This window comes from Notamacropus eugenii, chromosome 2, assembly GCF_028372415.1.
Source record: "Notamacropus eugenii isolate mMacEug1 chromosome 2, mMacEug1.pri_v2, whole genome shotgun sequence".
Taxonomy (NCBI): domain Eukaryota; kingdom Metazoa; phylum Chordata; class Mammalia; order Diprotodontia; family Macropodidae; genus Notamacropus; species Notamacropus eugenii.
Window position 1 is genome coordinate 511,557,985 of NC_092873.1, and position 277,890 is coordinate 511,835,874.

Consider the following 277,890-nt stretch of genomic DNA (forward strand, 5'->3'; position numbering starts at 1 on the left):
CTCCTAACTCTTCTGGTGAGATAGGCATTGAAAATGGCAGTAGCCTCCTACTGCAGTGATACAGTGCCTACTGTGTGCCAGGAAGTGTGGAGGTACAAAGACAACAACAAAACAGTCCCTGGGGAGAACAGTGTGTACGCAAGTAAACATATACAAAGTAGGTTAGGAATGGAAGGATTAGTAAAGGTCTTGTGGAAGAGGCAGCACCTTTTTTGGAAGGGAAGGACACATCCCACGGGGCCCAGGTGAACAGAGACCATTCCCGTTGTCTCTCAGGGATGCCTCTGTAGAGGCATGGAGGTGGAGGAGGGGGTGCTCTCTATGGGGAACAATAAAGAGGCCAGTTAGAATGGTGGAGAGTCCAGGAACAGAGTAACATGAACTCCACCTAGGAAGCCAGGGAACCAACGGTCTTCTCAAAGTTCACTGTTTTCTCCACTATACCATGTACTGTATACTAATGAGCCCTCCATTGGTCATCAGCTTAATAATAACAGTACTTTCTCTGCTTGCCTCTGGAGTATAAGAAAGTGACTGTAGAATACAGGGATATGTCAATCGGTGAATCCTCTAGGAATAGAATACCTTTACAGAGGCCTACCATAACCTGGCAGAAATAGCTCCATCCAGCATCTCTGTGCATCTCTGCGAAGGGCAAGGACTGACCCTGGCACATTATATGGTGATGACATTGATTCAAGCACCCCTTTGCCCACTATCAAACCAAGTAAGGATTTTGGTGCCACAGATTTATTCTTGACTGACACACTTGAATGTTTCAATCATTTTGATACCTCAAGCAATTTTTGCCTTTTTAAGCCTTGATTTTTGTTATGCTAATCTAGATGATATTTAGAGAAGGGAGCCCCTGAAATTACCCTCAGCCAACCCTTGCAGGTAAATATCCTATAATTCCATGTGAAGGCAAAGTCTTGGAGTTCTCTCCTTTTCCTCTGACCTCCTGAACACCTATTTTCACCCTGAGCTAGATAGACTAGTTCCAAGAGTGGTTGGGGATACCAACCCTGGTCCCTAGCTACATGCAAGGTCTGAAGACTTGCCCTTACTGCTTCGCTGGTGGGAGGCTGTTGTCTTCTGCCGCACCCTACTCAAACCAGTCCTGAGAAGCTCAGAATCCCAAAGCTTGAGGCTTGGGAGAGTCCACTGTCCAAGTGGGGCTTCAGTCTCTGCTGAAGATCTCTCTGAAGGTAAATCTGTTATCCCTGAGGTGGTCTGTTCCACAGGTTCCACGAGGAGGTGAGCCTGGCAGGAGAAACTGAGAGCAAGACTAAATTTGCCTCTTGGCAACCTGCTCCATTGTTATCCTGCTTCTGTCCCTCCCCCATCCCCAAACAGAACCAGTGTCTCAAAGTCCTTCAAATAAGTAAATACAGCCATCCTGCTTTCCAATTCTTTTATTCTACAGACCAAAACTCCAATGTTTCTTCCCCCTCTTTTCATCTGGCATGAACTTGAGACCTTCTGTCTGTCTGGTAGACTTACTGTACTCTTCCAATCTTATCCATGCTCTTCCTAAAACATGATGCCCCAAACTGAGCACAATTCTCCCGATGGAGTAAGTGGGACATGCAGCCGTCACCACCTTTTTGTAGGTACAACGTGTACTATTCCTCAGGGCAGCCTCAAGTCGCCCAAGCATTGCTGATGCCATAGCACACTCCTAGAAGCATATTTTGAGCCTCCACCTGCAGTCAACCAAAACTGCTTTCTTCCTAATCCTCTGCCCAAGGATTCATACTTTTTGCCACCATTTTCATTGATATTTTATATGATTGTACTACAAACCCCATTTTTTGATGTTATCAATCTGTAAGCATTTATTAAGTACCTGTTAGGTGTTTGGTTCTGCATTAAGGTCTGGGAAAACAAGCACAAAATGTTTTGGATCCATGGTCAGCCAAACATTAAGTGCCTACTTTGTTCTAGGCACTCTGCATTATTCCTACCTCTAGTAACAAAGTTTCTGACATTAAAAAGGTCACTTGATTATATCCTCTTTGTTCATCAAGATGAATATATTTACTCTATATTCCAAAATGTCTGTTGAGAAAGGATTTTGATCTAGAGAATCAGACTTCTTTAGAATCCTGCTATGAATAGGGGTGACCAAATGCCAGAGTGAGAAAAGACCTTAATGACCAAGATTCTGAAGCATGGCCAGCCTGTGGTCAGTCATTTTCTACTTGGAATCCTCCAAGAAGAGGAAACCTTCTTCTTCCAGGGACAACACATTCCCTCTTCAGCTAGCTAATTGTTAGGAGGTTTTCCTGTTAATAAATTGAAATGTGTGGATTCCTTCAAAAATGCTAATGCAAAGATTTTTTTCCCTATCAGATACTCAGTGTGAAATGTATCAATAACATACAACATCAGTATAGCAATAGATTTCATTTCCTTTATTTTGCTTCCCAGTGTCCTCTCTTTTCTGTTATTCTAGGAGTGGGTATTCTACAGCTCTACAGCTTTCAGAGCACTACTCAGGAGTTCCATTCATCTATTTTTAACTCCAGTGTTTTATGGCCCAGAACAATTTGAGAAACACTAACCTAGAGAGAGAATTAAATGAATTGACCTAGATCAAGAATCGACAGAACTACCTATTACTGTATTCCTATGAGCGAAGAATAGTTTATACATTTTTAAATGAAATTTAGTTGTACTTAAAAATGTGAAATCATTCTTAGCTGGCAGTTTGCAGCCCTGGGCCTAGAAAGGGGAATTTCCATTGGAATTAGGAGGGTTCTCAAGAATCATTTAGGCCAAACTTGAATTCTATAGGTACTGAAACCTGAAGCTAAGAGTGTTCATGGTCTCTTCCCAAGTGACAGTTCTAGGTACTCAGATTCCAACACAGCACTACCTCAGTACATCCCCATGCTCCTAAGCACCCTGAAGGCGTCCTTGAGTCTTCCCTCTCCTTCATCTCACCCTCCTTCCAGTTAGTTGTCAGGTTGTATCAATTCTACCTGCAAATCTATTTCCTTTTCACCATTCAGAACCGCATCCAGCATCTGAACTGTTCTTTCACTATTTCAGTAGCCTCTCAGTTGGTCTCCCTGTCTCCAGTCTTTTCTTCTCGATGAAGGTGCCAAAATAATCCTCCAGATTTTGTCAAAGACATGCCATGATATAACATGAGTCTAACCATGTCTTTCTTCTAGCCAAGAATGCCATTGGTCATTTGGTCCTTAGTGGGGCACTATAGGCAGCAGTATCCCACTCAGCAGAGGTGTCAGACGTAGTGCCCCACAGCACTCCAGAATGTGAGGAGAACCAGATTAAAATATGGGGGGGAACTAGTTAATAAAATAAATAAAATACAATGAAACATAGACAAAGTTACATTTTAAGCCTAAGTCAACATGTGGTTGCAGGGATCCTTATGTACAGATTAGGGGCCCCTGTTTCTGTTGAGTTTGAAACCTCTGCTCTAGAGTATGCTTTCTACCACAAACTAAGGGTTTGTACTTAGAACTTTCTTTTTGTGGGGGTTGTGGGACCAAAAGAGTACTCTAAAAACTCATTAACACTAAGAAGTGACCTAGAAAAGTTAACACAATTTTGCTCATTCAGCTTAAGAAAAATGGTTGGGCAGGCCATTTAAAGGCTTCTGTGGACAAGAATAGATATCCCTCAACATAGCATTTTGGACAACCTGATGAAGGAAATACTTGGTGCCAGTCAGCTGAATGGAGGGTCATGATCTGAACAATGTCCAAGACGAGTTTGAGATTGTTGGTGCTCTTGCAGCATTCTCTACCTAGAGATGAACAATATTCCCATTCCTGATGATAAGCAGGTAGTGTTCTTGATGCCCATCTGTCAGAAAGAGAGTGGATCAACTGCTTGGACTACTTACAGATGGTGAGTGCATGCTTATAATCAAGATGGAGATGTTGGGTTCTTTGTTTAAAACACTCATGCTTGGAGTCATGCCCACTGTTCCCTATTGGGTGCTAATTATCTTTCTGGCCAATAATTATAGAGCTTGCCCCACCCATTGCTCATCCTGCATCACTAGCAGATAGTATTGGATAAAACCCCAGATACAACAGGTATGCTTATGAGTCATAAGAATTGTCAGAGGGTTCCCATGCATGAACTTAAGGCAATCTTCTCAAAGATTTACTTGACCTGACAGTAGACATGAATGACAGAGGACATTAAAGTATTTGTTGTAGTAGAGATCACAGCTTCTTAGGACCTACTAGATTTCAACTGATGTAGCCCTGGGTCTGTGAAGTATGAGGATGCTACAAATGTAGTCTTGGTAACTGTTGCCGTACTAGCAGGTGTTCTTGAAGTTAGTAAACCCAGTGATGCTTCCTGAGCAAGTTAGACCAGGCCATGCAGTTCACCACCAACTTGCTCCACCTTGGCCTCAGCTTGACACGAAAAAGATGGCAGACTTCACCTTGATGAAGATAATCCATGTGCATTTTGAGTACCATGTTTTTAATGACACCCCCCTCTTGTAGGTGTGAGTTGTTATTGCTTTGGAGAGATCACAACCAACAGCCTACCCCTACCAGAGTTCAAGTATCTGCAAGATATGACAGACAATTCATTTTCTATTTTTGATGACAGGACAGGTAAAAGACAGCAGTGACCTCTTAATCTCTGATGTTCTTGAGACTTGTTTACCATCCCAGCATGAATAAAAAAGGGAATTAAAATGTATAGGTCTGGTGGGGAGGAGCCAAGATGGTGGAGTAGAAAGATACACATGTGCTAGCTCCTAACCCACAGTCCATAAAATACCTATAAAGAAGAACTCCCAACAAATTCTGGAGTAGCAGAAACCACAGAACAATGGAGTGGAGGAGATTTCTGTTCCAGAGAGACCTGAAAAACTGACACGAAAGGTCCATCACACACCGGACCCAGAGCAGAGCCCAGCCCTGCCTTGGCCGCGCAGGACCAAGAGGAGCAGATCCGAGCAGGCTTCAGGGGCAGAATCTCCAGTGGCAGCGCAGGTCCCTCCACCCTCAGGTGCCAAAGGTCAGTGAGAGGGTCTTTTTGGCCAAACCGAGAGGGGAGTGGGGTGTGCCCATGACTCAGGCCCCCTCGGGAGGTAGCAGCGGAGGCAACAGCGGACAGGGGGCTCCCAAAGCAGGCAGGAGCTTGGATCCATTGTTGAAGGTCTCTGCATAAACCCCCTAAGGGAACTGAACCCCTAGTGGCGGCCCTGCCCCCACCTGAGCACCTGAACTTAATCTCACACTGAATAGCAGCTCCACCCCACCAAAGCCCTAAGGCTGGGAAGCAACATTTGAATCTCAGACCCCAAACTCTGGCTGGGTGGATCTGGAGGCTAGGTGGGTGTGGAGAGGAAACTCAGAAGTCAAGTAAATGGCTGGGAAAATACCCAGAAAAGGGGAAAAAAATAAGACCATAGAAGGTTACTTTCTTGGTGAACAGATATCTCTTCCCATCCTTTCTGATGAGGAAGAACAAGGCTTACCATCAGGGAAAAACATAGAAGTCAAGCCTTCTGTATCCCAAACATCCAAAATAAATATTCAATGGGCTCAGGCCATGGAAGAGCTCAAAAAGGATTTTGAAAATCAAGTTAGAGAGGTGGAAGAAAAACTGGGAAGAGAAATGAGAGAGATGCAAGAAAAGCATGAAAAGCGGGTCAGCACCTTGCTAAAGGAGACCCAAAAAAATGCTGAAGAAAATAACACCTTGAAAAATAGGCTAACTCAATTGGCAAAAGAGGTTCAAAAAGCCAATGAGGAAAAGAATGCTTTAAAAAGCAGAATTAGCCACATGGAAAAGGAGGTTCAAAAGCTCACTGAAGAAAATAGTTCTTTCAAAATTAGAATGGAACAGATAGAGGCTAGTGACTTTATGAGAAACCAAGAAATCACAAAACAAAACCAAAAGAATAAAAAAATGGAAGATAATGTAAAATATTTCATTGGAAAAACAACTGACCTGGAAAATAGATCCAGGAGAGACGATTTAAAAATTATGGGACTACCTGAAAACCATGATCAAAAAAAGAGCCTAGACATCATCTTGCATGAAATTATCAAGGAAAACTGCCCTGATATTCTAGAACCAGAGGGCAAAATAAGTATTCAGGGAATCCACCGATCACCGCCTGTAAGAGATCCAAAAAGAGAAACTCCTAGGAACATTGTGGCCAAATTCCAGAGTTCCCTGGTCAAGGAGAAAATATTGCAAGCAGCTAGAAAGAAACAATTCCAAGTATTGTGGAAATACAATCAGGATAACACAAGATCTAGCAGCTTCTACATTACGGGATCGAAGGGCGTGGAATATGATATTCCAGAAGTCAAAGGAACTAGGACTAAAACCAAGAATCACCTACCCAGCAAAACTGAGTATAATACTTCAGGGGAAAAAATGGTCTTTCAATGAAATCGAGGACTTTCAAGCATTCTTGATGAAAAGACCAGAGCTGAAAAGAAAATTTGACCTTCAAACACAAGAATGAAGAGAAGCATGAAAAGGTAAACAGCAAAGAGAAGTCATAAGGGACTTACTAAAGTTGAACTGTTTACATTCCTACATGGAAAGACAATATTTGTAACTCTTGAAACTTTTCAGTGTCTGGGTAGTTGGTGGGATCATACATACATACACACACAGAGCACAGAGAATGGAATAGGATGGGATCATATCTTAAAAAAATGAAATTAAGGGGTGAGAGAAATATATTGAGAGGAGAAAGGGAGAAATGGAATGGGGCAAATTATCTCTCATAAAAGAGACAGGCAAAACACTTTTTAGTGGAGGGAAAAAGAGGGGAGGTGAGAGAAAAACATGAAGTTTACTCTCATCACATTCAACTAAAGGAATAAAATGCACACTCATTTTGGTATGAAAACCTATCTTACAATACAGGAAAGGGGAAAAAGGGGATAAGCAGGGTGGGGGGGATGATGGAAGGGAGGGCAATGGGAGGAGGGAGCAATTTGAAGTCAACACTCTTGGGGAGGGACAGGATCAAAAAGAGGGAATAGAAGCAATGGGGGGCAGGATAGGATGGAGGGAAATATAGTTAGTCTTACACAACACAACTATTATGGAAGTCATTTGCAAAACTACACAGATATGGCCTATGTTGAATTGCTTGCCTTCCCAAAGGGAATGAATGGGTGGGAAGGGAGGGATGAAGAGAAGTTGGAACTCATAGTTTTGGGAACAACTGTCACGCACTGTTCTTGCTACTAGGAAATAAGAAATACAGGTAATGGGGTATAGAAAGTTATCTGGCCCTACAGGACAAAAGAGAAGATGGGGACAAGGGAAGGGAGGGATGATAGAAGAGAGGGCAGATTGGTGATAGGGGAAATCAGAATGCTCGGTGTTTTGGGGTGGCGGGAGGGAACAAATGGGGAGAAAATTTGGAACCCAAAATTTTGTTAAAATGAATGTTAAAAGTTAAATAAAATTTTTAAAAAATTAAAAAAATAAAATGTATAGATCTGACGGCAGCTACCTTGAGGAAGACTGCTCTGATGGTGCAGAATAAATGTTGATACCTCTCTACAAGCACAGATGGCCATAGGCATCACCAAAGCCAGCAATGTTACAACTGGCAATCTCGGTATAGGTGGAGATAAAATCACAGATCTTGTCAGCCTCCACAGAAACTCCAGGTGATAAGTGGATTTTGTGGCCCAAGCACAGCAGCTGAAGTCTTTGGGCAGGGTTGAACTCCAGAAGGACAAATCCACGTCCCTGGGTCACTCCACCTGAGAACTTGCCTTTTTGACACTGAACCATTAGCCATTGCTCTTTGAGACTAAGCAGCTATTTCTGACTCTGTCTCAATGTTCTCACCTTGTCCACATCTCTGTCTTCTCCACAAAAATAGTGTCAAACATCATTCCCCTCATTTATCATTTTAGTAACCCTGAAAAGTAAAAGGAAATGAAGTGACTCTGGCATGGCTTGGCCTTGAGGAAGCCATGATGTCTCTTGGTCATTGTCATTCCATATCTACATGGTCACAAACTATCTCTTCAGTGGTCCCTTCTAGGATTTTCCTAGGAATTGAAGGGAAGCTCATTGGTCTAAAGTTGACAGGCCCAAATTCTCCTCCTCTTTTTTAGAAAGTCAAGTCATTTGCCTTTCTCCAGTCTTGTACCTCTTGTGTTTTCCTTGATCTTCCAGATATCACTGACAGTGGCTCAGCAGTCTCATTTATCAATTCTTTCAGGACCCAAAGGTGGGTCAGGTGACCTGAATTCAACAAGGAAACCAGGCACTCTTACTGTCACCTTCCTTATCTTGGGTATCAACTTCCCATTTCTGTTCCTTCATCTCCAATGCAAACATCCTTCAGAAGCAAAGTAAAGAGAGAGCAGACCCCAAGCCGAGGTCCTATGCCTTCGATTCTCCTTTTCCTCAAAATAAAGATTACAAAGCTCTGTTACCCTCAGCTTCCCTCACCAACCTTAGCTCATTGTGAGCTTTCTTATTCCTGACATTCTTTTCATGTGACAGCATACACTCTTATTGATGTTCTGTTACCTGGTTTTGCATCTGTCATTAAGGTAAATCAATGAGTTAACAGCGATGCTTTCAGTGGGAAGGGAGGGAGGGAGGGGGAGAGAGAGAGAGCACACTCCAACAGATTCTGAATAGTTGAAGTACCCTACTGCACTACTAAATCATGCCTCTGTACCAGGCATGTGGTCTGCTCCCCAAAATTTTTCATCTGTTTCCTCTTTTTGTCTGGATGGTCCCTGATAGACTCCAATAACAAAATCAGTTTCGTTTCTCCCTTCTTTGACTTTGACCTGCATAGGTAGTCTCATGCTTCCCAATCCTCTTATTTCCTTGATTTTCTCACATGAAATTACCTTCTCTTTTAAAAAAAATTTTTTTCCTTCTGTCTTTTGTTTCTATCACATAAGTCTCCTGTATCCCTTCCCTTCCCCTTTCCCAGAGAGCTTTTTAAAAAAGAGAGAGACAGAAAAGCATCAGCAAAACTGATCAAAACATTGAAAAAAATCTGACAATAAATGTAGGGCCCTACACCTCCCACCACTGCTACCGCTGCTCATACCTTTCTTTGGGGCCAAGTTTGTTCTTTGTCATTCTGCAGCATGTTTGGCGGTGGTGGTTCTTCCCACTGCATTGTTGTAATCACGGTATGTATTGTTTTCTTGGCTCTGCTTCTCAGTTCACATCAGTCTTCCCAAGATTCTCTGTGTTCATCACTTATCTTTTCTTACACCACAGTAGTAATTCGTTACATTCATGTACCACAGTTTGTTTGGCCATCCCCCAGATGACAGATATCAACTTTGTTTCTTGTTCTTTGTGATTACACCCTATTACTCTCTCAGTCCCCTTTAACTATCCTCTTTCTTTTGAATAAGATAAAGTCAATCCTCAGCATTCACAGGGGTAATGTTCCTAAAAAACAGTCAACAAACACAAAGGTTGGTACATTCAACCTATGGGAAATAAGGAGGTAGGTTCCTGTGACTCCCAATATATGCTATATACTATAATCCATATATAATATATATACTATAATCTATATAATACGCACTATATACTATAATCTTTCCATAGAGAATGATGAAAATACACTTTTCTGCATAGAATTCTTTATAGAAAACCATTAATTCTGATAATACACACTTTTCCTAACATAGTAACCATGAAATAACCCATAAAATGCAGTACGCAAAATAAAACTGGTAACGTGCAAAACATTTTTCTTGCTAATAATTCCCTAGAATTCTGACCATTTTGTGCTAACATCAAAAAAAAACCCAAACCTTGACTTCAGACAATATTCCCTTTTTATAACACGTAAAATCTACAGTACTATAAATACTGTATAGCAAATAAAGTTCATGAAACTAAAACATTTCTTAACCTGCATCTTACCTTCCACTGTGTCAGATGACAGTATGAGTGCATTGTACTGTGAACTCTACTACTGTGAGTCTTTCTACTTTGCCCTCTGAAAACCAAGGGAGGCATTGCTGAGACCTTAGCTGCTGCTGTCTGATGATGCAGAGAGCACTCGACCCACCTCCAACCTTCTGTCCTTCATGACTGGTGGGTGGTGGTGCAGATTGTGAAGGATGCGCTAGCTTCCCATGATTTGTCAGCTACATGTGCCAGATTCATTAACACTAAGTTTGCTGCCAAGAGTGGCTTTAGACATTCTGGCACGAAGTTTAACACTTTTTTTTTTCTCACTAAGCCATCTCACCAACTTTGCACACTTAGGCTTAGAGCCCAAAGGATTCGTACTACGCCTGGAGGACCAACTTGCAGTACAGAACTTGAATTTTAAAGGCAAACAATGACAGTAAGGCCCAAGGCGTAGGGAACTCTACAGCAGTCAGGTGAAGAGGCCTAGTGAAGTTCCCAGTAGGATGCCAGCTGCTCCACAAACTTGCTTTGCTTGGGCCTCTCTTTTTCTCTACATATGTTTGCAGCTGTCAACACAAAAGTGAAAATGAGGTTACTAATAAAGTCATAAGAATGCTCAAAGTCACAAACGTTGAGGATTGACTATATACTCATCCAGATGCATGCTCTATTTGTGACTTTCATCCTACAAAGTCTCAGTGATGCTTGTGGAATCAGATGTTGTGCACATTATCCCTGCTGTCCTGGATAGCTGAGAACTGACTGGATGGATGTCTGTCCAATGCAGATGTTGCTGACAACCCTGAACTCAGATTTAGGGTTTCATTTCACCAAAATGCAGATTTACAGAAACATCTGCAAACAGTTGCTCAATTTAACGCGTGTTATAGGACTCCTTGAGTACATTTGTGGGGGAGCAGCCTAGAAGGATTTATGGCCCAGAGCTACTATCCCTGATACTACAAGTGTAGCTTGGAGGGGCCGGTTCTACCTGATGAATTGGAAGGGAATGTCCACCTCAGTGAGGTCTCGGATCCCAGATGTAGTATCACGATCATTTAACTTGTCAAGGATTATACTCTGGTGACCAATATGGACTGTTCTGTGTAGAGGTTTTCATTAATACCAAGTAATTACATTTTCATTTTCCCCTAAATGTTTACTTTATTTAGGAATACCACTGCCCATAGCCTGTAGAATCTCCTCCCTTCCCTTCCACCTCCCCCCCCCCCCATAATACATGGCAGCGTTCTTCAGTGTCCGCTCTTCTGTCTCCTTCCCATATTCAGGATTACTGTGAATACACCATTTCTAGGATGCCCCATTGCTTGAGGGGCAGAAGTGAAATAGGATGTTTCCTACTTCCCTACCCTGAGGCAGAATCTTCCTGGGACTAAATCCCAGATTCCTTTGCCCAGTCAGACCTGCAGCCCCATGGCATGAGGAGGCTCAGTTGCAAAATCTCATCAGTTCTTACCTCCACAACAACTGTAGCACCTTGTCTCCACTCACACAAACTGCTGCCTAATTTGTTGTGTCATGTCACCTCACTACTCAATAACTCCAATGGCTCCCTGTTACCTCTAGATTACAGGGAGTGTGTGGGGCTCAGAGAGAATTAGCACCTCTGGTATATGGGTTGCTCATCCACCCTTGGTGTCTGCATGTCACGCATTTCTCACCTGTGGCTCCATGAAGCTGTAGCATGCTCAGTGGCCATACCCCAGTAAAACCATGTTGGCAGACAGGCTAAACCAGGTTGAGGGTGACCAGCAGATCAGACCTGTCAGTGAGTTAGGGGGTGTCTTCCCCAAGAATGTGAAGACTTCCCCCTGCAGAGACACCAAGGGCATGCATGCATCCACCACATCCCCAACTATGGCCAATTGCCTTGACTTTCATCTTGACGCTGAAGAGAGAGTGAGGCTGATGACATGTGAAGCTTGCATCACTTCAGTTCAGGACATCCCCCCACTACATCCCTGGTCCTCTGAAAACAGATAGACACTGCCAGCTTTGGAATCAAATCCAGTCCTCTTTGACATTTAAAACCCCTTCCTGACTTTCCAGTCTTCTTCCTGGCTCCCTTGCCCTTCCTTGTGACTGACTGTCCTTCACACCTGGGATATTCTGTCTACTCACCTGGCTCTCCTGGCTTCCTTTGCACTCAGCACAGGTCCTGCCTTCTGCATGAGACCCTGCCTGAGCTCCCTCTGCTCATGCCTTCCCTCTGAAGACAGCCCACCCACTCTACATGTGTCTTATGTGTCATCCCCTGCAGGGACAGCCATTCTTCAGCCTTTCTTTGCATTCCTAGCCATCATTTAGTGCAGTACTTGGCACATAGCAGTCAAGGAGAAATAAAGGTTTGTTGACCGACAAACAGCACCACAGATAAACCCTGTATTTGCTGGAGTAGAGAGAACCTGCAGTCTAGTCTATGGGCTGTTTCTGATAGTTCCTTCAGGATTAACTGCCTCCTTTGAGTTAATGGTTAGAAAAGAAAATAATACAGGACCCTTGGAGACAAACTGGTAATATTTCTGCAGACAAGGCTGATTAAATGGGTTTCTGGTATCTTTTCAAGGTCTAAAATTCAGCTTCTGTGCTCTGACTGCATGAGCCTGAGCATTAGCACCCACCACTGGTGCAGGCCACGCATGTCTCAGGGGGCAGCTGTGGAACTGGAAGGGTGCTGCCTGGCATGGAGGAAGAGAGTCTGGGCTTGGACCCCAGCTCTAATACCTAGTATTGCTGTGGCTCTGGGTCTCGCTTTTCTCATCTGTAAAATGAGGCTTCTGAGACCAGGTTAGTCCAACAACAAATGTGTGTAGTCCCTGTTCTGTGCCAGGTTCAGGGAATAGGGGGAGATTCAAGAGAGACGTTCTCCTGGTAGACTTCTGAGGACCTTTTCAGCTCTGACAGCGTTCTAGCCAGCTCAAGAACAGACTGCTTCATACCCCTTTCTTTTTTAAGCAGTTAAGGACACTAAAGGTCAAGAGGTTGAAAGAACTTGCCCACATTCAGCCAGGCGGTAAGTGGCGGAAGTAGGATTCGAACTCTGGTCCTCTGGCTCCAACTCCAGCACTGTCCACTCTTGGGATTGCAGCCCCTCCCAGCTGGGGCTCTTCGTGGTCTGAGGTGTCTCCCATCCAGATCTTGACAGCTTCATTTTCATTTGCCCCCAAGTGTCTGTAAGCTTGGTAAGCGGGATCACGAGCCAGAGGGCAAGCTCTTCCTTCTGCCAGGCTCACACCCGCATCTGCAGCTGCCAGTCTTGTCCTGTGTCTCAGCCAGAGAGGCTCTTTCATCCCAGCTCGGCTAATTGAGAGGTCATCGAGCTCCCTGAAGAAGCACAGTCCAGAGCATTTGGAGGACCTGGATATCCATGGGGAGGACGCACGTCGTGGCTGAGTGGAAGCGCCCAGAGCCTCGGGCATGCTTAGGCAGTGGGTTCAACCTGAAGGAAGATCAGGCAGAGAGGTAGGGGGAAGAACCTGGGGAGAAGAGACTGGCCAGGAGTGGCGGGCGTCAGTGTCGAAGGCCGGCATGGAGAGGGCAGGAGGGATGCCAATGTGCAGAGGCAGCTAGTGTAGATGCGGCCTCGAGGGGGTAGCCCCAGCGGGGTGCAGAGTTCTGGCAGGATGGCTCCGAGGTGAATCAAGGGAGGGGTTTAGGAGGCAGAGGAGGAGGAGGAGGGAGACACGGTTGTTTGAAGGTAGGTGGAACTTGAAGGTGAGAGAGTGAAGGCCCCAGGGCAGATCCGCCAGAGAGGAGGGGCATCCCGGGGGCACCAAGGGGCTTTGCCTTGGCCCGGAGAAAGGCTGGGGCCCAAGACATCTGAGAGGTGGGGGAGGGTGGGGGAGGACGTGTCTCCACATGGGTTCTCTGGGAGGAGAAGAATGATCACAGTGACGCAGTTTGGCTTGGGGTGGTCTTCATTTACGTTGCTGTCTTGGGGGTCTTTCTTTGTCCTGTAATTCATCCTGTTATTTCTTTCTGCAGAGCAGTATTCCATTCTTACACTACAATGTGCTGGATCATTCTTCATCATTACTCTGACAGGGAGAGATTTCATTTTCCTTTCTTGGTTAAAACTGGGGCATTCTAAAGGAGCAGTGAGGTGACACCATAGTGCATAAAGTGCTGGGCCTGCAGTCAGGAAGACTCATCCTGCCTCAGACACTCACTAGCTGTGTGACCCTGGGCAAGTCACTTAACCGTGTTGGCCTCAGTTTCCTCATCTGTAAAATGGAGCTGGAGAAGGAAAGGGCAAACCATTCCAGTTTCTTTCTCAAGAAAACCCCAAATGGGGTCATGGAGTTGGACAACCAACTAGACTGAACAATAAATATCTAATTTCTCCTCCACAGAAAAGCCTTTAAGGTACTTGAAGACAATCATTACTTCAGTCAGTAAGCATTTATTAAGTGCCTACTGCGTGTCGGTCAGTAAACCAGTCAGTAAGAAAGGTCACAGACCTTCCCTCAGGGACCTTACAGTCTCATGTGGGAGACCCCACACCAAGAAGTTGAGGAGGAAGGGGGGATAAGAAAAGTCCATGATAGCTCAGGCTACACATTCCCTAAAATGATCTTCCTATGATGTGGCCACAGGGCCCCATGGTAGGAGGGACATTGACAAAGGAGTGTCCAGAGGAGGCTGACCAGCACAGAGAAGGACTGGGACCCCATGCCTCAAAAGGTAAGGTGGATGCTGCCTGCAGCACCACTGTGTGTTCCAGGGTGCAGATGCCTGCTGGAAGGCCCAGCTCTCTCCACATCACCAGGATAGTCCTACCCACAAACTACCTCCAGTGGGCAGCCCCCAATCCAATTCCATCCAGCTAACACTGGCTCACTTCTGATAAGCTATCTGCAGCTTCCAGCTGTGACCCAGGAGACAACCCTGGCTTATTGGGAAGGGCCCCTTTTTGGGAAGGGCCAAGGCTGCTGCCATCAAGCTGAGAAGCAGTGACAAGCAACTGAAATAGAGGAAGTGAAAGGCCAGAAAGAGTAGCGGTAGCCTGACGCCAAAGCTACAAAATCATGGCATGTGAGAGCTGGTGTGGATAGTGGGGGTGCCTTAGAGCAGGGCATGTTAGGGTTAGAAGGGAGCTTAGGGCAGGGGATGGCAGGGCTGGGAGGGAGCTTAGGGCAGGGGATGGCAGGGCTGGGAGGGAGCTTAGAGCAGGGGATGGCAGGGTTGGGAGGGGCCTTCGAACTGGGGATGGTAGAGCTGGGGAGAGGGTGTTGAGGGAGCTGTGTTGGAAAACAATGCCAGAACAGGAAGCTCTATGGCACCACAGTTCCTAGATTGCTTTACCTAGAGTCAAAAAAACCCTAGTTCAAATTTGGCCTCAGGCGCCATCTTATCTAATCCAATTCCAATCACCTTAGAGACCATCTAGTATGGTTCCCACTTTCTAGAGGAGAAAACTGAGAACCCAAGAGGGGGAACTGACTTTTCCAGAGGCATTCAACTTGTTAGCAGCAAAGTTCAGATTCAAATTCCAAGACTTCCCTGACTCTGGTTCTTCTGTTTGTTTCCTGAAACTAGATCACTATCCTTCATGTGGAGGTAAGCAATTGGAGGCTGGACTACAGAATAATTAATAACAACCATAAGCTCCATGTCATGTAGTTTATTACTATAATGGATGGCTATTATGCTAATTACTATTATTATAAATGTAAGGTTGGCAAACACTTCACAAATTTTATCTCATTTGATCTGCACAACAATCCTGGGAGGTATGTGCTGTTATCCCCATTTTACAAATGAGGAAACTGAAATAGAGAGAGGTTAAAGCATTTGCCCAGGGTCACACAGCTAGCAAGTATCTGATTTGAACTCAGTCCTTCCCGACTCCAATGCATATTTTCTAACCACTGCACCACCCACTCAGCCACCATAGGAGATATGATTTCCTCCTTTCTCCCTTCTCATAGAATCCTGAAATTAGAATGACCTCAGAGAGTTGTTCATCTGGTCCAACCACCCTCCTTCTGCCACATCCTGGATGAGTGACCTTCCTCCAGCTTTTGGACTGGTTAACCTCCCTCCAGACCCCCACGTACACATAGCAACTCCCTAGCCTCACCTGGACAGCTCAGGCCCCACGGTGGTGCCCAGGTGTCTGCTGGTTGGGCTTCTGTGGCAGGGCTCTCTCCAAAGGGCACCAGTCCAGGCCAGTTCAGCCTGTGACTGCAGAGACAATGTCTCTTGAGTCCCATCTCTGACACTAAACCTGAGCAACCCTGGGCAAGTCCCTTCTCGGGTCTTAGTTTCCTTCTGTGTTAAAGTGAAAGGCTTGGGCTTTTGTGCTGTGATGAGCCTGAGGTCAGCCATGGCCCCAGTGAGAAGCACTCCCAGGACACACTTTGGTTTGGGACATTTTATTTTAAGCAGCCCCTGCTGCGGACAGAGTCCTGTGCTCAGAGTGGAGAGAGACATTCCTGGCCACCTGGAGCTCCCAGTCAGTAGGAGACACCCTTCCCTGCAGTGCACAGTATTGTGTGTGAGGTCTGAAGGGGAAGCTCAGGCCAGAAGGCTTCCTGGAGGAGGCAGTGTTTGGGTGGAAGTTGAACATGCAACAGATTCCAGGTTGAAGGGAACTCAGAGGCTGCCCATCACCCTCCTTTTACAGATCAGGAAACAAGCCCATGCAGGTGCAGTAATTTGCCCAGCATCACACAGCCATTGACAGACAGAGGAGATGGAAGGTATTCCAGGCATGGAATCCCATTCAACAACCTGACCGGCATCACAGAGACAAGAACAGTTCTCTGGTTGTAGAAGGCACCAAATGCCACACAGTTACTGAAGGTTTACTCAGTGGGTAACAGAGCGAATGAAGGTATTTTCTCTTGTTTAAAACTGAAGAACAGGACCCAGTTTCAGCATAAGGAGGCTAATTCTGCCAGTGGTATGTTGGATGTGTTAGAAATAGGAAGAAAGTGAAAGCAAAGAACTAATGAGGGCAGTGTTTGGCTTTGGAGTCAGAGGAGACCTGAATTATCTGTGTGACTTTGGGCAAGTCACTCAGCACTCCTAAATGAAATAAAGAGACTGGGACTGATGACCTCTGAGCTCCTTTCTAGATACTTGACCCTGAGACCCTATGTCACAAACGAGGCAAAGGGAAGGGTCCAACCTAAGTCCAGGGTCACAACATGGCAGCTGGGGGGGGGGGGGGGGCAGGGGGCGGGGCAGGGATAATGCTGGAAGCAGAGACAGAAATAGTGACCTCCAGAGGAGAATCAGGGCTGGGGAGGGGGAAGAAGCTCCTTCTGGGACATGTTGAGATTGAGGGGCTGGCAGCCTCTCAGGTCAGCGCTGGAGAGAGTCTGTGTTTAGGTGGAAATTAAAACTTGTCCAGATCTCATAGCCTTTGCCCCCACAGCCTCTCTGTCAATCTCTCCTCTCCATTCACATGGTTCCCTCCTGGTTCTGCCCCTCATTTGTGTCAAGGCTATTTTGTGAGGAAGCCACAATACTAATGCACCGCTAAAAGTCCTCCAATCAGCTGGGGTTAGGAAAGAGACTTGTGACATCAAGATAACAATGCCCCCTGTGGACCAGAACTCTTGGATATCTCCCAAAGGTGCAAGGATTGTGGAGGCAGGTGGCATCTCACCTGATCCCTTGTGGATGGAGGAAAGGAAGGAGTTGGACATGTGTGCCTCACTTCTACCGCTATGGTGAATGCTCTGTGTCTACATCGCCTTCTACCCTCGGAATTTAAGCTCCATGAGGGCAGGACTGGGCATACAGTAAGTACTTAATAAATGCTTGTCCATTGCCCAGGGATGGGAGCAGGGAACAAACGGTTTCTCAAAGAACCTTTTGGCCTGTTTTTCTCCCCAATAAGACTTTTAGAAAATGGAAGCAGCCTTGCCACCACAGCCTAAATGTTGCCCATGAGGCTGATGGCAGATAGACTGCTCCCCCACCCCCCCAAGGAATCAGAAAGAAGACACACCTTTATTGAAATGGCCATCGTATCACTTCTTAAATGGGCAAGTTTTTATTACTGAAATATATCTTCTCTCAACCATGAAGACTCACGAATGTACTGAGCAGGCCACGAAGAGCCATGACTTCCAAGGAAATTTAATGACTGTTGTCATTAAATAAGCTAGGTGTCTTAGAGCAAAGGCAAGGAGAAGACTTCTGCTTTCACAGATTCCTTTGGTTTTAAACACAGTGCCAGGGCCAGGCTGGGGCAGGATGGCGTGCTGGTCCTCGTAGGCCCCAGAGCGCCTGCCCTTCCCGTCTTTGTTTAGTCGGTGCCCTCCACTCTGCTCCTGGGCTGCAGAGGCTCCAGGGGGCGTTGGGGCCCCCCCAAGGTTTGGAAGGTGAGAGGGGGCCTTGAGGCCCCCCCCAAGGTTTCTAGCATCTACTCTGAGCCCCATGGGCCCTGAACCCCAGAGACTTGTCAAAGTCAAAGACCACAGATGGCCTCATGAGGAGGTGGACCCCTTGTAGACCCTGGGGGAACATCCATTGCCCAGCCACAGGCACCCCGTGCCCAGCTACAGAACACAGAGACTAGAAACCTCTCCAGCCTCATATGATGAGGGAGCAGCTTTTCTGATTAATTTGGATTCAAGGCAAAGGCAGGTGACTGAGCCTCTTAGTGATCCCCATGATGCAGTCACTGTATTTCTAAGGAAAATGTAAACTTTAAGCATCTGTTAAACATCACAGTGGAGAGTGGTGCCCGTTTGGGGGAGACTGCAGGCTCTGGGCCAGGAGGGGGAGGGGAGCCACCTGGCCCAACTAACTCAATTCCAACTATGCTTGACTACCCGCCATCTTCCTGAGGCCTTGGTCCAGGAGGGTAGGAGAGTGGGGCTGACTCTCCTGAAATGTTTGGTCTTTCTGCCTTCGGGTCATCACAGCATCAGCCCCAAGACCCACAGCTAGAGCATCCCAGACACTTCAGGGCTGCCCCCATTCTCGGGGACTGCTCTGGCCTGCAGCATGGCCGCTTGGATCCGGAAGTGTGTCCTGGACTCCATGGAATAATTCTTGTAGTTTTGTCTAGGACCAAGCAGAGAACGAGAGCCAGGTCAATGCTGAGATCCGCTGGGCACAGGATGGGGGTGGGGGGCGGGGCTAGCAGTTCCCTTCCCCTCTGGCTGCCCTTCTCCTGCTGGCAGAATCATCTGGGCCCTACACAGGGAAATGCAAGGCGTGGGGCAGTCCTCTGCCCAGTGCGAGTGATCAGCTGGCATTCACACAATAACTTAAGGTGGAAAAATGCTTCCCATCTGGGTTATCTCATAAACGTTGGTAGAAATGAGTAATTCAGGTAAAAGAAAATCTTCTCTTAGGTACCATCCCAGAGCCCCCCTCTCTGTTTCTGCCAAAGATACCCTCAGGAAATAGGTCGTGATAAAGGTGTGGGTCACGCTAGGGCTCCGTATGGTGGAAAAGATGAAAAGCCTTTGAAAAAAAGCACAGAATCAGAATTTGCAGCAGGAAGAGGCCTTCACTGAAGGCCAACCCCAGAAAGAGGGGTAATGACAGGTCATTGCCTGTCACCACCTGCCAGTGACCACAACAGAGAGGTAGCCGCCTTCCCCAAAGGGGACACTGAGGCTGGCACACCCAGGCATTGCCACCCACTTACAGATGAATCATGAGAACAGATGATGACACCAGGAGGAATTCAGAAGGGATTGCTGAGGAGGAGGAAGTCATGGGCATGGGTGGCATCCTCCTCTGCCCCCCCAGATGCCCAAAGGCATCTGGACAGAATATGGCATCTAAGGAGGAGCTTCGAGATTCTGGACCATAGAGAAGCAAGAGGGTCTTTGTCAGGGGTGAAGTGAGCCCAAAGTTGGTGAAAGCCTCATTTGCCTGGACTTGTGCCATGGAGAAGAAGGAGAACCCGGTTCCTGTTAGATACCAAAGGCGGTCAATAGATACAGCAGGAAAACCCAGTGCAACCACACCCAGCGACTCACTGAAGACAAACACAAGTGGCCAGGAATGAAAACTGTCCATTCCAGGGCGATGCGGGGTGACCCCAGGGTCTGCTCTAGCTCACCACACCTCACAATAGGGCCGAGACCCAGGCCTGGAACATGGCTCGTGGGCAGGGGAGCAGCAAAGGGGGCCATTTGGCTAACATTCAAGAAGGGCAGAGAGAGGGGCCATCATACTAACACAAATGCCCCAATTTTCAATGGAGGGAAGAGAAGAGTCTTCAGAGCAGACCAGGGAACTTAACTTCAATTCCTGACAAAATTCTAGAACAGAACATTAAAGGGACTTGAGAATGTCTAGAGGATGCAGCGATTCCCGGGAGCCAGACTTGGTGCCATTTCCTTCCTTGCTCCCAAACTGCTCATCTGGACTGAAGGCAAAGATCTGGGGAGTGGGGGCAGAGGAGGGACACGTGTGACTCTCTTGAGGATAAGACGTAGAGCTGAGGGTCTGAGAGGCACAAAGTTAGGTGGAATCACAACTGGGGAATGACCCAAAGTCATCACGGCTGGTTCAATGACAGCTGGAAGGAGGCTGTGGTGGAGTGCCCCAGGGATCTGTAGCAGTCTGCAAGTGACTCACAGCTGAGGATGGCTAACACACCCGATGGCATAATGACAAAGAGCCAGATAGAATAAAATGGAATTGAGGAGGAATGTGTGGGTTCAAAGTGGTTTTTTCCTAAGTATAAGGTGGGAGGAGTATGACTAGACAGCAATTCATCTGAAAAAGATCAAGGGGTTGGGGTCTTGGTAGACCACAAGCTCAGCATGAGTCTACAGTGTGATGTGGCTGTGAGGACAGCGGATGTCCCCAGGGAGCCCCAGCCCCAAGAATGAGGGGGTGGGAGTTCCTCTTGTCCTCAGTCCACCTGGAGGAAGGCCATTGATGAGCTTCTAGAAAAGGGGGATTGGGATGGGGAAGCACCTCAAAGCCGTGCCCGATGCAAACCAACCGAAAGAACTGGGACTGTTTGGCCAAGGTGTAGGCTCAAGTATCAGAGGAGCCGCTCCCTAGAAGGGGATAAAATATGTTCTTCGAAGGCTCAGCTCTCATTAATGGATGAAAGCAGGGAGATGGCCCTTGGAGGGGAGACCCCTGCCTGTCCCTCTGTGCTGAGCAGCTCTGCCATGGGGTGGGGCGGGGGGGGAGTCTCTTACCTGGCCATCTCCAAGCACTTAAGGGCTTCCTCCATCCTGCCCTGCTCCAGGCACAGCAGCGAGATCTCCAGCAGGGCGTTGGGGATCAGGTAATGGTCATACTTAATTTTCTTCTCACTGTGGCCAGAGGCAGGAGTGTGGTCAGGGCGCCCCCAGTCCCCTCTTCCCTTCTTCCATGCAGGAGGCCAGCCCAAGGCACCCACATCTCAGAATGGTCAGAGGGGCAGCCGGGCCCTGCCGCCCCAGGTCTGGCTTCCCAGATCATCCATGTGGGCCAACCCCTCCTGGTCCTCGGCTATACCCACTCAGTGCTCCTGTCAGAGTGGGTAACTGTCTTCATACTCCTGTGCTTTCCAGCCTCAGGTTCTCTATTCAGAGGGCTGCCCCCCATCCCCTTCTTTACTGCTGAATTCCTGCCCATCCTTTAATGTGCAGTACAAATGCTGCCACCACCTCCAGGAAGCCTGCCCTGACCCTGATGAGGAAGCACCAGGTCCCAGCCTTCTCCCTGGACCCAGGGGGGCAGGGCTCCAAAAACTGTCTCTTCCTGGCACTGCCCAGTGGGTTCTGCACATAGCAGAGCCTTCATAAACATCTGGTGACACAGGTGGGCCAGCCAGGGTCACTCCCAGCACACAGCCTGGATCATGACAGCCAGTGTCAGAGACTGGAATCAAATCTAGATCTGCTTATGGATGCCAGACTGCTGAATGAGGCTGCCTGGTCTGCCTTGGGGGTCCTCGATGCACCTCCAGCTGCTGGACGCCTTGGCCTCACAATCCAGCTTCTAACTGTGTCATCCCACCACAATGGTTCCTGGCTGCCAGATCCATCGGCCTTTTCTTCATCCTTCTCCTTGACCTCTGACACTGCTGAACACTCTCTCCTTACTTTTCAGGACAACCCCCTTCTCCTCCCTCTCTGACAGGTCCATCTCTTTCCCCTTTGCTGGATCCTCCCCTCTAACCACAGGAGTCCCCCAGGGCTCTGTCCTGGGCCCTCTGCCCTCCTCCCTCTATACTACCACCTGGCCATCTCACCAGCTCTGGTAGATTTAATATATGCTGAGGGTTCTCAAACCTACTTTTCCTGCCCGAGCCTCTCTGCTGAGAGAGCAATTTTATTTTTTTTGAGGCAATCAAGGTGAAGTGACTTGCCCAGAGTCACATAGCTAGGAAGTGTCTGAGGCTGGATTTGAACTCAGAAGAATGAGGCTTCCTGACTCCAGGCCCAGCTCAGCATGAGGAGTGCCAGTTTCAGAAAAGCAAACTGAGCCTCAGTGTACGACGGACTTATGATGGGTTTATGGGAACCTGGAGCAAGTCAGCCCACGCCCAGGGTCCCATCTGTAAAAGGGGTTAATGCCCACCATGGGGGTGGACTGAGGTGGACAGCGTCAGAGCCATGGTAACACTGCCCCTTGCACCAGCCCTACAGACCTGGTCTTGTCATGTCTGTCCTCACAATGCTCGTATACACACACACACAGAGGCACACCTGTGCTTCCTAGCTGGCTCAGGTCCTCCCCAATCTCCATCCTGGGGTCTCCATGCCTTAGTTCACTCCCCTCTCTCACCCACCGGCCACACGTGGCCAGGTCTGACTCTGTCCCTGCTCCAGAGGCTCCTGTGGCCCCTCTTGCCTTGGGGTTCTTAGGATCCTAGACTCAAAGCTGGGGGGACTTTGGGGGTCCTGAAGCCCAGCCCCCCAGTTCATAGAGGAGGCATTTCCCAGCTTGCCCACCCCCCCCAGATCTGGCACCCTCCTTCGGGTCCTCTGCCCCCACCCTTGACTGCCTGGCCTCTGGAGCCAGGGTCCGACAAGGCTGGGGAGCTTCCACATAGTGGTGGCCTCACCTGGCATGAATGAAACGGAATTTCTCCTCGGCCTCTGTGGCCTGGCCTAGGTACTTCAGACATAGGCCCTGGAGTAGCTTCACCACACACAGGTCGTCCACTGAGAACTCATTGGCTGGAATTAGAGAGGCTCTGTCAGAGTCCCCACCGTGGCCAGCACTTAGCACAGGGGCTGTGGACCAGACTTTGTGGCACCCAATTCAGTTAGAAACAGGGGCCACTGAACCACACACAAGGATCCCTGGGGGCTGGTTACTGACCTCGTTTTAAAATGTGTTATTACCTATGTGTTCATGTGTTTTCACTTTTTTTGTTAAATATTTCTCAATGATATTTGAATGTGGTTCAGGCAGCACCTGGGGGAGGAGGGGATGTTTGATGGCGGGACAAGACTAACATTTCTGAACCTCCTGTGGCTGCAGGGCTCTGGTTTCATGACACAGGGCAGAGGCAACTTAATATTTTTGTGTGGAGGCACTCAATGGAAATCTATCAATGGGCCCTTCAGCAATGGTTTGGGAGCCTGTGAGCGCTGGAAACCCCAGCGATCATGGGAGGCAGAGAAATGCGGGATCCAAACAGCAGGAATTCAGCTGATTTCAAACCTCCAGCTGGGAGGGGGGGCGGGCCACAAAACATTTCTGATCCACTGAGTCACATCCCTAGGGCCAGAGTAGGAAGGTGGATAGAGGCCTGGTAATCAATTGGATTAAGGTCCATAGACATTTGGGAAGCCTCACTCACGGTCTCAGGAAGGGCCTGACGTGCTTAGCTTCTCCAGGAACAAGGGCTTGCAGGCCTCCCACAAGTGAGAGGGACCTCAGGATCCCAGGTCACCGCCACTCTCGGCCCATCCCAGAGGCAGCCAGGTGGGCCGGACACTAATGAGTCATGTGACCCCAGGAAACCAAGGCCACGACAGGCTAGGGGGGTTGTCCTGCCTCAGGTCTCCCCCCACTCCAGGTCAAACTGATCTCCCTAAAGGGTGGGCCCCACCATGTCCCTCCTCCTCAGGAAACTCCAGTGGTTCCTCTGGACCAGAGAAGATTTTCCTTAGCCTTCTAAGCCCTTTCTAACCGGCCCCTTCTCTGCCAGTCCTTTCTCATTCCCTGTCTGCTGACTCCAGCTCACAAGGGACCTGCATCTCCAGACTCTGAGCATTTTTCCTGGCTGGGCCCCATCCCAGGAACACTCTCCTTCCTCACATCTGGCTTCCCTGGCTTGCTTCAAGTCCCAGCTAAAACTGCCTTTTCTGTCCCCCAATGCCTATGTCTACCTCCTGCTCAGTATGCCCCACTGAGCTTGTCTGTGCGTGGCGGCCTGTGTGCTGTCTCCCTCACTAGACTGGGAACTCTTGAGGACAGGGACTCTGGTCTGCCTCTGTGCCCACAGGCTTAGCGCATGCCTGGCACACAGCAGGCACTTCATCAGTGCTGCTGATTGGTAAGACTAATCCACCTACAGCTACAACTTCTGGCCACCAGATGGCCCTCGTGCGCTAGCCTGCAGACATAGCCCTCTGAGCCCAGGGCTGGGATCCTGGGAAGGTCCAGTGGGAGAGAGGGGGGAGGGGATAAAGGGGGGTACGAAGGAAGAGGGGGAAGGAGGAGAGGTAGAGGGGGGAGCGGGGTCCGGCCTGACTCGACCTCTCCCAGAAGGCCGTAGGGTAGGCCCAGGGATAAGGAGGGTGGGGAGTGGGATGAGGCACTTCGGTCAGGGCCCGGTCACCTGGCGATTTCTCCAGCGTCTCCTGGGCCTCGACAAGGACTCCCAGCATGCCCTCTGTCAGCTGCCTCTGCTTCCCGATCACTGCGTAGCCGTTCCAAATGTACATCATCTCCTAGGATGATGGACCAGTCAGGCCCTGTGCACAGCCCCCTTTCCTGTGCCTCAGCTTCCCAGGTGTGAGCTGGGTCCCATCCTGTCCCCTTTCTGGTCCTCAGTTTCCTCCTCTGTGAAATGGGGGCTGGGCTGGGCACTGGCTCCCACGGACCTGGCCACACAGTGTCCAGGCCAGGGTCTGCCTTTGTCCCTGGGCTCAGCGCAGAGTAAGTGCTTCATCAAATATTTATTGGCTGAGGAGGGAAAATGGGGTTTTCCACAAAGCCTGCCGCAGCTATCAAGGACTCCCAGAGGGGCCGTGGCTCCTAAGGACAAGGCTGGGGATTTCAGGGATCACAGAATGTCAGAGCTGGGAGGGGCCTGAAGAGGTAAGGGGAAAGGATTAAGCACCTACGACATGCCAAGCACTAGGCTAGGGGCTTTTACAAATATCCCCTCATCCCATCTTCATCACGACCCTGGGAGACAGGGGCAATCATAATCCCCATTTTACAGTCAAGAAAACCAAGGTGGACGGGGGTGGTGACTAGTCCAGAGTCACACAGCCTGGAAGGATCTGAGCTAGGATTTGAACTCAGGGCTTCTTGAGGCTAGGCCCACCACTTTACCTACTGTCTCCATTCCCAGGCAATGTCTGAGAACACAGATATCCGAGCTGAGCAGGGCCTCAGAGACCCTCTGGCTGAATGCCCCTCCTCCTTTTATACACAGCAGGAGGGCAGTGACTGACCAAAGGTCATTCCTTTCCCGGCTTCCTGCCGGATCAGGCCACTAAGATGCCACGTGGCAGCCAAGTGCTGCCCTGTGGCATGCAGGCCCCCAAGGCCTACCATGTGAGCTGCAGGCTCCTTCTCACTGGTGGCCCCCAGGCTGCCTCCTTCACTATTGGGACTCTCTCCTACCTCTCTCAACAATCCCCCTAGCCCAAGTGCACCCAATGCCCAAAAACTCCTCCTTAGCCCAGGCTAAGGCCAGCCACCAGGTTAGTAAGGGGCAGGATGGGGGCTGGCAGGGAAACAACAGAGCAGGGGATGCCTACCAGGGCCGGCACAGGCAGTGGAATGGGGTTCGGGTTGAGGTACCGCCGAGACTTCCGAATGGCAAACTTTTCGGTGGGCAGAGATTTGCCAGCAATCTTGAGCTTCAGGCCTGGCACAGCTCTGCCAAGGAAAGAAGACAGAGGTCAGGAAGCCTGACTGGGGGGGAGGGGTGGCTCCTGGTGCACCCCATGCTGAGCAGGAATGTGGGAAGGTGTGGGACTGGCAGGGCCAGGGAGATGCTGACTCAGGGGAGGTAAAGGGGAGAAAGGCCTGGTATCTCCCCTCCTGTGCTTGTATCCACCATGCCTAGCCCAGTGCCAAGCATACAGTAGGCGCTTAATAAATACTTGTTGACCAATTGTCTTAACAGGTAGTAAGCTCCTCATCATCACAGGTCTTAAAGCAGTGGCTCAATGACCCTTTGTCAGGGAGGCCAAAGAGGGGATTCCCATTTGGGTCCAAGGGACTGCAGGAGATGCCCTCTGGAACTGAGGCCCTTGGCTAGCCTCGGGGTCCCTCCAACACTGAGAAGGACCCTGCTTTCTGGTGCAGGCTCTGACAGGGTGGGGGTGGGGCAGAAGGGAGAGCAAGGTTCTCACCGAAATAACTCCACTTCATCATCTCCAAAAGGCTTATATTCATCCTCTCCAAACATGCTGAGGTAGGAGGCTTTCATGTAGATGTAGGTGGCCTGTGTAGGGGGAGAAAGACCCTCGCTGGCTCTCTGCTGCTAACAGGGGACCAACGAAGGCCTCTGTCTGGCATTCAAGACCTTGCACAGCCTGGCCCTGGCCTCTGCCTGGCTTTCGAGGCCCTGCACAGTCTTGCTATGGTCCCTCTTTGTGCCTGCAGCCCCCTATACCTCCCTTCCAAGTTTGGTTCAGCCATGTGGCATCCCGCCCCGAGTAGGGACATGCCTCCCCAGCCTTGGCTCCCACCATTCTCAGAGCCTGGATTGCCCTCTCTTCTGTGCTCTACTGGCTGGAATCTGAGGTCACTAGAGGTCGAGCTCTAATGCCACCCTCCTCCAGGGAGTCTTCCCTGATCCTTCCCAGCAAGCAGGGAAGCTTGCCTCCCACAATTCGTGTTCTCCTCACAGCTGTTTCACCCAGTCCTCATTTAAACAGAACCTTCCTCCTGCTGGACTATGAGCTTCCTGAGGGCAGGCACCCGCCTCTGCTGCCAAACTAACAAAGGTGGCCTTGGTAATCTGCCCCTATAGTGCCCGGGGCTCCTCACTTTTGCCAAGACCAACTACAAACTCCTCTCTCGGCCCTTGAAGCCCCCCCCAACATGACCCCCACCTGCTCTCCCAACGGCTTCTGAATCTAGTCTGACCTGCCAGTGTCTGACCCTCTTGAGGCACTGACTGTGTGAGGGTGGGCATCTTGGTAATCCTGGGCAGGGCCCCCCTCTTGCCTCCTCCACTCTTCTCTCTCAGCCTTGAACACAGCAGGCACTTAATAAAGGCTTCTGGAGTTGGGCTGACTGGTGTTTGTGCCTGCTGCATGTGCCAGTCCTTGGTTCTAGGGTCAGGACTGGCAAGTCTTGCAGGGGTCTGTCGTAGCTGACAGCCCTGGCCCCCAATCTATAGTCACAGGGGGAAGGGCTGTAAGAGACCCTGGGGGCCAAGCCCCTGCCTTCCCAGAAGCCCTGGATAGGGGAAGGGGAGGTACTAGGTACCAAAACCAAGAGGCAGGAGAGAGACAATGGAAAGGGCCTGACCCTCAGCCGGGAATTGAGTGGGATGCCTGTTCTGCCTGCCATACTCCTCTCTGGAGAGTGTGTGGCCTGGGTGAGCAGGCCCCTTCTAGTTCTGACTTTCTGGGATTTTTCTGGCCAGTGAGCCCATCCTGGGGGTATCTTCCTTGTTGCAAGTGGCAAAGGAGGCCATGACAGAGGAGACACCCAGAAATAGCCCCTAAAAAACCACCCCAAATCCCAGTGACTCCAGAAGTGGGAAATCCCACCACCAATGAGTCCTGGCAAGAGTTTCCTGTGGGAGACCTTCTGACTTGGCCAAGCTGGAGCCCTAGGTCAGAGGCAGCAAATTCCAGGGCCCGGGACCTTGGCCTGGCCTTCTGGTATCAACCCGAGTGTCCACTGAGCCACTGGGCCTAGTTCTGAGCAGTGACCCCTGGGTAGTGACAGACAGGAAGCTGCCTGACTTCACCCTGAGCCTCAGTTTGCTCATCTGTAAAAGGAGAGGTTGGCAGGTACTTTCTAGGGTTCCTCCTGACTCTAAATTTAGAACCCTATGACCAGAGGCTGGCTCAGTGCTGACATCTGGTGGCCAGTCTATGAACAACACAGAACCCCATCCTCTCATCGGGAGCCCCAGGCGTCCTGGGGGCACACTTGGTCCAATGGGGTGTGGACCAGCATCCCCAAGACAGCTTCCCCCTCTCCTCTGGTAGCCCTTCAGGGAAGGGAGGCCCGGGCTCACCCACTGCTCAGGAAAATTTGGCTGCTGCTTCTCCTGCCCAGTGGAGTTCAGAGACAGACGGACTAAGGCCCATTGGACCAGGGCATCTAATGGTGTGAGGACTGTTTACAGGGTCTGAAGAGACTGTGTTTATCATTTACCAATCTATGGTAAATAGATTAGTCCTGTTCCAAATCATGGGCTACAGCCCATCTTTACAGATGAGGAAACTGAGGCCTGGCTGGAGGGCAGGGCTCACACAAGCAATAGGCAGCAGAGCAGGACAAGGCCTTGACTCCAACCCCTACCCCATCCCCCTGCCCCAACCACTCCCTCTTACACTGTGCTAAGTCTCACCATCTCCATTTTACAGACAGGGAAACTAAATCGCACCAGATTTGTGACTTGCCCCCAAGCCTCACCCCCACTGCTAGCCAGGATCCACATGGGGCTACAGATTCGGGATCTGGACTCCAACACTTTCCCCACCATCTCCCTGACTTGGGGCACAGGAAGGTGGGGCCTTTGTGGCTCTCCCTGAATCCCCCAAGGGCCAAATGTCTCCTTTTCTAGAGTCCTAGTCCTGGGCTAAATGCCCTTGGGAGAGATACATTGGTCTTGAGCCTACATCACTTCCCTTTTCTGTGCCTCAATTTCCTTCACTTCGAATTAGGCAGAATGAAGTTTGCTCTTGGCCATTTCAAGAGGGACAGCAGCCAGCAAGGCACTGGGAGGCAGAGGGGCCTGCTGGCGCCACACTGTCACCAGGTGGGATAATGGGAAAGGCCCAGAGCCCCAAGTAGGCACCTGACTCCCCATCCACAACCTGACTAATCCTTCATCCAGACAGGAGTGTAAGAAGGCAGCCGTGTGACTATTGGGAGAGTCACCGGGAGGAGGGGACAGCCCAACATGGCTGTCCTGGGGGGCCCCAGGCTCCCTTCCTACTCTGGAACCCCAGGCTCTTTGGAGTTCCCAGTTCTTGGATCCCCAGCTTTAAAGATTCTAGAGTTCTGGACTTCTGAAGCTCTAGAATTCCGAGTCTCCAATCCCAAGGCCCTTTTCTAGAATTCTAAGCTTTCCAGGTTTGTATGAGCCTAAGGTCTGAAGACTCTAAAACCCTCTGTCCCAGATTTTAAAGTTTGTTGTTTAGTTAAGAAAAAAAAACAACCCAACTATATAGGTCACTGACCTTGTGGCCTACTGACATCCCCATGAACTATGTGAGAGGGGGCTTCTCCACTGGGGTCCCTTCAGTAACCCATCCCCCCTCTTCCTCTCTCCTCGAGGCTTCTACCTTAGACCAGGAATTCTCTTTGCTGAGCAGGTCAGCGTAGAAGTAGGCCATCTTCCACTGGCATTTGTAGGTAAAACACCACATCAGCTCCCAGTAGCACATGTGGTGGAACTGCTTCCAGTGCTGCTGGGCCTCACAGCACTCCTCGAAGCGTTGGATGGCCTAGGGAGGACAGACAGAAACGTGGGGGCCCGGCCTCCACCTGGGCCTTCAGTTCCTCCCTGCTCCTCTCTCCACCCCCTCCTCCCCAGGAAAAAAACACAGCCTGAGAGGTAAGGAAACTGGAACTAGACTTGATTCTGCCACTAAACTACTAACCAATTTCTCCTCTGGGCCTCATTTTTCTCATCTGTAGAATGGGTGAGTGGAAGGGGGAGGGGAGAAGATACCATGAAACTATCTGTAAGAGCCCTGGGCATGGGGGGGGGGGGGGGAGGAGGGGTTCCAGGTTCTAATCCACTGTACTATTGGGTTAAGTGACTCCCACAGCTAGTAAGAGTCTGAGGCCAAATTTGAATGCTGGGCCTCCTGACTTCAGGGCCAGTGCTCTATCCACTGCGCCACCTAGCTATGGCTCTTTATAATATAAATTTCACTATATAATACAATACAATACAATCTAACCCTAAAGAATATATTATAACATAATATAATAGAATGTAATGTAATATAATATAATATACAAACACAAAAATATTTATTTTTTAAAAACAGGTTTACATACTCCAGGTTAAGAAGCCCTGGTTTCGAGGATGAGCTCTACAGACATATCGAATGTCCTAAAGTTCTGATTCCAAGACTCTAAATGGGGGGGGGGGGAACCTTTGGAGAAGGGGCCTAGTCCATTTCAGGATTCCGGGTAGAGAAGGAAGAGAAAGCCAGGCACACACAGCCATACATCTGAGGCAGAGATCTGGGGAGAGCAGATTCCAAAGAGTCAGAGAAAGGAGAGGTGAACCCCATGGACACCCCAAAATTCTACAGGGGAAGTCAGGCCATGAGGGGCAGGAGATGGAGGATGTTCAAGAAAAATTCTGAAGACACAAAGGGAGATGATTCCAATGAGGAAGGAAAGGCCAAGTCCTCAAAAGAGACTAATGGGGATGTACCAGGAACTCCATAGTTTAGATTTTTAAGAGACAAATTCAGAAGACAGAAGTAAGGGTCAGTAATAGGACAAATGTGAGAGCACAGATATCCTGCATCAGTAGGGTCTGGAGCAGAAAACCTCAGGATGCGCTCAGGGTGACGAGGGGAACTGAGGACCACCAAAGGGGACTTAGAGAGTTACAGTGGGAAAAAGAGGAGGATGAAAGAAGGGATGGGACCAGTGCTTGGGGCAAGTGGGCTGATGAGAGTGGACACAACCCAATTCCTACTTTGAACTGAAAAAGACAGACCAAAAGGATTCATAGAGAGCTGAAAGGATGTGATCATAAGAAAGCACCTAGATGACCTCAATTGAGGTCAAGGCACAAGGCCTGGACCTTTGCGCTTCTCCCAAGGTGAAAGAACTGGGAGAAGAACAAAGGTCCCAGTTTTCAAAAAGGCAAGAGGATGGAGTCTATAGGTCAAGGAGCTTGGCTACAGTTCCTGGCCAAACTCCAGGATATAATAGTAAAGGGAGATCTGAGCATTTAGAAAGGAAGCAACGACCACAGAGTCAGGATGGCTTCAGGTCAGGTCGGACCGACTTCATTCTTGTGTTAACAGAGTAACTAGGGGATCAGGAGAAGGCTGTGCCCTTGTAGTGTCCTTAGACTGTAGAGAGGCATTCGATGAAGTTTCTCTTGCTGTCCCTCTGGTGGACAAGATGGAGATGTGTGGGTAGGAGGAGAGTACAAGGAGGTGAAGTGAGGAGAATCTGGGCTCAAGTCCTGGTTCTGCTGCTTTACTACCCATGTGACCTTGGGCAAGTAAATTAATTTCTCTGTCCCTCAGTTTCCTCACCTATAAAATGAAGGGGAGGGGGTGGACTTGATGAAGTCCTTCCCCCCTCTGAGGTCTCCTCTAGTTCTAAACCTACAATCCTATGATTGAGAATTGGTTGAATTGTCAGATGCCAAAAGTGGTCCTTGACAAGACCTCGTCAGCTTGGAAAGGGGTCTCTAGTGGAGGGCCCTCAGGATGTATCCTGTGGGAATGTTTATCAGGGACTTCGACAAAGACTTTGATGGTACACTCGTCACACTTTCAGATGAGACAAAGCCGAGAGTCATTGCTAATAGAAATAACAGATTAGACCACCACTTGTCAGCAAGGGTCAGCGGGGATTTCCCTTCAGGTTTGGGCTGCTCTACGTGCTGCTGAGGTCACTGGCCCCTTCTTGCTCTAAGACTCCGTGGTTCTAAGACTTTTACAGCTTTGATATACCAGTATTAGCCAAGTGTCCAAATAATGATGCCATGACAATGGAATGATAGGGTGGGGACCTCAGGCCATGGTCAGGACTCAGAGATGAGACAGGGCAGGCACAGTGGACAAACACCTCAGACTGGCCGAGCTTTGAGGCCCAGCTCTGACCCTCTCTCACAGGTAAATTACCTCTCACCTCAGGTATGCCTCAGTTTTCTCAGCTGCAAACAGGATAATATTCATGCTCTCTACCTCCCAGCCAGTCAGGAAGAAAGCAATTTATGAAACTTGAAGGCACTCCAGGTATGAAGGCCTGGGTACCTGTTAATTATCACCATCATTTCTATTAATTACTATTGTCAGTTCATTGTTACTTGCTCAGTGCTGGGGATTTTGAAGCAGCTACTGAAAGCGTCTCCCCTCCTCTCCATGGGCCTGAAAGGCCCACCTTCTCCATAGAGTTGGCCCTCACTACTCCAGCCATCGGTCATCTCTCCCCCTTCCAAACTACTATGTGTTGACCAGTCTAATCTAGACTTGGAATATCCCAAGGGCAGAGCCTGGACATTCTCCTCCTCCAGTCTCCCCTACCTTTGAAGACCTACCTTTGGTCTGGTGCCTGGCCAATGTTTGTTTGGCCTCCCCAACCCAGACCTTTGGGGACTGACCACTGTCCTTTCTGGCCCAGGACAGGGAGGGTGGTGTAGTGGTCAAGGCACTGGACTTGGAGTCAGTTACCACCTCAGACACATCATCATGTGATCCTGGGCATATCTCCTAACCTCTCAGCCTCACTTTCCTAATCTGTAACATAATAACTGTCATTTCTCTAGCACTTTAAGAATGGTAAAGTGCTTTCCATTTTTTATCCCATTTGATCCTAACATCCTGCTGTTATCCCCATTTTACAGATGAGGAAACCAAAGCACATGGTAGTTAAGTGACTTGTCCAGGTTCACTCATCTAATAAGTACCTGAGGTAGGACTTGAACACAGGTGTTCCTGACTCCAAATCTAGAGCTCTGTCCACTGTGCCCTCCCCCCCACCGCTGCCCCTTCCAAATCCAATCTATGTTCCCAGGACCCCAATGGCTTTGGCTACTCACTATGTCAATGTGGCCCTTGATGGCTTCGATCCGGCCAGCAAAGAAGAGGAAGATGGCTCCCTGCAAAACAGAAGCACCCACAGAACACCCTTGACTGGAGGCAGGATCCCAAAGATTCCCAAAAAACCCTGCTGCTTTCTTCAGTTATCTGGAGGCTGTCCCAGGGACTAAAGAATAGATCTGTTTTGCTTGATACCAGACCTAGGACTAGTGGAGTTCAAATATCCTGGAGTAATATAAGAAAGCTGGGTTTTGTGAGTAGTGAGCTCTCCATCACTAGAAGTATTCAAACCGAATCTTAGTGATCTTTCCTCCTGCACTGCATGGTAAGTGAGCTAAGGCCTCTCATCCCTCCTAACTTGGGATTCTATGAGTGCTAAGGGAAGCTTCTGGGCCCACAGCTCCTGGTCCTGGGGGAGACACAAGGGATAGGAGTGGCTTACTTTGGGGTAACGTTTCAGGTAAGGCTGGAGGAGCTTCTCAGCCTCTTCAATGTTGACGTTCCCGGTGCCTGTCATGGTCCCAAGGACAGAGACAGGTTCAAGGTCAGAGGTGAGAGCACTATTCTGCACCACCCCCACCCCAAAATGACTGGTGAGCCCAGGAACCCAGCATGGGGTGGGGCATCATGATTCCAAGGGTAGGGCTACTATGTTTCCCCTTATGCTATTAGTGACTCTCCCCAAGGAGACAGGGCTATGTTTCAAACGCTATAGCTCCTGAGCCCCCATCAGTGTGCTTCCCACCACAACTATCAGGTGAGATCAGTTAGTTTTTTTTTTACTGAGGTGGTATAGTGAGAACAGTTGCAAAGTCTTTGGTGCACTTTCCCATAAGTATGTAATTAATTGAATGAATTCTTTGTAAATGTTTGCCTACTCCTCCCCAGGAATTAGGATGTGGAGCTGAGGAGTGGTGGGGAGGGCGGTTCGGGGGAAGGATGAGGAAGCAGAGGGCACCTCTTCTTACCGAGGACAAAGCTGAGGAAGGTGTGGTAACAGAGTAACAACATGGTACACAGCACGGCCCGGAAACTGTGCACAGAGGCTCCCTCCTCCAGCTGCAACAGCCCGTAGTCCTGAGCAGGAGGGAGAGCACAGGTGGAGATCCAGGAACAGAGAAGGCAGACAGAGGAGGGAAAGAGAGGAGAGAGAGAGAGAGAGAGGTAAGGGGGAGAGGAATGGAGAGAAGAGGGGAATTAGAGAAAAGGAATAAAGCAGCACAATAAAGAGGAAAGAGAGAGAACATTCAGAAACAAGAGGCAACGGGCAACACCAAAGGGAGGCAGGTGAGAGACCGGGGGTGGGGGCGGCACCTCTGGACAGAAGGGCAGGAGGGGAGAGGCCCTCATGGGGTCCTAGCTCTAGGGCCAGAAGGAACCTTAGATACTTTCTAGCCTAATCCCCTCATTCTGCAGACAAGGAAACTGAGGGCAGAAAGGCTAAGTGATGGCCAAGGCCCTACAGGATACATAGAGAGCTGAGATTTGAATGAAACTGGCTTTTCCATGGTTCCACACATCCTGTCCTAAGATCTTTATAATGTCTTCTGTGCTACTCTTTGTGAGCAAATGAGGAGGAGAGGTGAGTGCCCAGAACAAGGAGATGAGGGTCCCACTGTCCTCTGCCTCTGGAGTGGTGGGCTTCGTTCTAGGCACCACAGTTGAGGGAGGCTATCGGTCAGCTGGAGAGTCTTCGGAGGAAGGAGAACATTCGGACAGGGGCCTTGTGACCACACCATAGGCAGAGGAATTGAAGGAATTGGAGGTGTTTAGCTGAGAGGAGACTTGGGGGGATATAAGAGCAGTCTCCTCGTATTTGGGAGGGCTGCCACAGGTTCTTCTCTGGTCCCTAGCACAACGATGAGGAAGAAAATCACTTCCTAACAACTGTCTAACATAGAACTGGCTGCCTTAGAAGGCAGTGAGGTTCCTGTCATTGGAAGTATTCAGGCAGAGGCTGGCTGACCAGATGATCAGGGCTGCCACAGAAGGTGAGATTCTCCAAGCTCTTGGTCTCCTAGCTTGTAAGGAGGGAGAGTAGGGACAAGAACTGTGTCAGAGCATAGGAAAAGGGGCTGTTCCTTTTTGGAACCAAGGCCAAAGTCTTTCAGAGCCTTTTCCTCTTGGAAAATTCCCCCAAACAAGAACTGGGAAAAACTGGGAGGCTGCATCATCCAAAGGCCTTGTCTGGCCCCCTTCTAGGTCATCTCCTCCAAACCCCTGCCTCCAGGGAGACCCCTAGAGTTCATCTGCTGGGTGGGTGGCTCTTCCAGGTGGGCCGAGCAGGAGCGGGGAGGAGATACCCTGCACTTGAAGGCGCTCAGAGCAGACTCTTTACCTTGTTCCCAGAGAAGCCTACAAATTCCAGCAGTCGCAGGATCCGGGCAGGAAGCATGGACAGTGTCTGCAGGGCAGGACACAGGTAAGCAGAGGCGGGAGTAAAGGTCTGGCCTTGATTCCAGGCTCCCCCACCCCCACCCCCGCTTCTCCATCCTCTGGCTGCAAACTCTCCCCCACCGGCCTCAGACATTACCCTCCTCCCCCAGACCATGTGTGTTAGGGAGGGAACTCTAAGCCGTTGGCTTAGAGCTGACAGCTGACAGCTGTTGACTGTCTCCAGAAGGTCCCCCTAGGAACAAATGTATCCCACCAGTGCTTCCTGGGAGTGGAGGAAAGCCCCTCCATTAGGCCAGGAGCCCAATTCATCCGGTGAGTGAGAAGGGCCCACCCCAGAGATGTGGAGCCAGGACAGGTAAGTGCCAGGGAGGGCAGAGCAGAGCTGAGGGCCAGAGGAAGGAGGAGGCAAGGGGCATGAGAGACTGGGCCAGAGCGAGCAGACCCAGATGATGATGGCCCAGAGACAGGCAGCCAATGCCAAGTCACTCAAGGTCAATAGGCTCTCTGCTTTACTAAGGGTTTTCAAAGCTATTTCACACTCAGCTGACCACCCCAATTGCCCTGGGAGTGGGCCGGGCACAGATGGTCAGCCTCCTGCCAATGCGGATGAGGATGAGGACCAGAGATGGGCAGTGGTCACTCTCCCTGGGGTCACATCATGAATTAGTAACAGACCAAAAGAGAGGTCAGACCTCCTAAGTCCCAAGAGTCTCATTAGCTGGGGACTGTTTTATTTCTTCTGTCTACAATGCCAAAGGACTGTCAACACCCTCTAAACCGGGGAGAGTGTAGGCAATACCCTCTCATGTGGCACCGGACAGAGCCTCTTCTGCACTACTCTAGTTACTGGCTGGGAGGCAGCCCATTTGACTCATCCCTCCTGCACCCACAATGAACTCACCATCTCTGCTCTCCCCCAAAGTGCACCCTGGGAGCTGTGGCTGCTCGGGCCCTTCCTAAATGTTTCCTGTCTGTGAGTCTTGCCAACCCAACTACAGGAAATGCTAGTTTCTGAGGGCATGGGCGAGGTGTCTTCCTTCTTCTGCACAAGCCTGGGCACATAAGGGGGACTCCATGAACTTTGGTGACTGATAACTCATGGGTGGGAAACTGAGAGTGAAAAAGGGACAGTCACCTTGAGTCACCTGAGAGAAGCCCAGCCCAGCCCTGGGGGGTGTGTGTGTGTGTGTGTGTGTGTGTGTGTGTGTGTGTGTGTGTGTGTGTGTGTGTGTGTGTGTGTGTGTGTGTGTGTGTGTGTGTGTGTGTGTGTGTGTGTGTGTGTGTGTGTGTGTGTGTGTGTGTGTGTGTGTGTGTGTGTGTGTGTGTGTGTGTGTGTGTAAGGGGAGGGGGCGAGGAAAAGGTAGACAGGCTTCCCTGGGTGGGGGGGAACAGTACTTACCAAATTGAAGGCACCTACACCAAGCTTCACCCCTCCCTCAAAATGGCTGTGGTTTTCTCCCTTTGAGTAGCTGGAGGACTGCACCAGGCTGTCCAGTTCCCTGGCCACAAAAGCTTCTGTTCAGTGACAGACCAACCACCCCTCGTCCCAGCCTGAGACTCGGAGATACGCATGGTTACCAAATTACAGGGTTTGGAGCTCGGTGCTGCCTTTAGAAAGAGGCTGCCCCAGAGACCTCGGGCCAAGAAACATAAAAATCCCAGTAACAACAAAGAATGACAGTGATACACAGCGCACATTTACATGCCTATTGTGCGTGCGGTGCTGTGCTAAGTGCCCACCCTGGGAGACAGGTGCCATCAGTGTCCCCATCTTATAACTGAGGCGACTGAGGCCTGCCGAGATGAAGGGACCAGACCAGGGTCACTCAGCACCCAGTGCTTTATGCATTGCCTGTGGAAGGAACCTTAGAATACAGAATATTGAAACGTTGTCCTTAGAACATCAGAGCTGGGAGGGGACTTAGAACATAAGGCACAGCTAAGAGCAGGTTCAGAGCACAGAACATATAACGTTGGGGGTGGAACAGATCATAGAACATAGACTATCAGTATAAGAAGGATATCAAAACTGCCTTCAGGTGTCTAGGGGGGTCATTGAGGGGAGAGGGGTTAGCCACAAGGGGCTGCCTTGGGAGGTAGTAAGTTCCCCATCCCTAGAGATGTATGAGCAGAGGCCAGCTGGTCATTTGTCAGGGGTGTTACAGAGAGGATTCCTGCTCAGGCTGGACAACAATGATGCAGACCTCTGGCTGTGTGACCATGTGTCTTGGATAAGCTAGAGAACCATTGGGTCCCCCAGCACCACGGCCATCGGGGCCAGCCCAGAGCAGGTATCCAAAATGACCTTTCCCCTCTGTGGGTCTCAGTTTCCTCCCTTACAAAATGAGGCAGTTGAAGGCTTTGAGGATTGCCTAAGAGCAGCAGGATGTGGCAGACAGGGGAGAGCCTGGGGGAGAGGGAGCCCTGGCTGCTGGCCCACTCACTTGTACGTCTGGTAACTGTTCCGCACGCGGATGCCTCCTTTAATGAAGCTCACCATGTTCTCATCCTGTGGGAGGGAGAAGCTATCAGCACAGTTCAGGAGCTCCAAGAGGAAGGGGCTGAGAGGGCATGGGTTTGTGTGGGGGTAGAAGTGAGGGTTCAGGGAGGGTGTTGAGGGAGAGGCAGCTGTCAGGGGCCCAGATATCAAAAAAGGCAGTCATGGCACCACACAGGATGGTGTGGGCCCTGGGCCCTTTTATCGCAGAAATGCTGGGCCCAGCTACTGAGTCTTGGGAACAGGGAAACAATACCCTTTGGTGAGAAGGGATGGACCTTAGAGGCCCCTCATCTCTCAGAGGAGCAAATCGAGGCCCAGGGAGGTCATGGAAGGTGCCCAGAGTCACATAGGTGGTAACTGGCAGGGCTGAGATTTGAACCTGAGACCTCTGACTCCAGTCCATGATGCCAGCTTTTACAAATGATGCTGGGGCTCATCCCCTTCCCTCCCCCACCCCGAGTCCGCCACTGGACGTGAAGTTTCAGCCACAGAAGATCCCAGCACCACTTGTGGTGTAGGGGCTGTTGGGTGCACAGGGGTGTGGATAGGAAGGGACCCTCCCCACCCCACCTCACCCCCTGGCGTAAGGGAGGTCAGCAGGCCCCCAGCCTACCTGCAGGAAGGTCAGAGCAGCTCTCTGCAGGAGGCACTCAGCATAGCAGACTTCTGCATGAATTTCTTCTGGGGGAGAGAAAACCCACAGGCCAGGGGTGGGTGGGTCTGTAAACCCCAACAAGTCTGCCTATCCCCCCGTCCCAAGCTGGCACTATGGGAGGCCCAGACCCTACACCACCAGCTCAGCCCCCAAGCAGGGCTGCCCCCTATCCCTGGCTCTGCCAAGGCCTGGGGATCCTTTGGGGAGAAGGCTGGGGCCTCTCTGAGGTCCACGTCACACAGACTCAGGTCCTGGGCACCGGGGACCTGCAGGGAAGCCAGGCACTTCCCCAAACAAGAGTAGCAGGAGTAATTATTGAGGATGACAGTGACGATGCTGATGAAGTACTTTATGGGAATATTGGCTCATTTGGACCTCCCAGCAAACAGAGACAGAGCAAAAGGACCCTGAGGCCCATTTTACAGAGGAGGAAACTGAGGCAGTTAGTGATGACTGGGCACAGGATCCCAGGGCTTAGAGCTAGTCTGACCCTTCACCTTATGCCTGGAGGGGTCATCCAGGGAGGCCTCTGCCCCTGAGAGGATGGCAGTCTTTGAGGGGCACAGAGTCAGCCTCATTTTAGCATCTCCTCTTGCTCCCTCCCTGGTGTCTCCTCTCCACCACAGCCCGTTGTCAGACGGGACCAGAACATGTCCAACCCAGGCCCCCGTCTTACAGAAGAGGGAAGTTAAGGGGCTGGGCCACGGCAGCGGAGCCAGCATCAGAGGTTGGACCTCTGGTTTTCTCTTAACAATAACAACAAATAAGGGTCACAGATTCACAGGGAGCTGAAGCGACCTCAGAGGCTGTACAGGAAGGAATCTCCATGTGGCCACATCCCTCTCATGGTTAGGAAGTCTGTCCTGAGGTCCAGCCTCTCCTACCCCCCACCCCCAGCTCCAGGGCTTGTCCCTACCATGTTCCTCCTCAGTCTCCAGGCTAACTGGGTTCTTTAATTGTCCCCAACAAGGCCTCAAACTGGAAGCCTTTCCCCACGTTGGTAACGTAGGCCTCATGGCAAGAGAAATCCCAGAGTGGGAGAGGCTGCCTCCCTGAGAGGAGAGTTCCCACTCCCTGGAGGTCTCCAAGCAGAGGTCAAACAACTCCCACTCGGAAACAATGCTCGTTCACATACGGGTTGGTCTAGAATCTTCCTGAGCCCCCTTCTGGCCTCCACACCTCAATAAAACAATCTGCAGACACTGGAGCTGCCAGGCAGGGTCTCCAGGGATGAAGTGACAGATCTCTGGCAATCCTGGTATCCTGGACCTCACCATTGAGCTCCCTTTCTCATGATCATCCCAAGGTACAGGGAGTCGGCACTGGGGGACCCAGGTTCCAGATCTACACCTCTTCCTCCTCATATGACCCTCCCTGGGCCTTGGCTTCCTCAACTGGAAAACCAGACTGACTGATCTCTGAGATCCCTTCACCTGCAAGGTTCTAGGGTTCTAGGGTCAATTGAGGGGCTCTCCTGCTGAGAGGTGGGGGGGGGAGCTATTTGCCCCTATACGCAAAGGTCCCAAACTGCTTTCTTTACACTGGGTGAGTGTGGTACCCCTGATGGCTCCTCCCTTTCTGCTACCCGATGCTTCTTGGGGTGGGCTTCTGGAAATCTGTTTCTTTCTCTCACCTCCCATCCAGCTCCTTCTAACGGCCAATGATAATCCACAGCAGACACCTGAGAGTTGGCCAACCTCTTCAGCTCCCTAGCTGCTGTGCAGACCCAGCTTATGCCCTGCTCTAGGCCAAAGGGGGCACTGCCACACTGAAGGAGGGGCATGCATGGGCTTCATGACAGTATTCACTCCTAGTTCCTCAGTTGTGTTCTGGATGGCTGAGGTGTCTGGGACTCTGGCTTCTGACTGCCAGCAGCAGGGGGCACCTCCTGCCTGTTAGACCCTTCCCTCTTGAAGTAGGCAGCCAGCATAGCCCCAGGACTCAGTGGGGACCACCTCACCTTCAGTGAACTGATCCAGGGTGGGACGGTGCACAAGGTTGCTGAAGGAGCCTGCGACAGATAATTTCTTTCGGTGTCTGTGAGAAGAGAGGAGGCGTGAGTAAGGGTGGTGAGAGAGGGTGCCTCTGTCCTGAGGCCCCTCCCAGCTCTAAGCCCTCCAAGACATGGCTTCAGCTTCAGTCAGTGCTGGCACAAACTGTCAGGTGGCTGCAGCTAGGTTGTTCTCCCCTCTGGGCCTCAGTTTCTCCATCTGTAAAATGAGAGGGTGGGCCCCCCTCTGGTATATATAAAAGGTATTGTGTGTCTCTTTCAAGAAATGGTTTTCATTGTCCAAAGATCAGTCTGACCTGTCAGTGAGTGGAGAGTAGATTGGAGTGGGGGGAGACTTGAGGCAGGACAACCCCCCCAGCTAGCCACAGTTTCCTGGGGTCACACAGCGCATTAGCATCCGGTCCACCTGGTTGCCTCTGGTATGGGCCAAGAATGGCAGTGACCTGGGAGTCTGTGGTCCTCTCAATTGTGAGGGGCTTGCCCTGTGCTCGAGTTCATGACCTTGGACAATGAAAGCCCCTCCTGGGATTGGGATGTGCTAGAGGCTAGTGTGAGCTCGTGACCCTGTGCATTCCCAGATGTTTGTACCCGCAGCTCAGCACAGGAAGAACATTGAGTGTCCCGAGGAAGGCCCCCGAGATGGGGAAGGCTGCTGAGCCCACGCCATCTTGTCATGGTGATGACACCTAGAACTTAGAGAGACTTTAACGTCTGCAGAGCTTATTGATCTTCAACAATCCTGAGAAGTAGGGCTATTCTGACCCCATTTCACAAAAACTGTAAACTGAGGCAGACAGCAGTGATGTGACTTGCCTAGGGTCAAACAGCTACTAAATGCCAGATGGAGCATTTGTACTGGGTCTTCCCAACCGAACATCTAGCACTCTATCTACTGCCCCCCTCAGCTGTAGAGAAGGGTCCCTTGAGCTTCTGTGAATGTGACCAAGCCCCCTGCCCCAGCAAGCCCAGCTCGAGGGAAGTAGGGAAGCCAGGCAAGGCCTTTTGGAGGTGACTCTTGAACTGAACCTGAAAGTAAGCCAGGAGACACAGGTGAAGAGGGAAGGAGTTCTAGGCATGGGGGGACAGCAAGGACAAAGGCCTGGAAGTAAGAGACAGACAGAGTGCTGGAGGATCATTGAGGAGGCCACAAGGCTGGATTGTGGAGTAGGGAAGGAGGGCAATATGTGAGAAGACGAGGTTCAAGCCTCACTTCCTGGCCGCGTGAGCCTGGGCGAGTCCCAGCCTCTCTGAACCTCAGCCTCCTCTTCTGTCAAATGCGAACAAAACAGAGCAATAGGACGACTTCCCAGGACCGTCAGGAGGCTCAGAGGACAGAATGAGGACGAGAGATCTTTGCAGACCTCCAGGGGCCAGAGGTCAGGCCCCTGATTTCATGGTAGGGCAGACTCCCACTTTCTTTGCAATTCAGAGCCTCAGAATTGCCTAAAGCACTGGGATGTTGAGTGACTTACCCAGGGTCACACGTCCTGCCTGGGTCAGGCATGACTTAGCTCTGAAACAAGTTCTTTATCCTAGGGAGCACAAGGCCTAGGGAGCACAAGATCAGGAGGACCTGGGTTCCAATCCCACCTCAGACACTTACAAGTGCATGGACCATGCACAAGTCACTCAGTTTGCCTCAGTTTCCTCATCTCCCTCATCTCCCAGGTGTGATGTGAGAGTCAAATGAGATAATATTTGTAAAGTGTGTAGCACACAGTAGGTTCTGACATACAGCAGGCCCTGACGCACAGCAGGCACTGACGCACAGTAGGCACTCTAAAAACGCTATTTAGTATGATTGTTATTACTCCCAGTGATATGTACGACATCACTCACTATTCCGGACTGTTGCAGGGGGTGCTGGGACCCCCAGCTTAGACAGCTGATTGTGAATGGTCAGCATTTACACCTCCGAAATTAACCCGTGCCTCAAGTCAAGGTCTGACTGACTGTTTCATTGATTTCCTAGGCTTAAGAAAGTGTTAGTAATGCAGGTTAAACTTTAAAGCGTGCCTTGCCTTTCTGGACGGCTGGCTGTTAAACATTTACCAGCACACCCCTGTCTATAAACAGGGGGCAGTATGATGAAGGAACCCTGCAGTCCTGGGATGGAGCTGCTATTTGAGTCATCTGACCAGAGCGCTGGCTTTTCCTTCCTGGAATGCCCAGTGCCCTTGCTGGTGCAGGCCACCCCCATCTGGCTCCAGGAGGTAACTCATGACATGAATGGCCCAGGACCTGCTTCCTGGTGATCAGGGAGTCTTTAATGAGTTTCATCAGCAAACAGCTCTGCCCCAGTGTGGAGGTAAGGAGACAGCTGCTACTCAGCTTGCCAGGCAACCACTGCCCCTCCCCAGGGGCTCATCTGGGGGTGGTTTCCTGGACTGGAGATCACAGCTGGAGGCCTTGGACAGGCAGCAGGATCAGCCCTGCCTTTTGCTGAAACCACTGAGGCCCCACAGGGCTAAGAGTAGGAAGGCCCTTAAGGGTCATCCTACCTCACCCCCTCATTTCACCAAGGAAACACGCAAAGAGGCCCAGAGAAGATGAGTAAACTGCCCAAGGAGCAGAGCAGGAATGGGAGCCCAAGCCAAGAGACTACTGAAGGGCTGTTGCCCAGCCTGCCTCCCCAGATCTAAGACCCAGGAGGGGCCTTGGGTATTATCCAGCCCAACATTTAGCACAGTCGGTGCTTCATAAACACTTCCTGACTGATCTTCTTCCTTCACGTTAGAATGCCCTTAACAGTCCTCAGACAGTCAACAAGCATTTATTAAGCACTTAGGGGTGCTGTCCAGCAGATGCTGGGCTACCTCCAGCAAGCCACCCATTCCACTTTAGGCCAGCTCCCAATGAGTTCTGAGCTGAAGTTCCCACATGTCTGCCCTCTGGGGCCAACGTGAACAAGCCAAATTCCTCTTCCCTGAACACAGTCCTGCCACCTGAGTCTTCCCTTGTTTCCGGGGTTACCCAGCCCCAGTTCCTTCACCACAGTCCCCCAGTCATAGTCTCCAGACACTGCCCCATCTTGGTGGCCCTCTTCCAGACAGGCAGAGGAAGGAAAAAACGCTAGATCAAATCTTGCTGTGCCACCTTGACTAAGCCACTTTCCTCTCCACCCTTCAGGCCTCAGTTTCCTCCTCCATAAAACAAGGGGATTGGCTGAGATTAGCTCTAAGGGTCCCTCTGGCTCTGGAGCTATGGTACAATTTGTTTGTGCCCTTCCTGAACAGATGCTCAGAACTGGGCACAATATTCTCTATGGACTGAGTGAGGTCCTCAGCCTTCACTGTATAAACTTTGCTTCTTAACGCAGCGCAAGACCACCTTTGTTTAGCTGCCAGCCCATGCCCGCAACCCCTGCATGCCTCAGTTCTTTTCCAGAGGCACTGGACACGTGTCCATCACTGAATTTACAAAACCTATTCCATTCATCTTCGACTTGCCCTGCCATTGTAGCCTGCCTACATCTGAGAGCCCAATCTGTCATCCAATGTGGTAAGTAACTCTCCCAGGTTTTTGCCACATGCCAGTTCGATAAGTCTACTATAGTAGAGTGGGAAGAGCACAGAACTGGGAATCCAGGGACCCAGTTTTGAATTGCTGCACTAGTGACCTTGGGCAAGGCTTTTCCCATTCTGGGGCTTGGTTTTTTCCCTTATGAGATAGAAGATGATGAAGGTAACTCTACATATGGCACCCACATCCATCATAGGCCATTCTCCCCTTCATCCAAGACTTCCTTCATCCTCCTATTCTCACTGGATGCAATATTCCAAAAACCGTCCATGCCAAGCTATTCCCCAGTCTGCTTGGCTCTCTCTTGCCTCTGTGCCTTTGCATAGGCCATACCCCATGCCTAGAATGCCCTCCTTCCTCAGCTCTTCCTTCAAGCCTCAGCTCAGGCCCTGCCTCCTCTAAGAAGTCTTCCCTGATTCACCCTGATCTTTCCTCAGTGCATGTCCGTCCATGAGCTTTGTTTGTCTCTCCCAGGAAACTGTAAGGTCCTTGAAGGCAGAGCCTGTGCTATTCTGCATCTCAGTTTCCCTAGGACCGAGGCCCTGCACTGCCCCAAACAGCACAGGGGCCTGCACGCAGCCAGCATTCACTAAAGTTTGGCTGAATTGAGTCAAATTGGCTTGAACGCAAAGATGCCTCTGTAGGCCAGACAGGGTCTTCCACAGGCATAAATTCTAGATGGTCCAGCCATTAGCAGAGAAAGGTGGAACCCTAAGAGGATAGGACAGAGCCATAACTAGGTCAGAGCAATCAGAGATCTGCCCTAGGGCACAAATAACATTTACCCTTGTTCTGGAGCATAGAAACAGCTGAGCTATAATGGCTGCCTGCTAAAATAACGAACTATAATTAGCTGGATGGTAAGGATAGTAGGCTTCCTCCCAGTGCCATGCCTGTAGTCCTGAAGCCCCCAGATACCTTGCCATGAGGGGCTCACACTCCACCTGAGTTTGTCTTAAAAAGCTGATCTGTTGGTACGTTTCATGCTACCAGTGCCAGGTGCCAACATTAGCAGTTATAGTTCTGACCAATGGCATCTCAGTAGCATAGCCATGGGATGCAGAGATTCCAGACCTCTTAGAGAGTAGGCTCTAGGCCTCAAAGAGTAAGGACAAGGCAGGGGAATAAAGCAGGGGGCTGAGTTTCTGGCTGCAAGCTGGGGCCTAGGCGTCTTGAATTCTTAATGGTGGGATTTCAGGAATGGTGACCATCAGGAGTGAGAATAAAGAGGGTTTTGATCAGATGGGTTTTTTACTGACACTGAAATCCCATCCCATTGGGCAGTTAAGTTGCTTCTGTAGAGAGTCAGTCTCAAGGGATGCCTGGTATGTTAGAGTGGGAGGGGATGCCTGCCATGATCGTTTACACTGTCCCGAAACAAGAAATCCCTCCTCCAGCACAAGCCCCACCTCCTGACGTCCCCCCTACTCCCCACCCCTTACTTCTGGCACAGGGTTTGGGCCTCCTTCATCATGTTGCAGGCGTTCAGGATGTCTTGGGGGTCAAAGGTCATCATGGCTTGCATTTCTAAGATGGTGGCATAGGTCAGGGAGTGGTACATGCTCTCCTTGGTTCTGTGGGGGAAGAGAGAAAGTGGAAACTGTGAGAAGAGAAAAGCCACATGGCCAGTAGGGGTTGGTCTGGGAAGGCCTGGCTCTGAACTAAGGCTTAAGGGAAGCTGGACAGAGGAAGCACTTCGGGGAGTAAGGTCAGGACCCCACATCAGCATGGCATGGGAAGGTTTGTAAAGTGCTTCACGTACATTATCTTGCTCTATCCCAAAGAGCTAACATTTATATGATGCTTACTGTATGTCAGGTTCAATAGCTCATCTGAGCCTCACCACAACCCTGCGAGGTAGGTGCTGTGGGGAAACTGAGGCAAACAGAGGTGAGTAATTTGCCCAGGATTACATAGCTGTGAAGTATCTGAGGCTGGACTGGAACTGAGTTTTCCTGACTCTAGGCCCCTACCCCCCCAGGCCCCCATATACTTTAAAGTCCTTAGCTGAGAGGGCAGGAGATGGGAAGAGAAAGGTGAATATTTGGAAGCACTTCTCATGGAGAACAGAATGACAGAATGAATGAGCATCTATTAAGCGCTTATTATGTGCCAAGTAGTAATGGAAGTGACTTGCTCAGGGTCACACAAGCAGCATGTTCTAGTAAACAGGAACCTAGTTGGGAGCCCAGAGACATTTACTGGCTATGTGACCTCCCAGAGCCTCCACTTTCTCCTCGGTCAAATGAGGGGTCTCTGCACGCTGCCCAGCTCTAACGCTTAGTGACCTCCTTGTGGCTCTGGCTTTGTATCTCAGTGGCAGAGCTGGAGCTTGGGTACAGATCTCATGCTCCTGAACCCCAGTAGGACTGAGCACTGGGGATCCTGGAGGAAGGGGGATCAGTCTTTGGGGGCAAGGAGAATGTAAGCGTCTCTCAGGGATTCCCAGACCCCTTGGCTCCCCTCGTTCTTCCTCCCAGTCATCTTGGCTCAGAAGAGACCTCAGAAACCATCTTGTTTACCCTATCATTTTACAAAGAAGGACACTGAGCCCCAGAAGGAGGAAATAATTTGTCTCAGGTCATACAGACAGGATTTAAACGCAGCCCTCTGAACTCCCGGAGTAAGGGCTCTTGCCCCTGGACTTTCTTGTCTTAATTTCCCACCTTCCCCAAAGTCCTACCGACTCCCAAGTCCATGCTTGCTCCCCCATCTAACACTACCATCCCACTGGCCCAGCCCCCACCCTACTTCAGGGCCTGGGATCTAGCCTTGATTCTGCCCCCCAAGTCTACTCGAATTCACAGCCCACCTCACCCCCACCAGGAGGTCAGCAACACAAGGATTCTCATCCTAATTTGACAGGGGAAGTGACTGGTCCATGGTCACACAGCCAGAGGGCTCTCCTGCCTGCCAGGCTGGGGCCCTTCCTACCCCACCCACTGTTCGAAGGTCTCAGGCTGGAGTGGGGGCAGGGAGGCAGCACTCCCAGGCAGACCTGTCCCATCCCTAAGGCTTGGCTTGCCCCTTGTGTACAGAGCAAACAGAAGCCAGTTTATTCAGCTCCAACCACTGGGCCTCACCCACCTGATCCTGAGGGGCCCAGCCCAGGGATCCCATCCCCTGCAAGGACCCCAGGCAGCCACCCCACAGTGCCCAAGAGCCTGGTCAGAGTCTCTGGAAATAGCCTCATAAACCTCAGCAAGGTCTAGACCTGGGATACCCATCCCAGACTCTTTGGACCTCAGCTACAGACAACTCCTCTCATCAAACCTTGGCAGCTTGAGGGATTTGGAGTCAGGAAGACCTGGGTTCGAATCCTGCCTCAGACACTTACTTGCTGCAAGTATGGCCACGGGCAAGTCACTTCTCTGTATCTTAGTCTCAGTTTCCTCAGCTATAAAATGAGGATAATAAAAGAACCTCCCTCCCCAAGCTGCTGTGAGGATCAGATGAGTTCCTATTTGCCAAGCACTCTGCCAGCCTTAAAGGCCTCCATAAATGCTGGGTGTGATGACGAAGATGATAGTGGGTGTACTTTTGGCATGAAGCTTTGCAAAGCCTTTTACCAACAGGATCTCACCTGGGCCTCACAACAGGGCTAGATTTAGCTGTTCCAGGCATTATTATCCACCTTTTTACACAGGAGGAAACAGAGCTCAGAGGCAGATTTGAGCCCTGACTTCAGGGGAGGAGATGGCCCCCAGCCAGGGGCCTCATCCTTTGGGCTCCTACCTCCTTCTCTGGATGATCCTGGGGGCACCACAAGGCTAATCTTGGAAGGGTGGCCTATACTGGGCCTGGGGCAGGGAACCTGCTAGAGCAGGCAGCTATGACTGGGGAGGGAGAGGGCCCCCAGGAGTCAGAAAACCACAGCTTGAACTCTGCCTTGGCCACAGACTCATTGTGTGTCTTCAGGAAAAATCATTTCCTCTCTGGGCCTCAGCTTCCCTATCTGGAAAATGGCACAATAATAAGAGGTGAAGATGCTGACCAAGGCTCAGACACGACAGTGGATGGGAATACAGCTGCGAACTAAACTGGAAAGTGAGCACAGATGTGAGCTCCCATCACTGCCTCAGGTCTGCACTCAGGGCTGATGAAGAGCCTGCTAAGGGCAGGGAGGGCCTTAGGAATCCAAGGAAGAAAAATGATCCAGCCCAACCCTTCCCTTCCCTCTCCCCATCTCCCCAGGCTCACAGTCTACTGGGGAATGAGACTAGCTCCTGATCCATAGGAGGCCAGAGCTTGTAGGAGATGATCATGGACCACAAGTCGAACCAGACATATTCTGAGCTTTGAGGAAAAGAAAGTGGGAAGGCCAGTGCTTGACGGGGCAAACGATAATAATAAACAGCCAGCATTTACACAGTGCTGAAATATTTGGGAAGCACTGGATCAATATCATCTGTTGGTGAGTGTTCTCCATGACCCATGGCAGGTGAGGCTGCCCCCAGAGGAGGACAGAGGGGATCTGGAGAGCAGCAGACCTGCTGGGCCCTGAGAACAGCGCTGAGGCCACTGTGTGCCCAAAGGCGGGCAGATCAGGGTGTGTGTACATGTGTGTGCATGTGTGCATGTATGCATGTGCAGGTGTGAGTATGTGTGTGCATGTGTACATGTGTGTGTGCAGGTGTGTGTGTGCATGTGCAGGTGTGAGTATGTGTGTGTGCATGTGTACGTGTGTGTGCATGTGCAGGTGTGTGTGTGTGTATATGTGTGCATGTGAGTTTGTGTGTGGGTATGGGGGATGTGAGTTTGTGTGCGGGTGGTGTGTGCGTGCAGGTGTGTGTGAGTGTGAGTGTGTGTATATGTGTGTGTGCATGTGCGTGTGTGCCTGTGTGAGTGTGTGGATGTGCATATATGTGTGCATGTGCAGGTGTGTGTGTGTGTATGTATGTGTGAGTGTGTGTGTGGGTGTGGGGGGTGTGAGTTTGTGGGTGTGGGTGCATGTGTGTGCATGTGTGTGCATGGGTGTGTATGTGTGTGTGCATGTGTACGTGTGTGTCTCCTCTGTCTGTCTCTGTGTGTGTCTCCTCTCTCCGTCTCTCTGTCTCTGTGTGTGTTTGTCTCTCTCCTCTGTCTCTCTCTGTCTGTCTCTGTGTGTGTGTCTCCTCTCTGTCTCTCTCTGTCTCTGTGTGTTTGTCTCTCTCTCCTCTGTCTCTGTCTCTGTGTGTGTGTGTGTGTGTGTGTGTGTCTCCTCTGTGTGTGTGTGTGTGTGTCTCTCTCTCCTCTGTCTCTCTCTGTCTCTGTCTCTAGGAAGCCTCATCTTTCCCTTTGCCCACTCTGTTCCCTCTGCGGGCTCCTCATGCTCAACAGAACCCCAAGCAGTGAGTGATGTTCCCCAAGGCTCCATCCTCCACTCTCAAAGAGTTCTCAAGATCATGAAATCTCAGAGTTGGAAGGAACCTCAAGGTTCCTACTCCAAGGAAGGGAGGTGGGGGGAGGCAAATACCGTGTCCCTGGGTGACCTTATCAGCTCCCATGGATTTAATGCTCCAGGGTCTATCTATCTGCCCTAGGCTCTTCCCTGACCCTTGAAGGCGCCACCAATACACTGAACTCCATGTCTTCAAAATGGAGTTAATGACTAGAAGTTGTAAAGAGGGTCATTTGTGAGGGATGGCAAGAGAAACCTCCTTCCTAACAAGAAGAGCTGTCCCAGTGTGGAACAGGCTCCTTCTCAGAGGCTGGATGACCCCCTCCCCACCCATGGGTGCTGTGGTGGCCATTCCATTTTCTGATCTGGGGGGCCAGATGGCCCATGTGCCCATCTCCCTCTGGGACCACCGACCCAGAGCCACAAGAGCCCAACCTCCTTATTTTACTATGAGGAAACAGAAGGTCACACAGGCAGTGGGCAGTAGAGCTGGGCCTCACACCCAGGTCATACAGCCTTCATTTGGGTCCCAATGGGATCTCCCAAGGATTCTGTGGTTCCTGCTTCTCCCAAATACTAGGTAGGAAGTGCTGCCTGTTCTACACTCCTACCTCCCCCCAACAACTCTCAAAAACCCCTATCCCAGTTCACTGGGCCCTGGCTCCAGTGTAGGTCTCACCAAGTCAGTTCCTTGCACTCCCTATTACCTCTATGTCTGGCATTTAACCCAACTCTCACCTACTTTTCCAGCATGATTTCAAGTCATTCACTTTGTGAACTCCACAAGACTATCCTTCAAACTTGACATTATCTCCTACTCCTCCCCTGTGCCTTTGGCCAGGCTGTGCCCTCTGCCTGGGATGCCCTCCTTCCCCCATCTCAGCCTCTTGAGAGGAGGAAGGGAAGACTGATGCTGAAGGAGACCAGCAAAGGCTTTAAGGAGGAGGCAGTAGCTGAACGTAGCCTTGAAGGAGGATAAAGCCTGGGAGTTGCCGTGAGCCCCTACCCCTCTTTTCCGTTGTCTATGTACCTGTGTATCTTTGCCTATTTCTTTGTCTCTGCCCAGGAGAATGGAAGTTCTTTGTGGGCAGGGATAAATGTCTTCTGGTCTTTGTCTCCCCAGGGCCTTATTCAAGGCCTGGTGCACAGTAGGTGCTTCCAAGATGTTTGCTACGCTTCTCCCTCCCCACCCCTTGGAATCCGGACAAGCCCAAGCCAGGAGGGGCCTCAGAAAGCTTTCCATGGGATCCCTTCCCTGGACCCCAGAGGGGGGGAGGGGCTCACAGCAGGACATGGAAGGCTAAGGAGCCACTGAGGAAGAGCAGAGCAAGTTCTCCTACTACCACTCCTGCTTGCAGTCTAAAAATGAGGAAGACGAAACATTTGCAAACAAAAACCAAACAAACTTGATTAGACTAATGTGCCTGTGAGTGTTTCTTCCCCCCTCCCCCCAGGAAACAGTCCTTGGTGGAAAAACCGGTCCTTCCCTGGGCAGGAAGCAGCTGCCAAAGCCATCTGTGGGGCACAGTTTATAAGGCTGCCAGGGTGCCAGCCAACCACCGGCACTTGCCCAAGACAGGCTGGGAAAGAGCTTGGCACTGGAAGGCTGGGCCTTTCTCTCTGAGCCCTGGCATGTACTCCCTGGGAATGTGCAAAAGGATCACGTCTGCCCATCCATGAAAGAGGGGCACTGTCCCTATCTCAGGGTAGTGACTTCCTCAGGGTAGTGAGAAAAGGGCTTTGGAAATGTTCAGGGTGGAAGAATGGGAATAGGCTGTCTGCTAAGGCAGCCCTGGCCCCACCCCCACCCCACCAGACTCTACTAGGCCAAGGCCCTTCTGTTTCCCCACCTGCCTCTCTTTCTTACCATCCCTGCTACTAGAAGGTCTGTCCCTTCCCCTCCCTATTCCTCAGGTCAGTCCCTGGGCAAGAGAACCCCAAAGACAAGAGGAGGCTCCTTCCACTGGAGTTTCCCATCCTTAGGCAGAGGCCCAGGAGCAACACATGGTTCCAGTGAGCCCTAAAGGTAGACCCAAATCCAGAACTATGAGGGACCAGAGAGATCATCTAGTCACGCTGCCTTATTTTACTGATAGGGAAGCTGAGGCCCAGGAAGGTGAAGGCATGTGGAATCATAAAGTCAGAAGGGACCGCAGCGGCCTTCCAGTCCTGCTACCTGATTTTACAGATGAGGACACTGAGGCCCATAGAGGTTAACTCTCTTTTCTAGGGTCCCACAGCTAGTAAGTAGCAAAGCTGTGATATGAATCCTGGTCCTCTGGTGCCAAATACAGTGTGTCATGCTACACACATGGCTGCATTTAACCTCACCTCAGCCTTCCATTAGGAGTTATACTCAGGGTCTGACTGTTTAGGTGAGACCCAAGAATCCTGGCCCTCAGAGGCCCCCTGGTCCAGAAGGAGGCAGCATGCAATGCCACCTGAACCACAATAAAGTGAAATCAGGAACCATTAAGCAAAACAAATAAGAAGACAATAAAAGATAGATAACCTCACACTCTAAAACTAAGTCAGTATGTGAGCCTATGGGAAAGCTTATGTGTGGATTAATGCCCCCCCACTGGAGTCTGACACTGCTGTAATCCAAAACCCTCCACTTACGGATGTGGGAACGGGGCCCCAGGAGGGGCCCCAGGCCCTTGCTCCCTTAGCCTAGCAAAGATCTTGGTCTGCCAGCTTCAAATCTGGATTCTCCCCACCCTCACAAGAATGGAGAAAACCTTAACACCATGTTGATGGGTCCCCTCCAATTCATGGCTGCTGGGTCCTCATTATGGCAAGACAGTCCTTTCACATCTCCCCCGCCAAAGTGGTTTTTCCCAACCTTCCTGTCTTTTCTCAAAATTCTCAAGGCACCTCCTCTTCCCTGAACCCTTTCAGACAAAGCCTATGCCCCTGACATTTCACTGACAAAATTCACTAAGAGCTCCCTCTTCCCCCTTCCTCCTCAACTCAGTTCTCTCAGAAGCCCCTGTCCCAACCTCCACCTTCCCCCATCTCCCAGACTGAGTGGGTCCTTCCCCTGGCCATGTGCACAAGGGATTCTGTTCCAAGCCATCTTCTCCAGCTGATTGCCCCCTCCACCAGCCCCACTGTCTCTTTTATTTCCAATCTCTCCCTGTCTACTAGCCATTTCCTCCTGCCTACAAAAAGACCCATGGCTCCCCGTCCTCAAAAAACCCCTTCAACAACCAGTCTTCTCCCTCCTCCCTTCTAGGGCCAACCTCCTCTGGAAGGCTGCAGAACAGGCGCCTCCCTTCCTCTTCTACTCTACAGTTTGGCTTCTGGCCTCATCATGTCACCCAAACTGCCCTCTCCAAAGTTACCTGGGCTCTTTTAGCTGCCAAGTCCAAAGGCCTTGCCTCAGTTCTCACCTTTCCTGACCCCTCTGTAGCCACTGTCCATCACCCTCTCCTCCAGGATTCTCTCTGTCTCTGTCTCTGTCTCTGCGTGTATCTCTCCATGTCTCTGTGTCTCTCCCTCTGTCAGTCTCTGTCTCTGTCCCTGTTTCTGTTTCTCTCTCTCTTTTTCTCTCTGTCTCTGACTCTCTCTCCTGATTCTCCTCCTATCTTTTTGGACAGATCCCCCTCCAGGTCAGGCCTGCTATACTGTGGGTGTCCCCCAAGGCTCTGTCCTAAGAATTACTTCATTTGGCACTTCCATCAGTTCCCAAGGATTCAATTATCACCCCTGTGCCGATGATTCTTAGGTCTACTTATCCAGCTTCTGCTTCCAGATTTGTGTCTCCAAATGGTTAGTGGATATTTTGACCTGGATACCCTATAAACATTTTAAGTTCAATATATTCAGCCTTACCAGGAGGCTGCTAGGTAGTGCATCAGATACAGTTCTAGGCCTGAATCACGAAGACCTGAGTTCAAATCCAGCCTCAGACACTTACTAACTGTGTGACCCTGGGCAAGTCACTTAACCTCTGTTTGCCTCCATCCATCTTGTTCAACTCTCTCATCTAACAGAAAAAGAAACAGGTCACCCAGGTTACTGTGGTGAGGAGCCTTCTGATTCGAGCCTGTTCAGTCCCAGTTGTGAGATGTTAGAGTTCAAGGCCTTTCTTAGGAAATTTAAAAGAAATGAGAGGACAGCAACATCCTGCTTCTGATGACGATGATGATAAAAATTATAATAAGTAAATAATAACAGTGATGATTAACATGAATGTAGCACTGAGAGAAAAGATTATTTCTGTCCTATACGAATAGCCAGTTATTGAGTTAAGACTAAGGTTTTTCCCCTTCCTTTCCTCATTTAGGAATCAGCCCTTGGAGGTTATCCAGGCAGCCTCTGGATTGCGGGGCTCATGACGAGATGAAATCTGGGGCAAAACTGACCCAACTGGAAAACTCAGGCCTGATCAAAAGGTAAAGAAGTTCTGATTTAGGGGAAGTGATGCATTCTGGCCCACTGTGTTTACTCAGACGGGTTTGGGTAAAAGTGGATTCCCTAGACGGTGATATGGGTAGAGTGAAATCTCTGACCAAGACTGAGTGATCTGAACTAAGGTCCCCCAGACCCTCATTAGAATAAGCCCACCTCTCATTATAATATTCATTCTTCATTACTTGTTAACTAATCAGAGTTGATGACCAACCTCAGGAACACCCACTATATGTTGACAAGGGCATGTAAGCATGGAGTGGGTTCCATGAGGGGTCTCTGGCATTTCCAAGTTCCACTGACCCTTTCATTAATTATCTGCCGGTATAATTCATAAAATAATTAATTACCCAGAAACAGTTTCTCAAACTATAGTCATACCATTTTAAGGTTTGCAAAGCACTCTTCATAAGTTAAAACATTTAATCCTCACAACTCTGGGAGGTAGGGGCTGCCATTATCCTCATCTTACAGATGAGGAAACTGAGGCAGACAAAGGTTAATGATTTGAACTCAGATCTTCCTGACTCCAGGCCCAGAGCTCTACCTACCAAGCCACCAAGCTCTGGTTTACAAGGACAATTTCAGCGCAGGCTCATGAAGCCAAACTAGGCCAGTCCAGGGAATCCATTTAAACCCATCCAGCCCGCTGCCTCGTTTTCTTTTGGCCCACCCTGATTTGTTTCAGGCCCCGGGCATCAGGAAGCTGCCATTCTGTTCAGGTTAAGCTAGGTGGTCTCCCAGCACATCTGACAGCCAATGCAGGCATCCTGGACCTCACCAGTGCCTCCATGGGCAGCCAGGCTTTTCATCTTGCCCCTCCCCCTGGAAAGAGCAGAATGTAGGGGCCCTGAGGAACACCACCTGAGGATACCAGGGATCAGGGGCAGGAACTACCCACACTCTGGTCTCCACCAGCATGGCAAGGTGGAGGTGGGCTGGGCACCTGGAAATGGGGAAAGTGTGGGGAGGCCCAGATACTTTCAGGGGGCCAGCCAAATGGGCAGGCAGGGAGGGGGCCCAAGGAGGTCCCTAGGAAACTGCAACTTAGGATTCTCTAAATGTCATATAAAGGGAACAGAGTGCTGAGCTGAGAGAAGGGAGAGATCATGTTGGGGGCACTGATCAGGAAAGACTTCCTGAAAGAGGCAGCACTGGAGAGGGGCCAAAGGATGAGGAGGGACAGGTCCTTCCCACTCTCACATTTTATGACTTTAAAGTTATAAAAATAGTCACTCCCTGAGAAGCGGCACAACTTTGGGGTTGCCACCTCCCTCTGACGGAAGACAATAATCAGACCAACACCCTTCATGAGTGGAGTCTGGGCACTGCTCATCCCTGTTTGTTACCTCTCTCACAAAAACGTAAGCACTTCAAGGCCAGAAATCATCTTGCTTTGGTGTCTGTGTCCCCAGAACTGAGCCCTGTGCCTAGCATGTAGTAAATGCTTAAGAAATTCTTTTTCCTTCCTTTCTTTCCTTCTCTTTCTTTCTCTCTTTCCTTCTTCCTCTCTCTTTCTTTATTCCTTCCTTTCTTTCTCTTTCTTTCTCCTTTTCTTTCCTTCTGGCTCCCTCTCTCTTCGTCTCCATCTCTGTGTCTCTCTCTCTGTCTCTGTCTGTCTCTATCTCTCCCTCTCTCTTCCTCTCTCTCTCTCCCTCTCCCTCCCTCTCCCTCTCCCCCACCCCCCACCTCTCCATAACCACTAGGCAGCTCTATCCCAGTGCTGATTTCCCCTGGGCCTGGAGCCCTCCACACTTCTAAAGTGCCTTCCCCTCCTTTCTTCTTTACCCTTACCTCTTCCCCTATTACAATGTAAGCCCCTTAAAGGAAAGAAATGCCTTTCTTCCAATTGGCATTTGTTTTCCCAGGGCTTAGCACACAGTAGGCCCTTCATAAATGCTGACTGACCCAGGTGTCCATGCCTTCCTTCAGGCTGTCACCTAGAATCCCCAGCTCCCTCTGCTCTTTACCTCCTCAAGTCTTACCTGTCCCCTAAGGTTTAACTCAAGCTACCCACTCCCAGAAGCCTCCTGGGAGCCCCCAGGTGGGCAGTGATCTTCCCCCAAGGCCTCGCCTAGCCTTGGCACTCCCTGATGTACTGAGCTCTCTGGCTCAGGGCAAGGACACCATCTACTTTCTTTCCCTAAATCACTGGCACCTGTACTATGATGGGGAAAGCCTGGCTTTGGGTCCCAAAGCCTGGATGAGTTGGGTGACTTGAGGTGACTCCCTTCTCCTCTCTAGTCCCTTCCAGCTCTCAATCCTGTGATCCTAAGAGGCTTGTGCATAGTCCATACTTGGTCCAGGAGGGGAAGCAGATGAATAAAGATGGCTTCTGCTGCCAAGGCAGGGTTTGAGGCGTAGCCTTCAAGGGGAGGCAGAGGGTCAGGGCCACTAAGCTGTGCTCTGAACTGGCACCCAGGGCAGGTGCAAAGGGAAGGTGCCCAGGGCAGGTGCCCAGGACAGTGCCCAGGGAAGGCAGGGTGCACCATCTGCCCTAAGGCTGCCCCTTGCTCCAGGGCATTAAAAGGCAGAGAGAAGAGGGTAGAGGGCAGGATCATCCTTGAGAACTGACAAGCTGCCAGTTGCAAACCCTCTGGTCTCCTCTTTAGGGTTTCATCCCCAAATGGCAGAGATCAGATCAGAGGATCAGAGAGTCTCAGAGCTAGAAGGAACTCCATGTCTCCTGGTCTAGCACTTACCTGATTAAGCATCCCTATCATAACACCCTGATCAGTGCTCCTCCAGCCTCTGCTTGGAGCAGCCTCCAAGGACAGGGAGCTCATCATGTCCACCCACTCCCCCAAAATAACTCTCCTTGTTAGAATCTGTCCTTGAATTCAGACTATATCAACCTTTGTCCCTTCACCCCAAGGCTCCAGGCTCTGCCCTCTGGGACAAAGCAAAACAAATTCCCCCATAACGATAGCCCTTTAGACACTTGACCACAACTACCATGTTCTCTCCCAGCTAAACCCCCAGTCCCTTCAACTGACCCTTGAATGGTACAGACTCTACAAAGTGCACTCAGGAGAGCCCTGACTTCGACTCAGAAGTGGTCTGAATCCCAGCTAAGACACCAGTTACATCACCTCCTGCATGACCTTCTTCACATCACTTGGACTGTTTTTGTATCTCTAAAATGGGTCTTCTTCACAGGGTCACATGAAGAAAGCCTTCTCGAAGCTGTCAAACACTCCAGAGACGGAGTTGCTGTCATTCCTCCCTTGAAGTCCATTTCCTCAGTCTCATCTCTCCCCCAGAACCTGTCTCCTGAACCTTCCTCCAGAACCTGACATCAGCCGGACTCTGCCAGCACCACGGGCTACTCAACTCAAAAATGTCCCTCATCCCAGGGCCAGCCTTACCAAGGCCAGAGAGGCAGTGTCCAGGAGACGAATATTCTAGCCAGAGACACTCACAAAGACTGTATGCTATGTCACAGAGGGGTCTTGATCTACAATGTTAGGGTTAGCATCGGTGGGTGCAATCCTTCAAGAAAAAAAGCCGACACTTTGTTATCTTTACAGAGGGAAAAAAAGCCTGCATTCCTTTAGTGTGCATGTGTGAATGCGTGTGCATGTGTATGTGAGTGCATGCATGTGCAAGCATGGACACTCCTCTCTCTTCCTCCATTTTCTCCATTTCGTCTCACTCTCAGGCTCTCTCTTATAAGAGTGGCTCTGGCAATGACTGGCTGTGTGACTTTGGATAAGTCTGCCTCTCTCATCCTTGGTTCCATGGACTTTGCATTCCAGTCAAAATGGCCCTCCTGGCTAGTTCCTCATCTTGACATTCCATCTCCCATTTCCACAACTTTGCCCAGGTTGTCCCCCTTGCCTGGGATCCCTCCCTCCTCGTTGCTCCTCCTTAGAAACCTTGTTTTCCTTCAGGGTTCTCTCCTTCACGAAGCCTCCCCTGATCCTCCAAGCCCCTAGCACTTTCCACATCTTCACTGTGTCTTGTACAATCCTTTCAGTCTACATGCCACAACCCCCAGTGCCACAGATGGGCAGGTCCAAAGGGGCTGCAGTTAGTATCAAAGAGACACCTACAGAGCTAAGATCACAGACCCAGAAGACCAGAAGCTCTTCATCATCATTGTCACTGCCAGCATCTACACTGTACTTATTCAGCAGGGTTATCTCGCTTGATTCTCACATTATTATCCCCCTTTTACAAATGAGGAAACTGAGGCTGAAAGCAGTGAAGACACACAGCTGGTGATGATGATTTGCAGCACAGCACTACGAGCACTCAGGTTCACTGGGGCTGCCTATTCCATGGGCTGAGAAATAGGCCCCCCCAAACCCTCCCAACACTGTCTCCATCCCTCCATCCCCCCCAAACCCCAACAAACTTGTCAGGGAGCGTGGCTCCTACTTGGGCTGCAGGTAGGTGAGTGCTTCGGAGAACTGGTTGGTGAGAAAGAGGTCGAGGGCGATCATGCATTCATCCAAGGCCACGTTCAGGTTGGATATGGAGGGTCTGTACCGAAGAGACACCAAAATTTACAGTGGAAGGGATCTCAGCAGCACTGATCCAGCCCATGTAGAGAGACAAGAATCCTCTCATCTCCCAGATCCCCAACATGTGGGCACCCACAGGAGACCTCCAGGGAAGCGAGGCTCCCTGCCTCCCCTGGTGGCTCATCCCTGGGGGCCCCTCAGACTCAGACAAGGCTGGCAGACCCACCTTAATCTTGTTCTCATCAAGTCAGGGCCTTCTCTTCCCCTGAGACATAGCCCAGGCCGGCACCCTGACATCTGGCACCCCGACACCTGGCACTTGCTTGCATTTATTCTCTATCTAGAGATGTAAAAGCTATCTCCCCCAATGAGGGTAAGTTCTCTGACTGTGGAGCCTGGCATCTAGCACAGGCCTTGGCCCATAAGGGCTATTTAATAAGTGCTTGCCTGATAGATCGACTGACCCATAGCGTTAGAATGTGTAGTTCACACAGGGCCCTGGTTCTGGAGTTAAATCTTGCCTCTGACTCTTCACACCTGTGGGCCTCAATTTCCTCCTCTGTAAAATGAGGGGGCTGGGCTGGTTGGACTCTGTGGTCCCCCAGCTCCAGGTGCCTGCTTGCACGGTAGCCCATGTGGGCAACAGGAGGAGATCCAGCTCACCTGCGAACCCTCAGGCCTGACTACGAACAGAAACCTTGCAGGTGGAGGAGTAGGAGGTGGAGGGCCAGCCATTAGTCAGGAAGACCGAGCCAAGTGCCAGCTCTGATCCCTCCTGGGCTGGGTGATCAAGGCCAGTGCCCCAGGCCCTTCCCCAGGGCCATCAGCTGCACCTGGGCCTCTCCCCTCCAGCTTCCAGTCACAGCCTTAGCCCAAGTGCTTTGCCTGGGGCACACCACAGCCTAGGTTTGGTCTCATCCACAGTCAGAGGAAGGACTCCAGCTCAGATCCTCCCCACTGCCCCGCCCCCAACTGCTCCCATTCCTTCATGGTTTTCAAAACACTTTCCTCACAACAAACCTTAGGGGAGGGACAGGACCCATTTTATAGAAGACAAGACTGAGACTTATCACAGGTGGGAAGTGCTTTCCCCCTAAGGCTGAGGAGGGGGGATGCTCAGAATGGTGGCACTAGGTGCCTGGCGCAGGGCCCTGCAGGTCCCAGCATTCCCAGCACAGCCAGTCTAGAAAAATCAGCCAAGAACGACCATGCTTCAGTCAGCCCATGGTCCATCTCTGGAAGCAGGGCTGGCACTGGTCCAGACTGTGACCTCGGCCAGAGACATAAACCCAGCCCGCTCCTCCCTGGATCCCCAACCTTCAGCAAATCCCTTCTGTCTCTTCTCAGTTTCTGGCCCTGACAACCTGGAGTTAAGAAAGGCTCTATTAAGAGGAGACTTAATGGGTACAAAGGTAAAGACCTAGGCTAGGGTTCAAAAACTGAGCAGCACAAGAAGAGGATGGGGAAGACACTGCCAGACAACCTCCATGTGAAGAAAATCTGGAGGGGTTAGCGGACCTCAAGCTGTAAGTCAAAAGTATACCAAAGGAACATGGCCTTGGCCTGCATCACAGAGGCCTGGGGCTCAGACCAAGGAAAGGGAAGCTCAGGCCCCATGAGGATGGATGCTTGAAAGAAATGAGGAGGAAGGTAAATGGGGGGTGACTTGGAGTGGGAGGGGGGGCTTTGTATTAAAAGGAGAATTGGGAGCTAGAGGGTCAAAGTGGGGAACTGCACAGGAGAAGGTTTAAGGGAAAGCTTCCCTGTGTGGGAAGGGCCTCTCCATGGGTGCGCTCCGGGCAGAGGTCAGGTGGAGGTCAGGCAGAGGTCAGACAGAGGTCAGGTGGAGGTCAGGCAGAGGTCAGGTGGAGGTCAGACAGAGGTCGGGCAGAGGTCAGGTGGAGGTCAGGCGGAGGTCAGACAGAGGTCGGGCAGAGGTCAGGCAGAGATCAGGCAGAGGTCAGGCAGAGGTCAGGCGGAGGTCAGACAGAGGTCGGGCAGAGGTCAGGCAGAGATCAGGTGGAGGTCAGGCAGAGGTCAGGTGGAGGTCAGGCAGAGGTCAGACGGAGGTCAGACAGAGGTCAGGCAGAGGTCAGGTGGAAGTCAGACAGAGGTCAGGTGGAGGTCAGGCGGAGGTCAGGCAGAGGTCAGATGGAGGTCAGACAGAGGTCAGGTGGAAGTCAGACAGAGGTCAGGTGGAGGTCAGGCGGAGGTCAGGCAGAGGTCTGGCGGAGGTCAGGCGGAGGTCAGGCAGAGGTCAGGCAGAGGTCGGGCAGAGGTCAGGCAGGAACAGGATGTCACAGCCAGGGGGTGGCTCAGGACCCACAACTCGGGCCCATCACCTGTTTCATTTCTAAGAGGAAAACGTTCAGATAACCCAGTTTCTCCATCACTGTCGCCCTCTGTAATCCCATGTCACTTATTTTATGTGCCTGACACCAGGATCCCAAGAAGGGGCTGAGGCACAGAGGGGAAACTGAGGCCCGGGGAGGGGAGGCCCAAGGGCACACGGAGCTCCCGAGGCCTCGGACCCATCCGGAGGCGCTGATAGCGGCCCAGCCCCGCGTGCCTCCCGCAGGCCCCGCACCGGCTCCCCTTTACCCCTGCCCCTCCCCCCTGCACCCCGCGGGGGGCCGTGGGCACTTCCGGCCTCTCGGGGCTCCCCCAGCGTGGGGGGAGGTGCTGGGGGGCCCAGCCCCCACCCTACAGAGGAGGACCCCGGGGCCCAGGGCGGGTGCGGGCGGCCTGAGCAGCCCTAGCCCGGGGGGCCCCCACGCCCAGCGGGTTACCTGGGGTTGGGCTCTGGGCTCGTCCGCCGAGGTCTGGTGAGGAGGGCCGCAAGTCTCTGCATCGGTCATGCCCTTCAGCCCCCCTGCTGCCCTGGGGCCGGCCCATGCCCGGTGAAAGGGGAAGAAGCGGCCCGACCTTGGGCGGCGCCCCCTGCACAGGCGCCCCCTACAGGCCGCGCCCGAGCCAGAGCGCCCCTGGGCCAGAGCGCCCCCTGCTGGCGGGCCGGGCAGGGGGGGCGAGGGGCTGAGGGGGGTGCTCCTCATCCTCCTCCCCTTGCTCCCCTCCCTCCTGCCCTCTCTGAGCCCCTTCCCAGTTCTGGGGCCCCCTTTCATCCTTCCATGCCCCCATCCCCTCCCGTCTGTCTGTCTGTGGTTGTTGGCATCTTGTCTCCCCGTCAGACCAGCAGGGAGCCCTGTGGGCCTTTCTTTGTATCCTCAGGCTTGGTGCTGCCTGGCATATAGTAGGCGTCTAATAAAAGTCAGTTGACTGACAGTCCGTGGCCTCCTTCGCTTCCCAGCATAGCCGGACCAAGCCAAAGCGCCTCCATCAGCTCCGCAGGGGGCCGTCTTCACCCCTCGGCAGAGCTGACCGCCACGGCTTGGGACGCTCCAAGGCGGTTTGTTTTGCGGTTTTCTTGTTAGTAATTCCAGGCGCTCTTTTCACAGAGGGCTGATCACTTTCATTTAAAAAAGAAACTATGTATTTGCTTCCTTTGCTCAACAATCCCCTATGCCAGTTTCATATTTCTTGTCCGTGACACTCAGAGCTCTCTTTTCTCTCAAGCTGTACCCAGTTCACTGGTCCGGTTTTTCCGCCCAGTTTTTGTTTTCCTCATGTCCTCTCTCCCCTTGTCTCTTCTCCCCCAAGCTCATTCAGGGACCACCCCAGTCATCTCCTCCCTCCCACCTTCCCTTCCTCTCTCTCATCATCAATGAGCATCCTCAGTAAAAACTGGATCATCCATCCACACCATCCTGATTTTCAGGGCAACGTGGCAGCCACAAATCTGAACATTCTAAACCCCAGGGGGGTCAGAGGCAGGGCCACATTCTTCTGCCCTGGCATTTATTCCTTTAGTGAGGGATTGGAAATTGCCTATTCCCACCTCTTCCAGAAACTGAGGTCCAGAGAAAGAAAGCAATTTGTCTTAGGTCACACTATCAGCAAGGGCAGGGACTAGAATTCATTTCCCTCAACCCCTTCCTCTATACCCTTTCCTGTGCTTTGGCATACAATAGGTGCTTAATGAATGCTTATTGACTTGACTCTGCCCTGCCCCTAAATTCCCCTTTTAAACATCTCCTTCAACAAGGTCCAGAGTTCATTCTGTGCTTGTAAAGGATATGGAGATTAGAGTTAATGTGGGATTTGGGGGAAAGTGTCCTAATCATCAGGGCTGAGGGGGAGAGCCAACCAGCAGCCAGGGTACCCACCCTCGGAAGCTCCTGGTGCACAAGTCAGCCTTTACCAGCCCTTGGTAAATACTGCCCAGGGTGAGTAAGAGTCAGGAGACAACTCTGCCAGCACACACGGATCAGCCCCAAAGACAAGTGCCTTCTCATCCCAGATGTTTGCCAATTCATTTCTCTGTCCCTCATGGAAATACAACTAGCCAGGTCCTATGCCCTCTTCCCACCCCCAGATAACTGAGGACTAGAATTGTGACTTGAAATCATTGCCTACAGAATTCACAAACACTTAGAACAAGTCAGGACAACAAGCATGTATTAAGTGCCTGCTGTGTACCAGGCACCTTCACTATGTGCTTGGGATACAAAGAAAGGAGGAAAAAAAAGGATGGAAAATGTCACAGCTGGGAGGAGCCTTAGAAAAGGGAACATCGGAGCTAAAAGGAATCTTAGAAGACATGAGCAGAACAAGAGAATTGTCAACAAGCAAGAGTAGGCTGTTCTTCCCAAAATGAGAACTGTCCCAGAACAGGACGGGCCAGCTCAGAAGGTGGAAGTCTACAAACCAGAGTCCGGACAATGTCATCGTCAAGGACAATGTAGATAACAGACCTCCTTATCTAGCCCTGGAGGTCTTAGGCTACTCTAAGAGACTGATTCTGTTGACCTACTGAACTTCAACTCCAGTTTATAGAGGAGCAAACTAAGGACCGGAGAGAGGAGTCAACTTTCAGCCAAGGCTGGATTATGGGGCACCTGACTCTCAGTCCAGCACCTTTCCACCACATTGCCTATGGATTATTTCTAATTTATCCAGTCTATACTATTTGTGTATAGTTGTTGAAATAATATTCATTAAAAAAACAGCATAGGGTCTGGCAAATAGTAGGCACTTAATGCTTGTCTCCCCCATCCTCACCTTGTTTCTGCGCTATCTCCCCCTTTAGACTGAGCTCCTCAAGGGCAGGGGCATTGTCCTTTACTTTTCCTTCCATCCCCCCCCCCACCTAGTACAGTGCCTGGCACATAGTAGACCCTCCAGAAATGCTTGTTTCTCCCCCTTCCCCTTTTATATAAAACTAATCCTATTAAGCAGTCCAACACCCTCATGTGACAGAAGGCACCACTGAGACCCTATGACTTCATCTCTCTGGGTGAATGCTGCCCCTGACACTGGTCTAGACATTTCACCTCAGTTTCTTCTTGTGTAACATGAGAGGAGTGGACTAGCTGACCCCTGAGGTCCCTGCCAGCCATAATAAGAGCCAACATTTCTAAAGCACTTTGCAGTCATCTCAGATGACCCCTACAACAACCTTGGGAGGAAGGCTGCTATTATGATTCCCCTTTTCCTGATGAAGAAACTGAGGCAGAGGTGAAGTGACTTGCCCAGGGTCACACAGTGAGTGTGTTGGTAAATACTGAACTACCAGGATGTGTATATCAGATACAGTTTGATACACAGTGGCATTAGTAAGATTTTCTCCATCACTTTCTAAAGTCTAGACAATCAGCAAAACAGTCAGTGAAATCCTGATTTGTATCATTTGTCAATTTCTAAGGTGTCAGTGGTCACACTGAAAAATTTAACCATCCGCTCCAGCACACCCGTGAACTCTGTTCTTCCTGACACTTACCCACTGTACCACCTAGAATTCTATCTGTGTGGCTTTGGGCTACTTACTTAACCTCTCTGGGCAGCTAAGTGTTCCAGTGGTTCCCAGCTCTGGGCTGGGAGTCAGGAAGAAAGCCTGACTTCACATCTGACCTCAGACATTGACCAGCTCTCTGACCCTGGGCAAACCTGCCTGCCTCAGTTTCCTCATCTATAAAATGGGGATAAAAATAGCACCTAGCTCTCAAGGTTGTTGTGAGGATGAAATGAGATAGTAATCTTAAAGCACTTAGAATAGCAGTTGACACACAGTAGGTGCTTAATAAATGCTTATTTCCTGTCTGCCTCAGTTTCCTCAGTTTCCGTGAGAGACTTCCAACTTCTAATCTATAATTCTATGGTTCAATCTGTGAATCTGTGATTCACTCAAACCCAGGGTCATTCTCTTGACCTGTCTGCACCTCAGTTTCCCCCCCTGTTAAATTGGCCTCTGAGGTTCCTTCCATCTCTTGCTAGCTTGGCAAACCCCCCTACACACATCCACACATCTCATACATCCCCAAGTCCCCCTTCCTGTCCTGAGCAAGGGTTTGGCTTTGGGAAAAATGAGCCACACAGTCCTGGGGCCTTGGAAAAATCTCAGAGTTCTCATTGAGTGGGGGGAGGTGGAGGACCCCCATTATTTCCACCTGTCCAGGCTTCCCCCAGGGTCCAACCTGTGCCTCCTCCTCTCCCCCCACCCCGCCCCCACTGATTAGTCACGCTCAGCCTCCCCTTCTCAGCTCCAGCTGGTACATCCCAGGCAGCAGCCACTGCCCAAGCTGGGCACTGGGGAGTACTTACCCGGTGGGCAGGGAGCTTTCATCCTTGGCCGTGCTCATTGGGGGGGGCCAGGCAAAGTCTAGTCCAGCTTCAGGGAATGGCATGGACTCCTGCCTCCCAGCAGCTGCCGAGAGGCCAAGAGGGCAGGGTTCCGGCCTCTGCTGATTGGCCACAGGGGAGGACTCCACGTTGCTGTGCCAGCTGGGCTCAGGTGCAGGGACGGGTTGAAACCTGAGCCCCATCTGTTTGCTTTGTTAAGTCATCCCTCCTGCCTCCTGGGGAAGGGCGATTGGACAGGGAGAGCGGCGCTGGGGGAGGGGGTCAAGCCACATAGAAACATTGATCCAAACCTGGAAGCAACCTCTGAGGTCAGCTGGCCCAGCTCCCTCACGTGACAGGAAGGGAAGGGACTGGCCCAAGTTTTCGTAGGAAGTAGGGGTCCAAACAGCTGGTGGGAGGGAGGATGCTTGGCCATGATTTGGCTAGGATAAATCCCTTCCCCTCTCTAGCCTCAATTTTTCATCTGTGAAATGGGTCAATGCCCGTCCCCACACCCACATCCCTAAGGGAGATGGTTTGAGTACCACTACCTCTTTTTGACAGATGAGGAAACTGAGGCTCAGGTTAAGCTACTTGCCTAGTAATGGTCTCAGCCAGCACTCCAACCAAGGCTCCTTCTGAGTCCAGTTATGTCTAGGGTGTAGGTCTCATACAGGGATAATGAGGCTAGACAAGTGGTGGTGGACTCACATTGCAGAAAACCTTGAACATCCACCTAAGGAGTTTGGATCATAGGCAGTAGGGAGCCAAGGTGGGTTAATGAGCTGAGGAGTGACTGTGGGAAAGTGGTGTTTCAGGAAGATGGATCCAGCAGTGCTGTGGGGCCCGGACCAAGATCGGTCTCCCTGACTCTTGGCTCTCTCCTCTCCAATACAGCCTTCACTTTAATTTCAAGACCTCAGTGAGTTTGTGATCTCATTGCCACGGCATAGGTTTCTACCCATTGGCCTCCTCAGGCAGTGGGATGGCTGTCCATTGCTTCCTGCCCATGAGGTATCGACTGTCCATTGCAAGGTGAGCTCTCTGCAAGGAGGGAATGCTTCATTCTTTGCATTTATACCCACAGGCCTCAGCACAAAGTAGGTGCTTAATAAAAGCTTGTTGATTGACTGATCGATTGACTCTAAGTCCTCAACAGAGGGTCCACTCAATCCCCTGGAGGCCCTTGGGCAGTCCCTGGATGGCTGGATGCCATCCCTCCCTTTCACCTGTCTTTTGGACTTCTTCAGTCATCCACATCCTCGATGATGTCACTTCTTGAACCAGGGTCCTCCTTGGTCATATGCTTCACCCTGCTTTGACCCACTGTGTATTCCTAGGTTTGCCCATGGGGTCACCCAAGTTCTCTACAAACCTGCTGAAATAATGCCTGTCACTGGTCAAGAACTTCCAGCAGCTCCTTAGCCCAGGAGGTCAATTTAGCTCTGATTTCTTAGTGTCCCGGCATTCAAGGCCCTGTACTAGCTGGCAACTGTTTCATCTCTCTGGGCTCAGCCAAGCTTTGCTCTTAACTATTTTCCAATCCCTTTTCCCATCCCAGGGAGGTCTTCCCTCCTGCCTGAGGCACACTCCCTGCTCATCTCTGCCTGCTGTGATCCTTCTCTTCTTTCGGTACCCAGCTTTGGTACCACCTCCTCCCCGGAGCCTTCCCTGATGCCTACCCCAGCTCCAGATTCTCTTTGGGTCTCTCTGTCTGCCTCTGTCCCTCCCCTAAAACTTTTCCCAGAACCCTTTGCTCAGGAGCCCGGTTCCTGGCACATGATAAGCCTTTATGAGATGTCCGTTGCCTTGTCCATCTCTTGCCTGTGCGCTCACTGCTCCCTACCTGCGAGACCTTTGCTACTTCAAAGTCCTGCCAAGGTCCCTACTCTTTTGTTGTTGAGTCATTTCAGTTGTGTCTGACTCTCCATGACACTGTCTGAGGTTTTCTTGGCAACGATACTGGAGTGGTTTGTCATATCCTCTCCCAGCTCCTTTTACAGATGAGGAAACTGAGGTAAACAGGGTGAAATGACTTGCCCAGGGTCACGCAGTTAGTGAGTTTTTGAGTCTGGGCTTGAACTCAGCTATTGCTGATGCCAGACCCACTGCACCACTTGGCTACCTTAGCTGCCTACCTATCCCTAATCCCCTGCACACACTCACACTCACATGCACACATAAACATGCACATACACACTCACACACACTCACACACATACACATACACACACACACACTCACACGCACACATAAACATGCACACATGCACTCACATACATACATATAGTCGCATACATACAACACACACACAAACTCATACATCCACACAGAATATATACATGCTCACACACATGCACACACTCACATACATACACATACTTACGTGCATGCACACTGTACCTCACATACACATAGCGACTTGGGTATCAGAAGAGGCTGAGACCTTGAGTGAGTCCGCATCCAGACTACAATCCGGGCTGTTTCCAGCTCTGAGCACACAGCCTGCCCAGATGCCTAATAAGCATTTATTGACCTGAAGGGTCAATAATTAAAACCAGCCGCAGCTCACCTGGTGGTGGCCCACTGTCTCCCAAGCTGGCTAGCATGTCCTGGCCAGCACAGAACAGTGCTCTCCCCCTCCCCCGCCATGTCCCCCTCAAACCCTCCACCAGAGCAAAACCAAATCAGCTCAGGTAGGGGCAGGACAGTAGACAGGACAGAATGTGATGATGAGTCAGAGGACCTAGGCTCAATGACAAACATTGATTAAGGCAGCCTTGCATAGTGGGAGTCATGAAGACCTTTACCCAAGTCCCTTCTTAAAGCAATCTAAGACCGTGTTAGCCTTCTTGGCTACCGGGACATGTTCTTGATCGTGCTGAGTTTGTGGTCCACTGAAACTCCTGGGCCTTTTTCGGACAAACTGCTACCTAGCCATATACCTCCTGTCTTGTACTTGCAAAGTTGATTCCTCGAACCCAGGCAGAAGATGCTCCATTCATGCCTATCAGAGTTTGCTTCTCTGGATCCAGACCACTCCTCAAAGCTGTCAGGATTCTTTTTGTGCCATCTGCAGACAGGAGGAGCCTGGCATCTCATGAGAGGCAGGGCCAGCCTCAGAGCCAAGAGAGCAGGGCTAGTCTTGACTCTGACACGCTAGCCTAGTGATCTGAGGCAAACTGATGGGTCTGTTCAGGGGGCTCTGGACAGCTCTCCGAGTCCAGAGAAGGCACTGCTTGTCTGCACTGGGAGAGAGACTTCTCTTGCTGAGAGTTCTCATCACTCCCTGCAGTTGGGCCTCAGTAGGCTGGGATGATGCTATGGCTCCTTCTGCAGCCATGCTCTGCTGGATGCTGCTCAGGTGACAGGGGCTGGGGCCTCTGAGTCACAAGTAGGAAGGGGGGATGCCCAGGGTAGGGAAGGGGTGCTTCCTGGGGACACCCCACCACCCCTCCCTAGGTCCAACCCTGGCTGGATTCCTACTGCCCTACCCTGCCTCCAGGCCACACCCCTGCAACAGATGGACCTGCAGGTGAGTCATGCTGCTCAGAATGTTTCCCAGCATCCTGGAGGCAACATGACCTTGGAAGGGTCATAGAAATCCAGCTGGGAGAGAGCAGGAGCATAGACAACGTCAGAGGGAGGAGGCTGGGGGACTTCTTAGAGCAAGGACCAGGGAGGGGCCTTAGAAACAGAGAGAGAAGAGCTAGGAAGAGAGGGAGAGAGGAAAGGAGGAGAGAGGGAGAGAGGAAAAGGAAGAAAGGGAGGGAGGGAATATGTATCTATTAAGCACCTACTATGTGCCCTCTGAAAGTACTTCTCATCAACACTGCATAAAGTATAGTGTAAGTTCATGGTTGTTTGTACCTCTCATTAGGCTGTGAGCTTCCTGTGGGCAGGAGCAGGAAGGGAATGAGATTTGTGACAAATGTTCAAGAGAATTAAAGGGATGTGGATGGAAGAAAATCCTATTGGCAAAGACTTGGCTGAAGGCATACAGATGCTGGGCCTGGGAATTTATTAGCATAGGGAACTGCTAGGTGAAAGAAGTCCCTCTACATATGCAAGTTGGCACCTTCTCTGAGATTTAGTCTTAGATGCCTATAGCAGTGAGAGGTCAAATAACTTACCCAGAGTCCCATGACCAGCACATCAGAATCAAGACTTGAACCCAGGTCCTCCAGGCTTTGAGGCTGGTGCTTTATCTACTATGTGACACTGAGACTGTACATTCATCATATTTGCAGGTGGTCCAAAACTGTGATCCAGAAGGATCTTGACAAGCTTGAATAACGGGCTAAACCCAAGGAAATGAGTTTTAATAGGGGTAAATGTAACATCTTAAATCTGGGTTCAAGGATTCAATGTCACAAGGACAAGGTGGAGAAGATATGGCTAGACAGCAATTCATCTGAAGAAGATCTGCATGTCTCAGTGGATGACAAGCCCAACAGGGTTAACAGTGTGACAGAGAAGCCAAGAGGGTTGACATTAAGAAGAGCCTAGGTTGTGACAGTCATGATATTCACACCATTGACTGACCCGAGGCTTTAGAGTTTCCAAAACTCTCCCCATCTCATCTTACAAAAGTTACCTGAGACCCAGAGATATTAAGTGATTTACCCAACATGACCCAGCTAGGCCTCAAAGCCCCACAGCCATGACTTCCTAAACTTTAAAAAGTGACGCAACTTGAGAACTGGGCCACAGTTGGGATTGAACTCAGGTATCTCCTAACCTCTCATGCAGGGCTGTTTGCACTGTACCTACACTGGGGGGCTAAGGGAAGGCTGGGCAGAGGGATCACAGCTATTGAATAAGAGACTCTTGTCTTTACTTCTATCATAAACAAATCTTATTGCCATCCCCACCCCATGGGCCAGGTGGGTAAGGCCAGATTTATGCAGACTGGGTTTGCCCATCAGCAGGCAAGATGCTCCCCATCATCCCTACCCAGGAGCTCCCTCTTCTGGCTTCTGATCTGGCTGCCCGGGAGCTTCATTCAATAATTCAATAGTAGGAAGAGCATTCCACAAAGGCCCTTTAATATTTGATCTGTGCCCCCTTCCCTGTGCCCTGAGGGGGGAGGATCCTGCCCTTTTCCTCTATCTGTGCCTCCACCCTCTTCCCATTTCCCATCCCCTCTCCATCCTTCCAGAGCCCTGGTCCCAGGGCCAGTGTTTCTGCCTGGTTGGCTCACCAGAGCATAGTCTGATGGGGGCTGGGGGTGGCCCTGACTTAAGCATTACATAGATACTGGGCTGAGGCCTTGGGATACTGTCCGTTTCAACAGGAAGAGAAGCTGACTTCTCACATCCAAGGTTGGCTCCCAGTTTCAACACTCTGTTTGCCTGGCCTTCGTTACAGCTCTGCTTTGACCCATTAGCCAGGCCCAGACTCCTTCTGTCCCTTTCCATGCAGTCCATGATCCCAGTTTTGGGCAAAGGGGACATGTTAGAGGACCCACATCTGTCTTATGCAGCTGGGGCTGGTTTCTCTTGAAGGGGCCTGCAGAAGGCCAGGGAGAGAGTCCTCAGGATTGGTTTTGGGTTGGGAGTACATTCAGGTTTGGAATCTTGGTTTGGCTCCCTCTCCTCTGAGGCATAAAAGGCCCAGACAGAATTCCCCCCTCTCCTGTCCTTTCGACTTTCCCTAGCCAATGTGGCTAATTTCCCCCAGGTGTACTTAGGAGCTGAGCAGAGAAGAATTTTGTTTTCTCTGTTCTAAGACATTTCTAACTCTGACAGTCTAGGCCAAGGGTCCTTCCAGCCCTGACATTACCTTTCTACCCCAAACCATCCACTCAGCTGCCAAAGGGATTTTTCTAAAGTACAGTTTCTCTGCCCCCACCCCCAGTATACTCCAGTGGCTCCCTATTACCCTCAGGATCAAATATGAACTACTCTGGCTTTAAGAGTCCAATCTTCTTAAACCTTACTCCCCTCTAGGCACCATCCCAGCTACACTGGTCCTTCTTGTTGTTTCTCAAACATAACACTTCATTTCCCATCTCCAGGACTTTGCATTGTCTAACACCCCCACCCATGCCTTCCCTCTGAGATTGCCTCTCATTTGCACTCTATTAACCTTGTATATACATAGACTTTTCCCATCAGAAAATGAACTCCCCAGCAGCAAGAGAGAGAAAGAGAAATTTCAAAATAACTATAGGCAACATAAAATATCTGGGGGTCTACCTGCCAAGACAAACCCAGAAACTGTACTCACACAATTACAAAACACTTTTCACACAAATAAAGCCAGATCTAAATAACTGGGGAAATTATTAAATAAATACAATAAATAAATAAATAATGAGTAGGTTAAACAAATAAAATGATTGGAAAAATTAGGCTGAGTTAATATAATAAAAATGACAATTCTACCTAAATTAATTTACTTATTCAGTGCTATACCAATCAAACTACCAAAAAAGTGTTTTATAGACTAGAAAAAGTAATAGCAAAATCCATGTGGGAGAACAAAAAGTCAAGAATATTAAGGGAATTAATGAAAAGAAACGCAAAAGAAGGTGGCCTAGCTATACCAGATCTAAAACTGTATTATAAAGCAGCAATCCATTGAAACTATCTGGTACTGGCTAAGAAACAGAGGGTTGGATCAGTGGAATAGGTTAGGTACACAAGATAAGGTAGTCAATGACTATAGTTATGTACCATTTGATAAATCCAAAGACTCCAGCTTTTGGGATAAGAATTCACTGCTTGAAAAATACTGCTGGGAAAACCAGAAAATATTATGGCATAAACTAGGCATAGACCAATGTCTTATACTGTATACCAAGATAAGGTCAAAATGGGTACAAGATTTAGACATGAAAGGTGAAACTATAAGCAAATTAAGAGAGCAAGGAATAGTTAACCTGTCAGATCTATGAAGAAGGGTAGAATTTATGACCAAACAAGAGATAGAGAACATTATAAAATGCAAAATGGATCATTTTGATTACATAAAATTGAAAAAGTTTTGCACAAACCAAACCAACGCAACCAAGATTATAAGGGAAGTAGAAAACTGGGAAACAATTTTTACATCCAGTGCCTCTGATATAGGCCTCATTTCTAAAATATAGAGAACTGAGTCAAATTTATAAGAATACAAGTCATTTCCCAATGATAAATAGTCAAAGGATATGAACAGGCAGCTTTCAGATGAAGAAATTAAAGCTATATATAATTACTATTGATTAGAGAAATGCAAACTAAAACAGTTCTGAGTTATCACCTGATAACTATCACATTGGCTAATACTACAAAAAAGAAAAATGATAAATGCTGGAGAAGATGTGAGAACATTAATGCTGGTGGAGTTATGAACTGATCCAACCATTCTGGAGAGCGATGTGCAACTGTGCCCAAAGGGCTATAGAACTGTGCATACGCTTTGATTCAGCAATACCACTACTTGGTCTGCATCCTAAAGAGATCATAAAAAAGAGAAAAGGACCCAGTTGTACAAAAATATTTATAGCAGCTCTTTTTGTGGTGGCCAAGAACTGGAAATTGAGGGGATGCCCATCCATTGGGGAATAACTGAACAAATTGTGGTATATGAATGTAATGGAATACTGTTGTTATATAAGAAACGATGAGCAGGTAGATTTCAGAAAAGCCTGGAAAGACAAGAACTGATGCTAAATGAAGTGAGGTGAACCAGGAGAACACTGTACACAGTAACATTGCAGTGACCAGCTCTCACAGACTTAGCTCTTCTCAGCAATGCAGCAATCTAAGACCCATGATGGAAAATGCTCCCCACAGCCAGAAATGGAGTCTGAATGCAGATGAAAGCACAATATATTCTCTTTCCTTTTGTTTTGTTTTTTTTTCTTTCTTGTGGTTTTTCCCTTTTGTTCTGAGTCTTCTTTCCCAACATGACTAATGTGGAAATATGTTTAATATGATTGTACATGTATGGCCTATATCAGATTGCAGGCTGTCTTGGGGAGGGGGAAGGGGAAGGGAGGGAAGGAGAAAAAAATTGGAACTCCAAATCTTGTAAAAGTGAATGTTGAAAACTATCTTTGCTTGTAATTGGAAAAAATAAAATACTATTAAGTGTGTGTGTGTGGGGGGGGGGGGGGGGGGAATCGAGCTCCCTGGGAGCAGGGATTCTGTTTTTATCTTTTGTTGACCCGGTGCTTGGCCCATAGCAATCATTCCCTTAAATGTGTTGACTGACTTATTGACTAGCACATAGTAAGCAGTGAATAAATGCTTTTTGAGGTCCCTTTTCTTCTCTGACATTCCATGATGAGTCTCTTGGAGAGCTTGAGGGGAGCCCAAAGTCAGACAGACCCAGTGTGGGAAGGTTTCAGGGGCAAGAGGAAACAATCAATTCATTACCTCTGCACTGGACTATTTAGGGGGCTCCTGCTTCCCGGCTTTTTTCTTCTCCTTCAGGATCTCATTACTTGTCACCTTTCCACATACATCTCGGTACACTTGGATATAAAGCATGTGCCTGTGAGGCCCAGGCAGCCTCTGATCCATCCTCCTCACAGCTGCCAAAGCACAGGTCAGACTGCATCACCCCTCTGCTCAAGAAGCCGCTATGACTCTCTATTACTTCTCAGATCAGTCTGCTATTAGAAGCCCTCCACAGTCAGGCTGGAGTCGACCTTTCCAGGTTTCTTCCCACACTCTGTGCCCCAGCTGGAGCTGCCAAGTGTCATTTCTAAGACATTGCTGTTATCATGGGGATTAGACATTCAGACCTGGGAGGGACCTTTGAGGTCATCTGGTCCTACTCCCCCATTTTACAGATGGGGAATTGAGGTTGAGGATGAGAAAGGGATTTTCCCAAGGTCATGAGGGGAGTCAAGGGCAAAATTGAAATTCAAACCCAAGTCTTTTGATTCCAAATAACCACACTGCTACTTTTTAGCAGCATGACCTTGACAAGTCGACTCCTTCTCTCTGTAAAATGGGGCTAATAATATTTTGACATATTGTACTGAATGTCCCGTAGATATCTTAACTCAACACATTCAAAACTCATCATCTTCTCCCCAAACTCTCACTGTTTACAAACTTCCCTCTCATTTCTCCCAGATATTCAGGCTTTCCACTTTACTGGGGGTCATCCTAGATCACTCACTCTTTCTCATCCTCTCTGTTCAATTGGGCGCCAAGGCCTGTCAACATTATCTTTGCTAACCTCTTTCCCAGGTGACTGCTTCTCTCCACTAGCACTGTTGTGACCCTTGACAGGACCTTGCACCTGGACCATTGCAATGGCCAGAGGATTGGCCTCCCTTCCTCATGCCTCTCCCTACTCCAGGACATAGTCCCCTTAGCTATCTAAGTGATGGTCCTAAAGCTCAGGTCTGACCGTATCACATGCACACACATGCACACTCACATACACTCTCACTCTCTCTCTCTCTCTCTCTCTCTCTCTCTCTCTGTCTCAATAAACTCCATCTCCAGGATAAAGTGGGGCAGCTAGGTAGTGCCATAGTGCACAGAGCACCATGCCTGGAGCCAGGAAGACCTGGCATCTCCCTGAGTTAAAATCAGGATTCAGACACTAGCCATGTGACCTTGGGCAAGTCACTTCACCCTGTTTGCCTCAGTTTCCTCATCTGTAAAATGAGATGGAGAAGGAGATGGCAAACCCCTCCAGTACCTCTGCCAGGAAAACCCCAAGTGGGGTCATAAAGAGTCAGACCCAACTGAAATGACTAGATAACAACAACAAAAGCTAAAATAAAGTATAAAATTCTTTATTTGGTTTTTAAAGCCCTTCATTACCAGCTCCCCCTATCTTACCTCATCACCTCTTACCACTCAAATTCTGCAGTCTAGAGACAACAGCTATCCCGTTGTTCCTCAAACAAGATCTTCCATCCCCTGCCTCCAGGCATTGTCAGTGGCTGTGCTTCCTGCCTGGAATGCCCTCTCTCCTCATGTCCACCTCTTGGCTTCCTTCAAATCCCAGCTACAATCCCAACTCCTACAGGAAGCCAGTCCTGGTCCCTCTTAATCCCAGAGTTTGCCATCTGTCGAGTCTTTATTTCCTCTGTCTCTTGTTTGTCCATTGTTGTCTGCATGTTGTCTCCCACTTAGATCTTGAGCTCCTTGAGGACAGGGACTGACTTATACCTCCCTTTGTACTTAGTAGATGCTTAGGACATAGTAGGTGCTTTATAAACGTTTATTGGCTGACTTTATTCTATCCCTCCTCCTGGAATTGTAATGAAGAAGGTGCTTTGTAACTCTTAAAGGGCTACAGAAACAGGGTCTGTAAATGGACTGGTGGCCCACTGCATAGAGTGCTGGGCCTGGAGTCAGGAGGATCTGAGTTCCAAGCTGGACTCAGACACTTCCTAGTTGTGTGACCCTGGACAAGTCACTTCACCCCATATGCCTCAGTTTCGTCATCTGTAAAATGAGCTGGAGAAGGAAATGTCAAACCACTCCAGTATCTTTGCCAAGAAAACTCCAAGTGGGGTCACCAAGAGATGGGCATCGCTGAAACAAATGGATGAGACCAAAGAGTCACTGAGTCCAGCTGTAAGAAGGAGCATTAGGCCCCTCAGCAGTGTGGTAACCTCTGCTCAGACACCTCTACAGATGGGGAGTTCATCACCTCACAAGAGACTGGCCCTGCCATGGCTGGCTAGGTATGATTTTCCCTGCTCCCACAGCCACCAGCCTCCCTCAGGCTCTCGTCAGCTCTCTCTTTTCCATGGACACCTTGATGCACTTGGTATCATTTGGTCTCCAATTCATCCTCCTCACAGCTGCTCCAGGTGCAGTTGGGTAACTCCCCTGCTCAAGAAGCTCCAGTGACTCCCTCTCACTTCTAGCATCGGCCTGCTGTTGAGAACCGTCCACACTCTGGCTGCAGCCGACCTTTCCAGGTTCTTCACACACTCCCTGCTCCGGGCATGCAGGATTCCTTGTTGTCCCCAAACTCATCACCGTATCTCCCACCTCAGGGCCTTTCCACACGCTTTCTCCCACTCCTGGAATGCCATCCCTCCCCATCGCCTTCTCTAGGAATCCTTAGTTTCCTCCAGACTACACCCCAGCACTTCCTCCTCTGTGAAGCCTTCCCTGATCCATCCACATGCAGGTGCTCTCTACTACCTATAAACACCTGGTGTCTTCCTTATCTGTTGGTATTCTCAAGGAGGAGGTAAGCTCCCTGAGGGTAGACACAGTGCTTCTGTCCTTATGCTCAAACACTGTCTTCTACAGGATTCCCCCCATGGGGGCCTTCCCTTCCAAAGTATTCTCCTTCTATTTAGTATTTAAATCCCTGTGCATCTACCTAGCACAGAGTAGATTTAAATACTAAATAGTAACTGTATCTCTTTTACCCAGGAACCCTGAGGGTCTTGTCTTCCCAGTATTAATATTATTATTTTTTATTAAATGGGCCATCCCTTGAGTAACTACTTAAAGAAGCCTATTCATTGAATGGGTGTATCTCACTCAAAGTGAGAAGGCTATAAGACCTTAGGCTGAAAGGGCCAGGATCTCCCCTTGCATCCTGGACCATCTCCAGCCGCCCTGATGAATATCAGGCCACTGGATCTAGACAGCTCTGGAGAAGAAAGTGAGGTTGGTGACCTTGCACAGCCCTCCCTCACTCAAATCAAAGTCAACTGCAAATCATGTCTTCGTCTTGATGACACAGTCCCCTTCGGGGACGAAGGACAAACACAACCACCACCACGACAATTCTCCTTCTACTCTGCTGTATCACGTGTGTGCCTAGGGATTTCCATGGTGCTTCTGGAGGACCAGAAAGATGGCTTCTCTTCCTCCTCCTCTTCTTCCTCCTTCTCCCTGGTGCTCATTACAGGCACTAAACACTTCATAAATGCTTCTTAACCAAATGACTGGCACAGAGTCATTAATCAATGTTTGTGGAAATAAATGGAATTAGAAAGGGCAGAGCCATCTAGTAGGTGCACACTGGGCTGAGAGGTAGCACCGCCTCCTACAGGAAGCCTTTCCTGATGCCCCCAGCTGCTAGCACCTTCCCACCCAAAAAAGACCTTTTTGTCTGGAGTGTACAGAGAGATTGATTGGGTGGGTATGTGTGGATAAACAGCTAGACAAACAGATAGACAGGCAGGCAGATGGGGGTGCAATAGATAGAGCAAACCAGCAAGACCTGAGTTCAAATCCTGCTCCAATATTTGTGAGCTGTAACCCAGGGCAGGCCACTTTCCTCTTTCAGCCTCAGTTTCCTTACCTGTAAAATCAGGATAGTAATAACACCCACCTCATAGAGTTTTTGTTGTGATGAAATGAGATAACAGATGTAAAATAACTGGGAAGGGAAGGGAAGGGGAGGGGAGGGGAGGGGAAAGGGAAAAGGAAGGGAAGCATTTTTAGAGCACCTACTATGTGCCAGGCACTATGCTCTAAGCTTTACAAATATTATGTTATTTGACACTTACAACAACCCTAAGAGGCAGTTGTTTTTATTAACCCCCTTTTATAGCTGAGGAAACTGAGGCAAACAGCATGATTTGCTCAGGCTCACACAATTAGTGTCTGAGGTAGGATCTGAATTCAAGTCTTTCTGACTCCAATGCTGAGCCACCGGGCACACCTGCACCTGGCTGTCCTGCCTGCCTCCAACACTTCCCATCTGTGGGATCCGGGCTAAATCTCTCATTATCTCTGAGCCTCTGAGAGGCTCCTCCTCCTTCTCTGTGAAGAGGGGATCTGGATTCAGAGTTGAAAGGAACATTGGGGGCCAGTAGTTTAACCCTTTCTTTTTACAGAGAAAGAAACTGAGCCCCAAGAAAGCGATGTGACCTGCTGGAGGAGAGTGTAAGCAGCAGAGCTGGGCTGATGATACCTGTAATACCTGCCTCACAGGGTTATGGTGAGATTCAGATGAGATAAGGACTACAAATTACTTGAGGTATTTGAAAGCAACACAGATACACACACATATATACATACACACACATATATACATACGTACACATACACACACACATATTTTATTGAATCAGAGTAGGGAGTTCCTAGTAAGCCAGATTTACCCCTACTCTGCAACGCAGAGAGATGCCTAGAATACTGAGAAGTTAAATGACTTAGCCAGGCTCACACCCCCAGGAGGGGTTAGCTGTAGGACCCAAACTCAGGTCTCAGTGACTCCAAAGTTGACTATCTCTCTTCTGTCCTTTGTTGTCTCTCAGTTGTGATTATTCCATCATGCCTCACAACTGAAGTCCCTTCCCTTTCCAAGCCTCAGTTTCCTCATCTGTAAAAGGAAGAGACTGGACTAAATGAACTTAAAAAAGATTCTATGAAATCCCACAGGGAGCCCATCTATCTCTCCATGCTCGAGCCTTCTTGTGTTGCTTAAGTCCTGGTTCCCTTTCATGACAGCCCCTCAGATATCCAAAGGCAGCTCTCACATGCCCCAGTCTTTTCTCCTCCGGGCTAGATATCCCCAGAGCCATCAGATGATTTTTGTACAGCATGATCTCTCATCTCCTCCTCTAACTAGGCTCCAGCTTCCCAACATCCTTCCTCAAAGGTGGTGTCTGGGAGGTGCTCCAGGCATGTGTCTGGGGCAGGAAGTGGCATACAGGACACCCTCTCTGTGAGTGCCTGGGAACCTGGGCTTGTGACTAGGTCCTTCTGCAAAGCCCAAGCACATGAAGAGAGGCAGTTGCATCAATCTGACTTCCTGGGTGGGGACTCACCCCTACCTCCCATTGCCCTCCTTTAGGAGGCTGGCTAAGGTCCAAAGAAGGGAGGATGGAAAACTCAGCTGGGGGTTCATGTATATGGGGGGGGAGTTGATCCCACAGATTTCCCAAAAGAACTCATGTTCCTCCCCCTAAACCTTCCCCTACCCACTTCCCTGCCTCTGTTACAGCCACCAACATCTTCCCAGGACAGGATCCTCCAACCAGCTGCCAAACTGTGTCCACTACATTTCCTTGTCTCTACACAGGGGGTCACCACCTAGTACAGGCCCTTATCATCTGTCCTCTGTGCTATTACAACAGCCTCCTTCCTCATTGACTCCTGGGCCTTGGGTTTCCCCCCTCCCTAGTCCATCCACACAGCTACCATAAGATTCATCCTGAAGCATAGACCTGACTGTGACCATCTCTATTCAAAAGCCTCCTGGGGAGCTCCCTTGCCTATAGGGTCAAAATTCTAAAATTCCTTATTGTGGCATTCCAGACTCTCCACACTTGGCCCAACTTTTGTCCCACCAGACAGAACACTTCTAGCTTTTCTCCTCACATTTCACACACACAGCGTTGCTTATTAGACTCAGTCATGGAATATTGTGCATCAGAGTTGTCTGTGCTGGGGCCTCACTTCCAGGGCTGAGCACAGACAGGATTGCACACAGTAGGCTTACTAAATGTGAGAATGAATGCATCTGTCTTTCCAGTGCTGGCCCCTTGACCCAGGCTGGGTTAAGCTTCTCCCATCTCCCCTAGCCCTGCCTTAGAGGGAGCTGTGCATGCCCAGTTCAGGATGCCAACCCTGACCCCAATGCTTCCTTCTCCAGGGCACTTTGTCCAAACCTCCTCTGTCCCCAGCAACCATCCCCATATTCTCCTTTTTGGCCAAGTCTCACCTCTCTCAGTGAATGCAAGCTTCTTTTCATCTAGGCATTCCCAGACCCCCTTCCTACCCTAGGCATTTAATAAATGCTGGTTGGATTGTGCACACCACCCCCTCCCCACCCTGGCTTCTCCCTAGTGGCCAGAATTTGGAGGGGGGAGAGGGAGAGAGATGGCAACACTGGCCAATCAGCAGCTTTCTGAAATTTCTTTTTAGATTTGGTCTCGGGAGGACCCGAGCTGGGTCTTCCGGACAGAGTCCGGCTTCTGTGCCTTCCCTCCGTTGACTTTACCCCAAAGTTCCTCGGCCCTTGGCTTGGGTCTAGGGAACGATCTGGGGGCCCTGAGGTCCAGCTGTGGCACTTGAGGTTTTTTACACGTTAGATGTTAAGGTCGAGGTTCCTTCCCTCCCAGCTCCAAGCTCAGAGAGGATGCTGGGCTCCTCACTCCCTTGGGGACCCTCCAGCTTTGCTCCCCGACCTCCTTCCCCATCTCCAGACGCCCCTACCTGTAGTCGCTTTTCCGGCGGGCCCCTTTCCAGGGCGTGAGGAGGTCCATGGGGCTGGGGTCGGGGCTGGGGCGGGCGGGCCGGGAGCTGGGCTCTGCCTGTCTCCAACTCAGCTCCCAGGCTCCCAGCTCCGCGCCCCGCAGCACCTGGACGGGATGGGGCGGGCCGGCCCGGGGCCCAGGTCCCTCCCCCTGGGCTGGCATCCCGGGACGCCTCTGCTCCGGGCTGGGGCTGGGGACAGGGCAGGGCAGGGTAGGGTAGGGCAGGCTGCGTCAGGGGCCAGGACTGCGCTGCGGGGACAGAGGCAGTCCCAGACAACGCGTTCTGCCCCCGGGACACCGCGGCCGCAGGTGTCCGAAGACGTGAGTTCCAATCCCGACCTTCTTGCTATGTGACCAAGGTAGGTCACGTCCTCTCTGAGCCTCCGCCTCCCTCCTACGGCTTGAAGAAATGTGTCCCTGTGCTGGTCGGCTGTCAGAGGGACTTTCTCAAATCTCGGATCTGACCATACCCACCCTCCTCCCACTTTGAACAAACTCCAGGGGCTCTCAATTACCTCCAGGGCCAAATAAAATCACCCCGCTTGGCTCTTAAAGCCCTTCATCCCCTGTCCCCCCCACCCCCCACCCCTTCTCAACATCTTTAAACCTTACTCTGCCCCTTCATATACTCTACCATCCAGATATACAGCTTCCCTCTCTGCTGATCACATAGTATCCTGACCTCGTGCCTCTGCACCGGCTGCGCCCATGCCTGGAATGCCATCTCCATCTCTTAGCCTCTCTGACTTCCTTTAAGATTCAGGTCCAAGCCTTTCCCTGTCTCCTGGGCCGCTGTTGCCTTCAAATCCTCAAAGTTAGTAGCTAAGTGACCCTGGGCAAGTCACTTAACCTGTCTGTTTCAATTTCCTCAGCTTTATAATGGGGAGGATAACAATAGAGTGTACCCCCCAGCCTTGTGGTGAAGGTCAAACCAGGTAATATGTAAGTCCTTAGCACAATGCCTGGTCAATAGTAGGGGCGTATATAAATTTTTTTCTATTCCCTTCGGTGTCCACTCAGATGTCATCTAGAGCCCTGTGCCAGTTCTGGGTGTCCTAGGTTAGAAAGGACAGTGTCCAGAGATGGGCAAGCATAAGGGAGAAGAGACCAAGAGGCCAAGTCACATGAAGAAACTAATGGGCCCTTAGCCAGGAGAAGTTTAGGGGGCAGGATGTGAGGGCAACTTCAACTTGCTCCCCTTCCAACTCCTACCCAGCCCTGGAGGCTCCAAGAGGAGCTGGCACTAGGGGAAGCTCTTCTCCCCAACATTTTTACTTCTAGCTGCACTCTTCCATTTCTTAGGCAATTCAGACTCTGGGCCTGGAGTCAAGCAGACCTGAATTTGAATGTTTGTCACCCTGGGCAAGTCATTTGAACTCTACCTGGCTCAGTTTCCTCACCTGTAAAATGAGAATGATATTAGCACCTCCCTCCCAGGGCTGTTTTGAGGATCAAAATAAAACATCTGTAAAGAATTTTGCAAACTTGAAACACTCTAGAAATACTAACTATTGTTACCATTATTATTATATCTACTCCCTCAGAAGGGAACCCAGAGCCCACTGTCTATTCCAACCATAGAACCCACTTCCCACTTAACAACCATGACCTGGGATGCTCCAGACCCCACCCTATCCCCGTCAGGGTAGACAAGGCTGCACACACACACACGCACGCACGCACGCACGCACTCACGCACTCACACCCTACTTGGATGAGCAAGGAGCCACCAGGAGCTGGAGGTGTGGAGGGAGAGCATATCAGGAATGGAGGACAATTAGTGCAAAAGCTCTGAGGTGGAAGATGGACTGTCATATCTGAAGAAAAGTAAAATGTAAGAAAATCAGAAAGGTAGGAAGGGCTCCAGGTTAAAAAAGGCTTTAAATACCAAATAGAGGATTTTCTATCTGACCCTGGAGCTCATTTTGGTGGGGGGAGAGGGTGATGTGGTCAGACCCATGCATTCTAATTTGGGGGATAGACTGAAAGGAATGAGATGGGAACTCCCCCAGCAATACCACTACTAAGTCTGTATCTCAGAGACTTTAAAAAAAGAAAGGGAAAAGGATCTACATGTACAAAAATATTTATAGCTACTCTTTTTGTGGTCACAAAGTTGTAGCATATGATTGTAATGGAATACTATATGAAATGATGAGGAGGATGGTTTCGGAAAAACCTGAGAAGGCTGATGCAAAAGTGAGCAAAACCAGGAGAATGTTGTACACAATGGTAGCAACGTTGTAAGGACGATCAGATGCGAATGACTTAGCTATTCTGATCAGTACAATGACGAAAAATGCTGTCTACCTCCAGAGAAAGAACTGATAAGAATCTGAATGCAGATCAAAGCATATTTTTTCACTTTATTTTTCTTGCTTTTCTGTTACTGTTGTTGTAACATGGCTAATATGGAAGTATGTTTTGTATGATTTCACACATATAATTGAGATAACATTTCTTACCTTCACAATAAATGGGGGAGGGGTGGGAGGGAGAGAATTTGGAACTCAGTTTTTAAAAAGTGAATATTAAAAATAAATAATAAAATTTTAAGTTTCTTTTTTCTCTTCCTCTTCTCTCTCCTCCTCATCTCTCATAGAAACCCAGCATTCCAGAGTTAGACGGGATCTTTCAGGCCATTTAGTTCAATCTGGCATACGGGAGGCATTTAGTAAATGCTATCTGAATGAAAGAACCAGGTATCTCCAACAAAATACCCTTACATCTTCCAAACCGGTGTTTAAAGACCCCGAAGGCTTACCACCTCCAAAAGCAGCTCATTTCATTTTGGGACAGCTTTAATTGCTGGCAAGCTTTTCTAAACACTAAACCTGCCTCTTTGTAAATTCCACCCAGGATGCCTAGTTTTGCCCTCTGAAACAGGACAGAGCAAAGCTATTCATCCCCTTCTCCACATAAAGGCCTCTCACGCCTTGAAGACAGTTAACTGGCTCACTTTGGTCTTCTCCAGATCTCAAATACGCCCAGTTTCTGCAGAAGATTCACCTGATGGTCTGGTCTTTATGCTGGGTCCTTTTGTGCTTAGCTAGGTTGGTTCTTGGACCTTGGAAGCCTAGAGGGCCCTGCCAGAAGTGAGATTACCTTAGAGCCATTTTAAAAGCAACAGCTTCCAAAGAGTTGTAGAACCATTCTCTTCCAAGGGGCCTTGCCCCACCTTTGGGAGGGCAGGCAATCCAGGGACTCTCCTTCCCATTTTATAAGTGTGACCTTGGGTGGTAAAGAGACTCAAGGTCTGGCAGCTAGTAATGTGGGTGAGCCGGAGCTAGAATTCTAGGGCAAATATTCACTCCACTATACCTAGTCAACTAGTCAGTCAATAAACTTTTAGTAAACACTTATTATGTGCGGGGCCCTGTGTTGGGCTCTGGGTTCTAATGGGGGCCAATGACATGCATGGCACTATGGTGCACAGAGTGCTGGACCTGCTATCAATAAGACTCCTCTTTCTGAGTTCAAATCCTAGCTGTGTGATCCTGAGCAAGTCGTTTCACCATGTTTGCCTGTTTCCTCATCTGTCAAATGAGTTGGAGAAGTAAATGGCAAACCACTCCAGTATCTCTGCCAAGAAAACCCAAAAGGGGTCAAGAAGAGCGGGACACGACTGAACAATGACTAAACAAGAAAAATGTACAAGAAAGATACCGAGTAAATGGGGGGTCATCTAAAGGGGGAAGGAAGGTTCATGACTTTATACATGATCATTTTATGTTCTGCTATATATAAGAAAATGCTCACTTAAGGAGTCTTGAGGGGGTCTTTAAATTTAGAACAAAAAAGTAAAATAAATTGTTTTTTTAAAAAAATGAACTCATAGGGTTATAGATTGGACTATAAATAAAATAAAAAATTTTAAATGGACTATAGAGTCATAGATCTCAGAACCATCTAGTCCAACTCCCCCAATTTTATTTACTAGCTGTGTGACCCTGGGCCAGCCATTTCACTGCTCCATAACTCAAGTTTCCTCCTCTGTAAAAATGGGGAGAATAGCACCTACCTAACACAGAGTTGTGAAAATGAAATGAGATAATGTGTTTGCATATGTATGTATATATATATATATATATAATATACACAGACACATACACCTAATATATGTCTCCCTATAGATACATATATTGCTGTTCAGCCATGTCCAAACCACGTGACCCCATAAAGTCCATGGGGTTTTCTTGGCAGATACTAGAATGATCTGCCATTCCTTCTCTAGTGTGCCCCCATTTTGCAGATGAGGAAGTGAGGCAAAAAGAAAAAAGACTTTCCCAGGGTCACACAGCTGGCAAGTGTCTGGGGCCAGATTTGAACAAAGGTCTTCCTGCCTCCAGGCCCAGTACTCTATCCATTGGCCCATCTAGCTTACACACACACACACACACACACACACACACACACACACACACACACACACACACACACACACACACACACCACTTGGCAAACATTAAAGGATTATACACAAGTGCTTGTTATTATTAACGTTATTTCATGGATGGCGAAGCAGGGGCTCAGTGAGAGGAAGGCTTCCCTTCCAGGTAACATATTTGGCACGTGTCAGAGAAGATCTCCCATCTCCAGGCCTGGTAATCCTTCCCCTGTACTGTACTCTCTCTCAGCTCCCTGGACAGGTCTGGAGGAAGGCAAAGTCATTGCCAACAGGGGCACCAGGGACACTTTCAGGGAATCAGCAGCACCTGGGCTGGATCAGACTTGGCTGAAGATGGAGGGATCGAGATCCATTCCCAGGGAAGGAAGTTAATGTCACTTCATAGGATGGACCCCATGAGCTCTGGGGACCACATCAAAGATTATGATCTCTGGCACAGAGTTGGGGTCAACACCTGAGGAGAGCTCCCAGGGCCCCAGGCTGATCAGAGACAAGAAGCCACTTGTCTGTAGGGTCTCAGATGTCCCACATCCACCAGAGAGACATCAAAGGGCCAGACCATAAAGGCAGAGATGGGTGATGAAGGTTGGATTTTAAGACCTCCAGGTAAATGAAATGCCCCTTCCATGGGTGGGGGGCAGACTTCACCAGGGCCCAAGGCCTTAGTCCTTTCCCATGATGCCTCCCTCCTCCATGCTCTCTGGTTGACAAGGGCCTCTGCAGCTCACTGTGGTCAGTCAGTCAGTCAGTCTGGAACCCTAGGTTCTAGCTCTAGCTTTACCACTCACTCATGCTGGGACCACTGGCAAGTTGGTCCCCCTCATTGGGGATCAGTTTCCTCCCCTGCAAAGTTCAAGAGGAAGAGGCAAAAACAGATAGTGTTGGACAAAATCCAAGGGCCAGGCTGTCATGGTACCCTGGGTTTGGAGTGTACTCTCAAAGAGGTCTACGGAAGGACACTTTCTTCTCCACCCTCTAGAGTTTGAAGCCTCCTTTCATGATCACTTCAAAAGAGGAAGGAGCCAACACACCCAAGCACAGGAGTGGGGAGGGCTGGCCTGGGCATGCTCAGACCTGGTGTCTCTACCCTGAGGTTTCACAATGGAGAGTATGCTGGACCCAGAGTTGGGAAAATCTGAGTTTAAATCTGACCCCGAACACTAGCTGTATGATCCTGGGCAAGTCACAAACTCCCTGAGCCTCGGTTTCCTCCAAAATGGGGGTAAAGACAGCACCTAGCTTCCAGAGGTGTTGTGAAGATCAACACCTCAAAGCACAACGTAAATGAGAGCTGTTATTAGTATCATAATGACTCTCAATAACCCCGTGGCATAGGGTCTCATCAGCAAGGCTGCACTACATTCTCTAGCTTCATTCACTAGCACAAGAGGAGTAGAGGAGTAGGCAACAAGGGGGGTGGGGCATTAACAGGGCAAGGGATTCAGGAGTAGAGAATGGTTCACAGTTCACCTGGTTAACCCTAGGGTCCATGAAAATGAAGGCAGAGCAGGGGTGATGGCCCAGAGGAACGCGGAGGGATGGAAGGATTGGAATAGTTCAGTAGGAATGAGGCTCAGGAAAAGGTGGAATATGGAGAGCTTAGAGCCTTGTAGAGGAAATGCCAGGGATCCAAAACATGGATGTTGGACACTCATGGTTGGGGATGACATGAGGGGTATGACAAGGTCAGAATACTTTAGAAAAATCATCTTGGTCACTGAGTGAAGGATGGATTGGAATGGGAAGTGACAAACTGTGAAACCAACTAGAAGGCCCTTGGAATGGCCCAAGTCTATTGGAATGGGCCAGGTATGGGGTAATGAGGATCCCGATGAGGGTGGCAGTTGTGTGAGGGCTGAGGAGGCATATTTACAAGAGATGTGAGAATGGAAACAAACGGATCTAGCACTAGACTGGATTTGGAGGATGAGCGATAGTGAGGAGGAAGATATCTAGTTTTCAAGCCTGGCTAACTGGGAGAGTAGTGATGTCCCTGATAGTAAGGAGATTTGGGAAGAGGGGATGGTTTTGAGGAAAAGATAATGAATTGTTTTGGACACGTTGAGTTTGAAGTGCTCATGGGACATGGTTTGAGACATCCAAAAAGTAGTTAATAATATAGTACTGTAGCTCGGGGCAGTTAGGTGGTGCAGGGGGTAGAGCACCAGTGCAGGAGTCAGGAGGACCTGAGTTCAAATCTCACCTCGGACACTTGACACTCACTAGCTGTGTGACCTTGGGCAAGTCACTTAACCCCAATTGCCTCATGCTGGGTCATCTCCAGTCATCCTAATGAATATCTGGTCATTGGATTCAGATGGCTCTGGAGAAGAGAGGCTGGTGACCTGCACAGTCCTCCCTCACTCAAAACAAAGTCAAGGCCAAGCCATGTCATTATTTTCTCTGATGGCATGATCTTCTTTGGCAACACTGTAGTTCGGGAGAGAGTTTAGGGCTGGATTTACTGAACTGAGAGGCATTGGCATAAGGATGACTTTAATTGAATTGAATTTAAAATTAAAATATAATTTAACTCTTGGGACCAGATGAGATCACCAAGTGAGATCATAAGAGTGAAAAGAGAATCAGGTCTAATAGCCTTGCAGGACATCAAAAGCTAGCAGGCTAAGGGAGACCAAAGAGTTGTCAGTTGGGTCTGACCAGGAGGCAGTAGGTCATGAAACCCAAAGAGAAGAAAGTTTCCAGGAAAGGAAGGTGATAAGCTGTGTCCAAGGATGCCAAGAGGTCTAGAAGGAAGAGGATTAAGAAAAGGGGGACTTGGCAAATAAGAGGCTTCTAAATTTGGATTTTGGATCCAATTTCAATGGAATGATTGAGTAGAAAACTGGATTGCACCAGGTTTAGAACACACGAAAGGAGAGAGGCTTTTAATGTTGATTTTTCTCAAGAAATTCAGTTAGAGAGGGGAGAAGAGATTGGTCAATTGAGGTTTCTTTAAGGATGGAGTAGACACGGGCATGTTGTAGGCAGCAGGGAAGGAGCCAAGAGGTAGAGACTGGAGAGAAGGGAGGGAGAGGAGAGCAGGGGAAGCTACTGGGAAAGTTGGAAGGGGGTGGGGTCATGGGGGCATGTTTTGGCAAGAAGGGCCATGTCTTCATCATGGATGACAGCAAAGGAAGAAATGATGGGGGAAAAGGACTGCTATGAGGTAAGGTGAAAAGAGGAAGCCCTGGGTGAAGGGTCTCATTTTTTTTGGATCAGTATGAGGCAAGGGGTGAGGGAAGGGGTGGAGGGAAGCAGTAGAACTGCTGTGGTGAGCAGGATTGATTAGGGTGATGGAAAAGAAGTGTCTTGCTATAGTGAGGATCCAACTGAGATGACCTTTAGCGGACTCACCAATTAGTAGAGTTTTGTGATTCTCCCCACCCCACCCCCCAGCTTTATTCGTTTAGCAGCACACAAACAAAATCACAAACATTACGTGGTGAGAATAATCCAAGGACAGGGCACCTTCCCCCACCCCAACTTCCCAACTTCTTTTTGTTTCTTCCCCCACTAGAATATGAGGTCCCTTATAACGTCCCCAGCACCAAATGCAGTGCCTGGCACAGTAAGTGCTTAATAAAGTGTTTGTAACTCCCTTAATCAGAAAAGGAAGTTCCAGAAGACTCAATGGAACCAACTCCCAACTATGGTGCTGGAAGAATGTGGCAAATCTGCAGTGGACCCAGGCAGCTTGACCACATGACAACGTTCTCCAGCACCAAGAAGTCCGGATCTATTTTTTCCAGCTGACATTCTTTTTTCTGTTCTAAGGCCCCTCCCAGCCCTGACATTCCCCGTTCTAAGCTCTCTCCCAGCTCTGACCTTCCCTGTTCTAGGGCCCCTCCCAGCTCTGACCTTCCCTGTTCTTAGGCCCCTCCCAGCTGTAACATTATCTGTTCTCTGGTCCTGTGTTCTAAGACCCCTTCCAGTTCTGATAACCCCTGTTCTAAAGCTCCTTCCCGGTTCTAACATTCTCTCTGCCTTGTTTGCCTCTTTGCACTTCCAACGCTTGAACCAATCTATGCAAGTCGAGTGAGGTGAGTTGTACGTTGAACGTGAGACTTATCTCTTCATCCTTCTTGGTCACACAAGGCTCTGGCAGACCTCCAAGGATTAGAGGACACTGTGTTTTATCTAGAAACTTCCATTCATATCTGGAAATTCTAGTTTTGATGCACGCTGAGCAGCCCAAGAAACCCAACTACAGAGCCAATAAAGCTTATTCCGGTATTGCTACATACTTTCCCTGATTAGAATCCAGGCCTCACTCGGTTTTTTCTAAAGCTGGGGTCTGACCACATCACTTGCTCCCACTCAGTAAACTCCAGTGGGTCCCTATCACCTCCAGAATCAAACCTAAAGTCTTTTAAAACCTTTCCTAAGCTGGCCCCTTCCTTCCTCTCCATCTTTCTCATGTCTTACTGCCTTCCCTGCACCCTCCAATCCAGCTAAGCTAGCTGACTTTCCATCTCCAAGCTTGCTGTCTTCCTAACCTTCACCTTAGTTTCCCTAAAATTTCACCTTCAGCAGGAGGCCTGTCCTAATCCCCTAGTTGCAAGGGCCTTCCCCTTCTGTTCACCCTGTGGGCGACTTGTTTGCCTGTTGTCTCCAGTCAGGCTGGGACACCACATTCCAAGAGGAAAACAAGACAATGGGCTGCCTCCTTGGTCCTGGACTCCACATCTTCTAAAGAGAGCAGAGGTTTTGTTTTTGTTTTTGCCATGACCCCCAATCTTTCATACTGAGCTGACAAGTCTCAAGAAAGCTCTTGGTGTCTTTCAAGCAGCCCATTTAGCCATGCTATGCTCATATTTATGAGGTCAGTTGTCTGAGTCTAGCTTGCCTTTACATTCATTCCTATTAAATTCCAGCTCATTGGATTTAACCCAAGTTATCAGCTCAGATCTGCCCAGCCCTAACCTCTTTTCTGATCTAGTCTTGCACACACAACTGCCTCTTGGATATCTCTGAGACATCTCATAATAGACATCTTAGGATCAACAAATCCCAAACTCATCCTCTGGCTTTCCCAAAGTCCCAGATAAAATCCCACAGGAAGCCTTTCCTAATCCCCTTTAATTCCAATATTAGTTAATTATTCCCAATTTGGCCTGTATCGATCTTGTTTGTCCACTGTTATCTCTCCCATCAGATGGTGAATTCCTCAATAGCAGAGACTGTCTTTTACCTTTCTTTGTATTATCAGACCTTAGCATGGCACCTGGCATACAGCAGGTGCTTAATAAATGTTTATTGACTGAAAGTGTGACAGAAGCACAGAGAAGAGACAGAGTGTCATTGAGGTCTCACACCTCATCTGGTAATGGAGGTCCACTTCATGCAAAGATGCCTGGTCCAACGTCCTCACCAGCACTACACTGCTTCCCCTCATCAGCAGTGCACATGGAGAACCTACACCGAGTCTAACAAGGCTGGGTTCCAATCCGAGTCTCTAGACTCAGTTCCTTCTATCAACCTGAAGCAAGAACATGCAGGGAAGGACTCGCCATTTCGAATAGCACAGATGATGCGCTTCATTATATATTTAAAGTTTATTTCCTCATAATTACAAGCTATAGTTTAGAAGTTTAGAGACAAAGGAGGAAATCCTATAAACAGAACCTAAGCCCACCTGGAACACCACTGCCCTGCGCCCATTGGGGCTGATCTTGCCTTCAAGTATGGTGGATACTGAAGCAAGAGTCAAGAACCTGAAACTGTCCACTAGGAGACTCCCAGACTTTAATACCAGATGTGAGAGCAGGAACACACACATGCACGCACACACACACACACACACACACACACACACACTCACTCATTCACAGTCATGCACGCACACACACAAATAGAATATATACACTTTTAATAGCATATTGGTCCATTGAGTGTACGTTTTAAAACAGAAGCTCAGAGTCGATGTAGTCCAGTTTAAACATGTCAGATTAGTGTACACAGAAGACATCAAAGTTGGTATAGACACACTAGAGGGAGTGAATACTTGCCAAAGGTTCCTATTGGTTAAGCAGCTGTAATGCTGCTCATTTTCCCAGTGCAAAAGAAGGTTGTTCAAGTCAACTTACCTGTTTTCCTGAAATAACAAAAGGGGGCGGGGGCGCTCACCACCAACCTAAAGGCTGCATCTGTCTCGAGCTGCCTGGGAGGGGGAGCGGGGAGCTCTGAACCTTAGCGGGGCACCAACAGTTCTCATTTCAGCTGTAGGATATGACCTGGAAACAATTCTATTTACAAAGCAGGTATGGGCTCACTAGAGTACAATTGTGTTGGGGCTGGGGGAACCACCAGGGAGCGGGAGCAGCTCCAAAATTAAGCTAAAACAGATCTTTTAACAAGTGGATGAAGTACACAGGGACGCAATGAGTCACTTTCATGAACACATGTTAATGTGACCTTGACCTGGGGGCTATCAGGAACTTAACATGGGTCTGAGGTGCCATTTTTGTATCTTGGCCTTTGATATGTGACATGAACAGTTAATAAGTTGTTAAAAAAAAAAAGCCAAAAGTTATTCCATCTTCTGTTGGAGTCTACAGAGGACCTTAGGGCAGAACTGCTATCCCCTGGGATGGGCCTGGGGACCTTGCTTCACATCGGAGAGGGGCTCCCCATCCAGAGGGGCTGGGGCCTCACCAGCTTTTCTCAGGGAAATCATTAGAGAAGAGCTAGCTGAACCCGCTATGAGCCTCACTAAGGTTTTAATGAGACATTGCCTGTGCCCACTTGTAACTCCATGGCAAGTCAAGTAGAACTTTCATGAAAGAAAACATTCGTACACAGATAATAAAGTATCTTAACGGCCCTGGCTTGCCCAAGCTCCTTCTGGCCAAAGGTTTTGAAAACCTGTGATGAACCAGAGTTGATGGTGCGTATCCTGGGAAGGAAAGAATTACCGCCATGTTAATTAAGGTTTCTGCTCAGAACTGAAGGATGGGGTAACCTCTCGAAACAATGGTCTTTCTGCACCGTCTGTGGTTTGTCGTCACAGACATCGAGAGAGAGGTCTCTGCTGATCTGACCTACTTCCCTCCTAAGCATTTTGGAAGAGAGCCAATTTGAAACCATGCCCCCTGGCGACCAGTCCAGGGAATATGTCTAGCTCAGCAAGGCTCTGCCGTGGTCCAGAAGAAAATCAAAGCTGGCCATGACTTTTATAAGGACAGCACGCAGCAGCGAGCTACTCCTCCAACAAAAGGAGGCATCGTTCAGTCCACTCCCTTCAGAACACGGGCCCAAGAGCCCCTTTGCTTTGCTGAGGACAAAGGCTGGAGGAGGCCAAAAGGGCGGCTCATCTCCGGGTTATGGGAAAGGGCATGTTCTGGGCTTCTGGTCTGACCCTTTCAAAGCAGCCCAGGCAAATACTGCCAGATTTCAGTTAGAGCACAAAATGATAAAGTCTGACATGTGACAAGAAGAGCCAGGCCCACCTACAGGAACCGAAGACCTCTAACAGTCTCGTTTTCCCTAAGCTTTAGTGTCCAGGGGGAGGGAGGCTGTTGGCAGCGTCCCCCTCACCCTTCATGCTTCTGATATCTCCGATTTGCTCAGGGCGATGGCCAGCTCCAAATCTTCCTGCTCCTGCTGGTTCAGCCTGGCAAGTCTCTCTTTCTCCTCCCTCTCACTTTCCCTCTTCGCCCATTCAATCATATCTTCTTCAGTTGGGTACTGCTGGCAGAAAGACAGAAAGACAGAGCACAAGTCAGGCTGGGAGATCTCTGCTGCTCGTGTAGAGCTTCCCCAGCCTGAGGTATAGGCCTGGCAAGGACCACTCGTGACTGGGGCTCCACACCAGCTCCTGAGTTCAAAGCATCTATACCAGGAATCATGCGGGAAACCCCTGGCTACAAAAGTCACCCAAACAAAGACAAGTCAGGATTTTGCTTTCATTAAGACTAAAGGATGGTGGCCTGGAGGTGCTCCAGAGAACAAGACTGCCTTTCCTACAAAGGAGCAGCTAGAAAGAAGGGAGGAAGGCAGAGGAGAGCCAGGGTGGTTCAGGAGAAGCAGGTCCTTGTCATTTTACTTGTCAATGTCTCATTCCACTTAAAGACGTTAAACATAGCAATGATTAAACATGAGATTCTGGAGGGAGGAGGCTTTACAGGGGATGCCCATCACCCCAACAACCCAGGAGGTCAATGCTTTAGAGCTCAGAGACTCTGGAAGTGACCCTGACCAAAGCTCCCATTCCACAGAAAAGACAACTAAGGCTGAGGACAGGGATGGGACACGTCTCAAGGTCACCCAGGTTGAAAGAGGCAGATTGGGAACCAAGTGGCTCACAGCGTCAAGATGGGACACTCAGTTCTGGTGGTTATAGGGGCAAAAAATCACTTTCCCAAGAATGCCCCCTGGGCCACAGGGGCATGCTGGGCCTAAAGAATCTGACGTGAACATGTGCCTCACAAAGGAAGGCGACATTGAAGGTGAGGCCGGGTGGTCAAGAGAGGGAAGAAGGGCCTAAATTCTTAGACAAGCCAAGGACCACCGCCCAACCGGTGTTCCCCCCTCCCCCACCCTCCAGGCAGGAGCACAGAAGAATGCCCTCTAGTCAGAAGCTCAGTATTAACAAACAATCAATTAACCAGCATTTATTAAGTGCCCACTATGTGCCAGGAACACCAGGCAGGGTTCTCTATGCACAGATAATGATTCCACACTGCTATCAGGCTGTCAGGGGGCATTTTACACTGAACCCCTCTCTCAGACTTGATTTACCATGGCCTGCACAGTAAAGTGTCTTGGTTCCTGTTAGGACTGCGCAAGTATTGGAGCAGAAGGTCACTCTTGCCCCATCATTTCTTCACTTCCAGGAGGGCAGGCCTGATAAGGGTGGAGGCCCTGGGATAGCATCATGAGCTGGGGAGCGAGGCCAGCTCCTATGGAGGCAATGGGGAGCAACTAGCTCAGGCCCCTCTCCCCTTCTTACCCACCCAAACTAGAACCTTGACTTTGGAGCTCAGTTGGTACCAAGCCCAGGGCTCTGCACACAGGCGGTGCTTACTAAAAGCCAAGGGAGCCAAGGGAACAGAAGTCAATAGGCATCCTGTGGCCATCCCACTAACCAATTCCCTAGGCAGCAGTCACAGACCAGGCAAGGTTACTGCTGCTACAACTTTTTTCTCCAATGGAGTTTATGCCTAAGCATTTTATTTGGGGAGAAAGTAATTATATTAAATGATGGGAGAAAAACAGCTGAAGAACTCCTCCCTTAATAAGATAAGACCCCCTCCCCCAGTTATGTGCCATGTCTAACAATCACTGTTGTTACTTCGATGCTCCTATTAAGGGTATTTCCAGGAAAATGGAATCTCCCCATGTTATACTCTGGGAACATTGTGACACTCCCGCTCCCAACATGCACAGCTATCTACACACACACACACACACACACACACACACACACACACATGTGCATGCACATACACACACACACACATGCATGCACACACACACTCCCAATGTGCCTTCCCTGGGGTGGGCAGGCAGCCATAGCCCAACACGTCAGCAGCTCACACTCTGCCAAAAATAGGGTGAGTAAGCTCTCAGTGCCACTCCCCAGCACCCACCATCCCACCTGGAAGGGATATTCCCATTTCCCCAGAGCCTGGGGTAGGCCAAGCTTAGCAGCACAGCCTCTGAGGACACAGCTCCTGGGATCCAGGGTGATTCTAGAACCGTCCCCTAGAAACAGGGATTCTTAGTGGATGAGAAGGGTAAAAAGACACAGACTTTAGCTACATTTCATTATGTGTTGGAGATATGGCTATTAGTGGAGACATTTCACAGAGCCTCGGAAGACAACAGAAGATGTCCAGTTCTCTTCCCAGTACTTACAGCGCTGACGTTAGCACCACAGCTTGGGGCAGCCTCGTTATGGGCAGAGGTGGTAGAAGCAGTGGTGTGCAGGCCATGGTACAGATCGAGAGCTTTCTCTGTGGGGCTATCTTTGCCTGTGATAGGCTGAAATGGGTCATTCAGTTTTAAGGTATCAGAAGAGTCCAATTGGCTGAGAGATCTTTTTCCTGGATCAAAATCATTAAAGTTAACTCAACCAACAGAAAAAACAGTAAACACAAACAAGTGCCACCACCATCACCCTGTAGAAGCCTCAGCCTGCTAACAAGGCGCTGCCTCCAACGAGCCTTTAAGTCTAGGGATCCCGGCTGTCCCAATGCCCTCAATGTACCTTTCTCCCAAGAAGTATGGGGCAAGGAGAAGGCAAGACAAAGAGGAGCCCTGAGAGCGGCCGCTGGCCCTGAGCCAGGGCCCTGGTTCCTAACACTTCCTACAAGCTGCCTGAGCCGGGACTGGGCCGGCCCACAGAATGAGCTCAGCAATGAGATGCAGGACGAATCACTGAGGACACTGGCATGGCCTGAGTTCTCTTTGCTTTCTAATCTCTCTCATAAGATGCATTGCACATCTTTCTGTATGTTTGTACGGTAACTATCGAAACATCCCCCAACCATCTCTAATTTCTCCTTCTCAAGTGAGGAAATGTCTCCACGCCCAGTGTTGAGCCTTCCCAGGGGTCACTGCTGTCTCCCCACTTACTCAGTTCACCTTAAAATGACATCAATTTGTTTTCATCACATTTGTTTTTAAATTTTGTGGAGATGTGAGTGGGGGAGGGAAGGGGTAAATGATGGAAAGTGATGGCCCCTCCAGGCCAAGGGTCCCAGAACCAAAGATGGCTCCGGCCCCCTCAATGCTGGCTGTTCTAAGGGCTCATTGGGAACAGGTGTGGGGCAAACTGTGCCAAGATACTTTCACTTGTTTTCTGATGCCCTGATAAAGATCTAACGCAATCCTCCTTTTTATAGCCTGAAGATCCTATTTATAAGGCCAATTTGCCCCTGGGTATCACTGAGCAGTGGCACCTGACCCCATCACCCCACAGTGTAACCCCCAAAGAGGGGCAGGACTAAAGCATGACTCAGGAAATCTCTTGGGGCTGATTATGCTTTGGTTGCTACTGGCCTTCCCACAGGAAGAAGTCCCTCCACCTCCAGGGCACTTTTGCAGCATCCTGAAGGTTCTTCCTGGAGAAGTCACCTGGTCTGACTAGAGAGGCCCAGGGCATCAGCCCCACAGGACTGCAAGTCATCACTGATAAGATGAAGGCAATAGTACCCCCAAAAGTCTGAAAATCCTGAAACAGACAAAAATAATTTGTCCAAATGCTACGAGAGGGAGTCTGTTCTAGAGAAGGTAGGAAGAAGAACCCAGAATTGTTGGGCTTGGAAATGGGCCACTAACGTTTCAAATTACACATAATTAAAAAAAGCCAAAATGGCAGCTGTGTCCTCCTGCTGCCCCCAGGCCATGGCAAGAGTGAAGGCTCCTGGCCACTCCGCAGATAGCTGCTCACGCTGCAATCTGAGGCTGCCTCACACACTCACTGCCAAAGGCAGTCACTGAGAATCAAAGGGTGAAAACCCAAGGGGATCCTCAGACTCTCAGAACAGCAGCAACAGGGCCTTAGCACTCACAGGGGGCCTTCCTCACTCTCCCTGCACAACTTCAGCAATCAGACTATATACTTCATGAAAGTCCAAGGAGTCTTTTTCTTTCAAGAAAAGCTCCATCTTGCTTTAAAAAAAGAAAAGTAAGGGCAATTAAGTGGCACAGTGAACAGTGCACCCACCCTGGAGTCAAGAGGACCTGTGTTAAAATCCGACCATAGAGACTAGCTGTGTGACCTTGGGTGAGTCACTTAACCTTGGCTGCCTCACCTCCCCCGCCCCAAAAAAATAAAATACTGTTTTAAAGATTACACATACTTAAATTTAGAAGTTATTTTGTCACAAACTTTAATAGTAAGCAAGGCTGGTGGCTCTTGTCCAAGAAAAACTAACAAGGCAGGACTTTCTCGGGGCCTGTTCTTTACAGACATCTTTAAAGATGAGTTAATCACCACAAACATGCTCTCTCCCTCAAATGAACAAATCTCCCCAAAAGGAAGTTTCTATACAGTTCTCTTTGTTTAAATACCATGCGCCCTCACTCTCAAGTCTGTACAGTAGCAGCTTGAGGGTGCACAGTCTGGTCCCCAGCGCCCTCTGCCCTGTGGAGGCCCCAGGCTCTAGCTATACCTTCCCTCATCCATTGACTCGGGGTCTTCCTGTCCCAGGAGCCCTTGGGAAGGACATGCCAGTGCAAAATCATTCCTACCAGGTGGGGGAGGGCAGGGTCGTGTCGGCGTCCCAGTTTTGGGGGGCAGAGCCGGGGGCACATCTTCATCTCTGACTGGAGGGGCCTCCTCAAACACACTCTGAGTCGTAGCCACGATGTTACCAGAACTGGATGTGGCCGGGACGAATGGGTCCTCACCGTTATCCTTTATGGAAAAAAAGGAAGTTTGCAGAGGTGACTTTACATCACACTTCAATAAGGTAAACTATGAAGCCTCTCTACATCGTGTCTGATGACCCTCTTGGATCTCAACAATCCTAGGTGGTAGATATTGCAAGTCCTACTGTGCTCTTTACAGAGAGGGGGTAGATACAGCTTGTCCAGGGGAAATGCCAGGCCTCACACTCCCAGCCAGGCCTGTCCCCTTGGCCATGATGCCCTTCTGGTCTGGTGACCCCTCCTGCACTGAGCAGACATTCCAATGACTTCCAAGACTCAAACCAGGCACTTTCCTATAGAGCAGCATCCAGTCAATTGGAAATAAACCACTAGAGCCGAAATGGGCCAAGACTGTGACCATACCATTCCCCTCACAGGCAGGTAAATGGTGAGGCTGCAGAGGAAGGACAAGAGGAAAAGGAGAGAGAGTCCTGCCCTGGCTTACTGATTGAAAACCAGCAACCCTGTCTCCAGAGAATTCTGGGATCCAGAGCTGGAAGGGAACTTGGAGGCCCTAAAGTCAATGTTCCTTTTCACAGTAGGGAGCAGGAGCCCAGAGAGTGCAGGGCACTCGTCCGAGGTCACAAAGCGGATAAGGAGCAGTCCCTGGGGCTTTCCTATACCTTGTCACTACCTCCATCGGCCCTGGGCCTATACGAAACGATATCAGACGCAGCTCAAATCCCAGGCGTGTACATCCTGGCCTGGGAAGCCTTCCGGTGACCATGAGCCTGCCTGGCCACGACATGCACTACATGGAGTGAGGGGTGGCCTGCTCAGCTTGGGATTTGACCTCCGGCTACTTTTGGACTGACAGTGAAAAGAGAGTGGACCAGACATCAGTCACAAAGCCCTTAGGACCAAAGCTGCCCAGAGGAGGGAGCACAGTTCAGGTCACAAGCCTGGGGCCAAGGCCGAGCCCAAGGCCTCCTGCTCATTCTGGAGCAAGAGAATGCGGTGTAAGTTTCTCCTGAGAGGTCTCAAGGTGAGGGTTTCTGCCCCACACAGACTCTTTTGAAGGCCTCCTCATGACTCATGACACCAAGCCTGCCCCAAAGCCAGGACAAGAGCTCACACTTAGATGGGAACTGGACAATGGACAAAGCACTTTCCTGCACAGAGGATTATGGAAACAGCCAGGCAATGGTCGGAGCCACTGGCCTCAACGGCAGGAAGACCCTTACCAGCTAGGGGACCTTTGTGTTTCAGACTCAGTTTCTTTATTTATCAAAGGGGGAAGGTGAGACTGTGCCCCAGCCCACAGGATCGTTGTGTGTCAAAAGCTGCTGCCATCCCCTCAGCCTCCCACACTGGATGAAGAGAGGACAAAGCGGGCAAGTCCCTGGAAGGCCCCCGAGCTGCCCACAGCCCTCTGGAACCACAGCAGCTCACTCTTTTCCAGGATAATCTGAGGGAGCAAAGTCCTGGCACAGCTTTGCCAACACAGAAACTGAGGCTTATAGCCAAGACATAAGACCCAGTCAATACCAGGCTGGTGCTAGAAACAGCTCCATCACACACCAGAGAAGGAGGCAGCTCCCAGGAAGCAGACGGATTAGCCAGGCAGAGGAATCCCTGAGGTTCCTGTCCCTCCCTGGCATGCCTTCACTGGCAGCCCTCCTCAGCTCCCATCTCTTTGATGACAATCGTCCAACCAATCTTTCCCTAACCTCCTGGCGGGCCTATCTGGAAACTCCAGCTGCCTTTCAGACACCTCAAACTTGATATCCGGTAGACATATGAAACTCCACTTAAACGTCCAGAACAGAGCTCCTCCTCTTCCTCCCTAACACGTCTCCCACCACCCTCCCAGTGTCCCAGTGCCCCAACCCTGATGCCATCCTTCCCTCTGGTTTAAGGTCACATCATGGCTGGGGGGGACCATGGCAGAGTTATGGGGTGAGGCTGACAAAGTTTTGTAGAACTCAAAGGGAAGTGGGCATCCTTTCACCACAAACTCCTGGCAATCCCAGGTGCCTCCCATTCACTCCTGGAGATTACCTGCGCCAGGGCGCTGAAGTCAGCGAATCCAACTTCACATGAGTCACTTCCAAACACGGATGTGAAGGGGTCCACAGCTAAAGCAGGCAAACAGACAGAAAGTGCACATTAACCTTCTGATGTACAAGCTCCCATCGGAGCTGGAAGAAGGCTACTTCCTGAAATTCAGTACAACCAAATACACAAGCCACTATTGCTCCCAATGTAGGCTGGGGTGCTCCTGTCATAAACAAGTCCCAGATGCTCCTTGGCTGGACCACACTGTGTGTACACCCTGCATCTAGTTCAGGTGTGTCACCTTGGTCAAGTCCCTTCCCCTCAGGGGCCTGAGAGAAGAGGGGATCAGACAGAATGTGCTCTACAGTAGCTTTCAGGGCTGGCACCAGCAACTCTATGTTTCTGGGTCAACAAGCTACTTCTACAAAAGAAGTGAATATGTACAGAATAAAACAGCTCTTCAGACACTCAGGGAAAGCCCTTCAGAGTCAGGGTCTACCAGAGGAGATGGAGAGGGTGCCTTATGGATGGGTTTTCCTTTAATGTGGTGGTCACAGAGCACAGGATCAGAAACCCAGGGCTGGAAGGTTGCATCTAATACAACCACCTCACTTTACAGAGGGGAAAACTGAGATCCAGGGAAGGTAAATGACTCGCCCCACATGACACCTTAGAGTGGGCCAGGAACCTTAATCTCCTAACTCTAGATCCAGGGCTTTATTTTTATGCCCATTTTGTAGAGAGGGAAACTGAGGTACAGCAAGGGTAAATACTATGCCTAAGGTTACAAATATAGTAAGTTGTAGAACTGAACTTTGAACTCAGGAGTTCTGATGAAGAGTCCAGCAAACCATTCTGACTGCTTAAGACCAACTCTCATTCACACAGTACTTCATGAAGATAAACCTCTGTCTTACTCTGTATATGGGCATGCGCATGCACACATGCACACGCGCGCGCGCACACACACCCGCAACTCTCTGTGGATATATATGGACACACAGAAATATTACAGCTCACTCTATAAGTGAAAACCAAACCCCATGACAGTCATCCACCAAAGCACTGAGCTCTAATGGGTAGTTGTCATTCAGTCATTTCAGTTGTGACCAACTCTTTCTGGCCCCATTTGGGGTTTTCTTGGCAGAGATGTTGGAGTGGTTTGCCATTTCCTTCTGCAGCTCATTTTACAAATGAGGAAACTGAGCCAAACAGACGTTAAGTAACTTGCACAGCTAGGAAGTGTGTGAGGCTGGATTTGAACTCAGGTCTTCCAGACCCCAGACCCAGAGCTGTATCCACTGCACCACCAGGCTACTTCTAAAAACCAACCAGTACCTGATAAGGCAGGTGACCCTCTAGGTCCCCAGTGAGCAGAGGACAATAGCAGGACATTCTCGAATAGGCAAGAGAAATAAGAATTGTAAGAGTAGAATTTATGGCTTCCACAGCTGAAATAATGAGCAGAATGGAAAACCCTCAATCCACACTGGCGAGTTTTGCCGAAGAAACGAGAGAGAAGAGCTGCCCGGGGATGCAGATGGCTAACGGCGAGGACAATCTGAAAGAAGCCAAAGGCAGTGGCCCAAAGAGAAATCCCCCTGGGAGTGAGAGGGATGCTCCCTCCTGTGGGCAGCCCTCTGCGAAGGCTTGTGGGCCCTTCCCAGGCCACACCATGATCTTTCAGCCTCACTTGTTCCAGACTTGAGCAAACCTCCCTCCAGGATGACCCCTGCCCAGAAAAGCCAACATTTATCAACATTAAATCTCTCCTCTCCCCTCTGCCCTCAAGTCCACAGTTTTCATCTATTTTGACCAATCTTTCTTTGTGCTTACAAAAGTTTGATTCTATCAGCAGCTTTAACTTAAAACAATTCACAGTATTTTCACCATTGCATCCGCAGTCTTCATTCACGGTCTGCAGATTCCTACTGGTTTGAGGCTTCTGCTCCAGTCAGGATGGCCTGGGTTCAAATCCAGCCTTAGACACTTACTAACTGTGCAAATCCCTTATCTTGTCTGCCTCAGTGGCCCCTATGGTCTTTTTCAGCTCTTAATCTATGATCCTATGAACACAGACAATCAGGGCTGTGAGGGACCAACTGTAAAGAGTCACCATGTTTAGCCCTCACCTCCCCATCTTTAAATTTCTTTCACTTATATTCACAAACCAAGAATCCTGCCCAAGGTCACTCCTGCTCCTTTCTCTTCCATGCTGCCTGGTTAATAACTAAGCCAACTCATCTACCAACTTTTTAAAACCCAATTTAAATAGAACCAACTAAAATTATCCAAATTCAGTATTAAATTTAATAACATCAAATATAAATACCATTGCCAAATCTCTCTAAGAAGAAATGCTCTCTCCCACCTCTTCGTCCCCTCACAAATCTCACATTTAGGACACCATGGTGTATGCTATGGTTTACAAAAACAACAACGCGTAGCCTGCTTCACAACGGTGCTGTGAGAAAATCACTCTGTAACCCTTAAAATGCTACATAAATGTGAACTGTGAGGCCCTCCCTCCAACACACAGTAGCTCACCGCGGCACACAAAGACAGGGCCTTGTCCATCTTTATCTATCTCCCTCAGCCCCGAACCCTAAGGTGTCATGCTTGCAGGCCCTAGAATTGCACTGAATCACACATTACAGAAAAGGCAGCCACTGGCTCCATTTTTCTTGGGAGTTAGGTGGTACACACACACACATCCCTGAGGTATGACAATACATTCAAGTGTATTGTCAAAACAAAACCTCCTAAAGTTGTCAGTAAACATTAGGATCTGTGCTTATTAAGAAAAACACCTGAAAGGTTGATTTGTGTTTTTAAGATTAGCATCATAAGTTCGGTATATAAAGAAATCAGAAATCTTTTATTTGTTTGTTTTTTACCTGGATCACTTGCTGCTGCAACAACTGTTCCACCAGGGGCAAAAGGGTCGTCCTTCAGAGTCTCTATCTGATAAAGTGACAGAAAACTTTGATTGAGGGGGGAGAAAACTTTTCCAAGATGCAGCCTGGCCTGTGTCAGGGTCCTCTGACCTCTGACTGCCAGGGTTTGCTACCCCCTAGCACAGACCCAGCTGAGAGAAGAGGTATCTACTTCGGACTTTGTGGCAATAAAGTCCACTTCAGGTAAGGACAGGATACGTTTAAGGACTTGCAGTATCTCATGGAAGAGTCCACTACATGAGGGTCTCCTCAGGGCCAACGTGGAAGAACACAAACACCCAGTCAACCAGGAATTTAGAGTCTCCAGAGATAAACTGATTTGCCACATTGAAGCCTCACCAGGCTCTCTCTCCTGAGAGTACAGAGAGCAGTGACTCCGTTTGAGGCCCAGTTTAGAAATGTGACCTTCAAAAGCTTGGGTTGGAGGAAGGGGGCAATGGGGAGGGAGTTAGCTGGTCAGTCAGTGAGTCAACACACATTTCTTAAATATCTGAGGTAGGTGGCAGTTGTCGCCAAAGGGTGCTATCTTCCTGACCCACAGACTGACTGCCACGGCAGGTTCTGACTGCAGTCACAACCCTATCTGAGCTAAACAAACATTTCAGACACACTTTGTCAAGAGAAGCGAACATTTCTCCATCACAACCACAGAGCTGGGTGCTGCAGTCTCAAAATTCTTTAGTAACAGCTGAAAAATGCCCAGCTTCAGGACAAGATAGAGCAAAAATGCCCCTGGCCACCCATTAGAATGCTACTTCCTGGCAGTTCTTTCCTGAGGATGCTGCAGGGATGTTTGCAGCCCATGCTCTTCTGTGGACATTCCTATCTACAGGGCCTGTTTCGAGACTGGTAGATGAGCCCCTGCTGTCTGCCACAGGAAGTCCACTAAAGGACTCATTATGTGCAGGCCAAGCAGATGAGAGGTCTAAAAGGCACTTATGTGTGTGCAGATAGGAAGGACTGAGGCCCCAACTGAATGGATGTTTCCCACAGGACCCTGTTTGCTTGCTTCCTTTCTAGGAAGGCAGATTCAACAAATCACTGGCTGAAGCACCTCCAGAAGGCTCCCCGCTGCTGAGCAGGCCTCAGAAGGAGAAGGCCTTTCTCGAGATGTCATTTCCACCAGCTGCCAGGGCTTGGCTTCAATTCCAAGCTTGAGCTGTGGTTTTCAGGTCTCACAGGCGTACTCAGAGAAGGAACATGAAACTAAATAGGTCATCTGTTAGAAAACACCAGATACTGTGCCATGGGGGTGGGAGCTGGGATGAGGAAATAGGAGATTTAATCCAGAGAAGTAGGTGGAGATGCTACCTTCACATACCCCAAGGGCGGAAGGGTGGAAGAGGAAACAATTCTATTCTGCATGGCCCCAGAGGACAGAAGCAGGATCACTGAGTAAATCTGGTTCAATTAGGCCAGAATTGACTATATGGAGGGTGAACTTTTGTCCCATCTATAGACCTCCCCATGACCCAAAGGACATGGCTGGTATATGTGTGCCTCTTTGTACTACACAAGCCAGAGGACACCATCACTACCCACAAGACACAAGATCTTGGGAGGAGTCACAAAAGGATATGGCCAAGAAATCTCAAAGGATTAGGAAAAGGCTAGGAAGATGATGAATAGATTACAGATCCAGCAAGGGATCTAGCAGCTCTTATCAACTAGTGGTCACACCAAGCAGGGGGCTGCTTAGGTACAGATTTCTAGAACGCTCTTTTTTATGGGTTCCCTGCAAGGGGCTGAGGTATTGCCCTGATCCCAAGCCCTCTCTTTACAAGGGGAGGCAGAACCACTGCTTTCAGGGAATGCCAAGGAGGGCACTTTGGATGGAGGCTGGAAGAAAGTTCTCTTCCTCCTACAAGATTCAATTAAGTGTTTTCCAAGGGTAAAAAGGGACCAGTGAGACATGATTCACTTCATTGAAGCATTTTACATCTGTCCCTTTCCATTAAAATCCAGCCCTGGGATAATCCACACATTAACATCTTGGACCTCTCTTGGTCCTCTGCACGCAAGGGTGTCATATGTATTTGTTCAACTGAACTGTATGCAGCTTCTGCTTAAAACATCTCCAGTGATGGGGAACTTCTGAAAGATCCCATTCTAATTAAGGACAAGTCTTATGGTTAGGGAATTTTCCTTGTGAAATGAACCAAGGTCTGCTTCCCTGTAACTTCCAGTCACTCACCCCAGCCAAGAGAGAAGGCCCCTCAAACCCCAGTCCTGTCAAGTCTTCCTCTTGTGGCATTTCCCAGCCTCACTCCTAGCCCCCTCCTCTAAATGTGATCTAGCTTGTCAATGCCTCACTGAAAACATGGTGCGCAGAACAGAACACGCTAATATAAGTCCCTCATACAACATATTAAGCCTTTCCTTATCTTGCCAAGGACAGCAGACCTGAACTTCCCCAAGTCTGAAAGACATCCCAGATGCCACTCCCAGCTTTAGGGCAACATAGGAGAATTAATTATCTCAGGTTATGCCTTTTGAAAAATGACCTTTGGGGAAGAGGACTGAATGAAAAGAAGCAACTGAAACAATTCCCTGTCCCTTCATCCTCACCCAGTTGACCAAACACAGGGCATAACTGGTTTCAGGCCCAGTTCAAATGTCAGCTCTCTGAAGAGAAAGATCATGATGGATGGCCACCAGGATGTCCTGTAGGATGGGTACCTCCTGTGGGCACCACATCCAGTGGACACCAATACCACACCGGCTGGGATTAGAAGGACATCGACTTTCCTCTTGAGTGCCTCAGGTGGCAGCTTCTCTCCCCTCAGTGAGATACAGGGGCTGGGAAGGCCTTTACTCCACAGCCACACTCCAGGATCTCCCCAGAACTAGTCAAGTTGGTTCTCTTAAAGCTGACAATGTCATGAAAGCTGATCTAGAGTGGGAAGTTCTGCTTGAGAGATGGGGCAGCAGAAAAGGGAGAAGTGTCCCACCCTAGCAATGACTGCCCCCTGGGAAGTGGCTTTCAGGGGAGCTGGGGTACTTGCTCTGCCAATGCTGCCCTGGGGCCAAATGCCAAAAAAGTCACTATTTGGGAATTTCCCTCAGCACCTGGAGGAGGCTACCAGGAGCTCCTCTACAACACAATGGCCCAAATTCAGCCAAAGCTGCAGGAATCAGCCTGAGAACGTGGCCCAAATGCAAGACCCGACCATAAAGCTGCGTTTTTTGTCTGTTCCAGACTTGGGCTCTGAAGGCTATTCCCAATGAGGAGCTCCAAGCCTGAGTGGAAGAACATATTGGGTCGCCCAGTAAGATACATACAGTCTGTCCAATGGAACAGGCTCTCACTCCATCCCTTGCCTCCCATTTACCGAGGGGTCACTGCTGCTGCTGGCTGCAGAGAAGGGGTCAAGGTCCGAGGAGGCAAAAAGATCAGTCACAGATGGCTTGAAGAAACAGTCGGCTGCAAACGGGTCTGACCCTTTGAAGGGGTCACCTCCAAACGGATCTAAGTAAAATCAAGCCGAAGGACACCATGTCAGCAGGGTGTCTATGCAATAAAACTTCCTTCCAGCTGACTTCAGGGAGCCCACCAACAATGGGAGAATCTATGTGTAAAGGACAGCACCTCCCACCTGACCACCTGGCAAATGAAGGCAGGGGTCCTGATGGCAATAGTCTGAGTCGGTCACTCTTAACAAATGGTTAATTCCAACAGCAGCACAACATGGGCTAAAGTTCATTCTGAGGCCTACAAAAGAGCAGAACCTTTTCTGGGTTTAGGCCCAGACCTCACAAGATCACATCAATTGGAAATGACCTCTTTCCTAGGAGATACTGACTCTCCTTCTCAGAGCAGAGTGCTTTGAAGGTTCATTAAGTCAATGAGAACTTCACACACTAGTTCTGCCAAGCTGAAACTTCTCCACTGGCGTCATCAATGTTTCCCTGGCTCCCTCTCATCGTTCCTGTCTTACTAATCACAGCTTAGGCACCTTAACCTTCACTCTGCCCCCTTGCTATTAAGGCAGGGGAAGGGAGCTTGTGAAAGTCTCTTAGTTTAATCTTGATGAGAGCCCTTGTGCTAGATAATGAACATTATTTTCAAGAAAAGGGTAACTGTTAAATCAGAAAACTGACTGGAACCCACTAACTGCCTACAGGAAAGGGCCACAGCAGGTAGCTCTGTGCCAGTTTTAAAACCACGAGGAAGAGGAGCCCAACCCCCCTCACAACCACACATACACGCATGCGCACATACACATGCACACACAGCCTCACTCCCCAATCCAGGGCAGACTGACATAAGGCCAAATTCCAAACACCAAAAAGGGTAAATATGTACTGACCTATTTTCCCAAAAGGATCATCCTTGAAAGGGTCCCCTGGAGGCAAAAATAAAAAGGCAATCATCAGAACCCTGCCCTCCTTTTCCCAGCAGAGCTAGGTCATTCTGGGAGCCTGCCCCTCATTGCCACCCCCCCCCCCCCCAGCAGTGATCACTGCAGGGCTTCAGGGGGATGAGGGGCACAAGCGAGAGGGCACCCCCCTTGGAGCCCTGTCTATGGCTGGGCTAAATCTAACTACAACCTCCAAAGGCAGACCTCCAGAGATAGAGAGGCCTTTGCCCAGAGCAGCCTGTGCCACCCAAGGAGCTCAATTGTCTCATGAGCCGAGGGGCTGTTTTTGTACCTTGCAACCCCCAGCACCCACAACATGCAGGAGGAACCATGTTGCCATGATGACACTGAGGGAGTACAACACAGCCCTCCCCCACCATCCTGGCCATCCAGGTAAGCCTCAGCCCCAACAAAAAAGAGGCTACTTACGACCAACGAAAGGGTCCGACTGGAAGAAATCCAGGTTTGGTTCCCCAGCAGTATCAGATAGGGAGCTTGAGTCTAAATTAAAGAAATCTTCCTAGAAAATATTCAAAAGTATTTGAAAGGAAACCAAACATATTCTGATCAGCCTGAAGGTCAATAAAATCACAAACATATTACGGTGGGTCAGCCTGCCCCCAGAGCCAGGTCTTAGGCTGAGGCCATCCTTGGGGGCTGTGTGACTCATGTATGAGGGGCCACCTGGGCAATCACTAGGGCATCTGGGTTGTGTGACCCATGTACGAGGGGCACCTGGGCGAATCACTGCAGCTCCTGGGCTGTGTGACCCACATACGAGAGGCCACTTGGGCAGCTGAGGAAGGAGTCAAGACCCCGCTCAGGAGTTTGCTTTCCCTGATGCAATGGGAGATCCACACTCACTTTTTCAGGCACTGCTGGAGTCTCTCCTTCCTTCTCATCAGCTACCTCGGAGGAAGGACCTTCAGGACTGCTTCTGACCTAAACAAGATTCGAAAACAAACATGGATTAAGTTTGAAAAAGGATTCTGATGGAGGAGGGAGGAGCAGGAGCCTGGCTCAGGAAAGCTAGGCTCTTGTCCTTGCTTTTCATTGACCTGACTGGCCTAACTGTGGGGACATCATTCCTTCCACCCACCACAGAGACCACACTTCAGGGCAGGCTCGGAGTCTCTTGGCCTGCAGTCAGAGCTTCTGCCATGGCCATTCTGGGCAGCTCTGGCCAAGTGCATGAGTCATTCTAGGCCTGTAAGAAGGCCAGAGCAGAGGCTGGACTAAACAACATCTCGTAAGGCCCCTCACGGCTCTGCTCTGGTGCCCTGACAGCTCACACAGATACAGACATCAACAAGCTTTCCTCCCTTCCCCTTGGAGAACGTGGGGGCTTGATGGACTCTCTATGAGCATCTCTCCTAGATCTGCTCACTCTGGGCTATGTCAGCCTCAGGCAGATCGGGCCATTACACCATTTTTCCTCCCTCTGCTGAGGCTAAGGTGCTGAGGGTCTCTGCCAGCTCCTGGGGGTTCCCCCACAGCTTCCCTTCCTGAGGGGGCTGCTGTCTCCTCTGCAGGCCCTTCCGCAGCATCATTAGTTCCCAGGGAATTAAATGTCCCCAACAGGTGATACAAGAGGAGGGGCCACAGGGAGTCATATGCTCTGAACAGGCAAGTTTGTGGGTCTCGGTTTCTCCTCTGCAAAAATGGGGCCCAGGTAGCCAAGACCCAACGGGACTTTGTATAAAATATTTCGGAGATGGAAGAGTGAGTGATGAAGATGAGGAGGGCAATGGATGAGATACCATCATACCCGTCTGTTTCTTCCCTATACATTTCAGCCTAAGGAACCAGGGAGAGTGTGATTTCTGGGCCCAAGAGGATTCTTCTCACTATACCAAGCCTCAGGACTATATGCCCAAGGGTTTCTGAGAAATGTTCGCCAGGCCAGAAATGACCATCGAGGCATGAGCACGGCAGCACCCTCACCGGAGATTCTGAAACTACTGGCTCGGTCCCCAGGGTGCTCGGGGTGTCTGAGTGCTCATGGAGATTGGCTGTCTCACTGCTGCTGTTGCTGAGGCTGCAGTAGTCAGCAGCACCGTTGACCAGGCTGCCTTGGCGACTCCTGAGCCAACTCTCCTGACTGCTGGGGTCTAGCTCCTTCATCTCGGTCAGTCTGACTTGTATCTGGATCACAGGAAGAAGAAAGGCACAAGGGAACCGGGTCATCGAGAGATGGAAAAGCAGAACATCCAAGCCTCCCATCCTCAGTAGGCACGGCCTGAAGTTTCTAGTATTCTTGTCTTCAAGGTGCCAAGTGTGGCAGCAAAGGAGTACGAAAATCTGAGACAAGCTCCCTGAGGGAATCCCACTGCCTCCCAAGAACAACGGGAAAATCTCCAAATGGCTGGCTTTGTTTTAACCAGAGATGCTCCTCCCCTGCCTGGTTGAAACACGTCCAACCTGGGGGTGGGGGCAGGGAGGACCTGGCTCTCAGAAGCTCTGAGCCCCTTCCCCCTGCTGTGTATCAGGAGGCCGGGCACTTCCTCCAGTCTGGCACTGTTACTCCACCATTCAGCCGCTCCACTTGGGTTAAGTCTCTCCTCTGATAGGTGGTGGTTATGTAAAGTTGGACATGACTTTCCCTTCCTGGGCCTTGGTCCCCCTGACCACAAACTGAGAAGCAGTGCTTGAAGAAATCTCTCGGGTCCCCTTCTAGCTTAGAATCTTACGGCCTTAACCTACTGGCCAGCGGGTGGATCTGCTTGGCAAAGAGCAGCCACGTCAGCAGGGTGGGGCCTCTGTTCACTAAGACAGGCCAGGCCTTCTTCATTCTGCCAGGGACACCAGCCTTTCAGACCCTCTCCTCTCTTCCCTGAGCCTCAATTTCCTCATGTGTCCAGTGAGATAACTACACCTCCCATGCCCTGCCTCCCAGAGCTGGGCGGTCAGCTGAGTGGAGCCATCAGCCCCAAGGAGCCACAGAAATGCTGGCTCTCACCAAAGTCTCTATGAGGAGTTTTAGCTCTGAGATGACAATGTGGCCCAGGCACTTCACCATCATAGCCACAAGTGTAATAACAGGGAAAAATTTCCATGCACCACCCCCTTGCCCTTGTTGTGCCTCCCTCATGGCCATTATGAACATCAGGCAGGACACCTGGGCCTCAGGGAATCCAGCCACATAAGCTGAAGTCTGGGCTCAGGATATGGGAACCACTCACTCTGGAGGACAGTGCCCTGACTCAGGACCTGTGGAAAACCAATCCTCTTAGGCTCACAATTTGTACAGCACATCTTCACCATGGTCAACCTTAATCCACATGTTGTTTCTACACCCACTTTACAGCAAGGAAACTGAGGCCTGGAAAGGAGGAGGAGCTATCTGCTCATTCCCAGGTCTGAATGCAGATGGAAGCTGGGGGCAGGATGGGAGCCAGAGCAGGATTCTAAGGCCACACCACCCAGTCCTGTGCAGCTGATCTTTCCCTCTCCCACCAATGCACCCTTGCCCAGGCTGTGCTGCCTATCTGAAATGCCCTCATAAAACTCAGAGCTACCTTCGAAGCCCAGCTCGGGGGCTACCTCCTCCCTGAGCCCTTCCCCTTCTGGGTGACTCTGCCACCTGTGCCTTACCGAGGTGACTTCCTGTTGTGAATCCTGTAGATGCTGCTGCAGCGGGCCCAGCTGGGCCCTGCCCGCCTCCACGCTCTCCTCCAGCTCCGCCATCTCACGCTGCAGGCGGCTCAGCTCCTCTCGGGCCTTGATCAGTTCCTCTTCATAAGTGGAGATCTGAGATTCCTGGCTTGTTAATTCAGCTTTCAGAGAGGAAATCTAGAGGTTAGGTTAAGGGAAGGAAGGAGGGAGGGAAGAGGGGAGGAAGAAAGAAAAAAAAGTTGTTTGTTCACTGTGCTAATCACTTTACAAATCTCATCTCATTTGATCCTCACAGCAGGCCTAGGAGGTAGGTGCTGCTATAGGAAGCCGAGGCAGAGGTGAAGTGACCTGTCCAGGGTCACACAGCCAGGAAGCATCTGAGGCTGGATCTGAACTCAGGTCTTTCTGGTGCTTTCTCACGGCACCACCTGCTGCCACTCGGGCAGAACCTGTCACTGAGATCAAAAGCACATAAGGCAGTGGTGATGCCAGCTGAGTTCCTGAAGAAGCAGCGGGCTGTAAGCAGGGCCTGTGGCCCTTGGGGACCTCCCTGCCCCATGTCCTCCAGGGGCTGGCTGCCCTCACCAGGTGGGCCTCGTGGGCGCACTGCTGCCTGACGTCATTCAGCTGCTCCTCCAGTGTGGCCTTCTGCTCATCAAGCCCGTTCAGGACCTCCTGCACCTCCTGCTTCTGGGCTTGCAGCTTCTGCAGCTTGGAGCTCTCCCTCTGGACTTCATCTTGAAGGTCCTAAAGCAAAAGAAAGTGTGGGGTCTTGTCTTCCTTTAGCAGGAAGAACACCCAACAAGAGGGAAGTTGCTCCTCCAAACAGTGCTAAGGGTGAGGAGGACGTGGCCTGCAATGCAGTCCCCTGAGCTGAGGTCTCTCTCCTCCTCCTACCCCTTCGCTACTCCCTGCAGCAGCCAGCTAAGCAAAGCCCAACTCAGGGTTAGGTGAAAGGATCAGTGGGCTCAAGAGTGGGGCACCATATACACTTAACACTCCAAGGAGCAGGGATCCTCCTGATCAGGGTCCTCCCTGCACCTGTGGGGTCACCATCCTTCAAGGCCACCTTAGCCAACGCTCTTCAGGCTGCAGTAGCTGTGAAATCCCACCCCACTGCCTCCCCTTGGTGTGACAGATCTCTCTGAGACAGCACCAGATGCTCTGCAGCCCATCTGGACTGGCCAGAGCTCAACTCCACTGATCCCGCAGCACAGAACGCCCTGTCACCTCTATGCCAACACAGGACAATGGAACAAGGCTTGAGGGGGCCCCAAAGCCAAGACTACACAGATGTGACAATTCTAACACCAATGTCTTCAAGGCGTCTTCCAAATGCCACCTTGTTTGTATGGGTACTCTTCCCACTGACCTAAACCACAACACATTTACAAAACAAATAAAAATATCTCTCATTTCAATTTAAATAATTCAGAACTAATGGTTCCAAGTGATAATCAATGAAGAAGTACATATGAAGTGCCTACTACGTGCCAGTCATGGGGGATCCAAGTACAAAGAATGACTCTATCCCTGTTCTTAAAGGAAGAGAGTGATCCTGGCATTTCAGGAATGGAGGAGATGGCATCTAGAAGGGACGGAGAGCAGAGCCTGGGGACACAAACACGACAAGGTACCTAAGGTGCTCTGCGCTGGCAGCCTCCTCGCTGTGGACACGCTCTCCTACCCTGCAGCTCACGTTCCAGCCTCCGCACCCAGCCATCCAGGACGATTCTGGTCCGTGCCCACCCAGAGTGGAGGCCATCCCCCATCCCCCATCCCCCACTTCCCCGACACCACAGACGCGCCTGCATGGACAAGGGCAGAGAAGACAGACAGACACAAGCGCGCACTGAGCGCACTCCGGGCCGGGGCCATGTGGAGCTCGTTACAGATAACATTTCATGTCATGCTCACAACAAACCTGGTGCCATCATTAGCCTCATTTTACTGTTGAGGAAACTGAGGCGGAGTTTAAGTGACTTGCCCAGGGTCCTCCAGCTACAAGATATCCGAGGCCAGATCTGAACTCAGGCCTTCCTGACTCCAGGCCTTGTGCCCTATCCACCGTCCCACCCAGCTGCTTATCCCCGAGGAGCTGGCCATGATCTGAGCGTGAACCCTATCTCCAATACACCACCTGTCTGACTCAGCCCAGTCACACCATCCCCTGGGACTCATTTTCCTCATCTGCAGTGGTGAGTGGATTGTATCTGACAGCCCGTAAGGCTCTAGAGCAGATGAGTCCTACCCATGGGCCAAATCTGGCCCTCAAACTGTTTTTCAGACGTCCTCAAGCTAAGAATGGTCCTTACATTTTAAAATAAAGTGTTACGATATTTAGAGATGCAAAAACCATTCTTAGCTCACTGCCACACAAAAATAGGCAGAAAGGCCAGAAATGGCCTCCAGCTTTAGCATGCTGGACCTGCTCTAGCGCAGTGACCCCATGGACCCATGACACAAAGAAAATAATTTTAAAGTGACTTCATAAAGATGTTCAGCAGAGCAACCTCTGCTTTCTAAAACGAAGTGGCTGAACAACCATTACTGCTGCTGTTCTGCTGTTTCAGTCGCGTCTGACTCTCTGTGGCCTCATTTAGGGCTTCCGTGGCAGACACACTGGAGGGGTTTGCCATTTCCTTCTCCAGCTCATTATACAGATGAGAAAACTGAGGCAAACAGGGTGAAGTGACTTGCCCAAGTCTGTCCCTGTATAACCTCTGGGGAATGGCTAAACAAACTGGGATAGGAGTACAATGGCCTGTTACTGCATTGTAAGCAACAACAGACATCATGAGCACTGAAAAGCAAGGGAAGACTTCTATAACCTGATGCAAAACCAAGTAAGCAGAAGCAGGGAAACAGTGTATGCTGTGACAATGGCCATGCTAATAGAATTGAATGCTCCTACATTATAATGCTTGAGCCTGGGCTCAGTCTTCCTCCCACCTGCTAGAGCCTCCTGCTGTGCGCTGACACTCCGTAGGTTATGAGTTTCTTGAGAGCAGTTCCTATGTGTCCCCAGCACAGCATTAAGAGCAGGTGCCCAGCTCCTCCCAAATAGATCATTCCTTTCTTTGTACTTGTATCCTCAGCGCTAGCACACCACCTGACACACAGAAGGTGTGTAATGAATACCTGCTGACTGATTGATGAGAAGGTGCTTCCCTCCTTCTTTACACAAGTGAAGGACTCAGAGTACAGGGCACTATACAGAAGGCAAACTTTTTCAATGTGCTGGTTAGATATAGTGAACTGCTTTTCCCCTCCTTTTTATCTTCTTTGTTAAAAGGGATGAAAGGGAAAAGGACCTCCTTATCCAAAAATATTTAAAGCAGCTCTTTTTGTGGTGGCAAAGAATTAGAAATTGAGGGAATGCCCATCCACCGGGGAATGGCTGAATAAGCTGTAGTATATGAATGTAAGGGAATATTATTGTCCTATAAGAAATGATGAGCAGGATGATTTCAGAAAAACCTGGAAAGACTTATGTGAACTGAAGAAAAGTGAAATGCGCAGAACCAGGAGAACACCGTACACAGTAACAGCAATCCTGTACGACGACGAACCGTGAATGACTTAGCTATAGTGTGCAGTAGAATGATCCAAGACAATCTCACAGGACTCATGATGAAAAATGCTCTCTGCCTCCAGACAAAGAATTAATATTTTCTGAATACAGACTGAAGCATACTGTTTTTCACTTTCTTTATTTCTTTTTTTTGAGTCTTCCTGCACAAAATAACAAATATGGGAAATGGCACGTGTGTAACATATAAGATTGCCTGTCACCTTAGGGAGTGAGGAAGGGAGGGAGGAAAGGATAAAATCTGGAACTCAAAACTTAATAAAAAAATGTCAAGAATCGTTTTACATGTAATTGGGGGAAAAATATTTTTTTAAAAAAATTAAGGGGATGGAGGATATATGAGAAATATTGGAGAAGTAAAAATAACAGATATCCATATCTATATGTGCATGCATATATATACACATGTATACATACATACACACACAAACTATTTTTCAAATTTCAGATATGACTGTGCTGTTTTCACACAGATAAAGAAAAGTTCCAATACGGTCACAGTTTTAAGGTATAAAAATAATCAACAAAAACGTGGAAAAATCATCTTCTCTTTTTGTGAAATAAAGAGGCAAATGTGTTTCCACCTAAACTGAGATGGTGGTTTTGTGTGGGAGGAAGGTGACTGGTGGAGCTCGCACATCAGCCTGTGTTGATGGCGGCCTCCCCTCCAGCGTCCCTAGGCCATGGACTGAAGGCATGAGCCCAGATGGGCCCAGGACCAAAGGGGCTATTTTCCCCCAGCCCCCTCTCGCTCCCAATCAGAAATGATCACACTCAGGTCTGCAGTGAGAAGCATCTCAGTGTCATACTGTCACAGGACTTCACAGGAACAAGTGGAAGGAAGAAAAAACCTAATTTTCTAAGAAAGCTGCAAGTGAGTCTGATGACCCACCGGGATCATATGAAAGCTTATGACAATCAGCACTTCTTTAGTCCTTTTTTCTGAAAGTGAGAGAATCCTCCCCCCACCCCACCCCCACCAAATATTAATTAACACGAACCCAGGTCCATGAGACTTCCAGCTACTGAACACAGACCTGAAATTGGGAAGCACAGCAAATCAAACTCTGTTGAGAGAAGCCATGCTACATGTGCTAACAGGAAAAGATGCAACTTTGTTCCAAAATGATTCAGAAGCCCAACACATGGCAAAGAAACTTCCAAACCAATCTCTACATCATGATGTCCCCTGACTATTTTTAATCCTCCTTATTTTGGAATAGATTCTCTGGTCCTGACGTGAAGCAAAGAGAGCAGATGCGTGCATTTCATTCCCCAGATCTGCCTGTGTGTGGCAAGTTATCTCAGCCACCAGCAGCACAGACCACGGGTGGTGTAAAAGGAACTTGGCTCTTGGGAAGCTCCTCCCCTGGGCCTGTTTCTAACCCTCAGGGCTGACACCTGCACCCTCCCTGAGAGAGGAATGGAGGAAAGGGCCCAGGTAGGCCTCGGGCCTGTTTTGCTCCAGTTCCTCCAGCTCAATCTCCTGCTTGGTCGTCTGTGACATCACAAAAGAATGAGAATGACTGGGATGAAAATAGCCGAGCTGCGGATGCTGCAGTGCCAAGATGCAAAAGAAGCCAATAAAAATAGCCCCATGAACCTGCTGGAGGAAGGTGGGGGTGGGAGGGCAGGGGAGAGCTCTTTCTGCTATTGGCAATTTTTAAAGGAAAATGTGTTTTTTGGAAAGCTCAGTCTCACATCCAGAAAACAAGATCATCACCTAAAATATTGCTGATCAGGAGGTCCCTGAGAATTTGGCAAGTGGTTAGCCTCATAGAAAGTCATTCTGTGGGCCATTCTCAAAATGGAAGTTAGGTTACTGTTCTTAAGGTTCAATATGCATCCTTAACTGGAACAACATATACAAGTTTGAAAAAGATCGTGAGAAGAGCCTGTCAGGAGTGTGGCTGGTGTACCCCACTGGCTTCCTTTTACAAAGTCACCACCTGTCCCAAGCAGCAAAGCAACCCTCTCTCCTTAATGCAGGAGAAAACAGAACCACCAGCAGAATAGAGCGAGTAGCCCCGGGATGCCCCCATCACCCAGCTGCTGGGGGTCTCTGCCTTCTTGGCACCACCTCACCCCACCCCCTAGTTCAGGCCCTCATCACTCTGGATCTAGACTCTCCTGCCTCAGCAGTCTTTTTCCACTCAGCTACCAAAGCCATCTTCCCAAGGCACAGTTCTAACTAGGCTACCTCCCTACTTAGTAAAGCCCAGTGACTCCCAAAGACCTCCAGGATCAGCTCGAAACATGTCAGGCATTGAAGTGGGCCCCTCCTCCCACCTTTCCAGTCTAGTCAGGCTTCACTCTGGAATCCAGCTGACCTAGATGCTGCTTGCTCCTCATAGCCAGCGATTCATCTCTGTCCAACACACCTTTGCACTGGCTTACCTTCATGCCTGAAATGCTCTCCCCTACTGACCTCTGTCTTCTGGTTTCAGGGCTTCCTTCAAGACAACTCAAATCCCACCTTCTGCAGGGGGCCTTTCCATTGCCAGTCCCCTGGATGGCTAGTGCCCACCTTTGAGCTACTATGTGTCCCTCCCGTATGTGCATAGTTATTTGTACACTGTCTCTCTCCCCAAGGGCCAGGACCATGTTTTTGCCTTGTTGTTGTCAACATTTAGCATGCGCCTGGCACATGTTAACCTCTAATTAAATGCTTGCTGACTCACTGACTTACCCATGGCTGCGTAGCTGGGTAAGGGAAGGAGTAAGGTCTCAACCCATAGTCTGCTCCATATCCACCATTCACTCTTTCCCCTCAACTAAACAAGTCTGTACAAGTGCCAGCACATGCATACTGGCGCACCTCTGAGCACTCTCGCCTCCAGACAGAGGGAGCTGAGCATGGGGCCGTGCCTTTCCCAGGCATGTGGGCAGGACGGCTCTGCTCTGTGATGGCAGATCCTAATCAATTTCCCTTCTTCCTCTAGGAGAAAACAACCTGATTTAAATGTTTCAGTATTTAAAACACTGTATAGAAATGTTCATCTTACCTGAATTAACGTGTGGGAAACCCTAGCCCTCCGACTCCCTGGGTGTGGTTGGTGAGATGCTCTAAGAGAGCAGATGGCGGGGTGGAGGGGAGGAGGCCTGGCCTTTCAGGAGGGTGAAGTCTAGGACCACCTGTCCTCAAAATCATGTGTTTTAAATGTAACATAACAGGATCACAAAGGAAACCAACCATGTTGAGACACCATTATCAAATGATTGAACCAGTTCCCAGAACTGGGCTAACTGAACGTGAGTGTGGAGCAGAACGTGGGCCCAAGAGATGAGAACCCACAGGGATGGGCCAGTGGCCTCTTTCAGGCCCAGGCCTTCCTGCACTGATGTCACTGACCTGAGCTTCCATGAACAAAAAGGCCTCAGTGATTCCCTCTATCGTCCCCAGCCCCAATGCTTCCTTGCCTCTCTCAACAAAAATCTAACCACCGTTTATGGGCTGCTTGCTCACTCAAGGCCCTATACTAAGCAAGGAAGAGCTGCACGCAAAGAGGGTGAGACGTGACTACCATGAGATGACTAAATGTGTTGCCTGGCCAAGCACACAACACAGTGGGTGACAGGAAAGCGGGGCACATAGGCACAGCAGCCCAGAGAAGGGTCACTTGGAGGAAACACGCAGGCTGTCCTTCAAGGAATGCAAGGGCTGCCACAGTGAAGAGGGATGACTATGTTTGTTGGGTGTCAGAGGGAAAGAATTTAGTGCAATGCGTAGAAATGACAAAGAAGTAGAGGTGGGCTTAGTGCCAAGCAATCTTCTTAACCTAAAGTTGCCCTCAAGTAGGAGAGGTTGTGTCTCTGGAAGGGCCCCTTGCCCCATGGGCTGTAAACAAGCAAAAGCAGGCATGGCAAGGGGTCCCCCAAGGCTTGGCAGGACAAGCCTATATGGCTCTCTCCAGCTGGATTATAAAAGACAATGGCAACCAATTCACAGAAGGCCCTGTGAATACTGCCTTCAAGACTGAAGTTCTCAAATCCCAAGTTGGCTATGAAAGTTATTCTGACTCAAATGGCATGGGGCTGGCCACAGCACTTTACACACGTCACTTCACCCAATCCTAGGTTGGGAATGAAACCCAGGTCTTTCCAACTTCTACTTAGAGAGTTCTAGCAAAGCAAAGAATGCTGGGAGGGAGAATGTTTTAGGAAGACCACAATGAGGTCAGTTTTAGGGAGATCAGATTTGAGGGAATAGTGGGACAGGTGAGTGTTCATGCTCATCAGGATTCTGGGACACAGCCTTGAGAAAGGTCAGAGCTTAGGGATTCTAAGAGGTTGTACAGAAGACAAAACTGAGACCTTCCTTCCTCCTGTCTCTGAACACTTTCTCTACCACATCTCTGAGGCTCTCAGAATGACTTCTTCATTCCTTGGAGTGTTGCCCTCCTGGCTCAGGATTTCTTTTCCCTCCCACAGCCCCTACACAGGACCCCAATTTCTTTGTTAGAATGCAAGCTCAGGGACAGCGTTCCTTTTTGCTTATATCTGTATTTGTGTCTGCAGCACTTAGCCCAGAACCCAGGACATAGTAAATGCTTAATAAATGCGCACTGACTTGACATGTTATGTGACCTAAGGTCACACATAAAAGTCTGTAATGGATCTGGGGCCAGCCCCCTTCTTGGTCTAATATCTACTGGCCCCATAGGTGGCCCTGAAGAGATGAGATCTCTAATGGGAGAAAGAAGAAAACAGAGCTGAGGAGAGAACCCTGGGCAATGTCGATGAGAGGAGCTACCAAAGAAAAGGTCCGGAGGTTAGAATCGGATACAAAGGTCAAGGGAGAGGGCAGCATCAAGGCAGACAGTCAGAGCTGAGGACCATCTTGGGGCTTGGCCATTGGGTGGCGCTATAGTGGGTGGAGCGCCAGGTTTGGGAGTCAGGAAGACCCAAGTTCAAGTCTAGTTTCCCACTCTTACTAGCGATATGACCCTGGGCAAGTCACTTCATCTCTCTTTGCCTCAGTTTCCTCAGTTGTAAAATGGGGATAACAAAAGCACTGAGCTCCCAGGGGTGTTGTGAGGACCAACCAGCTGAACTCATTATTATTAAAACACTGATGACCTTGGGGAAGGCGGGGGGGCAGTTCAGGAGAGGAAGGAGGAAGGCAGGATACAAAAGCCTGAGGAGAGCTCAGACAAGTGGGGGCAGGAAGGAGGAGTGAAGGGGGCTGCTGGGGGCCAGCAGGGCCCCTTTGTCTCCAGTCATCCCAAGGATACTCTCAGACAGAGGACCCATTGGCCTCCTCCTCCTCGCTCTCAATGGGCACTCTTCCTCTGCCCCTTCTCTGTCTTGTGGATCAGTTCCTTCCTGCCTTCACATGCCTCTCTATGTGCCCAGACACACACTGCCCTGGGCAGAGCAGGACCTCCAGATGTATTCTTTAAAGCTTTTCAGACAAATGCAGAGGAATGGTCAGAAGATGAGGTGTCACATGTGCCTGTGGAGGGAGATAGCCCTGAGGAAGGGAGGCCCACAGGGAAGGGAGGGAAAGAGGGGGGGGGAGGGGGAGGGAAGGGAGAGGGAGAGAAACAGGGAAGGAGGGGAGGAGAGGAGGGAAGGGAGGAGGGGAGGAGTCCAGGGCCTACACAGTAGGTTTGGCCTCAAGGCTCATAAAGGACTTGCTGATGTACTGACTGATTCCTCTGACACAGAAGGGAAGCAAGAGGATCTCTCTGACCACCCTGCCCCATCTCTGAGTCTCTCTTCTCTGTTCCTATCCCACTCCACTTCAGTCACCTCATTGATTTTTAATTTTTAAAACTGGAATTCATGTAGGTAGCAAGACACAGTGAGAGGCCCTCTGCCAGGCCCCACAGACAAAGCAAAGAAGGCAGATGGGGAGAGGAGAATGAAGGCAAACTCTTCCTCACTCTGTGGAGGGGTCTTATGGCAGCGTCTTGACTCAGGAGCCCTGTGTGACCCCAGTTGCATGTGCTCCAAGAATGTTAAACAAGGCCCTGCATTTCACCCAATGCAGTGTGTTCAAATTAATATAAGTGGGGAAAGCCCTGGGGATAAGAGGTAGCTCCCAACTTCTAGTCAGCACCTTCCAGGGGAATGGGTTCACCTCTGGGCCTGGTTCAAAAAGTCAGCAAGGGCCATACAGTCAGATTCCATCAGAGGGCACAATAGCGGGTCTCTGGCCTCATGAGGTCACTGCAGCAGGGAAGTCAAAGCATCCTCAGGAAGCTCATGCCTCAGGAAGCTGGGAAGACTAGCTTGTCCAGACAATGGAGGTCTGAGGGAGGCCACTGGCCAGCTCTGCCACTACCACCCTCAAGGGAGCACCAGGAGTTGGGAATTCTGTCCTGTTCCAAAGGTGGAAGCCCAGAGGGAGAAGGAGGCATGTAGGTGATATGTGACGGCCACTTCTCCATACTCTCCTAATGCCTGTTCCCCAAAGAGAACTGAATGAACCCATGTCAGCATTGTGCTTTGTGTTATGAAACACACTGACCCAAGAGCTCATGATAACAGCTCCTTTCTTTACCCAATGTCTAGTTTCTCTGAGGGCAAAAAACACTTCCTGAGGAGCCAGGTACAAGCCACTTACTCAGCTAGCTCCTACTCTAGAATCTCAACTTCCTTAGTCAATCACATGTGAATAAGAAAGCTGAGGACCCATGTACACAGAGGACCTGCATTTCTAGGAGAAATTTCTAGTGAAGGTTTAAAAAAACACCTGAATAAACACTCACTACCTTTATAACAACAAGAAGACAAGCTGCCCCCATCTCCCTGGCTTCTTTACATCATCTGATCATGACCCTGGAGGACCACGTCTTTACCAGTCATATCCCAAGCCCAGCATGGATGGGAAGAACAGGCTCGAAACACCTTCAGATGGATTTTGAGGCAGTGTTTGTCTCAATTTAGAAATGGACAGTACCAAGACTGGCAAAGACCCATTACTCCCATTGAGCTCCTTCCCTTCCTAAGATCTTTTCTGCATGTTGGAAAATGACTGCTTCCTCCAATATATCGGGGACTTTTCTCTATCCCTCCCCACAAAACACAGAATTGGGGGCTCCCCAAGCAGACTAAGATGCTGACGAGAGCCTTGACTTCTGAATCATCTTCAGATGCCAGTCAAAGTCATCAGTGACCTCTCCCGACAAACAGATGACCAAAAGCAGCACACTCAGGCCACCATGTCTGGGGAATGTCCTACATAAACACCCACACAATGACTTGAAATAGTCAGAGCTCTCACTCATCCAAACTGAATCCCCTGGGGGAGCCAAGCTACAGAAAGGACCAAAACATATAAGATCTGAAAGGAAAGCAGAGCATGAAGGGACAAACCACCAGAGATTGTTGCTGCCCATCCACTCTCAGCATGGGCTCATCCATCCTAACCTTTGTAAGGAGGAACCCCAGATAAGATGGATGCCTATAACACAGCCAATTGCACTATCCTATGTTTCCCTAGTCTTACAAGTCTTATATGGCCAGAAGGAGCAAATGTAGATCAACATGAACACACACACACACACACACACACACACACACACACACACACACACATACACACACACACACACACACACCCCGGTGTAAGATTGAACTCCTCACATGCTACATGATTGAAAAATGTCCCTTTTCTCAGGTATAAGAGAAATATTAGTTGTAGGTATCCTGGCTGACTCAGCTAATTTTAAAAGGTTCCAATTATTCTAGAGGATCCTTTCCTTACATGATGGAGACAGCTTGAAAAGCAGCAGCCTTTCAAAATATTGTCTTGGGGGCAGGGTGGGGGAGGACAGGATCTCACACCCATCAATTTCTCCTGGAGAAGAAGGCAGGAGGCTGCTCTGAGCCTCCATCAATCTGTTGAATTTGCACCACACACAGCACAAAGCCTCTCATGAATGACATACCTTTACCAGGGGCAGAAGGAGCAAATCTCATACATACTTTCCAACACTAATGCCACCTTTCAGACCAGGACACAGACCCCCAAACGACCATTTAGTCAGAGAAGCTGGCAGGTTGTATTTAACACTATTTGTTGGTCAAATGCTCTTTCCCCCAGTGCCGCCCCACGCAGGAAGCTGATGTCTCAGCCAGCTCTGCTGTCACGCCCAGCACGCTTACCTGGACCTCGCTGGTCCTCTGTCTGACGTGCTCTTCTTTCTCCTTGAGATCCTGCTCCACGCTGTTCTTTTCCCTAGAAGACCAGCAAACAATGCAGGAATATCTGAGAACATCAGCCACAGCTGGGATGGCCATCCACCCTCCAAATCCAGAATCGCCTTTCAAATACATGGTTAGTGATACATTAAATCTGAAAAGGAAGGGCAGATTTTCTACCCTCCTCTATTAAGGAATTGGAAAGCTACATCAACCAGGTTTTGTAAAATAGTTGGTTCTCTAAAATGTGGTTAAATGGAAAGAGAAAAGATTAAAAAAAAAGGAAGCAGAAAAAAGATAATCAATGAAATGCTCAGGCTTGGGTGACTTCACTGTTGCTATGGAACTCTTGTCTAATGAGAAATGCTGAGGAAGGAGAGGGCGGGGCTGCGTCAGCTCTGGGCACTTAACCCTGACAAACCCGGGAAGCAGCTGATGCCCAGCAGCTCAGGAAGAACACTGGCTCGTGCTCCTGCACCTTTAAAAGAGGCTTGTTTGCATGTGCTAATATTAGAAAACAGAAATTTTAGACTCAGATTCCAGGAGCTGTCTGCTCCATTCTATCAGGAATGATCACACTAAGCTATTAGCAAGAGGAAAAAGGAACGGAAGAATATGGGTTTTCATTGATAAAAAAAAACAAAACTCAGCAAACTGTTAGTCAACATTAAACCGAAAAATACTCACTGGGCAGCAGCAAACTTTTCAGCGTGGTGCTTCAGCTCCCTTTCTGACACACAGGTCACCCACTGACACTGAAAGCCCGGCTCACTAACTTGCCCCAGTTTCAGAAACAGGTTCTAAATGAACCCCACCTCGGACACAATACCACATTCAGTATCACAGTCAGTCCCAGCCCGGTCAAAGGCTTAACTTCCCTCCTGTGCTGAGGAAGATAACCAGGTCCTGCCTTTTGAAGAGACCAACTTTGGGTGGCTTCCACAACCCTCCAGACTGCCCAACCAAAAGAAGTGAAAAACCAGACTTGCTTCTGCCCTGGAGCTAAGGCTGCAGAATAAGCACGCACCTGATACCATTTTGGATCAGGAAGGACAGTAGCAGGATGGAATTTAAACGATGCTGGTGATGGGGGTTGCAGGTTTCCCCTCAAAACTGGATGAGAGTTCCATTTAATAACTGTCTGTCTGTGCCCTGCTGACTCTTCTTGTGTTACTGAACACATTATGAACTCCAATCTGAAGATGGACCCAATCACACTACTCCAAACTGGAGTGTGTCAAAGGGATGAAAGGGTTAAGAGACCATAGCCTGGCTAATACACTTTCGTTACTTTCTGTCCTTGAATTTTATGCTGAGCTAAGAAATAACCAACAATTCTGAGCAGATAGACCAGTGCACACAAGACCACTAAAAACCAGCCCCTGAATAAAGCTTTCTGTCCAGTACTCCTCTGCTCACTCCGAGATAGCCAAGGTTCCCACTAACCATTCATCATAAGGCTGGAGCAATTTTAAACAGTCCCTCACCACTTGCATAATTACTGCAGCAGCTTTCTCCCATCCCTCAATCCATTCATCGTGCACAAATCACCCCAGGGCCTTTCTCCAACCCCCACCAACACTGTACTAACATACGAAAAATTTTACATAGGAAAAGCTCCCACAAATTCTAGCGGTCACTGAGAAATCTTCATCTCATTCCTGATTTGAAAAGGCAAGTATTTTCAATCCTGGTGTGATACATCCAGAGCAGTCACATGGAAACCCTTCCCTCCCCACCCCGCCAAACCCTAAGAGGCATCCCTCCATGTGAGGTCAGCATTGATTCAGCTCAATATTCCTGCTGACAGGTGAGGATGAAGGGGGGAAACACTGCAAGACAGGCATCATAGATCAGTCTCTCATTCTTCCTGAAGCTCCCAGAGAGATGTGCACCCCCCCAGATCACACCTACCACCAGCAACAAAGACCAGGAAGGGAAATCAGGGAGGTCACATGAAGGAGATTCGATCAAATGATGGATTTCCATGTTGGGGGGAGGGCAGTGAATGCCTTGCAGGGCTCCGGGGCCTATGTGGCTTCCCTGAGGTACAAGATGATCTAATTTAAAAGACTCCAACTGGTCCTTTTTCAGAAGGCTTTATTATGACCCAAAGGCCATCAGCAGTCTCAGCCCATCCCCCTCAAGTCCCCTGCATTCAAGGCGTCTCCTTCCCAATAATCCCAAGAGAATGTAAGGTCCCTAAGGGGAGGACTGCTTTGTTCTTTCTGTCTGTCCGTCTGTCCAACACCCAGCACTACATGCCTGGCACACAGGCAGCCATAAATACGTGACCACTGAATTAAACAAATGTTTAATTCTTATACCCACCAACTGAATAAAATATTTAAGACACAAAATTACCAAGTGAACTCTAAGCATCTCTGTACTGTTTGATGATGACAGTGTCAGTGCTAAAGGGCCCTTAGGACCACGTACCTGGTGGGAGACAGAAAAGATCTTAGAGATCATCCAGATGGGAAACTAAGGTGCCGAGATAATTATGTCCAATGAGATCTTGTACCTGGGAAGGGGAAAGAGGCTGACAAACCTCTGGGGGCTCCTGCCCTGCGTCTCCAGGCAGATGAGGAAACTGAGGCCTAGATGCCCAAGTCCAGTCAAGTCACCAGAAATAGTTTCCTGCCATGTACAGATCCAGCCTACATCATGACAGAGAAGACTGGAGAAGACATGCAAGGGTCAGGCAAAGGCACAATCCAACCCCTGTGCCTGATAATTGGAGTCCCTGGCTTTTAGCTATACCTTACCTTTCCAGGCTCATCTCCTACAAAGCCTGCCCTCCACCACCAACCAACCCACTGCCTTCTGTAGAATCACACTTTCCCACCTCAGTGCCTTTGTGCACACTGGTCCAACTGCCTGGATCACTAGCCTCCTCTGCTGACGTCCTATTCTTCCTGTCCTAAGGCTTCGTTCTCCTTCTCTCTTTAGACATCCTGACCAACTTTGTGTGCGTGTTGTTTCTGCACATGCCTTTCAGGCATTATTCTAGTCATGTGGGTATCTGTCACAAATTCTACAGGGGCAAGTCTACGTCTCCATTCTGAACCTCCCCCAGAGCCTGACATGGTGTTCTGGACAGTGGAATAGCTTAATGAATGCCTCCTGCTTGGATATTAATTTCTTTTACAAGTTATGGCAATACTGTGAGAGACAGCAGGGGAGATATCTGAACTTAAGGAATCACGGCTAAAAATAACACTTCAGCATGTCCTAGCACTGAGGTCCTTCTCAATTTATGCACGAGATAGATTCCTGCAAACCTTATCCTAGAAATCAAATTCTAAGATCAAAGCATTTTCCCACTGACTTCCCCTCTAATTTCTGATTGTTCTGCAAATAGCACTGACCCTCTGGGCACCCAGTAGACTCTTTCCTGGAGCTCTCCTTCTTTCTGCCCTCTTCCCAGAGTTAATAGTACACAAAAACATCCAACTTACAGGCACGAAGGATGTTTACCATTTAAAGGGAGACTGAATTGGCTCAAAAAACAGATAATCCCTTTGTCATTTACAGTAAAGTCAGTCATACTCTTTGTAAACAGTTACGTGCTTTGAACAAAACCAGGATATGGTATTGATTCATTGGGGCCAAACGTTTCCTTTTTTAATCTAAGAAGGTAGAAAAGTCTCCTATGGTGAAGCTTATCTTCTACATAATATGAAATTGCCCCAAACAGGTTTTTCTGAGTCATGAATTTTAAAAATGATTCTTTTTATAAGACATTTATGCCACCACTGCCGCCATCACCACCGTCATCCTGTCTGTCCCCATGGAAGCCCCTGCGAGCATGACAAGGGGCCTAAGAGATCCAATTCTAATTCACTGTGGCCATCCTGGGAGCTTTGAGTCTGGCAATGAGTCACTAGAAGAGCCTCCGTCCACTGTAGATAGTTACACTCCCAAGGCAGGAGGGATAGCTTGGCATGGTGTAAAGAGCACTAGATTTGCAGTGATGTGAGCAGACCTCCTATGTGCCAAGGTCTATGCTAGGAAGTGTCAGATACCCAACCCAAACCATTCCTGCCACCAGAAAACTTACATGGGATGGGGGAGTAGGGAGGCATACAATTGATATACTGATGAATAGAAGGGAAGCAACTAATTAGCAGACTACTGTTATAGTCCGAGTAAGAGGGGATGAATATAAGAAAAAGCATTTGCTAAGGGTTAAGGTCGAGTGCAGGGCTAAGAGCTGGGGGGTCAGTCTCTGCTCTCAGAGAGCTCACACTCATCTAGGAGTTCAGCTGGCAAAGCCCAGCATGCTTAGAGCACCCCAGCAGGGAAGAAGACAGTGCCCAGGGGTCTGCTGCGTATCCTGGCAGGGCAGATGGTAAGGCCTGAAAGTGTTCCATCACATCAAAGACTTAGAGTAGAAAGAGTGTGCATTTATTAAGTGCTTACTGTGTGCCAGGTTCCATACTAAGCTTAACTCAACGCTTTGGTTTTTGCAAATAAAAGTCTGCTAGATAATTCCTATTCTTAAAGAATTTACATTATAGTGGGGAAGACAACATTCACATAAGAAGTAAGGTAAGGGTGGACCATACTCAGGGGCAAGTCTGTTAGTAAAGAGGTAAGAGAGAAAATCCAGTAGTGTTAGGAGAGTTGGCAATTCTCCAACACAACCAAGTGGCATAAAGGGAACTAAGAGGGATGAAGGAAGGGCAAGAGACATGGGCTTCTGAGCTGGCCATTCTTGAGGGAGAAGTGGACAAAACAGAAAAGGAAGAGTGGACATTCACTACCACTGGCTGCCGATCCCATGGGAGTTTGGGCTGCCAAGCTGGGAATCTTCAAGAGAGGAGCAAAGCAAGTAATAAGAGAGGGAACCAGAGAAGACACCATGTGAGAGTGGTTAGACGGTGATTAACGTGATGTGAAAACAGAATAGACAAGACTTGGGAATTATATGGTTTAAGGTTGAAGGAAAAGGAAGAGTCAGGAATGGATCCAACATGGGACACTGAAAAGGGATATCTAGCAAGATAGTGATGCAATACAATTTAAGAAGAGATTAAAGCTAGATACATAAATTTGGGAGTCATTTACATGGAGATAATTGAATCCATAGGAAACAAAGAAGATGACAGAAAAGTGTAAAGAAAAAATTATGGGGGTTGCCTACACTGAGGGGATGGAAAATGGATGATGATCTAGCAAAAGAGTTTGAAAAGACCTAGTCAGGTAGACAGAGACCCAGAAGACAGTTCTGTTGTGGAAAGCAAGAGAAGAGAAAATCATCTGGGAGGAGGGATGGCCAACAGTGTCCAACAAAGTACAGAGGCCAAAAAGGACAAGAGGCCATTAGAGCAAGCAGTCAGGAGATCACTGATAATCATGGAGAACAGTTTCACTCAAGCAGTGAGCGGGTGAGGGGGTTTTATTGCTGCTGGGTTCTTTTTTTAGCTAGTGATGCCATCTCTCAATGTCTTGCCAAAATACTAACCCAAAAAGAAAGCAGAAGGGCACATGGCACATGTTCTCTAGGCCCTTTTACATATTAGTGTTTTCCCTTTGACTATGAACATGCAAATCTCCAAGAAGAGTTGACACTGTGGATATCATGGGTTTAGCAGAGAATGCTCCATAAATATGACCATGGCAAGGCTGGATGGGTCTCTAATGTCACTCAACATATTGTAGGCAAACAGGCTAAAGCAAGATTCCAGCCAAGAGAACGAACATGCACATTAAACACTCAAAGAACAGAGATGCCATCTACATCTGAGGTAAATTCAAATGAAAGGTTAGCCTGCACCGCCCAGAAAAATACATTTTGTGAAGACCAATGGCAAGGAGCCTGAGCTGTGCAGTCAACATCCTATCAATGCAAGACATAAAATTACTGTAAAAATAAAGAATGAGGATTTCTGGTTGGGGGTGGGGGATGGAGTGTGAGAGGATGAAGACTGGGAGCAGGACAAAAAGGAGGGGAGGTCTAGAATAATGATGTCAGGGCACTGCTAGTCAGTGAGATCTGGGATGACCAGACAACAATGCAGAACTTGTAGCCAGAAAGACACAGGTCCACCTCCCACTGCCTCTGATGATTAACAGGGGATGACCAACGATTGAGCCACTTTACATCTCCAAGGCTCTGCTTTCTCATCTGCACAAAGGGTATCACAAATGCCTTTGGTAATGATGTCTTGTGAGGCTCAGGCCCATCAAATCTTAATGCATTAGGGTAAACAGCAGCTACTTCCTTCTCACCTTCTTCCACAAGTGTCTGAGAGAAATGGTCCTAAACAAGCTGCCATTCCATTATTCTTATAAATTAAATGCTCTAAGCACATGAAAACTCTTTTCTGCAGTTGATTGTAGGATGGCAGCTAGGTGGTACTATGGATGGACTGTAGCACTTAAGAGTAAGAAAGACTGGTCTCCCTGAGTACAAATCCAGCCTCAGACACAAGCTGGGTGACCCTGGGCAAGCCACTTCACTCTGTTTGTCTCAGTTTCCTCATCTGTCAAATGAGTTGAAGAAGGAAACTGCAAACCATTCCACTATCTTTGCCAAGAAAACACCAAATGACTGAAATGATTCGTCAGCAACAGCGAGGATGAGGAAGAGGATGAGCCTTTGCAGGCTCACAGAACAAGTCCAGGGGCAAACAAGGCTACAGGATGACATGGGCTTTATCCAGCTGCCACAGCATTTGGATCTCTGAGGTCCAGTCTCTATTCTGGAAGCCTGTCACTCTTTGCTGCTTGGGTATAATGAATAAATATTTAGATAGCATCTTTTAAAAATTTCCTCTTAAGTTTTCATGGATCATCATTATATCTAGTAAGCTGAAGACTGCCCTCAGCATACACAGTTCCTGCTATTTCCTTTCATCGTCTGCACTGAGCACTAAATGCAGTGTCCTTAAGGATAATCCTTTTGTGATTTCTGGTGATGACGACCACGTTCTGAATCGTCGCCCTGCTCCCACCTACACATCTGCAGGGCTCGTCCATTGGCTCATGCAGACTTCACTCACAAAGGGCTCTTTGGTTCCATTCTTGAACTCTGGACATTTCGTCGTCTCCATCCAGAGGTGAACCACCTTCCATTATAGTGGACAAATTCAGTGCTTAGCTCAGTACCTAACACATAGTAGGTATCTGATCAAAAAATGCCTCATCAGTTGATCTAACAGTGTGTGTCTGTTATCAGTCTTTACTATTTCTTAGTGAAATGTCATCTACTTATTCCAAAGGTATTTCTGCAGGTTTTTGACGTGCTTATCTTGTGCCCTAAACTAAAAGAGATCTGCTAATCTTCTTCTATCTGGTGAGGAAGTGTTGATATTTCTATAGCTGCCGTAGGGTAACTGAACCTGGGTTTTTCTGTTATGATCTACTTTATAGTTTCTAGAAGGAGACCATAACAGAAAAATTCATACAATATTAATGAAGCAGGGCACTGTGTGTAGGTGACTTGCTTTAAACATATTCTTCCTATTCAGCTTTGAGTATAAGTCTTTCAACATATTCAGCTACAGCTTTATAATAATTAATAATAATTATGATTATTGTTGCTGGAGGATGTATAGGTCTGGGCATGTTTGTAGGCAGCAGAATGAGGAAAAAGGAACAAATAAGGTAAGTAGAGTCAGAAGAGAACTGGGCTCTGGAGTCAGAGAACCTGGGTTCAAACACCACCTTTGTGGTTTGGCCCTTTCCGGCTCCAGCTCCATGACCCTATAATCCCACAATAAAGAGAGGAAGGGGAAAGAATGGGATCAAGGTCCTAAGTAGAGAGGGTCGATCTGGACAAGAAAGGTCAGCTCTTTCAGTGAGGGAGAGAGAAGTGGTAAGCCTTGATTTTCTCAGTAAAAGTAGGAGGTGAGCCCAGTCTGAGGGGCAGGGGGACTGAAGCTGTCTTGCAAACTAAATAAAAACATGGCTGTCCGTGACAAGTGCAGACAATCTGAGACTATCAGAGATCCTTCTGCACAGGAGGCACAGAGAGATTCTCCTCAGGCCTGCTCCTCTCTGCCTCTTGGCTTCCCACTAGTCTCAGCAAGAGGTCTTTGCAGTCCTCCTTCATCTTAGTGATTTTCTGAGATTATTTCCAATTATCCTGTCAATATCTAACTTATTCCTACCTGTCTGCATGCTGTCTCCACCATTAGGATGTGAGCTCCTGGAGGGCAGGGTTTATGTTTGACATTTCTTTGTATCCCAAGCACTTAGCAGAGGGCCTGGCATATAGTAGGTGCTTAATAAATGCTTGCTGCCTTGATTTGCACAAGTCCACACAGTAAGTCAGTGACAGAAGCTGGTCTCAGAACCCCAGTATTATGGCCTCCAGTTCTGGGCCCTTTCACCCAATACACTCACTCGTCCTCTTTCTCAGAGAAACAAATTCCAGGGAACTTGTTCCATTTCTTCGCCACCAAAGCACTTAAAATTGTGGTTATGAAACATACTGGCTTCTTCTCAGAAGGCCCACGTGTCCAGAGCCTCAGAACCGTGCACACTGGCAGAGTTTAAATGTCTTTCTTTGCTACAAGGAAGGTTTCAATTGTGAGTGGGAGGATTCAGGAGAAATGACAGCGGGGGAAGGCAGCAAGAAATAATGACAAAATCTCAAACCAAATGCAGTTTTTTGGTTTCCTTTTCTTTTCTTCCCCCCAAAAACTTAGACATTTATAAATGCTTCATATGTCCAAGTTCTTGGAGGCTACTCTCTTCCCATAGGCAATGTATGAATGTTGATAACTTGTCAATCTAAAGAATCAACCAAACCAGGTGGACTCCTTCAAACTCAGTATGGCAAAAATAAGATTCATCTGAGATGCCATCAATGGCTTAGTCTGAGGAAGAGATGCCAATAAGTAGAGAAAAATCAAACCAGCCCCAGAGGGTTAGTTCCTACCAGACCTCTGCCGAGAATGCCTGAGCAACAGTCCACTTAAGGTTAAGGCTTTGCTTCTCAACGGATTACTTTGGGTTCCTTTAGGGTAGGTGCTGACCTGCATTGGAGGGGAAGTTTCTTCCTAAGAGCTCCCTAAACAAATGAAGTCACAAGAACAGGTTTTTTTTTAAAAAATCCCTACTGTGTTTCTGCTAACTATGAGGCAGCAATGGTGGCCTCCTGGTACTGGCACCCCAGTTATTACCAATGACCCAGTGAAATTCACCTGCAGGCCATCCAAAGAAGCTGAGAAAGAAAATAAGGAACAAGTGACAGCGCCCAGAATTCCAAAGCTGGCTCTGGTCCCTTCTGCTGGGGAGGAATGTGATGATGTGACATGACCTCTCAGGACCATGTTAGAGCCTGACCTCTCACAGACACCAACCAGCCTGTCTAAAGCAAGAGTGGACCTGGCTGCCAGCTAACCCTGAGTCATGGAAGGAAATGCCGCATGTCAGGATCCATCCTGATACAGGCACAGACCCTGGAAATGCTCATGCTAGTAAAGAAACAACTCTCATCTACCACTCCTTAAGTCTCTTGGACTAACTTAAGTTACCTGACTAATACAAAACAATCATTAAGGAACAATTCTCTGCCAACCCCCTCCCCCATTACATCCACACAAAAATAAAGCTTTGCTAAACATTGAGGGTAGATGAACTGCCAACCCTGACAGACTTGTGTCATATCACGTTCATTTAAGACAAGTTTAACAAAGGATTATTTTAAACATATCAACCAAGGTGCTAAGGTGCCAAATAGCAAGCTCCTCACCAGAGTGACATGGCAATAAATACTCCAGAGTTAACCTATTACCTGAACAGAAAGTCTTCTTTCCTACACCTAATGCACACAGTCCACCACACAGGATGGGGTCTTCTTCATATCCTTCAGAACAGACAGAGAGGCAGAAGCCACAAGACTCCTTCTGGGACCCCTCCCTCCCCTCATTTACCACACACACAGATGCCCTCTGAGAGATCTCAGTGCCAGGGACATAGAGGGTACTGGATACTGAGTGAACTGGACCAAAGTCATCCTCTTCTTACACCATCTCCTCCTCCCCTGGACTTCTCTGCCTATCAAAGGATGCCTACATTCCCAGCTCCACAGACATAAAACCTCAGTCATGGCTGCAGGCTTAGAATCTTGGGTCTGGAAGACCTGGTGGAGCTCATACCCTTCCTCTAATACTTGTTACCATGGGATCAGGTCATATGATTTTGGTAAGGCTCCATTTCCTTCATGAAATTGATAAGCATTGTGCTAAGAACTGGGGAAACAAAGGCAAAAACCAAACAGTGCCTACTCTCAAGGAGTTCCCATTCTATGAGGGAGATGACAAGTACACACAGAAACATTCAGAATCAATATGAGGCATGCCAGGGAGGGATGGGGGATGGGCACTAGTAGGGGGTGGAAGCAGGAGAGAAAATGGAGAATTCCCAGAAGATTGACTTCACAGAGTTGTATGAGCCTCAAATGAGATCCCGTTTGTACAGGGACACAGAAGAACATTCAAGGGCTAGTGCACGGTGCCACAGGGCACAAAGACCTGGCTCCAAAGGCTACTTCCTGGCTAGCCAACCATCTGCCTGCCTTCCTCAACTATAAAATGGGGATTGTAACAGCACCAGCTTCCACGGGTTCTTAGGAGAATCAAATGAGGGGATATGTGTTCAGGACTCTGCAAACCTGAGAGTAATGTGTAAGATGTGTAATGTGTAAGACTATTTCGTGTCAGTTATAAGAATAATTCTTTTTTAATTTCTTCATTGATAAAATGGAGAGTCTACCTCTTCAAACTCCAGTGATGATTAACTCTGAAGTTTTCTGATTTTGGGGGAGGGGGAAATAAACCACATACAGAACAGAGAGATATTTCTTCCAGCACCCTATTTCTATCAAAAATGTGAAAGATTCACAGAATTTTAAAGTTGGAAGGACTTCAGGGGCCAGAGACCAATCCAGTCCCAAAAAGGAATTCCCACTGTAACATCTAGGTCAAGTGGTTAAGCAGTCCCTTCCTGAAGTACTCCAGGGAGGACTCAGAGCAGTAGGGCTCAGAGGAGGAAGGGACAGGAGAGCTCATCTACCTGGTCCAGATGAGCAAACAGGTGGCAGACACATAAAGGAACTTATCCAAGCTGACACAGACACCAGTGGCAGAACAAAGATTCACACTCAGAGGGTCATTACACTTGAAAAGGACGGGAAGCTCATGTGACCCAAGATATAAAAGGAACTGCTTCAAATTAGAGGACTGAGAGTCATTCCCTAACAGACAAATGTTGCTGAGGGATATACACAGGCTATTCACAACCATTGGAGGGGAAAAACCCAAAAAACAAATTACTGATAAGGACATGCACATTAGAGCAGCTTGGAGGTTCCACTTCAGACCTGTCAGTTCAGCAAAGAGGATGAAAGAGAATGACAAATGCTGGAGGGGCTCTGGGATGACAGGCACACTAACCTACTGCTGGCCCACCACTCTGGGAGCAAACTGAAACGGTACCTAACAAGTTACCACACTGACTCAGTGACATCACACTAGGCCTGTTCCCAGAGAGATCAAAGAAAGAGGGCCAAGATCCACTGGTACACAAGGGTTTATAGCAGGTCCTTTGCAGTAGCAAAAACTACAAACCAAGGGGGTGTCCACCTGTGGGGGAGGGGCTAAACAAACTGGCGGAAAAAGGAATGGAATGGCCTCATGTCATGGGGAATGATGACATGCTCAGCTTCAGGGGAGACCAGGAAGACCTGTGTGAATGGAGGCAAAGTGAACAGACCCACTGATACAATGATATTAGGTAGGAAAACCACTCTGAAAGACCTGAGAATTCTAATCAGAGCAGTGATAAAGCCCTTGACCAGAGGCCTGAGGACGAAACATGACACGCCTCCATAGAGATGAAGGATTTAAAATGTAGGATGAGACAGACATCCATTCTCAAGTATGGCCAACATGGGAATTGGTTGTGTTGGACGATGCATGTTTGTTACAAGGGTTTTGGTCTCTTAAAAAACTATTCAATTGGAGAGACAGTGGGAAGGAGAGAGAACTGCTTATAAATAATTAGTAAATTTTTCTGACAAAGAAAAGAACAGGGTGGAAAGCACCCATCCAGTCCAGCCCTGACCTGAAGCATGAACAAGATTCCTTTTCCAGCCTTTCCCAGAGGCCATTCCATAACTTCTACCTGAAGATGCCCAACAACAGGGAACTCCCCTCCTCCCCACATAGAGAGATCACCTTCCTTACGCTGAGTCTGCCACATCCCAGCCTTGGTATGGGGAGTCCTAAGCTTCACTCCCAACTCTGACATTTACTAGCTGGGATCATGTTCCTTCTGGGAACTTTAGCTTCCTCGTCTGCAAAATGGGGAACCTGTGGATGCCCCGTTTCACTGGGCAGTTGTGAGAAAATTGTCCTTTAAAGCCTGAAACTTCCTACTGGTAAGACTGCTGCCCTTTGGATCCAAGCAGAGGTGAGTCTGGTCCTTTCTCTAGGGTTAAAAAAAAAAAAAAAAGCAAATGCATTTAGCAGATATTCTATGCCAAGGGCTAGAGTGGGGAGGATGCTTGATTTATCAAAGGCAAAGTCTTAGAATCTGTGGTCCTGTCATGGGGATCAGAATGCACAAATACAGCTAAAAATATACCCAAGCACACGAGATGAGAACAAGAGGTTCATGCAGAGAGGATTATGAGGCCTGAGGTCGGGGGTGGGAGAGAGGGAAGACCAGAAGGGGGCTACAGACAGGGGAGCCCTGGAAAAGCTGCCTCATGGAGAAGGTCCCCATTGGCTGCGACTCTAAGGACAGGAGGAGGACTTCGGTTTAAATTCGATGGATATGCTTGATCAGACTGACATGCTAGGCTGTGAGCAAAGCACAGGCCTGGAACATGATAGGTCTTACCATATTTAAGAGTGACCTTTGCCAGACTTCAAGCTAATGACTGCCCCAGTTTCCAACTACTAAAAATCAGCTTCCCTGCTATCAAGACAGCTCTCTTATCAGCAACTCAGGGGAGGGAGGAAAAGGAGGAAGGAAGAAGGGGGGATGCAGAGGAAGGAGGGAGGGAGAAGGTAGAAAAGCAGAGAGAGAAGAAAGGAGGAGGGAGAAGGGGAGGATGCAGGGAAGGAAGAGAGGAAGAGAAAGGCTGAGTCACTGGGCACAGCTTCTGAGCAGAGAGAACCATCATTCACTGGAATGAAAAACAGTTTGCATCAAACACGTTAGACAGAGGCCAGCAGCGACACCACTGGGCCCTAACACAAGCACTCCTAACAGTGAACTGAGCTGGATCAGCCTGACTTGTCAGGGGAAGAGAAGCCTGCTGATGACATAAATGAAGGGGACAGGTGATGGGAATAAGAATAAATGAGAACAATCAGAAACACAAAAGCTCAGTGAAAATATTTCCCTTCATGTCAAGTCATAGAATCAAAGCCTCCAAATTCTCAAAGGGGATTTTCCAGAAAATTAAATTCACTTGAGAGTCGAGTCACAGACATCAATCGTCCACCCCTGCCTGTCCTCTGCCTGCTGCCGGACAGCACTGGGAGATTTTGCCACAGCTGGTCACTAGAGCTGTGGCAGGGGAACATGGGAAGGTGGGATGCTGGTGAGAGGATTCGAGGGAGACCACAGACAGGACGTTAACTGTCTCCCAACTGGGACAAGTCATTTTACTGCTCCTTAGAAATCTCAGCTTCAGAAAAACTGACATAACTTGCCACACTGATCTCACCAGGGCCACTGAGGAACGCACTAGAGAAATGTGACCTTTTCAATACAGTAAACCACCTGTGGTTTCACAAAGGACAAAGCACAAACTAGACCTAGCTCAGTTTCAAGCCTAGGGCAGCCATCTTGCTATAAGAAGGGTCTACATTTATTGAAGCTACCATAGGATCACAGCAGGAAGTGACCCTACTAGATCACATAGATCAATCCTCTCATTTTACATACAGGGAAACCAAGTCCCATAAAAGAAAAGGATTTACCCATGATCACATATATGTTAAGGCTAGAATTGGAAAGCAAGGCTTGCCAACTCCTAATCCAGTGTCCTTTCCACTTTGCCATGCTGAGTGACAACAATCTATTGTTATATGTTTGTAAAAGATATAGAACAATAATTAAAATATTACCAATGACCTGTTTTCTTCTGGTGCTACAACTGCCATTAAAACTGCCACCAAGAAATCATTTATCAATAAAGGAAGTGAGTCAGCTTACAATGGGATTGCTTTCCCAGAAATAAGTGGTTTGGGGAGGAGACAGTATGTGAGGTGGGGAAGGTGACCCCTTGCCATCTAGGCCCAGCTAGAGGTCCCTGCTGTGGGTGATGGCGACAAAGACAGGCATGAACATGATCAGTAACAAGATGAAGGGCTTATCAGAGACCAGCCATGAATCTTCCCCTCCATTCGACACCAAACTCCTCACGAAACTGATCCACTGCATTCCACACGTAAGGACATGGGTCAACATCCACTTTAATGTCTGTAGTAACTGTTCCATAGAATCTCAGAGGCAGAAGGTGTGTCAGGTCCAACTGAGGCCTCATTGGAAAGTGCTCCACAGTATGGCAGACAAGGGAGCTGACAGTCTCTCTGTGAAGACCACCAGCCCCATGGGGAAAGCTCTCATTCCCTCGGGGTATCTCTCTACATCAAGCCCAAATCTCTCAGTCAGCCTGCAGATCTCTTCTATCCTCAGTTACATGGGGACTTGATCAATGGCTCAGACTGATCAACAACGAACATTTCCAAAGGAGCTAATTCCAGACTTCCCCAAAGAAGAGGTGCACTCAGGCAAATGAGACCAATGCGGGCCGGCCCAGTAACTGCTGACCTGAACAGAAGCATCCCAGGGGAGGCTGAGAGCAGGGAGGGAGAGCACAGCGCCTGGCGCATCATAGATGCTTAATAAATATTGATTCATTGACTGGATGACAACTTGGACGCAATGGGACCCCAGGTGCCCTTCTCCCCATCTCCATTTCCTCACTAAAAAGGGAAGCTAATGACATTTCTTCTGTCTTGTGCTGGGGGCAGGGGAGGTATTATCCTGAAGCTTTTCAATCTGAATCCATCTTCTTAAAATGTACTGAGACTGACCCGCGTCCGGCTAAGCCAAGCAAAGCCAAGTTTAAAAACAAGACAAGACTTGGAGCCCAAAGATGCCTGGTTTGGGAGCCCACTGGATCCACACCAACTGCACCACCCATCTTGAGGCAGGGATGATGCTGAGCACCTGGTTCCCCCACAGGGAGGTGAGAAATGGTCCCCGAGGGCCTGGACACTCCCAGGCCTTTAGTCAGCATCAGAAAAAGAAGAGAGAAGAAGGAAGCTTGCACTATCTTGTTCCACTTACCTTTGCAGATCCATTATTTCGTTGTTCAGGGAATCAAGTTCCTTAATAGCAGAAAAATCAGCCACTGGACTTGCACTTACAAAGCTCTAGAAACAGAACACACACATGCAGATTTATTGTCAGTTGTAAAATAAAACAACATCTATACAAGTAATACCAGAGGCAAACACAAGGTGCTGTTGTTATTAGGAGGGGGAGTAAACAAAATGAAGACAACTCTAAATCTACCGATTCTCTAGGCTGTGGCTTCCCAACTTTTGTATGTCACCAACCCCTTGGGTGGTCAGTCAGTCAGGGACCCATTCTTGGAATCATACTTTTAAATGCATCAAACAAAATCCATAGGTTTATATACAAGGGGAACCAATTCTTTGGAGCTGCAGTTCTCAAAATGTCAAAGGCGACCAGAGGGCAGGTGAAGAAGCCTTGCCCTAGGGAAAGTGGGTCGACTTTTGCTCTGTGGTGGCTTCCTTATATTAAAAAATAACTATTTTATAAAACAGAGGTTCTCCCCCATCCACAGACCCCACCCCACTTCCTCTAGTAAGTAGCAGTCACGTGATAAACCACTGCCACCCTCCTAAATCCCAACTGTGACCCCTTCGTTCTCAGATTCTTCCAGGGCAGTGCCTGTGAGTCTATCAGACTTTAATCTTGGCCATGGGGGTAGGGCAGTCACGCAAGCTCTGGAAGTTATAGAGAAGGTGCTGACCTGCACAAATGAAGGAAATTTCCTCACCTAGGAGGGCCCTATGCCAATGAAATCTGGATGTTTAAGGCCCAAAGATAAAGTTTGGGGGTTTTTTGGTCCAGAAGCTTTTAAAACTTGATATTAAGAGTGTGACTCCAAGAGAAGCCTTGCTGTCTATATTTGGAGGCATGTAAGTCTCCCAAGCTTTTCCATAAACGCAAGTCACATGACTCCTCCACTCAGAATCCTTTAGCAGCTCTGGAACTGCACCCCAAACTGCATCCTTAGTACTGAGGTGTCTGTTGCTGCCCAGCTTTCCTAGTCTTATCTACACCTGGAGTCCCTGTGGTCCCCAAACATGTCCTAAGATTTCCCCATCTCCGTGCCTTTGCTCACACTTTTCTGTATGCCTAGACTGGTATCCCTTCCCCTCTCTGCTGGTTCAATTATTATTCATCCTAAAATTCTGACTCAGCAGCTGCCTCCTTTATGAAGTCTTTCTGATCCCACCCCTGGAAGCTTCCCCCAGGCCTGTTTGCACCTCACTGATAATTTCTGACATAATGTTGTGTATAGATGTGTGTATCTTCCATCCCTACTAGACTATGTGTTCTTATGAGGAGAGAGTCCACATCTTCTCTAAACTGTGTATCTCCCCCAGAGCTAGCACCCCAATGCTCTGTCCCCACATTGGCTTCCGGCTGATGCCACATGGCCTTAAGGTGAGGCCAGCTCCGCTACACCTTGTGACTTAAACTTAAACCTTATCAGCTCCCTGGTCAAGCCAAAGTCCAGGGCTGGGAAGTCAGGGCTTTGACATCGACTAATTGTCAAAGAGCCATGAATCATTTCTGTCAAAGCCTCCAGGGCCTGGTACAAAGACCCTGCTACCTATGGTCCTGGTCTGTGTTAACAGCCTTCCTACTGTAAACAACAGCCCTCCCTCCTAGCAGCTGAAGTGAAGGGTAGATGTGGCTTCACACCAAGGAAGACTCACTCTAGCATGCCTGATACCCCTGTAGGGGAGAAATATTCAGAACTTGGGCTTGAAAATGAATTGCAGTGGACTCCTCAGATGTTTCCCCACTAAATCACAGAATCTTTGATTCTCAAAGTTGGATCATGTAGCCTAAGCCCATGTGAGAATCCTCTCTACAGCAATGCTGACAGGGACTTGTATCTTCAGTGACAAAGGAGGTCACTATCTCCCAAGGTACCCCAATCTACCACTGGGTCATTTCCTTGGGTAAGAGCAAGTAAAATCCTTCTCCCTGTAATTTGCAGTTCTTGGTGCTGGTTATAACTTCTGAAGTCACAGAGAGGAAATAAATAGACACAACTCCCATGAGATGTAGCCGGGAAATGATATGAGATCTATGAATGTAGATATATTTGAGCAAATGTGAGCCAGCTAACATCTCAGCATTCAGAAGAAGGGAGAAGGAGCAAGGGGATATTTTCTGTCTTTCAAATTATTTTTTCCCCATGCGGAACCACTTCAGTGTCTCCCACCAACTTCTCATGTAGGTCAAGTCAGGCAAAGAGGGCACCCTAGCCAGACTAGGGAAGGACATGCTATGCGGGAGAGCCTCAAAGGGGCCTGGCTGGGGGCACTATGGGACAAACTTCAGGCTTCAAAACAGAACCCCATAAACCAAAAAACAGTAAGTTTTCAAAAAGGCATAAAGTAAAGCTCTAACCTTGCAAGAGAGAGGAGAGTTAAGAAACTGAGAGTACAGGAAAGGTGCAAAGCAGAGGGCAGCAGAAGGGAGAAAAGGATCCAGACTAGAAAAAACACAAAAAGGAAAGCAAATGTCACAAAGAGGTTAGGCAATGCTGGAAAAAAGGGAGCATTTTTTTCAAATCAGAATATGAAGAGAAAACAGATATTCTCAAAAGACTTCAAATCAATGTAAAAATTAGCACAGATATTTTTAGGTTAGGAGATATAGTGCCTAAGTAAGCTAAAACAGGTAAAATTCCATTTTAACGTTGGCCAGCAAAGTTATTGCATGCCCATGGAACGTATAATGATACCATGATGATCAATCCAGTGAGCCGTTGCCCACGGCACAGCATTAGACTGGAGGATACAGTAGAGATCACCCCATATAAAACCCTAATTTTACCCAGGAGGAAACCATGGCCTCTACCCTCCAAGTGACTTGACCAAGGTCAGCCACCTACTAAGCTGCGTACCCAGGATTCAAATGCACACCATCTAAGATGGCTCCTTCCACTGAAAGGATGCTGGTCCAATCAATGGAAAGCACTTCCTAGTTGTGACCATCTCAGGGCCCCAGTTTCCTCTTTTGTAAAGTGAGGGTATTAGATTAACCACAAAATCTCTGCAACAGAAAGTTAGATGGGAGTTCAGTGGCCATCGGGTCCAAGCCCAACATGAAATGAATCGTCAGAACAACCTAGCTGACAAGTAGGTGTGCTGACCTCTGTGGGAAGACCCCCCAAGAAGGCAGCTCCTGAGTAAGCCCCCCTGCTTTGGGGAACCTGAATCAGACCCTGCAGAGTCACCCCCATTATATCCACCCTCTGGAGACAAGCCAGTCTGGTCTCTCTCTGTCGTGATGGCACTTCAGACACTGAAGACAGTGATCACGTCTCCTCTTCTAAGCTGAACATGGCCAGTTCCTCCAGACTATTGTTACACATCATGAACTCTGGGCCCTTCCCTGTGCTGTCTGCCCTGGTACGGACACTCCAACTTAAACCAGGGTGCCCAGAATGGAGTATGATGTTCCAGATGAAATCTGGGCAGGACAGAGCGCAGGGCAGCATCATATCTTTATTCTCAGAAACCTGGTCCCTTTGAATGAAGCCCAAGCTGACACATGCCCCTGGTGATTCCTACTGAGTGTGGGGCCCACAACAAATCTCAGATCTATTTCAGAAAAAAACCTTCATACTCAAATTCAGGTCTTTTACATTTAGCCCTATGGAATTTCATCTTGTGGGTTTCAGAACCATGCTCTAGCCTACCAAGATCCCTTCTGACACTCACTATCACCCAGTGTGCTGGCTATGCCCACCCCGAGCCCTAAACTCTCCTTCTGCCAATCTCGTGAATATATGATCTGTGATTCTCTCCAAGTCACTGACCAGAGTGCTCACTAGCCTGGGACTGCCAAGCCCAGTTCTCAGGGGTACCTGCCCAAAACTCATTCATCTTGGAGTCAGGCTACCTGACCAGTTCTGAATCCATTTAACTGTATTACCCTCTAGTCACCTCTCTCCATCATCTCTGCAAGAGAATATAACACTTTATCAAGAACTCTGCTACAAAACAGAGGCACCCCTCTTGGCTAGGTCAGTCAACAGGTTCCAAAAGGAAACTAGGAGAGTCTGGAAGGCCCTGCCCCCACAGAATCTGGACAAGATGGTCTCTACAGCTCCTGTCCCATCTCTTCAGTGACCTGCTCTGGCACTGCCCCAGAGCAAACCCCTGATCTACAGCTAGCATGCTCCCTTCCTGGGCCTTACTGATCCTTCTCCAGCCCTGGGGGCATTTCTCTCCACTCTCTGCAACCATTCAGCCATCCCCAGATGCAGTTACACTGGCAGGTCCTGAGGAAGGAGTCTGCTAATGAGATGATCTCCAAGGCCTCCCCCAGTGCTAAAGCCGTGACTCCGTATACCATGAGGCCTCCAAAGGAATGAATGGAAACTGTTTGGCTTTGTCGTTTGCTTTCCACTGCATCTGTATTTATGAGACAAGAGTGGGAGTGAGGGAAGAGAGATGGTGAGAGAAAGGCAACCCAAGATGCATACTGCAGGTGCCAAGGCCCTGGACAGACCACTCCGGGGAGGCATTAATGCAGATAAAGCAGCAGCAGGGACCATGTTCACAGCTTAGAAACTCCAAACCCCCGCTGCCCACAAAGTCACTAGGTTCTGTAAATAAACACTCTGCTCAGAGGCTTGCTTTGTCTGTAAATGAAGCCCCTCAACATGCTGTTCCAGGGAATATCCATTTAAAATGGTTTGGAAAAGATGCAATTTTGACATTCCACCAAGTTTGTTAAAATAGAATTTTTGCCTGTTTTGCTAAATAAGTGCGAAACAACGATAATTAATACTTAAAACACAGTTCTCACAATTCTCTAGACACTCTGTGCAGTAATCTAACAGCACCTGTTCTATTACAGAAATCTATGAGGAAGGGAATCAAAACAGGGAGCCTTTGTAGGCCTCCACAGGCTCAGGGACAGTGAGTGGCGTAACCTTAGCCAGAAAACAAATGGAGGAAGAAGACTAACTTGTGCAAGTCTTTTTATGATGCTATCAGAAGCCAAGGGCCAGCCAAAGTTATGCTCAGAAGGGTTTTCAGACTTCCTGAAAGAAGGTAAGGTACCAAGTGGCATGAGGGGGAGAGGCCAATGGAAATCTGGGAACTCACATGACCCACAAATGTCAGAGCCTGGGCTTTTCCATTCTCACCTGAAATGCATGGATGGCCATGGGGGAACCAGCAGTCTGAGGAACATGGAAAGGCCGGGTTGGCCTTTCTTTTACTCCAAGAGGAGAGATGAATGAATGCGGAAGCAGGCTTGCAGCATACAGACCAAGAGCTTGTGGCCAATGGATGTGTCCAGAGGCACCACTTAGAACCCAAGTTTGGAGACAGTGGGTCAGAGACAGGCTTACCGGCTCCAATGTCCAGCATTCCACTAACTTGGGGAAATTTCCTACAAAGGCAATTGGATCTGTGGAAGTGAATTCTTACCTTCTGCAAACTGGCCCTGTCTGACGGTGGGATCATCTCAGCAGAAAGAATCTGAGGAGGATCGACGCCCTTGGTTAACTTCTGATTAATGAAGTGAAAAGCCAGGGCAAACTGTTCGTTGGAAAGCTTCCCACAGCCCTTTATATCGCACAGTGACCTGTTAAAATAGAGAGAGGGAAAACAGCATTAGCTTCCCGAGAAGAAAACGCTGACAACTCAAGAGAAAAGTTCCTGTCCATCTCATCCTTCCACATCTCATCTATCCTCCTCCTGCTTCGTGGGGGCTGTGGCTGGGGGGTGTGGCAGACCATTCCTAGACTCCCTCCTAACCTCAGCCAACTACATCCTCCTGTTCCTTCAGAGGGAGCCCAGCTCCAGGCCCCCGTAATGCTAGGAAATATCTGACCTTTTGAACTGAAGGCCAGCTCTCCCAGGCTGCCCAGGGCTCTTCTCTGTCTCTGCCTCACTTAAAGGGACACTCCATGGCACCATCAGGTCCCTCTGCAGGACCACAACATACCCCTCATTCCTATGAGATGGATGCTGAGCTCCTCTAGCACCAGGGTTACACGTCTCTTTGCTTCCCAGCCTAACAGAGAAGGTGCTTGATAAATATTTGCTGAATTCATGTCCTTCAGTTGGACCATTATAATCTCTTCCATTCCAATCACACAGAAAAAGGCCTTTTCACACAGTCCATGCCTATTTTTTTTTAAAGGTAGCCTCACAATCCTGTGCCTTCCTCCTTGGATTCTTGCATGAAGCAAATAGCCCGTGGGACAGAGCCAAGATGGTGGAGTGAGAACAACTACTCACCTAAGTTCTAAGACAAACTTCTTCAGATACCTCTAAAAAGAGAATCTGAACGAATTTTAGAGTGGCAGAAAATAATAGGAGATAGAGTGTGGCAGATTTCCAACCCAGGACAGACTGGAAAGATGATAGGAAGGATCTGTTGCACGAGACTGGAGGAACACACAGCACACAAGCTGTACTAGTGCAGACCCCACCACAGCAAAGCCAAGCAGGAAGCCCCAGGCTATCTGAAGCAGAGGCAGCACTGTGGAATCTCAAACATATCAGCCCAAGATAGGAGTCCAGGGGAACTAAGCGAGAGAGAGCCACAGAAAATCTGGTAACTGCAACAACCACTCCTGAGACTATCAGCCCACAGATTAAATGTCTGTAAGACACCTATTTGAACTTCCAGGAGCCAAGATGGCAGAGTGATCAGTAAATGCTCTACCCCTCCCCTTGTTGACCTTGAAAAACTCAGAGAATATTTCCCCAGGAAAAATCCTGGAATAGTAGGATTAGCTGAAGGGGCAAAGAGTCTCAGTCCATGAGGCTAGGAAAATCACAAAGGGGGTCCCTCTTGCTGTTGCTGAAGGGAACCAGTGCAGGACTGTAGCTGTCCCAGACGGCCCCACCTCAATGAACCGGGAGGAGATCCTGAGCCCCAAGGACCTCAGGTGTGCCTCAGCACAGCCAGGAGAATAGGGAAGACACTAGTGCAAATGGGATTCACCAAACACTAAGCCTGCCTGTGCACAGAAGAGGAGACCTCCTATGGCTGGATCACCCCTCCCCCGCACTTAACACAGGTAGCTCCAGGGTAACTCCCGGGAAACAAAGAAAGACTTCACCTGGCCTCTGCTTTGGCACATCAGCCAGTTCAGCACCAGGTAAGCTATAGCATTCTAACTTCTAGTTGAAAGAACCAGAGGACAGAATACACAAAGCCAACTGTGGGACAGAGCCCCCTGTGCCCCAAAAGCAGAGAAAGACAGGAGAAGGGCAATCATCCTGAGTAAGAAGAAAACCAGAAAAGTTAAGACCATAGAATCTTTGTACAGGGACAAGGACTAAAACACAAATACCAAAGAGGTCAGCATCTGAAACTTCAGAAAGGAATATGAACTGGTCTCAAGCCCAAAAAGCATTCTTGGAAGAGCTCAAGAAGTATCTTAAAAGCCAAATTAGGAAAGTAGAAGAAAAACTGGTGAATGATTTTAAAAATATAAAAAAAGAAATCACAGAAAAATTTAAAAGGAAAATTAGACTAATGGAAAAGGAAGCACAAAATCTAACTGGGAAAATTGGACAAATGGAAAGGGAAGCACAAAATCTAACTGGGAAAATTGGACAAATGGAAAAGGAAGTACAAAAACTAACTGGAGAAAATAACCCCTTAAAAGGAACAATTGGACAGATAGAAAAGGAAATGCAAAAGTTAACTGAAGAAAACAATTTGATTAAAATGAGAATTGGGCAAGTAGAAGCTAATGACTTTATGAGACATCAAGAATCAGTCAAACAGAATCTAAAGAATGAAAAGATAGAAGAAAATGTAAAATCTCTAACTGGAAAAACAACTGATCTGGAAAATAGATCCAGGAGAGAAAAATCTAAGAATTATTGGCCTACCAGGAAGCCATGATGAAAAAAGAGCCTGGACAATATCTTCCAAGAAATCATCAAGGAAAACTGAGCAGAAGTCCTACAACCACAGGGCAAAACAGTGATCAAAAGAATCCACCATTCATCTCATGAAAGGGATCTCAAACTGAAAACACCAAGGAAGATCACTGCCAAATTCCAGAGCTATCAAGTGAAGAAGAAAATACCACAGGCAGCCAGAAAGAAACAATTCAAATATCGAGGAGCTACAGTCAGGATCACACAGGACCTTGCAGCTTCTACATTAAAAGACTGAAGGAATTGGAATACAATATTCTGTAAGGCAAAGGAGCTGGGACTACAATCAAAGATAAAAGTTGAGCATAATATTTCAGGCAAGGATATGGACATTCAATGTGTTGGGGGTGTAAGCTCAGTTTCATGTGGACAGTCTCGGGCAGGTAAAAGGTGAGGACTTCTAAACCTTAGAGTTCTCATGAGGCCCCCCAGGGAACAGCTGGGAATTGAGGTGTGAGACCCAGGCTATCTCGTGCATTTCTGCCTCTTCCCTGTGGGAAACTTGCTGGGGAGAGCATCCCACCCTTGAGATTAATCCATGGTCTGAGCACACCTGTTGTTGTCTAGCTAAGGGCTGAGAGCAGGCACGGTATTCAGGTGCAAACTATGCGGCAGGAGAGCTTAAGTAGGGTCAGGAAAGCCTGAAGCCTCTCTTAGCGCTGAGGGGCCCTTAGAGGGCAGAAGGTCCCTCCCCTCTCCCACTCCCATTCTCTTGCTGTACGATCTTTGCCTCCTTGGGAGGAGGATTCCTCTCTCCTGAGGAAGAATTCTCCCTGCACATGTAACCAAGACCCTGAATAAAGCCTAACCCTTGTTCAACTCTGGAAAGTCTCTTCTCTCAATACGTTTATCCAGTTTGGCTGCCGAAGACCTGCGACAGGTAAGGTAAGACTCGGGTAGCCTTTCGGCCTCTAGGCTGGACACGATGAAATGAGGGATTTCCAGACCTTCCTGATAAAAAGGGCAGAACTCAATAGAAAATTTGGTCTTCAAACACAGGTCTCAAGAGACACATAAAAAGGTAAACAAGAGAAAAGAAAAACTTGTTATTCTATATGGGCAAACTGTTTACTTCTGTATGAGGGAAGATGATATTTATTAATCCTGAGAATTGTATATCTATTATGAAATATAAAAGGGATATACATAGATAGAGGGAGCAGGTACAAAGTAAATGATGTGATAATAAAAATGTGATTTAAGGGTGCAAAGGGATTGTAACAGGAGATGTGAAAAGGAAGAGGCAGAAAATGGTAAATTACATCACGGGACGAGGCACAAAATTATACTATAGTAGAGGGAAAGAAGGGAGGGAGATGAGCATTGTTTGAGAGGTACTCTCATCTGATTTGGTTTAAGGAGAGAACAACAAACTTAATTAAGTAAATAAATCTAACTAGCTCTATAGTGAGTAGGAGGGGAAAAGGGAAAGAAAGGCGAAGGGAAGCAAAAAGGGAGGGAAGAAGTAGTAAGGGTAAAAAGGCTTAAAGGGGGGGCTGAAAGACGGAAGGGAAGACAGTGGGAGGTGGGGGTCAAAAATTAAAACTCTATTGTGGAGAGGAAGAGAGAAGGGAGAACTAAAAGCACAAATGGTGGGAAAGAGAATGGAGGGCAAGACACAGATAGTAATCATAACTGTGAATGTGAATGGATTGAATTCTCCCATAAAATGGAGACAGATAGCAAAATGGATTAAAAACCATAATCCAACAATATGCTATTTACAAGAAACACATTTGAAATGGCAGCGGGGGGTGGGGGGGAGATACGCACAGGATAAAGGTAAAAGGTTGGAGCAGAATATATAGTGCTTCATCTGATGTAAAAAAAGCAGAGGTAGCAATCCTAATCTCAGACAAAGCAAAAGCAGAAATAGATCTAATCAAAACAGATAAGGAAGGAAACTATATCCTGCTGAAAGGCACCATAGACAGTGAAGCAATATCATTACTAAACATACATGCTCCAAGTGGTGTAGCATCCAGATTCTTAGAGGAGAAGTTAAGAGTTATAGGAAGAAATAGACAGTAAAACTGTACTAGTGGGGGATCTCAATCTCCCCCTCTCTGAACTTGATAAATCTAACCTCAAAATAAACAAGAAAGAAGTTAAGGAGATGAATAAAAATCTGGATAAGGTAGATATGATAGATCTCTGGAGAAAACTGAATGGGAATAGAAAGGAATATACCTTTTTCTCAGCGGCACATGGCACATACACAAAAAAGTGACCATGTGCTGGAGCATAAAGACCTCACAATCCAGTGCAGAAAGGCAGAGATAGTGAATGTATCCTTCTCAGATCATGATGCAATAAAAATTCTATGTAATAAAAGGCCATGGAAAGATAAACCAAAAATTAACTGGAAACTAAATAATCTAATCTTAAGAATGAGTGGGTTAAACAACAAATCATAGAAACAATCAACAGTTTCATTCAAGAGAATAACAATAATGAGACAACCTACCAAATCTTATGGGATACTGCAAAAGCAGTTCTTAGGGGAAGTTTTATATCTTTGAATGTCTACATGAATAAAATAGAGAAAGAGGAGATCAATGAATTGGGTATGCAGTTGAAAAGCTAGAAAAAGAACAAATTGAAAATCTCCAAGTAAATGCCAAATTAGAAATACTGAAAACCAAAGGAGAGATTAATAAAATTGAAATTAAGAAAATTATTGAACTAATAAATAAAACTAAGAATTGGATTTATGAAAAAAATCAATAAAATTTATAAACCTTTGGTCAATTTGATTAAAAAAAAGAAAGAAAGCCAAACTACCAATATCAAAAATGAAAAGGGTGAACTCATCTCCAACGAGGAGGAAATTAAAACAATAATTAGAAATTACTTTGCCCAACTGTATGCCCATAAATTTGACAATCTAAATGAGATGAATGATACCTAAAAAAATATAAATTGCCCAGATTAACAGAAGAAGAAGTTGAATATACTTAAATAACCCCATCTCAGAAAAAGAAATTAAACAAGCCATCAATGAACTCCCTAGGGCCAAATGGATTTACCAGTGAATTCTATCAAACATTTAAAAAACAGTTAATTCCAATACTATACAGATTATCTGGGAAAATTGAGGAAAGAGTTCTACCAAATTCTTTTTATGACACAAATATGGTTCTGATACCTAAACCACAAAGAGTCAAAACAGAGAAAGAAAATTATAGACCAATTTCTTTAATGACTATAGATGCAAAAATTTTAAATAAGATATTAGCAAAAAGAATACAGCAACTTATCAAGAGAATAATACATTATGATCAGGTAGGATTCATACCAGGAATGCAGGGCTGGTTCAATATTAGGAAAACTATCAGCATTATTGACCACATCAACAAAAAAACTAACAAAAACCACATGATTATCTCAAGAGATGCAGAAAAAGCTTTTGACAAAATACAACACCCATTCCTACCGAAAACACTGGAGAGCATATTCCAATAAATGGAACTTTCCATAAAATAATAAGCAGTATCTACCTAAAACCATCAGCAAGCATTATATGTAATGGGGTTAAGCTAGATGCATTTCCAATAAGATCAGGGGTGAAACAAGGATGTCCATTATCACCACTGTTATTCAATATGGTATTACAAATGTTAGTTTTAACAATAAGAGAAGAAACAGAAATTGAAGGAATTAGAATAGGCAAAGAAGAAAGTAAGCCATCACTCTTTGCAGAAGATATGATGATATACTTAGACAATCCCAGAGAATCAAGTAAAAAACTACTTGAAATAATAAACAACTTTGGCAAAGTTGCAGGTTACAAAATAAACTCAGATAAATCATCTGCATTTCTATATATTACTAACAAAGCCCGACAGCAAGAGATAGAAAGAGAAATCCCATTTAAAGCTACAGTAGACACTATAAAATATCTAAGAGTCTACCTGCCAAAACACACCAAGGGACTATATGAACACAATTACAAAACACTTTTGCACAAATAAAGTCAGATCTAAGTAAGTGGAAAAACATCAGCTGCTTGTGGGTAGGCTAAGCTAATGTAATAAAAATGACAATTCTATCTAAATTAATTTACTTACTCAGTGTCATCCCAATCAAACTATGGGACTATTATTTTCTAGAGCTAGAAAAAATATCAAAATTCATCTACAAGAACAAAAGGTCTAGAATATCAAGAGAACCACTGAAAAGAAATGCTAGGGAAGGTGGCCTAGCCCTACCAGATCTGAAATTCTATTATAAAGCTGCAATCAAAACCACTTGGTACTGGCTAAGAAATAGAGGGGTAGACCAGTGGAACAGGTTAGGTACTCAAGACACAGTAGTCAATGAACATAGCAATCTACTGTTTGATAAACCCAAGGACCCCAGCTTCTGGGATAAGAACTCACTGTTTGACAAAAACTGCTGGGGAAACTGGATAACAGCATGGCAGAAACTGGGCACAGACCAACTCCTGACACCATACACAAGAATAATGTCCAAATGGATACATGATCTAGGTATAAAGACTGATACTATAAACAAATTAGGGGTTCAGAGAATAGTGTATTTGTAAGATTTATGGAAAATGGAGAAATTTTTGACCAAACAAGAGACAGAGAACATTATGAAGTGCAAAATGGATAATTTTGATGACATTCAATTGAAAAGTTTTTGCACAAACAAACCCAACGCAACCAAGATTAGGAGGGAAGCAGAAAACTGGGAAAGAATTTATGCAACTAGTGTCTGTGATAAAGGTCTCATTTCTAAAATATATAGAGAAATGAGTCAAATATACAAGAATACAAGTCATTCCCCAATTGATAAATTGTCAAAGGATATGAACAGGAAGTTTACAGAGGAAGAAATTAAAGCTATCTATAGTTATATGAAAAAATGCTCTAAATCATTATTGATTAGAGAGATGCAAATCACAACAACTCTGAGGTACCACATCACACCTATCAGATTGGCTAATTATGACAAAACAGGAAGACGATAAATGTTGCAGAAGATGTGGGAACACTAATTCATTGTTGGTGGAGCTATGAGCTCATCCAACCATTCTGGAGAGCAATTGGGAACTATGCCCAAAGGGCTACAAAAATGTACATACCCTTTGACCCAGCAATATCACTTCTAGGACCATATCCCAAAGAGATCATAAAAATGGGAAAGGGTCCCACATGTACAAAAATATTTACAGTAGCTCTCTTTATGGTGGCCAAAAACTGGAAATCAAGGGGACGCCCATCAACTGGGGAATGGCTGAACAAGTTGTGGTATATGAATGTAATGGAATACTATTGTGCTACGAGAAATGAACAGGAAGACTTCAGAGAGGCCTGGAAGGACCTGTATGAACTGATGCTAAGTAAAAGAAGCAGAACCAGAAGAACTTTGTACACAGTAAGAACCACAGCGTGCAAGGAATTTTTCTGGTAGACTTAGTCCTTCACAGGAATGCAAAGACCTAAAAAATTCCCAAGGGACTCTTGAAGCAAAATGCCTTCCACATCCAGAGAAAGAACTATGGAACTGGATCGCAGAATGAAGCAGACTATTTTCTCTTGCGTTATATTTTGTTTTATGGTTTCTCCCATTCATTTTAATTCTTCTATTCAACATGACTAAGGTGAAAAAGTATTTAATAAGAATGTATGTGTAAAACCTATATAAGATTGCATGCTGTCTCAGGGAGGGAGTGGAGAGGGAAGGGGGAAAGAGGGGCAGGAAGGGGAAAAAATCTAAGATATATGGAAGTGACTGCAGAAAACTGAAAACAAATAAAATAATTTCAAGTTAAAAAAAAGAAGCCAATAGCCTTTCAGTGTGAAAACCAAAAGCAAGTCAGATGGCGAAGCATTTGCCTTCCCTGGATGATGGCCCCATGTACGTGCACAGGATCAAGAGTGTTGAGCCTGAAGCCTGGGAGAAGGAATGGGTCCCAAGGACGTTCCTGTTGTCTGACTAGATCCTCTATGGGTTAAGATCACAGCTGATTCCTCAACCCCTCCACTGCATAATAACAGGCTACACCTGCCCCCTAGGAATCCATGACCATTTGAGATTCAACCTTTGGCCTCTTCTCTGGTTTCATAGACCTCCTCAGGCCGATTCAGTTTGCCAACGGCCCATCAGCTAAAGGACAGTAAGAGAAACCAAGCCAGTGTGAAAAAAACAACTGGAGAGAAATCCTGAGGACATCCCAACAGTGGAATAAGGGCAACAGTGTGAAAGGTATCTGAGGACCCCACTGAGCTCTATGCATCGGTTCTGTTTGGCACTGGGTATCTGCCACCCTGCTTTCTAAAGTTCCTACACGTGCTCCTGTTTTACCGTCAAAGAGAACTGCTCTCAGTCCAGAGTTCTCTTTTCAGGCTCTTGCTCTGTCCTGTTTGCTCCCAAAGGCCCTCATCCCCCATAGCCTCTGTGATGCTCCAGCTTCAGAGACAGTTGAACAACGATGTACAAAGAGTCTTGAGTAATGGGTCAAACATCACACTGGTCTCTCAAGGTGAGCCTGAGGGCTATGGTGTGCTAGAAAGCAAGCTAGATTTGGAGACCAAGGACTTAGGTTTGAATCCCAAACTTTACATGTATCTCTATGAAATACCATTTGCTAGTTTTAGGCCTATATTTTCTAGCTACTTGAGATCTTTTGGAGCCTTGTTATCACCCAACATATTATCTATCCCTCCTTATTTTGTGCATCTTCAAAGCAGATAAACATACTATCTAGTCCTTTATTTCAGTCACGATCAAAGTAACCCAAGATCAAGCAAAGATCCCTTATATATTCCATTAAAGACTTCCCAGGTTGACATCAATCCACCAATGACTTCACTTTGGGTCAAATCAAGGCACTCAATCAGTTCTGAATCCCCATATCATCTAGCCCACATCTCTTCTTCTCATCCATAAGAGTAATATTGAGTATTTTGCTAAGACACAGATAAACAATTTCTAGCTTGCAAATGGTCTTATGGAGGCATTGTCCCTTCAATGACATATTCTAAAATTTTCCAGGAACTCTAAGTCAAGTTAACTGTCATGTTTATACACCTCACTCTCGTTCAGCCTCATGGCTCCACAACATCCAAAGTTGACTGACAGCACCTCCATAAGACTATTCACAAACTAGAAAGTGGAATCCATCTGGGTCTGATCACCTGGAGCCCAGGAGGCAGCTGTTTGCTGCCCTCTTCTCTTCCCTACATATCTTGGGCCCCAACTAGCTATTTCTGTCCTGTCCTTTACATTACCCTCAGTAAAGAAGACTTCTTTGATCCAAAGAAAACAAAACTTCCAAATGCCCTTAGCTTTCCTCTCCAGTCTCAGTGCACACTGGGCTTTATTATGATGGACATGACTATAGGACTATGTTGGGCTTTTTAAACATTCTTTATTTTCCTCATTTCCATCCTCTGAACATCTCTTTTTCAAATCTAAGCTGGCTTTAAAAAAACAACCTGAGTTGGTCTGTTAAATGGGGGGAAAAATTTCTGCATCAATTGTCTATGACAAAAGCCTGCTAAGAGTATTCCCCAATGGGGGATCCCCAAACAGGGTCAAAAGACATGAATAATTTTGAAAAGAAGAAATACAAACCATCAATGACCACAAGAAAATGTGTCTAAGTCCCTAAGAAGAGGAAGAGGAATGAGAACTTAGGGTTCATTTCACATTCATACAACTGGCAAAGATTAAAAGAGAGAGACAGAATGACTAAAGCAGAAAGAGACTGTGGGAAGATGGGCCCATCAGCACAAACTGCCTGAGGAGCTGTGAAAGATAGTCCACAAACTATTTAATATGATGAGACACAAATAACCAAATTCTTCATCCCTGAACTGATCCCTCAGGAAATGGTTCTCCAGTCAGTCAGTCAGTCAACAAGCATTTATGAAGGGCTTACTCTCTGCCAGGTACTGTGTCAACTACCGGGGATACAAAAAGAGGCAAAAGACAGTCCCTGCCTCCAAGGAGCTTAGAATCTAACAGAGGAAACAGAATGCAAACCCATATATACAAAGCAAACTATATACAGAATAAATGGCAAATAATTGAGGGGTAGGGTGCTAGAATTAAGAGGGACTGGGAAAGGCTTCCTGTAGAAAATGAGATTTCAGCTGGGACTTGATATCTACCATTGCCCATATCTACCAAATAGCAGCTATGGGTGCCTCTTAACTGGGGAGCAGCTGCAAAAATTGTGGCATATGAATTAATGGAAACTATTATGCTATCTGAAATAATATATTAAATAAGGTATTCAGAAAGACATGGAAAAGTTGTAGGAATGGATACAAAATCAAGTAGAAGCAGGAGAAATGAGAGCCAACCACTACAATCATGGAAACCCAATAAATACTCTGTGGCACTCAATCCATGACTGCTCTAAATGTCCAGTATGGGGCTCGCTGCTCCTGTCAAGAGGGCTGCCGATACTGGGCTCCTTCATGGGGCCGGTCAGTTACGCTGAGCAGTTTTTCTATGATAAAAGAATGGAGTGCAGAGGGGATAGAGAGGGGCAAGACACCGGGAGAAAAGGCAACAGTGAAACATGCTTTTAAAAATCCAAAGGGGTCCATTGTGCCCTGTACACTCACCTTGGCCTCATGTTCCCTTTTCCACTAATGTAACAAACCAACCCATCTTCCAACCTTCTCTGGTCTCTAGGCTTTCCTGCCAGCTTAGCTACTTCACAGGAAGGCCATCTCCTTGAGAGCAGAGACTGTGTTGTCCACCATTGGGTTCCCACTGTCTGATATAGTATATAACAGAAGTCAGCCTATTGACATTTATTAAGTTAAGCACATACTGTGTGCCAAGTGTTGTTTTGTTGTTCAGCTGTTTAGTCATATCCCTTTTGGGGTTTTCTTGGCAAATACACTAGAGTGGTTTGCCACTCCCTTCTCCAGTGGATTAAAGTAAACAGAAGTTAAGTGACTTGCCCAGAATCACAAGCCAGTGACTGCCCAGGGTTGGATTTGAACTCAGGTCTTCCTGATTCCAGGCCTCCCCTATATCCACTGAGCCACCTAGCTGCCTCATGTGCCAAGTAGAGGCCTAAAATAACCTGCCAAATCCTCAGCTCTCATCCTCTTCCATTCGCCTCTGGAGAATCAACATGCCCTGGTTCTTTGGGTCAAGTGCAAGTCCGCAGAGTGGAGGTTCACAGGGTGGGCCCCCCTCCCAGCACCAAGCCCAAAGACCATGAGCCAAGGGCGGATGTATGGGAGAGGCAGCTCTCCTCCCTCCCCTGAGCTGAAGTTCCATTAAACATTGAACAAAATCACAGGGATCTGGCTTTTTCAGTTTCAGATGACATTCTAATGATGCCACATTCTCTCAGCTGCTGGTCTTGGATAACTCATGGTCAATCCATGACCCCCCACCCTGAGGCACTGCCCAGTGTTACAGTTTTTACATAATATAATCCTGAAACCAAAATGCTTTCTTTCATAAATGTTCCAACCATGATTCAAATGTTGATCGAGGGCCAGCACAAAGCTGACCACATGCTGAGCAATAACGACAAGAGTGCACCATGAAAGAGGAGAGATAAGGTAAGTACCCAAGCAACCAAGTGCGAGCATCCTGGAGGGAGGAGGGCCACCATTTGGCAGCTGAGCTGGGCCTTGAAAGAAGGACCTCAGGACCCCAGGACCCCAGGGTGGCATGTGGACATCCCAGGCCCAGGCCTGCCTGCACAGATGCCTAGAGAAAGGGGAGGGCAGGCCAAATGAGAGGGGGTTGGCCCCTTCATGCAGAGGTATGCTTTTACACAAATGCTTACCAGATATGCGCTAGTAAATCAGTTGATAATCCTGTCTTGAGGAAAATCTCTCGGATCTCACACCCAGACACAAAGCCGTCCACGTCATTATCAGTCCTCAGGAATATCTCATCATATTTTACCTTTTCTGCAGGTGATACAACCCACTGAAAAAAGCGAAGAACAGCTCAGTGGAAGGGCCTCGCAGCCTGGGCCATCACCTTCCTCTAGCACATCAGGTATTCATCCCCAGTTTTGAGCACTATCTACCCAGCCCCCTCCCAAGGCTGCCCACACCAAAATCAGAGCATTTCAACAAAAATAAAAGAGCTGAAGAAAAATGTGATGCAGAAATGGATTTCTGGCAATGCCACCCCTGCCCCCACCCTTTTAAAGAATAACTGCATCTAAGACCAGCTCCCTCCTGACTTCTGACTGTCCATGGCACTAGGGGGAGAGAAGATCCCAGGCACCGAAGGGACAGAGAGAGAAAGCTCAGAGAGGAGCCCAAACTCTAATGGGCAGGCTCCACTCTCTCTTTATCAGACTTGAGCTGACTCACTCATTCCAATTTCATTTCTTTACTTTTTCCATTCACCCAGGAAGACTGGATTTAATTGGCTCCTAAGGAAGGGATGTGGGATTCTCCCCAGGTGGGCTGGAGTCCAGAGCTCCAATGCCAGCTTCCGGGCTGTGCCAGAGCACCTTCTGTAAACTGAGGATGATAATTTTTGTACTCCCTAACTTACAGGGCTGGTGTAAGGAAAGCACTTTGTGAACCTTAGAGTCTTATCATTATTAGTAATATTAATACTAAATCTCCAGAGCAAACTCCAAAATTGGATCATTAGCCTACCAATAATCAAGAGGTGATGAGACAGAAGCAGAACTTCCCATGGCATGACCGAGGCAAGGGCAAGCATGTTGGGTTAGCAGGGGAGGATGAGGGATGAGATGCTACACATCCTAGGATGTCGGCACCATAAGCACCAGATCTGTGAACAATCCCTCCAGTTGGGCAAAATTCATCCTTAGTCAGCTGGTTAAATGCCATGCAGTTAGTTAACAAGGATCTTGAGTATGGCTTCATGGTTACCTGTGTCACTGCTCTGGCAGGTAAGACGCCTACCGGAGGTGAGGTTTGGCGTGGATCCCTGGCAGGTGCTATGGAAGGCATCGATCGCCTGGAGGCTGAGGTACTGACCATTTTTCTCTTTGAAGGTGGCACCAAGGCTGGTGGCAAGGACATTGGCACAGGTTCTTTCTCCAGGGCACAGTATACCAAAAACATGGCCTTCAAAAGAGATGAGCCAAGGGAAGATATGTTATTATCATCAGGAATATTAAGCTAGTCAAAATAGATCAATGATTTAAAAATAAAGGGTGATTTAGGAAAGCATGGAAAATTTTATCTGTTAGATCTATGGACAAGGAAGAGTTTATGACCAAAAAAGAGACAGAGAGGATCATAGGAAGTAAAATGGATAATTTTGATCACATGAAATTTCAAAGGTTCTGCACAAACAAAATCAATGCAGTCAAAATTAGGAAAGTAGCAAATGGGAAACAATTTTTACATCAAGTTTCTCTGAAAATGTCCTCATTTCTCAAATATATAGGAAAATGAGTGAAATTTATAAATGATCAAAGGATATGAATAGGCAATTTTCAGAGGAAGAAATCAAAGTTATCAATAATCATATGAAAAATGCTCTAAATCACTACTGATTAGAGACATACAAATTAAAACAACTCTGAGATATAATCTCACACCCATAAGACTGGCTAATATGACAGAAAAGAAAAATGACAAATGTTGCAGAAGAGATGTGGGAAAATTGGGACATTGATGCATTGGTGGTAGGTTGTGAACTAATCAACCATTCTGAAGAGCAATTTGGAACTATGCCCAAAGGGCAATCAAAGTATGCATAATCTTTGACCCAGCAATAGCACTACTAGGTCCAAAGAGATCATTAAAAAAAGGAAATGGACCCACAAGTACAAAAATATTTTTAGCAGCTCTCTTAGTGATGGCAAAGAATTAGAAACTGAGAGGATGCATACTAATTGGGGAATGGCTGAATGAGTTGTGACATACAATTGTGATTGAATACTATAAGAAATGAGGAGCAGGATGGTTTCAGAAAAACCTGGAAAGACTTATGTGAACTGATGCAAAGTAAAGTGAACAGAACCAGAAGAACACTGCATATTGTAACAATGATCAACTGAGAAAGACTTAGCTATTCCAATCAAGATATTAGTCCAAGAAAATTCCAAAGATTCCTTGATGAAAAATGCTATCCATATTCAGAGAGAGAAATGGTGTACTCTGAGTGAAGACTGAATCATATTTTTTTTCAACTGTATTTTTTTCTTGTTCTTTTTGTGTGTGCTTTCTTTTGCAACATGGCTAATACGGAAACATGTTTTGCATGACTTCATATATGTAATCAATATAACTGCTTGCCTTTTCAAGGGGTTAATGAGGAAAGAGGAGAATGTGGAACTCAAAATTTGAAAAAATGAATGTTAAAAAATATTTTTGCCTGTAACTAGGAAACATCTTGTGAAATAAATTTTAAATTATAATTTTGTAAAAAAAACCCAAAAACCTAAGACTCATATGAATTGATGCAAACTGAAGTGAGCATAACCAGAAGATCATTATACACAGTAACAACAATATTTTAAGGATGATCAACTATGGAAGATTTAGCTACAAGATTCAGCTATCGGGGGCGGAGCCAAGATGGCGTAGTAGAAAGACGCACATACACATAGCTCCGAACCCACAACCCATAGAACAACTACAAAGAAGCAACCCACGGCGAATTCTGCACCCAGAGGCCACAGAACATTGGAGCGAGGGAGATTTCTGTTCCAGAGAGACCTGCAAACCTCTCGTAAAAGGTCCTTCGTGCTGCGGACTGGGCGCCGGGACTGGGAGCTGAGTACAGCCCTGCCGTGGCCGCGGCACCGAGAGGAACAGATCCGAGCGGGCTTCAGGGACGGGATCTCCAGCGGCCGCACAAGTACCTCCACCCACAGGTGACGGGGGTCTGTGAGAGAGTCCCTTTGGTGGGTCGAGGGGGGAGTGGGGTGCCCCCATGGCTCGGGCCCCCTCGGGAGACAGAAGCTGAGGGGCAGCGGCAGACCAGGGCTCTCCAAGCAGGCAGGAGCCTGGATCCATTGTTGAAGGTCTGTGCATAAACTCCCTGAGGGAACTGAGCCTGAGAGGCAGCCCTGCCCTCACCTGAGCATCTGAATTTAATCTCACACTGAATAGCAGCCCTGCCCCCGCCCAAAGCCCTGAGGCTGGAAGCAGCATTTGAATCTCAGACCCCAAACACTGGCTGGGAGGATCAGGAGGTGAGGTGGGTGTGAGGAAAATATTCAGAGGTCAAGTCACTGGCTGGGAAAATGCCCAGAAAAGGGAAAAGAAATAAGACTATAGAAGGTTACTTTCTTGGTGAACAGGCATTTCCTCCCTTCCTTTCTGATGAGGAAGAGCAATGCTTACCATCAGGCAAAGACACAGAAATCAAGGCTTCTGTGTCCCAGCCCACCCAATGGGCTCAGGCCATGGAAGAGCTCAAAAAGAATTTTGAAAATCAAGTTAGAGAGGTGGAAGAAAAACTGGAAAGAGAAATGAGAGACATGAAGTCAAAGCATGAACAGCAAATCAGCTCCCTGCTAAAGGAGACCCAAAAAAATGTTGAAGAAAATAACACCTTGAAAACTAGCCTAACTCAATTGGCAAAAGAGGTTCAAAAAGCCAATGAGGAGAAGAATGCTTTCAAAAGCAGAATTAGCCAAATGGAAAAGGAGATACAAAAGCTCACTGAAGAAAATAGTTCTTTCAAAATTAGAATGGAACAGATGGAGGCTAATGACTTTATGAGAAACCAAGAAATCACAAAACAAAACCAAAAGAATGAAAAAATGGAAGATAATGTGAAATATCTCATTGGAAAAACAACTGACCTGGAAAATAGAGCCAGGAGAGACAATTTAAAAATTGTGGGCCTACCTGAAAGCCATGATCAGAAAAAGAGCCTAGACATCATCTTTCATGAAATTATCAATGAAAACTGCCCTGAGATTCTAGAACCAGAGGGCAAAATAAATATTCAAGGAATCCACAGAACACCGCCTGAAAGAGATCCAAAAAGAGAAACTCCTAGGAACATTGTGGCCAAATTCCAGAACTCCCAGGTGAAAGAGAAAATATTGCAAGCAGCTAGAAAGAAACAATTCAAGTATTGTGGAAATACAATCAGGATAACACAAGATCTAGCAGCTTCTACATTAAGGGATCGAAGGGCATGGAATAGGATATTCCAGAAGTCAAAGGAACTAGGACTAAAACCAAGAATCACCTACCCAGCAAAACTGAGTATAATACTTCAGGGGAAAAATTGGTCTTTCAATGAAATAGAGGATTTTCAAGAATTCTTGATGAAAAGACCAGAGCTGAAAAGAAAATTTGACTTCCAAACACAAGAATGAAGAGAACCATGAAAAGGTGAACAGCAAAGAGAAGTCATAAGGGACTTACTAAAGTTGAACTGTTTACATTCCTACATGGAAAGACAATATTTGTAACTCTTGAAACATTTCAGTATCTGGGTACTGGGTGGGATTACACACACACACATGCACACACGCACACACACATAGAGACAGAGTGCACAGAGTGAATTGAAGAGGATGGGATCTTATCTTAAAAAAAAATGAAATCAAGCAGTGAGAGAGAAAGATATTGGGAGGAGAAAGGGAGAATTGAATGGGGCAAATTATCTCTCATAAAAGAGGCAAGCAAAAGACTCATTAGTGGAGGGATAAAGAGGGGAGGTGAGAGAAAAACATGAAGTCTACTCTCATCACATTCCACTAAAGGAAAGAATAAAATGCCTACTCATTTTGGTATGAAAACCTATCTTACAATACAGGAAAGTGGAGGATAAGGGGATAAGCAGAGTGGGGGGGGGATGATAGAAGGGAGGGCATGGGGAGGAGAGTGCAATTTGAGGTCAACACTCATGGGGAGGGATAGGATCAAAAGAGAATAGAAGTAATGGGGGACAGGATAGGATGGAGGGAAATATAGTTAGTCCTATACAACACAACTATTATGGAAGTCATTTGCAAAACTACACAGATTTGGCCTATATTGAATTGCTTGCCCTCCAAAGGGAAGGGGTGGAGAGGGAGGGAGCTAAAGAAGTTGGAACTCAAAGTGTTAGGATCAGCTGCAATGTTCTTACCACTAGGAAATAAGAAATACAGGTAAAGGGGTATAGAAAGCTATCTGGCCCTACAGGACAAAAGAGAAGACAGAGACAAGGGCAGAGAGGGATGATAGAAGAGAGAGCAGATTGGTCATAGGGGCAATTAGAATGCTTGGCGTTTGGGGGGGGAGGGGAGAAAAGGGGAAAAATTTGAAACCCAAAATTTTGTGAAAATGAATGTTAAAAGCTAAATAAAAAAAAGAAAAAAAAGAAAGGAAAAAAAGAAAAAGAAGAAAAAAAAATAAAGAAAAAATGGCAAAAAAAAAAAAAGATTCAGCTATCCAAAACAATTCTAAAGGATTCATGATGAATAACGCTAACCACCTCCAGAGAGAGAAATGACAGAATCTGAGTGCAGATTGAAGCATACTTTTTTCACTTTTTTTTGGCAATATGGTTAATATGGAAATATGTTTTGCATGACTTCACATGAATAATCAATGTATTGCTTGCCTTCTCAGTAGGTGGGCAAGGGGTATGGGAGAGAATTAGGAACCCAAATAAAAAAATGAATGTTAAAATAAAGCATATTAAAATGTAAATAAATGGATGGACGAATAAATAAAATTTTAAAAAAGGATTGTTAAGCCAGTCATCGCAAGAGTTCTGAAGCTTTTTTGGGGGGATTCCTTGAACTGCTGAAGACAACTATCTCCCTATCACCAAAACATCTGCACCAAGGCAACTAGTCAATCAAAGTGCACACCCAGTCTCATGCTTCAAGCAGCCCCAAGGGAGAAATGAAGAGAATTATGACACTCCCATCCCTGTTCCCAAAGAATTGTCCAGATATGAGCTTCCTAAAGGCAGTTCTGAACCTTCCAAAAGACTTTCCTTTACCTGGAAGTTCTAAAAGTCAAAGATGCCAAGGTTGCAAATCCAGCAACTTCAATCCTACTCCCCCGACCTGCCTCAGAAAGAGCCACAGTTCAATGACTTCGGAAACTGTGTTCATGGTCCAGATCAGAGGCTCAGACACTGTCATCCCCACTCCCAATCTAAGGTGCCTAGAGGCAGCGACCAACTCCCCATCTGAGACCAGCAGGACCCAGTCATGTCCCTCATTCTAGCAAAATCATTCAGTCTGTGCTCCATTTGCCAGTCTGGTGATTTCTACATTTCATTTTTTTTTTTATATATAATGCAAAACTGCCCAGGTTAAATTTGTTTTCCCCCAAGCATAAGTGTAGGCCTGATATGAATTAGGGTCCCATGAACAGAAACACTTGACATTCGAAGATAAAACACCATGGCTTCCACACCCAGAAAAGCTAGTTTTTAATCATTTGGCCCAGACCAAAAACTCTCCCCTCCCTAGGATGGCCTCGAGAATTAAACTTCTGTTTTCAAGTCACACTAAGAGGCCTGGCTCTGGTTCAGCCTCCATTGAACCTAGGGTTACAGAAACAGATCAGACTCAAAAACTCATGACTCAAAGACCAGTTAGAATGTAAAAAGAAGTACAAGACTGGTACTGAATGAGGGGAAATGATTAGCAAGGACCACAAAAGGTCAGCGTTCCTCTCAGCAGATGGAAGCAATTTCCTGGAAAGGCGGGTACTGAAAACACAAAGTACAGTTGGCCATCTGTTGTCAATGGACAACAAAAATTTTTGGAAGCTAAAGAACATGTTTTTAATTTCACATTGCCTGAATGTGTTGCTTTCCTTCACAAACGAATTCAAAATACATTTTTAAAACTTTCCACAAAAGTCGTGACCAACTCTAAATTGTGAATAACACTGAATACACTTATGCCCAAACCCTATTCCTTCAAACAAGAGAGGGTCAGAGATTGGTGCTGGGAGCCCCAATGACGTGAAGGGCCTCAGGCAAGGGGAGGGGATCCCCCAGGTCTGTCCCTTACAGTTCTGACAGTCTATGACTTGGAACCCTCCTCTAGCCCTCTAGTGTATACTGAGGAGGAAGAAAGGGAGGCTCAAAGAATTTCTCCCCTATCTATATGTTATACCATAGCAGATGAAATTTAGTTTCAATATTAACAAGACTCTCTTACACATTTTACTAGCAAACAGCCCCAAAACTGAGTTTCTGTTTATAAATGAAAAGCAAAGTCAACTTTCAACTCAGCCTTGGGAAAGGGGACAATCATCTCTCAAGGCTACTCCCACCTCTCCCTTCCCTATAGCCCTGAGCACTTAAGAAAAACTCATTTGGGCCTCAGCCGAAAAAGGGAATGCTACCTACACGGCGAGGAAAATCTGATGTAAAAAGTAAGGAAATGTGATCTCTTATTAACACACAAAAGACACACTTCACAAATGCTGACTGAACAGAGTGTGCTCACTCAGTTCCCCTCTCTGAATCTCTGAGCTGGCAACTTGTTCCTTGGGGGATTCGATCACTTTGATGCTAGCGAGCATCTCTGAAAATAGCAGCAAGAATGAGCATCCTGAGACCACTGAAGGAACATGAGCTGTTTCAGGACAAGGGTGACACTTTCTCCTTCCCTCAAAGCTCCCAGAGGGCCTAGCACCACGCTCCTGAGTCCTCCAGAGGCTTGAGCAATACTAAGGATGAATAAACAACCAGACCAATTGAAGGCCTAGAATTCAAATCAACAACAATAATTAGACAGACCTATTAAAATTGTAGTCTGATTAGAAACGGGGGTTTTCTAACTGGGGAGCTGATTGATGAAGGAAGGGAAGCAACAAGGAATGAAACTGGCGTGGGGGAGTCTGGACGAGCTGGGAGACCTTCATTCTATTTCTAATTCCGTTACACATCATCTCCTTTTCTAGGCCTGTTTTCACATCTGAAAACATGAATGGACTAGCCCCTCCAAGATTATCACAGTCCTAAAACACTATGGACACATTTAAACACAGATTTATTCATCAATGATGTAAATTGATATGGGAAGGGGCAGGAAGGAAGGAAAAGTGGGATGAAATCTTTGCTATAAAAAGTAGTAGTTTCAGAACAAAGAAAAGGAGGCAGGACTTCACAAACAGGTACCAAACTCATGGAATTTGACCAGAGACCTGGCAATAATTAACTAAAATGAGCTCAAGATAACTGGAAATAAAGAAATAAATTCATACATTCTTTCAACAATGAGCAAATCTGAGTAAAGGAAGTTAGGGCTGTTTGGGAGTACCTGAGGCTGGCTCTAAAGGAATTTAATTTGGCTCTTCTACAGATCTGACCAAACCAGCTGCATCTGGTCAGTCTCTCACACTTGGTTCCTATGACCACAATTACCCTTACAACTAGCAGCTCCTCACCAGCTGCCTCCTCTGCCCTCTTTGAGGGGCCTCCACCCAAAGGCTTACTCTTGGGGCCTAGATGACCATTTCCTGAGAGACCCCAGGACTTTTCTACATCCTCAGGGGCAGCCTTGCCCCTTGTCCCAGCCAGGGTACCCTCCCTCATACTTTTTCCAGTTCCCCTTCAAGTGTTATCTTCCCTGATTAGAACCTTCACTCCCTGGGAGTGGAGAATGTCCTATGTGTATCCCCCTCGCACTCAGCAGAGTGCTGGCACACAGTAGGTGCCTAATCAATAGCTCTTCATTGTCGAAAGAAAAGAACAGATGTGAGCCATGTGGAGATCTGGGATACAGGAGAAAGAGCTCTGGATCTGGAGCCAAAGGACCTGCCCTTCATAGTCATTATTTGTATGACTTGGGGCACGGACCCTCTCTGGGTCTCATTTCCCTCATTTGTAAAATGAGGGGGTCAAGCCAGATGACCCCTAAGGCATCTCTCAGCTCCAAAAGTATGATTTTATGATACAGAAAAAATAAGACCTGGCAATGAGTAGATTCTTCAAAAAGCCAAACAACAGATTCTGGGTCTTCTAAAATACTTTTGAAAATACATGAAAAACAAAAATTGAAAAATGGGTCAAAAATAAGCAATCATCAAATTAAACACGTAAATCCTGCATTGGAGGCTCTTCGGTCAAAGTTGGCTGAGTTCATCCAGTGAAACGAGGTAACTGAGTCCCTCCAAAAAGCCACACCCACAAGAAACTAAAGGCAGCTGGTCTGAAATGACATGGCCCCAAGAGAACTGGCAGGACGGAATGTGGCCCATCCGGTTCCAAGCATCAACCAGCTGTGTGGGAGTGCAACACCGAGGCAGCAAAACAATGAAAAAAAAGCTAGTCTCTCTTTTCTATAATTCAGTAAATGAATCCCAAAGTTTAAACAAAGTAATCTGTTCCAGACAAATACTCACCTCACACTGGAGAGGACCAACCAAGCAATAACTTAGTCAAATACAACTCATATTTCTGGCCCCCAGAGTCCTCAATGATGAGCAACGGCCAATCCCAGGGGCACAGGTGCCCAGGTACTAGGGGCCAGCCTGCCTGGCCTCTCAGAAGAACCCTGTAAGGCATCCCTGGCATCGTGAGCCAAACAAGGGCCACTTGGGACTCCAATGTGACTTTGAGGTGAAGCCAGATTCCTCGGGAAATGTTTTGGAAGAAGCTAGTTGAGTGTTCACTTCTAGTTCCAGAAAGGGGGGGTTGTCCAAAAGTCTGACACTCCAATGCTGCGTGATTTTGGGCAAATGGGTCTGTCCAGCTAAATCCTAAAGGGACTGGCCTAAACACCCATTCCCTGAACTCATCTACTCTTATTTTAAAGTGCTGTACTTGTCTCTTTGAGAAAGTTACAGTGTTGAGATTAATCATCAACCTTCCTTTGAACTAGTTTCCCTAATGGAGAGAAAACGTCTCTTTTTAACCACAACACAGAAGAGAAGGCGGCAGGGAAAGGGCCTCAAGATCATGCCACAAACGCGTTTGATCCAAGGCAATGGAGCAAAAACGGTGCGGGAAGGGGCCACACTGTAGCTGTCTTCAAGTACCTGAAGGTGGAAATACACTCCTTCCTTCTCCCCCACTCTAGAGAACACAAACAGTAGCAACAGAAGGGCAGATTCTTCTGAATCAATCAGGGAAGTTTCTAATAACTAGGCAGTGTATCAAAGTCAGGAAGGCCTGAATTCCAATCCTGCCTCAGACACTTCCTTAGCTTTGTCAGCTCCCCTCTTATTGCCTCACTTTGTCTCCACAAAATAAGAGGGTTGGCCTTAAAGGCTGTCCCAAAGAAGAATAGGCTCTCTCCTCCTGAGGCCGTGGGTTGGCACGCACTGCCCTCGCTGGCGATGTTCAAGAGAAGGCTGGAGCACCACTTGGGGGACTTTTGGCTGCCCAGGTAGAAAGTGGGCTACCTGCTCTTTGAGGCACCTTCTAGCAGAGATTCTGTGCCTATACAGGGAGCTCCATGTCACAGTGAGCACTCATGGGGTATGCTGTGGAGAGGATGCCTGTTTCAGAAAGAGCAGACTGAATTTGGAGTCAGAAAACCCGAGTTCAAATACCAGCTATGGTCCTTAATTGAGTCACAATTAGCAAGTCACTTGCCCTTTCTAAACCTCTGTTTCCCCTTCTACAAAATGAGTGGATTGGACTAGATTAGTAAATTTTCACCCTTGACAAGTGGTATTTTTTAAACAAAACTATCCCACACCATTTGTACAATCACTATCTATCTACTAATTGAGAAACTATCCAAGCATAAGAATGTGCTACTGGGAATCCAGTCAGTTTTACAAAACCAAAGTATCCTTAAAGGTTCCCACACTGAAGAGCCTGGTATGCAGAAAGTGCTTAATAAATGCTTGTTGACTGACAGCCAACGCTATAAATGAAAAAAAAAAACTTATCTGAAACCTCTTGAAATCCAAGAGTAAACAGGAGAGATAATGCAGTCTGATGAAGGCCATCTCAATAAAAGAGACGTTCCTATTTCATTCCCAAAATGCCAAAAAAAAAAAAAATTGGTCTTATGAGTCACAAATGAAGCAAAAACTAAACAAAATGACTAAAACAAACCCCAAGATCTTTGCTGCATGTTCTGGCTCAACATCACAAAGTTTGGTGTGTTTCATGGCCTTCTAGAGGGTCCAGAGAGAGAACCCTTGGACCACGGAATTTCCAAACTCCCTTTGAGCTCTAGATTCCAAACAGAAAATCTCGATCTAAAGCTGCACCCTAACTTCCCTCCCTCTGTCTATTCTTCAACAATCATGGTCAGCACTCACCCCTAGACGGAGAACACCCAGGCAGATCTCCTGTGAAGGTCAAGGGCAAAAAGAAAGGCCCTCCTCCCCAAGACCACACAATACTCACAGCAGCACCTTTTGTAGAAGTAAAGAATGGGGGAAAAGATGCCCATTGACTGGAAAAGAGCTAAAGAAGTATAATATGTGAATGGAATGGCACAGGAGCAAGTGGAAAGAAGCAAGGGAAGACTTCTGTAAAGAGATGCTGAGGGACACAAGGACCACCGTGTGAATGCACCCAACATGAGTGCTCTCCCAGCCCTCGGGGGAGTGGGGAGGCATCGCTCCCACCTTCTTTGTAGGGGGCTGGGGTGAGGAATGCCGTGCACTACACCAGGGAAATCTGGGGGAGCTAGGGTATTCTTCAGCCCAAGTACAGCTGTCTGAGAGGGTCAGGAAACATCAGTCATGAAAAAACACAACCCAGAAAACATTAATAGAAAGTTATTTTAAAAAATAACTGTCAGTAAAGCATACAGCCCACTCCTCTGGAAACAATTCTCTAAGAGCTCCTTGTCTTTCTTTACGAGTGAGTTTTACTTGAAGGGTTCTCTTCTTCCTGAGGTAACTAAAACCAATGGAGCTCCTCCAGCTGCTGGACTAAGCCTTGCCCAGAGGCCCCCAAAGGCAGTTGCCTGGAGCGTGAACACTTCAAGGGCCCACCTGGGCAATCCACTAAACTTTTAGTAGAATCTGTGCAGGAAGGGGCACAATGACTCACAGAGCCCCCACCAGTCCTGGACCAGACAGGTTGCCCAACATGGAGTGGGGGTGGGGGGCCAATTTCAATATCCATTCTTCTTTCAATTTCCTAGAGGTGGAGAGATATTTACTTGGTCCTTAGCTTGATATGTTGTTATGCAGGTGGTAAGAACCAAGGTATGTTGGCTAGGCAGCTAGATGGCACTATGGACGAAGCACTTGGCCTGGAGGCAAGAAGATCTGAGTTCCAAATCTGCCTCAGTTGTGTGACCCAGGGTAAGTCCCTTAACCTCTGTGTGCCTCAGCTGCCTCTTCTGTAAAATGGGACCAGATCTGTAAAGTACTTAGCAAGTCCTAAAGAACAAGATAAATGCTAGCTATTGCTATCAGATACCCATTCCAAAACTTCCTTTGGCTTTTAAAAATGAAACTACAGCCACACCTCAAATTTTTTAAAAAATAACCATAAGCTGCTGAATACATAATGGATAAAGTAACTGATAATTTTTAAAATTACCCTCAACAGTCAAGATGAGACAGAACTAATGTCCTCAAGCATTTTGGGACCATGGGACTTGCAAGGCCTTCAGATTATGGGGGGGAGGGAGGAGGAAAGGAAGGAAATGTTCCTTTTTTTAAAAATGAGAGGTATGTAAAACATAAGAAGGTTTGACCACAGCCCCTTCCTTACCCGCCCACTTTGCCCCAAGCTGAGAAAAAGACAAAGATTAGTTATTACTGGATAAGCACTAAGCAGTGATTGACTGAGAAATGCACATTAGTGAGGAAACGTGACAGCAGGACTGTTGAAGGGAGAAATGAGTAGAGGCAGGTGTCAACTTGGGGAAAAGGAGAAAGAGGAAGGAAGAGAGGACTACTGAGCAAGCAGAGTGTGAGGGAGTGGGGAGAGGCGGCAAACCACAGGGCCCAGATGTGAACAGAGCCATGTGAGAGGATGGGATGGCCCAGGGACCTTGGAAAGCCCTCCCAGCCCTGCATCTGTGATCCCACCATAACAGGAAGTCGGGAGAGATACTTACAACAGCAAACTCATCTCTGTCCAGCATTCCATCATGGTCAATATCACTTAACTCCCACACCTAAAACAAACCCCACAAAAATGATTTAAGTTCTCTCAACTCAATATGAAATACATAAATATCGAAAGCTCAGCTGCAGCGTGCTAACATCTCCAGAGCACTCGGCGTACCTACAACCTCTATGCCATTCGATCTTCCCAGTAGTCCTGCGGCAGAGGCCAAGACTGTGGTTCAAGGCATTAAGTGGCTTGGCAGCTAAGGCCACAGACTTTAGGCTTAGAGAAAAACTATACACTTTATATAACTATTTGATTACTACTTCAAAGTGAACAATCCTTAACACTGGGAAGCTGAGCAATTAGAAAAATATTTTTGAAATAGCAATTGCTGCAGAAAGTATCCTTATGAAACATGTCCTAATAAGTACTGTCTTAAAAACTAACAGAAAGTAAGAGAACTTAGTTCAAAAATGCTCCTTAGAAGTAATCTCTACTAGAACAAACCCTGCACCAAAAACACAAAGAAAATCTTCAAATCCCGGGCAACAAATGCTCAGCGCAATGAGCTGGAAAGACACCTCCTGGGCAACTTCACATGTGGTCAGTGATGTCTAGAAAAACTAGCTAGGGCGCTGAGAAATACTGATAATAAATAGGAAAATTACCTACAATCACGCCAGACCGGAATTTCAAAATAAGAGGTAGATGATATTGAAATATATAAAAACATGAAAAATTAGCAAGATGATTTAAACACTACTACGTTTTAAATGCAATGACAGGTCACAGTCAAACACTACGAAACCACTGGCTGCAGTTCACAATCTATCAATTCCCAAGCCCCAGAGCTAAGTGCTTTCTATTCATTTTGACAGATACTGTGAAGACGTTCGTACTCTTCCAAGGATATCCACAGGCAACTTGGAGTTGAGCAGCACTGGCTTCACCTTCTCACCAGATAATAACCCACTCACAGGGTTAAGGCTGTCAAAAATCGCATCATATTTGGCCTTCTCCTCTGACTGTAATATTGAAAGGAATTAAAGTTAAAGATGATTAAAATCACAAATAATATAAAAGACAATGGTTTCCTGACCACAGGATTACAGGGGAAAAAACGACCTGCCGTTCACTTTTTTAAACACTAAATAAAATATATAAAAGTCTCATTTTTTATTGAGCAGCACAATGGTTGTGATCAAATCCGTGGAGACTCCCAGAAGTCCTAACTGTTCTCTGGCTGGGATGCCCTCCTTGAAACTCATCCCAGTTCTGGAGAAAGCCACAGACGGCTGGCTCGTTTCAAAGTGAGAGCCGAGGCCCAGGTAAACAGCTTGCCCAGGCCGGACAGCTGATGAGGGACAGCACTGCTTTGACAAGCTCTTTGAAATTAAAAGACACTGCTACCTTACACGTTAAACAAGATATGTCTGTGCTCCCTCTGAATTGAACCCACCACCTAGTAACATGAAAGTCAACCTATGTAAATATCATCTCAATAAGAGACCAAAGAATAAATTTGGTCTCATTTTCCCAAGTTTGTTAAAGCTTTACACCCAAACTGACAATAGCCCATATCTAGTCAATTCAATTAATTTGAAATTAACCACCCAACTAAAAATAGAAGAGCGATTTTTAAAAATATTTTACCAAAAAGGATATTTGACACATAAAATCAATTTGATGGCACCAACGAATAACTACTTGGTGAAGCATTCATTCTGAAACGCAAATGACCTCTATTTCCCCAGAAATCTTCACTTCAAAATGGCCAATTGAGGACTTAAAAGTGCCAAAGGCTCAGGTCCATCTGGCCCCATCAATTTTACAAAAAGAAAGGTCTAAACCCGGGGGTTCAGTTACCAGGACAGCTTAAATAGAGCACCTGGACACTTAATACTGGACTCAGAAAGCCCCAAGGGTTCATCAGCCAAATACAAAGCCAATCTTCTAGACAGTAATCGTCCTGTAGAAGCCACAGGCTTGCTGCAGGTGCTGTGAGAATGGCCCCTTGGACCTGGGGCACCCCACCCCCACCCTGAGAGGGTCCCAAGGACACTTACTTTGACAGCCCATGGGAGCTCAGCTGATGCTGATCCACTGAGTAGCAATGGGCTGTTTGAATCACGCTACAAAAGAAAACAGAGCTATAATGTTTCTGAAGGTTGAGTTCTTGTCGGTTTGCACATCCTCAAGCTAAGGCGAGGCGGGGAGGAGGAGAGGAGGAGTGAGGAGGGTATTTGTAGTCAAGTCAAAACATTCAAAATCTGAAACATCCTTTAATCATTCCTTTTCATTTCTGCATATGTGAATGCAGAATATTTTGTTGTAAATTGTAGGCTCACCTAAGTAATAATGAAAAAAGCCCTCAGAGCTCATCCTACTGACTTAAAAATTCTAGTCCAATACTTTGACAGGGTGATATCTACCACACTCAATCACTGTGGAAATCATTACCATTAATAGATACCATTAGATACCAATAGATACCATTAAAACTGACATGATGAAAACCAATAGATAACAAATCTCTAGACACAAAAAGACTTTCCAGCCCCAGCTCATGACTGGCTTACTTCAAGTAGTATTCAATACAACCACATTCTAGGTGTAACAAACAAACATCACCAGCAGACAGACCTTTGGACCTCACCATGACAAGGCCAAGGTCATGTTAACAGTCCCTTCTGACAACTGCTGCTGACCAGCTGTGGACTGGCACTCTTACTAGAAAACTGTGATCTGAGGATACACCATCCTGTCTCTTCCCCTTTCGGGGGCCTGGGCTCCTGCCCTTTTTCAAGGGTGGTCTTGAAGCATGCAGTAAGCATGCAGTCAGTCCAGAGCCTGACCAAGGCTAGAGGCCTAGAACGCAGAGCTGAAAACAGCCTAAGTTTCCCTCACCCAGGGAAGGGCTATCAACTGGAGCACTGAGACTCACACACATACACACACATATGTGTATGCACACACACTAACACATACCACAGAAATGACCATACTTGAAAATGACTTTGCTGACCAGCATTTTTACCCACAGTGACTGTCTTCAAGCCCTGAAAGACTCTCCACCTTTCCTGGTCTCCCAACTCACATTCTCACTCTGAAGAACACACAGTAGGCTCTTGTTCCAGCCTATAAGCCTGGGGAATAACTAGCCTAGAATGTGCTAGAGGGGAGATAGCTTCACCACTCTCAGGACTTCACCAAGCACGCAGATTTAAGTAAGACTTTTCTTACAAATCGAGGCGGAGGGACGGCCAAATGAAGGCTACTTAGGGAAACATCCAGTCCATTCTGTGCACAGGCCACGAGTCTTAAGGCAACAAAGAATTCCTGAGGAGGAAAAAAAAGTCAAGATTAAACACACAACCCATCACAAGACTGCTCAGTCACTGTTTGCTCATAGTTTCTGGGTCACTGTGGATATATATTCTAGGGTGTCCTGGGGCAAGAGAGAAGTAATTCATTCATCTGATAGTTACATTAAAAAAAAAATACTTAATTTGTCTTGGCATATGATCCAGTTACTTCGAGTTACAGCGTAGGCAAACTAAAACACCTTCTGTTAAGAGCAAGAACAGCTGTTCATTTGCCCTGAAGCTCCTGAGGGCAGGGCTGGATGCTCAGCTTCCTCAGGGCCCAGGACAGCACCAGCAGACACCTCACCAACATCTATTACACTGAATACCAGAAGAGCAAAGTGGGAATGCAAAGCCTGGAGCTGGAAATGGAGGCACCGAGCTGTTCTGGAGAGGTCGCAGGGGAGGGACATTCAGGCAAGTGCCTTTCCCGCACATGCTGCTATGGCCCTGGTCTCCTACCTGGAATACCCATCACTCCAGGTTGCTGTGATCAAATACAAGTCTGTAACACTAATGCTATTGTGAGGATCACTTCTCAGCATCACACAAGACTAATCCAAACGAGAAAATCAGGATTGGAATTCTGGTTCTGTACTTCCCTCCCAATCCAGGGTTCTCCGTACTCTCTGATCCAGAACCAGCAAGGTCAGAGGTCATGATCTGCTAACAACAACTCATGTCTGACAAGGGACTGTCCACAATCTAAAGCCATCCCAGGATCGGCAGACACATGCTATTTTCCCAAAGAGACAGAGAAGTGTAGGGGGCTGCCCATGACCACCCAGCCCTGCAGAGAGAAAAGGGCTCTCTGCTCCAAATGTTCCTCCCTACATGGGCCAGATCTGGCAGCTTTTGGCATTCCCTCATTCATAAAAAGAGGAAGCAGGACTGGCAGAGTGGGGAGGAGTGGGGCTGGCAGAGCCGCCTTCCTGTTCTCCATTGATGCTCCTGAGAACTCAACCATCCAGTGAGGAAGAAATCCCCACAAACCTGGCCTTTAGGCCCTGTAGAAGCAAAAACTAAACAGAGATCACCCTGAAATTATTGTTAGGCAGCTGAGTGGCATACTGGGGAGAGGAGAACTGAACACAGAGTCAGGAAGACATGAAATCAAATCCCACCTTAGACGTTTATTAAACTGAGTGAGCCTGGGCAAGTCACAAGCCTCTGTCAGCCTCAGTTTTCTCAACTGTAAAATGGGGGTGACAGTACCACCTCCCTCCCAGGTGGTTATGAGGATCAAAGGTGATCATCTTTGTGAAGCATTCTGCAAACCTTCAGGTGATGCCACTGCTAGCAATTCTTAATTAGGTGACACACAAGATGGTTCATGAGAACAGGTGTGAACTCTCCTATCTGGTGCTCAACCTGGCATACTGCAAACTCCTGATCCATGATGCCAGGATTCTTTCACAATGAAAGTTCTTGCCAGCTCATGCAGAGGCAGGAATTTCCTCTCTGCCTCATCAATTCTGGGAACTCTCAGATGAGTGAGCTCCCTCTACCAAGGCAGGGAAGCCCACAGAGCCTTAGAGAATTGTCAAGAGCACAAATAGGGTGAGGACACAGAGTCTCCAAGCCAGCGTGTCCAAGATGAGGCTTGATCTCTTCAATTCAGACATGACCTCTCCCACTGCCCCCTTTTGTCCTCGCTCCCTGAGAGTGGCCCAGCCAGCACTGATTCCAGTTCTTTAAGGACCCAGGGACACGAACTCATCAAAGGTCACAAAGTGCAGGAAGAGCATGAGAGATGTGGTCAAATGCTTTCCTAAAATCTGGGGCCAGAGAATCAGGACTTAAACCCAATTCTTCACTGTTCTTTGGTGAAACAGGACAAATTACTCTCTGGGCCCAAGTTTTCTACTTTGTTTTGGGAGCAATCAGGGTTAAGTGACTTGCCCAGGGTCACAGCTAATAAGTGTTGGAGTCCAGATTTGAATGAGGTCCTCCTGACCTGTGCCCTAGCCACCACACCACCAAGCTGCCCCAAACCTGGTTTTTCATCTGTAAAACAAGGGTACATCAGCCCATTCAGGCTCTAAGCCCTTTGATCAGGTGACCTTTCAGAGTTTCCATTTTCTCATCTGTAAAATAGGACAGTACCACCTGGCACTATCCACTGCCCTGATGACGACAACACTTAGAAACCTTCTGCCAACAGAGAAGTGTGAGCTATGGTTACAGAAATACACAGGGCCCAGGCAAAAGCAAAAACAAGACAGGCATCTCACTCTGTCCGATTTCTCATCCATCGGTGGTCACCAACGCTGGTCTGCCCAAGGGCTTACTGAACAAGCTTCATGTTAATGAGCCTGGGCCCTGCCACCAAGCGTGTTGCCCACCGAGAGGAAGAAGCTAGGCAGCATTGCTGACTTGGCATCAAGAAAGGCTTCCTGACTCTGGGAGCTGTCCCAAAGGAGCTTGGGAAAAAGGAAGCTGCCCACGTCTGGCAGAGGTCTTGGGCACATATGGACATCTCAGCTGTCCTCTGAGGCGAAAGACAGTGGGAATTACTGTGTCCACTGCATGTGACAGCACCAAGAGCTGGACATCTGCCCACACTACCTAACACAATGCCTGGGTGAGCTTTCACCACACACAATCAGTGGTGGTTGACTGACAACTGACTTAAGCTAGTATAAAAGTCATCTCCACCCCCCACCCTTAGTCCATCTCTCACAATTACATGCCCTGATAGGGCTGGTATGAGGAGGGCAGTGTAAGAATTAATATCCTCATTGACAAATGAGGAAACTGAGGCTGCAGAGAATGAAGTGACTCACCCACAGCCACATAATTACCAAGTATCTGTTGGCCAGGGCCAGACTCTGAGCCCACTGGCCCTAATCCCAGGTCTAAGTTGTTCTTCCTGCCACACCAGGTGGTGTAGAAGAGCCAGGTCACACCCTGATGCTGAGCTACGTTCATTTTTGATCAGACAACACGGTCTTCCTGGGCTTCCCTCCATGGAGGGCTGGACAGAGAGGATACATTCATGGGGAAAATGGGCCAAGGGCACGAAACCTGGGATCTGCTTGGCAGGGCATCAAACTGAATCTTCCCACCCACAAACACACATTTTCCATGCCTAACTTGACATAAAAATCCTAAGCACAGGCGGGATTTCCACGTGTGATGTCATCAGGCAGGGAATGTCCTAGAGCAGATACATCTTTCTTTCCAGCCCAGCAGGTCACCGTGAGGGGCACATGGCCTTACTTCACAGGACTGCTGGAACAAGAAGCTATAGTGCTAGAGTGATGGGAGCCAGCACCAGTCCCACAGCACCTGTACCATGCTGAGCACCCCTGCCCTTTCTAACAGCTTTAATTAAATCATTTAATTCATTAGCATTAGTACAGGGACTCCCTTTCAGAAAACAGACCTGATCAAGTATCAGAAATATGGCTAAGTAAATAGGCAAACTAAGAAGGATAGGAGCCTATGCCCACTCTGCACACAAGCCAGTGCTCTCAGCCCATCATCCCTCTTATCACAGAGTCTCAGGACTTCGAGAGCCATGGGTTCTCTTGGCTCGGAGCAAGCCTTTCCCTTGCAGCACCTCCGTCACAGAAGGGACCCATTACCTAGGGGCTGCCCTGCCTTATCACATCCCAAACTGCCTCCCTGTCAATTCTGCCTGGGCGGGGTTGGAGTTCTGCCTTCTTCAGCAGAACAGAACAAGATGTCTCCTATCTGACAGTTCCTCAGCTGTTAGCTGTCAGGCTGGCACAAAGTAAGAATTCTGGATATTAGTTTGCTGGTCAGCCTTTGGACTGTAGGTGGTGTGGGAGTGGTGCAGACTAGTTAAACCTGGCAGGCAGCTGGGGACAGGGGAAAGAACACTGTGGGGCCTGGAGTCGGAAGACATGAGTTCAAATCCTATCTCAGACACTTAGTCAATAAGCAGTCCATAAACACTTATTAAGCACCTACTATGTGCTTCAAAAGGGCAAAAGATGGCCCCTGCCCTCCCAATCTAATGAAGAACATAACAAGCAAATAAAGATGCACAAACAAGCTCAAGAGAGGATAAATGAGAAATAACTGAAAGAGAGAAGGGGATAGAATTAAGAGGGTTGGGGAGAAGGCCTCCTAGAATAGATAGGATTTTAGTTGAGACTTACAGGAAGCCAGGGAAACCAGGAGGTAGAAATGGGGAAAGAAGGGAGGTCCGTTCTACCCTCTAACATCTGACCTGGGGACCCTCAGGGACAGCAGGTCATAGCAAATGCCAAAACTGGGATCCTCAGATCCCAATCCAACCACTCCCAGGACTCTGCTGGGGAGGGTCAAGGCTGTTCACCTGCTTTGGGATGCCCAGCAGCACCTGGGATCATGCCTGGAACCTGGAGGGCAATTATATAAATCTCCAGGGAAGTGAAACAGAGAAGAATTGTCTAGTCCACTGTTTAATGTTAGGAAATAATTTCAAGGGTTTTCTTTTTACAAGTACCTATTAGAAAAGCTTTTAGTTTCATTTCCTGTGTCTCCCCTGTGCAGACTAACTGGCCTGATCTCCACAGCCAACGTTCCAGCTCCTACCTCCAGGTCTTTGCAAACATCTGTCCCCCATGTCTGAGATGCGCTCAGTGCCCTGCTCACCTGGGCCCAGAGAAACCCGAGGTTCCATCCAAGCCTCAGGTGTCCCCTCTCCTTCCTGAAATGACTTCACATTTATTTCTCTGCACACAGATGATAGCTCCCCAATGAATGGATGTTGCATGAGGGCAGGGAGTCTGTTCGTTCTTAGAATGCCCAGCCTCTACCATTGGTGAGTTAATCCGTTCAGAGAACTCCCAGTACAGAAAGCCCCTTCCCTCAACAATTCACCTCTTCCTGGAATCTCAAAGGGCCCTGAGAGGCTAAGGCAATGCCCAGGAGCACACAGCCAGCATCCATCAATGATAGGGTTCAAACCCAGGCCCCTTCCATTCAACGTACCATGGACTTTGGCAGTTGGTGTTAAGATATTTACTACTTGTGCAACAGGTAGCTGAGGACTTAGCCACGAAACAAAGGACCAGTCTGAGCTCTCTCTGAAGGCTCAGAAAACATCTTACCTGCTTATTCAGGATACCTTTGCCATCTGTATCTGCCAAGTCCCAGATCTGAATTTAAAAACAAAAACAAGAGAGTACATCATCCTTCAAGTGCTGCAGGCATGCATACTCACACCAGATCTCTCCATGCTCCTCATCTGTTCATCCACATGTTCTGGGGCGGTGAGGCCTGAAAACCCCAAAATCTCTTCCAGCTAAAGGACTTCAGTTTTTATTAGGAAGCTTTCAGTGTTTTCCTGTAAGTCAAGGTTAACTCTGGCACGTTTTCATCTGCACAGCTCACTGACGTTACTGCTGTCGGTAACCTGCCAGGACCCTGATGGGCTCACACTGAACCAGTCTCTCACAGACCAGGCCCCATTCACTAATGATCTCCTCTCTGCTCAACACTTCAAAGCTCCACTAGGCCCCTTCATAGATTATTTCATATGTTGTGTGTTTACCACTAATGCCTACCAGGCTAAGAGTTCTCTGACAACAAGTCTTTTGTCCTTTTCCCACACCTACATAGTTCTGTACCAAATCAGGTGACAAATGCTCATTCAACTGAACTTATATGAGATCACCCCACACAAAGAGCTGGGGGCATGCGTGTGATATAAGCATAAGAAATGGCTGCCTGCTCTTTTTGTGGTGGCAAAGAATTGGAAGTTAAGGGGATGCCCATCAATCGGGGAATACCCGAACAAGTTGTGGTCTATGATGGTGCTGTAAAAAATGACAAACAGTATGGCTTCAGATACACCTGGTAAGATTTGCATGAACTGAAGCAAGTGACATGAGCAGAACCAGGAGAACCCTGTACACAATGACACTGTGATCAGCTGTGAATGACTTGGCTATTCTGATCAAGGCAATGATCCAAGAAATGAGAAATGCTACCTGTCCTCCTCCAGAGAGAGAATGGCTGAACTCTGCATGCAGATCAAAGCAGACCGCTTGCACTGGCCTTCTCTTTCTTGCTTTTTGGTGCGCATCTTCTTTTGCAACATGGCTAACATGGAAGCATGCTTTGCATATGTATAATTAATACCATATTGCTTGACTTCTCAAGGGTAGGGGAGAGCTGGGTGGGATGGAGAGAATTTGGAACCCAAAATTTTAAAAAATGAAAGCTAAAAATTTTTTACATGTAATTGAGAAATAATGAAAAAATATTTTAAAAAGAAAAAAAATAGCTTTTGAGCAAATTAATCTACCATTCATGATAGTCCTGCTGGGCCTCGCCATGAGGCAGACGCCATCCTTCACTGACCCAAGGCCCTTGGCTTCACCAAGTTCCCATTTTACAGGTGGGATGTGGAAGTACCCCAATCGTATGTGAAAAGTCTATGCAGAGTAAGAAGCCAGAGGAGGAGACAAGATCATGATCAGCTTGGGGGTGGGAGTGGGGATGGGGAACACATTCCATAGTGTGAGCACACCAAAAAGCTGGCTGGCAGCCAGGCTGTGGGCTGGATTTTCAAGCCTAAAAAGCCACTGACTTGGGATGGGCACCAGCCCCACCAGGTGTCCCTGCTGCATAGCACTCAGGTCTAATCCTTGGTTCTGCCCTCCAGGTGACTGAAGCAGGTTCCATTTCATTCTAAAGGACTGAGAACCACCCCACCAAACAGACAAGGACAGAAATCTAATAACTGGCCAACCTGCCCTACCTTTCCAAGGATCAAGTCTGGAAGACCCGATTTTTTCAGAAAAGTTGCAGCATCAGATGCCAGCACCCTTCCAACATTGCTTGAGTCTACCTGAAAGAAGACAAACAAACATGAGCGGCGTGTACAGCAAGATGGAACAAGAGATCTGTGTGGGCCTTGAGTTGGGGTACAAAGCACATTTCTTCCCAGGCACCTGCAGATACAGGTGGGGTGGGAGGGAGAAGCAACTGCCATTGACAGATAGGGAAACTGAGGAAACAGAGAAGGAAAGTGGCTTAGGATCCTAGCATTTACATCTGGAAGAGCCAAAATGGGTCACCAGGTTCCACCCCATTATCTGACAGATGGGGAAATTGAGGCTCAGAGAGATTAATGGGTCTGTCCATGATCTCCCCACAGTGCCAGAGCTCTGCCCCAGATGTCATACATGGAAGACCATGAAAGATGGCAACATCTTCAAATACCTGAAGGTGATGGTCACATCAATCATCCTTCCCTCTCGTTTTCTCCAGCCGATCACTTCCCCCATTGCTTCTGTCACTGGTCACCAATCCTCTCACCATTAAAGTCACGCTCTTGCTCTCATGAACAGGATCTGCCTTGCCTATGCCCTTCCACAAGAAAGTGCCCAGAACAAAACACAGGCCTCCAGAGATGGCTGAGGAGAGGAAAGGGGAGCTAGACTGCCCCCTCCCTAAGCATGGGCACAATGTTTCTGGGAAGACAGTTAAGGGGGAAACAGCATTGCTGGCTGCCCTGCTGCAGAATGCTGGCTCACAAGTTTACAGACAAGCAAAAAACTTGGATTTCTCTTACAGGATTACTCTTCTAAGTCTCCCTCAGAGGTGGCTGGGAGCATGAAGGCTAAAGAGCTGGGCCTGGCAGGAAGACTTTTTGAATTCAAATCCAGCCTCAGGTATTTCCTGGCTGTGTGACCCTGGCCAAATCACTTAACTTCTGTTTGCCTCAGTTTCCTCAGTTGTAAAATGGGGATGATAACAATAGCACCTACCTTCCCGGGCTGTTGTGAGAATCAAATGAGATCATATTTGTGAAATGCACCGAGCACAGTGCCTGGAACAGAACAGGCACTTCATATGCATTCCCTTTCCTTCTCCACCCCCACCTCATACTTGAGAAGATGATTCATTTTAACCTACGTATATGACAATATTTATCCCTATTAAATTTCATTCTAGACCATAAAGATGTCTGGGGATCCAATCAGCCAATGAATTAGCTCTCCTCATCTTTGTATCCTCCACACATTGGATAAGCACAACCTTAGACCCTGAGCCCAAGACCCTAGCAATGACAGTGCCCTGCCTCCCCCAACTCCCTCCCACACCCCAGTCAGGCCCCCAGAGCCACCATGGAGAGAAGCAACACAACAGAAACATATGATGTTGCCGGACTCTACCATATACCTGGAGAGAATTCTTTCCTTAGGTCAGGAAAATGCTTTTGATGACAAGTGACCCCAAGGGTGGTCCTAAGAGATGGCTCAAGGAGTCTAAGGTAGGCATGTCCTCACAGCTGCACAACCAGAGGCCCTCTAGTAACACTGTGAGCCAGAAAGTAGAGATGTTGTCCTGTTTTATGGATGAAAAGATGAGGGTGTGTTACCTTGCTCAGGTCACAACCTGAGTCAGAATTCCCACATTTATAAAAGTAAGCTTTCCCTTAAACTGAAGTATTCTTCATTTGGGAGTTGTGAAGGTCACACAGCTAATAAAGAGAAGGGCAGGGATTGTAATCCAGTTCTTTGGACCAGAAATCTGGAAGCTGAATTATGTAAAATAAAAGAACTGCTAGCTGATAATCCTTCAAGTTGGTGCTTATAAGGAAAGGAAATTCAGCCAAAGGGGCAATGTTGACCTTGTAGGTAATACTGGAACTCATGACTGGAATAAGGATTTACTCAAAAATAACCTGAAAAAAATGAGGTAGGAGGATAGTGAGGGTAGGAGAGGGTAGACGAGTACAGAATTAAGAAAACATATGCCTCTTGTGAAGCAATGAGTGAATGGGACAGGCATGGGGAAGGACATTTTGGATGAAGATCAGCAGAAGGAGAGATAGAAGCCTTATTGTCATGGGAATGGAGTGGCTGGAAATCACAAGGCCCAAGTCAAGGTGTGGCACATGGGGCTGGAAGGCTCAGCTATGAGGGTGACTGCTGGGACACACTCACTCCCCCACTCCCCTATCACTCGCTCACTTGCTTGCTTTCTCTCATTCCTAAACAAGACACCTGAAGAAATCAAGGTTAGAGTTCATTTCCTTCCCCACAAGAGACAGAGATTCGAGACCTGACTGTCACCAACAAGGAAGAACTAGTTGATGAAGTAAAAACAATAGGAACCTTGTTGGGAACTCTGTTTTAGAACTGGTGAAAGAGAAAAGACATGCATCCCAGGTTTCAGGAGATCACATTCCAAAGGCTTCAGAAAAAGGACAAGATCCCTGGGATTCAAATTCTGCAGGGCAATTAAGCCCAGGAAGGATAATGAAACTCCAAAAATAAAATCCTTGAGATGGAAAAAGAAACAATTCTGATGAGTAAAAGGAGACATCGAAAGACATAGATGGATAAATTTCAAAAAGTTCCTCACAGAAGAACCCAAGGACAGGTAATGGGCCTCAAATTCAGAAATGTGACTCAGGCCTGTGAGATGAGCGTAAGGCATGCACACCAAAGCTCCACAGAACAGCCAGCCTTACCTTACTGCCCCCTTCCTTCCTTCTATTCATTCTGCCAGCCAAGAAGACAAGTCTCTGCATTCAAAGGAGAACAAAGGGAGCTAGCGGGAGGTCCAGAGGATTCAGATCCTGCCTCTGACACTCACTTATCAGCTGTGTGACCCTAGGAAAGTCACTTGAAGTCTCTGAGATCCCAGTTCTCTCATTTGCCAAACAGGGATGATAATCTCTAGTCTCTACCACATAGAAATGAGGCTCAAATGAGACTTTAGAGTCACTGGGTAAGCTTTACCATGGCAGTTAAATGGTGGTCATCATCTTCCTCCTCGCTGTTATTATTAAGCTAAACAGGGAGACAGATAAGAGAAGCCCTTGTAACCCTGGATAGGTTCAGGTTGCCAAGCCCCAATGAACCCAGGTCAGGAAACACAGGGAGACACAATTGCTGGGCCACCACGTGACCTAGGAAAGGTCAGGGACATCCTGCAGAGCTGGACAAGCGCAAATGTAGTCTTGATGTTCAATAAAAATGAAGGCAAACAGACTCTACTCTAAAGCAGCGAGTGTGACCTACCACTTTCAGGAAAATTCTAGAGCCCAGATTAAGACAATCACCAGGGAACACCTTGAATGGAAGAGGTGAGCCTCAGGACCTCTCAGACAGGAGAACCAAGGAGGAGGAGGTGGGCCTGACCCTCCTCTTGGCTCCCACAGGCACCATCACCAGGGATACTTGTGTTTTCTCTCTCCCAAAGGAGGGTTTGGATGCCAGAGGACTGAGAGTGGGAGCTGTAATAAAACTTAATTTAAAGAAAGGAGAGGTCACAAAGAAGCCTTGTGGTCCTGCCAGAGGGAGCAGGATGCTGCCGACACCACCACAGTCAGCAAGTACTATAGTGTGTGATGAGGAAGGCTTGTGTGGGAGCAGGAAATATCGGGAAATTACTGTGGGATTAAGAAACCAAAGGCATCAAGAAGAGAAAGAGAGAGGAAGAGTGATCTCTAGAAAGAGCTGCGCAAGGGAGATTCATGGTTGTGCAATATTCTTCCAGATTTCTTTGGATGTGGAAAAGTTCTCGTTTGTTGATGACTGTCAAATTCATAAAAAAAAAATTAAGGGGAAGAGAAAGAGGGAAACAGAAAAGCCCATGGCAACCTAACACATCATTTCCTTTTTTGACAGTTACCAGACTGATCAATCTAGGAAACATTGTGGGTATGGTTAGGCTAGATTTTATCCAACTGAACACATGGCAGACCACAGCACACACATCAGAGGAGAGATGTGGGCTGAAGATAGCACAGGTAGGTGGATTCTAAAACGGATGAACAGCAGGACTGTCCAGGGCGGTCACTAATGACTCGATGGTGGGAGGGACCTTCACAGCAAGTCGCTTCACTGCTCTGAGCCTCCATTTCTTCTTGTTCTCAGTCTATGTTCCTATGACCTTCAGGTGAATACGTGCATGTTCACTTTGCAAGACATCAAAAGTCAGGCCAAGCAAAAACAAGGCCTCAGATGCTTTGGGGTGACACCCAGAGGAGTGGGCCTTCATAGAGACTGGCAGCAGCATAACAAAATGCAAAAAGGGGCCCATCCATCCACATTTCTGTTACAGTTCAATTCAACAAAGCCATGCCCAGGCACCCGTCCACAGCCCTGTGCCAGAGACTGGGGGACAAAGACAAAATGAGGCATGCTCCTTGTCTTCCAGCTGACATCCTCCTGAGGAATATTTATACAATGCCGAGTAAGTCCTCAGATCACTTGGGAAAATGTATTAACAGCCTGGTGGTGGCAGGGGAGCTCCAATGTACTCCAGTACACTGAGGGGCAAAGTGCTCCACAAAGCAGCTCCAGCACATCAGAAGGACAAGGAGCTGGATAAGACCAAAGGACTGCTGAGCACACAACAAGCACCACAAGGATGGAGAATAATCCCGCACAGCATTAGTAGAGGAATGTAATTCCATGACTAACCAAAAGAGCCATCCGGAGAACATGGCAATGCCCCAAAGGCCTATCCTTGTCTTCCTTTTATTCTGATGACAGTGATCAGCAATCATATGAGGGCACCCTTCATGAAGATCACAGAAGGACACACGCAGGTTTATACAGATGATGAGTGGCAGCAGACCAGTTTCACTGTTACACAAATGGATGAATGATGCAGGGAACACAAGATCCCAAAGTCTATCATTTGGCTATTAAAAAAAAAGTTGTGGCTCAATAGAGCAAAATATCGGCTTAAAAGCTCCCAACAATGGAGTTTCTCATGCATGCACTAAGATCATGAGATTCCTTGACAAAAGCAACCAGAGAAAGGTCTGTCCATTGAGCCCCTAATAATTAACATCAACCAAACCACTGTTGGTGCTTGCCATCATCATGGAAGATAACTTCCAGGAGGTCTGAATGGTAGGCAGAGTCCCATGGGATGGATTCTCTGGAGAGTCTTCTCTTTGCAAATGATGATGTATGGACTATAAATCCCCAGAGTAGGAAAAGGCATCTTCCACACAATATTTGTTGCTCACAGGCAACTGCCCTGATGATCCGCAGAAGAAAAACTAAAACAACAAAAAAATACTGTGATCTGGAGGATGATACACAGCCAGGTAGCCAGTCACTTAGATTAGCACACCAGAACATCTATGGCTAACGCACCATGAATTGGACCCAAAACTGAACAAAGGAAAGAGGGCATTAGACAGTATTTGGGATACTATATAGTGTTTCATCCCAGGCTACTCCCTGTTACAGATGGTGGAAAGGTGCACAGAGTGTGGACCTAAAGTCAGGAAGATCCAAGTTCAAATCTGACTAGCTATGTGACCCTGGGCAAGTCCCTTAACCTCTGTTTATCTTACTTCCCTCATCTGTAAAATGGGGACGATTCTCAGGAATGTTGTGAGGATCAAATGAGATAATAACTGTAAATCACTTAGCACAATGTTTGGCACACAGTAACCACTATACAAATGTTTATACATTTGATGGATGAACCATCAGTGATATCTGAAAGATCACAGAAAATAGGAGAGGCACCATAAGATTGGGGAATGGCAAATTTCAAAAAAAGGAAGTGAACAGAGACTGAAAAACAAAGGCCTGTGAGCTCACAAGAGACCAATAAAAGAGAGGCGTGGAGATTCATGGAGAAAGGGTGACAGTGAGTACCAAGACCTGGCACGGCTCAGTCAAAGACAGGTCCTGCAGGCCTGACCTCATTTCCTTTTTGGACAAGATCGCTAAATTAGTAGATGAGGAGAATGCTGCAGATCTGGTTTACCTAGATTTCAGCACAGGTTTCAATAAAATGTCTGGATATGTTCTTGTGGAGGAGATGGAGAGATAAGAGATTGGACGCTAACCTTATCTGATGGATTCAGAACTAGGGACAGAGCCAGACTCTGGGTGCAAAGTTGTCCAAGGTTTAGTGTGAGTGCAGCAGTTGGTCCCTGGTGGAGTGGTCCAAAATTATCATTCTGATAAAGGTATAGAAGCTACAAAGCTGAAAGGAATAGCTAACAAAGAGGATGAGAGTCAGAACCGAAAAAGATTCTGACAGGTCAGAGCATGGAGGTGAATGTAAGAAGACAAAATTCAGTAAGGATCAAATGTAACAACCATGTACTCAGGTACAAAAAATAGACAGCATGATGCCAGAGAAAGACCATTGGCTCTAGAGTAATAGACCTGAGTTCAAATTCTGGCTCTGATATTTCCTACTTATGAAGCCTTAGTATTCACCTGACCTTTCTTCCAGCTTCAGAGCCAGGATCCCATGATCCCATGACCACAGTATGAACTTCACAAATATAAGATGAGGGAGATCTAGTTTTAGATAGTAAACTGTTCTGAAAAAGATCCAAGAGTCTCTGCAAGCTTCATGTGAGATAGCAGTGGGATGTGGATGTCAGAAAAGCTAATGCTGTCCTAATCTGCATGAAGCTGGGAAGAAAGGATGGCCCCACTGTCCTCAGTCCCAGTCAGGAAGGACTGTGGAGGACTGTGCTCAGTGCCTGAGGCCCCAGTTTCAGAAGGATGTTGATAAGCTGGAGAACATCTAGAAGGAGACCAGGAAGATAAGGAGCCTCAAGTCCATGATACGTGGGAGTTTAGGGATGGCAAAGACAAAGCTTGGGGAGGTGGGGTAGGCAGAAGAAGGAAGGAGGATCATTGTGGCTGCCTCCACGTATGGGAAGGGCTGTCATCTGAAGGAGGGACTAGCACAGGCAAAGTCCTGTGGAACTCACAGCCTCCAAGGCATTCACATTGTGAGTGACCCAACTGATAAAGCAATGCCATGTGGATGGAAGGAAGCTGTAGCACTGACTCCCAAAAATGACTGATGACCAAGAAACATCATCAAGGACATCACTAAGGGAAGACTCAAGCAGACATTTAGATGTACAGTGAGAACTCATTCTTTACTCTGCAAGAAGAGTCGGATCTTTACCGCAAATGGGATTTCAGACTGGTAGGAAAAACCTACAAGTTGGTCAGTAAGAACCTTTGGCTTCCAAAACATTTTCTGACCTAGAAGGAGCTGGCTGGGGGCTGGAGGGAGGTTTTTTTTAAAAAATTGGCAGCAAAACCCTTCGCCATCTAGCCACAAACAAAACACGACTGAGAAGAGCCAAAGACTGGAGAGTGCGGTCAGCACACACCACCCTGTAGCTGGCTCACTGCACAAAAAAGGGAAATGCTGAGTGGCCATGGACATGGAGACAAGGCCAAGCTTTCACATGAAAAGCAAGGAGCGTGGGAAAAGCCGCAGGAGACACAAGAGACAAGCAGCAGAGCCATGGTGTTCCCCAGCTATAGCAGCAAGGTCCCAGCACAGCTCACAACAAGCCCTTAGACAGCAGGAGAGAGGACAGAGGAGACGTGATCAGGAAGAGCACCAAGACAGCATAGAGACCCTCGGTGCTGCAGCCAGGCCTTGGAGGCAGGCGGGAGCTCATCACATGAGGGAGGAAGGCAGAGGCCCACCACTACCAGGCATAGCCTCCTGGGAAGGCCTGTGGGAAGTGAATGTCCAGATCTGCGTCTCCAACTCTATTAAAGTCCAGAATCAATCAGCAAATATTTAGGAAGCATTGACTGGGTGCAGGCAATGTGCTGGGCACAAGGAAAAGAGAGAGCAGGAAAGCAGTCATAGGACCTCAAGGATCTGACACTCTAATGGGGAAAGCACATCTATAAGCATGGGCATTACATAAAGAAAACGAATGCAAGGTAATTTGGGGAGGAAAGGCATGAGCAGCTGGGGGGTAGAGAAGGGAAGTCATATAGAAGTTGGTGCTGGAACTAAGGCATGAAGAAAGTCAGGGATTCCAGGGCTAAGGAGGAAGTGCACTGTGGGTCCTGTGGCTAGGCAATACAGCGGGGGAAGAGGAGTAAAAAGGGAGGAAGGGCCGGGACATGTGAAAGGCTTATGCCCACCAGACGCATTTATATTTACTCCTAGAGGTATTGGGGAACACTACTGAGGAAGGGAGACACGGGGTCATATTGTTTATAAAGAAAATTACCCTGACAGCTAGGAAGGAGAAGAGTCTCGAGGCAGGAGACAGAACAAAAGCCTATTGCAACAGACCAGGAAAGAGGAAATGAGGACCTCTCGTCTGGTCGAGAAGGACTGTGAAGGACTGTGCTCAGTTCTGGATGCCCCAGTTCCAGAAGGCTGGTGATAAGCTGGAGACCATCGAGAAGGAGGTAAGGAGCCTGGGCTTCATGATGTGAGGGATACCCAAAGTGGAGAAGTAAGAACACCACAGCTGACTGACTGTGGGAGGCAAAGAGGAGCTCATCTCACTCTTTTCACAATTAGAACCACTAAGAGTGCATTTTCCACCATCCTTCTCTCTTCTACTTCCCCCTCTCTTTTTTATCCTAGCCCTTCCTCAAGAGATGGCTTTGTTGCTGACCACAGCACACCCCTTCCCCTGCTACCTTCCTTCTGGGTAAGATAGATTTCTGTACTCAATTTTGTGTGTGTGTGTGTGTGTGTGTGTGTGTGTGTGTGTGTGTATGTGAATACTCTTCCATCCTTGAACAAGGGTGGATGAGAGTGAGGTTCCAGGGTCACCCACTCCCCCACATCTTCTCCTCCATCATACAAACTCATCCTCCCATCTCCCAGTTCATCCCTCTTTCTCACCCTTCCATTTTCCTTCTGAGATCATCACGGCATAACAGACTCACACTCGTCCTCTGTCAAAGTAGACACCTATTAACAGCCCTATGGAGGATAAAATTCTGAGGGGTTACATGTCTCATCTTCCCATACAGGGAGGTAAACAGTTTAATCGTGTCTAATCCTTTGTGATTTCTCACTCATGTTTACCTTTTTATATTTGAATCTTTTGGGTATGCGTCAAATTTTCTATTCAGCTCTGTCTGATCTTTTCATCAAGAATGCTTGAAAACCCGATATTTCATTAAATGTGCATTCCCCCCCTCCCAGTGCTCCATCCCCCCAGGATTACACTGTTATGCTAGGTAGGTTATCCTTTTATATATTTTTTGGAGGCAACTGGGGTAAGGGACTTGTCCAGGGTCACACAGATGTGCTGAAGTAAAATTCGAACTCAGATCCTCCTGACTCCAGGGTCAGTGCTCTATCTACTGTGCCAACTAGCTGCCTGTAGGTAGATTATTTTTGGTTGTAATTTTAGCTCTCTTGCTTCCCAAAACTTCCTATCTCAAGCCCTCTGCTCCTTTACAGTTATAGCTGATAACTCTTGTGTAATCCCTCCACAGGGTTTAAATGGTTTCTTCCTGGCTGTTTGCAATTATTTTTTCCTTGATCTGGGAGTTCTATATTTTGGCTATAATATTACTGGCAGTTTTTATTTGGGAATTTCTTTCAGGAGCTGACCAGTGGATTCTTTCACTTTCTGCTCTGCCCAGTGCTCCTGAGGTATGTGGGCAGTTTACCTTTATGATATCTTGAAATATGATAAGTGAAGCCCTTTTTTTGTTCACTGTTTCCAGTTAATCCTTCGACTCTTAAATTATCTCTTCTCAATCTATTCCCCAGCTCAGATGTTTTTCCAGGTGAAATAGTACATATTTTCTTCTAATTTTTTTCAGTCTTTTGACTTTGTTTTATTATTTCTTGATGTTTCTAATGACTCTCGATGACTCTAATGCAGCCATTAGCTTCCATTTAGTCAATTCTAATTTTTATGGAGCTATTTTCTTCAGTGAGTTTTTGTACCTCTTTTATCAAGCTTTATTCTCTTCTCATAATTTTCTTTTGTTCTTATTTATTTTCCCAACTTATCCTCTACCATTCTTATTTGATTTAAAAAAAAATTTTTTTTTTGTTCTTTCAAAAAAATCATTTTTTTAAGCTATACTGGGAATTCTTGTTGGGTTTGTATTCAGTGTGTATTTTTCTTTGAGGTTTTTTGCCTATAGATGCTTCCGAGTCATTACTGTCTTCTGTGTCTTATGTCTTGAATTTCCCCCTTACCATAGTAGCTCTCTATTGGCAGGTTCTTTTTTGTTGTTTTTCTTTTGTGTGCTCACTTTTCTAGCCTATTTCTGACTTCGAACCTTTTTTTTTTTTTAGAGTTGGGCTCTGCTCACTTAGAGGGATGGAAGGATGACTGTCCTGAGATTCTGTCTTTTATGTCCTTCTATTGCTTTCACAGCTCAGTCTGGGGCCCTTTAAGTTTTTGGTTTTTGATCTGGGAAGACAAAGTTCTGGTCACTGCTCTCCTGATCTGCAGATCCCTGACCCAGTTTGGGGTCTTGCTTTGTGTGTGGTTGAGTTTCCGTAGCCTTCTGGGAAGCTCTGCCAGCTCCAGTCTTGGCTGTGGTTGGTCTCCTGTCCTGGTTTACTCTAACCCTGCAGGCTCATGCAGGGGCTGAAGGCTAGAACAGAGTCCCCATGGTATTCCTGGGCTGACAGTTACATAGCTCCAGTCCTGACCTTGTTCCTCACTCTTTACACATTTAGGGCCCTGGCCTCTCTGCACCTCAACTGTGACTGGGAACTGGATAACTGTGACAGAGCTGTCTGTGCCCAGCACTAGGACAGGGGTCTCCTGGAATCTCTTTCTGCCACTCCCCAGTCCCCTGGCCATCCTTGGAGACTGGGCTGCTCCCTGCTATGGCTGCCACACCTCTGCAGTTGCTATGCTACACTTCTGGCCAGGACCCACCCCAGTATCCAGAAACAGTTATCTTCCTAAGCTGCACAGGGCTGGGAAAATAACTCACTGTGACTTTTTCTTGGCTTTTACCAATCAGAATTAGACCTGGCACTCTTGTCATTGTAAGGAAGCTACAACAGAACTGCTAGTTCTCACTCTGCCATCCTGACTCTGCAATTTTGAGAGTGAGGCATCGAGGATGACACCGAGGTTGTAAATCTGGGAGAATGGAAGCATGGTGGGGCCCTATTGAGTAATAGGGGAGTTTGGAAGAAAGAGACCTAGAAAACATGATGATCCAGAATGGCTTATTCTGAACCTTTCAGACAAGCAAGAATTTAGACAGGGATAAGAACTAGACCTGTGATTTCACTGGTATAGGGCATTTCCAAGTAAGCAAACTCCCTCTATCAATGAAGGCTGCCATCAACTCTGCCACTCGGTCTCAGAGAGCTGCCAGCATCTGTCAGAGCTTGGGCCTGAACTCAGCACTTCCTGGCTTTGAGGCTCCCACGATACCATGTAGTTCTCACACAGGACTGACTTTAAGAAAAATATAACTCAATCCACAAAAATCAGACTTTCACAAACTTTTTACAAAGACATCCACTGTGTCAAGTTACAGCATGCAGTTTGCTTTTTTCCATATTTTGGCATCTTGCCAGAAAACCAATGGACACAAAGAGGGTGCTCATCAATTAAGAATGGCTGATCAAATTATGACATGTGAATATAACAGAATATTACTATGACATAAAAAAAAATGACCAAAGAGATACTCTTGCTGAAAGCAGGGAAGACTTACGTGAATTGTTACAGAATGAAGTGGATAGAGCACTGGCTCTAGAGTCAGGAGGACCTGAGTTCAAATCTGACCTCAGACACTGGGTAAGTCACTTAATCCAGACTGTCAAAAAAAGCAAACAAAAAAACCCAAGCAGAGAGAAGGGAGAAGGAGCATAATAACTGAGAACAATCACACTGTAAACAAAGATAACTTGGAAAGACTTCCCAATTCTGCCCAATGACCAGTCACAAGTCAGGGATGATTCTTCCCAATGACCAATCAATCACAAGTCAGGGATGATTCTGCCCAATGACCAATCAATCACAAGTCAGGGATGATTCTGCCCAATGACCAATCAATCACAAGTCAGGGATGATTCTGCCCAATGACCAATCAATCACAAGTCAGGGATGATTCTGCCCAATGACCAATCAATCACAAGTCAGGGATGATTCTGCCCAATGACCAATCAATCACAAGTCAGGGATGATTCTGCCCAATGACCAATCAATCACAAGTCAGGGATGATTCTGCCCAATGACCAATCAATCACAAGTCAGGGATGATTCTGCCCAATGACCAATCAATCACAAGTCAGGGATGATTCTGCCCAATGACCAATCAATCACAAGTCAGGGATGATTCTGTCCAATGACCAATCACAAGTCAGGGATGATTCTGCCCAATGACCAATCAATCACAAGTCAGGGATGATTCTGCCCAATGACCAATCACAAGTCAGGGATGATTCTGCCCAATGACCAATCACAAGTCAGGGATGATTCTGCCCAATGACCAATCACAAGTCAGGGATGATTCTGCCCAATGACCAATCACAAGTCAGGGATGATTCTGCCCAATGACCAATCACAAGTCAGGGATGGTTTTGCATGGCTATGCTTATTTGTTATGAAAGCTTCCTTCTTCTCTGGGGGGTGGAAAGTGGAGGGATCTCTAAGAATAAGGGGAACCAGCAACATGTTGGCAAAAAAAGAAGAAAAGAAAAGAAGTTCACTGAAGCATGTTTTAAATGACCAGAAGAAAAGAGAAGGAAGTTCAAGGGGAAACAAGGACAAGAGGGCTCTGACTGTGGGTGCCAAACTTCAGGTCCTGCTTTGAGAAGGCGTGCTGTAGGTAATACTGTGTACATGGATGCATTTTTAAAAGAGGTCTGGCCAATGAGAGGCTGGCTGAAAACGCTGACCTGTCAGCACTTGAGTACTGTACAAACGATGCATATGGACAAGGGAAGGAGCCAGAATTCAAGAGGAGAAAGAAAACTGGCTGGCACCGCTGGTAAGCTGTACAGCAGCGTCTCTGAAAACAAAAAAAGGAAGGGAAAAAATCTTACCTGTCGATAGAATTTTTCATAGACTGGGTTTCCACTTGACAACTATAAATAAAAAAAAAAGAATTTGCATTGAGATATTGCTTTTAATTTCTTATATTTTTATAACTATATTTTTTCATGATCAAATGACATATTCCACTTGCTGTAATGGGAAGATAAATATACACTATTACATGAAACATTCCTTTCCAAATTCCAAGGACATGGAAAAAAGTTCCTTTTCTTTCCAACTTTCTCTAACAGTACCTATCATTCCTCCTTACTGGGCTGTCTCCCAGGGCCTGGCAGACCTGTGTCCTTCTGGAAGGCCCAGTCTGCTTTAGAGCCAGGTCCAGCAGGAGACCTCTCCTGCTTCCCACACCCCTCCCCCAATTACATCAGGATGATTTCACAGAGCTTTGGTATTCAGTATTCACCTAACAGCATCTATGCTGTTACCTCAGTAACAAGTCGGCTCTTTAGGGTAGATGGTCCAGTGATATTTTAGAATGGTACAGGGCTCCAGGATGCCTTCAGCATCCCAGGAGGGATGTGGCAGTTAGCATTCAGCCGATAGCAAGTGTCCTGCACTAGGTGGGAACCGGGCAATGATGGGGCAAAGGGGGTTGGCTGGAGAAGGTAAAGGCAAATGGTTCCCCTAAGGGGCAATAAGAGGTGCTGATCTGTCTTCCCACCGGCAAGCTGAGGCTCCACAATCTGATCCCCTGCCCTGGGACTCAGACCTCCTCCTAATGCCTCAGTCTGGTGCAGGAGACAGCTCTCTCTCTCCACCCCCATCCTTCCAGTTATCCCAGACTCTTCACTCTCCTGCATCTCACCACATGGACAGCCACTCACTACCAACCTCACTGCTGTACCTGGCCAGCCTCTCTCAACAGCCTCCAAGCTCCTCTTCCTATAGCCCAAGTCTGGCCGTGCTCTCATCCGGTTCCAGAGCAGCCCAGGCCCAGGCCCAGGTCCAACAAGCAAGTGCTTCATGAATGCTCTTGCTAGTGAGCCACTGAGCAAGCTAAGACATCTCAGAAGCTGCCCATGGTCTGCTCTCCAGGCTATCATTCCAGACAGATCTCTTCACTCTAGCCAGGTTGGCCTGGGCATGGAATGCTCTCCCCCCTCCCTTCTACCTGCAGGAGTCCCCAACATCCCTCCTTCTCAGCTCTAGGGCCAGATCCCAGAAGAGGACTCTCCAGATCCCTGGCCCAGCCCTAGCCCTACCTCCAAATGATTGTATTACTGTCATATGGTTATTAACATATAGACTTAACTGGATGTAAGCTGTTAGTCCTGGTAGGAAGAAAGCCCTCTGAAGGCAAGGACCATATCCCCAGCATCCAGCCAGGGGCCTGGCACCCAGCAGCCCCAAAGTCTTCTCCTCTCCTGGGGGAAACACACCCAGGTCCTTCACTCCTACTACAGCAACGTCTTAAGGCCCTCTGCTGAGGCGCCTGCCCTCCTTTGGCCTCTCTCCAGCTCTAGGATCCTTCCCAAACGTGGGCCCAGAACAGAGCAGGATAAGAAGGCCTGGATGGTTTGGGCTCTGCACGTCTGTGGAGAGGACTTGCTACATTCTACAGCTGCCTGGAAAGACGAACAGTAGCCACAAGATCAAAGACTGTTTATATTCTTAAAGGTCACATTGTCTTCTGGCCTTTTCAAAGAGCACAACTACATCCAGGCAAGGTGACTCCAGGGGCCAGAAGGCAGGCCTTGGTGAGGCTGCTTTGAGATGGATTGTCAATCTCTCCTCTCTTCATTAAAGGGAGAAGGTCATGACGAGGTGACACCAGATGTACTTGGGAGAAAGAAAAGATTTCTTTTTGTTCACCTTGTTAAGTTTTAACGTAACATTTCTCTTATCGACCTGACTGGCATAAAAGCCAAATGATCTCAGGCTTCCATATTTCCAGGATCTGTGACTGCCTTTGTGGGCACTCACTCTGCTAAGGTCTTGGGAGCCCTCCATGTACTGACTCTACCAGTCTGGTGATTGGCTGGGCCACACTGGGGGGGGCTCCTCTGACCATACCCTGCTCCTCCCTGCTTCTGTGCTGAGGATGCCCCATACCACCCAGAAGCCCCAGGGAGGTCCTGAGCTAGGCCCTCATCATACTGACTGCATTTGAGAGCTACACAAAACCTGAGAGAGAACCCAACAGCAGAATCCGGGTAGTCACAGGGTCCCTAAGAGATGTGCCCAAGGTCTAATAGTGAGACATAAAATCACTTAAACCTGTTCTTAAACTCTTTAAATAAATAATTATTAGAAGAGAAATTGCTGCATTTAGCTGTCATAACCAGAACTTCTTAAAATATTTTCTTTTTTCCAATAATTGGCTGAGGTACCCCCATCACCACCTGGAAGTCACACCACCCCCTCCCCCATCCCTACACTGCCAAGTCCTGTTGGACCTCTCAGAGAACACTATAAATTACGTTGTAGTTATTTTTGTGTAACGCACGAAGAAAGAAAAAGCTCTGGATTTGAATCGTGACTACTATTTATACTTATTTGTGTGGCTCAGCCAAGTTATTTACCATCTCTAGGTCTCAGTTCTCTCATCTATAAAATGGGGCAGTGGGGTATCAGACAGATCTCTCCCAGCTCTAAATCTTGTAACTACATGGCCCTAAGTGTCTTTTTCCATTCAAACTTATAACTCTAAGAAATGGCAACAGGGGTTGCAGGAGTGTCAGAGAGGCTAAAAAAAAGATGGGAAAAGCCCATCCCACAACCAGATAGAAGTTGACCCCCAAAATCAGCTGAGACAGTGGGTGAGGAATTCAAAGATCTTTCTTAAATCCCAAATCACTGAATGTCAGCCAAGAAGGAACCTTAAAGATCATTTAGCCCAGCACTTCTTAAAGGTTGGATTGAGACCACAGTTTGAGAAGTGCTGAAGGGGTCGAAAGTGGAAAAAGTTTAAGAAGCCCTCATCTAGACACCTCTGTCATTTAATGTAAAGCATACGGAGGCCTTGCCTCTTGACTGTACTCCCTCCCTCACCTGAGGATGTCAGAGCTCGTCAGGCCTAGGACCTGGCTAGGACTGCTCAAAATCTTTAGATTCTGTTAGTTGCATCCTACAAAAGCTATAAAAATCACTCCAAAATATAAATAGGTGTCTGAAATAAAAGGAGCAAGACAGCAAAACTATCTAAGGAAAACAAGATGACATGAAGGGAAGAAGGGAGGAGATCAGAGTGGCTGGTCAGTATCACGTCACAGACAAAAAAGCCAAACCTCCAAAAGCGTTAAAGGCCGTAAAGGTTTCCTCTGTCTGGACTCAGCAACATTCCTCCAAGCAGGTTTTAGGAATCTCAGCAATGACTAGCTTCTTAGAAATGTTTATAGCAACGGACCAAACGTGACAAGCAGTTCATTCCCTGCGAATAAGCTAGTCTATTATAAACTGGTACAATTCTCAAACAGTAATTAAACTAGGAACCTATTTCAGAAGACTTTAATAGCTAAAAAGTTGCAAGAGCTAAGCTGGATCATGTCTGCAGGTAACAGAATAACAGTATTTTCTGAAATTAGAGCTTCTAGAGAAGTGTTAAGTTGGATTCATTTACAAAATCAACGAGTATCTATTAACGGCCTACTCTTGACAGACACCATACACTCTAAACCTAATTTCTGCATGACAAATGATCTCTAGAGTCCCTTTTGGTTCCTCTCCTGACCCACTTGGTTTCTGGCTTTTTGGATTCCAAAATCATGCTTCTCTTGCTGACTCATCGGGAATCTCCCCTCTGGAGCACCCTCCCACCCTTGCAACTTCCTCTCCACTTAATATCCCACCCCACTTGTTCCATGAGGGTAATCTTCCCAGGGCCCCCATTTTGAGAAGGGCCCAAGCCTGCCTCCCTTCACTCTCCTCCCAATTCCGTTTCTGACCTGGTAGGACTTCAGAATCATGCACCACGAAGGTCCCTTCCCAACTCCCTCTCCCCAGGGCCTTTTTTTTGTGTTTTTTCTTGTCCTGCAATGGAATGTAAGATCCTTGAGGGCAGAGATGGTCCTTGTGTACTTGGATCCCCAGCACTCAGCACAGTACTTGACACAGAGAGTATTTCATAAATGTCTTTTCATTCATTCATTCCCTAATAAATGTATTGACCAACAGAACTGGGTCACTAGAGAGTGATATGGGGAGGAAGAGGCAGGGTGGCAAGGCAGCAAAAGTAGCTTACGAAAATAACTACTCAGGGAAAGCTGGTGATCCACAGCAATGGAGGGGATATTACACATGGAGTAAGTAAGAATAAATGACTGACATTTCTTTCTATTCAATTTGCCAGGCATTTATTAAGCACCTACTTAGTGGCAGGTACCATGCTTGGGGTGGGGTTGGTCTGTGGTTTCTATGGGGCCTTCCTCCAATGACACAGACTACAGCACGCTAGGCACCTTCTCCAGCTCTCATGACTTTGCATGGACACCAATGGAGCACAAGAGCTGGCCCAGTCATCCTTCACTCCTCAGTCCCAGCACTTGGATCAACCCATCAGCCCATCCCTCCCTTCCTTCCTCTCTCTCTAAATCAATGTCAAGTACAAGTGCTCATCACTGGGGAGGCAGGTTGGCCAGAGGGCCCAGTGCCACAGAAGGCATTTAAGAAGGTCAACCAGTGTTTCAGGGGTACTGGAGGAAGGAACAGTCACACGGATGAAACACTATTTCCATGATTACTGAAGTACCTATAGTTTGCAAAGTGCCTGCAAGGCTGAAAGTACAAGTATTCCCATTTTACAGATGATGAAGGTGAAGTTCCAGACAAGGAGCTCAGAGGCTCTTGGGGGACATAGTAGTCCACATGAGAATCTACAAGAGGAGAGCACAAGTCTGGAATAGGGAAGAGGGGCAGAAAGGCAGAAGGGGAAAGGAGGTGGAGGTGGGAGTCAAGCCCTCTATGATTCTAGAATGCCAGTACAAGTACATCAAGGATCTGTAATTCCTCTGGCAGATGGCAAGTGTTCTGTGATTCAGGAGATGATTCAGAAAGACAGAGAACTGCCTGATGCTCAGAGAACCAAGGGAACATGCTTGAAGTAGTCATAGAGGCACTACGTGTGAGAGGCAGCATCAGAATCCAGGCCCTCCAAGTCCATTACAACCTGCTTTCCCTATTAAGGGGAGGTCACATATCAGCCACGATACAACTGTGCCGGAAAGGCGGCTGCAGACATTTACAGGGATGCACAGAGAGAGAGAGAGCTACCATCTTATCATCATATGATCCACTCCACGGGACACCAGTTCAGAGCAGGTCCATCAGGGGCTGCCCGCTTTCTTTTTCTTGCATTCAAAATAGGAAAGATTTCAGAAACATCCTGTGCTTTCAATGACTTCAATCTTGATGACCCTGATGACCTGAAAATCAACCCTGATGATCTGAAAATCTCCACAATGAAATAGGGGAAAGCTAGATTATGTGGGAGCCCTAGACCAAGCCGTGGTGACAGTGAACTAAGAAAAGCAGAGGTTTGAGGAGGCCAGGCCTCGAGTGCCATGTTTCTAGAGCACCCAAAGGTTTGCCCAGTTCTCTGCTTCACAGGCATGATCTCACTGGATCCTCACAACAATCCTCTCTGTCCTTCAAACAAGACACTCTGTCTCTCGGTTCTGGGCAACACTCTCCCTCACCTCTGCTTCCCGGCTAAAACCACCCTGCCTTCTACAAGATGCCTTTTTGATCCCCTTTAATGCTATGACCTTCCTTCTGTTGATTATTTCCCATTTCTCCTATCTAGATCCTGTCTGTACCTAAGTGTCTGTTGTCTCCCTGGTTAGACAGGGCCTGTCTCTTACCTTCTCTTACCTTTCTTTGTACCTACAATGCTTAGCATGATGCCTTGCACATAGGAGGAAATAAACAGATAACTGCTGAGGGAGCCAAAAGCTTGAAACTGGGGGAAAGAGCTAGCTCTAGAGGGCTGTTCTCAATTCTGTCAATTAAGAATGAATCCAACTCCTCCCTGTCAGGCAAAGGGAGGAGGCAGCTCTCCTCAGAGAGTTGCTAAGGTAAATGGCATAGGGAACCAATACAGAAAGGAGCAGCTGGATTCCTTTACTGTAATGGAAGCCTAGTTGAGCTTAGCTAGCACAGTTAGAAGGGATTCAGCTCAGTTTTGTGGCATCTCCCAGTTCTGCTCAACAGTAAGTAAGAGCAAAGGAGGAAGATTGTTGGATTCATTCATGGCTGGGGTTTGGCAAGGCACAGATTGGCAACAGGCCGAGGGAGGGAGGGATCCAGGAGCAGAAGAAGGTCTAGGTTGAACGGGGTCATCAAGGGGTCAAAGCGTAGCCAGAGCAAGGGTGATGGCCTAGGATGCAACTGATGGATGGGAGGATTGGAAGTCTTCATGAAAACAGAGTAGGCAGAGACAAGCATAGGCAGAGGTGGAGAGACTGGAGGATCATGACCTAAGGAAATTCACTGTTCTTCCATGGAACATGTAAGTGGTAGCCTTGTGGGTGATGGTGAGATCATGGGTACAGCCTGTTCACTGCATAAATTCATGACATACACTTTACAAACTACATCTTCTCTATCCGACTAGGTGTGTAAGCTCCTCAGGAGCATGGCCTAGTTTTAATCATCTTTCTATTCCCCTCAGTGCCTACCAGGGATCAATGACCACAGTGGCCACAAACAGAATCTATATCCTGCACAGCACTTGTACCAGGTCTCAGATGTTTGCTAGATTACATAAAAACAACTTTATGCAGGATAGAGGAGATGTGAGCTTGCTACAACATATAAGCTACTTACTAAGTGGCTCATTTATGAACCCAAAGAAAACAGGCTTAGCTCCACTGCTAGAATTAACCAAACAAAGAGTCCACAAGTGCTTTCCACACGCAAGCAAGAACCTGACAGCTAGATGTTTCTTAAGACGCACAGCTCCTCTGTAAAAGACAGCAGTGTGTCCCAAGCTCAGTAACCATCCATCTATCTCACAGTCCGAGTCCAAGATCCCTCAACAAGCAGTAAGTAGCTATCGATCTTGAAAGATGGCAGCCAAATCAATAAAAGGTTTGCAGACTATGCTGAGTGCTTTCCTGTCTGCCAGGCCTCTAGAGAGTGATTCCCTCCTTGATGCAGAGGAGCTCACCGACAGGCACTCAAACTCGGTCTTTCTCACATGGATGTGCACACAGAATCTTTTAACCATGTGTTAACTCTTCAGAAAGGACAGGACTTTAAAAAGCTTTGGAGAGTTTCCCATTTAGAGGCAGAAGCAAAGATAAGCCACAAATGTGATGCTGTTTCTTATAGATTACTATCAATGCCCAAGGACTGGCCATCACTCGTCCAAAGGGTTCACAAACCATTTCTAGGCCAAAGGGCAGCTTGCACAGACAGATCCTCCTTGCAAAGAGGCAACTCTATGACAATTAGCAGCTTGAATTATTCTATTCCCAGAATGTCCAGACTTTGAAGATTCCTCCATCCCACTCCAGGCTGCACACGATGTTGACTCATCTCCACAAGACTTTCTCTGCCAGGCCACAGAAACCTCCTCACCCTGGACACTCACTCTTCTGGAATACTTCTTCTCACACTGTAAGTCACCCTTCAGCCTCTCCCTCTGATTGGCTGGTTCCTCCCTGACCCTCTGTTTTAAGGAGGATGCCCAGGCCAGACAAACCAGGCCTTAATTTCTCTCCAGGCTGTGGGCATGACTGACTCATCTCCGTACCATGGCCCTTCACCAAGTGCCTCCCCCTTTCCTTTTATCTACGACTCCCCCTCCCCCGCAAGAATATACACTCCTTGTGGGCAGAGGCTGTCTGTCTTTCTGCTTAATAAACACTTGTTGACTTGATTCAGGACTCCAAACCATAAAGCTGTCTAAACAATATCCCAGGCTTTTACAATTAAATCAGTACTCCCTATCCTGGAAGCACTTTCTTCTTTCTGTGCCTCATTACTGAGTATATCTGGAAATCCCAGGACCAAGAAGCACAAGATCTGGGTTCAAATCTCAACTCTCTCACAGAACTACACAACCTTAAGAAATGTTAACCTGCCTTGGACGCTCGGACTAGCTTCTTTGGGCCCCTCAGTTCCTCCCTCTTACACAGCAGGCCAGTGGGGCTCCCCAGGGCAGGGAGCTGACTCCAGAGTGTGTGTAAGCCCAAGGGGGCAAGAGCTAGGACCATGAAGATACTGCCTTCCCAAACACAGGGACATCCTCCACACTCCACCAAGGCAGTCCAACAAGACTCCAACAAACTTCTAAGCTAGAATGTTATTCTATCATTCAACAAGCACTATGTGCTAGGCACTGCTGGAGATGCTCCCCCCAAAACCAAAACCTGTCACTGCCCTCAAGGAGTGAAGATTCTGAGAGAGAGGCAGTGTGCAAATAATGGGACATAAAGACACGCTCCATGGATGGAAGGTAATCTCTGAGAGAAGGCCCAAGGAAAGGCCTCATGCACAAGCAGAAGGAAGGCAGGGAACCTAAGACAAAGGCCAGGAGAGTCTTCTAGGCATGAGGGGTTGGGGGGGTAGCGCCTGCCAAGACAAAGGTCCCACCAAGTTAGGAAATGGAGTACTGTGTACAAGGAACAGTGAGGAGCTGATTCGGGGGAATCACAGAGTCACTTCGGAAGGGAGTCAAATTTCAGGAGACTGGAAATGTAGGAAAGGACCAGGTTGTGAAGAGCTCCAAATGACAAAGAGGATTTTATATCTGCTTCCAGAGATGAGAGGGAGCCAGTGGAAATCATGGGCCTGACATGGCTAGAGCGGTGCCACAGAGAATTCACTTCAGCAGCTCAGCAGGGAATGGACTAGTGTAGGGAGAGTCCTGGAGGCAGGGGGATGAGAAGACCATTGTCACAGTTCAGGGCAGCTGCAATGAGGTCTGTACAGGGGGGTGACCATGTAAGGCAAGAGGGTAGAAACAACAAGTCTGACATGAGGAAGCCTGAAGAGTGGAGGACGGCCTGGGGGGAGTAAGAGGATGGTGGTTCCTTCAGCAGTAATGGGAAAGCTGAGAAGACGGAGGACTTGGGAGCGGAAGAAGAATGCACTCAGCTATGGACCTACTAAGTGTCTACAAGACATCCAGCTGGAGATGTCCAAAGGGAAGTTGGTGATGTGGGAGTAGAACTCAGGACAGAGAGGAGACATGATAATAGATGAATGAATGAACCAACAACAAAGTCTTATTCAAACACTCATATGTAAAGAACTGTATTGAGCACTACAAGAAAACCGGAGACACACCCTACTATCAAGAAGCTCGAATTCTAATAGGGAGAATTGATTTCTGCATCGAAAGTAGAACCAAAGGGACCAAATAAAATCACCCAATGAAGCTAAGAAAGGGAAGAGAGCCCAGGAAAGGGATGTGGAGGACACGTGCAGCGCATGGTTATGACACTGATGAAAACCCAGCAAAGGAGAACCAAAGCACAAAAATCCCAAGAGGAGAGGGCATGCAGGAGCTGATCACCCGTGCCAAAGGCAATAGAGCAGTCCAGAAGGATCAGTGGTGGGAAAGCAACTACTTTTAAAGACGTCACGTTTCTGTGTGTATTTGCTGCCAGAGAAATTTTACACTGGCTTCATCTATATGCATTGATACATTTTTATTGCTTTATCTAGTGGCCATTAATAAAGTGAATCAATACTTCCACAGAGACCAAATTGTTTACTTTGGCTAACAAGCCCCCTGCCATCCCATCCCGACATTGCCAGGTACACAGACTCAGCCCAATAATCTCAGCTCCTCTTCAGTTCTACCCATCTCTGGGCCTTTCCTAACAGCTTGGGTGCCCATCACTGCTGCTCCACCATGAAGAGTCATGCATTCATCCAGACCATGGAGAAAGGCCACTGCTGCTGCCAGGAGGAGACCTGAGTCATCAGCAGACCTCCGGTACCATCACTGTAGGGTGGAGTTCATTCAGCCACTTTGATAGCATCACAAACAGAAGGAGAAATGAAGAGCATTTTTATTTTGCAAAGAAAAACAGGTTCTTTCAAAGCAGGGAATGGGAGGTGCGGGAAGAGGACGAAAGGAAAAGAGGAAAGGGTTAAAAAAAGTTACTTGTCCAGAAACCATCAATAATTGTTACCAGCTTAATTTTAGAATAAACTAGGAGATCAAGCCCAGGATCTGGCACATAGAACACAAAAGAGCTTCCAGTGATTCTCACTGGAGCCTCCTATAAGAAGCAGCACTTAGTAGGCGCCTACCTCCTTGGTGCCAGGCACTGTTCTGGGTGCTGGGGATACAGTGACAAACATGAGCCATGGCATGGAGGGGCAGAATGTGTCATCTGGTGAGAAAGGGGGAAGGAGGCTGGGCTCTGGGGAGCACCAAGTGCCCAATAGCAGGGTCTCTGTTTAATCCCAGAGTTGGGAGGGATCCATGTATAGATGAAGAAATGGAGGCCAATAACCTTCCTTTTAATCACTGCTCTGGACCTGGCTGGGGCTTAGAACGCAAGAAGGCACTCCTCGTGGAATTTTACAGCCCACTTGGTTAGTATGAGAGTAAAAGAAGTCATTTCTTAGGTTAGACCTCTCTACCTCCTTTTCCCTCTGCCTTTTGATGACTATTCTGTACATTTGTCCCACAGGTCATCATGACCAAACGAGTCATCTGCAAGGGACAAACCAGCTGCCGATGAGCCAAACATAGACAGGGTAGTGCCAGGTCAGGATTAGATGCCTTTCAATCACAGCAATCCCTATGTACACTGGCAAAGAATTCTAGGACCCATGATCCCTGCCACACTGGATGAGATGGCAAGCAGGGTAAGCATCTGCCAATGTGCTGAAGAAACATAATGAAATGTACAGGACGCTAAAACACAACATGAAAATTTTTGATGTCATACTAGAATGTCCAACAGGTAAACACAGATACCAGGAAAACTGAAACATGAATGAATGGAAATTGGAAACAAAGTCCTGGAAAAACAGTACAGTGACTGTGTTTGGCAAGTGTCTGAAACACAAAGGTCTCCTGAAAGTACTAGACAGCAAATATTTATTTTAAATGTGAGTACGTTGAGGTCAATTTTATTTTGAGACAGACAGTTAGCTGGTGGCCCCAAAAAGCAGCTAGGGGTACAGGCAACAATGGACATGGCAGTGAGAAAGCCCGCTTGCAAAAGTCAGGATACCGTGCTCCTGTGCAGGGCCAGCTGCTGAGGACACCCAAAGCTGAGCACAGAGCACAGCCATGCAGCCTTGGCCCAGGCCCAAGCCTTATGACTGGGACTGCCTGGCACGCTACACCAGCCACAGCACTGAGAAAGCCAGACTTGTTAAAGGTGAGAAACAAGCAAAGAGCCCTGGGTGACCCCATGGACCTCATCCCCACCATGGCCAATGAGACATAAGAAAACTTTCAGCAGGACAGAGTCTTTGGCTTTGGGGTCCAAAGATCAGGTTCAAATCCTGGCTCTTCCCCTCCTTGGAGCAAGTCCCTCAACTCCCATAGGCCTCAGTTTTCTCATCTATAAATGAGGAAGTTGGACTTGCTCAATGGTCTTTAAAATCCTTTCCAGCTCTGGATTCATGATGTTATGATGCCTAACACTGATAAAAATATGAACCTCCTTTTTTAGCAGTCATCAGGAGTATTGACCCAGAGCGTGGAAAGCTTGAGAAGAAGGGAATGGAGGCCAATGGCAGATGGCCCTCGACTCTGGACTGGAGGCAGCGAAGGAAGGTCCCTCAGGTCATGACTCTTATTAGCTTCTCCCCTCAGTCCACCTGGCTCAGTCCGGGTTCCTGAGGCTGCTTGGATTTGGTGCCAACTTCATATCCCCCAGCAACAAATGGAGTCATTTCCCACAGATCACAAAGCAGTAATGAGGTCACTGCCCTCCTGAGGAAAAGAATCCCAGTTTTGTAGGGCTTTCCCCTCTATGTATTCAGGGCCACTGACAAAAATGGGAGCCTGAGGAGAGAGGCTAAGAGGACTGGCTTGGTGAGGTTTTCCTTTGACCAGGATGGCACTCAGGCCCACTTCAACCTGGCACCAAACTCCAAGAGAAACCTTCCAGCAGGCATTCTACCAGGATGACAGAGCCTCCTTCTCACTGGGAGGCTGCCCCAGCAAGAGCAATCCCAAGTGTTTCTAGAAACTTTAACACACAAGGCCCCTCAGGCCTTAAGCCTCTTGCTAATCAAGGGGGCAGTGGATGACTGGGCAGTGATCAATGCCTGTCCTTGGCGCTGCTCACTGGCCCTCTTCAAGAGAAATGGCTTGTTGAAGGATCCTTCAGAGAAGAGGGGAGGGGAGGAGGGCAATTCCACCTTTTCTAGACTGGGCAGGTCACAGGGGACCTGCCAGAGGAGAGAAGGCAGCTGGGACCAGTTAGCCACAGGTCACCATGGTCTGTCAGAGCTCTCTGTCACAGGCTCAACATCTGGTACCGTTCATACCAACTGCTTACCTAACACAATAAACATGAGGACATCCTGTCTTCCTAGTGGTTCAAGTTTTACAATTTTTCAACTTAAAATCATTATATTGGCTATGATCCCTGAGGCCAGTGTGACATTAAGCCTCTTGGGGGCCCCATACAGGGAAGAGCAGGTGCACATCAACATTACTAGGAAGGTCCCTACGTCAGTGAAAAATCCCATGTCCAACCCCAAAACAGAAACCAAGAAAACCATGCCAGGGAAAAAAGGCTGATTCAAGGATCTAAGTGAATTCATTCAATTCAGCATCTCCTCTGTGCCAGGCACTGGGGGCACAAAGATAAAAAAATATTACTGCTGCTCTCACTCATATTCTAATAAAGTAAATTACAATATACACAGATAAGTCACTGTAAAAAATAAAAAATGAATACCAAGTAATGAGAGAGGAGGGGAGAAGATCATCAGTATGTGGGGATAGCATGGAAGGCCTCCAACGGGAGGTGGCCTGTGAGCCGAATGAACCCTGAAGGGAACTAGAAGCCCTAAAAATTAGAAGGAAGGAGGGAGAACATTCCAGGCACAAGAAGGTCTGGAAAAGCCCTCTCAGGGGAGCTTCTAAAGGTTTTTTTAACAGCAAAGTGAGAGTCAGACCTATGTCTTAAGAAAATGACTTTGGCTGCTGCTGGATTGGCAAGGGGGAGGATAGAAGCAAGAAGCCCCGTTAGGAGGCTGGCTAAATGCCCTGTCTCCTCCCTTCCCAGCCAAGGACCTAGAAAAGCCTCCATGGCTCTCCTCTCACTTCTCAACCTCACCTCTTGCCTCTCTCTTCCCTCTCCCTTGTCCCTTCTCAGCCCCCACTCTGCTGGATCACCATGCGTGTACCACTCCTAAGCACCGAGGTCCTCCAAAGCTCAGTCCTGGGTCTGCTTTTTTTTTTTTTCCACTTGGCCCCTCTGAGTGACTCATCTTCCTGTGGATGACTCCAGCTCTGTGGATGCAGCCTTGGTCCTTTTTTCAGAGCTGCAGGCAGCCCCACATCTCCAGCCCTGCCCAAAACTCAACCTTTTTCTTTTTTCTTAAATCCCATCCCCTTCTTTGACCCCAGGCATTACTGCCAAGGACATAGGCAACCTTCCAATCACCCAGGTTCATCATATTCACTCTGCAATCTCACTTCCTCCATTTGGTAGATTTTAATTTCACAACCACTCTAAAGTGCCATCACCTCCGGTCTCACACCTGGTGTATTTTAATAGCCTCCTTATCCGTTTCACAACCTCCACCCTGTCCAAGTGATCTTCCTACAGCCCAGCTCTGATCATGTCACTCTCCTCTTCAAGACGCTCCCATGGCTCCCTGCTGACTCTAAGATAAAAAACAAACTCCTCTGTTTGGCATTGAAAATCCTTCAGAGGCTCCAATCTCTCTTTGCAGATGGACAACACATCATTCCCAACATATTCTAGCCTTTGCACAAGCAGCATCCCATGGCTGAAATGGTTTCCCTGCTCACTTCTGCCTCATAGAAGCCCTAGCTTCATTCAAAGCTCAAATCAAGGGTCACCTCCTATAAAAGGTCTAGCCTGAAGCTCTCAGTCGCTACTGTGCTTACCCCCAAAATTATGTCTACTTTGTGTGAGAAAGAACCCCGCAAAGCCAGTGTTGAGTTAGGAAAGACTTTTATTTAATGTTCACACAAGAGAGGGTACCTAACAAGTAGGCACACCCTTTGAAACAAATACACAGCTTTTTATTCCCTATTCCTGATTCGTATCTCTCCCCTTTTTTCCCATTGGCTAGGTACCGCAGGGCTCACAGCCTATCCAGCACACCTAAACTCCCCACGTGATTCTCCACCCCGGTTACATCTCCTATTACCCAGTCCCCTGCCTCTCATTTTCTTTCTAATTTCCAGCTGTCTCATAAGCACCTGCATCTAGGTTAGCAACTTGGCCTTTATGCGGAAGCAACAACCTCCTTTTCCCTTCACTTTGTACTTTATATTGACATCTCTGTGTACATGTTACATCTCCCAGGGGAAATATGAGCTCCTGGAGGTCTAGATCTATTTTGTCCTCCTTTTTCCTATCCCTAGGTGCTTACCAACGGCTGCTTAATTAAAATGTCAAGCATGCCCCTGAGGTTCTGGGCCTCTGTGGCCATGAACATGAAGGTGCCCTTCAAAGAAATCAAGCAACTGGTCCTGTTTGAAGAACCAGGTGGAGACAGATGTCCAACAGGGAGCTGGTGGTGCAGGCCTGGGGGTTGGAGGAGAGATCAGGGTTGAATGTCCAGCTTTGAGAATTAACTGGGTAAAGATGGGATAATTCTGAGAAAGAAAGACTAGAGAGGGTACAGGAAGAGGCCAGGAGACTTGAGGAATGGCCAAGCCACGCAACAAGAGCAACTGAGCCTGAGAAGGGTCAAAGGTTGGAGAACACGAGGGGCAACGAGTGTCATGGAAAGCCCAGGAGGAGGGAAGGGAGATCAGAGATATCAAAAGAAGCAAAGATGTACAGGGAGAGGAGACTTGAGAACAGGTGACTGGGTGTGGCGTTAAAGAGACCACTGGGAAAGCAGGAGGGCAGCACTTCTAGTGTTCGGGAGGTTTGGATGGAAGTAACTGAAGAAGCAGAGGGAGCACCTAGACACAACTCCTTCTGGAAGTCTGGCTACGAAAAGAAGAGCCATGACCAGAAGATTAAGTAGATTTCTTTTTTTTAAAAAACGGTGAGACTACCTATTTCTTGCCTTCTCAATAGGTGGGGAAGTGATAAAGGAAGGGTGAGAATTTGGAACTGAAAATAAAAACTTTTTAAAGAAACAAAAAGCTCAAAAGGTTCTGCTAAGCCTATACTCCAAGGAATTCAATGACAAAAAGTCCAGTTTCAGATACACAAACCTTAGTATCGATAGCAGCACTTTCTATGGTAGCAAAGACCTGGAAACAAAGTTGATATGGCTAAACTAATAAAGTAGAACATTGCTGTGCTTCAGCTGGTGACTGTAATGAATACAGAGAAGCGCGAGAAGAATCATCTGAACAGACACAAAGTAAACCCAAGCCAACAACATCAATGGGGAGAGTAATCTACTGGTAACACCAACGAAACCACCCAAAGCAAATGCTGCAAATTTATGATCACCAACCTGACCTCCAAGAGGGGCTCTAAAAAGCCATCTTCCCCACTGCCTGGAGAGACGGGAGTCCAAGGGTGTGGCACGCTGCATTTGCCAACAGATTTTTCTGATGGGGGGTGGGGGGGACACTTAGTTCCACTGGGCTTTTTCTCTCTTATTTTAAAAAAAATACTATATTCTTAATGACAAGGTTAGCTCTTTGGGGACAGGTAAGAAAGGGGCACAGTAAGAAATACAAGCAATAGAAAAACATGATGGTCAGACAGCCCAAGTGAACAGACTGGCCACATGCCCCAAAGCACCCCACTGGGGCAAACTCAGGCCACCCTTCCTCCATTCCCCCAAACTGGGCTTCAATGCAATCAATGGTTTGGAAGCACACTTTGCAATCCTTTTTCTTACGATCACTACAAAGTACGGCAAAACCATGAAGAGAAAGATTAATGAGGGATCTTTATTTGAATGAAAAGAAATAGAAATCCAAATTGCCAATTTAGTCTTCTGATATAGTGATTCTGAGCAGGAACTTCAGTATTCCTTAGGGACAAAAGCCTAGATTTGAACCAGTATGGTACATTCTGCACAGTCTGGATAGCCTTTATAAAGAATGGCCTGTGTTAATAAATGTTACCTCACCCCAGAAGCATGTCTCTTTTTTTCCATTTTAAACTTTTAATAGTTTGCTCCTTAAAGTCAGTCAACTTAGGAGGAATTTATTTTAATTCATGTGAGTTTTTAACAGAAACTTAAAGATGTTCCTTACTTTCAATGACAAGAAAATATAAGTACAAAACCTGCCACACTGAAAACATTCATCACCACAATAAAAAAATCAATTAACACACCAACTGCTGTTACTAAGCTTCAGTGAGGTTTTCCTTAATGGGCACGTGAGAATGGGTTTTATTATCCAAACTGGATATGCCGCTAAAAGCCTTTAGCTGGGAGAGGAGAGGCTGAGGCTGAGGGCAGAAGAGAAAGGGAAGAGGAGGAAATGGGGCCAGCACAAGAAGGGAATGGCCATTTCCAGATCTGGCTGCAAAGCAGAGGCTGGAGAAATGGCTGGAAATTCAAATGCCAGATGGTTCAGACCCCCATCTCCACCCCCACCCCCAGGTCTTCCAAGACCCTACATACAACTGCACCAGCCCAAATGAGGCCAGAAGGCAGAGAACAAGCCAGGGCTTCAAGCAGCCCAGTCATTAAAGGGAAGGGAGGAGGGCAACAAAGGTTGCAAAGGATTGCTGAGGTCTGTAAATTCAAACTGTTTCTGTTGCTATAAAAGCTCCAAAGTTTTGATGCTTACTTCCCATGTCAGAAGGAAGTGTGATATAAATTCAGCATATTTGGTGCATACTTTCATAGTGACCTCTAGTTTCCTGAAATCTAATGATGCAGCACTTAGCCCAGTAGCCCCAGTACACAGTCAGTGCTTAATAACTGCTTCCTGATGGCTTGCCTCTCATCTGCAAAATGGACCCAGTAATACCCCAAAGAACTGCCCTTATAGGAGTGATAGAAGGCCCAAGGGATCCTGGAGTACAAAGCTCCAGGCAGCCTGTTAAACCCAGGCCTCAGGACCTGGGTCCTTGTAATTTATAGCACCTATCAGTGGCTCTCAGAGGGTGAAACGCCACAGCGACTCAGGGCAGAAGCACCTCCAAGTCTGTCCCACTGGTCTTTCACATTCAAACCCCACCCCAATCAGACCTAGCAGAGAAACCAAAGCACTCCCCTTCCCTGCCCCCCAAACCCTCTTGCCTCCCCGCCCCCACCCAAGGACAAGAAGTAACTAGCATTGTAGCAACAGTCAAAATTCACACTGAATACCAATGATGAAGGCCTCTGGACAGGCTTCTTCTCCATACTAAAATCAGAGACAGTATTTTAAGCTGTTACAGCTGGATGCGCCTTGGAGATCACCGAGTTCACACCAAACAAAACTGAGGGCCCACAGTGATCAGTTGACCTGCCCAAGTCACACTACTGAGAGGCGGAGGCAAGATCTGAACCCAGGTCTTGTGACTTTCAATCAGCACTCATTGCACTAGGTGCACTTTCACTTTTCACATCCTCACTACATCCCTGTAAAGTCATGGCAGAGATTACTATGCCCATTTTACAGACAAAGAAAGCAAGGCCCAGAGTAAGGTGTCAGAGGTAACACAAAGAGGGCTGCCCTAATGCTCACAAAAGACGCATAGATCTCTAGGAAAAGCCGAGGAAGTTGGGCAAATGCCCTGTGGAAGGTCTGAAGGACCTCATGGATGGGAATCTCACAGGCTGAGTCAGGTACTATGGGTAACCTAGGAGAGTGCAGATGGAGAGAGAGTCTCTCAGAGAACAAAGGCATGAGGGCAGTGGGGGGGTGTGGGGGAGGTGGTCAAGGACTAGGCCTGGGTTCGGATCCCAGCTCTGACAAACCTCCAGACAAGGCCTCAATTTGCACCTCCTGAGATGGGCATGAGATAAAGGGCTGGTGTTAGAGGTTGTGAGGTATGTGTGACACATGCTATTACTGCTATTACACCCCAGAAAAGAGAAAGGAGCAATATGGGCTTTGGTCATTATTACCAGGAGTTCCAGGGGAACAAGGCAATCTGAAGCATGGTTGGTTAGGGGTTCTAACAGGGTGCCTATCATCTTCCTGGAGTAAACGTGCACAAAATCAATTAAACTTTCAAATGTCAACAGCTAAAGGTCTGAAAATCATAGAATGTCAAGAGCTGAAAGGGTCCTGCAAGACTGTAGAGCACTGGACCTGGGAGTTAGGAAGATCCAAGTTCAAATCTCAACTCAGCCACTGACTAGCTGTGTGACCCTGGGCCAATCACTTAACTGCTCTGTACCTCAGTGTGTTCATCCATAATATGGGGATAATAATAGCACCACCCCCCCACCCCCACACCATGGCACTGTAAAAATCAAATGAGAAACATAGGCACAGAATCTGTTAATCTTAAAGAACTGTGTAAAGGCTAGCTGTCATCACTACCACCACCATTATTATTTAGGAGATTTTCTAGGTGCTCAGAAAGAGACAGGCAAGGAAAATGTGCCCTAGAAAGACATGACTGGCCAAGATGGTATCTGGATGTGGATCAGACTTCAGAGCCATGATTTCTTGTTACATTACATGTGTTTGTCTTCAGACAATTTATGGGGCTTGGCCATTGTTGTACTGTATGCAAGGAACCAAGGGAAAACAAAGGAAAGGGCTTCGGGGTCACTGGGGAGGGAGCATCTAGCTAACAAGCCCAACTGTTCCCCATTAGCGCTAAGACTGACCCCTCCTCCCACATGCTCAGCATTCCAAGTCATTCTGGAGAAAATCCTTAGCTCATCGCTACTGGGTGTCACAAGCGGAAGCAGACACAAAACAAGCATCCCAGCCAAGGCCTCGAACCCTGGCCATTTCCCATGCACATTCACGGACTGGGACACTTTACAGCCGTTTCCAGATCAGGTCACTGTGAAGCACCTACAAGGTAGAACCTCAGCCCCCTAGAAATCTGCCTGCTCTGCCAAAAACTCTCCAGAGCTTGCTTCCTCTCAATTCCCATCCTCCCTGACCTTCCTCTGGCAAGGCTGGTGCTGCCCACAATGTCTTCTCTTCAACACTTGATACAAAACTCTCAGATGAGATCATACACACACAGACCTTAAAGCATGACATAAAGGAGAACTATGATGAGTCTAGACTCTCCCCTCCTTCCTTGGCTTCCCCGGCACTGCTCTTCTCTGGACATCTGTTCTTTCCAAATGGAGGGGATAGATGAGGCGGGGCCCAGCTTTCCTCTCCTTGTCTAACATGACTCTTAGATGGGAATGGTCACTTCACACCAAGGTTTCTACCATTCACACACCAGCAACTACCTCGTGTTAGTAAGAAGCAAAGTCATCATTTGAACTTGAGCTTTCTGGTTCTCCACCTTCTAAAGGAAGAAATTATCATTAAAGTAAGTCAAAAAGTTATGAGAAAAGAGGAAGCAAAAAAGAGGAGAGGAAGAAGGGAGGGAGAATGGGGGGAAAGGAGAGGAGGAAGGGGGGGGAGAGAGAGAGAGAGAGAGAGAGACAGAGAGACAGAGAGACAGAGACAGAGACAGAGAGTAGTTCGGTAGTTATCTGGATAACAGAAATCCCCCATCGCTTCCACAGAAATGTGTCTGTGCCACGTTTGTGATTAATTTCCTGGGCCCCTCATCTATTTCCTCTTCCTATCCAGGTAGTCTGCTCTAATGATGCTCTCCATCACCCTTCCCCCATCTCCCCTCTGGTTTCTGGGTTTCTGCATTAGGATACCTTTTTGCCATAAAATGCTAGCCCACCTGCACCACTCTAACCCATCCCATCTCCGCTGAATGTGGCATACTCAGCCATGGGACAGGCATCAGAAATTTAAAGCTGGAAAGGAAGTCAGTGCATCAATAACCATTTCCTAAGTGTCTCCTTTCTGTGACAGGTGTTGGACTATTGAAACATCCTCATCCTACAAGAGGAAACAGAAGGCTCAGTGACTTGCTCAAGGCCACACAGATGATGCCTCTTGTCCCACCAGTCCCATCAGACAGCTGTGAGGTCAAAGCTGCCCCCTTCCAGTGGGAGCTCTTGTTCCTTTCACTTGGGGCCCAAACTCTGGCCATCTTGTGTAATGACACATGGTTTCTTTCTTGGATTTTGTTCCCTTTTAACTTCTGAGAATTTCAACTGCAATTCTCCTTCCTATATAGTAACTCTTCTCTATGGTGTTTATCTAGTCTGGAGGAGACACCGAGGGAAAGTTCTACCTATCTCTAACTTGGGAGAGTACAGCTCTTTCGATTAGTTTTATGTGTGTGTGTGTTTGTCCTTCGTTGCCGAAGAAGACCATGCCTTCAAAGAAATAATGACATGACTTGTACTTTGTTTTGAGTGAGGGAGGGCTGTGCAGGTCACCAGCCTCACTTCTCCACCAGAGCCATCTGAATCCAGTGACCAGATATTCAACAGAATGACTGGAGATGACCCAGGATGAAGCAATTGGGGTTAAGTGGCTTGCCCAAGGTCACACAGCTAGTGAGTGTTAAGAGTCTGAAGAGAGCTCTGAACTCAGGTCCTCCTGATTCCTGCACTGGTACTCTATCCACTGCACCACCTAGCTGCCTTGATTAGATTTATAGGACACTTGGCAAATGCATTTTCACCAGCTTTTATTAGAGACATTCCAGGCCTGGGTAGGAGCCCATCCCCTATCGATTTTAAGCAGTGGTCCAAAATTCCCTTTTAAGATCCATTCCCTCAACCAGCAGTTCCCCTCCCAAATCACCCTTCAGGGACCACTGTTTGGGCCAGGATGGCTCAGAGTGAATGTAAATAGCAACTGTTTCTGTTTTGGCCAGAAACACTGAGGGTCCTCCCCTCTCAGACTGATTTTTGTTTTTTTTACTAGGTAAAAGAGGCCATTTGTTGCCTCATTTCTTACCTAGCCTAAATCACTAAATGAGTGTATCTCACTCAAAGTGAGAATGCTATAAGACCTTAGCCAGAAAGGGCCAGGGTCTCACATTGCATCCTGGGCCATCTCCAGCCGCCCTGATAGATATCAGGCCATTGGGTCCAGACGGCTCAGAAGAAGAGTGAGGTTGGTGACCTTGCTCTCTCAAATCAAAGTGAACTGCAAGTCATGTCATCATCTTGATGTCATGGTCCTCCAAGAACCAAGGACAAACACAACAACAAATGCGCGTTGCCTCAGTCAAACTAAGACAAGTTAAAGACCTTGGCCTCTCCCACTGCACTGCCCCCTCCCCCATCTCCAGTCATCTTGATTTCTATCTTACCACTGGACCCAGATGGCTTTGGAGGAGAAAGTAAGACTGGTGGTGGCTTTGCACAGTCCTCCCTCACTTAAATCTAATTCACTTGCTAGTCATGGCATCACCTCCCTGATGCCATGGTCCTCAAACAACAGTCTCTTCCATATACCTCACCTTCACTAGAAGAGCCTGTGTCACTTGGTTTCAGTTTCCTGTAAACTAAGATTTTATGGGCTTCAGCAGCACTTTTCAGTTCCTCTTCCCAGAATGATTTGTGAGTAGTAGACACCTGTTTCGATAAGTCTTAGGAGGTTCTCCATTATGTCTTCGAAACATATCCCAGGGAGACAGCAGAACTCTCCCCATCTTTATCTAAGCACCCAGATAGGCAGCTGGGCCTGGAATAACAAAGACCCAAGTTCAGGCCCCACCTCAGACATTCCCTAGATGTGTGACCTGAGCTAAGTCACTTAACCTTTGTCTACCCCAATTTACTCATCTATAAAAAGGAGACAGTAACATCACCTACCTCCACGGCCCGTAAGGGTGAAGTAAGTAGAGTTTTGCAACCTTAAAGCTCTATGTAAATGCTGCTGTTACTTATTATTATTAACATTCACCCACTCTTCTTCCTCTGACCTTTTACTAAATGACCCAATCAATCCACCAGTAAGCTTTTATTAAGTGCTAGGAATGTAAAAGCAAAAATCAAACCACCCCAAAGAACTGAAGATCAAGGGGATGCCCATCAGCTGGGGCATGGATGAACAAGGTGTGATATAGTGATAGAATACTACTGTGCCATAAGAAATGATGAGCAGGCAGATTTCAGAAAAACCTGGAAAGATGTACATGACCTGATGCTGAGTGAAGTGAGCAGAACCAGGAGAACATGGTACCAAGAGTAAGGAAAGACTTGAATTCAAATCCAGCCTCAGCATTTACTGTGTGACCCTCAGCAAGTCAATTACCCACTCTGCACCTCAGTTTCCTCATCTGTAAAAAAAGGATGACTACCTCCATCCCAGGGCTGTTGTGAAGATCAAAGGAGATGATATTTCTAAAGCACTTTGTAAACTTTAATATAAGTGCTAGCCAGCTATTATGTAAGACTACACAAAATAAATACAAGTTAATTTCTGGTGAAGGGACCGCAGGGGATGAAGAAAGGTCTCTGCAAAGCTTCTCTCCCACCTAATTGCTGCTGGGCTTCTTACAGTACCTACGGTCAGTCTCATTCCTCTTCCAGGTCCCACTTCAGCCAAGGAAGCCCCATCCTTCAGCTAGGGCAGTGCCCTTGTCCTGCTCCTTCTCTGGATAACATTCGTCCACTGCCCAGCTTCCTGTCCAAGGGTCAAGCTCGTTTTTCTCTGTTTCAGCTCCTTTCCCCGCCATGAAGCCCAGCTTCTGTTTTCCTATTAAGATCCATTCACTGTTTCTGAAAACTAGGCCTTCTGGAGTCCTGTCCCTTTTCTTCTAAAAGCAGGACTAACCCACCCTTGGCAAACAACTATTTAGCCCCTTCACTGTGGCAGAAACACCAGTAGCAGCCACTCAAAGCGAGGCACTAAGAATGCCTTCCTAGTTTTGGAGGCTCTCGACTCAGATGCTCCTTCCTCCACTCAGCTCTCTCAAACTGCCCCAGACAAAGTAGTATCTCCCATCTACCATTTTCCTAAGAAACTCTTCCCGGCCCGTCCTTGGCTGCCATATGTCGTTCTCCTGGTATCCCAGTCCCATACATATCCCCTCCTGCTGGATCCTTAGGTCCTTGAGGACAGACAGGATGGTCCTTCCCTGGCCCCAGCACCCAGCAGTACTGTGCCCTCGGGACACTATTTTATATGAAACATTTTAAAATCCCATGGACCTCAAATCATTCGAGCAGAGGCCTCAGTGCAGGTTAGACAACACTGTGGCACTTCCTCTTTAAATGCCTAGTTTAGATGGTCTTCATCACTAGATGAAGGAGCAGAAACAAAAGTCAACCCACGCTCCAAAGTGGTTGGTTTTTGAACCTACCTAGATAATACTGGGTTTCAATTCAAAGACATCAAAGACAAGCACACAGGTTCCCTGTGCATGGGCTCTCAAGGACAGTGCCCAAGGGTGTCGGGTAGTATTAGTTACCGGTTCCAAACTTGCCCCAGGGAGACAACAGAACTCCAGGTCTTTATCAGAGGTAGCAGCAAAGGGGCCCAGCAGGGCTTAGCCTCAGGGAGAGTCAAGGTCAAATCCCCACCTCGGGGTGATCCTAGGCAAGTCACTTAACCTCCCTTCAGATTGATAAAATGGAGAGGACAACTCCTGCCTCTCGAAGACCGAAAATTGAAAGTAGAGTGTTTGACAACTCCAGAGCCCTAAGTAATTGCTTCCATTATTTTCGTGATTCTTATTACTACTCCACCCTTCTCCTTTGGATCCAAAGTCCAGGATCCAAGTAAAATGGTAATTTACTAAGCCCTAGAGACCTTGGCTGGCTGCACTCAGTCTATTTGCACCTGTGAAGGAGGCACCTAATGCAGCCCAAAGCCTCCAAGCTCCCAGGGCAGCTGGGAATGGACCAACTGTCACAGAGTCTCGTGGGACACCTGAATCATCAGCCATTGAGTCTGATTTTGAGAAGAGTATTTATTGAGTATAATGTATAGGGGCTTAGAAAGATGGAAAAAGAGTGAGTCCCTGCCCCCCAGTGGGGGGGGGGGGAGGGAAGGAGGGCAAAAGAGAAACAGAAATGTAAACATGATATAAACTCTAGTCAATACAAAGTAACTTCAGAGAATGGGGCAGGGATGAAGAGCACTTCCAGTTGAGAGGGAGGGAAAAAACATAATCATCACATTTACACGGCACTTTAAAGCCAGCAAAATGTTATCTCATTAGATCCTCCCAACCATCTGGGGAGGCAGGTGCTATTTGTGACTCGGCCAGGGTCTCACAGCCACCTCACTGCTTCTAGAATGGGTTCAGGTTGTCAGTGGCTGCAGCAGGCAGGAGCCTGGCCGCCTGCGGCTTCAGAGGGTGAAGGTGAGGAGGGAAAGTTTCCAGGTCAGCTGAGGACCAGCAGGCAGCTGGTTTGGAATGGCTCTCACCACCTTCAAAACACTACATGAATGGGAGCTGGCACGACTGGCCACAACACTGGGAAAACATGTCGAGCCACATGGGGAGTCCACCAGACCCTCCGGATGCCTCCTCTTTGCAACGTCTGGGGTGCATGCTGACTAGGAGTGTTTAATGGCATCCAACCTCTGCCCTCACAGAACTCCTACCATGTGGCTGGGGTAACCCCGGATTTTTACACAAAAGCATCTGTGCCCAGTGACTGATGAGAGCCATGGGCAAGGCCCTGAGGGAATGCATGCAGGACAGCACTTGGGAGTCAATTTAAAAAGCTAGGCCAGCCTTTTAACAACCCCTCTTTGGAGCAGGGGAGAGAAGCAACACCAACTCAGGAAAGCCAATGACTACAAGAGAGTAGTTATGGGAAAATACTAGATGATCATTTTTATAATGACTCCTTTCATTCATTCTGTTAAAATAGGACTAGTTTTGTTGCAGAAACGAGGGGGGAGGGAAGAGATCATTCTATTAAGTCTCCTGACTCCATCACTAACTCCAGGGTGGGTTCTACAGGTTTCACTTTCCCCCTCAACCCTCTGCTCAAGAAGTTACAGTCACTCTCTAGGGCAGATCTCCTCCTCAGTTTGGCCTTAGAAGCCTTCACCATCTGGTTCTAACCTGTCTTTCCAGGCTAATTACACATCGATTTCCCCTCACACACGATGCTCCCAACACACTGGCCTGCCCAAGCTTCTCGATCTATCAAATTCCATGTCCTCCCTTCCAGCCTTTGCACAGGCTCAGCCCAGGGTCCTCACCTTCACTGAGTTCTCTCCCATCCCCTCCCCAAGAGGCTTCCCTGATTCCCCAGCTCTCCAAGATATTCCCCACCACTGGGACCAGATAGCTCTGGAGGAGAAAGTGAACTGGTGACTCTGCACAGCCCTCCCTCACTTACATCCAATTCACTAGCCAGTCATAGCATCACCTCCCTGATGTCATGGTCCTCTCCGAGAATGAAGGACAAGCAACAACAACCCCCCCAGGGCTGACTCTGGATCCCTGGAGACAGAGGGCTCTTCCCCACCCCCACCCCTATGGGTGGCAGGTAGTGGCTGTTCCACACTGGGCCTTGGCACATTTCTACAGGCTTACATGTTAATCATGTTAATCATGGCTCAGAAATGACCAGAAGGAAACAAATCATCTAGGATGGCAGTGGACTCCCCAAACCACTTGATGGGTTTGACAATGCAGACATTATTACTATTCCCATTTTCCAGATGAAGAGACTAAAGTTTAGAGAAGACAAATGTCTTGTCAGTATAGGAACCCATGGCTGATAAGGGCTAGACTTGGAATTTCCCGACTTCAGGGCTCTTCCAAGATGTCTAGATTGGCAAGATCTTGGGTCAGAACCAAATCACTGAATGGCAGAGCTGACAGGGAGAGGCTCTCTAGCCTTAACCCCTTCATTACACCACCAAGGTGTCTGAAACTAGCTCAGCTCCAGACAGACTGAGGACGAGAATGCTGGGACCCCAGAGCTGTCTAGGGCTCCAGCTCCACCCTACCATGCTGTCTAGTCATCCATCAGTCTCTCCTGTTTCCCCTCCTGGGGCTAGAACAGAAGCAAGGCAGACTGCCAGAGGAAGAACCCTCAAACTGAATCCTTCTTCGTAAAGAAATGTCTACCAAGGCAGAAAGTTAGAAGCCAGAAGACCCTCTTCAAAAACCTCTTATCTGACGGAGACCTTGTAAAGTAGAGATTGCAGAAATATGTCATGCTTATTATATTCAATGCCACTCTGCAGGACACAGAGAGAGAAAAGATGATGAGGACAACTTCATCCCTACCCTTGAGTTTAAATCAAATTATCTACTGTTCCTGTAGCTCACGGAGCAAAAACCTTTCAACTACCCAGGCATTGTACAGTCACACGATGCTAGAGACAGACCATCCAGGGGCATCTCCATAGTCTATGAACACGAGTTTTGTCTGCTGACTCCTCTCTGGATATCTCAGAATCCAAACAACCTAAAATTAGCTCCTGCTCCAGCTGGAAGATGCAACGAAGTACCTGCTCTCCAAAGTGAAATCAAGCACAACCCAGACCAGTCCAAAAGGCAGCCCTGGGAAGTGATGAAAAGCCCCAAATTTGGAGCGGGTTCAAATCCTGACTGCTACCTCCTAGCCAAGAGTCCATGAACAAATCATCTAACCTCCATAGGCCTCAAAGATGCACTAGAGAACATCCATTAGGTCCCTCCCTGCTCTCCAATCCTACATCCTGAGTTTAATGGCCTCCTCATCTTATAGATGAGGGGAAAAAAATGCCTTACAACCCATGAGGTATTTATGCTAGTCATCCAAAGCATTGGTGTTTCTTAGGGTGAATGTTCCCTCCCTCCACAGTCCCTTCAAGATTTAGTAGATGGCATAAAAAGCTGCTGGAGCCAGTCTTCTAGTGATGAGAGCACCTCCTCCTCTTTAAGTAGACTGAGGGAGGCCTTCCTGCCTTAGTAGGTGGGACCTGCCTGGGTCTTTAGGTACAGAGCGAAGGGGACCTGCTGGGGAGCACCTGCTTCCCAAGTCTATGTCCTTGACAACTTTACTATAGCATATGACTGCCTACAAAACTGCAGAAGATTGAGTGAGTGCGACCGTGTTCATAATGCAGAAGTGGCCAACAAACATGAAAATCATTACCATCTCATCCTGAGCACAACTTTTCAAAATGACCACTGGAAAATAAAACCTTTACCCTGCCAGTAGTATTCTTATTAAATGAACATTTAAAGCACCAAATGCATTTTTAAAAGAAAGAGCTCACGGCTACAGTGGTCCTTCAACTTCAAGAGACATTTATAAACTCAGCCCCTACAATCTGAAAGGCCCCAACAATCCTTCAGGAACTATCCAAACACATCCAACCTGTGACCCTGGTCAAGAGATCGCTGCGGTTCTGCCCCAGTCCAGGGCTCCTTGCAAAAGCCTTTCTTCAGTCTCCTATCAGTTCTGAGAGGGAGACTTGACTGGCTCAGGACAAGGGCATTCCTATCTCCTGACAGGTAGTTACAAATAACACCCCTCACCCACCCGCCCGGCAACTGGGTCTATATATCTCAGGTCCAGCCCTTAGCAGGAACCAACAAGTCCCACAAAAAGTGTGGTCACTTTATCTCCAGCCGAAGGTTGGATGACTCCGGAAAGGGCCAGATCAGAAGTTGAGAAAGACATGACCTGAAGGGAACATCCCTGCCTGCCTTTATGGAAGGATGGGGAGGAATTCCGAGTGGGGGCTCAGGGAGGGCGAGGGCAGCGGCGGGCAGGCTAGCACCTGGCACTTCGGGCTTTCTCTGGGCTGGACACTGAAAGGACGAGACCTGGGGGGTATGGAGCTGATTCTGGGGGCAAGGGAATGGAGGCTGGGTGGGAAGGGCTCAGCCCTGGCACAAGGAAAGCTCTAAAAGCCTCTCCCACTTTCCAGAGGAGTGAACCTGAGGTGGCTCTGACTGCTGGGAGATGGGGGCTCGCAAGTGGGGGAAGGGAGCTGCTGGGGGGCTGGGCTGCGGGGGCAGCCTAGGGGCTCAGTTTCCTCATCTGTCAACTAAGGGGGAGGACGAGACGCGCCCATTAGCTCTGCACGAACCCCATCAAGCGGCATTTATGAAGCGCCTACGGTGTACCTGAGCCTAGCGGGGTGACTCAGGCCCCGCGTTACGCCCAGAAACAGTCTCCAGGACTCCGTACCGTGGGGGGAGTCGCCGGGACGGCCCCCTGCCAGCGCCATGACCTCCCTCTATGACCTTAGGATGAAGGGAGAGCAGCACAGGGGCACCAGGAGGGGCCGCACGCGGGTGCCGCCCCCTGCCTCAGTTTCCCCTCTGCCACGGGATGGGTTTGCTGGCCGCCCAGCGCCCTCGCACCCGAAGTGGGCATCCCTCCCGTCCCGGCCGCGAGCCCCGGCAGCGGCCCGGGACGGTTGGACGCGGCCGAGGGCGCTCGGCTCGGCTCGGGAGCCGGCGGTTGGGCCGAGGGGGTGAAGCGGGCGGCGGGGGCGCGCGCGCGGGCACAGGGCGGGGGCGCGCGGAGAGGGCGGGGGCGGGGGCGCGCCCGGGCAGCCCGCCTCGTTACCTGGGTCAGGGAGAGCTGGGCCGCCGAAGCCATGGTGTTTCCATCATGCACGGCGAGCGGCCGCGGCGAGGACGGAGGCGGGCGCCGACACGCTCGAGACGGCGGAGGGGAAAGAGAAGGAAGCGCAGAAGAAGGCGGCGGCCAGGCCCGGGCGGCTCACCCAACTTCAGCAACTTCCCTCCTGGAGCCACGCCCCGCCCGGCCCGGCCCCGCCCCCGCCCTCACACCCTGCCTCTCCCGCCCTCGCTCCGAAGCGCGCGCGCGTGCACACCCACGCACTCCGCTTCCCCCGCCCCTCCGCCCCGGGCCGCCCCGAAAACCCGGTGCGGATCACCCTCTGTGCCGGCTCCCGCAGACTCCGCCCGGACCGGAGCCGGACTCCGCCCGGACCGGACTACCGCTCGTCCCCTCCCCTTCACTCCCGGCCCGAAGGCTGGCGGAACGGAAAACCCGGTCAGGATGACCTCCCTGGAGCGCTCCTCGAGGTCCCCTTCCAGCCCATCCAACAGCCCCAGGGCCGCCGCTGGCGAGACTCGGGATACTCCAAGTGGGCCGTCCCCCGGGCAGAACTCATGATCTCCCCCGGCCCCCCACTTCCTGAACTACCCCCTGACCTTATCAGGGCAGCCACCTGGGCTCCAAACCTCCTGGCTCCCAGCCAGCCAAACCACGTGGTGGCTCCGCCCCGCCCCTCCGCTCTCACCTGGACGTCACCTGGGCCTCGCGGCCATCTGCCCGCTCCAGTCCGGCTGCCGCACACGAGGCTGCCCAGGCGACGTCCTCGAGGGCGGCTCTCCGGGCGGCCCTGCCCTCCTGCGAGCTCCGCGGGCTCCCTAACCCCCTAGAGCCAGGGACGAGTCCTGTTTGAGGCTGGCACCCTCCCGCGCCCGGCCTTCCCGGGCAAAGCCCCGCCCGACGGCTCCCCTGCCCTCGCACCCCGGCCTGGTGAAGACCCCTCGTGTCACCCCCAGTTCGGGTCAAATGCCCCCCGGCTCCAAGCCCTCCTGGAGCCGGCCCCTGCCCGCCAGCAGCTGCCGGAGCCTTCCCCGCACGTGTGCGGGCTGTCTTCGGGGCAGAAGGCCGGTTCCTCGAGGGCAGGGGCTGTTTCTTCCCTTTTCTCTTCCATTTTTTTAATCTTTGCTCGAGGAGGTTTCTAAGTCACCTTAAGAAATGCGATTTACGGATATTATTTTAAATTGGGCGCACAACCTTTGGCCGAGCAGAGACCCTGCCCGCAGCAGGTGCTTGCTGCATGGCATGGCCTTCCTGGCCATCCGAGCCCATTGCATCATTCAAACTCGGAGCTTCTCACCCCAGAGGCAGCACGGACGGCCGACCCTGAGCCCCTTGCCTGCGCCCTCTGGGTCTTCATCTATAAAATGAAGAAGATGCCTGCCAAGACTCAGAGCCCTGGGCTTGAAGTCAGAAAAGACAAGTAGTAAAACCCCTACATCTTTTTTGAGACAGCTTCCTCATCAGTAAAATGGGCATAATCAATGGCCCTTGTGCTGCAAGGTCATTGGGAGAGAAGCTCTTTGTCAGCCTTAAAGAGCTGTAGAAAGTTGAGTTGTTGCTCTAACTGGAGTCAGTTTAGGGTTAGCGTCAGGAAAAGTTCTAATGTTAAATGATCCGACAATGAGGACTTTCCCAGAATGGGACAGGTGGCCTCAGGAGGCCATGGGTCCCCCCTCCTCGGAGAACTAAGCAGAGCTGACCACTCCCTCATCAGCTGTGTTACACCTGGAATTCCTTTGGTTCATATAGATGCTCTGACACTTAGGAGTTCTGTCTGTGACTGTAGGTTGTTGTGAGGATCACACAAGATAATATTTGTAAAGTACTTAGCCCTGTACCTAGCATATAGTAAGAAAGCACTGTATAAATATTAGTATTTTTATTACCAGTCTCTTAGCCTTAGTTTTGTCATCTGTGAGATGAAGACAGAAAGATCTGGGTTGTATTAGATTTAAAGCTGAAACAGACTTAACCAACAAGCACTGATTAAGCTCCTACTGTGTGCCAGGTATTGGGCATATAATAACAATAAATGAAACAATTCCCATCACTAGGTGATTGTATTCTAACAGGGGAGACACTGAGCCTCAGGAAAATTAAGTGACTCTTGTAAGGTCACATACAGTAAATAATAAGTCCCCAAACCTAGAGTCCAAACCCAGGTCTTCCAAATCTATCTCCATCCCTGTTTCCAAGGTACACACTGCTTCATAAGGTTTTTGTGAATGCCATGTAATCCTTAAAGTGCTGTATAAATGGGAATGGCCCTGATGATTAACCAGTGAAGGGGGCAGAGCCACAAAGTGATCTGCCTACCCTCCTGCCCCCAACTGGTTTGGGATGAGGAACTGAGCATACACACACACACACACACACATATACATGCATCCACACATGAACACTCATCTCTCAGTGAGTGGAGGAGGCTAAGGGAACTCAGATACAGGATTTTCTTTGTATGTCATTCTCAGTTTTCTTTTGTTTTCTAAGGGCTGTAGGCTGCTATCAGCTCAGTCACCAGGGAACACTCCAGTTTTGTGATGTCAGCATCAGCAAACTGAGGAACACTGTATTATGGCTTGAGTCTGAAGGAAGGCTGGTGCCTATAGGGCTTCACTTGGAAGACACTGCTATCTCAGGGCACACAAAGCTCCTGTTTTACTTACAGAAAGGGGTGGGTTAAAGGCCCATCCGAACGGAGCTACGATGCCCCTCCCCCTCTGCCCAACAACAACTGTACTTTCACTTCCATCATGGTGATGTAGAGCACTGGGGAGGATGGTCCCAGTGGTCAGTTTAGTAAATATAGTTTGCCTTGTTCTGGGAAAAGCAATGGGGGATTGGGGTTGAGGGGAGCAAAATAACAATTGTGTTACAGAACAGTAGGGACCCCTTGCTGGGGCCCCACCCTGGGAGAGAGAAACCTGGAGAAAAGATCAGCAGCAGGGTAGAGGCAGAGGAACTGGGTGCCTAGGTCTGCCACTCACTGTGGAGCCTTTCAGGCAGCTCACTTTACCTTCTGGCCTCAGGTGACTCATCTGTAAAATTAGGAGGGTCAATCCTATGGGCTGTTATTAGGCAGAATTTTGGAGTCCAAAAACCTGACTTCACAAGCTCTTCCCATCTTCCAGGTAGTCATGGTGCCAGGGGGAGGGGCGGGGAGACTTGAGGCAAGAGAGAGCTGAGTTCATATCCTACCTTGGACATTTCCAGTTTGATTGATTGTAGGGGAGGACACTCTCTGGGCCTCATTTCCTCATCTCTACAATGCAGGTAATACCTGCTGGACCTGAACACCTATGAAGGAGTCATGGGTGTCAGGGCTTCTTTCCACTAACATTCCCAGAAGGGCAGAAGGAATCTACAGCCTCCACAGGGGACACTCCCTTTCCTGATTCAGTGGGCTCAGCCGAGAAGTATTAGGGACTTGCCTGAAACACAGGCCAAGGGACTGCCCCAGGGTCATAGAGCTAGTGAGTGTCAGAAGGCCGGATTCAGACCTTGCTCTGTTCTGCTTCTATACCCAGTGTCCTTTTCAGTAATAACTGTAGCAGTCTGCTGGATCATCTGGCTGTTCTATCCACCATGCCACAAGTAACCTCTTTGGGATTTGGATCCAGGTCTCTTGATTCCAGATACTGACAGATCATAGCTCAGAGGAAGATAATAGGATTTAAAGGTCACCTATTCTAACTCCTCCTCATCTTACAGATGTGGACACTGAGGCCTAAAGAGGTTACATGCCTTGCCTGAGGTCACATGTGGCATATCTGGCATTCAGATCCAGGGACCTAAAGTCAGGACCAGATTTGAAACTACCTCTTCCTGACTCCAGCCCAGGATACACCAAGCTGGCCCTATTCCACTAAAAATATGAACTAACACTTCCATGGTGCTCTACCATTTTGAAAGTATATTCACAATGACTCCATTACTATTATTTCCCCCATTCTACAGATGAGGCCCATGCAGCCACATGGCCAAGGAGACAGATCTCCAGGCCTGGAGTCAGGAAGACTCATCTTCGGGAGTTCAGATCCAACCTCAGACATTTAATACCTGTGTGACCCTGGGCAAGTGCCTTAACCCTGTTTGTCTCAGTTTCCTCTGGAAGGATATGGAGAAGGAAATGGCCAACCACTCCAATAATTTTGCCAAGAAAACCCCCAATGGGGTCACGAAGAGTTGCACAGGACTGAAAATGACTAAACAACAACAGATGCATCTAGAAACTGCTGTCCCAAAAAACAAAATTACTTGTCCTGGATCATGTAAAAACATGGACAAGCACCTATTAGGTGCCTGCTCTGTGCCAGGTACTTAGAGGAGGTCAACGGAAATACAAAGACAAAAGTGGAACAGTCCCTCTGCTCAAGGAACTTTAACTTTCTTTAGGGAGACTGTCGATATAAGAGAGATACAGAATGATGGGAGGGGGCCTTTACATCCCGGGGGGTGGGGGGCGGGAATCATGGCAGGCCTGTTGGTAGAAGTGCCATTGGAGCTGAGCTCTGAGGCAAGCTTGGGTTTCCAAGAGGCAGAGACCAGGGGGCAGCATTCCAGTTAGGGGATAGGCATCCTTAGTACACAGGTGAAGGGCAGGAATTCTGTGTAGGGGGACCACTAGGACAGTTTAGCTGAAATCTGGACTCTAAAGGAATTAAGCCAGAAAGAAAAGGCTAGTGCCACATTATGAATTCCAGGGGAGTTTGTTTTTTATCCTGGATGTAATAGCTCCCAGCATTCCTTGGACAGGGGAGTGACATGGCTAGACTACTTTAGAAAGATCATTTGCAGGGGAATAGCCTAGAAGGGGAGAGCCATTAGGACTCATTAGGAGACTCTCATAATAGTACAGGTGATGAGGCATGAGCTGTGTGAATGAAGAGAAGACAGGTGTGAGGTATTCTGGGGAGGTAAAGTTAACAAGGTTTGGGAATTGCATGACTGGGGAGAGGGGGAAAGGAGCATGCCAAGTCAAGGGTGACTCAGGTGGGGAGCCTGGGTGCCCTGGAGGATGGCAGTGCCCTCTCCAGAAAGAGGGAAGTTCAGAAAAGGGATGGCTTTGAAGAAGAGAAGACAAGTTCTGTTTGGGATAATGAGGAGATGGAGGCCCTAAGGGGCAGGATGGTGGAGAGATCCAGCAGACAGCTGGTGCTTCAGACCTGGAGTCAAAACCTGGAGAAAAATGAAGGCTCTCTCCAATACAGGTTAGGAGCCATCTACATACATACATACTTAGAGCTACTGAGCCTCAGGATTCCCATTCAGGTCTTCTGACCATTACAAACCAGGCTTCTTTCCACCAGGTCTTACTGCCTGCCATTACACACTGGGCCATTTTTTAGGATGGGCAATATGTAGAAATGGCTGGTTTTCATGGTATCGTAGATTTAGAACTAGAAAGGTCCTTGGAGGCCAGGCAGTCCAACCCAATCATCTTGCAGATGAAGAGGCTGAGGCCTACAGAGGGGAAGTGACTTACAATCGTAGATCTAGAGACAGAAGGGCAGTTAGGTATTGAAGTTGGTAGATCAACTGGCCTGGAGTCAGGAAAACCTGAGTTCAAATACAGCCTCAGACACTAACTATCTATGTGACCCTGGGCAAGTCCTTTAACCCTTTTTGCCTTAGTTTCCTCATCTCTAAAATGAGCTGAGGAAGGAAATGACAAAAATTACTTCAGCCTCTTTGCCAGGAAACCTCCAAATGGGGTCACGAAAAGTTGGACACAACTGAAACATGACTGAACAATGACAAAAAAAAAGAACCTCAGAGGCCATAGAGTTCAATCCACTCATTTTACAGATAGAAAGTTGAGGCTGAGAGGGAAAGCAACTCCTGACTTAGCACACACTGGTTCAGTCATACAGTCAGAACGTGTCAGACGTAGAACTTGGATTCAGGACTTCCTCACTCCAAGTCCGGAATTCTATTAACTGCTCCATTTAGCTGCCTCAGTAGTTCGTAAAGTAAAAGAATAACCCTTACCCTTCTACTTGACGTTGTGATTTACAAAGTCCTGTGATGTGAGGAGTACAGACATTCTCATTCCCCTTTTACAGATGAGGAAACTGAGGCCAGGGCAGCACAACTAGTCAGTGGCACAGCAGAGACTCCAATGCCAGGGAGTACCCTTCGCATCCCATCATTCTACAGAATGGGGGCTCAGCAAACAAGCCGAGGGCAAGAGGAAACAGGAAGGGCCCCAAAAGCCAGAAGAGCAAAGCTGTCGCATTTTCAAAAGTAGCTCAGTCCATGTCCCACTTTGTGGTAATTAGTGTCAGTAGACCGGCCAGCAGACAGACTGGCTATGTGTAATGAAGGACAAGTATTGCACTTAGCACGAAAGAAGGACTGGCGGGGAGGCAGGAACAGTTTTGTTTACTGGCCTCTTTCCTTCCTTTGTTGATTCTGTTCCTTTTCCCTGTCAGATCAGGGGCCCTTAACCTTGCTTGTACCCTTTAGGCGATCAGGCCGATAAAAGTGAGGCATCTCTTCTCAGAGTGCTGCTTTTCGGTGCATAAAGTATACGGGATTACAAACAGAAATACAGTTATCTAAATCTTTTTAAATTTACTTATTTATTGTTAGTTTTCAACATCCACTTCCATAAGATTTTCAGTTCCCCATTTTCTTCCCATCTCTCCCCTCCCCCACCCCAAGAGAGTATGTAATTTGATACACGCTCTACGTATATATTCATATTGAACCTATGAAATATTTTTTTAAATAAGCTTACAGATCCCAGGGGTTAAGAACCCCTATGCTCGAGGGTCCTGGAAATGATAAACCAAAGAAAAAGATACTGTGGAAACATATTTGCATTCATCCCTGTAGGTCTTTTCATCTGCAGATTTCAAAGTGGTTTTGCCATCGGTAATGACTATCTTGGTTTTATTAGTGGGGAGGCAGAGGTACCTCGAAATTAAGTAGCTTGCTTTCGGTCACATGGCCAGTCAGTCAGCAGGCAGGCTCCCTTTAGAACAAAGCAGCTCTCTTCACCAGGGATGCTCTAAATAGGCCACATTCTGGGAAGCTGGAAGCTTCAAGTAATTAGGCTAAGAGTTTGGGGAACAGGAGGATTCCAGCTCAACCTTTGTATCTTAGCTTTATTTTTCTAGGTTATGAAAAAACACAACTTCCTGATAATCCCATCGACTCTTGCTAAGCAGCAATGCCTTACTTAAAATGTGTGTGGATTCCTCCCTCCTTCTATGTGTTTATACCCATGCATAGAGAGATAAAGCTTCTCCTTCTGTCCCAGTTCTTCATTCCTCCCCTCCTCACCCCTCCCAGCTTTCACAGTCTGTCAGGGCAGATCAGAGTTCAAGTAGGTCTTGCCCACTGAGCTTTGGAGAAGTTTGTTCTCTGGCCTAGTTCCAGCATTCAGTGGTCCCTTCACCAAGGTAGGTCACAGTGCTTCTGTGTTCATCGCCAAGCTCCTGAATGGCTCTATTCCTGTGGAGAATTTCATTGTTCTTCCATTCTCTCAGTTTCATGATATTGAACCCATTCTCAATGCCTCACTTTCACCCCATGTAGCCAATCATCTGTCAGGTCTTGTTTCTATCTCCACAGCATCCTCTCTACTCATGCCACCCCTATTGCTACTATGCCACACCTCCTCTCTACTCATGCTTCTCCTGTTCTTATCACATCCCACCAGGGTTATTGTAGTGGTCTCATCATTGATCTGTTTGCAACATATTTCCTCCCACCACATTACAGCCTTTACACAGCCACCAAACTGATGTTCCTAAAAGGCAGGTCTGATCATGTGATTGATACTGTAATAGAATTCTTTTCCTATTAAGATTAAATATAAGCTGATCTGTTTGGCAAAAGAAGGCCCCAACAAATCTTTCTCTCTTTCCTGCATGTCACTACCCTCCACCCACACTAAGGCACACCCAAACTAACCTCCTTGCTGTTACTCATACGTGGAACTCCATCTCTCACCTCCATACCTTTGCTCTGGTGACCTCTCGTGCTGGGAATGTATTCCCTCCTCACCTCCGTGTCTCAGAATCCCTAGGTTTTTTTTTTCCAGATTCACCTTCCATGAGGCCTTTTGTGGTACCTCCAGCTAACAAAGGTTCCCCTCAAATCATTGTGTATCAATTTTGTACTTATGTATACATATACATATATGTGTATTATGTACATATATTGTCTCCCTGACTGGAATGTGATTTTTTTTTTTGTATCTCCCCTGCCTCAGAACAGATGATTAACAAAGGCTTATTGATGATCAATTAATTTGTAGGTAGTTTCATGACTTGCTGAAGCCCAAAGTGTTCATTACTAGGTAGCGTACTCTCTGGTGGTGAATTCAAGAGGGTCCTTGGTCAATTCACAAGCGTTTATTAAGTGCCTACTATGTGCCAAGCAATGTGCAGGGTATTGGAATCCAAAGTTAAAAATGAAGCAGCCTTGCCTTTGGGGAGTTTATATCCTATGAGAGAAAGAATACATAAGTAAATGTAACTACAAATTAGCAATTGGGGGCATCCTTGGACACACAGTAGGTCCCTGGGGCCATAGTGGGAGCCCTTCCAGTGTGAAGAAATACCCACTAGAGTTTGAGATTTTCAAGTTCCCAGGATTCCCACTAAAATGAGGCATCTGAGCAGGCTCAGCAAAAGAACTCAGTTTGTAGGAAGATTTTTCATTTCTTGGGCCAGTGAGGGGAAAATGAGGCAGGAGAATGGTGCATCTGCCCCCTGGCCCCAAGCTGAGAACACTAAAATCTTGGGTAGGGATCTTGGGGGGATTTTTTAAAGTAGCTGCTTTGTGTCTGGTACTGGAGATAAAAGTAGAACAAAACAATGAACTTACAAACAGTACCAAAGTATTTCCTCTGCTGGGGACATGAGGCAAGAAACGTAAACAAGCCCATGCCCTCCGTTTAGTATGTGGAAAGTGTGCTGGACATGCACCACCTCCCAGCCCTGGCTTCTGCCCCATCTTCTCTAAGGCCTGGAAGGCTCTCCCTCCTTACCTCTACTTTTCAGAATTCCTGTTTCCATTCCAAACTTCGCTAGCCTTCCCTTCCCCAAACCACTTTGTGTTCATTTTGTAGAAATTATGTATCTGCTTCGATAGGTACACATATCCCCTCCCTTCAGATGAGAACTCCACGAAGGCAGGGATTGATTGCCCTGTTAGCTTTGTATCCTCAGCACCTTACCACCATATTTAAATGTAAAAGTAACAATATTTTATTTTCTTGTTTAATGTGTAAGAGTGACAAAATCTCAGGGCATTTCAGAGTTGGAAGGCACCCCAGAAGTATCTAGTGTGCCTTTTTTTATTTTTGGAGGTAATCAGGGTTAAGTGATTTGCCCAGGGTCACACAGCTATTATATATCCAAGGTCAAATTTGAACTCATGATTCCACGCTCTATCCATTTTGCCACCTAGCTGACCATAGTGTATTTACTGTGCCTAAAAATAATTCCATTTTCCACCATGATATTCCCCCCGAATGGTTATCCAGCCTTTGCTGAAAGACCAGTGAGGTCAATCAGTCAGTGAATAAGCATTTATTAAACAATTATGCCCCCTACTTCCCATGAAAGCCCATTCTCTTTAGAGACAGCTCTGACAGTTCTGAGAAAATCATTCGAAAGTCTCTGGATTATTTCAGGCCTCCTGGCCCAGCTGGTCCTGTGCTCATTGCTTCTAGCAGTAGGTGGCTGGCACCTGGCTCTTGTCTCCTAAGTCAGGCCTTGTTCTACGGCCTCCCCAAAAGTCTCTGCTTGGAGGGAGAGAACAACTCACTTAGTGATAGCCCCCAGTCAGGGTTCCCAAGCTTTTGCATCTGGGAGAAGCCTGCTCACTTTGTAGTCCCCTTCTCTGACCCTTTTCACTCTCCCTTGACAAAACAGTTTCTCTTCTGTTAGGAAAACCATGCAACTAACTCTCATCAGTCCTTTTCATTTGTTCATTTGTTGTTAACTGGTGCCTGGTGTCCTGATATTGCACTGGTGCCTTTAGCTAGCATCCCATCTCTTCTTGGCTTCAAGGCCCAGCTCCTGGAAGCTGGCTTATTCCTGCAGTTTCCCAATGGCCCTTTCTTCCTCAGCTCCCAGTCATGTGGTGACTTGTGTGTGTGTCTTGGGCCTCCATCAAGGCTGTTCTTTCTGTCCCCTCTCAGATCCTCAGGGTCACCTGGATTCAGCTGTGGCTTGGAGCTGCAAGCTGACCTTGGCTCAAGTCACAGACTCTACTCTGGGCTGGTAGACAAACAGTGGAGAGTCAGAGCCTGTTGCCATGGAAACTGAGGTAGAGATGATACCTGGACCAGGGAGGTCAGGTTGCTCAATAAGCATTCTCAGTCACCCTGCTACCAGGCAAGTTCAGCAGGACCTTCTGTCAGTCATGGATTACTCCCTCCCTGGTATGCACCATATCTCTGGGGGCAGGGAGGAGGCCTCAAGGTATGACCCAGACTAGGCCCAGCAGTACCTGCATCACTCCAGAACAAGGATCCAGGCCAAGAAACCAATGAACTCTCCCCATCCAGCAGTCACCCTCACCTCACACCTGGTTCAAGTCCCAATTCAGACACTTACTAGCTGTGTGACCCCAGGCAAGTCATTTAACCTCTCTGTGCCTAAGTTTCCTTATTTGGAAAAGGAAGAGCTTGGATTTGATAAGGGGCAACAAGATAATATAATGAATAGAGCACTGAACCTGGAGTCAAGAAGATCTGGGTTCAAATCCTGGATAAGTTACTTAAAACCTCTGTTTGCCTCATTTACCTCAACTATAAATTGGGGATAATAAAAGCATCTTTCTCCAAGAGTTGTGAGTTGTCCTCAGTGAGACATTTGTAAAGTGCTTAGCACAGAGTCCGGCACATAGTAGGCACTTAATAAATGCTTATTTCCTCCCTTTTTTACTCTGATGTCTGACTGTCCACCCACAGTGCCAAGCTCTGCTGGGCCTGGCATTCAAAGTTGTTGGTTTGTAGAACTAAATTCCCTCTTCCGGTATTCATTGGGTGTATCCAGAGAATATCCACAGTGAGAAGACTCCCATCCTGAATAAGGATCCAACTCTGGCCTAAAAAGATAAAGAAGTCCTTGGTATTTAAAGTCCTCCACCCACACTAAGAAACTAAGGTTAGAAGAGACACCACCTGGGCCTTGAGTCATCCTTCAAGCCTTGGAGTGATTGGCCAGTTCAGAAATTCACAGGTTCCTAAAGCAGATTTGTATTTTAGTTTGTAACCACAGCAAGTTAATTTTTTAAAAATCCCAGATGAGTTTCCCTACAACTGTGATCTCTCAGGTATGGACAAAAAGGAAAAAAGCCATGTTTTATTCAGCTTGGCAAAATCAAGTACCCAAAGCCTCTCTGGACACCAGGAGGTACGTGAAGGCCTCTGACACCAAACCCAACTATTGTGAAAACACCAGGTTGGTTAGACCAAGGCTCCAATCCTCCTGGTGAAACCAGCATGGAACTGGACTCTAATAAACCTACTTCCTGGGTGACACTCTAGGGAACTGGGAAGACCTGTCACCAGAACCAGGGCTGGGCCACCAGACAGGGAACAAAACAATATTACAGTGTCCATAAATCAGAGAGGTACGGGGTGGGCTGGAAGAAGCCAGACAACGTCAGGAGGGCTGGATTTGAAGAAGCTCCCCCTGCTCAATCTTCAGTGGCTCCCCAGTGTTTGTAGGATAAATTATAACTACCTCATTTATAATTATCCACTCCCTGGCTCCCACCTACCTTTCCAGACTTATTTCATATGGGCAGCTAGGTAGAACAGTGGTTAGAGTTTGGAGCCTAGAGTCAGGAAGATCTGAGTTCAAATCGAGTCTCAGATATTTACTAGCTGTGTGATCTTGGGCAAGTCACTTAGCCCTGTTTACTTCAGTTTTCTCATCTGTTGAATGAGGTGGAGGAGGAAATGGCAAACCACTCCAGTATCTTTGCCAAGAAAACTCCAGATAGGGTCACAGAGGTTAGGACATGACTGAAAAATGACTCAACAACAAGTTACATAGAACAGTGGTTAGACCACTGGATCTGGAGTCAGGAAGTTCTGAATCCAAATCTATGCTCAGACGTAACCTAGCTGTGTGGCCATGGGCAAGTCACTTAACCTCTGTTTGTCTCAGTATCCTTAACTATAAAATGAGGCTAATAATAGCATCTGCTTCCTAGGGCTGTTATAAAGATCGAATGAAATACTTGTAAAGTGCTACATAAATGTGGGATATTGTTACAGTGTCACCTCACTTCCTACTCTTTCCATTCCTGTCCAACCTGGTCGGCTAGCAGATGGCTGTACAGCACGGGCCATCAGCAGGCCCATGCTTGTGTCTGGAATGTGACCCATCTCACCTCCTCTTCTCCTTCATCATTCCCTCTGAAGTGTGACCCACTCGCCCCCTCCCATCCCAGACCTCTCCAGACTCCTCCAGTACTTAGGACTCTAATCCAACTTCTTTGAAATTCTTATTACTTTCTAACTACTATTGTATTGACCTAGTTGTATAGAGGAGAAATCTCATAGGTTGTAAAACGTTCCCTTCCCTTCCTTCAAGGGCAGCTAGGTGGCGCCATAGTGCACAGAGTGCCTGGCCTGGCCTCCGATAATTACTAGCTGTGTGACCCTGGGCAAGTCATTTCACCCTGTTTGCCTCAGTTTCTTCATCTGGAAAATGAGCTGGAGAAGAAAATGGCAAACCTCTCCAGTATCTCTGACAAGAAAACCCCAGAGAGTTGGACATAGTTAAAAAACGACTGAACAACAACCCTTCCTTCAGGGTTCAGCTCAGATGCCACTTTATGATGATCCCCACCACCTCAACCCTCAGTACTCCCTCTAACTCCACCAGACAACTGAAGTGACCTGTCTTCTCTACACATTTCTCCTATGGCCTCACCTAGATCTCTTTACATTCACCTCTGTTTTCTTTATGTGCAATAGAGAGTTGACATGGACCTTAGTGCAGGACTCCTGCCTGGCTTGGGGCGTCCACCATGGCAAGGCAGGACAGCTACTGGTTATCAGGGGGAGCTGCTGGACATCACCATCTCATGGACTTGGATCATGTGAGGAGGTACAAAACAAAAGAGAGGGAAACTGCCGGGGAAGAAGAGAAAGGATGAAGGAAAGTGTGGGGGGAGTCCCCCAAAAGACTCTGTAAACAAAGCCCCATTAGACTGTGAGCTCCTTGAGGTCAGGGAACGTCCTTTGCCTCCTTTTGTAGCCCCAGTGCTTACCACACGGTAGATGCTTAATAAGTGTTTGTTGATTGACTGGGTGTTGTTAAATGTATTTTGCTGCTTAGAAGATGCTGCTCTTAAAACCCTTTACCTGGCATTTAGGGGAATGGATTCCTTGCCGTCTAATGGGTGCTGAGGGATAATTGACCCACCACTAATTCACTGTATTTTCACTTTAGAAGATATAGGAACAGAAAATGATTCTGCTACTTGATTTCCCCTTATTACCTACATTAGGTTTCTGTTTTCAAGGCTTTTGCTGTTGGATTTTTTAGCTTTTGCATTATTCATAAGATCATAGATTTAGATCTAGAAGAGATTTTAGAAGAAGGAAGGGAGGAAGGGGAGGAGAAAAAAGCATAAAGTACCTACTATGTGCTAGGCACTATGCTAAGCATTTTACAAATTTTATCTCATTTGATCCTTGCAACAGCCATAGGAGGTAGGGGTCATTATATGTAGGGCCCAGGTATACAGCTGAGGAAACTGAGGCACAGAGCAGTTCAGCGACTTGCCCAAGGTCACAAAGTCACAGTCTGAGGCAGAATTTGGTCCAGACTCTCCTAATTCCAAATCCAGTGACAGAGGCCATAATATTAAACTCAAATAGAAACAGATCTCTGTGAGCTGCAGCTGGTTGTTGTCCATTCTCAGAGAGGACCTAAATGATGTCACTAGTTTCAGTGTGCCTGACTGTGGCTGATCAGAACACAAGCTCGATGCTCTGCCCCACCTCTGGCACAAATATTCCATGTGAACATTTGGGCTGGATTCTCTAAATCCGCACATCTTGTGTTTCTTTTGAGCTACTTCAGTTCTGCTTTGCTTGTGGAGCACAGCACCTTCTCTGATATGGGCACACCATGCTGGGTGCCAGAGTCTCCCATGTTACACAATCAATCCCAGAGTTCCTAAGAGAGGCCTTGAGAGTGTCCTTGTCCCGCTTCGGACCACCAAGTGAGCACTTGCCCTGTGTGAGTTCTCCGTAAAATAGTCGTTTTGGCAAGCATGTGTTTGGCATACATTTTGGCAAGCAACGTGGCCAGCCCATCGGAGTTGCACTCTCTGCAGCAGAGTTTAAACTGCCGTGGATGCTCATGAGCTCCTCTCAGCTGACCTTCCCTGAGTTCTCCCTGCCACCCAATTCATCTCACTGAGTTAGCGTCCAACAACTTGGTATGACCAGAAAACCAGGGTCACTCCGTCGTCCACTGATTACAAGTGAGGCAGCTCCGGCCCTTCTTTAAGAACGCTGTTGGCCTGGTTTTTTGGTTGTTGTTGTAACATCGAAAGAAAAAACGAAGTGGTAAAGATGCAGATGTTTCAGCACCCATGGTAGGAATGAGGCCTTCCTCACCCTTCTGTGAACAAAACTCCAAAGGCCAGCTCGGGTGGACTGCCACCTAGTGGTGGCCTGGGTGTCATTCGCTGGACAGAAATGAATTCCAGAAATTGACCCGGAGGGCCAAGGCAATGAGGCCTAAGGTTAGGGCAGCCTGAACAGTAAAGGTTAAACTGTGTGAGACCGAGTCAGGAAAAACTGGAGCCCCGGAAGGGTTCCCTTTCCTTAAAAAAGTCCATTCAAAAAACGTTCAGTTTACCAGAAATGCCCTGACCCAAGATTTAGAGCTAGAAGAGAATTCAGAGTTGTCTGGCACAGGGGTCTAACAACAGGCTCAAAAAAAACTACCCATGATACACTTTTACGTTTATCCTGCATTAGTAGCATTTTTGCCGTTAGTATCTTAAATCTTGATAACAAAACAAATAAAGTCTTAATCTGTAGCATATGCCAATTTCTAAATTGTCAGTGTACTCTCTGGAAATGTAACATGAGCCAATCGGAGCTGGCTCCAGTACCGTCTCCTTCAAGCTGTCAATAGCAGTGGAGGGAAACTGAGGACAATGGCAGCAATAGTGCTCTGGGGGCCCCAGAGATTGAGATATCCCCCCAGGTGAGCTCCTGATTCACAGGCAGCAGAGAAAAGGAGGGATTCCGGCACATTTATGGAGGGTACAGATGCCAAGTGGGACTAACCAAGATCTGGAGCCTACAGGTTCTTTGCCGGACCCTGGGTGCTACAGCCACCGTGGTAATCCGTTTTCTTACCACTTCCTTTTTTCTTTTCCCACTGATATTAGAATGTAAAGCACTTGGGGGGGAGGGGATAGTACTATGAGATTAGGATGGCATCAGATTGTGGAGAGCCCCAAATGCCAAGCAAAGTCAATAAATGCCACAAGGACTGTGATCGTGTCTTATCTAATTTAGGAGGGAGTCTTTTCTGTCCCACCCTTCCTCCAACTTTCCCACTCACACTTGATGTGAGCATCTAAACACTGATGGAGGTGGTCAGGCCCGCTGGGCCCCCTCTAGTTTCATGTTATCTAACCTTAACCTTGTGGTCACAGATGCACAGCACTCCCTGTGTTTGTTGCTAATTGGCTATCAGGCTTCTCCACCCTTCTCTCTCCTCAACCCACCTACTCTGCAGAGAACTTTGCCTCCTCCATTGCTGAGGAAGTCAAGACCATTTGTGGTGAGTTCCTCCATTCCCCCTTGTCACACCTCAACATTACGCCCATTCCCTTCCTGTTGGGGGTGTAAGCTCAGTTTTCACATGAACAGTTTCGGGCAGGTAAAAGTGAGGACTTCTAAACCTCAGAGTTCTCACGAGGCCCCCCCCCCAGAGAACAGCTGGGGATTGAGGCATGAAACACGAGCTATCTTGTGTATTTCCACCTCTTCTCAGTGGGAAACTTGCTGGGGAGAGCATCCCACCCTTGAGATTGGTCCATGGTCTGAGCACACCTGTTGTTAATTAGCTAGGGGCTGAGAGCACTCATGGTATTCACGTGAAAACTGAGCTTACACCCACAACACCTTCCTCCTTTGCTCTAATCTCTGCAGAAGAAGTAACCCCTCTAATTTCCAAGTCACCTCTGTCTTGTGCCTTCAATCATCCCATTCTTTCCCATGTATTCTAGAAATCTGAGCCTTCCACTGTTCCCTTTCACCTCTTCCCTCCTGCCAAGCCCTTACCAGCAGCGTGCTACATCTAGGGACACCATCACCCTGAAAAAGCTTTCTCTTGACCTAGCCAGTTAGAGAAGTGCTCCTTCTTAGTCACCTTTCCTGGCTCTTCATCCAGGCCCTGCATGCCTCCCACCCTCTCTACTCTTCCCTCTACAGGTCCTTTCTCAGTGGCCTCACTGTTTCAATTAGCTTGAGATCATCTAGATCATCATCTTAGATCTAGCCCTAACCTCTCTCTAAAGCTCCAATTCTGTATCACCAGCTTCCTGCTGTCTGAAGTGTCCTGCCATGGGGAGGCTGGAAGATAGAACTTAGGGGAGGATCTTCTCCTCTCAGACTCTCTGCTATAAAACCTGTGGAGTCAACTCTAGCCCCATCACTACAACAATATAGAATATGCATTCTCTGATTAAATGCAGCTGCACGCAGCTCCTGGTGGTGGGGCATTATGGGAGAGGGCTGGTCCTCTGGAGAAGATGCTGAGACAATACATCTCACCTGAAGACCCTGGGGAATTGGAGGAGGGCTCTGAGAGTGACAAAATGTTCCCAGCATGAGTGGTCAGCATAGGGATCATAGAACTCTGGCCAAAAGAGGTCTCACTCAGCAAGAATACATCAAGTATCCCTGTACTTGGTGCTTCCAAAGGCATCCTCTCAGCAAGTGCCCCTCCAGCCCTGGCTTGAATACCTCCACAGCCAGAAGCTAAAAGATGTGCCCAGCTCCTACCTATCACTGAATGACAGCTGGAACTCAGGTCTTGGGCACCCAAGAGCCCTATTCCATCTGCTCCACCTCATTGCCCCTAATCTGGCTGTTCAAATTCTGAAATGACTCATGTAGAAAAAACAACCACTTGATCACATCATTCTGGAACGTGAAGCACAGCAGGGGGTTATTTGATGCTGTTTCCAGGGCCGGAAAAAAGCTTTTCTGAAGTTCAAAGAACACCAGGCAATGCCAGAATGTGCTTAAGTCAGTTGGTCTGAGTATAGTGTCAAAATTTTGAAGAAAAAGTTTAACGCTGTCAGCCTATGTCATCCTACCTGTTTAGTCCTAGGGGAGCCTGACTTCTGAGGAATCAAGCAGTTCTTGAACACCATGGTTTAGTATATGCTCTTCCCAGAGTTGAATCCTCCCCAAATCTCACTAAAGTGTCTCATGTTTCAAGGTTTTAAGTATCAATTGATCAAAAAGCACTTAGGAAGCTCTTCCTATGTGTGAAGCCTGGTCTAGGTGCTGGAGGTACAAGGAAAAGACAATAATGGTCCCTGCCCTCCAGGAGCTTATATTTTAAGTGGGAAGAGAACATTTACATAAATCAGTTCCTACGAGACAAAGGGAAGGACTTAGCATCTGGGGGAACCAGGGGAGGCCTTCTGGAAGAGCTGTGTCTTAAGGGAAACCAGAGATTTCATGAGGCAGACATAAGCACAAAGAATATCACCCTCTTGGGAGAATATAATACGAGAAATAGATTTTAATGTTGTGTTTTAAGTTTTTGCCAATGCACGTGAGTTTTTTTATGTCACTAGCACCTCCTTCAGTGAAAAATGGGATTCCATTACTATATTTATACCCCAAGGAGGTCATTGATAAGCAGAAAGTTCTCATATACAGTATATTTATAGCAGCACTTTTTGTGATAGCAAAGCATTCAAAACAGAATGGATGCCCATGTGTTGTGTATATGTAATGGGACATCACTGTGGGGTAAGAAATGATGCGTGTGATAAGCACAGAGAAGCATGGAAAGATCTCTGGGAAATGATGCAGAGTAAAGTAAGTAGAGCCAAGAAAACAAGATACACAGTAATGATCATCATGGAAATGGAAGCAGCAAGCACCCCACACAAAATTCAAAGCGAGTCTTGAATCAAACTCAAGCCTTGTTCTAAAGATGAGCTATGAGGAGACCCCCTCCACTCCACTCTTCACCCCCTCTGCGGAGGAAGATAGTCCACAAGTGATGAGTATTGCACATATTTTCAGCCTTTTTTGATGTAATGATCAGTCGTACTGATTTTTTTTCCTTTTTTGTCTTTCCATAGAATGATACTCTGGTAGCAGTGGGGGTGGGGGGAGGGAAGAGAAGGATGCTGGGGAAAACTATGGTGACGTAAAAAAAAGGGCATCAATACAAACTTATTTTAAAATAATGAAAAATGAATGCATGGATGGATCAGAAGCATGTCTTAATTGTTGACTCTATGCTAAGCTAACTATGAGCAAATCATTCAGTGTCTCTGCTTCACTTCTCTTATCTGTAAAACAAGGAAATTGGAGGAGATGTTCCCTGTGATCTAAGGTCCCTCCCAGCTTAAATCTATGACCCTATGATTCTAAGCACTGATTCTGGGGATAGGAATGCAAAAGCAATTGCCCCTGCTCTCAAGGAGTTTGTAATCTAATGGAGGAAACTATTGGGGCATACTGGTCTAGTGACCAGAGGGATACTTTGGTCCTGAAAAATTACCAGGTTGGGAAGTGGGGCCATGGGGAAGTAGATTAATACAGCCATCCAGCAACGATGGTGGAGTTGATTCAATCTTGGTCCATGGTTCCAAAACTGAAGGTGGGGAAGAGACTGGGGGAAGTAAAACTGTTGGAGAAGGTAGTTGGAAAGGAGGGAGTAAAGGGATCCTTAGCTAGGGCTTTCTTGAAATAGTGTTTTAGGAGAGTGGAGCTCCAGGGCAGAAGTTCCTTCAGGTGTCTGGGGTGGGCAGCAAGGTCATTGGGGAGGAGGTGGTAGAACAGGTAACTGGACGGAGGGAGGAGAGGGAAAGTAAATAGCTGTACTTTCAACTCAAGTCAACTTCAATTTGTTTTGAAGTCAAATATACTGGGTTACTAATCACTTAACATCCTCTGTAAGACACAGACAGGACTATGTGCACTACTTGCCTCACAAGGAGTTATGGGAAAAGAAATAGATATATAGATAGATGGATGAATGGATGGATAAAGGAAGTCAACTAGTTTTAAGTACCTATGTGCCAGACATTGTTCTGAGAAATACATACATAGATATATAGTCTGTCTATCTGTCCATCTGTCTTGATGGATGGATGATGGATGGATGGATGGTCAACTAGCATTCAAACACATGCTATGTCCCAGGGACCATACTAAACAATAAAGAGCTAGATACATACATACATGATGGATGAAAAGATGATTGGATGCTTTTAAGTGCTAGAGGAACATTCTCTCAGGGTTATTGTTTTAGCAGCCCTAGGATGGATTTGGGCCTTCCCCTGCCCCATCACACATACATATTGTGAGCTGCCTGGCCAGGGTTTAGGGTTTACTTTGTGAAATGAGTGGCAGGAAGGAGACCTCAAACTGGGCCTCCTTGATTCAGTGCCCTGACCAATTGATAGAAAAAACCAACCACAGGGTGTGTGGGCACGAAGGTGTATGGGTGAAGAGCAAACTGTCTAGAAATAATTCTTGATCTAAAATGAACTATGTAAGCAAATATGGTCTCATGAGTTCACCCAGGCTGCTCAGGGCTACATTCCTGTTCCTGCCAGGCAGCCCAGCCCACAGGGCCAGGGGTAGGCAAGAGCTCCTGGCAAGGATGTCTCCATCCTGCTGCCTATGCTGTTGGCTCAGTAGTCAGTTGCACGTTGGTTGTTTTCACAAACTTGGACACTAATTATCTGCGTTGGGCGAAGATTGTCCTGGAAAGAAAATTCTTTCAAACCCCTCCATCCTGTGCCCTAGTGAGACTGAGGAGTCCATTAGGTAACATTTAGAAAGACCCTTGTACTGGTCAGGAGACTAAATGTTAACCCTCAGCAGAGGGTGTGCAGGAGGAATAGGAAGGCTGCTGGTGGTCAGGAAAGTGAAACCAAAAGACTTAGGCAAAGATTTGTTCCTTTATTGTTAAATGCTTAATATTGTAAAAATTTAAGTAATTAAACAAACATGTTTGATCCAAGGGCCTCATACACCATTTATGGCCAGGAGGAAAGTATTACTTTCAAGCATGAATCAAGAACACAAGACCCCTCTTTATCTGGCTGCCCGTAAATTCCTGGCAGAGCACCCAGTGCCAACCAAGGGCCGGTTTCTGCCCATTCATTTCATGAGTGATGTCTCAACAATGCCTCCAAGGACAGTAATAGGTAGTAAGACTTTGTTAGACCATGTAAGCTCCTTGAAGACAAGAGACCTTTGTCCAAGCCTTGTGCCAACCCTGTGCTTAGCCCTACCCGACTGCCACTCTCTGGGCATAATAATGTTTATTGCCTTCATTTTGTATCATTTTAAGTGAGCTCCCAAGCCTAATTAACAATGGCCCATTAGCTATTTTCTATAAGTTGCTATGTTCAAGACAATTACAATTCATCCCTTACATCCACATCGGTGGCCCCATTCCCTCCTATATCTCTGTTTTCTTCTTCCTTCAGTTCTTTGTCTTTTTCCAGTTCAGGCTGGTTAGCACCTTCATCCTCCTCCTCCTCCTCCTCATCTGCCTCTTCCTCCACTGCATATTTCTTCTCACCTTCTTCTTCTTCTTCGGCTTCCATTTTTTTCTTGGTCTCTTCCTGTTGTTTTTTCTTTTCCTCTGCTTCGTAGGCTTCCCTCCATATCCTTTCTGGGTCCTGTTTTGAATATGTAATTTCCACATCATTTAGAGGTGGTATAAATTCCAGGCCACTCTAATTTCCCCCTACCCCCATCTCTGACCTTTGAGAAGCAACCTAGCCTTTAAGGTCAGGCTTGTAGATGGGTTCCTCTTACAGAAAGCCTTCACTGATTTTCCATCCTCCCCCAGGTCAGAAGTGATCTCTCCCTCCTCAGACCTTGAATAGCATCTTGTTTCTCTCTGGTTCTCGTGTTCTATGTTGCTCTAGAGTTACTGCTAAGTTATATTCTATAGTCTTATGTGGCTGTGTTATTTCCATTCCCTTCTCCCCCTGCCACCATTGTACACTCCATAAAGGCACATCTTAACTATCTAAAGCTCTCTCTACAGTATCAGGCACAATACCTTGCACATAGTAGGTACTTGAACCAGGGGATTATTCAAAGAATGAATGATTCTAGCTAATCCTGTAGGAGAAAATTTAACTCCATGGGCTACATTTTAAAGAGTCTGTAAAGTGGTGTCCATTTTCCTCGGGGTGGGAAAGTTGAAGGAGACCAGTCCTTAGTGATTCCAGGGGAAAATAATCTTTCCCTCACCAAACTTCTTATCATACTTATTGCGACCTCTCCTTTCTATGTATCTCTTCTTCCCTTGTAATCTAGTTATTCTTGTAGTTGTCCTTCCCCTTATAAGTTCCTTGAGGGAAGAACTTTGTATCCCTAGCACTCAACACAGTGCCTTTTGCATAGCGGGCATGTGACAATTACTTAGTGAGTCGAATTGGTGTGTCATTGATTCACAAATTGCCCACCAAGAGAAGAACAGGTACACTCTTTACTTTGTTAGCGGAATTGCAAACTTGTAGAATCATTTTGGAGGGCAAGCCGGTTATCCATACACAGTTACAAATAAAAGTTTTGGAAAAGTTAGAATCACACCCTTTGACCCAGTAATTCCTTTGTTGGTAATACACCCTGAAAATGTAGCCAAAATGAGCAAAAATGAAAACAAAAGTATCCATGGCAAGCATCCTAAATCATGACAAAAATTCTCAGAACATGACAAGCTGGAAATCTCCTAAATTTCCAAGAATAGGAAAATGGTTACATAAAGTATGGTCAATTAATGTAACAGAAAAGTGTAATTCAAACAAGACCAACATATGTGAGGAACAGGAAGAAATCTAGGAAAATTTACTTTAAATAATGCAAAACAAAAAAGAATGGAAAGACTAGAGGGCACAGTAACTACTGAATGTGAATGAGTGGACAAACCAAAAAATTGTATTGAGGACTTAGGAAGGGTGATAGAAAAAATTGTAATACTTATGGGTTGAAGTTCATTACTTTGCCACCAACTTCCTGACAAAGGAGTGATGGACTCAAGACACAGAATGAGACATGCATTTCTGGATATGGCCAATCGGACTATGCAAATTTGATTATAAAGACTCTGGTTTTCTCCCCTTTTTTCCAATGAGTAGGACCCTGTGGGGGGGGGGGGGGGAGCGGGGAAGAAACAAGTGTAGGTTAGTTGAAAGCAAAATAAAATTTATTTGAATTTTTAAAAAGAAATCATGTTAAATGTAAATTGGTACTAAGGATATTTAATTGACCGTATTGATGCCTAGTGCTTATTTTTAATTAAAAAAAATATGTTATATATACTTATATTTATTTTCAGTCTTCTAGGATAGCAGGGAGGGGTCTCCGGGGGTTTGTAAGCTGTGCCAGTAGAGTTAAGGGTCTTCCTGGCTCTTTGAAAGGGTGCAGCCTCAGTTAGCCCTGCAAGGCTCATTGCCAACAAATTAGCCACCCAGTGATGACTTCTTTGGTTATAACAAAGAATTCCAGGGCGTGGTAAGTGATCATATTAAAATTAGATTATCCTGCTGAAATCTGACCATGGCCAAACAAAGGCTCAGCTTACTTTTCTTATTCCCCAGGTCTGATTTCCAACTTTCTCTGCAAATTCTTCATCATTTGTCAGGAGGAAATTGTCAAATATAGAACCAGATTTTACCTGTTGGAAGAAAAGATACTTGGGATAATTACCATGAATTTAGATGTGATTCTCCTCAAAGAGATGTTTTTGTTTTCTCTCAAAGTCAACAAATATCCTTCTTGAACCATGAGATGATAACTTCAGTGACTGTGAAAGCAGCTTAGGTGCAGAGAAGACACAGGGTTCTTGGCTAGTAACCAAGGCCCTTTGCCCTCAGGGACCATATTCGATGTTTAATTTTTACTGCCCCTCTGCCCATACCCTCAATTCCACTTCCTACATGCCATATTGTAGCCAATCTTTGCATTTTCTCTCTCCTAATCTCTATCTGTTGGAAAACCCTTTCTTTACCACCTTCTCTGAGCTTGTATTCATTTCTTACTTTCCTTCCTGGCCCACCTCAGCTGCTACCTCTTTCAGTAAGTCTTCCCACACCTAGCTGTAAGTATGGACCTCCATTTGGTTCTGGGCACTAAATAGGAACACACTGCACCATGTTCACAAGAGGACTGATGGACATACAAGAGGGGACCAGCTGAAGAAACAGAGGGTGTTCTTCCTGGAGAAAAGACTTAGGGAGACATGAGAACCTCTTCAATGGTAGGAAAGGTTTTTGTGTGAAAGACATAGAAGACTTGATCTGTTTGGGTCCCAGAGAGAAGAACCAGGAGCAGAGTGTGTGTATGGAAGTGGGGCGGGGAAAGTTGCAGACAGACAAATCTGGGATAGATGACAAGAACCACTTCCTTCCATCATGAGAGGTAGTGTGATCTAGCAATCAGGCTTTAGGATTTGGAGTAAGCAGAGATCTGGGTCAAAATCCTACATTAGGCAGTTATTAGCTATGTAACCCAGAACAACTTCCTCATTATAGATAATAATAATGGTGCTAATAACATCTGCAGTACCTGCCTCATGATGTTATTGTAAAGATGTAATTTGATAATGGCTGATGAGTATTAATATACTGGGTAAATGCTGGCCAGCATGGCTAGATGACAATTCATTTGAAAAAAGTCTGGGGGTTTCAGTGGAATGCAAGCTAAATATGAACCCACAGTATGTCAGAGCAGCCCCACAAAAGGTCATGTGATCATAGGCTACATTCTTGTCATAGGACACTCTGAGAACACAGTATCCAGAGTTGGGGAACGGAGAGTTCCCTTTCCCTTTCCCTTTGCCCTGGCCAGGCCACCACTGAAAGACTGGGTTCCACTCTGACCACAGGATTTTCAGAAGGCCATTGATAAACTGGAGAATGTCCAGAGGAGAGAGTCAAGGTGGGAAAGGGCTTGGTTGACATCATATGGTGGATCTGGGGATATTTGATCTGGGGGAGGAGAGGTGAGAGCTTTCTTCAAGCATTTGCAGGGCTGTTCATGGAGGAAGGTTGCCCTTGCTCCACTTGGCCTCTCAAGTCTGAACCAGGAGAAGCTGAAAATAGGCAGATTTAGGATGGATGTGTGAGGGAAATCGCTAGCTATTAGAACCATCCCAAGGCTGCCTTGGGAGACAGTGAGCTCCCCCTCTTTAAACGTCTTAGAGTGATGCTAGCTAAAGGTCTATTGGAGATGTTACAGAAGAAAGCCTTGGCCAATATGGCATCCAAGGTGTCTGCACAATAGTCATCAGCTTCAATTCATGGATTTTATCATGTTGCATTTGGTTGCTTTTTTATTTTATTTTTTTTGCCTAATATTGGATAATTTTGAAAATTATTATTTACTAACACATTTTGTATATTTTGAATATATTATGAAATCTTGAGGGGTGAGTTCCTTTGTGGTATTTTATAAAGAATAACTCTGCTAATTAAAGTGTTTATTTACAGTTCATCCTCCTCTGAAGTTCCAGCCTAAAGTCTCCCCCTGGTACAGGGATGAAAGCTGGCTCTCAAAGTCTCTACCACCAGCGAGCAAGGATGGAACCGTGTGTCTGTCAGCTGAGAACCAGCCTGGCTCACAACTGAAAGGCTAATCACCCTACAGGTAGCACAGTACAGTGGACTGGGCTGGATCTGGACGTGGGTGACCTGCATTCGAATCCCAGATCAGCTACTTGCTATCAGTGTGACCTTGAGTAAGTCCCTTCACCTCCATGTGCCTTAGTTTCCTCATCTGTAAAATAAGAGGGTCAGATTCAGTGGCTAAGGAGATCCCTTCCTGTTCTAGAACTAAGATTCTATGATCCAGTTTGGTCAAAAGGCTTGCCTCTGGCCCATTGTTCTAGGCTTTTCTGATCTTTCTGACATTCACCATCCACAAAGTTGTTCATGCAGACTTGAGGAGCCACAGTGGGTGAGAGATGCTGCAGTGAGGCATCAGACCTGGGTGTAGATTACCCATCAGTGTCTGACTGGATCTGGGGCCTCATTGGCCTGGGCATCCCATGTCCATGTCCATCAATCAATCCATAAGCATTTATTAATGCCTATGGCACTCTAAAGCCTTTGGCCTTCATGGCTTTATCCTCAACCATTTCTTCTCATTTCCTCTTGCCTCCCACTCCAGCTCACATACTTGCCCTTCTCTTGGCTAGTCCCTTCCTTTCCTGATTTCATACTTCTAAAAAAATTTCTGCCAGAAATGGCCTCCCCACTCATCTCTGCCAAATGTAGTCTAACCTGTCCTTCAAGGACCACCTCCATCATGCCTCTTCCAAAAAGTCTTCCCCCACTCTCCCCCACGCCCCTAGTCAAACATACTGTCTCCCACTTGGGACTGCTCAGAATATTCAGTACCTTTCTGAAATCAGCTTTGTACTTGACTTTTTACTTATCCATGTTTCATCCTATTAGGGCAGGAGTCATGCACTATTGACCCTGGATCCTCTCCATACTGAGCACAAAGCTTTCTTTGCTTATATGAAGGGAGAAATGGAGGGGAAGGAATTCTAGAAGGAACCCTGAAGTTAGGAGCTGTGGGTGTATATCATGGATACTACCAACTCGCCATGTGACCTTGGGCAAGTCCCTGAAACTCTTTGAGAAGCCTTAGCTTCCCGTGTATAAAATGTGGATATTCATAGTTACCATGCCTGCTTCACAAGGTTGTCAAGAAGAAAGCACTTTGTAAACCTGAAAGCACTTTAGCAATGGGACTGTTGTTATTTGGGTTTATTGAGGAGAACAGGGATTCAACTGAGCAGTCAGCAAGAAGCATTTATGATGTACCTACTATGTGCCAGGATACAAAGACAAAAAGAAAACATTTCCTGCCCTCAAGAAGCTTATATTCTACTGGGGGATACAACACAGTGAATGCAAAATTAATTAGAAAATACAAAATATATACACTGTCATTGGGGAAGGAAAGACATTGGCAGCTGGGGTTTACTGGAGGCAGGAATTGTACCTATGATTTCATTATTTTCATAACTTCCAGGTGTGGAAATTCCTTTCACCAATTTTCCCAATCCAGAGAGCTGCCTACAGCCCTGGGACGTTAAGTGACTTGCCCAGAGTCACACAGTCAGTATGTGGTCACAGGCAGAATTTGAACTCGAGGGGCCAAGTCTCTATCCACTATGCCACACTGCCTTTCCACAGAGATGAGTAAATTAAGTGAGGCCTTGGTTTCTGGAGCAGTAGTGATACCAATAATGACAGTAATCTCCTAGATTTGAAGCAACCTTTCAACTTTTTAAAGCTTATTCACATCTATGATCTCATTTTATTATCATAAGCAACTAAGGATGCAGAGAGCAGCTATAATTATGCCATTTTATAGATGAGAAGACTGAGGCTCAGAAAAGGAAACAGGCACATAAGGGAGATTCAGGCCTGTCCATCCTAAACCTCAGGCTCTTTCTGCCTATATAGGGTTCATTAACACCTTGATGTGTTAGAAGGCTTAGTCTTGTTCTGTTCAGCCCCAGCGGGCAGGACCCAGAGCTGGGAGAGGAAGCTGCAAAGAGGTAGATCTAGGATCAAAATCAGGAGAAACTGTGCAATACTTTTCGACATCTAAAAGTGGGATGAGCTGCCTTGACAGATAGGTAGTCAGTTCCCCACCACTGGGGGCTTCAAGGGGCAGACTGTATTCCTACTCATTTATGGGTTGGACTAGAATCCCTCTAAGGTCCATTTCTACTATGAAGTTCTGTGATTCTAAGTGATTGACACTTAATTACTACATACCTGCCAAATATCCAGGCCCAGGACACTGATGTTGTAATATCTGTAAATATTGGGGTCTGCTTTGTACTTCGGGTTGTCAATTTCTGGATGCACCCACTCACCTTTATAATTTGGGTTATCAATTATTCGAGGCTTCCACTCACCCTGAAATTAAAATAGGAAATACTCAACAGGAATATCTGCCTTTTTTCCAGCATTTCTAATTTCAAGCAATAAGATAACCCAAGTTACTGAACACAAATTCTACTGAAATTTGGATTTGGTCCTAATAGTAAAAGGTTGTTTTTCAGTATTGATTTAATCATTTGTTTGTTTATGTTTCATAAATAGCCTGCATCCCAGACCCCTGTGCTGTTACTGGTGTTTTTCAATGACTTGAATAAAGAGCTAAATGACAGAAGTATTGCCCCAACCTGAGAAGGCTAGCTGACACGGTGGAAGCCTGACTCAGGAAATAACAAGATCTTTCTGATCTTAAAATGCAGGGAAATTCAATAGGGAAAAATGTTGAGTCTCACCAGTTAATGTCCTTAAGGTAAACTGAGGATACTATTGAATGAAAGGCTTTGCACAAAGATCACTGCGTATTGTATAGTGGAGAAAGCACCCACCATAGAATCAGATGGCTTGAGTTGCAGTCCCAGCTCAGACTTTTAATAACTGTAGAGTTTCCCTTCTTTTCTCTCCCCTCCTTGAATCCATCCTCCACCCAGCTGCCAAAATAATCTTCCTAAGGCTAATAAGTCTGATCACATCACTTCTGATCAAAAACCTTCCAGGGCTCCCTATTCCCTTTAACTAAGATACTATGTAGATCCCTTAACCCTGCATATTCTGGTTTCAGACTCTTTTTCTATTTCATCCTCCATAAACTCTAGATCCCAGCAGTTCCCTGAAATTGAGAGGCATCTGCCGCCTCTGCACATTCCCATTAAGCCCCTTGTCTAGAACACCAGCATCTTCTCATTCCCATGACCGAATCCTTCTCTTCCTCGAAGGCTCAGCTCGGGTGTAAAGGAGGGAGGTGTGGTTCCCATTCTGCATCCCCAGCTCAGCTGAGGTAATTACAAGCTTTAGTGTTCAGCCATGAGGGTCTAACTTGATAGCAAGGGATTAAACGTACACTAGAAAGTCATTTTTACAAACCAGTTTGATCACTCTATTTCTCCTCTTCTCTGTGGGAAACATTATTCTCAATTCTCTTTTTTAGCTTCCTAATCCTATCTTACCAGCTGTGCCAGAGGAGTGATGATAATAAATCTTAGTAATAGTAGTAATCATAATATCAGTAAAAGCAGCAGCTAGTATTTATATCGAGGTGCTTGACATAAGCCCCCTATGACCTTAAGATTTTACATCCTACCTGGGACTTGATCCAGCCAGTTGATGGGGGGCGTCCCAGAAGAATATTTTGACTTTTCCAGATGAGAGGCAGCCTGATATGATGGGGACCCCGTTGTATTTGAGTTTGGAATGTGTGTGCTCATCCTTCATTGCCAAAGAAGACCATGCCATCAGAGAAATGATGACAGGACTTGCACTTGACTTTGTTTGGAGGGAGGGAGGACTGTGCTGGTCACCAGCCTCACTTCTCCTCCAGAGCCATCTGAATCCAGTGACCAGATATTCATCAGGATGATTGGAGATGACCCAGGATGAGGCAGTTGGGGTTAAGTGACTTGCCCAAGGTCACACAGCTAGTGAATGTTGTGTCTGAGGTGAAATTTGAACTCAGGTCCTCCTGACTCCTGCACTGGTGCTCTATCCACTGCACCACCTAGCTGCCCCTTGAGTTTGGAAAATCCAGGGTTCAAGGCCCTCTTTTGGCACTGAGTGGAGATGTGACCTTGGACAAAGAACTTAACCTCCCTGGATGTCCATTTCATAGGATCATAGAAAGAGGGGTAGAGGGAATGACAGAGAGCATCTGGTTCAATGCCCTCATTTTACAGAGGGGAAACTGAGTCCAGAAAGTTGAACTGACTTGCCCATGGTTACACAGATATTTAGTGTCAGAACCATGATTTGAATGCAGGTTCTCTCAGAACAAATGATTGATCAAATGAATGAATGGATGGATGAATGGATAAAAAAAAATTTACGTATTTATTATGTGTCCAGTGCTAGGGATACAAAAACAAAAGTAAGACAGTGCCTGTTCTCAAGTTGTTTATGGCCTAATGGGTTGACAATCCATATAGAAGGTTTCAGCTACAAGTCAGATGGAAAGGTCCCATGGTCTTTAGGGTGTAGCAACAAAGTAGATGTCATTTCCATTGAGAAAATCTTACCAGTTTCTGATGATGAACCACGGAACAGTACCAAGGACTTTGGTTGTGAGAAAGGGTTTCATTCCCATGCTAAATGGTATAGCAATCCCATGTGCCTTCCTCTCTCCCTTTACAAGGGGCTGAAACTCTTTTCCCATCCCCCAGAGGATCAAAGTATATGTTCCAAGGGGATCACCTCTATTATAAATATAAAGCACTTTGTAAACTTTAGGTATTATTTATTATAATTATTACTACCATAATGGAAACCTAGAACTGGAAAAGACCTTCGAGTTCATCTAGTTCAACCTAGAACATAAACTCTGTTAATATATAAAATAAAAATATATAAAATGGTCACCCTACCTTTAGATGTTTCAACATCTTCAGGGACAGGGAGCTCACTATCTGTCTTGACCTAATCTGTTCCATTGTTGGACAGCTCTTAGCGTTAGAAAGTTCTTTCTTACCTTAAGCCAGATTCAACCTCCATACATTTCCTACCTCCTAGTTCTCCCCTCTGAAGCCACAGAGATGAGTCTTAATCTTTCATTTATGACAGAACTTAAAAATGGAAAGGACAGAATTACGTCATCAAGTTCTTTCTCCTACAAACTAATCCTCCCCAATGTTCTCAGCTGTTCCTCAAAAGAAGGATGAGGTTTTGTGAATTGGCTAATGCACGCTGCCAACTCAAGAATCCCAGGTCAGCTCTCCTCACAGCTTCCCTTGAGGCCGTAGAAATGGAAGTATGTTCTGACCAATACGAGATAAGCCTGGCATCATTCTTAGCCCAGTGCCCACCCTAAACACTAATCCACCCAAGCCTCAGAGTTGATATTTTATCCATTAGATGTTCCATTCATTTCTTGTTCTATATTTTGTTCTCTTTGCAAGTGAAAAAAAATCCCCTTTACCTTATACTTCAGGTTTGGGATCAAAGGGGGCTCCCACTCGCCATCCATTGCTGCATCCCAGTCATTAGGCTTCTTTGCGTCTGGATCCGGGATTTTTTCAAAATCTTCCCAGTCCTAAGATAAAATTGATCTGCCCTAAGGACTTGTTGGTGACTGAGCAGACAGAAATATACATAGAAGACTCTTGTAATGAAACGTAAAATGTGAACCCTTCATTGGAGGTGGAAGGGTTAATAAGCCAGTGTGAGTGAATCTTCCCTGCAGGTCCATCTGAAATGAACAGTTCTCCTATTCCCTACTCCTCACTCCATTAGACCTTGATAGCAAGGGGCAGGAGGGTTGCTGGCTGGTGACTGTTCCATGCCAAGGTAGGAGCGAACCTTCCCAATGCTGGAACCATGATCTTCTCCTGTGTTTAAGGGATTCAGCAGCTTGGGGGGAGACCAGGAATTGCCAGCTCTCTCAACTGAACTCATATGGCATAACTTCCAGATCCTTCAGTGAAAAGAAGAAGGTTCAGGAGGTCAAGGAGTGGAGCTGCACATCATGACGGGCACCCAAAATGCTGGTGACCTTGAAGTCAGGCTCTACTTACTGGGCCTGGTTTAGGGCTGCTGGAAAAATCTCCCCTCTTAATGGCTGAAGTTTTACAATCAGTAATTCATTCAATGAATGACCCACCACAAATTTCTTGAGCACCTACTATGCAAATGACACTGTTATGGGGATAACATATAATATGATGCAATTGTTCTTGGATTCAAATGAATTGAACAGTTGTTTAAGCAACTATTAGGCATCCAGGATAGTTTGGTCCCCGAGGGATGCAGAGACAGTTCTCCCAGAGTAAAATGATTTCCACATGTGCATGAATATCTGCTGAAAGTGAAATTGTGAAAGGGTTATGCTTTCAATGACTCCTAAAATTCTTTATCCCATTCATTAGCGTCATTTATAGACAGGAGACCAGAAGCAGAATCCATTTACCTCTGGTTTCTTGTCATCAGGATCCTCAATTTGGGGTCTCTCATCCCACTTTCGAGGTTTCCTCGCATATGGATCTTTGATTCTTTTGGGGGGTAGAAAATCCCAGTCGTACTCTAAGGCCCCAGCTGCCACCAGCTGATTATCTATTTTGACCCCATAGGTGCAATCCGGGCGAAGAATCAGAGTATACAGGTGAGTGTCTTTATTTATCTGCAGGAAAGGGAGAGTGGGAGGGAAGGAGATCTGCAGCGTTGCCCAGTCCAGCCCCCTCTCCGAAAGTGTATTACCCATGAAGGGAGAAACAAGGGGCCTGATTTGGGAATCCAAAGGGTCATAGGTGGTGCTGACCCTACATCTCTAATCAAGCCAGGCCCAGAATGGCCAGAAGTTCTGGAAGAGTTGCAGGGGAAGAGCTTTCTTCTCTATCCTCTACAAACCCAAATTACAGAATCATGTCACCAAGTTCTCTCTCCTACAGATTAATCTTCCCAATGGCCTCAACTTCCCTTAATGGGGTTGTCGTAGTAGAAAGAGGAAGGAGAGGCTCAAAGCTCACCTTTCAGTACTAAGCCTCAGAGAACCTTGCAATGACCAGGAGGAAGAAATGAGCATTATAGATATTGTTATCATTTTACAACAATAAGTGGACCAGCAGGAGACAATGTACCCATCCGGGAGACACAAGGACTCACCCTGATCCAGGGCAGGAAGAGACAGCTTCACGGGACATGACCAAATACACTAAGCTCAAGTGCCACCAACTCTAAGAGTCATTTCCTGAGCCCTCTGCCATTAGAGTCCCACAAATTACTTTATATTTACCTGGTCTATGCTTCATAGTCATATATGTATATGTGTATGTATTTCTATGTTATATATACATATGTATATATGTATTTCTATATTACATGCATACATGTGTATATGTGTATGTATGTGTGTCTATATATGTATGTATGTTTATACATATATATGTTTACATATCCCAGCCAGAATATAAACTCTTAAACAGTAGAGGCTATTTCATTTTTTTCTTTGAATAAGATCCTTCCTCTTTCATAGTATAAGTCATTGTCCATTTCATATGTGTACATTTTATTTACTGATAGAGGCAGTAAAAGGATATTTGTATGAGAAAAACAGCTCCAGATAGTTGAAGACCCGAGAGAAAACAATCTCTTCGATAAATGCACTGAGGGGAAACGTCTGAAAGTAGTTCAGAGACAGGAATGCTGAATAAAGGTGGGGATGACTAAGGGGCTTTGTTGTCCATCGGTTTCTTAATATCCAACCCTATTGGTTGGGTTTTGAAGACCATAAATGAGAAATGAAATGAAGGAACTGGTTGGAGACTATAGAAAAATTGCATGGGGCATGTTTGTATTACATTTGGTAGAACTGTGTGATCAGGGTTCTCCCCCTGTGTTACGGACAGGTCACTATTCACGATGAAACCTTGCTATTAGACCTCAGATGTGTTGGTGGGAAGATGAGAAACCAGAGACTAGAAGAACAATAGGGCACAGCAGACACCTCGAGATGAGCTGACAACAGAGACAGAAGCAGAGTGGAGGAGAATCAGGAGAACAGCTGTTTTGGACTGGGTCGACTAAGAGTGCTGATCGCAGCCTCACAACCTCTGCACTTGTCAGGAGCTCACTGTTGGAGAGCGTGGTAGCTGCGTGGAGCTCACTGGAGAAAGCAGAATCCTGCTATGAGAAAAGCTAGCTGGGCTTGGTTTCTGGGTCTTCAGTGCCATTGACAGCCTCAGGGTGGGGAAGTCCAACAAAACTTTGTACTTTTTTCCTGTATTATTCTCCCTGGACTGAGAAGGAAGAATTCCTCAGAGCCCAGAGAGCAGATCTGAAGAGTTTGCTTGTCACTTAGAGAGTTTAACAGTGCTTTAGTATCCAGTCAAGAGAACAGATCTGAAAAGCTGTAGACCTCAGCTTTCATTGAAAGAGTATAATGATTCTGCATTACTAAAATAGTTTAATTCTGCTACCCAGGAGTATTAGAGAAGCAACTTCATTCAGCAGGTCAGAACAGAGTCTCAGAAGAGACCACTGATCAATGATCAGTCCTGCAGTCTAAAAATGTGAACTGAGATCTAATCATTCTGGAAAGCAATCTGGAACTATGCCCAAAGGGCTACAAAAGTGTGCATATCCTTTGACCCAGCAATATCACCTGAAGGGCTCTATCTCACAGATATCGTAAAAATGGGAAACGGTCCCACATGTACAAGAATATTTATAGCAGCTCTTTTTGTGGTGACCAAGAACTGGAAATAGAGGGAATGCCCATCAATTGGGGAATGGCTGAACAAGTTATGGTATATTAATGTAATGGAATGCTATTGTGCTATAAGAAATGACAAACAGTTGGACTTCAGAAACACCTGGAAAAACTTATATGAACTGATGCTGAGTGAAATGAGCAGAACCAGGAAACCATTATACCCAGTAACAGCCACAGTGTGCCAGGACTACTTCTGATAGACGAAGTCCTTCATAGCAATGCAAGGACCTAAAACATTCCCAAAGGACTCTTGAGGCAAAATGCCATCTACATTCAGAGAAAGAACTATGAAATCAGAACACAGAATGTAGCAGACTATTTTCTCTTGTGTTGTTTTGGTTTGGTTTGGTTTTACTCATGGTTTCTCCAATTAGTTTTAATTCTTCTATGCAACATGACTAATGTGAAAATGTGTTTAATAAGAATGTATGTGTAGAGCCCATATAAGATTCCAAGCCATCTTGGGGAGGGAAGGGAGAGGGAGGGGGAGAAAATTTAAGACTCATGGAAGTGATTGTTGAAAACTGAAAACAAATAAATTAATCAAGTTTAAAAAATAAAAATGTGAACTGACCTAGGTATATGACTTTTTTACTCATGAGCATCACTACTAGATTTCTATAGATGTTGACCCACTCTCCCCTATAGACAATGCATGCTTTGTTGGAGAACATGACCCAAGCTCACGGATGAGCTATTATATTACTGTTTTGTTTTCTACTGTGTAAACATTCTGATTATTCTTGCTTTTCCCTTTTTGTTTGGTAAATGTTTCATGTTTAAGAGTCAATGATATCATATCATCTGATTTGTATAAATAGGAAATACATTAGTAGGGGCTCAAGAACTAGAGCAGTAATCAGTAAGAGTAAATCCCTCTCACACCAGGGTTACCCCACAGGATTTTGACAGTGAGCAGCAGAAGAGTAACAATCTGTGGCTGTCCCATCCCCAAAGGCAAAACCCTCCCAGATGACACTGTGAGTTCATAATGGAATGAGTGAGCCAGTCCAGGGAGATAAAGGCGGTACAAATATGTTGAACCATCAGCTACAGCCAGCATGAGTGGGTCAACACATGGCCAGGCTACAATTGTATCCTGTGTGACTCTCAACAAGTCACCTAAACTCTCAGTGCTCTAGGAAATGTTCTAAGACTACAAATTGCAGGACACTTGCCCTCTTACATTGGTAGAGGGAGTTTCCTCAATGAGAGTTCTCTACATCAATAAAGTTGTGGGTCTAAACAACAACAAAAATGTTTAAGACTTTGTGATGGGAAGATAGGAAATGGGAGATTAATTTCTTCATTGTTAGTGGTACCCACTTTACCAAACCATTACCTGCCCACTGAGTTAACATCACTTGATTGGCTCAACTGGCTCCTTGTGCTGAGTCTCTAAGTGACTTATTTTCTGAAGTCAGAAGGACCTGAGTTCAAATCTGGCCTCAGACACTTAACAGCTGTGTGCCCTGAGCAAGTCACTTAACCACAAATGCTCCCCAAAACAAAAATAAATAAAATGATTTATTTTGTTGCTAATACTACCCCTTAAAGAAGAAAAAGAAAAGCTTAAAATTTTAGCATCAGCAGGATTCCTACGGGAATCTAGTCCAAACCATGTGGTCTTACCTGCTTCACCTATGGTTATCCACAATATCTGAATGCCAGCCATCTCTGAATTTCTCCCAAACCTCCATGCCCAGGCCTGGGGACTTACCCTGCACTTGATGGTTTTATTAATTTCATGGTTTTTTCCTTTATAATTAAGGATGACATGTACCTTGTTGTTTCCCATTCCACAAATATCTGGGCCTGAAAATTAAAAACCCAATGACATCAGATAAACTGTAGCATCACTGTTTAGGACCAGAGGAAAAAATGAGTGTACCCCTCATGGTGTTAGAATCATGTGAGGTGAAGGGCCATCCCACCATAGCCTGCAATAGATAAACCCTCTGGCAACTCTGCCAAGTGTTAGGTTAGTAAGAATGGCAGAGTCTCAGGTTTGGGAAAAACTTCAGAGATCATCTAAGCCAACCACTGCCTGCCCAAGAGAACACTTCTAGCCTTAAGGGCCACTTCCAACTCCAGCATTCTAGCACCCTCATGCCCTTGGCCATAGATAGGGAGAGAGACCTTGGCTGAAGAACTCACCGAACATGATGAAGTAGCTTGAGTTGGCATGCATGTTCTCTTGGTCCAAATCCTCCGGAAAGAGCTTAACATAGCCCCCACCACAGTCAATGCCCTGCTCATGCTTCACTGAAAACTGGACCACCAAACTTTGACCTTCATTGCTGAAGGGCTTGAATCGTGCTGACAAGGCATAAAATTTGGCATCTTCACTTGTCTGGATACCTGATGGGAGAGAAAACACAGACCTGGAAGCTGAATTGTGTCAGTAGCAGATTAAGCGGGCTTGGAGAAAACCCAGCTAAACCAACAGGAAACTAAAACACATCCGAGGTGGCCAGATTGACCTGTCTAGGAGCCAGATGAACTACACTAAGTCCCATGAGCACCAAATGTATGAACAGAAATTTATTAAGTTATTTATTCAGCTAAACTTTGTTGAGAACCTACTATGTGCCAGGTACTCTTGGGGCTAACACTCAGTCTGAGCAGAGAGGCACCCCTTGGTGGAAACTACCTCCTCATCTCTGCCTCCTGCCTTTTGTGGCTTCCATCAAGTCTCAGCTAACATTGCATCTTCTTTAAAAAGCGTTCCCTCATCTTTCTTATTTCTAGAGTCTTCCATCTGCTGATTATCTCCAATTTATCCTGCATATATCTTGTCTGTACAAAAAAGAGGCCTGGACTAGGCAGTTAGGGAAGACAGTGGAAGGAGAGTTGGGCCTGGAGTCATGAAGACCTGAATTCAAATTCAGCCTTATACACTTACTAATGATGTGATCCTAGGCAAGTCCCTTAACCTCTGTTTGCCTCCATTTCCTCAATTATAAAAGGGGGATAACAACAGTCCCTCCCTTACAGGGTTGTTGTGAGGCTTAAATGAGATTTAAAAAAAATGCTTAGCAAGTGCCCTGCGCATAGTAGGTACTATATAAATGCTTCCTTCCATTCCCTTCCCCCCATTATGTAGCTGTTTGCTTGTTGTCTCCCCCATTACACTGGGAACTCCTTGGAAGCAGGAACTGTTTTTTTGCCTTTTTTTGTATCCCCAGCACTTAACACAGTACTTAGGCACATAGTAGGTGCTTAATAAATTCTATTTGATCAACTGACTAATTGGGAGGGGACAAGCCCAGTCCCCTGTGCCAATGCTGCTCTGTTGTTATATAGATATAGATATAGATACAGATATTTGAACCTACTGGGAGGCCCATCTTTCAAAAGGTCTCAAAAAAAAAAAAAGGCATCTCATCACTCTGCCCAGCCCTGTCCCTGATACTCAAATGACCCCTGATGTCAACCCTCTTACTGTCTAATCACAGGTTACCTTATTTTATGTAATCAGTTTATATTTTTATGTCTCACCTCCCTAATTTGACTGCAGTTACCTCAAGAGAATAAAATACAGGCTATAAGGCCGCATCCCTCTGTTTCTTATGTTTCTCATGACTTTTTCTTCATGGAAGAAAGTCGAGTCAATCCATCTTTTACCCTGGTCTCCATGTAGCCAGGACATGGCCTTCATCACAGCAGATATTTGGCCCACACACAGGCTTTGTGCAGCTCAATATATGAACCAATTATGGCTTTCATTACATTTAATACATGTCTAGCACATGGTCAACATATGGCCAGCACATAGTCTTCACCATAGTTAATACATGGTCCACATGCAGCTTTCCTTAGTCAATACATGTTCAGTACTTGACTTTCACCATGGCCAATACATGACCTTCACCATGAATAATACATGACTAGGACACAGTCTTAAAGTCAATGCATGGCCCACATGAAGCCTTGATCGCAGTCAGTATATGTCTAGCACTTGGCTTTTGCCTCAGTTAATACATGATCTACATACAGCCTTCACCATGGACAATACATTGCCATGGTCTTCACTGTATTTAATCCATGGTCCACATGGAGCTTCTCTCATAGTCAATCCATGTCTAGCATTTGGTCTTTGCCATACTCAACTATGGTACACAAATAGTCTTCACCATGGTCAACACATGAATAACCTTCACCATAATCAACACCCAGACATCAAACAAGTTTAACTAAAATGAAAATTAATGGCATCTCATATTGTTTCACAACAGGGGCTTTCAGCTGATTTGGCTGGAATGGCATTTTATTGAGGGGTTTTTTGTGTATGGAATCATAGACAGCTTCATTAAACACACAGTTCTCAAACAGCCCAATGAGATTTTCCAAGCTTTATGTGCAGGGCCCACCCTAAGCACCCCAAAGTCACCACCCTGGCTTTATCCCTCAGCAGGTCCTTGCGAGGTATGGAAGCAAAACTACAGGAGATAGAAGACTCGTGTAGATGGGGCCTGATGAGAAGCAGGAAACCAGGAATAAATGAGCTTCCATTCATCTCCAGCCGCCTCTTATTTTCTTTCATTCCATGAAACTTTCATGGGGAAGGAGAAATTTAATAAACTCCTTCCAATGACTAGTTTTCATCTTTAAATGAGCTCTAAAATTAGATTTGTAATAGCTGGCTAGGAAATAGGAGAGGGGCCAGAATGAAATGACAAAACATACGGACTCTATATCAGACAAAGGCTTCTCTGAACCCCAGGCCAAGGCTGTGGAACTCTGACTCTGAGTGCCCAGGTCATGTGATACCACCTCAGTGCCTTAGAGCACCTTGGGCAAACTTGAGCTGGAAGGGACCTTGGAAACCACCTCATCCTCATTTGGGAGGCAGCTAGGTGAAACAGTGAATAAGGGCGCTGAACTTGGAGCAAGGAAGACCTGCCTTGGACGCTTATTAGATGAGTAATCCTGGGCAAATTTCTTAATCCCTTTCAGCCTGGGTTTCCTCATTTGTAAAATAGGGATAATAATAACGTTGATGCAAGGATAGAACGAGATAATGTCCTTTGCAAATCATAAAATACTACATTTATTGTCATTGCCATATTGATGGAAAAGGAAACTGAGGTTCAGAGAAACAACTTGCCCAATATCACACATGTTATGATTAATGGAGCTGAGGATTCAAACCCAGAACCTGTGACTCTAAATTAAGCACGCTTTGCCTTAAACTACACCGTGTCTCAACAAGTCAAGTCTCCCCTACTAGACTGTAAACTTCTTCATGGCAAGAGACCCTGAATTCTGTCTCCCCTGGGCATAGAAGAAAGACCCTATTTCCCTGCCTGCACGTTAGAGGTACTTCATAACTGTTTATGAAAGGAAAAACTTAATTACAGAAGAAGTGCTTCTTCTGAGTGAACACTAGAGGGTATTCTTCACATTGGCCTCTGATCCATCTTCATTTATTCAATAAATATAAAATGCCTACTATGTGCCAGGCACTGTGTTGAGCACTAGGGATACTTGGGAGAAGGAGGCAAAAGAGTCCCTGCCCTCAAGGAGCTTACAATAAGTTGTGGAGACAAGAAGCAAACAAATATGCGCAAATTATATATAGGATAAAGAGTACAGAGGGAAACCACTGGAATCAAGGGGTTAGGGAAGGCTTCCTGAAGAAGGTGGGATTTTGGCTGAGACTTGAAGGAGGGAGAGATGAGCAGGAAGAGCATTTCAGGCCTGGGGGACAGCCAGGGAAAATTCCTGGTGTCAGGAGATGGAGGGACTTGCTTAGGTAACAGCAAAGAGGCCAGCATCATTGGATTAAAGAGTACCAGGGGAGGAGGTGTGTAAAGTATAAAAAGACTGGAAAGGCCAGTGTGTGTGTGTGTGTGTGTGTGTGTGTGTGTGTGTGTGTGTGTGTGTGTTCGTAATTTGTATGTTTTGGTTACCAAACCCAAAGACTTCTTTCCCATTCAACTGCTTCCCTTCTAATTCTAGGTGTATTAATTTTGTCTTTGTAAAAGCTTTTCAACTTTTAGTAAATTATAATATATGTAATTATAATAATATAATTAAATTTTAAAAGATTATTAATAAATAATATCAATGTTATTTATTAATAATTAATTGTTGTATAATTATTTTATAATTATTATGATATATTATATAATTATATCATTAATAATTATTTATTAATAATTAATAAATAATAAAAGATAATTAAATTTAAAAGATAATTAAAATTATCTTTTTTTTGGTAATTGCCTTTATCTTTAATTAAGACTTCATCTCTTATCTTGCCTTTTCAATGAGTAGGAAAAGAGGTAGAGGGAGGGAGAGAATTTAGAACCAAAACTAAAATGAAACTGAACAACATAAAAAAAGAATATATCTGCCCGTAACTGTAAGAGGTATACTTTTTGCCTTCTTTTTTTATAGTTTGATCTAAAGATCATAAAAATCTCAAGATATGAAGGTCATATATTCATTTAGAATGTATTGTAGGGTGTGATGTGGTGTAAGCTATTGGTCTAAGTTTAATTTCTGCCAGACCGATTTTCAGTTTTCCCATAAGTTTTTTTTAAACCAAATAAGGACTTTTTTCCCTAGGTAATTTATGTTTTCCATTTAATTAAACGCTGGATTATTGAGTTATCTTGATTATCTAGTCAGTTCTGCTGATCTATTTCTCTGTTCTTTAAGCAATAACAAATGACTTTGATGACTGCTGCTTTATAATACAGTCTGAGGTCCACAAGGGCTATTCCCTCTTTGTCCCTACTTTTTATAATTTCCCTTGATAGTCTAGCTCTTTTGTTTTTTCAAATAAATTCTGTTATTATTATACCAAGCTCTGTAATGGTAATTTTATTGGCATAGTATTAAAAGCGTAAATCAATTTTGGTAGTATTGTTCCAAATAGATTCTTAATGAATATTGGTCAAACTACGTACAGAATGAATTAATTCCACAATAACAAACTTTCTCAAGATTTAAGGTCGATGACTCATCTCTTTCTTAACCCTTTATTTATATATACATATGCACATATATAAACCTTTATATAAAGGCAGTACAGCATAGTGAAAAGAACGCTAAATGTAGAATAAGAAAGCCTAGATTAAAATCCTGCCTCCCCTATTAGTTGTGAGACCTTGGGCAAGTCATTTTCTTTCCTCTGGGTCTCAGTTTTCTTGTCTGTAAAATGAAAGATTTGGGGAAGATAATCTTGAAGATGCCTTCTAGCTCTAAATCTCAGCATTCTCCTTATCTCTCTCTCTATATATGTAATATATATAAAATATATGTACATATATATATATTTAAGACTTGTACTTTCATCACCACTTTCATCAGTGGTGCTTCTCGGTTCACTGATGTGGATTGTAGATCTTCCGTACCTTAGCAGATGCCTAGTGGTCAGCTTTCTAATGAGCTTTGTTGAGCACAATCAGCTCTGTATGAGAAATTGCTCCGAATCAGGAAGATTTGTGGAAGGCTGGCCAAAGCTCATGCTTGCTCATTGGTCCAGCTTTTGAGGACCCCAGGTTCCCAGGGGTGGGGAACCTGCAGCCTCCAGGCCACATGTGTCCCTCTAGGTCCTCTAGTGCAGCCTTTTGACTGCAGTCAAGTGTGGCCCTTTGACTCAAAAAGGCTGCATGTAGCCTCAAGGCCATCTGCACATTGAGGAGGCATCTGAGGAGAAAGGCAGGGAAGGGAATGACACTCTGAGATATGAACAAATGGGACCCTGATTCATGAACAGCAAAGGATCTCTAATACTTGGAACTCCCCAGTCCCACCCATCCTCAGTGACGAGAACACTCACCTTTATCCTTCTCTTTGTCTCCATAGAACCTCCCAGCCGTCAGCTGAAATTTACCATAACTTGACCGATGTTTAGATTGAACCCATCTTTTTTTCCATCCATCTGTTAGAGAATGAAAAAATACATGCAAATGACCTCCATCCTCTCCAAGATGACCAAGTAGAATGGAATGAGGTGATATATGAGGTGTTATGAAGACACAAGATGCTTCTCGAAAGCAGAGACTGGTTCATTCTGGCTTATGTACCTTCAGTGCCTGCCATTAAGAAGGTATTTAATGCTTGGTGAGTGAGTAAGGGAATACAGGGTAAAGAATATTGAATTTGGATTCAGAGGACCTATGCTAGTTGACCTATGTGATTCAGAAAGACAGAATAAATATGGTACATGAAATTCACTACAACAGGTATGTGAGAGGCAGTGTGCCTTAATAGAGAGATGGCAGGCCTTGGGGTCAGGGTGACCTGAGTTCAAGTCTAGCCTCTGATATGCCCGTTGACTATGTGATCTTGGGCAAGTAATTTTATTTCCCTGTGCCTCAGTTTCCTCATCTATAAAATGAAGGGTATGTATAAATTTAGTTATTGTATAAAATATCAAAAGTTATGAGGGAAACAGGTAACTGAGAAAAAATTTTGGCAACAAATTTCTCTCTTCTTTTTTTTCTTCTTCTCTTTCTCCTTTCTCCTCCTTCTTTTGATGATGATGATGGCCATGCTTTACCCAGGCAACATCTGTAGAAGGCTGATGTTCAGAAATCTCTCCCTGCACACTTCCCATTGCTTGGCCCACAGGGCAGGATGTACTGGGCGACAAGATCTGGGGTCACAGGCTAGAACATTTCCCCTTCCTTAATCTTCTATCAAACCCTCTAATTCACTGTACTGAGATCTTCATATTTCCTTTATGGTTACTTCCCCCTGCTGGTGAGAACATTTTCATCTCTCCCACTTTTCTAGCATTTTAAGGCTAACAAAAAGCACTTTTCCCAAAATAGTCCCTGGGAGGTAGGCCGTATCAGTATTATTATTCCCATTTGACAGATGATAAAACTGAAATTCAGATAGGCAAAGTGAACTAGAATCATAAATTTAAAGCTAGGAGGGACCTCAGAGGTATTGTCCAAGGTCACACAGGTAGTAAATGGCAGAGGCAGGATTTGAATCCCGGTTTTTTAACTCCAAAGACATTGTTCTTTCTACTCTGTTAACCAGGTTTTAGCTCAGTCTTATATTACAGATGAGGAAACTGAGACCCATACAGGAAAAGTAATTTGCCTAAAGGCCCCCCTACCTCTAGATTTAGAGCAGAAAGGGACCTTAGAGGTCATAAAGTAAAAACTCCTCATTTTTCAGATACAGAAACTGAGATAATCTACTCAACACTGAAGGGAGTCCTTGGACAGAGCTGACCTGGCTGAGAGTAAGAAACTTGCTTCACCCCTTTATAACAAACCTGGCTTCAAGATCCCACTAACTCCTGCCTAGATAATCAGGTACAACCATGAACTGAACATTTTCCAGGCACCCTATCCTCTCAGCTTTCTCCTTATTTCCCAGGGATTGAGAACCAAATCAACATTACCCCTTCTGCTGTAAATTGGATGATAATCAACTTTCCTCTCTCTACGTCAGTCAATCAATATTTATTGTTAAGTACCTCCTACATGCCAGATACTGGCTTAAATCCAGAGGATACAAAAGGTACAAAAGTCAACCCCTGCCCTCAAGGAATTCATAATCTAATGGGGAGGGGGAGACAACAAGCAGATAACCATATACAAACAAGCTATATACAGAATAAATAGGAAAAAATCATAACACAAGGAAGATGTTATAATTAAGAGGTGTTGGGAAAGGCTTTGTGTAGGAGGTAGGATTTTAGCTGGAACTGCTCAAAATCCATTTGAGTGCCTACACCAAACTTATGGTCACAGATATCAAAGCTGGAAGAGACTTTCGAAGTCAAGTAGATCATCTCCCTCATTGTATAGAGAAGGAAACTAAGGCCCAGGGAAGTGTCATGTGCTGAGTCAACTAGGAAGGAAACATCAGAGAGAGGATTTGAATGTAAATCCAGAGGTTCAAAATAGAGGATTCTATATTTGATCCTGGAGGCAATAGGGAGCCAGAGGAGTTTGCTGAGCAGAGGGTGACACAGTTAGATGCACGATTTAGGAAAATCACTTTGGTAACTGTGTGAAGGATGGACTGAGCTGGGGATAGACTGGAGGCAGGGAGACCAGTAAGGGGGCTCTTGTGAGAGGTGATGTGGTCCTATACAAAGGTGTGAGTGAAGAGAAGGGAACCAACGTGAGAGATTTTATGGAGATAGAGTCAGTGTCCTTTCACCTTTACCATAAGAAGTAATGACTTTGTAAAGAACAAATTCTAGTGGGTTAGATTCTTGGAAATTTCAAGCTTTAATTGGAGAGATGATCCTTCCTTTTACTGAGCATGCTGGCTTTTTTCTGACCTTCTGCCTTAATCTTCTTGACTCCTGGGGTTCACATCACATCCCTGTTCACTGGCTACAGCTGCAGTATGATGAAAGGGAAAAATTTCACTGGCCAGCTGTGTCACCCATGTTACTTAATGCCTCTGAGCCTCAGTTTCTCCATTTTTACCAGTGGAGATCATCAGACTGGCTCCCTCACTCTTGACCAGACTCTTAACTGGATTTCATTGGATTTCACTCTCTAGTTGTATGAACTGTTTCCCTTAAGGCCTCTGAGTCTCAGTTTCCCTATTTTTACCAATGGAGATCATCACACTGGCTCACTCACTCTTCATTATACTTACTTTCAGAACTTCTTACCAGCTTCCTTCCCACCCTAGATAAACCTCCACCCTGAGACCTTGCTCTTCTGACCATTGGTTCCCTCATTCAGACCACTATTTCAGTAGGGGTCCTTCACCTCACTCTCATCTTGATTCATTCTCCAGACTTCTCTTCCTCTTTCTTCTCAATAGCTCCCTTGCCCTTAAACAAACACCCTTTCCCCATCTTCAGGTCCTCGTTATGTTTTGTGTTCTCCCATTAGAATGTTAGCTCCTTGAGGACACATAGTAAACACTTAAATATTCTGTCTCTTAGTCTATCTATAATAATAATAGCTAGTGTTTATATCATCCTTTAAGATTTACAAAGCACTTGATAAATGTTATTTATTATCTGTTTCCCCAATGCCTATCTTGCAAGGCTGTTGTGGGGATTAAATAGGAATCCAGCAGTGAAGGGAGAGGCTGAGTCAAGTTGTTATTTCAGGAATGTTTATCAAAGATGATTCTTTGCAGTTAATCCCCTAAGAGATGGATGATTTTTCTGGTCCCTTCCCAAGGGTGGGTAGTGCAGGTTGGGGCATGTTCTGTAAGAAGGCATCTTATAATGTGATGACAAAGAGCAAGACAAAGGAGGTGAGAAAGGAGCCAAGTGATGCATCTTCCAGAGGGTGTAGAGATGGATAAGATCTACTCTATCCCAAGTACCATCAGGGTGATGTATGGGGATACAGCCAAGCCCAATTCTCCGGCAATGTATTGCCTGGAATAGGGGGTGGGATGTGGTGCTCATTGGAAGACTTTGGGTTCTGTTTCCATAACATATCTCACATTGGCCCCCTTCTCTTCTCTCACACAGTCACAACTCTGTATAAGACCATAACGCCTCTCACAAGAGCCCTCTTACTGGTCATCCTGTCCCAAGTCTATCCTCAGCCCAGTCCATCCTTCACTCAGTTGCCAAAGTGATTTCCCTAAATCATGACCATATCACCCCCGCTCAGTAAACTTCAGTGGCTCCCTTTTGCCTCCAGGATCAAATATAAAATCCTCTATTCGGCATGTAAAGCTCCTTATTAGCTAGCACTTCCTAACTTTCTAGTCCCTTTACCTGCTTCCACACACCCTGTAGTCCAGCCATCTTGGTCTGTTTGCTGCTCTGCGCACATGATTGTATGTCTTCCTACTCTGCCTTTGCTTTAGTCCTTGCCTGGAGTTACCTGCTTCCTCACCTCTGCCTCAAATCAAAATCAGCCTCAACATGAGGTCCCCTTGATCCTCGCAGCTGCTAGTACCCTCACTTCCCAAGAGTGCATTCTTTTTGAATGTTATATGCATGTATATGTGGTACATGTGTGTGTGTTCACACTGCATGTCAATTCCTTTAGGGAAAAGCCTCTTATATTTTCGTGCTTTTATCCCCTGTATTTTTATCATACTAAGTGCCTGATAATTAGTAGGTGCTTAATTCATGCTTTTTGATCAATCGAATCTCTAACACTTGGTACTTTTCTGGTCATAGTCTAGTCACTTCATCTCACCGAGACTCAGTTTCTCCATTTGTCAAATGAAGATGATGAGCCTGTGTTAGAAAAATGTTTTGTGACTGTGAATAGAGTGCTGGACCTGAAGGCAGGAAGATTCATCTTCCTGAATTCAAATCTGGCTTCAGACAGTTACTAGCTGTGTAAGCCCGGGCAAGTCACTAAATCCTGTTTGTCTCAGTCTCCTCATTTGTCAAATGGGCTGGAGAAGGAAATGACAAAGCACTCTAATATCTTTGACCCAAATGGGGTCACAAAGAGTCAGACCCGACTGAACAATAACACAAAGATTTTTATAATCATCTCTGCTAAGCGTATAACATCAGTTAGTAAGCAGTTCAGTGGACAGGAGGATTCAGCGTGCTGGATTCAGAGTAAGAACTTGGGGGTGACCCCCAGCTTTGTTGAGCCTCTTTCATTATCTGTAATATGAAGGTTTTGCACTAGATGACCTCTGAGATCCCTCCCAGTGCTAGCTAGCTAGCCTGCTTGCATTGATATGGAAATTTTAAGTTTGGAAAGCACTTTACAAATATTATTTCACTTCATACTCACAACTCTGAGAGGTAGGTGCTATTTTGTCCCCGTTTTATAGATGAGGAAATGGAGGCAAGCAGCAGTTAAATGACTTGTCCAGGCTCACATAGTTGCTAAGTGTCTGAGGTGGGATTTGAACTCAGGGTTTCCTGACTCCAAGTCTAGTATTCTATCTGCTCTATAGATCTATGAAGCAAGTACACTGAGGGACAATGATTCTTTTCCTACAAAAGGTCTATGTTTTATAAAAAGCTCCCCTTGCAAGCCAGTAGGTGAAATTTGGAAACTCCCTAAGTGTCCATTTTAAGCCTTTTCAAACCTACTAGGATGGAGATGCTAAGCAGCAGAGGAAGGAGAAAAAGAAAATAGAAAGCTGTCTAACTCTTTCAAAAGAGAATTTAGCTTAACCACTGTCCATAAACTCTGTAGCATGTTTCAAAGTGAGTTGAGAAACAGAGGGCCAAGCTGGCTAGAAATCCTGACTCTCCTGCTTGCTACCTGTGTAACCTTAGACAAGCTATCTCTCTAAAGCTCAGTTTCTTTGTAAAATTTGGGATTGAACGAGATCAACTAGCACTTCTTCAGCACCTACTGTGTACCAGGTCCCTGTGCTATGTGCTGGGGATAGAAAGACTAAGACAAAAGAGTCTTATCCTCAAAGAACTTCCATTCCACGGATCTGTAAGGTGGCTCCCAGCCCTGGAGCCTATAGCCTCTTATTTTTATTACTCCTTTTATCTCTCCATTTCTTTGTTGGACTCCAGCCCCTTAAGGAAGTGCTTGGATAAAATGACCTCCAAGGTTCCTTCCAGACCTAAATCTATGATCCTAAAACTTATTCTGTTGACATGCAACTGGATGAGGCATCCAGTTGGATATCATTCAGCTGAAAGTGACCTTTGAGATCATCTGATCCAATGCCTTTACAAAAGAGATTGACATCCAGAGGAGGAGGATGGCTTGGTCAGGGGTCCACAGATAGCAAGTGAAAGTGGCAGGATTCAAATTCAGGACTTCCCCTGCTCCTAGGCCCATACTCTGTTGACATCACCTAGTTCTCTCCTGGGATTTATTTGAATGTATGTGTTGCCCACTTTCCAATGATGCTCCTTGGAAGAATTCCAGCAGTGGGCCACCTAAAGGTCAAAGAAGAAACCCCATGGAGATATTGAAGAGACTAGGGCATATTGCCAACAAGGAATTATTCCCAAAGTGGCACAAAATACATTAGTGAAGATTCATAGTAACTACCCAGTGAGGAAACTCCCTCTATTAATACAGATTGGCATCTTCTTTTCTATTTATAAACTTTGATATCTGCCATAAGAGGTTAGATGGCTTAGGGTCACACATCCACTGTGTCAGGTAGAACCTGAATGCCAAGTCTTGATGGCTGTGAAGGTACCTTTCTATCCCCTAGGCCAGGCTTCCTCTCATATCAGGTGATATAGAATTGAAAAAACCTCTACTGAGGTTTTCAATTATAGCTCGACTTAGGATAGGTAAGGAGAGGAAGGGCAGAAAGAGCTGAACCAAAGAAGATCTTATTAAATTCATGTTAAAATGTGTATAGGATCACGGAATACCAGAACTCGACGGGACCCTCCAGAGAGGAAACTAAGGGGCAGGGAGATGGTATGGCTTGTCCAGAGACATTCAGAGAGTAAGTGACCACACCAGGATCCAGATCCAAGTCTCCCCGGTTCCATACTTCCGCTTCTTCCCAGTTTGCTCCATCACAGAGAAGTCAAGCTCTTCTTCCATAGAACCCCCAGGGAGAATCAGAATCAGGGGTACTATGGTCATTTTCTAAGAAGCTAACAAGCCGAGAAGTGCCCTGATTTGCCCAGATGTGCACGCACACTTTGGGTAGGAGCTATGACCTTTCAGCTTATTTGTGGGATGGAGAAAGCTGAACGACTCTCCCCGGGGTCCTTCCGCACCATCCCCGGCCCCCCCACATCCCGCCCCAACCTTGGGATATACGAGGTTCACACTATCCACAGCATCACCCACCCACCCCGACCCACCCGCAGCTCACCGCCGTCTTCGAATTCCTCTCGGAAGTAGACGCGCCTCCTCCACTCTTGCGGCGGCTGCTCTGGAGATCTGGCTGGGCCATCGCCACCTCCACCGTCCTTGTCCTCAGCACCGGCGGTGGCCTTGGCTGTGGTCCGGGCCGGGGCACTCACGTTCTCTGCGTGCGGTGCCTTGACCGTGGCACTTGCACCGTTCCTGGCCGTGGCATTGCCCGCAGCGCGCTCTCTGCCCAAACTCATACTCTCTGTAGCCACGCTGCTCCTGCGGGTGCTGTCTGTGGCGCTGTCGGAGGTGCTGTCGGGGGCGGTGCTGTGTGGGGTCGTGACGCTGTCCGTGGTGCTGCCCGCGGCTTTCTGGTTGTCTGTGGCCCTGGGGCTCGGGCCCTCTCCGCTCTGGCCGCCTGCTGAGGTGGCCAGGAGCACGGCCATGGCCACCAGCGCCGGCAGCCACCTCATCCCCAGCCCGGCTGCCGCTGATGCGCCCTGGCCTCTCCAGGTAGCTCCTTTGCCCGTGGCTTCCTCTGTTTTGGAACTCGACTTCCACCGAGCACTTTGGTGGGACGAGGGTGTGGGGCTTTCCCACAAGCCCAGCTTTGAGTGTACCCCACAAGTGGCTGCTTCTCATTCGCCTAGACCCCGTGGTGATTGCGGGGCTGCAGCCAATGGCTAGGGGCCACACACCTGGATAGTTTGAGCTGGAGGAGATGCTGACCCCTGGGGAGGGGGAGAGCAGATGGAGGGGAGCTAGAGTCCCAGAGCAGGGCCTCAAGGGGAAGGAAAAAGCTCTGCCTCCTTGCATCCTATCTATGCCCCCAAGAGACTCTAGGGGGAAGGTGGAGACTGAAGCTGCATAGAGATAGGTCATAGAAATGTGCCCTCTGTGATGTGGGTATCCCTCCACTAGCAGAGGCTGAAGCCTACCCAAACCTCCGTAATAGCAACAAGCATTTGTAAAGAATCTGTCATGGGTTAGGCACTGTGGTAAGCACTTTACAAATATTAACTCACTTGGCCCTCACAACAATCTGAAGTGATAAATGCTATTATTATCCTTATTTTACAGGTGAGGAAATCAAGGCAGAGGTAGACTTACCCAACTGAGTCATAGGACCTGGGTTTAAATCTTGCATCCAATCCAATCTGTGTGGTCCTGGGCAAGTCATTTAGCTTCCTTGGGTCTTAGTTTCCCTATTTGTAAAATGACAGACTCTGAAGTCTACACCTATGATTTTTAAGAAAGGATGCACCCCACATTTAGGGGCCTGCCTCTGGGTCGTTCATGGTTTCACTGATATCTACAACTTTTCACTCTGTGACCTGGCTCAACTCCTTTCCTGATCAAGGAAATATTAGGTTGCATAAATAGAAACATAGTATGTCTACAAATCAGAGAAGGAATAGTCTCCCTGCCCTCTGCCTCTGTCAGGCCACATCTGGAGTTCTGAGTTTGGTTCTGGACACCACATATTAAGGGAGACATTCATAAAATGGAGAGTGTCCAGGGGATGGCATCCACAATAGTAAAGAGTCTTTAATCTGTGTCTAATAATAATAAATTATAGGTGGGGAGATTAACAGTGGCTGGGGTTAATCGATCTACCTGTTTTTAAGTTCTCTGTTCAGCATGCCATCCCATGGGCTCATGATTATAATATAGCCTGTCATTAGCTGCATTGCCAGAGAAAGATGGTAGCTTGAACAAGCTCATGCTTTGTAAGATGTGACTATAATTACTATAATGCTCATTGACATTAATGGCTTTGGGGTGAAATTTCTTGCAAATCTGACAGCCAGTCTACAAGATGCATTCATCAATCATTAATTCAGTCTTATTCTTTGGAACATGTAATCCGAATGATAGAAATGTGAGACCTTTAAAGTAAGATATTTGTGAACACGAGAAAGGAAATATGGGACCCTTCCTCAGAATTCCTTAGACAGGAGCTCTGGCTCAATCATGTTTGTAGCTGTCTAGTAAGTGATGCTAGAGAGCCAATTCACATTCACACTCAGGAAATGGGTTCAAATCCTAACTCGCACCTGGACTAGCTTTGTGACTGTCAGCAGAACTCACGTTATCATTTATATAGCATTTTGAGATTTTCAAAATGTTCTACATGTATCATCTGATTTGATCCTCACAACAATCCTATGAGCTAAGGGCAATTATTATACCCATTTTACAGAGAGAAACTGAGGTTGAGAGAGGTTAAGTGCTTCTGCCAGGGTCATGTAGTGAATGCCTGAGGCAGGATTTGAATTCAGCTCTTCCTAACTGTCAGTCCAGCACTCCATTTGTCATGTCATCTAGATTCTACTTCCTTTGTCTGAACCCCAGTTCCCCCAGCAATAAATCAGAGGCAGTAATAATGATACCATCTATTTCACTGGGATATTGAAAGAATAGTGTACACTACAGAAATGTTCACTTATTTTTGTTATTTCATCCTTATCCTTTACAGACCTTGATTCCATTTCTGCCTACCCAAATCCTAGACCATAGAGACATGGCTAAAATTCAAATGTCTGATCCCAAATCTTATCACTTATTTACTTTACTATGTCCCAGTCAATGCACCCACTGTGCCATCCTGCTTCATGGCTCAAAACATAAGGATATCGAAAAACAGGGAACAAAAGCACAGGAAAATAAGTAATTAAAGAAACCACTAATGCTAAGTGAACATTAAAGGCAGAGTTAGAATTTTGTTGCTCTTTTTGTAAAACTTGTTTGATGGAGAAAAAAATACAAACTTTATGGTCCTCCCAAGATTGTAAGAAGACTGATTTATCTCCAAGTAGAAAAAATGTCTTTCTCCTCATTTTCACTTCCTACATCACATAATATTAAAAAAAAAACTTAACTGGAAAACTTAGTTATAGTTATATAGTTGGGAGGTAGAAGGGACTCCAGTTCAATGGCTAATCTGCTTGCATTTTACTAATGAGGACATTAACTTAGGGAGACTGAATAACTTACCCAATGTCATACAAGTAAAAAATGAACTTGGGTAAAGCTGGCAACTGCCTTTCTTACTTACCCGTAGGTCATACACTGCCTCAACCATAAGGCAGTCCCTCATCACCTCTTTCCTAGATTATTAAAATAGTCTCCTGGTTGATCTCTCTGTCATAAGTCTCTCTGCTCTCCAGTCAGTTACCAAACTAAGCTTCCTAAATGCCAGTCTGTATCATGCCTACCAGCTTCCCTCCACTCAGCAAACCACTGGGATTCTCTATTACCTCGAAGATCCAATGTAAGATCTTATATTTGGCTTGTAAAACTCTTCACAACTTGGCCTCTTCTGACTTGTCTAATCTACTCGTATTTTAGTCCCCTCCTCGAACTCCATGACCCAGTAATACAAATCTTCCTGTTGTTCCTCTGCAAAACAAACATTTCCTTACCCCATGACTTTTCACCATTGGTCCCTCAAGCCTCAAATGCCCCCTTCCTCCAGGCTTCCTTCATTTCTGCTGAAATACCACCTTTTGCAAAAACTATTTCCTAATTCCTCCTTAATGCTAGCGCCTTTCCTCTAAGATTACCTCCGATTGATCCTGCATGTATCTTGCGTATACATAATTATTTTTCTCTTGTCTTCCCCATCAGACTGTGAGTTCCTTAAGGGAAGGGAATGTTTTGCCTTTCTTTGTAAGCTCACTGTTTAGCACATGCCTGGCCCAGAGTAGGCACTCAATAAATTGTAAGTGCTCAAATCTTCACAAGCTTCTGGACACCATGTTGGCTGTAACCAATTACGCCAACCATGAGAAAGCAGTCACAAATCTGTCCGATGTAAAATGGAGCCAATGAGTGAATGGTGAATCAGGTACTTCTTGAGATCAGGAACTGATTTGCTTTTTGTTTTTGTATTCTTATTTTTTAACCCAGTTCTTAGTACATAATAAAGGCTTTTTCATTCATCCTTCATTCATTTATTGGTCACATTTCATACTGAATGGATCTGTGATTTCTTTGTGAGGTCTTTGTTTTATAAAAAACTCCTCTTGCAAGTTAGTAGGTGAAGTTTGGAAACTCCCTAAGTGTCCATTTTTGGCCTTTTCAAACCTACTAGGATGGAGATACTAAGCAGCAGAGGAAAGAGAAAAAAGAAAATGGAAAGCTGTCTAACTCGTTCAAAAGAGAATTGTTGCTTAATCACTATCCACAAACTCTGTAGCATGTTCCAAAGCGAGTTTAGAAACAGAGAGCCAAGCTAGCTAGAAATCCTGACTCTCCTACTTGCTACCTGTGTAACCTTAGACAAATCACTTCATCTCTCTAAGTCTCAGTTTCTTTGTAAAATTTGGAATTGAACAAGATCAACTAGCACTTCTTTTTTTCATGATCATAGAGGAGATAATACAAATAAATGGGATAGCCAGGCAGAAATATTGTGGTTTGGAAAGTTTTAGGTGTTCAGATAGGCTCAGAATGATTTCTGTTGACACTATTACACAGGAATGACGAATGGAGCCATAGAAGAATAGACTGAATGTTGCTCACTTTCCAGTAGCAATAGCTATTGTGATTAAAATTCCAGAACTAGAAAGCTGGGGGAGGTTGCAGCAAGCATTTACACATTTGTGTGTAAATCAGTACAAATGAGTAGCTGGTGAGAAGAGGATTGGTAATAAAGTAGGCCTGGTGCTGTTCTATTAGAATGAGTCTATGGGATATTGGGAGACCTACTTACAGAATCTTCTAAGGTATGGGTTGTGGTTCAAGCAGCAAGGTGGCTGTAGAGAAGATGACCAGAAATCCAACCAAGGGAGGTGAAATAGTGATTCTGTTTGTACTTGGAAGTCAGATTTTCTATCATATTATAGCATACAACCGAAATTCCCATTATCTAGCTAGCTTCCCTTAAGTTGGTAAAGTTATAGGCGAAATGTTGTGGCTCTTCTTGTGAAGAGGACAAGTGAATAATACTGTTCAAGATTTAGTTCTACAAAGCTGTGCAGTTGGAGAAACTCTTTTGAGTCTCCACTTAATAGACATATGACTGAAGAGATGAACCCCAGCTCAGACTTCCTACTCAGTGGTAAACAAAGCAATTTTCATCTACCTTTCTGAGGCAGTGAAGCCATCTTATTTCCAGTCTGCTAGTGTAGTGGCCAGAAGTAACTGCTATCTACTGTGTACAGTTAGTGAAACATAAGGCTTTTTTTCCTTTTTGAATTCTGTGACTAGGGAAGGGGAAAGGAGGCAGAGATCAAATCTGTCTGATATAGATCATTATCTAACAACATTAGACATTCACAAGTCTTTCTGGCTTGGTATAGTGCTTTGTTTTTGCTGTTGGAAAAACTTTAATCTCTCTATGCAGGAATAAATAAAATCAATATAGGTAGTTAGAGAAAGCTATAGATAGGTAGCAAGCACTTAATAAAAGCAACCAAGTTTATTAATGTATAGTAAAGGGGGATATACTCTGTAGATGGATAACAATGACCTTGCCTCCTTAGTTTACCTTTTATTCTGGCTCAAATTAATTTGACTCTTGATGCTCTCCAGTCTCCAAGTTCTTTCCTTTATGTCATGCACCAAGAGTCAGGCAAGAGATCAGGCAGATCATTACATTGATTAAGTCACCTCCCCTCTTAGCTTCAGTTACCTCAAGTTAACATCATAGATGAGGAAATTATGACTCTGACAGGTCATGGAATCACAGATTTAGAATTAGAATGTACTTTAGAGATTCGACTACTCAACCATACAGACACGGAAAATTAGGTCCAGAAAAGTGAAGGGAATTAGTGTGAATTAGTGGGAGAGGTACTGAATCCAGGTTTCTTCCCTCCTCCCAATTTCTTTATTTATTTTTAGTTTACAACATTCACTTTTATAAGATTTTGAGTTCTACATTGTCCCCCTTCCCTTCCCCCCGCCCTCTCCCAGATGACCTACAATCTGATATAGGCTATATATGTACAATTATATTACACGTATTTCCACATCAGTTATGTTATGAAAGAAGAATCAGAAAAAAAGGGGGAAAACCATGAGAGAAAATAGTATGCTTTGATCTGCAGTTAGTCTCCATAGTTCTTTCTCTGGATGTGGACAGTATTTTCCATCATTAATCTTTTGGAGTTGTCCTAAATCATTGCATTGCGCTAAGTCCATCAATACTGGTCATTGCACCATGTTGTGTTACTATGTACAATGTTCTTCAATCCAGGTTTCTTGATTCCCAGGTTCAGGGTTCTTCCTAAACCACCATGTGAGAAAGTTGGAAGTGGAGCTTTAGAACATAGAATGTTGGAGCTGGGAAGATCTTAAGATGGGAAGGTCTTTAAAAACATTAGAGCTAGAACCTTGATGTCACCCTAGGTTCCTCACTCTTCTTCATCCCAATGTGATAAACACTAAAAAGTTAGATTTCCACAAAATGGTGCAGGGTCAAGGTGGTATAAGATAGCAAGCACCGCCGACCAATCAGCTTTCAGGAGAAGCAGCTAGCCTAACCTCAAAGTTCTTGATAAAGGGGGCTAGCCTTGAAACTAGCCTGAACTGGCTGGGGTCAATGACTAAGGAAAGCTTTTCTTCACTGCTTGCTTAATGATTTCATCGCATATTATTTGACACACCCCAAGGGCGGAGATAACTGCCATTTTTGAGCACATGATGCATGATGAGGGAGGGGGAACATATGGGAGCATATCAAGGGGCAACATGGGATGGGTGGTTCAGGGAGACTGTGACCAGAAGGAGTTCTGACCAATCTGGACTTTGGAAGGAAAAGCTACAACAGAATAGCACTGGAAAGCTCGCTCTCGCTTCTACATCAATGCACTTCTCTCATAGTAGGGAGTGTGTCCTCTTCTTGCAAGAACTGTAATGAAAGATTCTTCTTTTACTCCAGACTCTAGTTTTGTTATTGGGCTGGGTGTGATTCTTGCTCTAGATGGGTAGTGGATTCAGGGAGGGGCCCTATTCATAAACTCCAATATACTTCACATATCTGATCAATTGCCAAATCGTGTCTCCTCAAAATCTCTCCTCTCTGTTCCTTTTCCTCCATTCACCCAGCCAGGAGGAGGTTATCCCCCAGGAGTTCAAGGATGCCTCCATTGTCCATCTCTATAAGGGTAAAGGGAATAGATTGTCCTGCGACAATCACAGGGGGATCTCTCTCTTAGTCACTGCTGGCAAAATTCTTACTAGAGTCCTTCTGATCCTTCACCTGGAAGATGGTCATATACCTGAGAGCCAGTGTGGCTTCAGAAAGGGCCGAGGAACAGTTGATATGGTGTTTGCTGCCCGACAACTCCAGGAGAAATGCCAGGAGCAGAATAGAGGTCTGTACACAACATTTGTAGATCTGACCAAGGTCTTTGCTACTGTTAGTTGTGAGGGCTTATGGAAAATTATGTCAAAATTTGGTTGCCCGAAGAAGTTCATCAAATCACTTAATCCAACCCCTTGCCATACTCTGCCTCTATAACTGCAATGACCTTCTAACTGGACTCCCTGACTCAAGTTTTGTCCCACTCTTAATCCAATCTTCACATAGCTGATAGCTATTTTTCTAAATGACTGTCATTGCCATATTCAATAAACTACAATGCTCCCTACTGCCTCTAGAATAAACTACAAATTCCTCTCTTTGCCCCTTAAAGCCCTTCACAATCTGACCCCAACCTATCTTTCTACCCTCATCATATGTTAAGACATCCTGCATTAGTCCAGCCACACTGGCCTTCTTGCTGCTCTGCACAGAAGACTCTATTCCAGCATATACTCTCTCCTCTCTTCCCTCTCTTCTTTCAAGAGTCAATTCAAGTACCATCTTCTAGTCAAGCTGTTTCCTCACTCACCCAAAAGACCAAGAGTGCTTTATCAGATCTATTGGTAAATATTTTGTAAATACTTAGGTAACAAAGGCAGTTTTCCTACCTACCTCAGTGGATATAATCACAGAACATAGTCACACTTGATGAGGTTTTAATGTGCAAACAAGCATGTCCTGATCCCTTTGTAAGGTGGAAATGCCTTTCTAATTGGGTCAAGAAAGGAACAGTCAACTGGCTGAGCAAATAGAGCCACACCTCTACGGCTTTAAACAGCTAAGCCCTTGGTGAATTTCATTTTATAGCTTAGTGTGCTATACTCCCGTTTCTTATTTTGGCTATGTGTTAGAAGTTGGATGGCACAGTTCACATATGGTTACTGGAGTTAAAATTCCATCTCACACACCTACTAACCATGTCAAAAGTCATATAACCTCTCTGTACCTTGGTTTTCTCATCTGTAAAATGGGGATAGTAAGAGCAATTGTCTCCCAAAGGTTGTTATGAGGATCCAAAGAAATGCATATGCAAAGACCTTTGCAAACTTTAAAATGCTATATAAATGTTATTATTATTATTATCAAGTAGTCAGTGAAATCCCAGCTTTCAAGTTCTATGACATTTCCTCATTCTTTTTTTTTTTTTTTTTTTTGGTAATAATATGTCTGAGATGTTTTCAAATCTTTTGAGATTTTTTTCCTTAAATATGCATTTTCTCTTGTATGTGTATGGAGAGACCAGCCAGTATATCTGAAGCAGTCACATACTCTAAGGAAGAAACAGGAGAACAGACAGTGGTATGTGTGTGTGTGTGTGTGTGTGTGTGTGTGTGTGTGTGTGTGTGTGTGTGTTGGACCTCACTCCCTCTCCAAGCCCTCTCCTCAGACCTCAGGTGGAGGCAGTTCGGGACCTCAAACCTGAACAGCAGTGCACCATGCTCACCCTAGCAGCTCTGTCCCTAAAGTCCTCATCCAAAGGAATAAATCTTGTGGAGAAGTGGCCTGGAATTTACCCTTGCAGGGACATCTGAAGACCCAGAACCATCACAGAGGATACCTAATCTAATTTCCTCATTTTCACAAGTCCAGGAAGGTTAGTTAAATGCTCAAACTTGCACAGGTATTAAGCATCAGAAGCGGAATTTGAACCCAAGACCTTTGACTCCAATCTTGAATGTTTTTTCTGTTGAAAGCACCCTGACTCTCTCACAATGGTAGCCATTATTATTTTATAATCAAGCCCAAGAGTGCGGTAGTAGGGACGGAAAAGAGATAGGTTTAAGGGAGATTATGAAAAAGCTCAGAACCTGATACCAGCTCCATAGGTACAAGTGAGGACTGAAGACTGTTTTTCTCCCTCATTTGAGGATTTTGTGACTCAAGTGTTTAGTCTGGTAATCAGGATTCCTGGGAGGCTGGACTTGGTAGTCTCCAGGGAACCTTTTGGCTCTGAGCTTCTGTCTCTGACAGAGCACTGGGGTAGGAGGTAGAGGAGAGATAAGCTGCCTCTATGTTGCATAGAATTTTAGTTGGTGACTTCCAGACTACAAGCCACCAGAGAGGATGTGGCTCAGATCTCAGAGAATTCTCTCTATTGACTTTAGAGTGGAAGTTTGAAGATGGGAGCCAAAACTGAAAGGGACCATCAAAGTCATGTAATTTACATCCTCAACCCCCTTTTCACTCCATCCTCCACACAGGGGCCACATTGATATATCTAAAGTACAGGTCTGACTTTGTCACTCTTCAACTCAAGAAACTTGGGTACCTCCCTATTACCTCTGGGATCAAATACAAACTCCTCTGTTAGACTTTTAAAGCCCTTCATATTCTGACTCCAACCTGCTTTTATACACTTATACATTGCTCCTTTTCAGAGGCAGATAGAGTGCAAGAGTATTGGTTCTGGAATAAGAAAGAGCTGAGTTCAAATGTGACCTCAGACACTAGGTAGTTGTGTGACCTTGGACAAATCACTTAACCTCTATTTGCTTTGGTGTTCATATGGGGATAATAAGAGTTCCTCCTTTTCAGGGTTGTTGTGAGGGTCAAATGAGATAACATTTCTAAAACACTTAGCAAAACCTAAAACACTCCAGGTATCTTAGCTATTATTATGTGTTATGTGTGTGTGTGTTCATTCTTCATCGCTGAAGAAGACCATGCCATCAGAAATGATGACATGACTTGCACTTGACTTTGTTTTAAGTGAGGGAGGGCTGTGCAGGTCACCAGCCTCACTTCTCCTCCAGAGCCATTTGAATCCAGTGACCAGATATTCATCAGGATGACTGGAGATGACCCAGGATGAGGCAGTTGGGATTAAGTGACTTGTCCAAGGTCACACAGCTAGTGAGTGTCAAGGGTCTGAGGTGAGATTTGAACTCAGGTCCTCCTGACTCCTGCAATGCTGCTCTATCCACTGCAACACCTAGCTGTGTTCTTATAATCCAGCCAAACTATATTGCTTGTTCTCTG

At 47.0% G+C, this 277,890-nt stretch overlaps 3 protein-coding genes and 1 long non-coding RNA gene across 21 annotated transcripts; 1 reads left to right on the plus strand and 3 right to left on the minus strand.

The window, feature by feature from the left end:
- Nucleotides 1-17,906: 17,906 nt before the first annotated feature.
- Nucleotides 17,907-80,325, minus strand: TTC39A (tetratricopeptide repeat domain 39A). 16 transcript variants are annotated; one of them, XM_072649408.1, is made up of 18 exons: nucleotides 80,108-80,325; nucleotides 58,246-58,350; nucleotides 45,509-45,640; nucleotides 40,494-40,570; nucleotides 38,492-38,559; nucleotides 37,823-37,887; nucleotides 36,778-36,877; nucleotides 35,320-35,385; nucleotides 33,950-34,058; nucleotides 33,424-33,491; nucleotides 32,981-33,040; nucleotides 29,520-29,681; nucleotides 26,397-26,488; nucleotides 25,797-25,917; nucleotides 24,644-24,755; nucleotides 22,916-23,030; nucleotides 21,060-21,176; nucleotides 17,907-18,948 (listed from the first exon to the last, which is right to left on the minus strand). In XM_072649408.1, the coding sequence occupies exons 1-18, from the start codon at nucleotides 80,308-80,310 to the stop codon at nucleotides 18,828-18,830; spliced, it is 1,893 nt and encodes a 630-aa protein (XP_072505509.1). In that variant the 5' UTR covers nucleotides 80,311-80,325; the 3' UTR covers nucleotides 17,907-18,827. The 16 variants fall into 16 exon arrangements, with proteins under 16 accessions (XP_072505509.1, XP_072505516.1, XP_072505508.1 ...); XM_072649415.1 differs by having other exon boundaries at nucleotides 58,223-58,350; nucleotides 80,108-80,217; XM_072649407.1 differs by lacking the exon at nucleotides 80,108-80,325 and adding an exon at nucleotides 64,989-65,224 and having other exon boundaries at nucleotides 38,492-38,556.
- LOC140530127 (uncharacterized) lies at nucleotides 30,049-57,389 on the plus strand. The gene is made up of 4 exons (XR_011975809.1): nucleotides 30,049-32,177; nucleotides 32,786-35,403; nucleotides 53,738-53,846; nucleotides 57,022-57,389. It is a non-coding gene; the product is annotated as an uncharacterized lncRNA (long non-coding RNA).
- A 10,086-nt stretch (nucleotides 80,326-90,411) lies between the features above and the next one.
- On the minus strand, nucleotides 90,412-219,521 carry EPS15 (epidermal growth factor receptor pathway substrate 15). Of its 3 annotated transcripts, none has more exons than XM_072649424.1 (25): nucleotides 219,393-219,521; nucleotides 190,847-190,888; nucleotides 177,831-177,920; nucleotides 176,176-176,223; nucleotides 170,988-171,083; nucleotides 169,811-169,876; nucleotides 168,644-168,769; nucleotides 167,749-167,808; nucleotides 155,702-155,899; nucleotides 154,627-154,772; nucleotides 142,371-142,527; nucleotides 136,939-137,024; nucleotides 121,576-121,648; nucleotides 110,454-110,615; nucleotides 109,848-110,045; nucleotides 108,198-108,398; nucleotides 107,118-107,195; nucleotides 106,683-106,773; nucleotides 106,203-106,238; nucleotides 105,225-105,361; nucleotides 101,833-101,899; nucleotides 98,939-99,015; nucleotides 96,758-96,923; nucleotides 94,418-94,605; nucleotides 90,412-92,248 (listed from the first exon to the last, which is right to left on the minus strand). In XM_072649424.1, exons 1-25 carry the CDS (start codon nucleotides 219,423-219,425, stop codon nucleotides 92,099-92,101), a joined length of 2,772 nt encoding a protein of 923 aa, XP_072505525.1. In that variant the 5' UTR covers nucleotides 219,426-219,521; the 3' UTR covers nucleotides 90,412-92,098. The 3 variants fall into 3 exon arrangements, with proteins under 3 accessions (XP_072505525.1, XP_072505527.1, XP_072505526.1); XM_072649425.1 differs by having other exon boundaries at nucleotides 90,945-92,245; XM_072649426.1 differs by lacking the exon at nucleotides 219,393-219,521 and having other exon boundaries at nucleotides 177,831-177,916; nucleotides 190,847-190,871.
- Nucleotides 219,522-239,926: 20,405 nt separating this feature from the next.
- LOC140530133 (calreticulin-like) lies at nucleotides 239,927-268,223 on the minus strand. Its single transcript, XM_072649444.1, has 9 exons — nucleotides 267,616-268,223; nucleotides 260,714-260,815; nucleotides 255,076-255,279; nucleotides 254,639-254,733; nucleotides 250,618-250,827; nucleotides 249,631-249,744; nucleotides 246,444-246,587; nucleotides 242,231-242,323; nucleotides 239,927-240,314 (listed from the first exon to the last, which is right to left on the minus strand). Exons 1-9 carry the CDS (start codon nucleotides 268,067-268,069, stop codon nucleotides 240,048-240,050), a joined length of 1,683 nt encoding a protein of 560 aa, XP_072505545.1. The 5' UTR covers nucleotides 268,070-268,223; the 3' UTR covers nucleotides 239,927-240,047.
- Nucleotides 268,224-277,890: the final 9,667 nt, after the last annotated feature.

What these genes read in the sequence shown, in the direction of transcription:
- TTC39A (XM_072649406.1), bottom strand. Translation starts at nt 65,209, where the DNA reads ATGGGGCTCAGGTTTCAACCCGTCCCTGCACCTGAGCCCAGCTGGCAC. An exon ending in CTGCTCTGACCTTCCTGCAG is followed by an intron (nt 37,888 to 38,491) that starts GTAGGCTGGGGG and finishes TCCCTCCCACAG; the next exon opens with GATGAGAACATGGTGAGCTT. An exon ending in AAGTGCTTGGAGATGGCCAG is followed by an intron (nt 18,949 to 21,059) that starts GTAAGAGACTCC and finishes GCTTGGTCCTAG; the next exon opens with ACAAAACTACAAGAATTATT.
- EPS15 (XM_072649424.1), bottom strand. Translation starts at nt 219,425, where the DNA reads ATGGCTTCGGCGGCCCAGCTCTCCCTGACCCAG. An exon ending in CCCAGCTCTCCCTGACCCAG is followed by an intron (nt 190,889 to 219,392) that starts GTAACGAGGCGG and finishes TTTTATTTATAG; the next exon opens with TTGTCAAGTGGAAACCCAGT. An exon ending in CAGACTTGATCCTTGGAAAG is followed by an intron (nt 176,224 to 177,830) that starts GTAGGGCAGGTT and finishes TTTTAAATTCAG; the next exon opens with ATCTGGGACTTGGCAGATAC.
- LOC140530133 (XM_072649444.1), bottom strand. Translation starts at nt 268,069, where the DNA reads ATGAGGTGGCTGCCGGCGCTGGTGGCCATGGCCGTGCTCCTGGCCACC. An exon ending in ATAAAACCATCAAGTGCAGG is followed by an intron (nt 250,828 to 254,638) that starts GTAAGTCCCCAG and finishes CCTTTCCTGCAG; the next exon opens with ATAAATAAAGACACTCACCT. An exon ending in AGACCTGGGGAATAAGAAAA is followed by an intron (nt 240,315 to 242,230) that starts GTAAGCTGAGCC and finishes TATTCAAAACAG; the next exon opens with GACCCAGAAAGGATATGGAG.